Below are 288358 nucleotides of genomic sequence, written 5' to 3'. Positions count from 1 at the left end.
GGCCCAAATAATTTGTATGACCGGATTAAAGAAGAAAGAATACTTCAAGTCAAGAAATCCAATCAATCTAGATCAGCTTTGGACAAGAAAACCTGTGAAACTGGTGGGAGCGCAGGCCATGGGAGATACTTTGTTATTATGACAAAAGACATTAGTGCTTAATCGTTTTAGGTATTTAGTTAGGTTGTTAGGTTGTGATTTCTTAAAGTTGAAAACTGTTTCTAGGTGCCTTCTTGTCTGCGTGTCTCAGTGACAATCACTGTTCGCATCTGAGGAGAAATAGAGTTTTGAATGTGCGCATGGGCGAACGAACAGTGTTTCTCAGACGCGCATGGTTAACATGAATTCAATGTGGGTCATTACAAGCTTGCTGGTCTGGAAACAACGGTACCAGTAAGCTTGCCGGTACTGTTGTTTCTGGACCGGCAAACTACGAGTTCTGCGAGTGGGTGCCATTCAGCCCGCCAGGTCTGACCTGGTGGGCGTGACGGCACCCAAACACAGACCTCGACGGATGAACCGGCACCATTCAGGAATGGTGCCGGTGCATCCGTCCTCCTGATTCCCATTGAGTCCAGTGGGACTCAAATGGGAATGGGGAGTAATATTTTCTGGTACCCGGTAATGGGGAATTACCAGGACCGCAGGGGCTGTAAAGCCCCGGTAAGTCCCCAGTGCCAGTAAAAACGTTACTCTGGTGGCAGTCGTGCCAGTATTTACCGACAGAGCTACCGCCAGAGTCATAGTGAGGCCCAATGTCTTTTTGGAAGTTTCAGTCAGGTGGTGCTATTTCACATGCTGTGATAAGCTGTTTCGACGCAATACTGAGAGAGATAGTTTTCAGCAGTACGCATGTGCGACCGAATAATTTGAAACGTTCCGCTTTAACAAATCCTTGCTTGAATTAATAACACAAGAATTTTACTAAGAGAATTGCGCAGTAAATGAGAGCTTAATCATTTCAGCGAGAAGCCGCATTAAGAGCTACAGAGTCATCCATACGTCGAGGAAGGTCTTTGAGACATTGCCTGGAAGTGATCAGTGTCTCTCAAACTCGCGCCTGTTTAGGAGTAACATTTTCTCCACAGATCAGTTTTAGTGCTTCCATTAATTCATGAGCTCAGAGACTTCTGAAGAAGCCGGGTTCTTTTTTCCTTAGTTGGGTGGCACAGACTTCATTAACTGAATATAGCAAGCAGTTAGCAACTAAGGAGAGACAGCCTTCTTTAAAGCTTTGGCAGCAGGAAGCTGGCAGGGGAAGAGATTTCTATGAAGACAGTACAACAAAAAGACACATGCTTTATCACTTGATTAAGAACTTCAATGTTTAGTTTTCGTTTGGGAATCAAGAATTCTTTTTTTTTTTGTAAACTCTTTTTATTGAATTTTGCAACAAGACAGAAACAGAGAAGTAAAACATTCTCTCCCACCCCTCCCCACCTCCCCCCCATCCCTTATAATGAGCCACCCAGACCCAAATCTTCTTTCTTCAAGCCAGTTCTTCCACCTTATTGGAGCTCAAGTAGTCTCAGGCGCTGCGGGCACCACATCACTCTGTAGTCATTTTTAAGAAAGGCCATCACCTCACCCCATTCCGCAGCAAAGTTTTGCACTTTATCCTCCATGGCTAAGTTGCCCACTCCATGGCTACTATTTCCCAGATTTTCCGTAACCAGTCCTGAATCAGGGGGACCTCATGGCCCTTCCATCTTTGCGCTATCAACAACATTGCTGCAAGCGTCAGGATCACTTTCGCTTTCTCCCTTCCTCTGCTTTTCCCCTTTTCGGGAGTTTCTCGAATGCCCAAAAGAATCTGCATTGGGGTTCGTACATCCTCCTGATCAAAAGCCTTGTTCTGCTCCCTTTGTACCTCCTCCCAGAAGGGTGCAATCTTGTGGCGCTTCCACCATATATGCTCTGCAGTGCCTGCCATATTGCATCCCCTCCAGCAATTACCCGATACTGTGGGGAACATCCTATGCAGCCTGGCAGGGGTATAATGCCAGCCAAATAAAATCTTATACCATGCCTCCTGAAGCTGTGTCGCCCTAGCCAATTTAGGTATCCGTCTCCACAATCTTTCCCACTCCACCCTACTGATGACTCTCCCTAAAACCTTTTCCCATTCTAGCATGTACTCCCACTGAGGATCCGAAGGAGAGCTATTCAAAATCTTGTAAATATTAGAGATAAGGCCTTTCGATCCATCATTGGTTAGAAGGAACTTATCGAAAAGTGTCGGTTCCCTAGTTGCCGCCTTCCTGACTCCCGGGTGTAGTACCCAATGCCTTATCTGTGCATATCTCAATCTTTCCCTCTCCTGTATAGCGAATTCACGTTTGCAATCATCAAACAACAATATTTCCCCCTCACGAAACATATCACATAACTTCGCACAGCCACCCGCCCGCCACTTCTCGAAAGCACCCTTCTCCAGGCCTGGGGTGAAGTTACCATTACCAAAGAGGGGGGTAAAAGGGGATGGATACGAAGTGATACCCTTAGAGCCCACCAACCTATCCCAAGTATCTGCCATGAGTCTAGTTATGGTACTTTTATAAAGGTGCCGTGGCCTATGCTCTTTGGGGAGCCAAAGCACTTCTGATAAAGCGCGATGAGCAACCGCCCTATCCATTTTCACCCAGAGCTTATCTTGCTGGTTTTCGCCCCGCATCAACCACTCTCTAATAATGCGCAGCTGAGTAGCCTCATAATAACATTGAAACTTTGGGAGCGCTAGGCCTCCTTCACTCTTGGGAGCCATCAGCAAGTTAACACCCACCCTAGGTCTCTTACCTTCCCAAATAAATTCTTTGGTCAGGGTCCCTAATTCCTTAAAAAAACTCATGGGAACCGGTTGAGGGACCGCTTGGAATAAGTACAGAAGTCGCAGGAGTGTTACCAACTTTACCGCTGCTAATCGCCCTAACCATGAGACCCTAAGACTCCTCCACCTTTGGAAATCCTGTTTAATTGCTTTGAGGAGAGGGGGAAAATTCGCTGCATACCACCCTGTCAGAGTCGCCGTAATCCCTACCCCTAGATATCTGATCCCCCCCCAGACTCCACATGAGATTTAGCTCGTCCCGTTCCTTTCCCCTCAGGGTCAAGTTGAGGACCTCCAATTTGGTAGTGGTAACTTTTAAACCGGAGGCCTCCCCAAACTGTTCTAGCAAGGACACACTATCTTGTAGCGATGCTCGCGGGGCTGTCAGCATAAGCAGCATATCGTCCGCAAAGGCTGCAACCCTGTGCTGGTTCCCTCCATACGGGATACCCCGTATGTTCGGCGCTTCCCTAATTGCTTGCAACAACGGTTCCAAATAAATCGGATAGAGGATTGGGGATAGCGTGCAACCTTGTTTGGTTCCCCTCTGGAGATTGACCCGCCTAGTGGCTAACCAATTGACCATTATTCTAATCGAGGGAGCCTGATTATTGACCTGCACCATGGTCAGAAATTCCCCCTTAATGCCCATCTTTTCCATTACCCGGAACAAGAAGGACCACTCCACACAGTCAAAGGCTTTTTCCGCGTCTAACGCTACCAAGACCGCAGGAGTGTTCGTTCGCTGGACCTTTTCTACCAAATGAGCCACTCGTCTGATGTTATCGGCCATTTGCCGACCCCTGACGAAGCCCGCCTGGTCAGGGTGGATCAGAGATGGGAGAATAGCGTCCAGTCTATTAGACAAGATTTTTGTATAAATCTTGGCATCGACATTGATTAAGGCTATAGGTCGGTAGGCCGCTCTCTCTTCTGGGTCCTTATTCGGTTTGAGAACAAGGGTCACCTTCGCTTCCTCCATAGACGGGGCAATTCTACCCAATTGCCGAAACAAATTGAACAGAGAGGTCAGGTGGGGGGCCAGCTGCGTGATGAACATCTTGTAAAAGGCTGCGGTAAAACCGTCTGGACCCGGGGCCTTATTTTTCGGGAGGGCTCTAATCACCCCTCGAACTTCCTCTTCTGTAATTTCTCAGTTAAGGGCGACTCTCGACTCCCTATCAATTTCCCTTAATTGTACCGACTGTAAGAACCTGTCCTGCGCATCACCAGGGGGGTTTTGGGATGCATATAGGGACTCATAGAACCCCACTATGGCCTCCTGTAATTCTGCCCTTTTGGTGACCCTTACCCCCGGGCCCACTTTCAGTGCAGTTATAGCGTTCTGCGCTCTTTTTCCCCTAAGGAGACGTGCCAACAGCGTATCCGATTTATTTGCCTTTGCATAGAATTCTGTCTTACTGCTAGCAAAGCCCCCTCAGCCTCTTTGGTACGCAGGAGTTCCAGCTGGCCTACTGCTTTCCTATATTCCCGCATAGCCACCCGGGAAGGGGTCATCCCCGCCGCCTGCCTAGCCGCTTCCACCTCAGATTCAAGTTGAGCCTCTAAAGCCTTCAATTGTTTCATGCGGAGAGCAGTTGCAGCAATTAAGTCCCCCCTGATAGTGGCCTTAAACGCATCCCAGCGTACCCCTTCTCCCGTATCCTCCTTTCTATTAAAAGAGAAGAAGGTCCCAATCCTCTCCTCTATGTCGCAGCGAACAGCGGGGTCTCTCAGGACTGCCCATGGAAATTTCCAGCCCCACACTCCCCTCACCCTTCTACCCAGGTCTAGAACCGCTGAGACTATCTTATGGTCCGCTATCCCTATTGGACCCACATTCACCTCTCGAATACCTCCCACCAGTCCCACCGAAACCCATATATAGTCTATTCTGGATTGCGATCCATGTAGTCCCGATAAGAATGTGTAGCCCTCCTCCTCCCCCTTCAACTCTCTCCACACGTCCTTCAGACCCAACCTCTCAATCCTCTCCTTCAACTCAACCGACATTACCGCCCCCCACCCACCTCACTCGCTTACCATTTCTGTCCCTCTCCCTATCCCAAGCGATGTTTAGGTCTCCCAGCAAAACAATCTGCCCCCTAGAATGCTCCTCCAATATTTTCAAAACCTGCAGCAAGAGCTGTTCCTGACCAGGATTGGGGCCATACATAACCGCAAAGGTATATGTGGTATCCTGGTATTTTCCCCTGACCACTACGTATCTCCCCTCCTTATCTCTCATAACTGCTTCAGCAACGAAGTCAACCGTGTTCCTAATTGCTAGAGCGACCCCCCTTGCTTTACTCTGCCCTGAGGCAGGGAATATCTGAGCGAATCCACGCAGCTTCAGTCTACCCTGGTCCTTGTGTAACAGGTGTGTTTCTTGAAGTCCCATAACATCAGGTTTCTCTTTTCTCGTGAAGAGCTCCAACTTCTTCCTCTTTAGAGGGGAGTTTAGCCCTCTCACATTATGCGTTAAACACTTAAGGAGTCTTGATTTGCGACTTGGGCCACGCCATAAGCTTCTGTCCTCTCTCCCCTCCCTCCTCTGAATGACTCGTCCACCCCCACCCTTTAACCCCCTCCCCCCAACATCCCCATTCCCCCCTAGCCGCCCTCCCTGAAAGGGCATCCCCTTTCCCTCCACTCACCACTCCAAACTCGGGCATCACCGCCCTTTCCGTTCCCAAAATGGTTGCTCCTCCTAAGACCCGTTTCCTCAAGTCCCTTGTTAGAGGCCCACCGCCCCCATTACCGCTCTCAAAATCAGGAGTCAACTGGTGACCCGTTCCTGTCCTCGCCCGGGTTTCCTATTCGCTGCTTCTTGCTTTCGTTACCCTCTCTTTTCCTGCTCGCTCCTACTGTCGTCCATCCCCAGGGTTTCTGCCTGGGGCGGACCTTCCCACCCTGAGCCCCTGAGCTCGAAGGAATTTCCTCAAAGTCCATGTGTAGGAGATCAGCCCCTTCCTGTAGGGATGTAACTCGCTTCTGGCCACCCTCCCATTCAAAAATCAGGCCAAAGGGGAAAGTCCATTTGTACCGTATGTCCTTCTCATTGAGAACATTTAGCAACGGGCCCATTTGTCTTCTTTTTAGAAGCGCGCTGCTTGCCAAATCTTGAAACAGCGCAATTTGCTGACCTTTGAATGTAATGGGCTCCCGCTGCCGAGCCGCGCGCAATACCGCCTCCTTCTGGGCAAATCTAGTAAAAGCCGCCAGGACATTCCTAGGCCTCGCCATCTGTCCTTTGGCAACTGCCCCGTTCTGTGCACCCGGTCAAGTTCAACCTTCTCAGGGGACTCTTCGTTTAAGATGTCAGCAAAAATGCCCTGGAGGACCGCTTTCAAGTCCTTCTCTGACACTGATTCCGGCAGAAGTTTCACTCTAATGTTGATCCTTTGGGCCTCAAAGTTTTGTGTTGCCACGTCGATCCTCTCTATACACTCGCTGTTAGCTATGGTGTCATCCTCTACTTCTTGGAGACCTTTTTCCAGCGGGTCAGTTCTTTCACCCAATTGCCTCAGCTCTTGTCTAATCCCTCCCAATGCTTCATTTAGGTCAGCCCGCATCAATTGAAATTGTTCCTGAAATGTCTTTGCTAGATTCAATTGTAAAGCCTGCAACTCTCCCCGGAATTCCCGTCTGGACATCGCTGCCTGTTCTTCCGAGCTTCCCTGGTCTAAGTCCTCCCCGGGCTCCTCCCGACAGGACCCAGAGGCTTCCCGCAAAGACTGTGCTGGCCAGATTGCCGGGAGCGTGCCCGCCGTGTCGCCCGGGGCCGGGGCCGCCCTCCCCCCTTTATTTTTGCTCTTGGTGCTCATGTCGCGAACTCCCCTGAATTGTGCGTCTTTCGGGCTGTCCTGGATGGAAGAACTCCCTCTGTACCTGGAAGGGGTGAGGTTTCTCGATTCCAAGAGGCGGGGGCGCAGTCACTGCAATCCTCCGTGGATATGTGCCCTTCTGAGCGTTGCCGGGAAAAGGTGGTGGAAATCCTGATGAAAGACTCACTTGAATCTTCAGCAGTGGGGGCTGACGACGCTGCCCCAGCCTCCACTTCCTTCTCAGTCAGGCCCGCCCGACCCCTCCTCTCCAGTTCTCCTCACTTAGCGGGGGGGCGGCCCACTCGCCCACCCCAAATTCCAAGCCTGCAGCGCCTGGTCCGGAGGGGCGGGAGCGTCCCCGCAGCACTTCCACAGGCTCAGCTGCACATGAACAGCCCCTCCGGTGCCTCGCCACACCTCCTCCTCCGCCGGACACCTCCTGCAACTTGTGCCCCGCGGCCGCCCATGCCGCAGCAACTTCTCCCGGCAGTCCGCATCCTTTCGCCTCAGAGTGGAGATGGGCAAGCCGCGGTGCAAACTCTGTCTATGCTTGAAGCCCACTTTTGGAGTTCCGTCGGGCTTGCATGTCACACTCGGTAGCACCGCTCTTCACCGAGCCTCCAGGCTCTACACACTGCCGGCCTCGATTGCTTTGGCGCCTCCTCAGGAGCTCCCACTGTCCGCCACGCAGGCCACCTCTGGTCCCACCCCAGCTGCACCACTCCCGAGGACCCGCGACCGGTTCCCGCTGACTCCGGGTGATTCCCACTCTGTCCTCGCACGCCAAGGGTCCGTCCTGACCACTGCAAAAGCTTGCTTAAGGGGCAGTGGGCACCTCGCTTCAGTTGGGTCCGGAGAGCGCCGTCGGCAGGTCTACTCAGAGCCGGCGGCCATCTTGGAATCGGGAGTAAAATAATTCTTAAAAGAAAGTCAATACTTTAGCACTGAACTTTCAAGTACTGGCAATTCATTTCAGGAGTGCAAGAAGAGGATTCACATTGGAAAGTATTAGTTTTGAATTTCCATGAATTCTTTGGTTGACATGACTACTGCCATCAAAATCTGATCCTCCCAACGTATAGAGGAGGATAACAGGTATTGCTCTTAATGTGGGGATTATAATGAAAGGGTCTGAGTTTAAGAATTAACCTTAACCAGATTGTTCCTTATTTCCCTACAGAATTCTGACTAGCCAGAAGACAGGAATCTGTTGTTTGTTGTTTTATCCACTTCCCCTTTCCCCTGGGGAGATTGGACTCACAGCTGTTCATTTTATCAGTTGTGGATCAAATCTCTTGGAAGGATCAGTGGGGTTCAGCAGCTCCCGCGGACAAGAAATCCACAGGACTGGACATCTGATTTGGGTTTCTGGGGCTCCCATAACCTTATTGTTATTTGGTTCTTCCTCTCTCTCTGGGCCTTTATGCCCCAGGTATGGGGTTAGGGTAATCCTTCCTTCTTCCCCTTTTACTCTCTGGTCTCTCTGCCCCCTGCGCTATGAGCAACCTGAGTACTTTCTATGTTGCAGGGTTTTCTCCAGTGAGGTGGCATCTGCTCGGTATCAGTGGCTTGCTCGTCTGGACATGAGCGAGCTTTGTGTTCCATTCATGTTAGCGTTTCTCTGCTCCTCGGCTCTCGCATTGTGACAGAGGATTTGTTCTTCCTTTGCGTTCTGGGTTCAGTGTCATTTCTCGGGCACCAGGCCCACCATGTCCTCCTCGTGGTCACACCTCCAGGTAAGGCTGGCTCTACTCGACCATGGCCTTACGGCTCTGTACCTTCTCTTTTCTTCTCTTGTTCCTCTCTGCGCCGCAGCCGGCTCCACTGTCTAGCACAGCTCCAACCCTCAGTGACGTGCTCATGTCATATGCACGCCTCTACGTTTTGCTTCTTCTTCTCTATTCAAGGGTGATCATGCCTTTATTTTTGCTCTGTGACCAAAAAGGAGTGTGTTGTTTATGTTTAGCTGTCAAGCCCACAGAAAGACCAGCCTAGCCTTGAGACAAACATTCAAACGTATTTTCAGTATTATTTTGAGTAGCACAGCTGAATGTTATATCAGTTTCTCGGATTCCCATGTATGCAGATACTGCCTTAGGCATAGGGAGTTCCCCATGTTAATGGGAGTCCTTGGCCTCTTAAGTGGAGTCACTGCCAGTGAGGCCCCACTTTCCCAAACTCCTATGGATGGTTTTGCTGAGAGGGCTCACCTCCCTAGCCTCAAATGGGATGGCTCGCCCCAGGTAAAAAGCAACAAAGCCTTCGGATTCATCACAGTTGCCTGACTCCAAGATGGATGCCATAGAACACTGTTCAAGTCTCTTTTACTATTTGCCCCTTCCCTTCTGCTGTATACCTGCCAATCAATTCAGCAGCAAGGGTAAGACAAATATATTCAGTTTAGGTTCTTACTGGCGTGCCTCCTCGCTGGGTTTAAACTTTGGCTGGTCGCTGTAAGCCGAGCCGCCCTTCTACGATCTCACTCCCCTCACCATTGATTGATTGATTGATATTTTATTTCTATCGTGCTCGTACACAAGTGTTTCAGAGAACAACAAGGCAAGGGAGGGGAACAGGGAGAACAAAACAGCGATCTTACTAGGCCCAGTGACATTGAGAACGCGCAAGTGCATGGGAGAGGGGGGATGGGAAAAGTGCATGGAAGGGGGGAGAGGTGGAAAGTGCGAAGCAGAGGAGAAACAGATAAATAACAATAAATAAATAATAAAGGCAACAAACAGTGGTAATGCAGTCAGCAATTTGCAAGGCCTTGGTTTAAGGCAGCAGACAGGGTAGGTCAGATAAGTGCAGGAAGAAAAAGGGGGGGCTGTATACGTACAGATACAGACCCCAGTGCAAGGGGTGGCCCGAAGGCAGTGCGGGAGGGTGGCAGGATGAGCAGGTACCTGGGCCCAAAAGACAGAGGGTGGCCAGGAGCACGGTGCCAAGAGAGAACAGATCAGCAGAGGAGAAGGGGGAGCAAAGGCAGAAGAAAAGAGGAAGGTCTTGAGGTGCTTCCAGAACCGGAGATGGTTCTCCTCAAGTTTTAGAGTGGCAGGGAGGCTGTTCCAGAGGGAGGCCCCAGCCGAAGACAGAGATCTACCCCCAGCTCGTTTCTTAAAAAAATGACTGACCCTGAGTGAGTTGGAGGTAGAGGAGCTAAGAGCTCGAGAGGGGAGGTATTTGCGGAGGGATAGATGAAGGTATTTTGGACCCAGGCCCCAGAAAGCCTTGTGGACAATGCAGAGGGTTTTGAATTTAATCCTTGCATCCACTGGGAGCCAGTGGAGAGATTTCAGAGCTGGAGAGATACGATCCCAGGGCTTGAGGCCAAGGACAAGTCTCACAGTCCTGTTCTGGATTAGTTGCAGAGGGTGGAGAGTAGAGGCAGGTTGATTTAGAAAGAGGCTGTTACAATAGTCCAAGCTAGAGAGAACCTGAGCTTGAGATACCATGAGCTTCTGGGGGAAGGAGAGGAAAGGCAGAGTACCTCTGAGGAGGTGCAGTCAGAAATGTGACTTTTTAGAGACCTCAGAGATGTGGGCAGAGAAGGAAAGGGTGGAGTCAAAGATGACCCCGCGGTTCTTAGCCTCGCAGGTGGGGGTAGAAGGAGGGCCAAGGGAAGCCGGCCAGAGTGTGAGAGGAAAGGATGGTGAAGGTGTGCCGATGAGGAGGATCTCCGTCTTGCTGGCATTCAGACAAAGATCATTGGCGGCACACCAATCTTGAATGGCAGCTAGGCAATCAGAGATGAGAGGAGGTGGCAGAGGGCAGCCTGAAAATGAGTTGAGTGTCGTCAGCGTAGCACTGGAAATTTGAGAAGAAAATGGCAATGCAGTGGGCGAGAGTTGCCAGGTATTAGTTGAAAAGCCAGGGCGAGAGGTTAGACCCCTGGGGAACACCACAGGTAGAGAGGAAGATAGATGAAAGGAAGGACCCAAGTTGGACCTGGGAGGGTTGATCTGAGAGGAAAGAGGTCAGCCAGGCCATAGCCTGATCAGTGATACCCAGATTTTCATGGAGACGGTTGAGCAGGATGGTATGGTTGACCGTGTCGAAGGCAGAGGAGAGATCAAGGAGGATGAGGCCAGATGGAATGTTAGAGTCAATGTTGGTGAGCAGATCTTCACGGATGTTTAGGAGAGTAGTTTCCGTGCTTCTGGCAGCTCTGAAGCCAGACTGGTGGTCATGGAGACAGCCAACAGAATTGGAATGGAGGTTAAGCTGAGAGATGGCCAACTTTTCCAGTTTGCCAAGAAAGGGAGTAATGGTAATTGGCCGATAGTTAGCTGGACAAGAAGGATCAGCTGTGGGTTTCTTGAGAAGAGGATGCACAAAGGAGTGCTTCAGAGGGGAGGGGAAGGATCCAGAGGCAAAGGAGTGGTTGCAAAAATCAGCAAGGGCCGGAGCAAGGGTGTCAATGTGGTCCTTGATGGTTTTAGAGGAACAGGGATGAACCTGTTTTGAAGAGGCTTTCATAGATCGGACTTGTCTAGCAACCTTGTCAGGGGTGAAAAGAGGAAAGGACGAGAAGGTTGGTGGGAGGATGGCTAAAGGAGGGTCAGCAAGCACAGATGGAGAGGGAAGAGGATGAGTGTGGGTGGAGAGGATGGACAGGATGTCCTGGGTTTTTGAAATTAAGTGAGAGGCAAGGGCATTGCAAGGAGCCTGGAAGGCAACAGGAGGGGTAGAGTCTGCATCAGGGTTGGCCAGCTCCTTGCAGATTTTAAAGAGTTTGGCCGAGTTGTTAGATGCCGCAGAGACACGAGCTTGAATGTGGACTCTCTTCTTGGTGAGGACAGAGAGTCGGTATTGCCTTTATAGCAGGAGACAGGCCAGTTTGTCAGAGGATGAACAGGAAGTCCTCCATTTCCTCTCAGCTGCCCTACACTTACGTTTAAGTGTAGCTAGGTCAGAGTCATACCAGGAATTGCACTTGGCTTTGGACTTCAAACAAATCCTCATGACAGGGACAAGGGCATCAAGCGTATCAGAAATTGAAGAGTAGAGCAGAGACAGGGCTGTATCAGGATGAGAAACAGCCAAAGGTGGAGGGGGGGAGAGAAAGTGGCGGCAAAAGCCTCAACTGACACACGCTTCATGGGCCGGATGTCCGAGAAGGTAGGTGGCAGTGTTGGGGTAGGCTTGGCTTGGGGGGAAGAGAGGGAGAGATGAGATAAGAGGAGGGAGTGATCGCTCCAGGAGAGAGGAGTGGTCAGAGGGATGGAGAGGGGGAGATCAGAGGAGATCAAGACATCGAGTGTGTGCCCTGCAGAGTGAGTCGGGCCAGGGGGGAGGATGGACAGGGAGAGGGAGTCGCAGAGGTCACGGAAGAGTACAGAGGAGGAGCAAGGAGCGTCTAAATGTATATTTAGGTAACCGAGGAGGAGGAGTTGAGTGGTAGAGGCCAGGAGAAAGGAGGCGAGGTCTGCCCACTCAGAGAGAAATTAGGTGATTTGACCAGGAGGCCGGTAGATGGTAACCACAGTAAGAGAATGGGTAGGCAAGAGAGAAAGCCTACAGACAAGGCATTCAAAAGAGAAGTAGGTCTGAGTGGGAATGATAGAGGCAGGAATCCACTCAGGAAAGATCAGGGCTACGCCCCCACCGGACCGGAAGGATCTGGGTGCTGAGAGGATCTTGTAGCCATCAGGGAGGAGAGTGTCAAAGCTCGTGACAGAGCTGGCCGAGAACCATGTCTCAGTAAGACCAAGGACATCAAGGTCTAGTTCTTCAAGGAGGTGGCAGATGTCAGAGGACTGTATGACGGCAGAGCGAGAGTTGAGAGTGGCAATATGAAGAAGTTTGGGAAGCCACCAACATGGCTTCCTTCTGGGTCGGGGTCACCACTTTTCATGGCTGTCAGTATGAGGTCCCCATTCACTGACCAATACTCATTCCTTCCGCGATGCACTCTTCGCGTCCCCCTGTTCTAGAAAGCTGCAGTGGAAAACATAAGGTTCCCTGCATATCCTGTTTTCAGGCAGGGCTTCTGGATGCATCACCTTTGTTCTGCCACTGCAAGACTGATTCAAACAGGTTCACCCCACCCCTAACTCCACTCAACTACCAATGGAAGATTTGTGCAGGAGTTGGACAGTTTTAAGGCTCAGAGAGGCTCATTACACCGTTCGTCAAATTTTACTCTGATGTTGGTTAAGATTTAGTGGCCATCTTGGCAGAGCTTTTGAGCGCACCCCAGAATATTATTTCGAATACAGTAAATTTCTTCAGCAAGTTAATGTTCAGTGGAGGAAGTTTATATCCAATTTACTAATAATACATTCTTTACATTTTTGTAGTGTTTGTTGTGTGTATCTGCATCCAACATTTTAAAAGGGATTTTTACATTTGTGCAAAAAATTGTTAATGCATGTTTTTGTGCATTTACATTGTATTAAAAAAAATCCTTTTGAATAAAAACGCCTCACCAAAAATATTTTCAATGTGCTCTTTTGGCCATATGTCGGTGTGTATGCCTTTTCTAATAGTACATTGGTTTATTAATCTGTTGAGAATTTTAGCCCTTTGTGCTAAAAACAAATATTTTTGTATACTTCATGTTTTGGTTGTGCTAATTAAGCATCTTTTGTATGCCTTGTTGTTGTATGTTAGCTTGTGCTAATAGCATTTTATTTTTTGTGACTTTTTTAAACTAAATTGTTGGCTATAAAACTTTAGCATTTTCAGTTTAATGTTTTCACATGCGTAGTTCTATCTTAATTTATTTTATTTCTTCACAATTTGATTGGTAGTATTTTTTACTTAGCATTTTCTCTTGACCTACATGTCTTTTTACTCATTTAAAAAAAATAATATAAAATAATCAGTACAACTAAAATAACATGTGCATATACATTATTGTTTGTATTATACAAATCTTTCAGCATACGTCATATAAATATACCTACATAATACACACATATTATCAGATGTATGTAAACCTTACAGAGCATTATGTAAATTTGCCATGATTGTTAAAGTTTATTAGAACAAATACACATTTTCTTTAAAATAAATCCTATAAGTAAAAGATATGGTTATAACTGCTAATGTGTACATTACTTGTACACCCAAAAAATATTGTAACATTTGATACATTCATATATTGTACTCTTAACTTTTTAACTTAACTTAACTTTTAAGATTTCTTTATAACTTTGTATTTGCTACTTTTCTAAATATTGCTTAGGTATTAGTGTTTTTAGTAGAACCCTGGCACATACTTTTTATGTATAATTCTTTATGCTGTGTTGGGTGTTTTATATACTTTTCAATGTGTACAATGTGTACACGTACAAGTAATGTTTCAAAATAAGAACTTTAAACCATTGCTATGCTAGCATTTTTGCATATAATATTACAGTACTATGTCTACATTTTTTTTACATATCTACTTTTCGGTTTTAAATACACACCAACATTATTACATACATTTTAAAAAATTTGTAATATAATTCTTTGTGTATTTTTTACAAATAAACTACTAAGAGATATTGCATGCAAGTTTGCCATCTGCTGTGCCGTACATGCAAAATATGTACAAAAGACATGCTTTAAAACCAAAAGTACCGTTATGTATGAAATTGTTTCATTAACTTTGAAATTATACAGGGTGACAAAGCTTTTTATTTCTACAATAATATGTGTAGGTGCCTAAATGTATGCAAATTGCTACTTATTGTACAGCTATTACTCAACCAACACATCTTTAATTAAAATGTATATAACCCAAAAAGTATTACAGTACTAAAAATGTGCAACCGTTATATTCTTTGGAATACATTTTCGAAATGTGTAAAATGATGTGGAATATGTTTTAATAAAGAATATTGTAAAGGTAGAATTAAATAAATGTACAGGAACATTAACATATGTATTTTTATATTTCAGTAAATCAATACAATTTTAAACAAAATCATCCTCAACTTTTAGGTAAAGTAGAATTCCTTAGGCAAATATATTTGCAGTTTGCTTTTATCCAGAGATTTTTACTGCACCAGAGTTGTCCCAGAATGAGGAAACGAGATGCAAAATGACTAGTATTGAATCACATTTTTTAATTTTAATCCATTGGTGAAGCTGTATGCAAAAGGTTTACCTTGTTACATTACCTTCTATTGCAATAAACTGTATGTACAGCTTACATATTTGTTCTAGATTGTTCTATAATAAAGTGAAAGTAATTACTTTTAACCAATGAAATGCTATTGTGTAAGTAAAAGGTATTATGTGATAGTTTAGAATTGTTCGGGTTTGATCTGTTTAAATTGCATGTCTTATGTGTTAAAGAGCTTTCGGTACTTGTTTAAGAAGGCTGCCACTGTGTTACTAGGTACGTTTTAAGTAACATATGTTAAATAACATGTACAAAAATGTTATTTTTGTAACATTGTATTTTTTATATATGAAGCGCTTAACAAATATTTATCCTGTCCATATTTTATGTGTAATAATAAAGTTTCTTTTTTATTATAGTACATTTGTATTTACCTTGTTTTTTTTATAGATCATATGTATATTTTCTGAACATTCAAGAACATTTGTATACATTGTAGGTTTTAGTGGTAAATATAGTTGATACATTTTTAGATTTATAATACTGGTGTTATTTGCAAGGTATATTTTCTTAAAGTACACATGTATAGAAGAATGTAAATGTGACTAAATCTTTTTTGTATAATGCATGTGTGCACACTTACTAATATGTGATGTGTAAGTATTAACATGAGTATAAACACACTTGCACTCAACTTTACTTTTATACACTGTAACATTATTTTGCTATTTAATATTTGTATTAACATTACTTCTGTTGTAACAGGTTTTATGTGTATTAGCAACCCAGATGGGAGATTATGGGGCCTGCCAGCCACCCTGTAAGCTCGAAAGGCGGGATTTCTTTTGAGGCTCCTCAGAAGTGAGAGCCTGCCATCTTCCGTGCTGGGAAACAGTTAAGTTGGCCTGCCGGTCCCTGTTTCCAGAACCCAATCCTTGCCCCACTTACCTGCAGCTGCCTCGCCTTTCGGAAACACTCAGAGTTCTGGTGCTTACCCACCGCAGCCATGACCACCATGGAAAGGGAGACGTGTAGTGTAGTTCCCTTCTCACATGTCCATGGTGGCCATCTTGTCTTGTAGTTTATTTTAAGTTGAGAATGGCAACAATGCCATTTCTCAACTTTAAAAAAACTTTTAGCAACCCGAAAAGCATGCTGGGATGCTAACAACAATATACTCCTCCGTGGGGTGGGGGGACATTACTGGCTCAGGTAAAGCCCTGTTGGTCACATTAAGGCCCTCATGACTCAGCCCGGGCATTACCTGACCCAGCAATCTCACCACACATAAGGCCATAAGGTTTAATTTCTTGTATTTTAGAATGTAAACGTTCATTTTTCTTTTTTAATACATTTTGTTAGCATTTAAAATTTTACAGTACGATAAAAAAGGCACCATCCCCATTCCTCAACAAACCTACCCAGCCAGTTACCCCCGCCCCTTACACCTATGCATAGTACTAGTTGAATGCCAAGAATACGGAGATGCTGAGGACAATTTTGAATGTTGAAGTCCTGTGAAAAGTCTAACACCTCATCCCAATCTTGTGAGAATTTCACTTGATTTCCTTGTATCATGTAAGTTATCCATTCAAGTGCTACAAAGTTCCAAATTCTAGATAACCATTCAGTAAACTGAGGTGGATCTTTAGATTTCCATTTCCGTACTATCGCCATTAAAGATGCCAGTTGAAGGATAACAAAAGTCTTCAATTTTTGTTTCGAGCTGTGTTCCAAAACTGCTTCATGGATCAACAGTAAATTTGACTTCATAGATATAGGTTTTATTACACCAAATATTTGCTTCATGCATAAATCAATTTCTGCCCAGTAACTGACCAATATCGGACAGTTACACCACACATGCCCCCAAACTCCCTGGGCTCTGCACTGTCTCCAGCATTGCTCCAAAATAGAAGCTTTCATTTTATGTAGACGAGCCAGAGTGTACTGCCATTGGGTTAGCAGTTTATACCAAAATTCCCTTATTTGGATCGAGCGGGTGTATTTAGGAATGTCAAGCCAGAGTCCCTCCCATTCTACTGCTGATATTTGTTCTCCCAGAGTTGCTTGCCATTGTGATTTGTAGTGCGGGGTATCGCATGGGGAGCCCACATTTATTATCTTATATAACTTTGATAATAGTGCCTTATTCCCTGGATTAGTAGTGACATATTTTTCAAAATGGGTCAGTTCCCTAGTTGCCGCCTAATTGGAGGGACCCTTATCCAATGTTGGACCTGAAAAAAATTGAAAACGTTCCGCTTCGTTCAGTCCCAATATCAATTTACATTGGGTGAAGGGCTTGGGGTCCCTCCCACAGAGCATGTCAGGCAGTTTTGTGCAACCTGCTGGTTTCCATTTAAGGAATGCCAAGGGGTGTAGACCTTGTGCAAATTACAGATTAAGAAATAGCTGAGTAAAAGGCAAAGGGAATGTCGTGAGTCGATAATGTTTCACGCTGATTACCAGACCTCTTCTACTAAGCTAGTGACCATGCTATTGTGAATGATAGGGGGTCGATCGCTTTTAGGAAGCCAGAGAATGTCAGCCAATTGTGGACCTCTTATTGCACGTTCAATCTGCACCCAGCGTTTCTCAGCTTCTGCAATCCACCAATCCTTTACTATACAAAGTTGGGCCGCTTGGTAACATTTTTGAAAATTGGGAAAACCCAAACTGCTCTGGTTAATAGGAGCGGTTAAAACTTCCCATGCCATCCTTGGAGTCTTATTATTCCATATGTCAGCAGATATCGTTCTACGAAGCAATTTAAAGAATGGGGCCGGCTCTCGAAATTGGAAGTGCTTGAAATAATACAGAATTTTAGGAAGGATGGTAATTTTTATTATGTTGCTTCACTCCAGCCAAGAGGTCGTCAGCAGACCCCAATTCACTAGTTGGTTCATGGCATGGTAGCCTTCAACAAGGGGGGGGGGGTTATTAGTCTCATACATCCTGGTTATTTCCGGGGTTATAGTTACCCCCAATAGTTTAATTTTAATATGGTTTTGTGCCCAGCCGAATGGAGTGCGAGCTCGTAGTGAATGAACTTCATTAGGGGAGAGTGATACATTTAAAATTTCCGACTTAGTCATATGGATTTTCAAACCCTCCACCGAGCCATATCGTGTAAGTTCTCGCTCCACTGCAGGTAGTGTTCGCCCCGGTTCAGATATAGCCAACAGCATGTCGTCTGCGTACACCATCATTTTGTGCCCTATCCCCCCAAATTCTATTCCTGCAATATCTCACAATTGTCACACCATTGCCAAGAATGTCTCCAACCCTATAGCATATAATAATGGAGACATTGGACAACCCTGCTTGGTCGCTCTTTGAAGAGCAATAGGGGAAGAAAGTTGTCCGTTAATCAGTAAGGGTGCAATCAGAGATTTGTAGTTTACCTTTATTCTTGCTATGAACAGCAGGCCAAAGCCCATCTTGGCCATGACCTGAAAGAGGAATGACCACTCTACCCGGTCAAAAGCCTTTTCGGCATCTAGTGAAAGTAGCACCCCTTTGTTATCTTTCTTCCCGACCCTTTCTAATATATGACAGGTACGACTGATATTGTCATGAGTCTGACAGTATTTTATAAAGCCATATTGGTCCGCATGTATGATAGAGGAAAGTAGATCTTCTATCCTATTTGCCAATATTTTGGAATACATTTTTGCTTCTAGGTTGATAAGTGCAATAGGGTGATAAGAACAGCATCTACTTGGGTCCTTACCAGCCTTCGGAAAAAGTACTATCTTTGTCTCTTCCATTGATGGGGATATACATCCCAACTTCATAAACAAATTATATAGAGACAAATGCTTGGTATTAATATTTGTTGGAAAGTCTTATAAAACAGTGGCCGGAGTCTGTCTGGACCAGGAGATTTATTTAAGGGAAGGGAGGCAATAACCCTTCCTACTTCTTCTGGGGTAATATCTGTCACGCTCACCTGATCTCCACGGGGGCATGGCGCGAAGCTGAGTGATGAATGTCTGCACGTGCGACGCACGAAGCTGCTGACTGATGGATGCCTGCACGTGTCTCCTCTTGTCTCACTACTTCTTCACTGGGGAGCGTTTGCCTAGAATGTTGAAGCGAGATGTTAACCAGCCGTGAGGGGCGGGCTAGGCTCCCACCTCCCGTAACCTCCTAGTGCCCCTCTCTGCTTATGCCTCACCTTAGGTGTTTTAATGGCAGACTCTCCTTCCTGCAACTGAATGCAGGGGCGCAATAATGTTCCAGCCTCTCTTCTGGATCTAGTTGCGTCACTGATCCTGCGGGCTGTAGCGGAGTCCTGAACTACTGTGACTCTGTAGGTAAGTCTCTATGCTAATAGACTCTTGGTATAATTTGCTTAAATGTTCTTAGATACCAAAGTTCTCACTATTGTCCTTATTCCTTTACAGGTGCGATTTAGGAGGGTGCCAGATGGAGGATTGCCGTCTCCCCACGACGCTGAGCAGAATTCCTGCAGGTGAGTATCAGCGTGAGAGCGCGGCGTCGAAATGTACAAAAATGGTTCTTTTCCTTTGCGCGACTAACCTGCTGTTCTTTCTTTCCTGTTATGCAGGTGCGGTGTAACTCCAGAACGGCGATCGCGTGGACCGCTTCAATGGAATTCAGGAAGAGCGCAGCCTCCAGGTGAGTATTGGCTCTCTATGCGTGTGTTTCCTTTCTGCAGATGCGACGATCCTGAGAGCGGCTGATCGAACGGCCTTTCGGATGGACTGCTTCTCAGGTAAGGACTCAACCGCTGTTCTTGTTCTTGTTCTCTCTTCTTTTCCTTTCTCCACAGGTGCTGATGGTTCGTGGTACCCAAGGCAGGCTGAAGACCGGGTAACTGGAGCTAAGCAGACACAGTGAGCGTTACACTGCAGGAGTGCAGAATAACGCAAAGCGTGTTCTGTCCTTAGGGTGTGGTTTATATAGCTTTGCAAGTAGTCCCAGGTAAAGTAGTCCCTCCAGCCACACCCTGCACAAGTAGTCCCAGGTAAAGTAGTCTTTCCAGCCACACCCGAAGTAAGACTGTAAGGCTCAGTTCTTTCTGGCTGGGCTATGTGTGTTTCCATGCTCCCTGCAACAAGATGGAATAACATGAGCCTGGCGCCAACGGCGCCAGGACTGACTCCAGGAAGCCCTGAGACAACCCTTTGGGGCCTTAAAGGTCCTCATGGGTGTCAGCAACTGAGGTATGCTGGTCTGCTCCTGATGTCTGGGGGCATGCACCATGACAATATTGTTTTCGAGGCTTGCCTGGTCTACAGCAGCTATTCGAGGGAGGATAACTGCTCCCAAATACTTTGCTTGAATTTGTTCATCAGGATTTTCCAACCGATAAAGATCTGAATAAAAGCCATGACAATGTGCCATAATTTGGGGGGTTCCGTTACCATAAGCCCATCGGATGTTTGGATCGATTGAATTGTTTGCGAAGCCGTTCTTTGACGCACCTGTCTAGCCAATAAGCGGTCTGCCCTATTGGATTTAACATAATACATTTGCCGGAGATATAGAAGGGATTTCTTGGCTTTTTTTATTTGAAGCAAGTTTAACTTGCCCTTTACTGTTCTATATGCCTTTTGCATAGTGGGCCCAGTTTTAGTTTCCATTTTCCACATTATCTGTTGGAGTTCCTTCTCAAGCTCTATTTCTAATGCCATTTTCTGATTCCTAATGTGGGCCGCCTCAGCTATAAGGACTCTGCGAATTGTCGCTTTAAAATCATCCCATGTTTCAGACATATCTTGCGGCCAATTAAATTCAAAGAATTGCATTATTTTGCTTTAAATTTTACCCTTTATTACCAAATCCTGCAGAGTTTCAGAAAGGAATCGTCACACCCATACCCTCTGGATAGCCCCTACAATATTAAAATCTAAAATAAATGGTGCATGATCTGACAGCGCGATTGCTTGACAGGTAATATGAGTGACCCTTCCAAAGAGTGACCACGAAACCCAAATATAATCAATACGGGAGAATGACCTGTGCACATGAGAATAATAGGTTTTATAGGGTGGGAGTTGCATCGTGCAGGTAACCGCGCTCCGATCGCGTGCGGGATCCCAGGCTAAATTAAAATCTCCCCAAAAGAATCACTTCCCCTTCACTGAAAGTCTCCAACAATGTTATAACTTATTTCAGGAAACCTTCCTGTCTGGAATTACAAGCATAAATTGAAGCCATTGTAATCCTCTTTGGACTAATTCCCAATGTAGTAAAAAGATAGCGTCTCTCTATGCGTATTTTTGTTCTTAGGATCTTAATATGGGGAGAAAGTTTTAATGCAATCTATGCACTACCAAGTCCGGTTGGTGGCGCTCCAAGAGACCTTCAAGTTTTCTGCGTTTTGCTGCAGCATTTAAACCCCTAACATTCAATGTCAGACACTTGAATAGTACCAATTATTCACTAAGCATACCAGATAAAAAAACTGCGTGAACACCTCCGTTTTTAGATTTTCCATTTAGTACCATACAAACATACCTTTATTACCCCCACAACCAGCTGGACCTGCTCCGTTACGCCCCCCTATCCCCAACTGCACCACTAAAAACCCCAAACAAAGTCCCCTGGAGTAAGCCACAGTACCTAACATAACCTGAGGTCTGATACCCCAGCCGAGAGTCAACTTTACTACCAGGGCAATGTGCGGGGCAACCTAGTGCCCCCATCTGTTACCTGAACAGATGTGATCCAAGATGTTGTACACCGTCCATTCCCCCATCTTGACCATCAAAACCTCTCTACCGAATGTCTGTTGCTGCCAAGGTTGACTGTGATTTTTTATTCTGGTGGTTTTGTGGAGGACCTCTAAGTCGCATCCTCCACTCCTCATGAGGTCTCAATGTCTGTTTCCGCCTCCGGTACGATGTAGTTGACCACTCCCATGTTATAAGTTGTCGAGCCGATTGGCCGTTCACAGCTTCAGATTGACCTGCCACTTCTTCATCGTCAATTTGCAATTAGGCCATGTGCGCCTCTCGAAAAGTAATCCAGTGCTGTCTACCATCCATGGAAAAAACCAAACCAAAGGGAAAGGTCCACTTATACTTGATTTTGCGTGATTGTAGTGTTCTGACAACCGGATGAATTTCTCGCGTTTTTTGAAGGGTGGTCTAAGAGAGATCTTAGTAAAGTTGAATCTCCATCCTGTTAAATGTGATCGAAGATTGCTCCCTTAGGATTTATTCCTTCTGACAGTGTGACGTAAAGGCTCCCAAAACGTTGCGTGGGTGAGCGCCCTGGTCGTTTCTGTTTGGGCCTGTTCTGTGTAGATGATCCAATGAGACGATGGGGGTCTATTCACCCGAGTTCAGATCAGAAAAGATGTGGGATATAGCTTCCTTCTGTTCTGATTCTAGGATTGATTCTGGTAGATTTCTCACCCTGATATTAGAGCGACGGGATCTGTTTTCCAGGTCTTTGCATTGTAATTGTAAATTGCGCGTAACCCTGAGCAGTTCTTTTTAAAAAAATATGTATTTGTATTTGGTTATACAAAAACCTTTTACAAAATCTTCTATTTCCATTCACAATATACAAACAAGAAACTATCAAAAATGCAGTCTTCCTTCTCTAGTCACATAACATAACTATTCAGCGCTAAAAAGAAGCAGGAAGCAGAATAAACAAAATTTTTAAATGCATTTGCTAAAAAGCGCATAAAAGAAAAGAAGAGAAAAGAAAAGAGAAGGGGAAACAGGAAAGAGATGGCCTATATAGGACACGTTAACTAACAAACACATGGATGTCTAAATCCTTCTCATTTGCTGCTTCACTGAGGAGGTAATTTTCCTGGAAGAGCAATTTTCAGGGAGAGATCTTTGACTTCTTTTTGCTCATCACAATGTCATACATCTCAAGGACTTTTACCACTGCTGTTCTCAGAGAGCTCGAATGTCCAGAGATTAATCAATCCCAAAACAAATCAGCAATGTGTTCCTCTCTACCGACTCCAAATCTTGCAAAGAAGGAAAGTCTCTCCGGCCAGGCCCCTCACACTCCAACAGTAAATGTTTCAGGGTTTCGTTGGAGGGCATTTTAGAGATGTTACATAGGACGATGTAATTCTCCCCTTTTCCCCTTACTAATAGAATCTCCCCTGTGTGTGCTCTGTAAAGTCTAATTCTGAGAAAGTTCATCCTAATCCTCCAATCTGGGAATTTCAAAAGGTATTGCGCTATAACCCCTTGTTTTTTTCCACTTTTAAGAAGAGGTTTTCAGGAGTGTGGGAGCGCATCTTATCGATTGTAGTTATCCATCTAGGTTCTTTTTTGCCTTTAGGGGGTTGTGTATCAATGTTTCCAGGTCTGTCCCTGCTTTTTCCAGACCCTCCATTGACCTTTCTTCAAGAGTGGATAGTATTTTGGACCCCTAGGTGGGCCTTAATGTCAAACTACAAGGTGTCCTTCTAAGCAGTGATGACTAAACGTAAGAGGGAGATTCATTTCCAATCTGCCTGGGTTTTGTGTGAGTGTAGGCCCAGTTTGAATCTTAGCGTGGACAAGGGAAGGCTCAGAGGGAGACACAATACTCTCTTTCAGACTAGCCACTCCAACCTTTGCCAGTCTACATTCCATAGACATGTTTTCATTTCTAGTCCATAGAGGATCACTGGGACCAGTTTAGATGTATAAAATGTAATCAATGGAATGATTGAAAATTTGCTAAATTTTGCTGAGATCTTTTTCACCTGGGGAACTAGCTGCGAGATTTTCAATTGCACATCCTGTTCGACCTTCCCCTGCGATGGAGCGGCATAGAATTTATAACCCAGGTAGGTTAAATCTTCCACTCTTAGGATGCTCTGGCCCCCTAGCTTCCAGTCTAGATAGTTTATCTTCTTGAGTGGGTGCTTGAACATGACTATCCTCGATTTCTTTGGATTAATGGCAAGGTAGTTTTCCTTTGCATAGATGTCGAGTTTGTCCAAAAGACGCTGCATCCCTACTGGTGTTAAGTCCAGCAGGGCTACATCATTGGTATAGGCAAGCCAGTGGGTCTTACATCCGTTGATTATAGGGCCAGCCAATGCTGATTCTTCTAAGGACTCTCTCATATCAGCGAGATAGAAGTTAAAGAATAGAGGGGCTCCCAGACAGCCCTGACGTACTCCTCTTACTACCTTGATCGATTCCGACAGATGACCTTCATCATCAAGCCGGACTCTAATAGTGGTATCTTTATGGAGTTCTACCAACATAGACAAAAGCCCCTCTTGGATGCCCCATTTCCTTAGTTTTGACCATAGACAAGTTCTGTTGACAAGGACAAAGGCCTTTGAGAAATCGACCTAGGCACCATATAACTGTTGTTCTCCTTTGACCTTTGTTTTTTCACTTAAGCTGTTTAACATCAGCCCATTTAATGCTGTTGAGTGCCGTCCTATAAAGCCCGTTTGGTGTTTCTTCCAATGCGATGTCCGACTCTCTGCTCGCCCGTGTCTGTTCCTGAATCGCCTGTTCATTAACATCAATCCACTCGCCAAGGGTAGCAATGTCTTTGCTGAAGTCTGATAAAGATTGCCTAATTTCCGTAGTAAAGGATGTAAATTGAAGTTGGAATGAGGCCGCAAACTTGTCCTGAAATTGCTGGAAGCTTGTTGTAAAGTCTTCTTTCGACGCAGCCATTCCTGGTCAGGGACCACTTGTTTCTGTATTAGAAAGGGGTGTCCCTGAGTCTGCCGTTGTAGCCTGACCATGTGCTCCCCAAAGTTTTCATAGGGGATTTTGTTTGTCCTGTAGATCTTTGGTGGCCCCCTCCTCAGTAAGCTGCTTCTTCCCCCTCGGCATGTAAAGTATAGATACTAGTTTTTGTGTACAGGTCAGAACATAACATTCTGTGAGATTGCTATTTGTTACACAGATATATAGAGGGAAACAGGAGCCCCCTGGATTCCACCTGTAGATCTAAGATACGTGTGCGTGCCTTAATTGGGAAAATTAACAGCCACACTCACACAATCTTTTCAGCTATCCCAATGTGACGTTCTGCAATATCGGAGAGTATCACACAGAATAGAAAAGCCTGAGGAAGTGGGGCCCACCAACGTCCACCTCCAAACCAAGATAATCCAGGTCTAAGTGTCTTTGCATATAGGGGTATTGCCAGGTTGACTGCCAAAATCTTTTGAAATGCTCCGGATATAGCGCTGCAGCGTGCCACTGCTCCTCTGATTGTTTCATAAAGAGTATTGATAAAGGAGCAAAGCAAAATGCACTTCCACTGCAGTGTACATTCCCTCTATTTCTGTGCTTCTTACCAGGGCCATGAAGCTAGTCAGTGTTTCCCAACAGGATTTAGGGCACTGCACGGGCGGATGTTGTTGGTGAGCTCATGTCAAAAGCCAAAGCGGGATTACAGAACTACATGCAGGCGCGTGTGAAAATGACCAAGCATTTTTAAATCCGGAATACCTACTTTACTGTGTCCCGATAACGCTGGGACTCCAGACTTGCCCATCCCTCCAGGTCTGCTGCACGGTCCGGCGGGCCACGCCCTAATGAATGCATTCAGTCGTAGCTGTGACTAGGGTAGCTTGCTCAGCCGGGCCGCGTTAAAGCCCTGGATTAGGTAGGGCCCTGTTCATATTTCGGAGAATGCTGCAATAGAGGGCCACAACGTTCATTTTCGATGTGTTTTTATTATTATGCGTGTGTACATGGAATCCTTAGAAAAAAACCGGATGGGATATTTGTTTGAATTTTGGCTGAAAAAAATTTTCAAACAGCTGAAAACTTTGAATAAATATCCCATTCAGTGCCATTACAGTGAACACAGTGGGGGTTGCGGAGGTGTCCCTCTCACCCTTGTTCATTATAATCGGATCTATAATCCGGATCGGGGGTTGCAGGGGTGTCCCCCACTCCATAAAAACCCTGCCGCACCGGTTGCAGGGATGAAGGAGTCAGTCACATACATCAAAATGTGCTGCCAAAGGTAAGTAGGAGGGTAGGGGGGTTGCGGGTTACCAGAAATTTCCTTGGGAGCGAGATCCGAAAGTCATTTTCATTTCACCCTCGGACGTTTCCGATTTGATTAAATCATGGACAACCTGTGAACATAGGCCTAAGATGTAATTCGTAAGTAGTACTGTGCATATAAGCATACGCATCCTCTACTGTTAACCTAATAGTGCCTGGGGAACAGTGTTTATCAATTATTTATTTATTTATTTATTTATTAAATTATTGTTGTTTAATCAAGAAAACTTTTCAACAAAAGAAAAACAAACACGGTCCAAATCAATGCATACATTCTCTTTAAAAATAACTGGTTAGACAGCAGATACAAATAGATTAATAAGAATTAAAACAAAAGCAATTAAAACGAAACAAAAGGAGTAAACTTGAAGTAACTAAAATGACATTGATCATACATGTCAAAACCATTACATTAGAAAAAGAGTTACCTCTTAGGATGTATACATTTGCAAAATGCGAGGAGAACAATTGCGTGCTCGGGTTGGTATGCGCTTTCATTCTGTACAGTTCATAAATTATACATCGTGATTGCTATAACTATTATCTGGTTCTGCGTTTCTTCCTACTCAGCAGACCCAAGCCATAAACGAAATTAAGAGTCGCATACCTGACCTTTTTCCTGGTGGTATTAAATAAAAGCTCCCATGCACGCGCCTGAGATAAAACTGGAAAGTCTCCGAAAAGAGGTTTAAAATGTATATTCTGCTGTGGTGATAACATGACAAATTCAATACACAAGTGCTTTAAGGTTTTCGGGACCAGCTTACAGAAACGACATTGCGCTTCGCTTGATGTAATAAGCTCACATATGTAAAACAATTCATAAGTAGGCCACAAATTGAGACGAAAGCGCAAATAATCGTTCCTCTGGCGTGAGTTGGGAAATTTATCAAGATAACTTTCTACTTCCCCATAACATTTTAAGGCAAATGGATTGATTATAAATTTCCGGTATTTGGAACAAGCCCTCCTTGTCTTGATCCAGTCAAATTCCCAGAGACCTGTTTTAGCTTTGTCTGGATTCTCACATAATCTGTTTAATGAAAAACCTGTATTATTAATTATCTTTTGCACTTGATCTTGCCATTTGACAGGAAATACTTCAGATGACTTTAATAAATATTCAGCCATTAACCATAACAAGCCAGATTTTGTGGTAGCCATAACACATTTACGATAAAGGATAAATGATACCGATGCCAGAAATACTTGTTGCAGGGGCCAACTAAGCTTGGCTACACGCTGCTCGACATTTCTACACTGAATAATTTTGCTTTTCGTTATGTTTATTGTGATACAATGTTCCACAGTATACACACCGAGTGCACCCAATAGTGCTTGTAGTCCGTTAGGGGTCTTAGAGATAAGGATCATGTCATCTGCATAGAGGAGGAATTTCACTTGAACTCCATTAATTATTGGAGTATCAGCTCCAACTTTGGCAAAATCTTTGCCAACATCAGAAATAAAGAAATGAAACATGGCCGAGGCTAACAGACAGCCCTGTTTAAGGCCACGGGCAGTCCGTAACGGATCCGATAATAACCCATCATTTGATAATTTGACCTGGATTGTGGTGCTAGAATGGAGGTCGATCAACCATTTTAAGATGTACCATGGGCAACCCTTGTCCAACAGTTTTTTATACAATAATTCACGTGGCACTGCATCGAACGCCATGCGGAAGTCTATGAAAGCAAGATATAGTGGCTGATGGCGTTGCTGCGCGTGAGATAGAATACTCTTCACAGTTATGATGTTAATGGCTGTCCCAAGGCCCAACAGAAAGCCTGTTTGAAAAGGATCACGCAAGCCATTCAAGTCCAACCATAGGTTGAATTCCTTCAAAATCAAACAAGCAAAGATTTTCCCCGGGCAATCAAGAAGGGCAATGGGGCGATAGGATTTAGACTCACCCCTATTGCCCTTCTTAAAAATGGGAAGAATAATGGATTTTCTCCATAAACAGGGGTTTCGCCCCACAGTAAAGATATATCTAAAGATCTGATGGAGTATTTCGGCCCATTCATAGGGATTGTCCTTCATCATGCTGTTATGCAAACCATCTGGCCCCACTGCCCTTGAACTACTCAGGTTACTAATGCATCAAAAAATATCATCAATCTCTATTGGAAATGCATGCATGGCCCCTTGATCATTCACTTTCCACTCCAAGTCTGGAAAAGGAGCGGTATAAAGCTCACCAAAGTATCTCTGCCATACCTCATTAGAGATCGCATTGATTTGCATGGCACCCTGCGTTTTGGATGTAGCCTTGTTCAGGCAGGCCCAAATACCACTCGTACACTTTGATAACATTTGTTTGAGCATATGCTCATTGTCACAACGATATTGGAGAAATCTCCGCTCTTTTAGCCAGATTTTATAGGCTAATTTCAGTTGTTTGGTCATTAGATCTTTATCTACATTTGATTGATGCTTCAAATTATGGAGCATCCACCTCAATTGTGTTTTACGCTGGTGCGATTCCTGATCAAAGACATGCCGATGTCTACTTACACAGCTGGCATCAGGGAGTCTATGCTCCTTAAAAGTCTGCATCAGTTGGACATAACGGTCTGACCCGTCTAAACAAGGGGAGACACAGGTTTTACCAATGCAATCTCTAAATAGGTACAATTTATAGGGATTCCACCGAAGGCCATTGCCTCCATTGTTCACATCTGCATTCGCTAGGTGAATATTCTTTTGTATACTGTTCAGATGCAATGGGAACCTACAACAAACATGTAGCATGTTATGATCACTTAAGTTTGTAGCAATAACCATTAACGATACCACATGATGCAAGCAATTCGCATTCACAAAGATATAATCTAAAATCGTTTGTTGTTTCCCCTCCACCCCAGGTGGGCTGGGGTGGAATGACACCTGATATTGCACCGTTCAGCATCACAAATCCCCTTTCTTTCATCATCAGAGACCAGGTCATTTCCTCGCATGCAAATTCTATATGATTTTTAGTAAGCAGTGCAAGTTCAGATCGCCCATGATAAAAGTATGAGACAGCTCTGTGTCCAAAAGCAGTGTATCAAGAATAACAATTAGATGGCTAAAAAACTGATCTGCTATCAATGCTTGCTTGCTCCAGTATATATTTAGAATTGCAAATGTTGTTGAACCTCTGCTGACTTTCACAACTTGGAAACATGATGAGGGGGTTGGGCATGATACACAAGCGAAGCCAGAGGCTTTTTAATGGCTATTAGCAGCCCTCCCATTGGACGACCCATTGATCGTTTGGTAGTGAGAGTGGAAAAAATCACGTGGGATGCCCAAACCGGCTCAGACATTAACCAGGTTTCCTGAAGCACTCTAATATCATGTTTCCCCAAATCATTTCCCAAAGAATTGATAAAGTGACAGTGACCTCTCGAATTCCAAGAGGTCTTGCTAATAAGATCATCCTGGCTCACGTACTGTTATGATATACGATCATATGTTTGCATTAATGGAAGATGGCTTGACGGAGTTTGGGCACTCTCAATTACCACCTTGGGGTTGTAGATGTTAATTGACGATTTTTCCGGGTCAGAGACTTCAGTTAATATAAAACCCAAGTCAAACATGGCCATCCTGGCTTGCCATAGGATGTTAGCTACTAGGCAAGAGCGCACATGTATTCTGCTCTCTGTCAAGTCATGATGGTTGCTAAATTCAACTAGGTCAATATCAGAAGTTGTCAGACTCTGTAATATTGGGATCTCTGCACATAGATTCAAGATGCTCACTCTGTTAAGAACGTATTGGACACCAGGAAGCTCTCGACATTTCAATATTAGACAATGCAAGTTTGTTTGGCCATTTAAATTTTCCATATTTCTCGATTGCTTGGCGTAAACATCTGAGGTGTTGGTCTAGATTGATTTTTCGAGGTGAGGGAATTTTGTTCTTTTTTTTGCGACAGCTTGTTGGACTTCAATGAGACTGAGGGACCTTGGAGTAACATACTCACATCAGGAAAAGCTAAACATTGGCTATTATCCACGCTGTGTGTTTTGCCTTGGGTTTCTGTGATATAAGCATCAATGGATAACCTTATTATCTCCTTTATGTCTTGTGACATGGCCCGTGCCTCTTTGTTAGACATTGGCAATGCCTCTTGAGTTTGGTTGAGATGTTGTATATCGATGACAGGAAGTTTAGACAAAGCTGTACTACCCTTCTGCCAAACACTTGTCTGAGAACCAAAATTATTGGATGGTAAGTTCGTGTCAGACTGTTGTGAATTGGGAGCAATTATCTGGGTCTGCACTAATGGGATAGGCCGCGGTATGACTTCTGCTAAGACACCAGTCAATTCTCTAGGTAGAGGTTGAGACGTCCTAGTATGTTCAACCTCTAATGATTTTTGGATCACATACGAGTCAATGGATGCTCGAATTTCCTCTCTGAACGAAGCAATGGTTGGATGTGTATGGATTGAAGGGGCTACTTTACCTGGAATTGAGGATTGAAAAATTAAGTTTATGACATTGGAATTACAACCAGATAATTTTGAAGGCACAGAGACTTGTACTTTATGGATGGCATCACAGCGATCCACACTTGGGCCGGTTTCTAAGGTAAGGGCCACTAGATCATCAAGAGGCTGGTGGACCAGACGGGTCGAACTGATCTTTGTTGTGGGCTTAAGGGCGACTGTCAGGGCTAGGACATCAGCTTGCCTCCCTAGGCGACTCACAGCCTTGACAATTCACCTGGCTCTCCCCCTGGTGGACACTTTCCGAGTTTTCTTTACTGGCTTACGATATGCCTTAGAGCTGACATTGGCGATCGTCGAGAGATCTGATTGACTAGGCAATTTAGTACCAACTCATACAAATAGGTCAAAAATATTTGCTCTTGCGGCCATAGAAGGGTCAGCTGATGTAATTAGATCACCAGGTTGCTGTTTTGAGACCACATCCTCTTGAATATTCGATAAATCTGGCAAAGTTCCAGTAGCTACATTGGGATAGTCATGAGAATCCCCAGGTGATGGACGATTCTCCGCTTCTCTTATGTGTGAAGTTGTGCTGGGCTGGTTAGGATCATTGCCACTAATGACTACAGCTGCAAAGGAGGGTGCTGGGTGTACAACCATGGGGACTTGAGAAGAAATCAATTGATCTACTTTGTTAGCATTAATTAGTGTCTCCAGGTTATTTACATTACTAAGTAGTTGCTCAATTAGTGTAGTTTGATGACTTACTTTCCCTTCCAGGATCGCGTATAATTTGGCCACAGCCAGCAAAGCTGTGTTCATGGCACTCAGAGTGTTGTTGAGGGACGGGGCTTCAGGGAAGGAAAAGCGAGAAGATTGTCCTTTGTGAATAAATAATTTGGAATCACGCACTGCTTCGTGAAATCTAGATCGCCTTGGAGTTGGGGCGATGAATGAGGGTGGTTCATCAACAAAGTGAATACGAGTCTTGTCTGGAACTTCTGGGGTAACACTTTGATTTAAGCTTTGGTTACCAGGCAATACATTATTTGGGTTCTCGGACTCGAGTTGTGTAGTTATGTTACTATGGGTGTTATCTTTGTGTAACTGGATGAGGTCTCCAGAGTTTGACAAATGTACATAATTTCATGAGAGAATAAACTGGACCTGTTTGATGAGTTCATGCGTTCAAGTGCTTCTTCATCAATCTCTCCCGCTAGGGTAAATTGTTTGTGAGCCTTGCAAAGTCTCTGCTGGACTGCCACCGTACAATGAACCGGCTCCAAGAGTTTGCAAGGGGTTGAACTTATTGATGTTTGCACCGTAGCTGTAGACTGAGATTCACTGTCGATACAAGCAGTACCTAAGGTGATGTTGGTAACTTCATCTGCTACCAACAGCGGTTCTGAACCCGCATGATTATTTAGTAGCAGAACATCGGAAATAGGATTCACAACAATTTGAGAAGTGTACACTTGGGGTGCTACAGAAATCGAAAGGGGCGACTTAGAGAGATTGAAGTCTGCCGATTCGCAAATACGGTTATTTGGATCAATGTTTACTTGCGGGGTCGTACTAAAGAATTTCTGGGCAATGGGTTCTTTTACACAAAAGGAACGAATGTCAGACGTTATTGGAGCTGCATGGCTGCGATTTGAGCCTAGCACCCACTCCACCAACGAGGTTTGTTTGGGACAGAAATTTGAATGTTTCGCCACCGCCATTTTTAAATGGTCTTTGGGGATTGCTCACGTTGAAACAATGCACGGCATTGCCTGTTTTTAAAGTGAATTTATTCACAACCATGATGGACTGCTGTGTAATCAAGTAACAACCTGTGAAGAACGTAAAATTGGTTAGAAGACTGTACCATGCTGTTATCTAGGAGCACCGCCTTCGCCCACTCGCCAGCTAGACAGTGAGACAGCACTTAAAAAAACACTTTTGCAAATGCACTTGAAAGAATATGTTTTTTAAAGATGTTTATAAAGACTAAATCATTATGTGATAATACAAGGTGAACTTAATAAAGTAATCTCTTTATTATGTATTTTATGATAAAGTATGACTTTTACAACTTTTATATTTACTCAAAATATAAAGGTAAGATTTATTGTATATTCTGTGTTATGTTGTTATATAATACGTTTAGGTAATTTTAAACACTTATAAGAACCTTTATGTACCAACTGTACATGAAGTGTTTATGACATTTCTAATTAACTTTTCTGTTTTCGCTTATAAATGCAGTTATAAAATTTCAACAAAGTAGTTATAGAATCTAAAGTTATTTTTGACACTTTTATTAAAGTAATGTTTCCTGAAACTATATTTGTTAAAAATGTACATCCAAATTATAGTAACATACACGTTTGTCCAAAATATTTGTTTATTATATAAACATCTTTTTTATAGTAATAAATAACTTGTGTAAAATGAAAGTTTCAAAATATTGCACTACAAAATGATGTTAACAACACATCCTTATTAAGATAAATACCAAACAAAAGAAAATCACATCACAAAACAAAAACCAGCGTACTTCTCAGCTCCTGATGTTTGAGTTTTTGCAGTTTTGTTGTTGCATTTATTCCCCTACAGCAATTACGGTACCACACTTGGTGCACTCCAAGATTACTGGCATATTCAATGACATTTGGTGGTAATGGGGCCTTTAGCAGCATTCACCATCCTGATATGTTTGGGCTTTTTTGGGTGTGTCCATTACATCACGTGGGTCCTGTTCAGTAGATTTCCCATGTTTTCTTTTTCTTTATAGTGTTTGCATAATGTAGAATTTAATATGTTTTTCCTGTGAGATAACATTATTATTATTGTTATTATGGTATTTATTGAGCGCAAACCTAGATTCGGGAAGCAACAGAATGCTTTACAGAGGTATACAAAAACACAGATTCATAGCACAGTGCTTTCATAGTTAACAACAGAACATATATAGAACTAGGGTAGGATACAGAGGGGAACAGAGGAGGGGTACAGCTGTGCATGGTGGAGTGGAGGAGATGGGCGGCCAGGGAGCGTGGGGGGCGCCGTGATGGCTTAGGTATTGAGGAGGAGAGACTCCTTGAAGAGGTGGGTCTTCAGTTCTTCTGTGAAGTGTAGGAACATGGGGGCATGTCTGATGCTGATGGGGAGGAGGTTCCACAGTCTTGGGGCAGAGTTTCAGACTCCTGAGTGAATACCCCACACTCCTCCTCACCTGTATCCTCCATTGAAATGTCCAAAGCTTCTGAAGCCTTCTTTCTCTGCGCCTTCCTCTGTTCTGTGGGTTGTTTCTCTTTCTTCTGATGAATATAAGGACGTGCTCCTTTGGAGGCTACCTTGACTGAAGGTGTTAACCAGACCAGGTGAACCCCAGGGAGCAGGACCCAAAAGTCTCAGGGAAAATGCCTCCTGGCATAAAAATACCCTGGTAGATGGTTTATGGAAGTTGGTTCCAAATGTTGTCTTCAGGTGGAGTTATAGAACACTGTGACAATCCAAGTCTTTGTACATAGAGGAGAACTCTGGGAATTGTAGTTTCACAGGAAGTATAGAATAAGCAGAAGTTCTGCTGACTGCCTTCTTTAGACTGCAGAAGGATGTTATACTTGCAGCAAAGAACAGGTTAGCAAATCCAACAGGAGGAAAGAAAAGCAGTGTGTGAGAAATGAGCGCTGCTAATGAACGCCGTATATAAAAAAATAGCCGGTGTTGAGAGAGAGGAGGAAATGGCTCTGAGAGAGGAGATGAACCACAGGAACCGCGGAACAGAAAAGAAAGGAAGAAAAGAAACAGTTCTCTCGCAGACGCCGAGTATCGGAGACAAAGCATCGCAAGAGAAGGAAATTCAGAGCGTGTCAACGGCGCTGAACTTAAAGATAAGTGCGCCGTGCAAGATCAGAATTTACAGCCACCGGAGTCGGAAAACTTTGGTAATTGTAGGGAAGACAACAGCTAAGTAGATAAGAAATAGTGTGTATCAAGGAAACAAGGCGAAGCGAAAGTAAACAAACCACTATACCTCAATAAGCTGAACAATCACCCGAGTGCACGGAGAATAACCAGAGCGAGGGGAAAACAAAGAAAGAAAGTAGCAATGGAGCACTGTATAGCCGAAGCGAGTCATTGGTAACAACACAGAACTCTGAGTAGGAACCATAGACGATACAACGCAAGGATTGTATCCCAGATCCTCGTACATAAGCAGTAGGCAGCCATGTTGAAAAAAGATTAGAACGTTACTGTGGAACTCTGGACCACCATGTTACGTGTATTTCCACCTTTGCCAGCACTTCCAGGGGCGGTGTATGACAGAGAGTCAGAGAAGGCTTGTATTCTGGTCCTGTCTTTTTTGCAGCAGCAGATTTCAAGTCTGCACGTGTCCTGGTTTCTGGTGGTGCGTTGTAACTCAATTACCAAGAACACACTTTATCAGATTTCCTCTTTTTATGCAGACTTCACAACTGTTATAAATCACTTTAGTACTTAAGCCCTGCCCATTTTTGCTTTGGCGCGTTGAACTGTGCAGATTTCGCTCTGCGACTTTGGATGCGGTACGCTAGTTTTCCCTCGGACAATTTTGCCTTCTTTTCTCTCTTCCTCTGGTTACCCCCGGCTTAGGGGGTCTCCTTCGCTCTCTTTCTTTCTTGGCCTACTTTGCGTGCTACTTTTTGAGCCGCTTTCCCCCTCTCTTTTCCTCTGGGTCTCTCTGCCGGCTCCGGATCCCTTGTTTACCGGGTCTGGTCTTACCTTCTTCTTTTCCTGCTTTTCCTTTGGGTTTACCTGTTTGGTGACGCCTCCTCTGGTTGTCCTGTACTCACCGTGCCTTTGTGGGGTTGAGCTCGGTTCCTGATCCAGTGGAGCCCATATTTCCTCCCGGTACTCTCTCCTACGGTCAACACTCCGGAGACTCATTCTACAGGTGGGGGGTTTTTCTGCCAGTATCGGCTTTTTCCCCCAGCCGTCTAACATCGGAGAGGGTTCACAGGAAAGCTGAGTCTGAGGCTTCACTGTGGATCCTTTCTGGGAGAGACCTTCTCTTTGCAAAAAGCAGTCAGACTACAGCGCTCGGCGGCCCGGATTGCCTACTCCAAGTGAATCAGGTGAGGAGGAGGAGGGAGAGGACCCGGAATCTGGGGAAGTTAAGGAAGCAGAACTTAACAGCAACATATTTTTTAGGGTCAGAATGACCCAGGATGTCTCCGGTAATACACGCACATCATGAATATGTAAAAATGTAGTCTTAGAACTGGACAGAAAATAAGTCATGTATAAAAGTAGATTACTTTGCCGTTTGGTAGCTGAACAGAACATTCAGGCTGAAAAGGCTCAGATAGATTCTAAAATGGATGCCAAAAAACAAAATGGCCTCAGGACCAGGTGTCAAAAGCCCTTAGTCGTGCAGACGATGGAATATTCTTTGGCAGCAGTTCACTGTAGACAAGCATGTCTGGCATTGAATATTAAGAATTTCTTGGCAGGAAAAGCACGGTATAGCCTACCAAGTGAATTTGGCAGTTCTCGACAATCAGATATGGGGGTGCTTTTTGGCAGGCGATAAAGGATTTATAATGAGGTCCCGCTGAATCTCGCGGAAACATATCAGATTATGTGTCAGCCAAATAATGCTTGCCAAATGTGACTAATGTAGCTTGGTGATTGACAATCAAGCCAGCCGATTGAAGACTAGGAGGGCTTATATTCTAGTTAATAGAGCCAATTGGAAATGTTTCCTGAATTTGCACAAATTATTGCATGAGCCTGAAAAAGCCTGTATAAGCGCGATGATTTTAGGAGCTCAGTGCTGCTGCTTCTGGTGTCTTGTAAACCTGTATTAAAGATGGCATTGAACCAACTGCCCGGGTATCCGTTTCCAGCCTCTATCTCTGTCCTGTCTCCAGTGCCTGGGTCCACAGATGTAAAAGTTCATGGAGGAGGTCCTCCTGTTCACTGAGTTGAATTCAAGTATTTGTTCTAGTGATAGTAGAAAATGTTTGGTATCTCTTAAATAAGTAGTGCTTTTGTGTACTATTGGTTGAAGGAGTTTGTCAACGTATCTCGCTAGAGGAGCGAAAATACTGTCAGTTGCAGCAACAACAGGATGGATTTTTTTCAATTTTCGGTAAACCATAAAATACTGCCATGATTGCAAATGTATTCATCATCCATTCTTCATTAGCAACCCCCAAGATATTTGAAGACTATTTACAGATACATTATGCGAAAACCCGGATGAACCCCAACACGTGGCCTGTAAGAAACCACTTAGAAGATGAAACTTGTCAATCACTTATGTTCGATATATTAATTCAAATTTAGAAGCATCACACTTACAAGTTCCTTTTGCTTTACTTTGTAGATTAGAATTGAAGCTGGAAAATGTATGAACTGCTTGAAATTGATGAATATTCTGCTCCTGATGAAGGGATATACTGCCTGATTCATGGGATTATTTGCACTGAAAACGCAGATTTGCGGTGAAAACGCAGATTTGCACGCCTTTCTGCCCGAAAATCCCTGTTTAAAGTATGGGGATTTTCAGGCAGAAATTGTCGCAAATCTGCATTTTCAGTGTAAATAATTCCATGAATTATAGTGTATATTCCCAAAATGCATCAAGCTCATTTTTAATTATTTGAATGTCTAGAATTACGATGTATGATATTAATACCTCATATGTACAACTCATGTATTAAAACATCTTTTGTTATATACTTTTTGATACAATTTGAATGAACTGTGGTTAACCACTTGTGAAGATTACATTTCAGTGACCCAATTAACTCAAAAATAATTAATGAAATTCAAGTCTTAACTGATTGATACCAGTACATATAGTCTGCAGGGTAAGCAAGTGTCCATTAGTTTAGGGCACTTATTTTCCTGTTTACCCATCAAGGCCCACATTGACTTCAAAACATTGTCCATTGAACACCATTGTATCTACAAAGAAGCCCCTTCTACCTCAACAACAGTATTGCCCTTAAACAACATGTACGCTCTCTGCGTTCATCCTCCAGTCTCACCCTGCTATCTCACGATACACAAGCAACAGAGCAGGAGGCGTTACAGGTCTCACAGCACCTTCTCTTTGGAATCCTCTACCCCCCAACATCAGAAATGAACGTTCCTAAGCAAGCTTCAACAAACGTGTTAAAATCTGGCTGTTCAACAAATGCGACTAATGTCTCTCTCATATTTATGCCTTTTTTGCCCATTTATGCATTCTTTTTACTTTCTACTGTACACATGCTGTGATACCCTCAGTGTTACACAAATGTAATAAATAAAAAAGTAAAAAAATATACTGGACGTAAAAATATGCATGTCATTTTCCATAAAATAGTAACATGCCCTTCAATATGTAAATGCATACTACCCCTGGTCTGTACAATACAAACTTTTCTTTTTAAATGTATTACAATTTGTATAATACTACCATGAAAATAAACATACCTGTATACACATTATTTTCCTATTAATCAATTTGGATTTGTTCCTAACTATTAAAACGTATATTTATTATTTGGTTGTAAAGTGTACATTTGCTTTAAGTCATTTGCACATAGCCATTTGGTGAAGTCAATGTTGCATGTAAATGTACACATATACGTTTATTGTGTATATTAGTAGAAACTTAATTAGGTCATTGCACTCAACATGCAATGCTTTGGCTTGCACAATTTCTGACCAGTTACTTCACTGGACCTGGCCCAGTCCTTCTTTGACCAGTTGTGGATCTTTAGACTCCATCTGTGTCCTTGCTTTGATATCAAGTCTCTTTTCCTATCGTGTTACTTTCCTTGCTCTAATGTTTCTTTTGCTGTCTCATTGCTTTCTTGCTTTAAAGTAAGTTCTTCTATTTTGCAGCTTTCCTTGCTTCAAAACTTCTTTTCTGTCTTGCAGCTTTCCTTGTTATAACCTTCTTTTCTGTCTTACAGCTTTAGTTGCATTGTTTCTTTTTCCTTTTCTTTCTTGCAGGTGGCGGTTTTCAGGGAGCTGATGCTGGTTTTAAGGGAGCTGAAGTTGAAATGCAGGCTCCTGGGAGTGGAGTAATTCGAGGCAGGAGCCGAGCCTCAGGAATCTTGTGGTCAGGCAAACGGGTGCGAGGCGAGCGCTCTTGCTGCTAGTCAGGCTGCAATCAAGAACACTAAGCATGGGCGAGGGTTCTGAGTATGGTTTATATAGCCCTAGGACCGCAATGCATCTGCTTCATGGAGTGTTCATATTCTATATCAAGACAGGAGGCTTCATATTATGCATAACAATCTTTACTTACTGACACCACAGCAGCAAAGAAAAAACTTTTATATAAACAAGTTTCTTTAACTTAAAACTGAAAACAGTATTTCAATGATACTGAAGGGAAGAATCCCAAACCAAGATGAAGGACAGGTCATTCCCTGCTAGCAACCAATAGGCAGAGACTCTCAGCCATGTAAGTCCTTTTCTCTAACATCATATCCTCTTTCTTTGTTGCAGCCGCCACAAGCTAAGTCATTCCCTTTGGTTATGTACTTTGTTGCTAGTTGGTGTCTATAACATTGTTCAGCTAAAGTTCTTTCTATCTTAATAGTAAGTTCCCTTTGTTGACTAATCCTCTGTTCCCTTGGTTACACTCTGGGGTGCTTTCTATGGAAAGCATGTGTCAGCGGCAGCCTGAGGTGCTGTGTTTATCCCTCAATTCTGTTTGTTTGAAGTGCAATATAGTGTGCGTAGGCAGCCACTACGTTAATTTATTCACCCCGACAGCGGTCGCACTCGTACAGGGGCCCGGACTCCTGGTTCAAACACTTTGCTATTAGGCCTCAAGCTCGAAGCGAGCAAGTGGCGGTGCTGTGTGTGAGCAGCTACAGCCTTACCCTTTCTCCCCTGAAGGGGTTGAATAGCCATGGTGTGCTTTGCCAGCCTGTGGACTGCTTGGCTCCCAGGCTGCACCTGGGGAGGAAAGCATAATAAAGCAAGGCTCTTCCCTCGTTCTCAATTATAATTAGCCTGCCCGCCTCAGCAGTAGTTACTGTGGTGAGAACACCTCTCGGTGTACTTGTATTAAATACAGCTTTGCACCTCATTTGCTTACAGCCGTTAAGCTGTAATTAAGGGCCAACTGCTTTGGACATACTTTGTCTTTTTTTGCCTTTCTGCAAGCCTGTGACCAGTCCCTTGTTTTAGTTTGTCACGGTTACCTCATTGCCCATATATAAACATGGTTGCTACCAAAGTGCGGGAGGGCCCTTCCCTTCCTCAGCTGATTCCAGTACCCAGGTTAGGCCTTCAAAGAAAAGTGAAAGGTCTGGGGAGGATACTACTTTCCATGGGTCTGGGGAGTAGTCCCTTTCTGCGCCTCCTTCAGTGACTAGGGCAATTCAAGACTCCATGGACTCTGCGCTTCACAACCTTAACTCTACCCTGACTTCAGCTTTTGAAAGATTAATCAACAACATTTCAGATTTTCACTGCATTCTGAAGCTGGCCCATCCCTTGCAGTCCATGCCTCTAGAAAGTGTTCTGCCAAGTCCAAACATTTGGAAGGACAACTCAGTCCGGCATCCAGTTCCCCCAGTCAAGGTCATTCCAGTTGGACGGCATTGAAGCGTAAATTGGTGAATGGGGGAACCTCTCAGTCAGGGCTACCTGTTAATGCCCCTTCTATTCCCATGTCTTCACAGGATAGTTCTGAAGATTCAGATTCCCCGCCCAAGAGGCGTAAAAAGAAGGCTGCACCCATGGATCTATCACAGGGAACTGCTGGCCCTTTGTTAGATGACAGTGGGGTGGCGTTCTTTGATCCCTCTGTCATCCAACACCCAAGGTACGCAGAGTGGCAGCCATATAATGCTATGCCTCCCTTTTTACACCATGAGATTGGGAAGCCCTTACCCAAGGAGAATAGGAACAAGCTCTGTTCTGAATGTCCTAGACTAGTAATCCCTGACAAGGTGACACTTACCCCTGACACTGACCAGCCTATGATGTTGTGCTTGTCCCAGAAAGAGAAGGACTCTAAGAAGGGTGTTGACAAAGCCTTACGCAGTTGCCAAGATAAGCTATTGGATATTTTGGGTCCCTTTACACAGATTATTGAATTAGCAGAAGAAGCTGTGCTATCTAGTACCCTTGTCGATGTTCTAGCTCTTCGGGGCAGGGTGCAGAGGGCGGTATGCCTGCTCGGCAATACCAACGTCACCATTTCCAAAGAAAGGCGCATGTCTCTTCTTATGCGCATCGATTCAAAGTTAGCATATATGGCAGAAGGGAAAGCAGGCCCTGTTCGGTGAAAGGTTTATCAAGGACCTATCTGCTTATGTGCATATTTTCACTGCCCTAGATAAGGCTTAGGATAACATTAGGAAGGTTTTCGCCCCAAATGTTTTTGACAAGGCTGGAGGAGGTAGAGCCTACTCTTCTGGCTGCTTCTCCCGGGGCTCTACCCATCCCAATCAATATGCATCCAGAGGTGCACATCATTCCTCCTCTGCTCGAGGAGCTCAAACCGCTTTCTACCCACAGAGGGTGTTTCAGTGGCAGAGGTGCTGTTAGAGCAAGGACATCTCCAGGTATTGCCACATATTTGAAATGTTTTTTCCCGCAAAAGTTTGAGGGGCAGGTTGGCAAGATACTTTCCTCAGTGGGTTGAGCTCACTTCAGATCCTTGGGTATTGAAAACACTGCAAGGGTTTCAAATAGAATTGTATTCCCCTCCCTGCCAACTCAAGTCTCCTCTTCCCCTCTTATTCGATAAAGCCAAGCAAAGGTATTATGCAACCACTCTGTTTGTACAGTGCTTATTACTGGCAACATCTGTCCCCAAGGCTGCTACATGCTACCAACCCCTATCAGCACCCTTAACACCTCCTACACCTTTCCTCCCCCGCTCATCCTTGCTGCCCTACCTGATATGTCTCACAAAACATGTGGGTCAATGCATTCAGAAATGTGTCCCCCAACTACTCAGAGCAGGAGCCCACATATGCATGCCCCAGATACTAAAATTCCTAGCTGCCTATGGCTAAACACAGCACCTACAACTAATGAGCCATTACCTACATCTATGGGAATCTCTGGCCCCATATGCCTCAGTGTCAGACCTCAACTGCCACGTGAGCTCATCAGATGCCACATGAGAGTCGCCTTGTCCTTACCTGATACACCACACTTAGTCATGCTAAACTGCTACAAGAAGTACCATGACCCCGTCCCTGGAACTACATAACCAATTCCCCTGACCACAGTCCCTCCCTTATAACTCTTCTCCTCAAGGATCATCCTCCCAATGGCATGACCCAAGACTAGAATACGCCACTTCCAACAATGTCCACCTTAGATCATGCATCAAACTGCCTCACAGCCCTAGAACTGTGCCGCTGACCACCTTGCAATTTACTCCCTTAAGAAATGCTCGCCTAGGAGCACACTCCAGATTGCCTCTCAGCCCTACAACTGTGCTACTGAGCACCCCGCAATCCACTGCCTTAAGAAATGCTTGCCTATTAGCATGCTCCAGGAGGCCTCTCAGCTCTACAACTGTGCTGCTGAGCACCCCACAATCAACTGCCTTATGAAATGCTTGCCTAGGACCATGCTCCACATTGCCTCTCAGCCCTAGAACTGTGCTGCTGAGCACTCCTCAATCCACTACCCCAGGAAATACACAACTAGGAGCACAAACAGAAATCCACTTGAAAGCTTTAACCAAAGTAATTACTAATGCCAACCCAATCATCAATAAAAGACTTGCACCTTTCCTACAACTACAATGTGCCTTAATTAACACAAGATCTAGTCCTGCACATGCTCTCAACATACACAATCTTATCTCCTCATTAGACCTCGATATTCTAATAACTACAGAAATGTGGTTACATGCTGCATCAGACCCGGCCCTATCCATTGCTCTGCCACAAGGGTACTCCATTTTCAGTGCCGAAAGAGCAACTGCTAAAGGCGGAGGAGTAGCAATCTTTGCTAAAGACGCACTCTCTATTAGGGAACTGAGCACCACCCCTGATGACAATTGTGACTTCCTATCAATCAAACTGACCCTCTCTGATTCGGATACTATCACCATTCACACCATTTACCATCCTCCAGGCCCAGTCCTCTTCTGCAGGGAAAACCTCTTACATACCTTGGGCACCCACCTCAAACCATCTTCGAAGTCTATCCTCCTGGGTAACTTCAACCTAGGGTTAAACGACCCGAGCGATTTAGCAGCCGCATCACTCTCTAGCTCACTTAGAGCTCTTTGCTACTCACAATGCATCAACACCCCTACACACAATAAGGGTCGCATCTTAGATTGGATAGCACAATTTTATACACTTTACCATATCACCCACTACACACACACCTCCTCTGACCATCTCCTTACCACCTACTCTTGCATGTAGCTTTAGAAACCTTACCATGGAAAGCCTCATCCCCCTACTTAAATCACATCTACCTGAGCCCCCCTTTGACAAAGACCCAAACACCTTTGCCAACTTGTATAACAAAATCCTTACTACTGTGATTGACACTGTTGCCCCGCTTAAACCACATAAACTCAAACCATCAGCACCATCACCATCAGGACCTCCTATTGCACGTTCAATCTGCACCCAGCGTTTCTCAGCTTCTGCAATCCACCAATCCTTTACTATACAAATTTGGGCCGCTTGGTAACATTTTTGAAAATTGGGAAAACCCAAACTGCTCTGGTTAATAGGAGCGGTTAAAACTTCCCATGCCATCCTTGGAGTCTTATTATTCCATATGTCAGCAGATATCGTTCTACAAAGCAATTTAAAGAATGGGGCCGGCTCTCGAATTGGAAGTGCTTGAAATAATACAGAATTTTAGGAAGGATGGTAATTTTTATCATGTTGATTCACCCCAGCCAAGAGGTCGTCAGCAGACCCCAATTCACTAGTTGGTTCATGGCATGGTAGCCTTCAACAAGGGGGGGGTAATTAGCCTCATACATCCTGGTTATTTCCGGGGTTATAGTTACCCTCAATAGTTTAATATGGTTTTGTGCCCAACCGAATGGAGTGCGAGCTCGTAGTGAATGAACTTCATTAGGGGAGAGTGATACATTTAAAATTTCTGACTTAGTCATATTGATTTTCAAACCCACCACCGAGCCATATCATGTAAGTTCTCGCTCCACTGCAGGTAGTGTTCGCCCCGGTTCAGATCTAGCCAACAACATGTCGTCTGCGTACACCATCATTTTGTGCCCTATCCCCCCAAATTCTATTCCTGCAATATCTCACAATTGTCACACCATTGCCAAGAATGTCTCCAACCCTATAGCATATAATAATGGAGACATTGGACAACCCTGCTTGGTCCCTCTTTGAAGAGCAATAGGGGAAGAAAGTTGTCAATTAATCAGTAAGGGTGCAATCAGAGATTTGTAGTTTACCTTTATTCTTGCTATGACCAGCAGGCCAAAGCCCTTCTTGGGCATGACCTGAAAGAGGAATGACCACTCTACCCGGTCAAAAGCCTTTTCGGCATCTAGTGAAAGTAGCACCCCTTTGTTATCTTTCTTCCCGACCCTTTCTAATATATGACAGGTACAACTGATATTGTCATGAGTCTGACAGTATTTTATAAAGCCATATTGGTCCGCAGGTATGATAGAGGAAAGTAGATCTTCTATCCTATTTGCCAATATTTTGGAATACATTTTTGCATCTAGGTTGATAAGTGCAATAGGGTGATAAGAACCACATCTACTTGGGTCCTTACCAGCCTTCAGAAAAAGTACTATCTTTGTCTCTTCCATTGATGGGGATATACATCCCAACTTCATATATATAGAGACAAATGCTTGGTATTAATATTTGTTGGAAAGTCTTATAAAACAGTGCAGGGAGTCCGTCTGGACCAGGAGATTTATTTAAGGGAAGGGAGGCAATAACCCTTCCTACTTCTTCTGGGGTAATATCTGTCACGCTCACCTGATCTCCACTGGGGCATGGCGCGAAGCTGAGTGATGAATGTCTGCACGTGCGTCGCACGAAGCTGCTGACTGATGGATGCCTGCACATGTCTCCTCTTGTCTCACTACTTCTTCACTGGGGAGCGTTTGCCTAGAATGTTGAAGCGAGATGTTAACCAGCCGTGAGGGGCGGGCTAGGCTCCCACCTCCCGTAACCTCCTAGTGCTCCTCTCTGCTTATGCCTCACCTTAGGTCTTTTAATGGCAGACTCTCCGTCCTGCAACTGAATGCAGGGGCGCAATAATGTTCCAGCCTCTCTTCTGGATCTAGTTGCGTCACTGATCCTGCGGGCTGTAACGGAGTCCTGAACTACTGTGACTCTGTAGGTAAGTCTCTATGCCAATAGACTCTTGGTATAGTTTGCTTAAATGTTCTTAGATACCAAAGTTCTCACTATTGTCCTTATTCCTTTACAGGTGCGATTTAGGAGGGTGCCAGATGGAGGATTGCCATCTCCCCACGACGCTGAGCAGAATTCCTGCAGGTGAGTATCAGCGTGAGAGCGCGGCGTCGAAATGCACAAAAATGGTTATTTTCCTTTGTGCGACTAACCTGCTGTTCTTTCTTTCCTGTTCTGCAGGTGCGGTGTAACTCCAGAACGGCGATTGCGTGGACCGCTTCAATGGATTTCAGGAAGAGCGCAGCCTCCGGTTGAGTATTGGCTCTCTATGCGTGTGTTTCCTTTCTGCAGATGCGACGATCCTGAGAGCGGCTGATCGAACGGCCCTTCGGATGGACTGCTTCTCAGGTAAGGACTCAACCGCTGTTCTTGTTCTTGTTCTCTCTTCTTTTCCTTTCTCCACAGGTGCTGATAGTTCGTGGTACCCAAGGCAGGCTGAAGACCGGGTAACTGGAGCTAAGCAGACACAGTGAGCGTTACACTGCAGGAGTGCAGAATAACGCAAAGCGTGTTCTGTCCTTAGGGTGTGGTTTATATAGCCTTGCAAGTAGTCCCAGGTAAAGTAGTCCCTCCAGCCACACCCTGCACAAGTAGTCCCAGGTAAAGTAGTCCTTCCAGCCACACCCGAAGTCAGACTCTAAGGCTCAGTTCTTTCTGGCTGGGCTATGTGTGTTTCCATGCTCCCTGCAACAAGATGGAATAACATGAGCCTGGCGCCAACGGCGCCAGGACTGACTCCAGGAAGCCCTGAGACAACCCTTTGGGGCCTTAAAGGTCCTCATGGGTGTCAGCAACTGAGGTAGGCTGGTCTGCTCCTGATGTCTGGGGGCATGCACCATTACAATATCGTTTTGGAGGCTTTCCTGGTCTACAGTAGCTATCCGAGGGAGGATCACCGCTCCCAAATACTTTTCTTGAATTTGTTCATCAGGATTTTCCAACCGATAAAGATCTGAATAAAACCCATGACAATGTGCCATAATTTGGGGGGTTCTGTTACCATATGCCCATCGGATGTTTGGATCGATTGAATTGTTTGCGAAGCCGTTCTTTGACACACCTGTCTAGCCAATAAGCGGTCTGCCCTATTGGATTTAACATAATACATTTTCCGGAGATATAGAAGGGATTTCTTGGCTTTTTTTATTTGAAGCAAGTTTAACTTGCCCTTTACTGTTCTATATGCCTTTTGCGTAGTGGGCCCAGTTTTAGTTTGCATTTTCCCCATTATCTGTTGGAGTTCCTTCTCAAGCTCTATTTCCAATGCCATTTTCTAATTCCTAATGTGGGCCGCCACAGCTATAAGGACCCTGCGAATTGTCGCTTTAAAATCATCCCATGTTTCAGACATATCTTGCGGCCAATTAAATTCAAAGAATTGCATTATTTTGTTTTAAATGTTACCCTTTATTACCAAATCCTGCAGAGTTTCAGAAAGGGATCGCCACACCCATACCCTCTGGATAGCCCCTACAATATTAAAATCTAAAATAAATGGTGCATGATCTGACAGCGCGATTGCCTGACAGGTAATATGAGTGACCCTTCCAAAAAGTGACCACGAAACCCAAATATAATCAATACGGGAGAATGACCTGTGCACATGAGAATAATAGGTTTTATAGGGTGGGAGTTGCATTGTGCGGGTAACCGCGCTCCAATCCTGTGCGGGATCCCAGGCTAAATTAAAATCTCCCAAAAGAATCACTTCCCCTTCACTGAAAGTCTCCAACAATGTTATAACTTATTTCAGGAAACCTTCCTGTCTGGAATTACAAGCATAAATTGAAGCCATTGTAATCCTCTTTGGACTAATTCCCAATGTAGTAAAAAGATAGCGTCTCTCTATGCGTATTTTTGTTCTTAGGATCTTAATATGGAGAGAAAGTTTTAATGCAATCTATGCACTACCAAGTCCAGTTGGTGGCGCTCCAAGAGACCTTCAAGTTTTCTGCGTTTTGCTGTAGCATTTAAACCCCTAACATTCAATGTCAGACACTTGAATAGTACCAAATATTCACTAAGCATATAAAAAGACTGCGTGAACACCTCCGTTTTTAGATTTTCCATTGAGTACCATACAAACATACCTTTATTACCCCCACAACCAGCTGGACCTGCCCCGTTAGGCCCCCCTATCCTCAACTGCACCACTAAAAACCCCAAACAAAGTCCCCTGGAGTAAGCCACAGTACCTAACATAACCTGAGGTCTGATACCCCAGCCGAGAGTCAACTTTACTCCCAGGGCAACGTGCGGGGCAACCTAGTGCCCCCATTTGTTACCAGAACAGATGTGATCCAAGATGTTGTACACCGTCCATTCCCCCGTCTTGACCATCAAAACCTCTCTACCGAATGTCTGTTGCTGCCAAGGTTGACTGTGATTTTTTATTCTGGTGGTTTTGTGGAGGACCTCTAAGTCGCATCCTCCACTCCTCATGAGGTCTCAATGTCTGTTTCCGCCTCCGGTGTGATGTAGTTGACCACTCCCATGTTAAAGTTGTCGAGCCGATTGGCCGTTCGCAGCTTCAGATTGACCTGCCACTTATTCATCGTCAATTTGCAATAAGGCCATGTCCGCCTCTCGAAAAGTAATCCAGTGCTGTCTACCATCCATGGAACTTCACATACTCCGATCTAACAAATGGTTAGCAGAAGTTAATTGGAAGAAATCACAGACAGAAGATAATAAGCTTCTATTCACAGTAGATGCTAAACTCTATTAAAAAAGCTATCTTAACAGCCAAAGCCTCGGCCTATAATGTCTGCATTGCCAATGCCAAATTCAATACCAAGATATTTCCACCATACTTAGGGATCTAGAAAGCCCCAACCAACCCACCCAACAGTATAGCGAACGATGCCACTTGGTGTAGCAATATCCAAAATGCAATGCTCACAAAAATGGACTCCCTGCACAGGAAAATCAACACCAAACAATCCTTATTAAAACTCTCAGAAACCCGACCCTCACCCCCAACCCCATACAAGGAACCCTAACACAAGAGCCATTTACCTGACATGTCCCAATACAGGGGGCAGGCAAAGTCAGGCAATTGACCAGAATCACAAACACCTGACAACCCTTTCCCTTGCCCACAGGGATAAAAGCTGGAGCATGAGAGCAAATTGGGGAGGGAGAGGTCATGCCACGAGGGACGGAGGAGACGGCAGGTCATGGGAAAATGGTACCGGATGGCTGACGTGAACAGACGCAGAGGCCACAGCGGAAGACCAGGGTTGCCAGGAGGAACGCCACCCACGAGGGAGCAGGTGAGCCTGCCGAAGAATGCAGTAAATGCTGGGGAAGTCAGGGGTCTGTGCTACACGGAATGCCACCCATGAGGGAGCTGGTGAGCCTGACGAAGTGAAAAGGGGTTGGGGCGGAGAAAAGGGTGAACTCTTAAGCAGAACGCCGCCACTGCGGGTTTTGTTCATAACCAGGACAGTCTGGGTCAGAACTTTACAAGTAGCGGACCACCATAGGAGAACTGGGAAACCAGGCAGGGGTGAGGTAACAACTGTCCTTGAGTCTCAGCGTGCTTTGAAACGAAACCCAAGTATTGACACTCACCTTTTACATACATTGGAGGTCAGCCTGACTCCTACTTGCACTCTCTTCATGCCAGTACAGCAGATCATTACAACTTTAACCCTCCATTCTACAAACTTCACATTTTCTTCAGTTTTTACCTCTGCAGGACCAGGGACTGCCAAATTATTCTAAACAGGCATAACTTTGGGGAATCGACAGAGTTTTCTCTGGGAGGATAAATGGTCCTTCAAGTGAAACCAGTACATTGGTCAATTTTTATTTTTCGCCTACTAATCTTTATTTGCACCTGGGGCAGTGTACCCGTGTTTAACCCTCTCAGCGATGGGACATCAAGGAATTTGTATGGAAATTATGACATATGAACATATCCAAAGGGCAGTAAAAGGGTTCACATATTTCTCTTTTGTCATAGTAATAAATGTATATAGTTTGTCCATGACAATGCTTTTTACATTTCTTATGGCACAGCGGTTTATCTCTTAGGTGCCAGGTCCAGTATGTACTTGTTCCCAGATGCTCATCCCTGGGTTGTGCTCCTCACTCTCCAGCCTCAGTGCCTAAGATCCTATTTACAGAACAGGTGAGGTTCATTTACCTATAAGATGTACACCAGTAAGGGGTTCTATCACCAGCCCATCCACTGGGCATTTACTGAACTGAACTCAGATGACCCCATCAGCACTCCATCATCTACCACTATACTTAAACTGATGCTCGCCACTGTCGGCTCAGCAAGCAACCATGCAGCAGACAGTGGCAACCTCATCACCACACATGACGTGGATGCCATCTTCATTACTGAGACCTGAATGACTGATCTCAGATGTCCTCATCCCCAGTGGGTACAGAATTCTCCAAGACCGTCCAAACATTGCAAGGAAGACACAAATAGCTTGGTACCAATTGTCTCTCCTGTGGAAAATCAAGCCCTTCATCCCAGAAATCAACTTCATATCTGCTGTCCAAGCCTTGGTCCTCTCCCACCTGGATGGTGGCAATGTCCGTTTGGAAGGGCTTCCGGCGAATACCTTGGCACCCCTGAGATGTGTCTTGCATGCTGCAGCACGACTCATCTAAGAACTCTGCAAATTGGACCACCTCACCTGCAAGCCTGTATGAACTTCAAATCCTGTTGCATCATCTACAAGGCAGTCACCCTGAAGTATGCAAGGCACCTCACTGAGAAACTCTGCATCGTGGAAGACCTATGATCCACCGGATATAGGGACATGTGCCGACTTGAACTCCTCCGGCGCATGTAGGAAGGAACCAGAAGACAGGCCTTCTCTGTCTATGCCCCAAGACCCTGGAGCCTCTTCCCGTCAACATCACACCCTCGCTTCTACAGTTCTGGGGGGAGCTCAAACTCCTCCTCCTCTTCAAGGAATGTCTCCTCCCTGACACCCAGGTCCACGTAGCCTCCACTTCCCACCCTACATAGACAGGGTGATCTGATCCCCATTGATTCCTTACCCGGTTGCTAAGCTAGATCCACACTCAATAAATACTGTAATAATAATAATAAAACAAATAAAATATCTAAGTCAAGACAAACAGCTGCAGGATTCTTATTTAGTCAATATTTTAAAGTCAATAACACAGTATGGAAACATATTAAAAACAGCACACTGTTACATACACTGTAATGTAAACACCAGCAAGGGACACGAATGGTGGTCCCTCTTCATTGCAGCTTACAGGCTAGAAGAATTATGTTTAAGCAGTAAAAGAGTTCAAATTGAAAGCAACCCTGCAATCTACCCTTGGGCCAAGATGGTTATTGCCTATATTTGATCAGATTCAACTTATTTACGGGCTTTTATGTGCACAGCAAATATAACTCAGCAAAAATTTAAAATACTGAAAACAAAGCCGTAAGAATAACGTTTACTAAACTAAATAGAAGTTAAATCGAAGAAAGCAAAAATAGCCTAACTTACATTTTTGATGAGCACGTAAAATAAAAAATACATTTTAGCAGGAGTAGCATGTTTTTTTAGAGTTGGCCAGTAAGGCAAATGAGTGTTGCAAGGATTCTTAAGGCTACATGAGGTTCTCCCCTTCACAGATGGGTATAGTTAAGGGCAAACCAAGGGCTGATGAGTTGAGCTGGCATGGGGAGTGAAGGGCTGCCTCAGAAGATACTAAGAACATATATTTAAAACAAAATTCATGTATTCAAACAGAATGACCTTTTGTTTTTTTTATACAAAAAAACAAGTCAAACATTTAGCTATATTTACATTCTTGATTTAAAAAGTCTTCCTTTTTAGTTTAGATTACTTTCAATGCAAAATTGGTGGTATTTACTGCTTAATGTGTTCACCTCCTCATTTTCAGTCCAGGTTTTTGTTCCTAGTTCATTAAGGCAAAGAGCCATTTTCATTACTTTCCATCTTGATTATAGCAACTTCACCCTCTAATGTTTATATCAGCATACACATGAACAAAAGGCTGTTGCAGTAAATCCTGACTTAGCTCACTTCCAGTCCCGTATGAAATGTTGGGTTTCCACTGTTTCCAGCGCAGTGGCATGGCGTCCATCGAGGCATGGCATCCATGGGTGCCCCGCTTGGTTCTCCCATCGATACAGGCTATGAATCTGAGTGGTACTCAGGGGGCCAGCTGCAGACTGTTCTTAATTAGAACCCTATGCCTCGGCCTGGCATGTGTCACAATTCATGCACCTCTACAAGTAATTCCCAGGTGAGGTCACAATGAAGTATCTGAAAGGTAATGTCTCAGTTCTTCCCCTGATAAGTCACCTGGGCATTGCTGTGCTGGCGACATGCCACTCCCTCCTCCAGATGTTGGGATAGTCTTGGGACATGAGGCAGAGACCAAGTAAAACACATGCAACATTTGAAGAATGATATACAGGTTTTTACATCTGCTTTATGTGACTTTGTTTGGTGGTCCAGCAACAGAAACAAACCAGGCCTATACCCAGGATCCGCCAGCCACGGCTTCTTTTTCTCCCCCTGGACTTGGCTTCTTCTCCCAGTATAAGATCCTGATCATTGGGATGATGTTCTTCTTGCTGCTCTTGACCAACTGGCTTGTAAAGAACGAGGAGAGAAAGTCAAAAGAAAAGGTAAGTGATACAGAAACTGTTGATGTGCTTCAGAAGTATTGCCCCAAACATGTTCCCTTTTGTAGGACATGTCCTTTGTAACATTGGTGCCATCAAGCTCATTAGGAGTTGCTTGGACGGGCCGCAAGGTATAGCTGGACCTATACCGTGGTCGACATTGTCAATTCCCAGCTTATAAGGAATGCGGGCTAACTACATCCAATTAAGGGGAACCCAGGTTAGCAGGCATTTAGCCGCAAGCACGCCCTGAATCCGGTGGGATCTCTACTATGGACACATTCTAATGGTGGAGATTTGCATTGGCGGCCACCATTGCAACCACTTCCACTACACCTTCGCCCATTCACTTCCCTGCTTTGATCCTGGTTTGTGCTGATGAAGCAACTAAAGCTTAATCCGAGAACATGAGCCAAGTCTATGGGAATCTGAATAGACAAGCCTCTCAGCAAGGTGTCGGATTAAGCAATACCTGTGTGTGCTACTTTTAACTAAAACAAACTCCCATTGATGTCAAAGAGAATGTACCATGAATTGACCTGTGTCTGAAACAGTATTTAAAGTTATTCTTTAAAAGTTACATTAGGTTAAAGAGTTATGGAACATGTTTTGTGTATGTTTGAGGCCTTGTTAATGTAGAAATACTACCAGCAGTAAATTCCCATTGCACGGACAATATGCCAGGTGCTAGTAATATATTGCTGTTGATGTTATAGCATCACTGCTGGTGTGAAATGCCATCAGTGCTAAAAATGCTAGCTACCATTGGAAACATAGGCTGATCGCTCTATTCTTTGCCCTTCTCTTCCCTGACTTGATGTTGCTGGGGCTGGCCTCTCCTGGTTTGCTTCTTATCTCTCTAATTGCACATGTTCTGTCTCTTGGGCTGGGAAATAAATCTTCCTGTTCTCTACTTTTATGCTTTTGGGTTCTGCAATCATCTGCCCATTGCCCCTTCTTTTCTTGCTGTAGATTATTCCTCTTTCTTCTGTTATACAGTCCTCTGCATTTGATTGCCATTTCTATGCAGACAACTCTCAGATCAGTTAAACCCTGGATAATTTCTCACTCTCTTCATCTTAATCCCTCAAACTGAGATTTCCTTTTCCCCTGCTTCTTCTCTGTATAATGGCACCACCTTCATTCTGTCACTTTCCTGATTCTCTTACCCTTTCTATATCTGCGTATAATGTAGGTGTTGTTTATCATACACCTCTTTCTTTCTATCATACTTCTATTATTTTCCGATCCTTTTACTATCAGCCTGAGAATATTTGTCATATCTGTTCTTTTCGTACTTTCTCTGTAGCTTAAACTAATATTCATATTTTGGCGGCTTGGCTCTTCCTCTTCTCTTTGTTCGTCTACCTACCTATTGTCATGACTCTTGGGATTCTGTCACCTCTTCCCAAGGGAGAGCTTTTCCTTCTTAGGCTAGGGAGCTGAGTCCCCTACGCAAGACACTCCCTAGGGGCAGAGGCAAGCGGGACCGGAAGAGACTCTCCCTTTGAGGACAAGCACTCTTGTTCCAGTGAGGAACTCTCTAAACCTAAGATCGCTATACCCTCTTTAACAGGATCCTAGGAAAGAAGACATGAAGAACAAATTGAAGTCTGTTATTGGTAAACCAATTGTACCATTAATGTCTATGAGAGAAAGCTTTACGGAAAATGGAACGATGAAGATCATTCGAACCATATCTAATGGGAACCCAAAAGAAAGGAGGACTTGTCCAAAATGCCAGGGAAGCCACAGTAGAACATCAAAATACTGGAAGGCAGGGCCCTGGGAACAGAGAGAGACCAGGAGATTCATACTTGTCCAAGTCAAAAGGAAGCATTACAAGTACAGAGAGGGAGTGATATTCATTACTGGAACACCATACTCATCCCAGTCTGGAAGAAATAATAAAAGGAAGTGAGAAACAATGTTGGGACATTACAGCTTGTGTTGATCAGGATGAAAAGTCAATAATAAAGGACTGGAAGAACGTTTGTGAGAGTTAAGAGAAAACTGTTGAGTTATTGTATGACAGAAAAAGGATAATACAAAGAGAAGAACAAAAGAGAGGGAAGAGAAAACAAGTAAAGGAACATATTAAGACATGGAAGAGTCCAGTATCAGAACTGTATGATTTGATGAAAGTGGTAGCGAAAAGACATTTTATGAATTCCATATTGAACTGAACCTAGGGAGGATTCTATAACAGGCGAAGGCAGCTATTCTCATGTTCCATGGTTATTAGAACAGTGGAGTTGCAGAATAGATTAGCTTTGGACAGTGGACTGAATCCGATTTAAGACTTGCACCAGCGACTGGCAAGCACCTTAGTTTGTTAGGTAGGGAACACCCATAGTTTAGGAAAAGTTACGAGTTTGCACCTTTCTGTTAAATAAAATTACACTAAAATGGAAAACCAGAGTCTGTGCCCTCCTTCTAACCCGCCACACTATGCTCTTGCCCTACCTTAATCGGTTGTCAATTCTGCTGTTTGCTTGCTCTGCTTATTTCCTCTGCGTTCAGGGGCGGCTTCTCCATAATATGCAATGAGATGCCTATCCATCATTTATAATGGAGGTGCAAACAGGCCAGTGAAAAACTATGCATGTACTCAGCTATTTGCCGAAGTTGAGCACATGCTCCTGGGTTGTTTTTTTAATTGTGTGGGGAAATGCTGGTTTCCCTTTCACAATTAAAGTTCCCCAACGCACTTGCTCAATTAGTTGTGCAAAGCCGGGGACATTTTGCTTCTCCAGACTTGCATTGGGATGTAGTCTGGGGAGCTGCAGAGCCAAATGTGCCTCCCCCCACAGTAGCAAGGCATGAGACGGCAAGCTAGTGGTGCTCCAGCCTCACTGTGCATTAGCAGAAACCAGGACCCTCTCCCTGCTACCTGGATCCTCTTTGATTGCTTCATGGGAGCCGGAGGGCCATTTTAGCAGGCGATGCGAGGCTGAGATGGCACCTGGCAGTCATACCGGGGCTTCAGATAACTTTGGCTGCTTTGGCTCCTTCAATGCATTCAGATACTCTGAAAAGGTCCTTGCAATACCTATGTAAAGTACTAAAATGGTTAACATAGCGATCATTACTGTGCCCCGCATTAACTCATGCAAGGCTTATCATATGCCATAACAATAAGAACAGTTCACATTGACAAACAAGGCTACTTAGCTCTGTTTGTAGATATTCTAATACTCTGATTATTTGAAAGCCGCCGCATTCCGCGTTTCACTGTGCAGGGTATATCCTGCATGTGGAGTCTAACCTCTGCAGTGAGTAAACTATGAAACAAAAACCTAGATCAATATCGGGTCAAGCTATGATTAGCAGTTTGTTATGACGATGAGCCAAGGCATAACACTGTAAGTATCTCATTTAAGTTCTGGTTTAGATTTGTATTGCGTAGAAGCTCCACTATGAGCTCAGACAGTTCTAAGAATGTGCGATGTTATGTTTCGGTTAGATTGTAGAGAGCTGGATCAGTTGGGGCTAAGCAGACATCAAGCTGGTGAAGCAGAGGATATGGATGAGTATGCTTTTGCCCTTAAACAACTCAAGGATCATTTTGAACCTAAAAAAAATGTTACTTTTGAGAGGCACACATTTTTCCAGCGCGTGCAGGAGCCTTCGGAGACAGTGGAATCGTATATAGCCTCTTTAAGGACATTAAGCCACTCCTGTTAGTTTGAACATCTCTCTGAGTCATTAATCGGAGATCAACTAGTGAGGCGCACAAATAATATTAGAATTCAAGAAAAGTTGTTGGCAAAAGACATGAAGTTGGAAGAAGCAGTGGATCTAGCCAGAAGCATAGAACAAACCTCACAATATGTTAAAGAACTGAAGTCTGACAAACAGAGTTCTCAAGCTGTGTGTGCAGTTGATCACAGGAGGAAATCGAATATCAATGTGAACCGGAAGGGGGCGTGGAATATGAAATGTCCCAGATGTGGTAGTATCAAGCATGGGTCGAACTATCCCTCTTGTCCGGCAAGAAATGCTGAATGTTTCAAGTGTAGAACCAGAGAGCATTCTGCTAATGTCTGCAAGGGCTCATCAATAAATCTCCTAGAATCCAGGAGCAACCAGGAAGAAAATGCTCACTTGGCCTACAATATACAGGAAGTGTCCTCCTCACAGGACAATAATCCTAGACATGTATTCGAAGTTTCAACTACTGGAGGAGGAGACAGAGAGGGTCCAGTAGATATTTTTGCGATTGATGGCCAAGAAATACTTATGAAAGTCGACACATGTTCCCCCTGGACCATCATTTCTAGGGAAACATTTAAGAATATATTAAGGACAGACGAATCAATACTGGATCCACCAAAAATTCAGCCTTGTGGTTATGGGGAATCTCCTATTGAGATGTTGGGCCAGTTCTCTTCAAGTGTACAATATAGAGGTGGAGAATGTAAAGCTGATATTTTGGTTGCAAGAAAGGGTGCCCCTCTTTTGGGTTGGGAGGAACAGAAGAGGTTGAGAGTTAGGGTACAAGCTAGTGCCCTTGAGCCTGTTACCATTGCTGAGATTGATGATACATGGTCGAAAGAGTTTCCAGAAGTCTTCACTGAAGATTTGGGCAGACTTAAGAACTTTGAGCACCATATTAAACTGAAGAAAGAGGGTCAGCCCATTGTCCATAAAGTGAGGCATGTGCCGTTGAATATGAGAGCGCAACTACGCAGTGAACTTGATAATTTGGTTAATAAGGGTGTCATTGAACCAGTTGAGGCCACAGAGTGGTTGTCTCCCATAGTTCTAGTGGCTAAAAGCAATGGTAAATTAAGACTATGTGTAGATCTGCGTAGTCTTAATCACAACATTCTAGTGGAAAGGCATCCCTTACCCAACATTTCGGAAACACTTTCCACTCTTGGTGAACCTAAATTGTTTTCTGTCATTGATCTCTCTGCCGCCTATCACCAGGTTCCCCTTTCCAAAGAGTCAAAACATCTTACTGCCTTTATTACACCTGAGGGCACGTATAAATATAATCGCATGCCATTTGGGTTAACTTCGGCCGCATCTGTGTTCCAAAAGGTGATGGAAGAAGTGTTGAAGGGTTTGGAAAGTGTAAAGGTGTTTCAAGATGACATTTTAATTTTTGCACGTGATGAGTATGAGCATGACAGAGCACTTAGGGCTGTGTTGTGTAGACTAAAAGAGGCCGGGTTAACAGTCCAAAGAAACAAATGTAAGATAAGTGTTGAGGAAGTGGAGTATCTTGGGCATAACACTTCAAAGGAAGGAATTTCGCCCAAGAGATCGCTCATAGAAAGTATTAGTAATACTCCCCAGCCTCAAGACAAGGACCAATTACGTTCTTTCATGGGACTAGCGGAATATTACCATACATTTGTAAGTGGTTTTGCATCCATTTCATTTCCTTTGAGGGAATTATTGAAAAAAAATGTGAAGTATGTATGGTCTGAAGAGTGCCAAGAGGCGTTTTTACAAATCAAGGAATGTATTGTCAAGGCCCCATCATTGAGTGGATTCATGTCAAGCAGGAAAACTTTACTTTCAGTTGATGCTAGTACTCTTGGTTTAGGGCTGTTTTGACTCAGTTTGATTCAGGTAAGACTGAACACACTATTGCATTTGCATCCAGGCCGCTTAGAGGAGCAGAAAAGAATTACTCTGTTATTGAGAGAGAGGCGCTGGCTGTGTTTTGGGCCGTCACACATTTCAAGTTCTTTTTGTGGGGTCGAGCTTTTCTTGTCAGATCCAATCATAAGCCTTTGGTTCAATTGATGAATAGTTCTGAGTGGGCCAGAGGGTCTCCCAGAGTCTCAAGATGGATGGTAGAACTCATGGGTTATAATTTCAGAGTGTGTTACATTCTTGGGAGAGAGAATGTAGTTACAGATTGTTTGTCCAGGTTACCTGTGGGTGATTGTGAAACAGAGGGAGCACCTGAATTTCAGGATGTAAGCATTGCAGAAATTGAGCATAATGCCATTGATAAAGAGATGTGGATGAGAGCTGGTGAGGAAGATCTGATATTAAATCAAGTTATAACTTGGACCAGAGAAGGATGGCCTCACAGGAATCTGATTGGTAAAGTTTGAAAGGTATTTTGGTGTGAAGGATGAGTTGAGTATGTCAGAGGATGGGTGCAAACTCAGAAAAGGAAACAAAATAATACCCCCCAGTGCAGTTAGATCTCATTTGGTAAACATAGTGCATCAAGGACACCTAGGTATGGGGGGGACAAAGAGGTATTTGTGGCAATCCTTTTGGTGGTCGGGGATTGACAGTGATGCGGAGAGGTGTGTCAGAGGTTGTAGAGAGTGTGAGAAGAGTGACAAAACCAAGATTGTTAGAGAGGTGCCAATAAATCCTGTCAAGGTACCCAGTGAGCCCTGGCAAAAAGTTGCAGTTGATCTGATAGGACCACTGCAAAATCTTGGTGATGAATACAAATATATTGTTGTGTTGGTGGCTTACCATTCTAAATGGATTGAATGGAAAGCTTTGCGTGAGGCAACCACTGCTGAGATGGTGCTGTTTTTCGAAGAAGTGTTCTATAGGGAGGGTTTCCCGGCAGAATTGGTCACTGACAACGGGGTACAATTCTGCTCTGAAAGAATGTTAACCTTTTTGAGGAAATTTTGCATTAAGCACACTAGAACTGCATTATATCATCCTAGAGCTAACGGCTTGTAGAGAGAGCCAATAGGTTCATCAAGGGTGGTCTTCAATTAGCTATGGCCTCAAATTTAAGGTGGTCTTGTGTTGTAAGAGAAATGATATGGAACTACTGCACCACACCACACTCAGTTACCAATGTATCTCCATTCATGTAATTGAAAGGAAGACAGCCTGGAACAAAGCTTTGTCCAGGGTGGATGGACTTAGCCAAAAGTTCTAACATTGATCGTGAGAGGATCATGACTCTCATCAAAGAAGAAAAGGATGTGTACAAAGAAGGATTTGATGAGGGCAAGAGAGCTAAAGTTAACAACTGGAAAGTGGGAGATTGTGTTCTCATAAAGAACCCTAGATTCACTCCTAAGTGTGTGGAAAGCAAGTATATTGGTCCTAAGAAGATATCTGCTGTAAGGAACAATGTGGTTATTGTGGAGGGAGGAGAGTGTTGGTCAATGTCTAGAAGTGTGAAATGCCCAGAGTGTATGGAAGACAGTGAACATGGCAAATGTGAAGACACTAATAACAATTCCAGTGACTCTAGTGTTATGGGAGGAAATTGCTCCTTGGATGAAGATCCTGATGATGATAGTCAATTAAGACCTTTAACAGAGACAAAGTCAAGTAGAGTCAAAAACAAACCCAGTTGGTTTAAAGATTACTATGTAGAATAAACAGCTGTGTATATAAGGGATGAGATGTGTTATGACGATGAGCCAAGGCATAACACTGTAAGTATCTCATTTAAGTTCTGGTTTAGATTTGTATTGCGTAGAAGCTCCACTATGAGCTCAGACAGTTCTAAGAATGTGCGATGTTATGTTTCGGTCAGATTGTAGAGGGCTGGATCAGTTGGGGCTGCTGCTCAGATTAGGCCTGCTGTCGCTTCATCACAAATAAACCTTTGTGTGTATTACTACTGCCTGGAGCCCCTTTAATTTCCTCACAGTTCTTAAGCTATGGAGTTCGTACAACAAACCAATTTGTTATGTATAGGCAAGCACAATTAGTAATGATTTGCCGCGTTAGAATGTGGCAGGGGGCGGGACGTGGCCTGGTGCTGTGGAGATGGCTGCCTAATACCACCACTCTGACCCACCTTTTACCTATTACGGCATTTTTTCTACTTTCTGGCTCTTTTCTTGGTGTGTCTTCGCCCCGGAGGAGTTGCTGCTGGTGGGGATGACATTTCACAGAAGACCCGACGTTTGTTCTCGCGCACCAGAGTGGGTGCACTGTGCCTCATTATCCAGGCGCCTGCTGCTCCCGACAACAGCTGTTTTGTGGGTGGAAGTGGCCGGCGTTGTACGGAATGCAGCACGCAGGCTCAGACCTTGTCGGCTCTGCCATTACAACAGCGCCACCACATGAGAACTTCTCGTACTTCATGGCAGCACCTTTTCTACGTCCTTAAGCAAAGTTATCCTCACGTAAAAATTATACCTGACATTAAGTTACTCTGCCCATAACGATTTATTCTGCCACTCAGCTGCTTCTTGTGTTTTTTCACTGTCACCGGCCGGTGGAGGTAAGAAACTCTCTCACATGAAATTGGGTAGCTGCATGACACAGGTGAGAGGAGTTTGAGGGGTTATATGAAGAAAGTTTAAATTTAAATTAATGTATTGATGTAAAGGAGAAAAGCGGATTAAGGAAGAAAAGAGGGCATATGAAAAAGAAAAACAACTAGGAATAGGAGTATGAACAAAAGATATCAAGGCATTATAAGGTAATTTCCGTTCATAGTCAATATACTGTCTAAGTCTTTTTTCGGAATCATTTCAGAACCTCAATATTTAACCCTTTAATACTCTCTGGGGTTCACTTCTGATTATCCCTCTGTCCTTGCTACGAGCCTTCACTTCAGTGCGCACATAAGTCCTTACCTCTCTTCTGGCTCTACCTCAGCTACATCTCCTAATTAGCTGCTGTCATCGTTGGTGTCTTTTATCTAGCCCCTCAAGCAACAATGGCCACTGGTAAGAATAATCAAAAAACAACATCTGTCATTAAAGACGCTAACCTTTCTTCAACAAACCTGAAAATGCCTAAAAGCGGCTCACCTCCTCCACTTAGACTGGCGGATCTAGCCAATGAAACCCTTCTACAAGAAATGAGAGCTCTGAGGCCCTTCATCGAGACTACTAATCAAAAATTTCAGCAACTGGATGATAGATGGAAGGGCTTTGAAGACAGAATGGAGGAGGTGGAGAAAAGAGTTGGTCTTGTGGAGGATGTCTCTCCAAGAGTGGTGCAGCTTGAAAAGACTGTCAAAGACCTCCAGAGACGTAATGAGGCTTTGGAAAATAGAAGCAGGCGTAACAACCTATGGATTTCAGACCTGCCTGAGGGTTGTGAAGGTTCAGACCCCATTTCATTTTTACAGAAGTTACTGCCTGTCCTACTTCATCATCCAACAGAGACATAATTTAATATTCAGCATGCTCATCGTATTGGCCCACTTAGACATTCAGCATCCCCTCGCCCTCCTCCCCTAACTCTTATTTTCTACCTGCTTGAATACACTCAGCTCCAGCTAATAATCTCAACAGTTAAAGAGGAAAAAAACCCTCACTTGGCATGGAAGCAAGCTGCATATCTCACAGGATGTGGCAAGGAGTACGGCACTACGTAGGAAAGAATTCTTATCCTTCTGCCCAGCATTAAAACAGCTCAATATTAGATATGGTTTATTTCACCCCTGCTCCTTCAAAGTCACTCATGAGGGGCGCACTGACATGTTTGATGATCCTGATGACTTGAAAACATTAAATGTGAGGGCATGACACATCGTCACCTGCTATTGCCTTTACGTCTTCTGCAACAAGAGGTTCTGTTTTCTCGGGCGCTATTTTATGCCGTTACTAAGTCTATGTTATAACATTGGTGGGTCAGGTGCTGTTGTGGCATCCCTCTCCTGCTGTGAATCATCCTTTTTCCTTTTGGCGGCTCAGTAAGTGTCACCTGCCCCTTTGGTCCTTTTCTTCCTTTTTTCCCCACTTCCCAGTCTGATCTTTTTTTGGCTCCTAAATCGCATATGCTGTTGATTTTCTTTTTCTGACTCTGAGGTTTTTTCCTCACTTTTTGATTCCAAATTTGCAGTCCTCGGTCAGACTCCCCCTCCTTATCCCCTCATCCTTGTGTGTTCTCCCTTTATGTCTTGTCCCTGTCATGGGAGGTTTCAATCATATCTTTATTTCATTGATTCATATTGCCATGATACTGTATATGTTATTTTGGTCTGATTGTATTTTGTGCTTTTTACAGGATTGTATACTGCCCCTTCATTTACCTAACTGTGTCCATGATATTTAAGTGTGTAACTTGGAACATTAAGGGATGCAAGAAACCAATAAAGCTGAGCAAAGTTATATCCCATCTCAACAAATGTAAGCCTTCAGTGGCATGTATACAAGAAACTCATCTATCATGTGTTGAAGCAATGATCTCAGATCCCTGTAGATCAAAGAGGCTATTGTAAGTCCTGCGGTGGGAATGTAAAATTGAGTCGCTATACTCCTCAACAAAAAACTAGCATTCAAGATTCTGGGCCCAGATGCTGACACCAATGAGCGAATGGTATGGGTCAAACTGCAGGTTGGGAATGGATCGTGTTTCCATTCTGAATATCTATGGTCCTATCCTACCTGATCCTGGCTTTTGGGTTTCCATGAAACAAATGATTCTCAAAAATGATCTTACCAATCTTATTAAGTGCGGCGATGTTAATCAAGTTCTCGACCCTTTCTTAGATCAAAATCTAAATGTGTGCTCAAAACCTCTAAAACCCACAAATCCTTTGTTAATTGTCTTACTGAGACCGGCCTAGTAGATACATGGAGGCTTTCCCACCCAACGCAGTTGGATTACACATTTCACTCGCCCCCACATGGCACAGTCTAGATTACATCTTCTCTGCCAAATCACTTACCGGCACTATCATTGATTCTTCAATCTCTAATATAATTTCCGATCATGCCCCTGTTTGCACTTGTTTTAACCTTGAGGACATACAAAAAATGTCGTCCAGTCGGAAATTCAATAACTTTCTGTTGTAAGATCAGCAGTTTATCCAATCCGTTCAACCATTCCAACAACAATTCTTTGCTGAACACCTAGACTGTGATACCTCAATAGTTACCAATTGGGACGCGTTAAGGCTGCTCTCAGGGGCCATATCATGGCTTATTCAGGTTAAAAAAAGAAACTACGTAAAAAAGATCTTGATGATCTATAAATCCAACTTTCCAACGCTGAACAACACTTCTATTGTGACTCCAATGCTATGAACCTCCGTCTGGTCTTGGCCCTATGTTTCCAAATTAATAATGAGCTCGCTGAGTTAGCAGCTGGAACTCTATTAAAATATAAGACCAAGATTGAGCAAACTTCCAATAAAGCCAGCAAGCCACTTGACTCTTATCTCAAAACTAGGAAGGAAAGAACATATATATCACACATCAAAGATAAATCTGGGAGCTCCCTTTATCACCCTGATGATATTTTAAATTGTTTTAAGCAATTCTATTCAGACCTTTACACTCCTGAATCTACTGTTCCCTGCGAGAATATTGATTCCTTTCTCAGCAATATCAATAGACATTCTTATTCCCAAATTGATCTTTCTCATTTATAGGGTGATATCTCAGTTCCTGAAATCACTTGCGCCATTAAGGGGTTGGGTAAAGGAAAGACCCCTGGACCAGTTGGTCGTTCTACTGAATACTTTGATCGCTTTGCACATTCCCTAACCCCTAAACTTAAATTGTTATTCTCCTACTTTATCTCCCAGAAATCCTCTTCTGGTTCCTTTTCTGAAGCTCAATTTATCCTATTCCCCAAAGCTGATAAGGATACCACACTTGCCTGGAATTATAGACCAATTTCTCTCATTAATGTTGAAAGCAAGATCTTTGCTAAAATGCTCGCCAACAGAATTGAATCTTCTCTTCCCGCTTTGATAAAATCCAACCAGGTCGGGTGTGTGAGGGGGGCAGAATATATCTGCAAATGCTAAATTATTACTCAACGCCTTTCATGTAATCTCTAAGGATAAGAAAGATAAACAAGGCTACGCTGCTGTTGCACTTTACACGGAAAAAGCTTTCGACCGGGTCAACTGGGAATTTATGTTTCAATCTCTCCGATGGCATGGCTTTGGCGAGCAGTTTATCTCCCTTATTAAACTACTCTACTGTTGCCCCAAATCATCTATTAGCATTAATGGTCAATCCTCTTCTTCTTTCCCTTATGTAGAGGTACTAGACAGGGCTGTCCCCTCTTCCCCATCCTTTAAATTATCTCTCTTGAACCCTTGCTAGAATTTATCAGATTACTGCATATGCAGATGAAATTCTTACCCTTATTAATAATCCCAAACTTCACCTTCCTCATCTGCTTAATAGACTCCATCAATTTTCCCTAGTGTCTGGCTACAAACTTAACAAAGACAAACCGATATTTTACCCCTTAACTCATTTTGTGTTAAACATGACTTAGATGTCTTCGGATTTAAATGGTGCAATGATACACTTAAATATGTTGGTATTCGGTTTGCCTCCTCAGTATGTCATACAGTCAAACTTAACATGCAATTTTGTTAGATAGACTTAGAGAATTAACCTCAATGTGGTCTCCCCTCTACCTTTCCTGATGGGGTCTGCTTGACACCATCAAGATGATGCTGTCCCCTATTGTTTTATATTATTTGCAACTCCTCCCGGCCCCCCTGCCTGTCATGAGCCGCCTGCCATGGAGCCTGTGGTCCCATGTGCAGCTTCATTGCGGCCATTAGAGACTCCATCACGTTCTCCACGCCACGTCTGCAGCGGTCTAGTGTTGCGGCTACACCGTCCATATTAGCCATGCCCTCCCTGAACTCTGTGCGTTGCAACCCTGCTTGGTCAGCCTCATTGTTGCCGTGCAATTTCCTCTGTTGCTTTAACACTTGTTTTCGTTCCTCCTTTCCGCTGTTTTTTCCTTTTCGGGACGTTTCCCACTCACTCTCTGTACTCACAGCGGTCCTCTGGGTGCGCCGCTCTCCTTTGCTCTGCTGTGTTCCTTCAGGGATGTCATCCTCTTCCTCTCGCTCTGCCTTCCCTCGCAGAGGGTTGTTCTTCTCCCACTCGCTCTTCCTCCAGTTTCTCTCCCTCGCTCTTGCTGTTTCCTATATCTCTTCCCTTTTCAGGCATCTGTTGGGTATTGTATGCCTGGTTCCATTATTCATGTTGATTCCCACTATACTCTTGACAAGCCGCTTGTCACAGTACTTTGGTGACTTACCTTGGGTACACACTTACCTGCCTCTCCGTGGAGCCTGCAGAGCCCATTTCCCACTCTACATTGGTGAGGTCGGATCCTCAACACCAGCTATACTGCTGCTTGGGATTTTTTGTGCCTGAACAGGCTTTTCCCCAATTTGTCCCTCAAGGAAGAGGAGTCGCAGGTTGTGCTGCCGGGCTGCTTTTCACTGTTGCTTCCTTCCGAGAGAGACATATTCTAAGAAAAAAATGGAAGAAAGAAGAAGAAGGATTATAGAGCCCGAAGACCCCTGTCATCTGCCACTCCAGACTTTAGTCTGTCAGGAGAGGAGGAGGAGGAAAGTCGGGGACTTTGGGAGGATCAGCCGCAAGGGGTTGACATTGCCTCCATCATTTTTTAAGTCGGTCTGCTCAATTCTTCTCAATTTCTTATGGGGCTCTGGTAAATGTAAAAGGATTGCGGTTTCCAAGTTAAAAGGCCTATATGACATGGGAGAGGTTAGATTTACAGACTTCAAATTCTATCATTCAGCATTCCCTCTTAAACTATCCCTCTGCTGTTTTGCTCCCTCTGATTATTCAGATAATCCTCCTGGTCTGTGTTAGAAAACACTTGGTACATCCTTATGATGTATCTGACCTTACTTAAGTATTTAACCACTCTTCAATAACCCTATCTGACCCCATCAAGGCCTCGGTCTCAGCTCTTAGACTGGTTCTTTTCCCTCACACTAAGACCCCATCCAAGAACCTCACTCAGTTTATTTGGCACAGTAAGCATTTTACTATTAACAATAGAGCGTTATATCGTAAATCCTGGTTGAATAGAGGCATCCGATTTATTCAGCAAATTGCCAATGGCTCCTCCATTCTCTCCTTCCAACAACTGAGAAATCTCTTCTCCATTCCTGTTTCTGACTTCAATTTATATAATAACTTGGTTAATGCCTGCTTTGATGCACTCCATCATTTCTCAAACACCATCCTATCACCTGATGCCTCTAGACTTTTGCTACTAACCATGGTTTCCGATATCAAAGCTTCAAAATGTTATAATGTTTTGACTTCAGGGTGGGTGGTTTGGCCTGCACATTTGAAGTGGGAACATGATCTGGGCTGCGCTTTTAAGTACCACACTTGGTCTCTATTGTACACTAGGATCAGGGGCATATCTACTTCAGCCAACATAACACAACATCTGTTCTTCTTCATTCACAGAGCATTTATTACCCCCTTGAAACTATCCAAATCCAAAAATGATGCAGATGATAAATGTTGGTCGTGTGGTGGTGCCCCTGCCTCCTATAACCCATGTTTTTTGACTGTCCACATGTTTTTAAGTTCTGGCAGGAAGTTTGGAAATTCCTTAAACTCATATTTACAGATGATGTTCCACTATATTTTCTGAACATTTCTTTGGGTAGCTTAGCTGTCACAAACATCAACTCACATGCCTCTGCCAAGCTATATGATTTATTCATTACCTTCGCTCTGAAGCTCATCACTACCAACTGGAAGGATTCGCACAACATATCCATCAGGGGCTGGTGGAACAACATCTGTCATTTTCAAAGAATTGAACTATGCATGGCCGCTTACCTGGAAACTATACCCAAGTACAATGCCAAATGGCCTTTTTTTATTCATTATCTAGACAATTTTAATGAATCATCGCATGGTACCTGATCGTTTAGCATTGTGTCTTTTTATTGCCTGATCCCCTCTTTTTTGATCATCAAATTTTTCCTATGCTATGAATTAAAAATGGCAAATATCATATTGCTATGTTTTCCTTCTGTTCTCGTGTTTGTATTCTGTCTCCTTGTTTGTCCCCCTGTTAGTCTTTTGTTTATGAACTTCAACTCGATTGCAGATCTCACTGTTTTAGAACTTCCCCTATTAACTTGTCTCATGGCCCATCTCATTTGGCAATTATTTTTTCTTTCGAACATGTTTTCGTATTGCCTTTGATTATATTGTGATAAATGTTTTTCTTCATGTGTACCTGCAATGTTACCAACATGTATTGTTCTAAACTTCTTATTATCTTAAAATACCTTCAGCTATCCCTCCGGAAATACCTCCCCTCTCGAGCTCTTCACTCCTCTACCTCCAATTCCCTCAGGGTCAGTTGTTTTTCAAAGAAACGAGCTGGGGGTAGATCTCTGTCTTCTGCTGGGGCCTCCCTCTGGAACAGCCTCCCTGCCACTCTAAAACTTGAGGAGAACCATCTCCGGTTCCTGAGGCACCTCAAGACCTTCCTCTTTTCTTCTGCCTTCGCTCCCCCTCTCCCCTGCTGATCTGTTCTCTCTTGGCACTGTGCACCTAGCCACCCTCTGTCCTCCAGGCCCAGGTACCTGCTCACCCTGCCACCCTCCCGCACTGCCTCCGGGCCACCCCTTACCCTGGGGTCTGTATCTGTACCCATACAGCCCACCCTTTTTCTTCCCGCACTTATCAGACCTACCCTGTGTGCTGCCTTAAACCTAGCACTTGCAAATTGCTGGCTGCACTAGCACTGTTTGTTGCCTTTATTATTTATTTATTATTATTTATCTGTTTCTCCTCTGCTTCGCACTTTCCACTACTCCCCCCTTCCATGCACTTGCCCCCTCCCCCCTCTCCCATGCACTTGCGCGTTCTCAATGTCACTGGGCCTAGTAAGATTGCTGTTTTGTTCTCCCCTGATCCCCTCCCTTGCCTTGTCGCGCTCTGAAACACTGTGTAGAGTACAATAGAAATAAAATATCAATATCAATAAAATCTATTAAACTAAAAAAGAATGTGGCAGGTGTGGAGAGCTGAGTTCAATCATTCTATTCGTGGCCTGTAAAGCAAAGAAAAGAGAAAAGATGAAGCGGCAAGACTGCGCTACTTATTTGCATAAAGCGCAGGGCCTGTGGTTCTCAGGCGTGTGCTTGGCCCCGCATGTACCTTGCCTCGCAGGAGCTCTCCGGGACACGAGCGAGAGCTTCTCACCGTTGCACGCGAGGTGTGGCATTAGTGTGCAATGGCCTGTTACAGGAGCCCCTTAGCCTGCTAGGAAATGTAGATATGTCTCCCAAACTTGCAATGAAAGCAGATATGACATCTGCTAAAACGTACTCTTCTGTGAAGTTTTACAGAAAGTACGTTTCACATTGGGATCTTGTTTCACACTGGTTGTTCCATAGGTTATTTCCACCTTGTCTGTTTGAATCTTGACAGCACTCCCCCTCCCTTGCAAAGGCACAGGTTTACTGGGAATATTTTGCATGAAATACACAGAGGAGCTGAGGAGCATGTACATTGGTTGCGGGTTCCGCCAAACCCCACCCAATCTATGAGATACCAGAGTTGCCTTTGGCGCATGTGGGAATTCAGAATGGCTGTCACTTCATATTTTGGGAAATCTTTTACAAGTACTGGGGGTGGTCTGATTAGTCGTGTGGAAGATGGGGCTGGCCTGAGTAATGCTACGTGGAACACTGGATGGATTCTCACATGAGAGGGGAGTATCACACGTACTGCCACTGGATTAATTATGGTTTCAACCTGGGAATGGCCCGATGTAACGAGGCTGGAATTTACGCCGTCCCGCTATTTGCAGATTTCGTGTTGATAACCACACCCTGTCACCTATTTTGTACACCAGAATCGGCCGTCTTTTTCTGTCAGCATAGTGCTTGTAGGATTCTTTTTCAACATCGAATACATCACCATACCTCTTCTAACTGTGCTGCACAAGCCATTATGGAGGGGAGCTGATCATTGGTTAAACAAGAGACTGGTTGAATGCACAGCTGATTGCCATATGTGCTAAAAAATGGCATATTTTTTGTGATGGTACGAAATTCCATTATTATAGGCCAGTTCAGCTAACCAGATTGAATCAACTCATGCACCTTCATTACCGTGTGTCACACATTGTAGGTATTGTTCAATTGTCTGATTGACGCGCTCTGTTTGGCCGTCCGTTTCGGGATGATAGCTGGTCGACAGACGCATTTGGATGCCAACATTTTTGCAAAATGCTTGCCAGAAGCGTGAGGTAAATGTGGGCCACGGTCAGAAATAATGGGCCTCATTCCGAGGTTGCTGCTAGTCATGGCGCTATCAGCGCCATGGCTAGCGCCATTACCAGTACAGTGTCCGCCCTGGTTCAATGGGGACTTACCGGTCTAGTCCGACCTTTGCGGGACCGGTAAGTCCCCATTGAAAATGCCAATCCCCATTCCCATTTGAGCCCCTATAGGGCTGAATGGGAATGGTGCTAATAACGGTACCGTAAATTACGGTACCGTTATTAGCTCTGAAGTCCCTTTGCCAGTCCCGTCCTTAACACCTGCTAAAACCAGGCGTTAAGGAAGGACCCGCAAAGGGATTACCGGTGACATAACCGGTGCCCGTTATCCCTTTGCGCCTGGGTCGTAATGACCCCCAATGTGTTTTGGGACGCCGTGAAGGTGTACTATATGTTGTAAGAAGAGGTCGACCAGAGCATTGGCTGTTGGTACTCCCTTGCAGGGTATGAAAACGGCCAGTTTTGTGAGTGAATCCACTGCCACTAGTAGAGATGTGAAGCCTTAATTTCCAGGTAGGTCAACTATGAGGTCTAAAGAAATAGTATGCCATGGAGTGGGTGGAGTTGGCAGTTGTCGTAGGTGACCCGGAAGTGTTTGATGGTCAGACTTATTTGTAGAACAGATCTCATAACTCTGTACATACTGACAAATTTGTTGGGACATTTGTGGCCATCAAAAATATTTTTTCACTAGTTTGTGGGTTTTTGTAATGCCTGTATATCCTGCAAATGGAGAATCATGGCACCAGTCTAGGGCTGTTTTCTTAGGGCGGTATTTGGAAGATATAATACTGTAACATGAAAGGGTAGGCCGTCTTTTACTACTTGCTGCTTTAGAGGGTTGTTCCATTGGATCAGACATGGCTTTCCTAATTTGCTAAAATATTTCACCACAGTGACATTACCGTTGATGCGAGATGGAGGCACTGTGGGTCCTGGCTGAATGATATCCTGGTGGGACTGGCTCTGGGTATCTTGAGAGAATGTCTGCTTTCTTGTGTTTGGGTCCTGGGTGGTAAGTGACCCCAAAGTCAAAATTGGCGAAGTACATTGCCCAGCGTAATTGTGTTGCACTAAGCGCTCTTGCAGATTTGAGAAACTGGAGGTCTCTATTGTCGGTTAGCACAGTGATGATATGCTGTGCTCCCATCAAATAGTGGCGCCATGCACCAAATGCCACCTTAATGGCCAGTTATTACCGATATGCGATAGCATAGTTCTGTTCTGCTGGAAGGAGAAAGCCCAGGGCTGTAAGTGGGCCGGGGCCTGCCGGGGCTAGGCCCCGGCAGGCTCCGAAATTTCGTTTTGAAGCGGGGCCCTGCCGGGGCCCACTAATCTCCCCGGGCAGCCCCGGCCACTACAAGAAAAGGCATTTTTTTCTACAGCCTGAAGCTCTCGCTCGTGTGCGAGAGCTTCAGGCTTCAGAAAAAAAAGCCTTTCAGCTATAATGGTGGCGCCGCACCTGCGAGGCATCCCTTTAATCAAGGGATGCACGTGGGCCGGCGCCACCATTATGGAGAAACGTGAGGCCGCTGGAAGCAGAGGCCTTGCTTTCAAAATACTGAAGCTCCCGCGGATTCGCGGGAGTTTCAGTCTTTAGGAAAAAGGCCTCTGCTTTCAGTGGCCTCACCCTTTCAGCCTTTATGGTGACGCTGCCCCTCCCCAGCTGGCGAGGGGCAGCACCACCATTAAGGCTGAATAGGCAGGCGCTGTCCCCTGCCAGGCAAGCCTATGCAAAATAAATGCAGAGATCAGCACCCTCTCCCCCATAGGGGAGAGGGTGCTAATCTCTACAAAAGGCTGCCTGGCAGGGGTGACAGTAGCCCATTGAGCCGGGGCTAGTCAAGGGGGCGTGGCCTAACGGCCCATCAAGACCCCGTTGTTAGGCTACGCCCCCTCGATGGGCCCCGGCTCGATTTGTAGTGCCACTTAAGGCATTGAGAAAGCCTGAGAAGGTTCCGGGTGTAGCAGCACTGCCTGTATTAGAGATCGGAAGCTAGTTTCAGCTGCTTCATCCCAATGCAATGGAACTCCCTTTTTTAGAAGGCGTGTGACTCGTAGCACCTTCTTGACAAACCCATCAATAAAACGCTGGTATAAATTAGCAAAGCCCAAAACGGTTTGCATATCCTTGACGGAAGCTGGTGATGGCCAATCTAGAATGGATTGCATTTTCATGTTGTCCATTGTTACACCTTCAAGAGACAAAACGAACCACAGGAATTCCATGCTAGCCCGATGGAACTCGCATTTCTCAAGTGTGATTCGCAGGTGTGGATTTGATCCTGCGTGTAGCTTGTCTTACCTACTGGGAGCTCTCCGCGGTAACATCAGTTCAGGTCGGAAGCAGTAGCTATTAACGCCATGGCTGCCTCCAAACACGGGTCCGGGTTCCTTGAATGAGGAATTCCCGGGCCATTCCAACCTTGGAGGACCCGGTAATTGCTCATTCAAAATACCCATCCCCATTCCCATTCTAGCCGCCATAGGGCTCAATGGGAATGGGGAGAGAGCTAATAACGGGCTTGTTAATAACGGACCTGTTATTAGCTCCCTGGTCCTTTAGCGGCTCCCGCTAAGGGACCTCATAATGCAGCGGTAAAGGGTTAACGGCACCGGCATCCTTACTGGCGCCGTTAACCCCTTACCGCCGCACTCGTAAAGAGGCCCCAAGAGTTTCTCGCCGTTGTGTGTGCATGCGCGTTCAGTCGGGTGTGGCTTGGGTGTGCAATGGCCTGTTACAAGAGCTTGTGCCCGGCCCCTTAGCCTGCTGGGAAATATAGTTCTGTCTCCCAACCTTGTTGCCACACCTGTAATGAAAACAAATATGACATCTGCTAAAACGTGCTCTTCTGTCAGGTTTTCCTGAAAGTACATGTTAAACATTGGTGTCTTGCTTCATACTGGTTGCCCCATAGGTTATTGCCACCTTGCCTGGTTGAATCTTCACAATGTGAATGCTGTAGTCTGTATGACTTTATGTTGTTTGTGTGCGTTTGTGAATGAGATAGTGTGTATGTTATTTGAGTGCATAATGAGCAAAACCAACTGGAGTATGTTCTTATGTTGCCATACTGGTCTACATTGGTGCATGCAGGTCGCACATGTTGGACAGTGGCATGGCTTTTTAATGGCTTCATGGCAAGGCAACATGGCACATTTTCTTGTGTGGAGGGGTGTTCCTTGGTGCAGGCAGCATGCACATGTTTTCTTACATATAATTTTACTGGTATTATGGGCAAAGCCAACATGATGCTTATGCGTGTGGGGTGGCTACATTGGTGCTGTCAGCGTGTGTTTTCTTCCAAAGGATGCAGCATTTGTACTGTGGTTATGGGCAAAAGGAACAGGATAATGATTGTTCTCATCTTGGGTGGGTATTGATTGGTGCAGGAAAACATGCACATGTTTTATTACAGTGGGCATAGCATTTTTACTGGCATTATAGGCAAAGGCAACATGATGATCAGTGTACTTATGTGGGCGGTTCATTGGTGCAGGCAGTGTGCACATGTTCTCCAGAGGGGATAGCATTTATACTGGTATTAGGGGCAACTCCAACATGATGATGAGTGTTTTGTATGTGGTCAGGAGTTTATTTTTAATTTTTTTATTTTTTATTGGTTTAATTAAACCTTTAAACAAAGAAGAAACAGAATACATCACAAATCACAAATCACAAAGGGGCCCTATCCCCTCAATGTCAAGTCAGCAACTAATCATCGTATTGTTGAACCTTCCTTTAAGTTATTTTTATAGAAGAATGTGTGAGTCTCACGCAGTTACTGTTTTCAGAGTTGTTTTCTCCGCATCTAAGCGATCTTTTAAGACTCGGAGGAACATCACCAATGCAAGCATCAACGGTCTGTGTTATCCGTCAAACAGAGCTTTCCACCATTCTTCTATAGTTAGTGTTTATTGTTTGCTGATGATTGGGTTGAAGGTTGTTTTTCTGTGTTGAAGAAACGCAGGGCAGAACATCGTCAAGTGTTTCAAAGTCTCTTTAGGGGCACCACAGAATCTACATATTAGAGACATATCAGCAAATTGCGTCCAGGTGCTTAAGCATTCCTTCGTTGGCATTATGTTGAGCCTGAAGTGCATATAGAGCGCTCTCGAGTGATGATCAGGAAAGCAAGTCAAGTAGGTTTGCAGCTTGCCATAGGCTCTTTCTTCCCCAGGTACATTTGTCATCAATTTTGCTTTCGGCGTAGGTCACAGATGTTAATCCAGTCGGCTCACCAGTTTTTTCTTGGCCAGCTCTGGGTCGTCAATAAGAGTTTGTAAGGTAATGTCGTACTGCTCTAAAACATCAAGACAGAATGCATTCCATTTTGAAAGAATCATGTACGTTTTGTCCAAATGCGTTTTGTGTAGAATACGAATTTGTGGCGCTGGGACCACTAGCATCGTTTTTCTGTAGAGGCTCAGCAGGTTCCACGATACTCTTGCCTGTATTGAAATGTATCCCAGTTCATATCTTATACAGACCGTTGAAGAACTCTTTGGCAAGTGCAACACTTTTGACCAAAACATATTTTCAAGGGAGTTCCATAGTAAGCCTGAACAACCAAAAGCGTTTCCCCCGCCATAGATCAGGGCTGGGATAGCTTTTTGTTGGAAGAAGATGATAGTTGGCTTCAATGAGAATTTCCCATATTTTTTGTTAATCAAACTAGCTTGGCATGCCAGCTGACGACATTTACTTTTAGAGACCTCGACCCATGGTGCATCATTTCGACTTGCACTGAATTTCATGCCCAAATAGGTGGTGTTTTTCACAATCTTGACTTGTTCATTTGCAAGATACCAATTGAAATTCTTTCTATTCATTCTGGTGCTTGTCAATTTTTCAAGAATTATTATTTCATATTTCTGTTTGTTTATGATCAGCCCATTTGTTGTTAAGTAGGTTTCAAGAATCGTGAGCTTCTGTTGGAGGCCTATTGGTGTGAGGTCAATTAAGATAAGGTCATCTGCGTATGCCAGATAATTCATGTAGGTACTGTGTATTTTTGCCGGAAACACATTTGCACCATTGAAGATGTCATTAATGTCCGATGTAAACAAATTGAAAATGATAGCTGCCAAAGGGCATTTGGAGCAGATAGCGTGCGTTTTCTATCAAGTCTGATCTTGATAGTGGTATTTGAATGTAACTCACGAATGGCAGCTAACAGGCTGGGCGGACAATTCCATGCATTCAGTTTTTTCCACAGCAGCTCTCTATTTATGCTGTCGAATGCATGTGAAAGATCAATTAAGGCTAAGTAGACTTTGGTGTTGGCTCTGTGAGCTTCCATTTTCAGCAGGTTTAGGAGTAGCAGGTTCACTCCACATCCTACCCCCTTTCCAAAACCTGCTTGTCTAGGGTCCACGTGAGTCAATTCTTTGGCCCAATGAAGTAATTTTTGTTGGAGGAGGGTTGCATACATTTTCCCCAGCACATCAAGCAAGTCTATCGGTCTGTAATTTTTAGGGTTCATTCTGTCTACTCTTTTGAAAATTGGAACAATCACGGCGCTCTTCCATGATTTTGGAGTGGTGCAACACTTGCCTATTTTGTCAAACAAAATGACACAGAAGTCGGCCCATTGTTCAGGATGTCGCTTAATGGTGTAATTCGTTAGGCCGTCCGGGCCTGGTGCTCGAGAGGCCTTAGCACCTTTGATCACTAGAAGAATGTCATCTCTTTGGAACACTAAGTCCCAGTGAGTCAGTGGTGGCGCTTTCCATGCCTCAGTTACTTCATCCTTACAAAAAAGGTTATTGTAAAACGATGCCCATTCAGTCTCTGAAACTGAATTTGACTGTAGTGCATTTTGTGGGGTTAAGCTGTTATTTATCAGCCTCCAAAAGTCAGTGGTGTTTTTGTTAGCCATTTTCGATGACATGAGTTGAGAGTCGTTTTGTAGCATAATGATCTTGTGCGACTTTATCCAGTTCTTATAAGTTTGTTTAATTAATCTTTTACACTCAAAGATGTTAGCGTTTGAAAGAGTTTGAGCTTTTCTTAGGTCGTGTCGCATCAATCTTTTCCGTTGTAGTATTTCAAGATCAAAAGTATGCTTTGGATTAAAATTCACGTGTTTTAAGATGTTTTTGTGTTCTTTAAATTGAGACAACAGATATTCATATTCAACAGATCGCAATGTCGATTGAAAATCTGAGGTGATTGTATTTACCTCATCATCTTATAGATGTAGACGAAGCCAACATGTACCAGTTCTAACGTTTACGTTGGGTGTGGTAGTTGAATTTTAACTGCACCATGTCATGATCGCTGTGAGCCATTTTAATGACTTCAAGGCGAGTGGTCTTTATGTGGATAGATTCAGAAACAAATATATAGTCCAGTATCAAACTTTGTCCAGTTCTGCTCCAGGTTGCTTGCGCTGGGATGTCCCCGGTTTTGTTACCGTTCAGTATTGTTAGCCCACGCAGGTCCATCTCAAGACACCATTGATTTGATAGCTGGACATGTCAGATGATCATTTTCCTGTTGCCACTGGTGCGGTCCTGCAATCTAATGCAGTCAATGTTCAAGTCGCCACATATGATTAGCTCGTCCTGATTTTCTTTGTCAATCAACTCATCAATCGTGGCTGAGACTTGATTAATAAATGCCACGCCTCCTGTTGCCGAGTGGTTCCAGTATAAATTTATGATGTAAAGCAAAGGCACCTTAGGATTGTCTAAATGGGTTGAGCTAACCACTGAAACCTGAATATATGGAGAAACGTTCACCGATCTCTCGATCCTAAATCCGGAAGCTTTCTTTACCGCCAATAGCAGGCCAGCCATTGGTCTGCCCTTTGCCTGCTTTATGGCTGGAGTAATAGCTGTCTCAAAGCCTTCAATGCCTGGAACTTCGGATAACCACGTTTCTTGTAAGCAGATTATGTCCAGGTCTTCTGCCCAAACAGTCGAGAAAAGATGCAAGAAGCCTCTTGTGTTCCAGGAACCCATTGTGCAGTTCTTTGAACCACAGTGGGCCTGGCGTTACTTATCCTGGTTTAAATTCAGGGCGCCGGCTACCCAGACCCAGTTGTTAGCTTGTTTTTCTGAGTTGGTGGCCAGCTCTGTTCCATCACGTTTGGAGCTAGATCTTTGAGCCCCTTGCATTGTTATCCTTATCAGATCTTCCATCTGTGAATTCGCAGATGAGACAGAGTTTTTGATGTCGGGACTCAGAACTGTCGTCGTGATCTGTGCATTAGCTAGATCTCTTACTGTTGCATTTTTTGCCCTTTCGGCTTCACAGGCAGACACATTGATTGGGGCGTTTCGTGTGGATCCCGACACAGAACGGTCTGCCACTTTAGAGATGTCAAATCCCAATGACATCAGCACTGGGCCAGCCTCAAGCAAAGTTTCCACAATCAATTTGGATTGGACATCGAGTATCACAGCATCATTTTTATTTTCATTGAAGAATTCACTTTCAGGTCCTCAGATTCGATCGCTCTAAGTGTAGGAACAAGACATAACCACAATACGTTGTGGCGGTTCAAGATTAGATCATCTGAGGACCATATACGTTCTAATAGTACCTAAATGAACACAGACAGTTCTCAGTCTCACTGCGCTGAACAGTGCAATAGTGACAGGTGTTCCAAGTAATTCAAAGAAGGAGGGATTTCTCATGAGTCCAATGAGTTTAATAATGAAGTAGCCTGACACGTGTTTCGAGTCATCACGACTCTTCATCTGAGGCTAAACATAATGCACAACATAATGATGAACAAAAATAGTACAGCACAACATAAACAGTTTGAATGAAAGTCGTCCATTGTGAAAAAAATCAATAAAAAAATTGATAAGTACATTAGTAAGGACATTCAACCAAAAGGGCAAACACAAGTGCAGGTAGGCCAAAAAGAACAGCAGTTACAGCATATATATTAAGATCAAATCAAATAGCAACAAACGAAAATAATAAAAAATAATAGATAAATAAGATTGGCACAGTACCATATTAGGAGGGGATTGAATTGAATGGAGAATCCATAGGTTATGGGATGCATGTAAGAAACACGGGTAAAGAAACAAACAAGTTGCAAGGAGTTAGTTATAATGCATCCACGGAACAGCTATGGCAGCGCAGTCAAAGAGGCAAACGCCGCCAAATAAAAACAAAATTGGAATCATAAATAAAAGGTACCTGAAAGTTTCAAGAGCTAGCATAACCAATTACATATTTCGTGGCCAGTGCCAGATGCACTCTCTAAAAATGAAGAGAAAAGAAAAGATTTTTATTTTATATGAAGTGTTTAAATACTCTGTTCAAGCACAAATGTGAAATTAAGGAAGAACAAGAGAGTGTGAGATTAAATGACAAATCATACCTCACTGCTTCGCAATTGCGGAACTCTGTAAGGGAAAAGAAATTCCCTCAGCATCACTTAAACATGGACAAATTAACGTAACAACTGTGATTGCTAAAATGCAGCTACCCAGAGTGCCAGAGGAAACCCAAAACACAAAAGCATGGCGTGCATGCGCAAATAGGAATGGGCAAAAGCTAAAAATTGACTTTCTCTAAACTTAATTGAGACGTGCTGATGCACTAATTAGAAGTATCATAGCGGCCAGGGGGGCGTGGAAAACCGTCTTAACTGTGCAATGCTGCTGAACTGAATGAAATGAAATAAGCCCAGACCATAGAGATAGAAACAGGACTATTTAAATACACAAGGTATTTTAGAACATGGCCGATTAGGTCAAGAAAGAAAACCGCCATATTGGAATGATGGAAATGAAATGAATACCTCAGGAGTGAATTTGCCCCAAAAAGTAAGGAGCTTACCAAACGCCGCAAAACAGCAGAGATTAACCTGTTCTGAATTTAAAAATTAGCAGGGCTGGAATTCCACAAAAATGTACATAAAATGCGTTGCACAGCAAAAATTTTACTAATTGCAAAAAATGGAGCCCCGGAGGGCGCCAAGATAAATATATACTAGTAAGGCCTGAGAACGAGAGGAAATTTGCGCCTCGTGCACCAATTGCTGTTGAGCTGAATAACCAAAAGGAAAAACGAGTTCATATAGTTGAAGGGGATTAGACCGCAGAGAATTGCGACTACTAGAGCATGCTAGTAGGGACCAAATTGGGGAAAGATGTTAAATAAATTGTGCATCTGCTATCTGTAAATGCGCTGCTATAGAAAAATGTGAGGTAACGGGACTGCAAACAGTCATTGTAGAGGGATAACTAGACCCCACACGATTATAAATGACCACTTGGGTGTAAATAAAGTACTCATGTCCACAAAAAAAGGGAAGGGAAGACATGATACCTGTGTAAAATAAAGAAGAGAACAACAGTAGGTTTTCACAAAAAGGTTGCAAATTCATGGTCTGAATTTAGACCTCTAAACACAGTATGATATTTACAGATGAGTCTCGCTTCTAACTGGCGTCATTTGAGCGTGAGATTGCCCCCTCTAGGCGGCAATGACACTTTGCAAAGGCCCACAAATCGAATGTCATCCTTACTATCTAATTGATGCAGTTTTTGCCAGTGATTGGCCAGTGGGTATTTGGATTCCTGGCTGCCAATTGTGTCGAGATGTTCCCGAATACGAGTATTAAGGGGCCTGATGGTGCTGCCTATATATTGCAGTCCACATGTACAAATAATATAGTAAACCACAAACTTTGAATTGCAATTGAGGAATGGTTTAATAGTGTGGTCTCCCCTATCTCCAAAGGAGACCTTTGAAGTTTCCAGAGTGTACTTGCACATGCTGCAGAATCCACATTTGTGAAAACCAGCAGCACGGGCAGAGTCTAACCACGTAGATTTAGGAGTGAGTGGACACATAAATGAAGGGCAGAGTTTATTTTTAAGAGATTTCCCTTTGCTAAATGTTCTATTAACAGAGGGATCAAGCCAGTTGACAATGTCAGAATCTAAATGGAGCAGGTACCAATGTTTCTCCAGAATTCTGTGGATCTTGTGACTATCTGAATTGTATCTAGTAATAAACCTGATTTTTTGAGGCAGAGGCGATTTCTCGCGAGTTTTAGGAGTTAGCAGATCCGCTCTTTTCAGCTGACGTACTGACATGAGTGCCTTGTCGAGGCAGCTATGTTGATAGCCCCTCTCCAAGAACCGGGATTTGATAGCGATACTTTCTTGATCAAAGTACAAGGGTTCGGAACAGTTTCTCTTAGCACGAATATACTTTCCTTTAGGAATATTCGCTATGACATGATTTTTGTGACAGCTGTCCGCATGTAATATTGAATTGACAGAAGTGGATTTACGAAAAGTTTTTGTCACCAACCCATTTGGAGTAACATCAATTGAAAGGTCCAAAAAATCTAGGTGAGTCTGACTGTAGGTCAAAGTAAATTGTATACCCCAATCATTATTGTTGAGATAGGCCACAAATTCAAGCAAGAGTTCTTGTGTACCAGTCCAAATTAACATTAACAAAACATCATCAATATAACGTTTCCACAGTTTCATGTAAGGTAAAAAAGCTTAATTCCCAAATACAAATATTTGTTCAAATGAATGCATGAATGCGTTGGCCAAAGTGGTGCGAAGCTAGCACCCATGGCCACTCCAATTAGTTGCTTAAAGTACATATTATTGAAAACAAAAACATTATTCTGTAAAGTAAACAGAAACAATTCTTTAACCATCAAAATGTGTTCGAAAAATGATGCAGAAAATTCACAGAAAAGAAAGTCCACACTTACTAATGCTTTGTGATGATCAATAGAGGTATATAATGCTTTTACATCCAGAGTAACAAGCCAGCTGTTATTTTGAAAATCTAAACTGTCAAGAATTTGTAAAGTGTGCATGGTATCTCTAATGTATGTAGGAGTGTTAAGCGCCACTGGTAACAGGAATTCATAAACAATTCATCAATATACCAGAAGGGAGACCAATAGTGAGTGGGAGCGGTGGTACATTGGAACCTATCTCTGTCTATATCAATGAATTCCTGTTACCAGTGGTGCTTAACACTGGACGACTTTCATTGAAACTGTTTATGTTGTGCTGTACTATTTTTGTTCATCATTATGTTGTGCATTATGTTTAGCCTCAGATGAAGAGTTGGTGATGACTCGAAACATGTGTTAGGCTACTTCATTATTAAACTCATTGGACTCATGAGAAATCCCTCCTTCTTTGAATTACTTGGAACACCTTTCACTATTGCACTGTTCAGCGCAGTGAGACTGAGAACTGTCTGTGTTCATTTAGGTTCTTAACTGTGGGTGGCATCTGGCAGTGCTCCCACACCCCTCAGCAACCTGCAGCTTTAGTGCTTCCCTAATTTCTTCAGTGTACAAGCGCTATGGACTTTGACTTGTTCTGCCAAACCTGTGTGTTTACGTTCTAATAGTACTTAATGCAAGTGTTGTGTTTTTTGTGTAGCCAAATTAGCCTTTGTTCCTACAGTTGTTAGTGGCGTGAATCTCTTAGTGTCAGATGATTTGGCTTGGTTGTTCGTAGAGGCTTGTGTGAGGTCCCTTGTGTCTTTCTATTGTTGGAGTCCTTAAGAAGTTCATTTGTGACACATGTAGCTTTGTACTTCAGAGATGAAGACGTGGCCAACTTCTTTCTTTTCTCATCAAGCGTCATGAACGTTACGGGAAGTTGGGGACGTTCTTCTTGTGCTGTAAATGAGTGATGTATCACTTGAAACACACTCTTCTCTGCATTTTAGATGGAGGCGGGCTCTTTATTTCTCTCGGATCGCCCTTCTCAGGCTGATTCGAGGTCGCTGGTCCAATTTTATCATCGTTGGTCTTGAGCATGGGTTGTTGAAATTCCACAGGATTTGCGCCTCTATTACCAGGAAGCAGTCCTTTGTCAGCACTTGCTCCCTTTATTCCTGGATTGTCTTGAAGTTCAATTTCAGCAGGTTCCAAAGTTGGATCGTCTTCAGTTGGATCAACAGTCTCAACATCTTCATAAATTGACATATTCAACAGATCCGCAGAAATGTCGCTAGAGCTGAGGATGACAGTCGGAGCTTCAGTGTCCACAGAAGGCTCTTCCTTTACAGCCGTTTTTAATTTCTCACTTTTTCCATTTACAACTGTTTTGTTTAAGGTCACATTCACAGTTTTAATGTTATGTAAAAATGTACGTGAGTCAATTCCTCGTTTTCTTCTCTTTAGAGGTTGATTTATAGGTTTTTAGGTTTGCGCTCATCACTTGACGTTGAATTGGTTGCTGGTCTTGAGTGTTTGCTAGTTTTTTGAATATGTTATATAGATCCGGTGTCTTATCATTGCCATCATTCGTTGAGGGCAAGTTGGGTGTATTATAGCTCTGAGGATTTAAGCACGTATTAGATGTTGAGGCCATATGGGGGTCTTTCAAGGCCAAGTTCCCTATAGCTTGGCTCACTTTTAGAAGTGTGCTGAATTGGGAGAGTTGCCGGTTCTCAATCGAATGTGGCGTGTGAACTTCCAATAACGTAGAGGCTCTCACTTATTTTTCAGCAACAGGTATCACTCCGACATATTGTTGTGAGGTTGGTTCAGTTGGTAATAGCTTATCTTGGATCAAAGTTACTTCATCTATGGACAAGCACTCAGGCCTACCATTGTCTCTATTAGAGACCTGTTTCATAGAAGACATTCCTGGCTTTTCCGAATCTTTGTTCGGTGTGCCTGATGGCATGGTCTTAGTAGGACTGTCTTGGATCGACGGTGGAGAAGATTGACATTCAGCACATATGAGTTTAGCACATGAAAGTTTTGTATCTTTGTTTTGTTGAAAAATGTTCAGTGCTTCTTTAGCTACTTCTGCTAGAAATTTTTTATCATGTTAGCATTTTTGGTGAACTCCGCCATTGTATCCAAGGCCCAGTCAGTCTTCTTGGTCATCCTGTAAAGTGCCTCCTTCTGGACACTGTGTGTGTTTTTAAAAGACAGGAGTTTGTTGTTCATAGAAGAGACCACACTAGCGAGATCTTTAATATTCTCATTAAGCTGTTCATACATCATGATGAAAGGCGCCATTGAGATTGTCATAGACTATATTATGATAGCTTGCGAGTCTTTTGAGTGTTGCACGTTTCTCGTTGCGTCGTCATGGAAATTCTCATAATGATTGCGTCGCCTCTGATGGTGAGCCGGCTGTCTGATCTTTGGAAAAGGCCGTTCCATTATGGATGAGTCAGAAGATGATATCTCTGATGACGTAGCGGCAGGTACATTTCTGTCTTGCATCATTTCCTCACTTAGTGAGTTTACTGAACTTGTGGACATTGAGTTCACCATTTAGATTTTTTTTTCTGTGAGCATCTAATGTTGGGAAAAATGCTCGAATCGACTCTCCTTCATTTGAGGAAAGGCATTGCGTCCGTGATTTTCACTTGTTGAAACATTTCCACAGTCAGATTTGAGCTTGCGGGCTGTTCAATGGGGGACTCTAACACAGCAACAGTATTTTTGTTAGGAGTGGATGAAGTCCTTTCTTTGTTTAACCGTGTGAGGTCAAACAGAACTTTGTTTACCACGTCCAGTGAATTTCTTCTATTTTCAAGGGCGTTTGGCACTTTGCAATCTGTTGCAGCTGATGGCAACTGTGTGTGAGCAACACTTGTTGATTTAATTAGCCTCGATTTCAGGTGGTCGTGTGAGGGGCAAAACATATTGTCCACATCCTCTAGAGCCGTCTCACCTCCTGTGCTGCTTAGTGGCGACGGTGCAAGATTTTCCACAGTGCTAAAGAAACGAGCGTGCGGGGAGCCTGAATTCAAATACCTGTTCGTGCTTAAACATACGTTTAGAACACTCGCCATGAGTGAAGCTCTCCTTTCATCCGCACCGCCCGCATGGTCATGTGAGCCATTCAAGCACCCAATGTTAGCTGGTACAGGATGGGAAAAAATAAAAGGTAAAAAAGTCGAAAAAAGGGGAGAGGAAGAGGGAAAAAGAAACAAATAAAAGGATAAGGGGGTGAAGAAAGAGGGAAGAAAGAGGGAAGGGAGGGGGAAGGGAAGGGAAAAGGAAAAAGGAAGGAGGGAGAAAGGACAAAAGGCTCTAGTCCACGCAGGAAACCAAGAGAGGCAAGTCAGAGGAAGAGAACACAGCCGTCCTGTACTCCAGTACCTCCACGGACTTCCTCGGACTCCTCAGACTCTGCCAGACTCTGTGCACGCTCCGCAGGGGGAAGCAGTTTTAGTAGCAAAACACGCCCAGTGTAATAGACACAGAAGAGTTGAAGCAGGGTATCCAGGAAAGCAGACTCCACTCCTAACACTCCTCAGACTCTGCCAGACTAGGAGTTTCATTGGTGCTGTCAGCATGCACACTGTCATGACCACAGCCTCCAAGGAGTCAGGTTTAGCTCAACTGCCTCGGAAGCTGGGTCACAACTTCATTTCCAGGCACCCATCGGCTCCCATAGGGGCCTTATGGACCTTGTCCTGGCGCCAGTGGCGCCAGGCTCATAAGGGGACTCAGTCCCGGCACAGGACGTGCCGGGCTCATGATGTAAGGAATGGTGCTTGGGTGGACCTACCTGCTGCAGACCATGCTGCTCACTCACCTGCAGGATGAAATCCTCATCCATCCATGGCTGGAACTACTTTACCTCTGGGTGTGGCCAGCACCACTCCCTGGGACTGGATACTGGAACTATTCTGGAAGCTGGGACTTCTTACCTGGGCGAGGCTGCTGTGGAAGGAGACACCTAAGCACTCCAGTAAGCTATTTAAACCAGGCCCGATCAGAGCAACGTGCTTCGCGTTATTCTGCAATAGCAGCAGGACGCTCACCGTGTCAGCTCCAGAGAATCTTCAACTTCTGCATCTGGGGAAGAAAAATCCGCAATCTTACCTTCCAAAATACCATCTTCGTCTTCAGCAGCATCTGAAAAGGGAAAAGAACACCAGGTTAGCACGAGATAAAAACCAGCGCAGCACTTACCCAGTCCATCGGTGCATCTCAAGCCACGGGCTGCAGCTTTCCATTTTTTCCGGCACCCTGTGGAAGCAAAGACATTGGTTAGTAAACCTCCGTGAAACTTTCCTTACCTGCGCTGCATTCTTCTCGCCTCCGCCGACGCTGCTACTCGCATCTGCAAAACAAAAGGACATCATTAAGAAATACAAAACTCCATCTATACGCACGTGTTTTGGGCAGCGCTCATCTTTCTCACTCCTCGGTGCATTCCTCGACATCCATTTTTCTACCCAGCTGCTTCTGCGACCTGAAAAAGGAAAAGAGACATTAAGAAGTGCTTTTAACTTCGAATTGACATTTTCTACTTACTTGCCTGCAATACCTTCGCCATTCCATCGCTCTCCGGACCTCCATATTCAAGCAACCGCCGTTCGTGCTGCTAACAACGGCCTAGCTCCAAATCTTCATCCTCTGCAACCAAGAGGCTGGACAATCAACCAGTGAAGTAACTGGCTTCGGCGCCCCTGCACAGACGCAGGATGGAGAGCTCCGCTTTCACCTACATAAGGTGAGCACATTTAGCCTACGAACTACTTGGGAGTACCAGGAAGGGGAGGCAGCTTACCCAGTCAGGCTTATATATCCATATTAACCCCTTGCTCTCATAATTGCAGACATCTCACCCTTCAGATCAAGATCTCAGTGAGGAAAGGGCCTTTCCAGGGTGGCATTCGAGGCCTGCGCGTGACCCTAGAAGACTCCAAGAACCCCCAGCCCAGACCTGCGCCTCCGAGGGATTCAGGTGAGCGTTACAGAACGCGAAGCCTACCGCAATTTTCCCACCCAGGCGCAATGGAAACCTCGGACACAGATCAACTGGCTCAATTGCTTGGGGAACTAAGGGCAGAAGTACACGCATCTCGCCAAGAAACAAACGCTTTACGAAGGGAGTTGATCATTGCCAAGGAACGGACGGATGATCTGGCCAGACAGTTGCTACAGGCTCAAGCGGGACAGACGCCACTGCCTCCCTATGGAGGGGGCGGCACTCCTACAACCTCAAGTAATCCGGTGCAAATTAATCTGCCAGGGAATGTGCCTTTGGCCCCGCCCGAACGTTTTTCCGGTGATCCAAAGCGATATGCAGTATTCATCAATCAATGCCGCTTGCACTTTCTGTGTAGACCCGCCGCATTCCCAACGGACCAAGCCAAGGTAGCGTTTGTACTTTCCTATCTTAGCGGTAGTGCTGCAGATTGGTCCATTCCTCTCGTGACACAGGATGACCCGCTCCTCTATAACTTTCAAGACTTTCAGACCAGTATGGAAAAGTTGTTCGCAAGACATTCACAGGGGCAGGCCTTGGACAATGAACTCCTGTCACTCAGACAAGGTAATCAGGATCTCCTGGCTTACATAGCGTCCTTTAATAGACTGGTGGTTGAGACCAGGTGGCCTGAAGATAAGAGAATCACGCTCTTCTACAGAGGTCTACGTTGGGAACTTAAAGACGTTTTAGCACAGGTGGTTAATCCGCCGCAAGACTGTTCAGATTATATCGACCTAGTAGTCCAATTAGATCATCGGCTACAGAACAGGAAGACCGATCGATCCAGATTTGAAACCCGGGTACTTTCAAGACCTCAGAGCTCCGCTAAAGGGAATGACTCCGTGGAACCAATGCAAATAGGAGTAGTAAAAGGACCATTAACTCAGAAAGAACGGGAAAGAAGAAGGCAATTACAGCTGTGCCTATACTGTGGGAATTCTGGACATTTCCTTCGTGATTGCTCAGTGAAACCGGTCAAGAAGACCGTAGGAGTTTTGTAACGCTCACCTGATTCCCGTAGAGGCGCCGGTCTTGACTGGGCGTATACCGTATCTGCAAAGGTGATGTGTAACACACGGCTGGCTCTTTGGGCTGGACCTCTGTGCACTGTATGTCTGACTTGAAGGGTAAGATGTCTGCAGATAGAAAATATGGGATTAAGGAACTGGGTTATTGAATGTCTCTCTCTTCTTCCCTTTCTCTTCTCCTGTAGAACCCCAAAGGTTAACGCTCTCACCTTAGGTAAGTGAACGCCGTGCTCTCCATCTGCCTCGGGGCAGGGTGCTGTAACCAGTTTCTTCACTGGATAAGGGGAGCAGGCCTCTTGACTTCAGAGGACTGCTGTCCGTCGTTTACTGCACGAACGGTAAGTTTCGAGTAATTCTAATGTCTTTAAAGTCTTTAGTAATGATGTTTCTTGTTTTGCAGGGTTCCGGCGATGGCGGATGACGGGCTGAAGTGAGTTGAAGATGGAGCCCGTGTGATGAATAGAAGCGCCTGGAAGCACGTAAGTAAGCGCTTGTTGCCTGCTTCACGATGCGCTCTAACTGTCTTTTTATTTTGCAGGTACAAGTTCGGAGCGGCTGCAGGGTGCCGGAATACCCACTGGGTTAGATGTGGAAAGGAGTAATGGCACGTGAGTATTAAAGTTCCCCAATGTCTTTAAACGCACCTTGTTTTGTCTTTCAGATATGTTTCAGGGATGCAGCGCCGAAGGCCTCTGGAGCGTGCGAAGAGTTGGTAAGCTTTTGTCTTTCAGATGCCGGAATGCAGTGTGAAGACCTCCGGAGCGCACGAAGAGTAGGTAAGCCTTTGTCTTTCAGATGCCGGAATGCAGCGCGAGGCGTTGGTGACAGCAGAAGGATCAGGTAAGTGAAGAGCTGTCACTGAAGACCGTAATGCTAATAATGCTAACCTGTTCTTTCTTGTCTTTATAGGTGTTGCTGAAGACTGGATTCAGGATGGTAAGCCTTTTTCCTTAGGCCCAGGATCAGATGCAGAAGACACGATGAACGTTCTGCTGCAGAGGATGCAGAATAACGCAAAGCAAGATTCATCCATCGGGTGTGGTTTAAATAGCCTCCTGTAGTGCTTAGGTGTCTCCTTCCACAGCCACGCCTAGGTAAGAAAAGAGTTCCTGCTTTCCAGAAGAGTTCCAGTGTTCTGAATCTAGGGAGTGGCTCCTGCCCCACCCAACAGGAAAAGTAGTTCCAAACAGAAGAGGATCAGAGGCTCAACTGGCAGGCAAGTAAGCAGCATGGTCTGCTGCAGGTAAGTCCACCCAAGCATTATGAGCCCGGCGTTTCCAGCGCTGGGACTGGGCATATTTATGAGCCTGGTGCCACTGGCGCCAGGACTGGGTCCAAAAGGTCCCAATTGGGACTGGTTGGCACTCGGAACCTGGGTTATGGATCTGCTTCCAAGGGAGCTTGGAAAACCCTGACCTTTTGGAAGCAGAGATCATTACAGTACCCCCCCTCAAGGCCCCTCCCAAACCGGGCTTCTCCGGGGGTTTTGGCTTGTCAGGAAATATTCGGTGAAATCTTTTGATTAGGCGAGGAGCGTGGACATATTCAGCAGTGTTCTGACTTGAGTGTCGTGTAGACCAATGAGACCTCTGTCCCCAAGTGACGCACAGGGGAACTAAATAGAAACCCGCTGTACGACCTTTGAGGCCACAGGTGAGAGATGTCTTCTCGGATCCACGGAGCCTCTTGGAACACCGATGCTGCTGTCAAGAGGGAATGAGGTTAAGTACCAGGCAAGCACAATACAATGAGGTAAACCAGTAACTAAAGTGTCTTACCTATCTGGTGTAATGGAGACCCAGGTGACCTAGTAGGGAGGTTCGAGGCTCATTAGATGCGGCGATCCCTGGAATGGTAGAACCGCAGGTTCAGCGTGGATGAAGAGTAGCCACCTGTGGGAGTCAGGGCTTGACTTGAATCCCCAGTAGGGAAAAGGCGTAGAAGATAAGCAAGGTACCAAGGGATGATCCAAAGACAAGTCGAGGTGCAGTCCTAATATCCGGCAACAGGTAAAGAGTTCCAAGCAAAAGTACCAAGGGGTGTCCGAGGGAGTCCGAGATAGAGTTCCGTGATCAAGGTAACAAGGAGCAAGTTGTAACGCCAAACAGTGTCCGAAGCCAGCTGAGAAGCAATGAGCGTTCTGTCTCTCAGACCTTTATACTGATCGCCCCTGTGTCATGTGACTTCTCTGGATCATGTGACGTCCACCAAGATCACATGGGGAACGCCGTAGTGTATCACGTGACTGGCGTGAAGACGTAAGGCCGCCCTTTCTGCTATACGTTCTCCAAGGCAGTTGCCAATGCAGAAAGGGTTGCAATCGAGCCCGTACACTGGTACGGAGTTTTCGGTTCTGTGGGTTCACCGAATCACTTGAGCCTCGAAGCTTGGGAGGAGATGTTGGGGGAATGTGGGCATTGTTCTGATGTGTCGTGGCCTGGTGTGCAGAGGATCGCCTAACAAGCAGGTTCCCAGGATCTCTCTTGGGGGCCGTAGCCTTTCCAGTCAATTAGGTAAAATAGTTTAGATTTGGAGATCTTGGAGTCCAGAATGCTTTTGACTTCAAACTCGAGTTCTCCATTAACTAGGATAGGTTTTGGAGATTTAGTTAGTCGGGTTTGAGGTTGCACGGGTTTTAATAGAGAGACGTGGAAGACCGGATGTATCTTCATGTGCGGGGGCAAGTCCAACTTGACCGCTACTGGGTTTACTATGGTAGTGATGGAATAGGGACCAAGGTATCTTGGGTTGAATGTGCGTGGCCCTTTTAGAGGTAGATATTTGGTGGATAACCAGACTTGATCCCCTACTTGATATTGAGGGGCTTCCTTCCGATGTTGATCTGCTCCTTTTTTGTATTGTTCTTTAGCCCTTTGAAGGTGAGAAACAGCTTCCTTAAAGGCTTGGGTGATTGTAGAATGCAGGTAGTCTACTGCTGGTGTTTCAAGATCTTGGAGGGGATCCAACTCCGAGGTTCGAGGGTGACTGCCGTACAAAAGAAAAAACGGGGTTTTCCCAGTTCCCGAATGGATAGAGATATTGTAGGCATATTCGGCTATCCAAAGGATGTCTTTCCAAGTTTTTTCAGTTTGTTGCAGCATGCAGCGTAAATACTGTTCCAGAGTTTGATTAGTCCTCTCGGTTTGTCCGTCGGTCTGAGGGTGGTGACTGGTCGATAGTCTCACATCAATTTGAGCCGATCGACAGCAACTTCGCCAAAAATGCGAAATAAATTGACTACCTCGATCCGAAATTAGAACCGAAGGAAAACCGTGCAGTCGGACAATGTTTTCGAGAAATTCTCGGGCCAGAGTTGCTGCTGTTGGCAAGCCTTTGAGCGGAATGAAATGCGCCATCTTGGAGAATAAGTCCACGATTACTAGAATCGTATTGTATCCGGAGCATGGAGGTAGATCGGTGATGAAGTCCATAGAAAGCGTATGCCAAGGGCGAGGTGGGATGTCAATAGGGCGTAAGAGGCCTGCTGGTCTTTCCTTTTGACTCTTGTTTTGGGCGCATACTCCACAGGACATTATAAAGTCTCTGATATCTTTTTTCCAAGACGGCCACCAGAAGTAGCGCTTGATCTTTTCTGAGGTCTTGGCCATACCGGGATGTCCTTCCATTAAAGAATCGTGATAACAAGAGATTACTTTTTTCTGTAAATCTGTGCTGGGTAGGTATAATCGTTCTTGGAAATACAATAAGTTGTCCTTTACTGCAAAGTCCTTTCCCTGCAGATGCCAATTCTGTATGTCTGCTGGAGTTACAAGTTGCCTGGCCTTATCCTTAACTTCCTCTATGGATTCTGTGGCGATTACACCCAGAATTCTTTGTTCGGGAATGATTGGTACAGGTTTAGGGTTGATCAAGTGTTCTTCCACTCCCATCCGAGAAAGGGCATCAGCTTTACCGTTCTTTGTACCAGGTCGATAGGTAATTATGAAGTCAAACTCGGCAAAGAATAATGCCCAACGGAGTTGTCTAGAGGATTGGGCTTTTGCGGTTTTCAAATATTGCAGGTTTCGGTGATCCGTAATCACAGTAACGGTGTGTCGGGCCCCCAGCAGATAATGCCGCCAAGCCTTAAAGGCAGACTTGATAGCCAGAAGTTCCTTGTCAGTAATCGTGTAATTGATTTCAGGAGGCGAGAATTTGCGGGACCAAAATGCCACGGGATGCAACTGATTGGTTACCCGGTCCTTTTGTGATAGAACTGCCCCCATGGCAAGGCTTGAAGCATCAGTTTCCACGATGTAGGGGAGTTTGGGGCGAGGGTGTTTTAAGATTGGTGCAGAGATAAATTTAGTCTTCAAATCCTGGAAAGCTTGTTCCGCCTCGGTAGACCATTCAAAACGTTTGTTTTTCTTTAACAAGGCAGTGATGGGCTGGACTATTCGAGAGAATTCGGGGATAAACCTGCGGTAAAAGTTAGCGAAGCCTAACATACTTTGCACACCTTTTACGGAGGATGGTGATGGCCATTTGAGAACTGCATCGACCTTCTTTGAATCCATACGCACTCCGCCAGGTGATAATATGAATCCCAAGAATTCAACTTCAGTCACGTTGAAAACACATTTTTCCACCTTAGCGAAAAGTTTGTGTTGACGCAATCTTTCGAGGACCATTTTCACGTGTTTCCGATGTTCAGATTCCGATGAAGAATAAACGAGGATGTCGTCAATGTAAACAACAACACACACATCTATGAGCTCTCTGAGGGCATCGTTCATAAAATATTGAAAGGCGGCCGGGGCATTGCAAAGTCTGAAGGGCATGACCTGATATTCAAATAGTCCATACTTGGTGCAGAAGGCCGTCTTCCATTCATCGCCCTCTTTTACTCGTACCAAGTGGTAAGCTCCTCTAAGATCCAGCTTTGTATATATGCATGCTTTTCTGACTTGGTCCAGGAGTTCAGGGATCAAAGGTAACGGATATCTATTCTTAACGGTGATCTGGTTCAGGGAGCGATAATCTATACAAGTTCTAAGGTCTCCTTCCTTTTTTGGAACGAAGAACAAAGCTGATGAAGCAGGGGACTTGGAAGGACGAATAAACCCATTTGCCAGGTATTGATCCAGGTATTGTCGAAGGTGAAGGTTCTCAGGCTCGGTGAGGGCATAAATTCTACTACAAGGAGGAGTAGATCCAGGTATCAGGTCTATCTGGCAGTCATAAGACCTATGAGGAGGTAGAGAGTTAGCCTGATCCTTCCGGAAAACATCTTGGTATTCTAGGTATTCGGGAGGTAACTGGGGAGGCAACACCAGGTGGAGGGTGACAAGTAGAGACACATTCTGGAAACTGGACCGTTCTTGCTCGCCAATCGATCAGAGGATTGTGTTTCTCTAACCAAGGTATTCCTAGTATAATCTGAAACTGAGGGGCCTTGATCACATCGAACACGATCTTCTCATGGTGTCCATCTTGACTTACTAGCGTCACCTCTTGAGTGGTATGCGTTACTGGCCCGGAGGCTATCTCCGTACCATCCACCGTAGTAATGACGTCCTTTACAGCCTTGGGACAAAGAGTTAGATTCATCCTCAAAACCATTTCATGATCCACATAATTGCCGATGGCACCGCTGTCGACGTAAGCTTCAATTGCATGTAATCGATCCGGATTATCAGGGCTAATGAGGACCATAGGTATCACGAAATGCGAGGTCACGGAACTGGTTTTCACGCTCGGCAAGAGGACCTCTATTCTTGTCGGGCGAGGTCGTTTCCCTGCTCAGAGTTTGTAACTTTGGTAACTGCAGCTCCTACTGCATTCTTGGCAGGTTTCACCGGACAGTCTCGAAGAAAGTGCCCTGAGTTTCCGCAATAGAGGCATAATTGCAACTGTTTTCTCCTTTCCCGCTCCTTTTGTGTTAGAGGACCTTTCAGACCCCCTATTTGCATGGGTTCCCTTCTTAGAGCGTTCGTTTCCTGACGGGCTGCATGCACTTCTGCCCTTAGTTCCCCAAGTAACTGGGCTAGCTGGTCGGTATCCGAGGTTTCCATAGCGCCTGGACGGGAGTTTTGTGGTAGGCTTTGCGTTCTGTAACGCTCACCTGATTCCCGTAGAGGCGCCGGTCTTGACTGGGCGTATACCGTATCTGCAAAGGTGATGTGTAACACACGGCTGGCTCTTTGGGCTGGACCTCTGTGCACTGTATGTCTGACTTGAAGGGTAAGATGTCTGCAGATAGAAAATATGGGATTAAGGAACTGGGTTATTGAATGTCTCTCTCTTCTTCCCTTTCTCTTCTCCTGTAGAACCCCAAAGGTTAACGCTCTCACCTTAGGTAAGTGAACGCCGTGCTCTCCATCTGCCTCGGGGCAGGGTGCTGTAACCAGTTTCTTCACTGGATAAGGGGAGCAGGCCTCTTGACTTCAGAGGACTGCTGTCCGTCGTTTACTGCACGAACGGTAAGTTTCGAGTAATTCTAATGTCTTTAAAGTCTTTAGTAATGATGTTTCTTGTTTTGCAGGGTTCCGGCGATGGCGGATGACGGGCTGAAGTGAGTTGAAGATGGAGCCCGTGTGATGAATAGAAGCGCCTGGAAGCACGTAAGTAAGCGCTTGTTGCCTGCTTCACGATGCGCTCTAACTGTCTTTTTATTTTGCAGGTACAAGTTCGGAGCGGCTGCAGGGTGCCGGAATACCCACTGGGTTAGATGTGGAAAGGAGTAATGGCACGTGAGTATTAAAGTTCCCCAATGTCTTTAAACGCACCTTGTTTTGTCTTTCAGATGCGGGATGCAGCGCCGAAGGCCTCCGAAGCGTGCGAAGAGATGTTAAGCTTTTGTCTTTCAGATGCCGGAATGCAGTGTGAAGACCTCCGGAGCGCACAAAGAGTAGGTAAGCCTTTGTCTTTCAGATGCCGGAATGCAGCGCGAGGCGTTGGTGACAGCCGAAGGATCAGGTAAGTGAAGAGCTGTCACTGAAGACCGTAATGCTAATAATGCTAACCTGTTCTTTCTTGTCTTTATAGGTGTTGCTGAAGACTGGATTCAGGATGGTAAGCCTTTTTCCTTAGGCCCAGGATCAGATGCAGAAGACACGATGAACGTTCTGCTGCAGAGGATGCAGAATAACGCAAAGCAAGATTCATCCATCGGGTGTGGTTTAAATAGCCTCCTGTAGTGCTTAGGTGTCTCCTTCCACAGCCACGCCTAGGTAAGAAAAGAGTTCCTGCTTTCCAGAAGAGTTCCAGTGTTCTGAATCTAGGGAGTGGCTCCTGCCACACCCAACAGGAAAAGTAGTTCCAAACAGAAGAGGATCAGAGGCTCAACTGGCAGGCAAGTAAGCAGCATAGTCTGCTGCAGGTAAGTCCACCCAAGCATTATGAGCCCGGCGCTTCCAGCGCTGGGACTGGGCATATTTATGAGCCTGGTGCCACTGGCGCCAGGACTGGGTCCAAAAGGTCCCAATTGGGACTGGTTGGCACTCGGAACCTGGGTTATGGATCTGCTTCCAAGGGAGTTTGGAAAACCCTGACCTTTTGGAAGCAGAGATCATGACAAGTTTCTGATAAAAATGCTGAGAAACTGGAATCGGGAAATGACCTCGCCCGACAAGCGTAGAGGTCCGCTTGCCGAGCGTTAAAACCAGTTCCTTGACCTCGCATTTGGTAATGCCTATGGTCCTCATAAGTCCCAATAGACCAGATCGCATGCATGCTATCAAAGTATACATTGATAGCGGAGCAATCGGTAATTATGTGGACCAAGACTTGGCTATCAGGATGGATCTTCCCCTACGTCCCAAGATGGTAAAGGACGTAATCACTACAGTGGATGGTACTGAAATAGCTTCCGGACCAGTTTCTCATACCACCATGGAGGTAACGTTGTTATGTCAAGACGGACATCGGGAGAAGATTGTGTTTGATGTAATCAAGGCCCCGCAGTTTCAGGTGATTCTGGGAATGCCTTGGTTGGAAAAGCACAATCCTCAGATAGACTGGCGAGCCAAGGTAATTCGGTTTCCAGAATGCGCTTCAACCTGTTATCCTCAGCCCGAAATCAAGCTAGCAGCCATCACTTCCGAGGACCCCCGATTACCTCTGGAATACCAAGAGTTCAGCGACCTCTTTCAGAAAGATCAAGCCAACACCCTGCCTCCGCATCGGTCATACGACTGCCAGATAGACCTAATACCTGGGTCCACCCCTCCGTGCAGTAGAATATATGCCCTCACTGAACCAGAAAACCTCCATCTCAGGCAATACTTGGACCAGTACTTGGCTAACGGATTCATCCGCCCCTCGGAATCCCCGGCTTCCTCAGCTTTGTTCTTCGTCCCGAAAAAGGAAGGTGACCTAAGAACTTGTATCGATTATCGCGCCCTGAACCAGATTACAGTCAAAAACCGATACCCGTTGCCCTTGATTCCTGAATTATTGGACCAGGTAAAAGGCGCCTGCATATACACAAAGTTAGACCTCAGAGGAGCTTACCATTTGGTACGCATTAAGGAGGGCGACGAATGGAAGACGGCCTTTCGCACTAAATATGGATTATTTGAGTATCAAGTAATGCCCTTCGGACTATGTAACGCACCGGCCGCTTTCCAGTTTTTCATAAATGATGTCCTCAGAGAACTTATTGATGTGTGCGTAGTCGTTTATATTGACGACATCCTGGTATACTCAGCCTCAGAAACTGATCATCGTAGACACGTCACAGCGGTTTTACAGAGACTTCGCCAACACCGCTTGTTTGCTAAACTGGAGAAGTGCACCTTTCACGCAAAGGAAGTGGAATTTTTAGGGTTCATCTTGTCACCCAACGGAGTTCACATGGACTCAAGAAAAGTGGATGCTATCACCAAATGGCCTTCCCCAACTTCCGTGAAAGGTGTACAGAGCATGCTGGGCTTCGCTAATTTTTACCGAAGGTTAATTCCTGAATTCTCTCGGGTAGTCCAACCTATCACGGCTCTTCTGAAAAAGAATAAAAAATTCGAGTGGACTCCAGAAGCTGAACAAGCCTTCCAAGAACTAAAAGCCAAATTCATCTCTGCTCCAGTCTTAAGGCATCCCCGTCCAGAACTTCCCTACATCGTCGAGACAGACGCTTCGAGTCTTGCAATGGGGGCGGTGCTGTCACAAAGAGACCCTGAAACGCACCAGTTACACCCTGTAGCCTTTTGGTCTCGCAAATTTTCGGCTCCTGAGATCAACTACACAATTACGGACAAAGAACTCTTGGCAATTAAGTCCGCCTTTAGGGCTGGCGGCATTATCTTTTGGGAGCCCGGCACACAGTAACTGTAATCACGGATCACCGTAACCTCCAGTACCTGAAGTCAGCTAAAGCTCAATCTTCGAGGCAACTACGCTGGGCTTTATTCTTCGCAGAATTCGATTTTGTAATCACATATCAACCAGGCGTTAGGAACGGAAAAGCAGACGCCCTTTCCCGGATAGGGGTAGACGAACTTACAGCTAATCCGGAGCCGGTGCCAATAATTCCTGAACAAAAGATACTAGGAGCAATCAACACACTATCCCTCGAAGAGATTAAAGCAAGGGTCAATCAACTCATAACTCCCGAAGATTCATCGAATTGGCAATTGAAAGGAAAGGATTTTACAATAGATCAGAACCTATTGTATTTCCAAGGAAGACTATTCTTACCCTGCGTTGACTTATGATATGATATGATATGATATGGCATTTGTAACGCGCCTATACACAAGTGTTTCAAGGCGCGACGAGGCAGGGGGGGGAACAAGGGGAGACAGACAACGATCTTACTAGGCCAGGTGTCATTCAGATCGCGCAAGTGCAAGGGTAGAGGGGAAGGGAAAAGTGCATGGGGGAAAGGGAGAGGGGAAAGTGCAGTACAGGGTTATAAGCATACAGCATACAGGATAAATAACAAGTGCCAGCTGGTGGCAAGTGCGAGGTAAGTGCAAACAAGTGCTGGGAAGGGGGGCTGTATGGATACAGACACAGTCCCGTAGTGCAGGGGTTGCCGTGGAGGCAGTGCAGGGGAGAGTGGCTGGGCCGAGAACGGTGAATGGCCCAGTTGCAGATTCGGTGCAGTTTCAGTAGTATTAGCAGGGGAGAGGGGGAGAGAAAGCGGAGGCAAAGAGGAAGGTTTTGAGGTGCTTCTGGAACCGGAGGTGGTTCTCCTCAAGTTTCAGGGAGGTAGGAAGGCTGTTCCAGAGGGAGGCCCCTGCAGTGGAAAGAGATCTGCCCCCAACTCGTTGTTTGGAGAAGCGGCTGACCCTGAGGGAGTTGGAGGCGGATGAGCGAAGAGCTCGAGAAGGAAGATATTTAGGAAGAGAGAGTTGAAGGTATTTTGGCCCAAGGCCCCAGACGGCCTTGTGGACAATGCAGAGGGTTTTGAACTTGATCCTCGCAGTCACTGGGAGCCAGTGTAGTGATTTCAGTCCTGGAGAGATACGGTCCCTGGGCTTGAGGCCAAGGACAAGTCTTGCAGTCCTGTTCTGGATGAGTTGCAAAGGGGGGAGAGTAGAGGCGGGCAGATTAAGATAGAGGCTATTACAGTAGTCCAGCTTAGAGAGAACCATGGCTCTAGAGACAGTGAGCTTCTGGGGGAAGGAGAGGAAAGGAAGGATACCTCTGAGGAGGTGTAGCTGGTAGTGTGACCTCTTAGATACGTCGGATATGTGAGGAGAGAAGGAGAGTGTGGAGTCGAAGATGACCCCAAGGTTTTTTGCCTTGCAGGTAGGAGTAGGAAGAGGGCCCAGAGAGGCCGGCCACAGAGCAGCAGGGAAGGAGGGAGTGGGAGTGCCGATGAGTAGAATCTCAGTCTTACTGGCATTAAGGCAGAGGTCGTTGGCGGCACACCATTCCTGGATAGCAGAAAGACAGTCAGAGATGAGGGAAGGAGAAGAGGAGGCCGAGGGTAGCCTGAAAATGAGTTGGGTATCATCCGCATAGCACTGAAAGTAGGGGCAGAGAGCGGCGATGTGGTGGGCGAGAAGTGCCAGATACTGGTTGAACAGCCAGGGAGAGAGGTTAGATCCCTGGGGGACACCACAGGTAGAGAAGAAGATGTCAGAGAGGAAAGACCCCAGTTGGACCTGGGAGGGTCGATTTGAGAGGAAAGAGGTCAGCCACGCCAGAGCCTGACCAGTGATACCGAGGTTATCACGGAGACGGTTGAGCAGGATGGTATGGTTGACAGTATCAAAGGCAGAAGAGAGATCAAGCAAAATGAGAACACATGGAATGTTAGAGTCAAGGTTCGAGAGCAGGTCCTCACGGATGTTCAGGAGAGCAGTTTCCGTGCTTCTGGCAGCTCTGAAGCCAGACTGATGGTCATGAAGACTACCAACACATTCAGCATGGAGATTAAGCTGGGAGATGGCCAGTTTCTCCAGGAGCTTGCCCAGGAAGGGAGTGATAGAGATTGGGCGATAGTTAGCTGGGCAGGAAGGGTCGGAAGAGGGTTTCTTAAGAATGGGGTGCACAAGGGAGTGCTTGAGAGGGGTTGGGAAGACTCCAGAGGCGAAGGAGTGATTGCAGAAGTCAGCAAGGGCAGGAGCCAAGGAGTCAATGTGGTCCTTGATAGTTTTGGAGGAACAGAGGTGGACCTGTTTTGATGAGACTTTGATAGATCGGACTTGTCTTGAAACCTCGTCAGCAGAAAAAAGGGGAAAGGAAGAGAAGGAGAGAGGAGGGGTGGCTGCAGAAGAGCCAGAGGAAGGGCAGGGAATAGAGGGGGGGAGGTTATAGGAGGAGAGTGAGGACAGGATGTCCTGAGTTTTTGAAATGAAGTGAGAGGCCAGTGCCGTGCAGAGGGCCTGGGAGGGGACAGGAGAGGTAGAGACTGCAGCAGGGTTGGCCAGCTCCTTGCAGATTTTAAAGAGTTCGGCCGAATTGTTAGATGCCGTAGAGATGCGGGCTTGGATAAGGGCTCTCTTCTTGGTGAGAACGGAGAGCCGGTATTGCCTTTGGAGCAGGCGACAGGCCAGTTTGTCAGAGGATGAACATGAAGCACGCCATTTCCTCTCTGCCACCCTGCACTTGCGCTTAAGGGTGACGAGATCCGAGTCATACCAGGAGTTACATTTGGCTTTGGGCTTCAGGCGGATTCTCATGACAGGGGCAAGGATATCAAGAGTATCAGATATAGCGGAGTGGAGAGTGGAGAGGGCTGTGTCAGGGTGGGAGTCAGCCGAAGGGGGAGGAGGGGGCAAGAAGGTGGCAGCGAAAGTCTCAACTGACACGCGCTTCATGGGTCGGATGACCGAGAAGGAAGGTGGCAGTGATGGGGGTGGCTTTGCCTGTGGGGTAGGGAGGGTGAGGTGGGAGGAGAGGAGAAAGTGATCACTCCAGGAGAGAGGAGTGGAGAGAGGGACAGAGAGGGGAAGGTCAGAGGAGATCAGGGCATCAAGAGTGTGCCCTGCAGAATGAGTCGGCCCAGACGGGAGAATAGAGAGTGAGAGAGAGTCGCAGAGGTTGCGAAAGAGTCCAGAGGGGGGACAGGAGGCATCCAGGTGGATGTTGAAGTCTCCAAGAAAGAGGAGTTGAGTGGTTGAGGACAGGAGTGAGGAGGAGAGGTCCGCCCACTCGGAGAGGAAGGAGGAAATTTGACCAGGTGGCCGATAGATAGTAGCCACGGTAAGGGAATGGTTAGGAGAGAGAGAGAGTCGGCAGACAAGACATTCAAAAGCGGAGTAGGTCTGCATGGGAGTAACAGTGGCAGGAATCCACTCAGGGAAGATAAGGGCCACACCTCCCCCCGCACGGTTGGGCCTGGGCACAGAGAGGATCTTGTAACCGTCGGGTAGGAGTGTGTCAAAGCTGGTGACAGAGCTGGCCGTGAACCATGTCTCAGTGAGACCGAGTACGTCAAGGTCAAGTTCCTCAAGAAGGCGGCAGATATCAGAGGAATGTTTGACGGCAGAGCGAGAGTTAAGAGTGGCAATGTGGAGAAGTTTGCCATCTTTGAAGGACTTCCGGGGAGGGGTACAGATCAGAGGTACGCCCTGCGGAGGTGAAGAAGGAGCATGAGAGGGGGTGGGGAGGGAGGGAAGAGGCAAGTTAGTCGAGGACAGAGGAGGGGGCACAGCAGGAGAGGAGAGGAAGTTGATGAGGCGTGGGAAGCGTCTATCGAAGAGGTGAAGGTTGGCCTGAGGGCCTTGGACCAAGACGGTCCCATTAGCATAGACATTAATGATTGGCCAGGATGTCACCGGCTCTGCCTGATGTTTACAAAAACAGGTCATCACCTGCTACCATGATTCTCTAATGGAAGGACATCCTGGAGTTGCCAAAACCTCAGAGAAAATTAAAAGGCATTTTTGGTGGCCATCTTGGAGGAAAGATGTTAAAAAGTTTGTGGCTTCTTGTGGTATCTGCGCACAAAACAAGAGTCAGAAGGAAAAACCAGCAGGATTACTACGTCCAATAGACATTCCACCAGGCCCTTGGCACACGCTCTCGATGGATTTTATCACGGATTTACCCCCTTGCTCCGGATACAACACAATTCTAGTGATCGTGGACCTTTTTTCAAAAATGGCTCATTTTATCCCACTGAAGGGTTTACCTACAGCTTCCATTCTAGCCCGAGAATTTCTTGAAAACATTGTCCGGTTGCACGGTTTCCCTTCAGTACTAATCTCTGACCGAGGGAGCCAATTTATTTCCCATTTTTGGCGGAGTTATTGTCGTTTAGCACAAATTGATGTACGACTTTCCACCAGCCATCACCCTCAAACCGACGGGCAGACTGAGAGAACTAACCAAACTTTAGAACAATATCTGCGCTGCATGTTGCATCAATCCGAGGGTACTTGGAAGGATGTCCTTTGGATTGCTGAATACGCTTACAATAATTCAATCCATTCTGGGACGGGAAAAACCCCTTTTTTCCTGCTGTATGGAAGTCATCCTCGAACCTCAAATCTGGACCCACCTCAAGCTCTCGGAACACCTGCTGTTGACCATCTGCATTCGACGATAACTCAAGCATTTAAAGAAGCCACAGCTCATCTTCAACGAGCTAAAGAATCATACAAAAAAGGAGCAGACCAACATCGAAAAGAGGCTCCTCAATATCAAAAAGGAGATCAAGTCTGGCTGTCCACTAAACATTTATCTTTAAAAGGGCCACGCACCTTCAACCCAAGATATTTAGGACCCTACTCGATCACGGCCGTGATTAACCCAGTGGCTGTCAAACTAGAATTACCTACTCGAATGAAGATACATCCTGTCTTCCATGTTTCTCTCCTGAAACCTGTGCAACCCGGAACCCGTTTGACTAAACCTCCTGAGCCAATCCAAGTTGACGGAGAATCCGAATTTGAAATTCGAGACATCTTGGACTCCAAAATTTCCAAATCCAAACTATACTACTTGATTGATTGGAAGGGATATGGACCCCAGGAGAGATCTTGGGAACCCTCAGAATATGTACATGCACCTCGTCTAGTCCGAAAATTTCATCGGGCTTTTCCCAACAAGCCAAAAACCTCCGGAAAAGACAAGCTTGGGAGGGGCCTTGAGGGGGGGTGCTGTCATGACCGCAGCCTCCAAGGAGTCAGGTTTAGCCCAACTGCCTCGGAAGCTGGGTCACAACTTCATTTCCAGGCACCCATCGGCTCCCATAGGGGCCTTATGGACCTTGTCCTGGCGCCAGTGGCGCCAGGCTCATAAGGGGACTCAGTCCCGGCACAGGACGTGCCGGGCTCATGATGTAAGGAATGGTGCTTGGGTGGACCTACCTGCTGCAGACCATGCTGCTCACTCACCTGCAGGATGAAATCCTCATCCATCCATGGCTGGAACTACTTTACCTCTGGGTGTGGCCAGCACCACTCCCTGGGACTGGATACTGGAACTATTCTGGAAGCTGGGACTTCTTACCTGGGCGAGGCTGCTGTGGAAGGAGACACCTAAGCACTCCAGTAAGCTATTTAAACCACGCCCGATCAGAGCAACGTGCTTCGCGTTATTCTGCAATAGCAGCAGGACGCTCACCGTGTCAGCTCCAGAGAATCTTCAACTTCTGCATCTGGGGAAGAAAAATCCGCAATCTTACCTTCCGAAATACCATCTTCGTCTTCAGCAGCATCTGAAAAGGGAAAAGAACACCAGGTTAGCACGAGATAAAAACCAGCGCAGCACTTACCCAGTCCATCGGTGCATCTCAAGCCACGGGCTGCAGCTTTCCATTTTTTCCGGCACCCTGTGGAAGCAAAGACATTGGTTAGTAAACCTCCGTGAAACTTTCCTTACCTGCGCTGCATTCTTCTCGCCTCCGCCGACGCTGCTACTCGCATCTGCAAAACAAAAGGACATCATTAAGAAATACAAAACTCCATCTATACGCACGTGTTTTTGGCAGCGCTCATCTTTCTCACTCCTCAGTGCATTCCTCGACATCCATTTTTCTACCCAGCTGCTTCTGCGACCTGAAAAAGGAAAAGAGACATTAAGAAGTGCTTTTAACTTCGAATTGACATTTTCTACTTGCTTGCTTGCAATACCTTCGCCATTCCATCGCTCTCCGGACCTCCATATTCAAGCAACCGCCGTTCGTGCTGCTAACAACGGCCTAGCTCCAAATCTTCATCCTCTGCAACCAAGAGGCTGGACAATTAACCAGTGAAGTAACTGGCTTCGGCGCCCCTGCACAGACGCAGGATGGAGAGCTCCGCTTTCACCTACATAAGGTGAGCACATTTAGCCTACGAACTACTTGGGAGTACCAGGAAGGGGAGGCAGCTTACCCAGTCAGGCTTATATATCCATATTAACCCCTTGCTCTCATAATTGCAGACACCTCACCCTTCAGATCAAGATCTCAGTGAGGAAAGGGCCTTTCCAGGGTGGCATTCGAGGCCTGCGCGTGACCCTAGAAGACTCCGAGAACCCCCAGCCCAGACCTGCGCCTCCGAGGGATTCAGGTGAGCGTTACACACACGTTATCTTACAGTGGATAGCAATGGAAAGCATTTTTACAGGTGATATAAAACCAACATGATGATGAGTGTTTTTATGAGCTGGGGGATGGAGGGGTTCATTAGTGCAGGCAGGGTCCACATGTTTTTTTTAAACCTATGAATTGTTGTTTTTTTACTGCCATTATGGACAAAGCCAACATGATGAGTGTTCTTACCAGCCTTTCTGGCCTGCATTGGTGCAGCCAGTCTATACATGTTTTATTAGAGTGGCATGCCATGTTTACTATCATTATGAGCAAGTCTATGTCCTCATTACAAGTTTGCTGGTATTCTGCCAGTAAATCCGTTGGAATACCAGTAAATGCAATTACCGCAGGACTCCATGGAGGGATTTTGCAGCTATTATGGCCGTGCTGGTAATACAGGCAGTTTTTTGCTAGTAGGGGTCTGAGTTACCTTCAGCTCTTAGCTGGAGGTAAACCCTTAACCCCTACCGGCAAAGTTGTAGTTGGCCGGTCCGGTAAAAGTACAGGTAAACGTTATTACTGGCACGTTTACTTACCATGTACTGACCAACTCCTAATGAGGCCCTATGTTCTTATGTGGTGGTACTGGCATATATTGGTAGATCCCGAATGGACATCTTTTCTTATAGTATTACTGGCATTATGGGCATAGTAATTATGAGTATGTTCTTAGACTGGCATATGTTTGGCGCATCCGGAATCAACATTTGTGCGCATTTTTGCACCAGCAGAATACTAGGCATAGGCATCATGAAAATGCATCGAGCAATGCTCTGCAAAATACTCGTTTGCACGGTTGGTGACTTCGCATCCATTAGATTTTTTCATTTACTGACAAAACCGATTGTAAACTGTGGCTTTTTACCCTATTTTTCCCAGAAAGTGTGCTGTAAAATGCACCATTTTACCCATTATTTAAAAAATATTCTCGTTGAGCTACCCTCTCCCCCTGGATAGAAGCTAAATACAGGGTGAAGGAAAATCCGATGCTCGTATAATAATAGTGATAATAATAATATTCTGTTTTTATATTGTGCTACATGTCAGATTTCTTCACTTTCTAAGCACTGTAATAATAGCTGTTATTATTACCCAATTTAATGGTACTCAATTTATCGACCTCGGAAGTATGAAGGGCTGTGTTGACCATAACAGGATTCGAACATGTGAAGTGCAGACTGATCCCATGTCAAAAGCGAGCACATATTCTTTTTGTTTCTTTATATAATAAATTAGTACCTACAGCCATTTCCTTTGGGGCAGGCCAGAAATGGAAAACCAGGATCATCATTACTTTTTGCTTTTATTTAAGTTGGCATTCCCAGTAATATACAATAAATATACACTCAGCATACTATTCCATTCTTCAGCCTTTAGGTTACATTTCTATTTATTGCTTGACTTTGTTTCTATATGGCTGCAGCAAAACCTATATACATTCTGTACACCAGCAATAGACCGATAGACAGATAGGTAATGATACTGCGACCTACCCTGAACTCTAGTCTGAAAAGCAACAGGACGACCAGCACAGCACAGAGAGCTTGCACTGTGTGCAAGAAACATGGCCTAAGAGAAGTGTGTTTGCGCCTTGGCCTATCAGGGTAAACAAATGTAGTTTGCATGGACTTTGCGGCAGCACCTTTTCATTCATTCGAACCTGACCGTCCTTTTGTGGCAAGATATAGCATAGGTTTGGGAGATTACATGCGGAAAATGAGAAGGCAACAGGGTTCGGGAGTTCTACGCACCATTTACCCACTGACATGCTCCCTCTTAATTTAGCTCAGGATCTGTGTACCCCCTTGCAATGACTTGTGGGTTTCCGCTGTCCTCGTAACACCGAAACCCGTGCCTGACTTCCTGGTGCCACTAGGACATTACAAATCCCAGCGGATCCGGAAGTCAGGTGCCGGAAAATGTTAATCCCCAGTCCCGTGGAGTCGCATACGACAGGTCAGACCCCACGGGCGCAACGGCCCTGGCAGGCAGAGTTGTAATTTGCCGGTCCGGAAAGGGTGCTAGTAAGTTGCAACCTGCACCCTTTGTCGTAAATCTCCCCCGTCTCACCTGGGATCGCTTCTAGCTCTGTTCCGCGGGAGGATTCCTCTTGTGGACGGATCGGGTCTTGTATAGACTCGCTCGAGTCTCGTCTGGCTGCAGAGCGCGTTCAGAGTTCCGGGAAGGCCGCTGTTCCAGGATGTCCAGGAAAGTAGGTAGCGGTCGCTAAGAATGGGGATTCCAGGAGTCGAAAAGAGGGAAAGGGAGAAGGAAGAAGGAAGGGAACCAGGATCTTGGATAGAAGATTCGCCGAACAGCACACACACGTCAAGTCACTACCTAATGATAGTGTTGAGACACGTGGGGCCGCAGGGGCGTAGCCAATTTGTAGGACGTGCCGTGTGCGACGTGAAAGCTGGTGTGAGGCAAGTCGCTTGTTGCGGCCATGTTGGGAGTAACAAGGAATACAAGCCCCGGCGCGATAAGCACCAGGAGGTCCAGAAGGGACAAGTTCTATGGGTTATGACAGCATGCCTCCTCCGAAGACCTGTTCCACCAGGTTTGCCCGGGTGTATGAGATGGAATTTACTAAGCAGTTGAGGGGTATTTAACTTAGAAACTGGTTCCCAGGTTCTCTCACTAGGAGGGTACCCTTTCCATTCAACCAGGTATTGAAGTCGACCCCGTTTATACCTGGAATCGCATATTCGGGACACTTTATATTCTAGTTGATCATTCACAACAACAGGACTGGGTCTGCAGGATTTTTTTCGGGAGGATTGGAAGTAAGGTTTCAATAGGGAGGTGTGAAAGACTGGGTGTATTTTCTTCCAGGAATCGGGTAGCCTGAGTCGGAATGAGACAGGATTGACGACTTCCTTTATGGAAAATGGTCCATAGTACCGAGGAGCCAATTTGTTTGGCCATAGATGTCGGGGTAATAGTTTCGAGGACAACCAGACTTGATCACCAACAGAATAAGAGGGCGCTGGTCTTCTCTTGGAATCCGCATAGAGCTTAGTGCGTGTTTGGGCCTCTTTCAATTGTTCCTTGGATTCCTTGTGAATGTTGATGAGAGTCTGTATCCAAGAGTCGAGAGTAGGTACTGGAGTGGGATGTGGAAGAACAGAAGGTAAAACGGACAGGTGAAAACCTTGACTGCAATAGAAAGGGCTGACCTTGAGCGCTGAGTGGTCGGAATTGTGGTAGGCAAACTCGGCCAGGGGTATGAGGAGAGACCAGTCATCCTGAACCTTGGTGGCAAAACATCGAAGATATTGCTCCAGAGTTTGATTTACGCGTTCCATGGCTCCGTTGTTTTGTGGGTGATAACCTGATGAGAGAGCGCGTTGGGCCCCTAGAATACGACAGAGATGTTTCCAGAATTGTGAGACATATTGAGGTCCTCGGTCCGATATGATCTTGGAAGGAAGTCCATGGAGACGGAAAATATGTTCCAGGAAGATTCCAGCAAGTTCTGATGAGGATGGTAGTTTATACAAAGGTGTGAAATGAGCCATATGGGTGAACAAGTCTATGGTTATCATGATGGTCGTGTACCCTCGGGAAGGTTGTAACTCCACAATGAAGTCTGTAGCAATAAACCCCCATGGTCTTGTTGGCAGTGATGGTTGCAGTAGAAGACCTGCCGGTCTCTTGTTATCATGTTTGTTTTGACTTCAGACAGCACAAGCCTTGACGTACTGTTGTACGTCGGTCTTCATTTGAGGCCACCAAAACTGTCTTTGTATAAGACGGAGGGTGTTAGTTATACCACGATGACCGGAGTGAGGGGTATCATGGCAAAGGTTTATTACCTTGTGTTGTAATTTCTGCGTAGGAATGACCAGTGCATTGTCCTTGAATAGATATTCTTCCTTGACTCTTAGATTCCATGGATTCTTCCTTGAAATTTCCTTCCAGAGGTCAGAGGACTGGGTTTGCTCTCTGATTTCTTCCAGGAGGTTGATTGTTTGAGCAACAAAGATAGTTTGGGGAAACATCTTTGGATAGGCCTTGTCCTCAGTGGCTACGTAGTCTGGATGTCGAGATAAGGCGTCAGCAATCATGTTTTGTGATCCGGGAACGTGAGTGATTTGGAACTGGTATTGGGCAAAGAAGTAGGCCCAACGGGCCTGATGACTGTTCCTGCACTCCAAAGACTGTAGGATTTGGAGATTCCGATGATCTGTGCGGACCTGGACTGGATGTTTAGCACCCAGAAGTAGGTGTCGCCATTCAGTGAAGGCTTGGCGGATGGCCAAGAGTTCCTTTTCCAGGACGGAATAGTGAGTCTCACTGGGCGTCAGGGTTCGTGAAAGGTAAGCAATGGGGTGTTCCAATCCATCCTCAAGTTCCTGTTTCAAGACCGCCCCTATGGCGTGGTTAGAGGCATCCGTTTCCACTAGAAATGGGCGATTTGTGTCGGGCTGGGTCAGGATGGGGGCTTGTGTGAACTCTGTCTTCAATCGTTGGAATGCTTTATCTTGCAATGTAGACCAGATAAAGGGGGTGTCCTTCTTCAATAGAGCTACGATCGGCTGAACAATCTCGGAAAAGGTAGAAATAAACTTCCGGTAGAAGTTGGCGAGCCCCAGGAAGGATTGGACCTGTTTCACAGAAGTGGGAGCGGGCCAAGCCAGTATGGCCTTTACCTTCGAAGGGTCCATGCCAATTCCTTCTGGGCTAAGGATGAATCCTAGGTAGTGAACAGAAGTAACGTGGAACAAGCATTTTTCGGGTTTGGCTAACAGTTTTTTTCACAAAGTCGTTGTAGTACTGCCTTTACGTGTTCTTCATGTTTTAGAGGATCTTTGGAAAAAATCAATATGTCAGCCAGAGAGACAATGACGAAGAGGAACAACATATCAGAGAACACCCTGTCCATAAAACGCTGAAAGACTGCGGGAGCATTGGCTAGACCAAAAGGCATGACTAGGTATTCAAAGTGACCAAAGGGTGTTCTAAAGGCTGTCTTCCATTCGCCCCCTTCCCGGATTCGAATTAAATGGTAGGCACCCCGGAGATCCAGCTTCGTGAAAATTACGGCTCCTCTCACAGCTTCCAGGATATCCGAAATCAGGGGCAGTGGGTATCGATCTTTGAGGGTGCATTGGTTTAAGCCTCGATAGTCGAGACAAGGTCTGAGTTCCTTGGTGTCTTTCTTGGGAACGAAGAACAACGAAGCACCCGCTGGAGATTTCGAGGGTCTTATGGTGCCGTTTTCAAGATTGGTGTCGAGGTATTCCCGCAGGGCCTTTTTCTCAGGTTTGGAAAGGATGAACATTCGGCCGAAGGGAATTACAGCTGAGGGATCTGTATCTATGGCACAGTCTTCAGGCTTGTGAGGGGGTAATGCTTGGACTATGGCGGTACAAAATACATCAGTAAACTCCTGATAGGACTCTGGAACTTGTATGATATTGGAAACCATGAGCGGTGTTTCTTGGTCTTTTGGAGGTTCTTTAGGAGTTATCGAGGAAGGGTCCAGGGAGAGACAGTGGGACATACAGAACTCTGAGCCCAGGAATAATGATCCTGCTGTCCAATTGATAGACAGATTGTGCTTTTGTAACCAGGGCATACCCAAAACCATGGGGTAATGGGCTGACTTAATGATGTCGAATGTAATCCGCTCTTGATGATGATTTATGGATAGTTGGATCTCTTTAGTCTGCAGGCTTATGGGTCCTGAAGAGAGGGGTCTTCCGTCAATTGCTTCCACTGGCTGCATGGTGTTTCGTGTCTCGTATGGAATATGATGACTAACAACCCAGTCTTGATCAATGAAAATTCCCATAGTTCCGCAGTCCACCAAGGCTAGAATGGGATAGGTCTTGTCTTTGGAGGGCGAGAGGAAGGCCTGTAGTATCACCAAACTATTTTGTCCAGGAGAGTTCAAGGATGGAATTGATGTGGAGCAAACATCTCTCTCCCGACACCTCGCTCCATCTAGGATCGGGAGCTGGTGTTTCCCGAACGCCGTGGAGGGGCTGGAGGGCATTCTCTAACAAGATGTTTATCCGAGGCACAATACATGCACAGGCCTGTGTGGATCCTTCTCATCCTTTCTTGAGGGGAAATAGGCCCATGGAAGGCTCCGATTTGCATGGGTTCTGGATCTGTGTCAGGGGTTGGGTCAGAATCGGTTTTAACAGAGGTCTCGAGGGAATTCTTTTGAAAAGGTGTCTTGGTCTTCCTCCTTTCAGCCTTTCTTTCCTGGATTCGAAAGTCTATCTGCAGGGCTAGATCCATAAGAGCCTGGAAGGAACTAGGACGAGCCACCCGTGCTAATTCATCCTTAATGTCCTAGTTTAGACCCCTGCGAAATAGAGTGAAACTTGCTTCAGAGGACCAATCCGCTTCCTTGACCAGTTGTTTGAATCTAGTAACATATGTTAGCATATCCTGGGTACCCTGTCGGAAATCAAGTAAGCGTTCTTGAGCACTAAAAACCTGTTCTGGGCAGTCGAACATAGTCTTGAGTGCCTGAATGAATCCTTCATAATCATCCAGGAGGGCATCCCCTGAGTTGACTAAGGGCGTAGCCCAGGTTAACGCATTCCCTGTGAGGTGCGAGATAATGAAGCCCACCTTCGCCCTAGAAGTAGAAAAATAATAGGGCTTAAAGGTAAAATGCACCAAGCAGGAATCCAGGAATCCACGTAAGGATTTTGCCGATCCATCATATTTGTCCACCACTCCAAGTAACACACTGTCCTTGTTAGCGGGGTCGCGAGACACAACTAGTTGCTTTAGCGCAGCATTCTCAGCCTTTAAGTTCTGTACTTCAGTTGTGAGCTCTTGCATGCCACGCATAAGGTCCTGGACTGCTTTCTCCATAGCTGTATCTGTGTCGGTCGTTTGGCGTCTCAAACTGTCGTAAATCTCCCCCCGTCTCACCTGGGATCGCTTCTTGCTCTGTTCCGCGGGAGGATTCCTCTTGTGGACGGATCGGGTCTTGTATAGACTCGCTCGAGTCTCGTCCGGCTGCAGAGCGCGTTCAGAGTTCCGGGAAGGCCGCTGTTCCAGGATGTCCAGGAAAGTAGGTAGCGGTCGCTAAGAATGGGGATTCCTGGAGTCAAAAAGAGGGAAAGGGAGAAGGAAGAAGGAAGGGAACCAGGATCTTGGATAGAAGATTTGCCGAACAGCACACACACGTCAAGTCACTACCTAATGATAGCGTTGAGACGCGTGGGGCCACGGGGGCGTGGACAATTTATAGGACGTGCCGTGTGCGACATGAAAGCTGGTGTGAGCCAAGTCGCTTGTTGTGGCCATGTTGGGAGTAACAAGGAATACAAGCCCCGGCGCGATAAGGACCAGGAGGTCCAGAAGGGACAAGTTCTATGGGTCATGACACCCTTATTTCTGGACCGGCAAACTCGGAATGAGGCCCGATGTCTTTTCTTGGTGTTACCCCCTCCTCCTGACTTGCTGCCCCTCCATTTTATGTTGCAATCTCTTCCTTAACCCTACCACTTGCCACGTCACCCTAACTTGCAGACTTTCCTCCTGATGTCACCAACTCTTCCTTTATTTATTGTATTTATTTATTTATTGGGTATTTATAAAGCATTTATACAGCAAATGGTGTTTCAAGGTTCCACAAGACAAAAAAAGGGCGGGGGCAGTTAAGAAAAGAACAATAACGGTCCTACTAGACCTTGGTCATTTGGATCGTGCAAGTGCAGTAACAAGAAGTGCAGGGGACGGGGAGTGCCGGTCGGGGCGGAAGGGATAATGCTAGGATGGGAGGGAAGTGCAGGGCAGAGAGGAGGCATGCAAGTGCAGGCGGTAGAGGAGATGGGGAAGAAGAGGGCCCCTGGGGCTATGCAAGTAATAAGGGGAGGCCAGGTGGCAAGTACCAGGGGATGCAGGGAGTGCAGGGAGTGAAGACCACAAGTGAGGGTCCACCCCCACCCTTGCTAAGTGCGTGGGTGGGGGTGGACCCGGCTCAGTAGGAATGCACACCCCACCAGGCTAGACAGAGGAAGGGGGCCCGGAAGGGCAAGTGCAGGTTGGGGCTGGAGGGGTCAGGGAGACTGAGGTGTTGGGATAGACTGGATGTAGAGGGCCTGGTGCCCTGTAGGAATCAAAAGGGACCAGGCAGCCAGTCAATGTGGCAGACGGGGGCATTAGCATGGGAGGGGGAGAGGGAAGGAAGAAGAGAAAACCAGGGTCTTGTTAGAGGAGATTCAGCTCAAGCCTGAGAGGGGCAGGGAGTCATTCCAGAGGGATGCTCCTGCCAAAGATAGAGATCTACCCCCCGCTCTCTGCTTGAAAAAGTGTCTAATCTGCAGAGAGTTGGATCTAGAAGACCGAAGGGCTCTAGCAGGGGGGTATTTAGGGAGAGAAAGTTGGATGTAGCAGGGTCACAGGCCCCAGAAAGCCTTGTGGATGATGAGGAGGGTCTTGAACTTGTTCCTGGTAGCCACCGGGAGCCATTGGTGAGATTTTAGGGCTGGAGAGATGCAGTCCCTGGCCTATAGTCCCTTTGATCTCAAACCAACTCCTGTTTTTTCTGCTGCTACATCCCTAACCACCTCCATCTCGCCAGCCTTCACTTTCTCCAACTCTCTCCAATCTCCAGTCACCACCAAAAGTGAGCCGTTTGCTCTGCAAACCCACCCTGGCTGATTGGGTCCCCTCAGTTTTATAGTGCTCTTCTTGCACTGGGTTTTAATGAATGGCTGCACCTTGGTCTGATATATCAGGCAAGATTGTGATTGGTTGCTGTTCATGAGCACACATTGGGCTGCTTTGGATTCAAGGAATTGTACCAAGCCTATAAATGGCCTGTCTGCCATCTTGGAATTGACTCTCTTGTGACAGGGTCAGGGATATGAACCTGTCAAGGGACGATGGGACCACTCTCAACCTGGGACAGAAGGCCTACCACTACTATCTCAGAGGCGGGGTGAGGGAGATGGGAGGGCCACTCTCTGTCCCTGCCACATGTGCCTGGTTACAATCACCCCATATCTGCCGTACAACATGCTGGCCAGTGTTTTCTCTCTTCCCTTTCAGGATTGCTGCATACAGATATCCTTGCGGGGAAGAATGGAACATGCAACCCACCGGCGAGAGGTGAAGCGGCGAACACCGAGATGGTGGAACATTGCCTGTGGTGGCCCAGCAATCAGGATGCTCATCTACCATGAAACACAAACCCTGAAACTGACTTTGGCTGTAGTGGGTCGCCATTGAAAAATGGCAGCAGAAGCCCTTTACCGTTTTTCATCCCTGTAATCCAGCTACTGGGGGAGAGCAAGGAAGAGATTGGCTCAAGTATCCAGCTGAGATTGAGAGGTTAAGATCGGGGTAGGAGGAGGATAAATGGGTACAGGAAGAATAGGTGAGTGTAGGTTGTACAGGTGAGGTCAAGGGAGGAGAAGGCAAAGGGATTTGGGTTGTTTTACCGTGATGGAAAATCTTACGGCCAAATACACTGTAGCGGTTTTAACTGGAAATATGTTTTTGCCGTCAAGGTAAAAAAAAAAAAAAAAATACATGACCTCGCCACTTACTTACCTTGTGACGGCACACTTTGCTGTGTGCCGCCGACTCGTGGTGTCCCTGCGATGCCTGTTCCCTTTCACTTCCGTGTTCGGGAACTGGCGCCACAGAGTCCTTACTGTACCTTTTTATTTTATTTAAACTTTACGGGAACGGCTGCAGGGGACACCCCTGCAACTCCCACTGACAGTATAGTGAACAAGAGTGCAGGGGACACCCCTGCATCCCCTGCAGTCCTTGTTCACTATAATGCCACCGAATGGGGGATTTAGTCGAAATTCCTGGCGGTTCAGAATTTTTGAACGGCCAAAACTCAACCAAATCTCCCATTCAGGATTTTAAATATGGCCTTTTTGGATCTTTCCAACAGAGCGACATCACAACTAGTCAGCCAGATTCTAAAGATTAGGGTTACCGATATCTAGGGACCACAAGCTTGTAGATTAAATGTTAGGGAAACATCCGGTAAGGCGTTTAAACTCTTGCTTTGTAAACAAACTGTGTGTGTGGTGAAATTGCAACATTGTATCCTTGCCAAGAGTTTTCTGCCAGGAGACAATGCTTTTGTAATTTCCTTTCCTGCGTGATACAATCTGCAGTTGGAAAATCATTAATTTTTGACATTGTATACGTAGGACTCCTTGATTCATTGAATGTCCCTTTGAAGCTAGGATATGGCCTCCTGATGTTGCAGGCACACTTGTTACTATATTAGAGACCTTGATACTAATGTCAGGTGAAAAAAACTGTCTCTGATAAAGATTTCCCAGTATTTATAGGTTTTTGGCTTGACTAGAGAGAGCTTTAGGCTCTCTTAGTTGGGGAAGGGATGCCTTACCACTGCTGTGTATGTCTCAATAGGGATTTTGGGATGGTGAAGGCTTTCAGAACTGGCCTGCTCTACCTGGCTGGTAGAGTTGGGAGTCAAACCCCCCAGAACTGACCTGCAATGAGGCACCGTGATTGTCACTTGCCACGTGACATTGATCAAGGGGGGGAGTAACCAGGGGATCCTCTCCTTACCATTCCAGAACGAACAACATCTTGGCTTGAGGTGGTGCCCAGCCCCCTTAGTCGCCCCCTTTGTGATGCCAAGAACCAGGCAGGGTACTGCATCACATTCCGTACACAGAGATGCCACCTTTCAGGTTGAGAGACAAATTATGTCCTGGAAGGTAACATTCATGCACAGATTACAAAACCCAATTTATAGGGCACAGATTTTGCCCACTTTATGAATTTGATGTGGGTTCAATGGCAGAGACTGAAAACCAAAGGATGTAAGAGCATTGTAAACCATCAGAGTCAGAAGAAACAGAACTGAAATAAGGGTAACTTGTAAGGACTCACATATGCATCAAGGCTGGACGAATCGCTGTTTCTTGTGTAAGATGTACATATAGGATACTCTAACATTAAACAAAATGTCCTCCTACCTGGAAAACAACTTAGAATGGGGATACTGTGACAATACAGAATGGGACCTCCTTGAACAAGTGACGACAAGACCAATCAGTCTCTTATCACCACTCTGCCTAACAAACTACTGACGATATTGAAGAATTGTTCGTTGCGGAATTGACCGTAGTCAATTTTGCTGCAAAACCATTTTTGCTGCGGCCAAAATCCACTAATATTTGCCCCCACCACTGCCCCTCAATACAGTTACAGTCCCCCCACTTACCTTTTGCTCTTCCGCTTCCTTTAGAACCTGCAGCGTCAGTTAAGTCCCTCTTCAATGGATCGGATCCGACGCTGCAGGGGCCGCTTTTCTCTTTTTAAATTTTTTTTCCTCTCCCCGCCGTCAATCCTAAGGAAGCAGGGGACAACCCTGCTACTGCCCAAGGCCATCATTACCGAAAATGGGTAGCGGGGAAACCCGTGCTCCCCCTGTTCGGCAGTGTTTACCTAATTTGATTGATTTTAATCGATCGAATGGTAGTGGCCAAATTCTGCCAGATGTACCATTCGCTCAATTAAAATCGATCAAATTGGGTAATACCGACTAAATTTACTTGTATTTGACTTCTATATCTGTTATGAACCATCTAGGCCTAGTAGAAATGAAGGACAGACAACTGTGAAGGGGCAGTGCCTAATGAAAGCCAGTGGTCTAGATAAAAGTCAGACTGAAGGGGACTATGATGCACGATCAAGCTACTTCTGAAGTGGTGCAAGAAATGCTGCAAAGCATAGGGATCTTTGATGCAGTCCAGAAGTTGCAGGAGACAATGTGAGGCCAAAGCTGAGTCTGGAGAGATGCTCTGAGGCGCAAGTTGCTGGGAGTCTGCTGAGAAGCTAAGGGAGACGCTGTGAGACACGTGCTGTCACCGAGGTGCTGGGATTTCACAAGAAATGCCGTTGAGCACAATTTATTGGATCCAGACGCTGCTGGAGGTGCTGTGAGGCTCAAGCAACTGCCAAAGTGGCAAGGCACCAGGAGAGTAGCTGCAAGGCATAAGCAACTGGAGTTCTGGTGTGATGGTCTGTGTGACAGGGTCAAGGACTTAACCCTTAAAAGTAGATGGGCACCCCTCTCAACCTGGGGCACAAAGTTAGACTATCAGAGGGAGAGTTGGGATGAATGAGAGCAAATGGGAAGGAGAGTGAAAGGATGGTGACTGTGGGACTAGGTGTGAGTTGAATGTAGAGTTATAGTGTGGAGAGGGGGAGTAGTAGTCCAGAGAGGGGGAGCCATAGTAGACAGTGGAGGAGAGTAGGATTGAGAGAGAGAACATCGGAGGGACAGTCATGAAGAGCCAGAGGGGAAGAGATGAAAGAGAGTGGGAGGAAGAGCAGGAAGGAGAATAGGAGGAAGGGAGAGCAAGGATAGAATATCAGGGCAAGGAAAGGCCCAATTGAGCCCTGGGTATTTTATTGTGGGTCCTACGTTAGGATTTACCTAGATGGTTCCCACAGGGATAGAGAGAGAAAGAATGTTTGCCCTTAGGCCATAACCACCAGCCAGTCAGTTATTAGACTGTAATGGGCCACCAGAAAACTCTAGCGCAAGAGGATCAGACAGGCCGGGAAAACCCACACCCAATAACAGACATAGTCAAGGTAAATGGCAAAGCTCACTTTATTAATAATCCACATAAAGCACAGGCAGCAGTAAGCACACAGGTCTCAAGAGCTCTCCAACATTTCAATACAGAACAATGAATTATAAATGCAAAACGCGTCATTGCTGATGTAATATCACAATCTTAGTTGCAAAAACCTATGGGGTTGAGGGATTGGTTAAGGGAATTGTCTACTTATATAAGTATTGGGGATAGTCTTGTTAGTCTTGTCATTCGACATGACTATCTGATGGCCCCACCTTGGATCACACCTATAAAGGCAAGAAAGACATCATCTCAGCAACAGGTAATTGGCTAATGCAACAGTTACAGGGTAGCATCACATTGAGAGTTTTAATTGGTTGGCATCTGTCTACACTTGTGTACGAGCGCAATATAAATAAAATATCATATCATATCAACCTTGAGCACTTGGCAGGTCATCAGTACATGAGCATAAACAGTGGCAGGAGGAGCGAAACGCAGGAGCTGCGTCTTCCAACTAAATAAGACACCATCCCTTATTTCCTAGGCCATGGGGCAGGGCACCTAGCTTTGTACTTGGCCTTGTGCAGTGTCTCTTATTCTGGGAATTTGTTGAAAGTCAAGGCGGGTGCCATCAGTGTCTGGAGTTAATGAATGGACAGTGTCTTCAATTATAGGTCAAGTGTGAGAAGACCACGTTTTTAATTAGTTTAGTCAGCTTTTACTGTTATTTTAGCTCATATTAATACGGGTGTTATTTTCTCTCTTTGGACACTAGTAGTCCACCTGTTGTTCATACCGCATAAAGCTTTTAATTAGTAGATACCTGGCATTCAAAGGCTGACTGTACTTTACTTAGTCTAAGAGAAATATGTCTTACACTTGGGAATTATTATGTTCTGTTCTCTTCTGAGCTATCCAGACCTCCCTTATTTCACAGTAACTGTCTGGCCTGCTGTATTTCAGCTAATTCAAAAAGTCGAATCTCCCTGAAGCCTCACGTCTTCTCATTCACTCTAATGCGACTCTGCCATCCATTTTATACACGATGGCCACAAATTAGGGTGACGTTTTTGTGTTTAGCAAGCTATATGTATATATCGTTTGTGTTGCATTTCAGTGTATACATTTGCCATGTTATATTCTTCATGTCTATATGATGCAAGCAATATTCTTTGTGTCTCAATGCATGTTTCACATAGTGTTCGTGTTTGTTCATGGTGAGTGCATATCTGCTTCATGTCTATTGTACTTGCGTATTTCAGTCAGCAGTGAGGTCACTTGTTCTCACCATCTTCAGTTACATCAGGCCCATTTCTTTCTGTATTAATTCGTGATAAGGCTGATAGGGTTGCCTTAGTGTATAGCATTTCTCATCTTTACCGTATAGAGGTGGGGCAGTCGCAATAAATGACATATTCATCTGTCTCTCGACATTCCCCCCTCTGGTCGAGTCCTCAACCACATCTCTTTTAGGGCCCTCCCCCCAAAAAGGTACCTTGGGAGTCCATATCTTTGTCACCCCCCTCAGATCACCTGAATTTGTTATATGTTCATCCACACTCCAGATCCTATAGCAGCAATCCCCATCTGGTTTGCAGAATACCCAGCGTCCCACGTAATTGCAAGTGTCTCAGGGATGACAACATTTTGATCCCAGAGGGACAATATGATTTTCTCTTATATGCATATGAGGTAGGTCATCGGTTTGTGCATATTTCTGTACTTTAGTGTGCAAGTTTATTAGAATCCCAATTATACTAATACTAGTATAGCTATTAGTATTTTGAATGCATTAGCCAGCCAGGAGGGGATCCAGGAGAATAGAAAATAGAGCAATTTGTCATTTAAGATGTCTCCCACCTTTGTCATTTTCATATGTAAATCTGTGAACAGAGTTATGGCCTCTGTGAGGGTCCAATTTTCCTCATCGTGGGAGGGTGTGTATGTGCAGCAAGACAGAGCAATTAGTGCACACATGCCCCCCTCATTGGCCATAATCAGATCGAGGATGTACCTGTTCTGCAGGGCCATTAATCTTAAGGCTCTTAGCTCCTCTTTTATGGCATTAAACCCCTTCAGTGTTGATTGTTTACATCAACTCCCATCTCGTTATTTGAAGCCATTTCGCACTGGCAGTGACCTGCACTCCAGGGAGGAAAATAGCAGAGAATATCACTGCTCTTTTGCCAAACAGTTTTTGCTCGTCTGGTATGTCGTCGTCAACATCCTCTGATTTGGTGGTGAAATAATTTTCCCTTTTCTTACACGTGCGAGTGAGGGACTTTCTTTTTCTCAAATGTGCATTCATTTTAGGGAAGCCTGTAATTTGTATATCACTTTTGTGGTACTACCAGAGTGGGTATGTTTATTAGCACTGTGGAACATAGCCCTCCCCAATTTAGGGGCAGTTTCATGTATGCTTTGGATCCACAAGCCCAATAATGGTCCATCAATACTGCTGTTGCTGTTTTCATGCCTTGTACATCAAAGATGCGTTTACACCCAGTATTTTTCTTAACATTTATTGCACCATTATTTTGGAAGCTTAGGGTGGCATTTCTCAGGGGTATTATCTGTTTGGTCCACTGGTCAAGACATTGTTTATTTACCACAACCTCTTCCCATTGTTACAGCAGTACTGGTGCTTTGCATACCACTAGTCCATCGGTCCATCCCTCAGGTGCAAGTACAGTTCCCTTTATTTGTAATTGGGCTTGTTCCCAAAATCCAGGTATTTCCTTCCCTTTCTTGTTATTGCACTGCAGCATTTGATTTTCTTCTACTGTTATCCCTACTCTGTTTATTTCAGGTTGCTCATTTCTTATTACCTGGTTTAATGTTTCAGTTTTTATCATGGATTTTATCCCTTGTACATACTTATGTTCTCGCTGGGATTTTGCTTTATTTACACACACTAGTGAAGCAGTCTGGCACTAGAATTGCCCGATGCTTAAAGAGAGTACAAGATGCGTCAGGCAATGTGCCTTTTTTATGGGTACTTCTGTGGCTGTACAAAATCTGGAAGTGCTCATAGCGTAGGGAATGAGGGAACACATGTAGTAGCTCCCTTCGGATGTCCCTCTCCCTCCCTGGCTCATGTACTGCTACCACATATTGTTTGTTACTTGGGCAGAATCAGTGATATATGCATTCATATGTCGAAAGTCATCCATCTCATTTCTTTTCAGTCTTTTTATCTGTTTAGTAATTGCAGAAAATTCTTTAGCTGCAAATTGATTTGCTAATAGGAGTTACATTATTATACATTGGTTTGGATACATTGGGCCTCATTACAAGGTTGGAGGTCTGGTAATAACGATACCGGTGCAGGAATACCGGTATCGTCTACTGTACCGGTGCATTACCACCCCCAATGCCGGTGTTACCGGCATCAGCAGAGACCCCTTGTGACCGGGTAGCACCTTCCCGGAATGACTGCGAGCATGCGGCAGCCGTGCGAGTAACACCATCAGGCCGCAAGGAAATGCACATTACGAGGTTGATGGACATGCACTTACCGACATCGAGATGCCATTAAGAACAGTTACCATGATGCCGTCAACACTGGCATCATGGGGCAGCCGTTAATAGCAATCTTCTGTGTTGCAACCTGCCATAGGTGCACACAAGCAGCACAGGTGGAGGCAATTGAGTCTGGTACAGCACAAAAGGAGCTCACCCACACACCACACCCCTGCCAACCCCAAAATGCTACCATTAGCAGCTGCAATACTGGGGCTGGAGGACATGCCTGCATTGCTACTACTCCAGCAGGCATTGAACCAGGGAATGCAGCAGAGGAGAAGGAGGGTCAGACAGGGCCAGCACATACCACCAGTGCAGGCAGTTGTACCCAGCAGGCAGCCACCAATCCCTTGCCTAAGTGCCAGTACATTTGACCTAACCCCTGCACAGATCCACACCCTGTACCGACTGGAGAGGGACACCAAATGCACAATAGAGGACCTCATCCATGATGACCTGGTAAGCCTCATCAACATCCGGACAGGCATCCCCCCCTTGCTGAAGGTAGTGACGGTGCTACACTTCCTTGCCACAGGCACATCACAGCCGACTCGACTGACGGAGCGGGCAGGAGCTCCCTCTCCCCCCTCCCCAGGACGGAGCCATCAAGTTAGGAGATCACCCCCACGACTCGCCGTGGCCTTGCTTAGATGCATATTTCCTATATTGTGCTATGGGCACAATCTACAGCACCCGCACCGATTTGAGGACCCTGAAGGCAAAAACATACTTAAAACGCCACCCGCGCCCATTGATCACAATGCGGTCAATGGCCACCACCTCTTGTGCCTTCCCGAGCACATTGTAAATGTGCACGACCTGCTGAAGCCGTGATTGGCTGCCCTGCCCCTTTTCCTGCAACCGCCTCCACCGCCAAGCGGAAGCCGCCGCGCGGAAGTCCGCGCGAAGGACCAAGCAAAAGGGCCTGTCGTGAGCCTGTCTGGAGCTTTATGGACTGTGGGCTCCTACACGCTGTCACCCCTATTCTAATGCCACTTTATTAACACTGCTGCTCATAACTGATCAATCCGAAGGAGCCGGAGCTCCCCAGCGTCGCCGTGTGCTGCTGTTGGAGCAACATCCCCACCTGCATCAAGCCCTGCTGCTGAGGTAAGCAGGAGGCAAATCACCTACTGCCTAACTAGCCCCTCCACGCTCGATCTCCCCAAGTACCAGCATTTGATTTTTAAATGCCTATTGACACTTAAATACTGCATACTCCTATTCTGATGATTGCGCTGATTATATGCCTTGCCTCAAGGGCATGATTACCAGCCTGGCTACTAGTCACCCTATTGCTACCCATTGTTCGCCCTAATGCATGCACTAGCCTGTCTCTCCGCACATCATGGCACCAGCATACTGAGTTACTAGACCGTGCCTGCACATGAAAAATAATAATCCATCAATGCTTAGCTCTACCCATGCCTGAGCTAGCAATCTTACACTCAAATGACCGTTGGCTACCAGCCAATGTCTAGCCACACTTACCTGTTGCCTTAGCTACCTGCTCTGAGAATCCCATTCCTGCCCGCGCCAGTAAATCTGCATTTAGGTTGCCTACCTTGCCTATGCAAACCTGCATCTAGATTGCCTGTCTTAGTACATTTGCATTTAGACTGCCTGCTCTAGCAAACTTGCATCTAGATTGCCTGTCTTAGTAAATTTGCACTAAGACTGCCTGCTCTAGTAAACTTGCATCTAGATTGCCTGTCTTAGTAAATTTGCATTTAGACTGCCTGCTCTAGTAAACTTGCATCTAGATTGCCTGTTCTAGCTAATTTGCATTTAGACTGCCTGCTCTAGCAAACTCGCATCTAGATTGCCTGTTTTAGTAAACTTGCACTTAGACTGCCTACTCTAGCAAACTTGCATCCAGATTGCCTGTTTTAGTAAATGTTCATTTAGACTGCCTGCTCTAGCAAACTTGCATCCAGATTGCCTGTCTTAGTAAATTTGCATTTAGACTGCCTGCTCCAGCAAACTTGCATTTAGATTGCATGCTCTAGTACATTTGCATCCAGATTGCCCGCTCTAGCAAACTTGCACCTAGATTAGCAAATTAGCAAATCTGCATTTAGATTGCCTGCTCTAGCAAACTTGTATTTAGACTGCCCGTCTTAGTAAACTTGTATTTAGGTCGCCTGCTCTAGCATCTAGGTGCCTGTCCATTAGCTCCCAGCACACCTATTCCTGCCCGTCGCAGCAATCTCGCATTTAGGTTGCACATATAGGACCAACAGTTATCAGACAGCACCCACTCATCTCTACGTACACTATCAAAGTTGCACTTAGGTGGTCGCCAGCCAAAGCTAATTACCCTAGCCTACTATGTATCTACCACTATTCTACACAGTTCTACTCAGAACCATCCTCTACTTATCCCAACCACAGACCCAGCTACCCCACGAAAGTGTTCCCCAGGAGCAATCTATCATGGCCACCAATCCTTGTAGCTTTCAACAGCGCAACCTAAGGCTCTGCGCCAGCCTCCCAAGAATTTATGACCCACTATCTAAGGTCCAACCTGCATCTAATTACAATAGGCACACCATGCATACCACCAACACTCCACTACAGATAGATAACACTGGCCAACACTGACTACAACTCAATAGTCGAATCTTTAGAGAATCCACCTCCCCCCAAAATGCCAACACAAAATCCAGCCGCCCACTGCTCCATTTATCCTACCTGGAATAAGAGGTGCCCTAATAAACGCCCGTTCTATGGTAGCCCATGCCACTGAAATAGCGGACATAACCCACAATGAAAACTTGGCTCTTGGCTATCACGGAATCCTGGCTTCATCCTGCAGCTGGATCAGCCATCATGCTAGCCATCCCAGATAATTACACTCTTATACGCATGGATCGCACCACGTCTAGATGTGATGGCCTCGCTATAATTGTCAAAAATCACCTTGCCTTAAGACTATCCTCACCCCATAACACCAATTCCTGTGAATCCCTCAAAGCTAAACTCACCATTGCCAACAACCAAACCATCACCATCCACCTGATTTATCGACCACCAGGCCCATTAGGTTCCTTTGAGGAAGACCTCATGAACCTATTGTCTGACAATCTAAAAAACTCCACTCAATGTCTCATCCTAGGCGATTTTAACCTTGGATTCAATGACCCTCACAACCCCAAAGCCCTACAAATTAACAGCACCCTTTTGGAATTACGATTTACCCAAAAGATCACAGATCCTACTCACATCAAAGGAAGGACCCTCGATTGGATCGGCGTACATAACTGCCCAACCACCATGACCTCCATAATGCCCCAGCTTTGGTCTGACCACCACATGGTATCCTTCACCCTAGAAGCCCCCACACCCATGAACACCTCATCCTAGCTCCCTCCGCACCTACTAGAAATAAATAAAATATCACCCCTGAAAACCTTATCCCCCTCATTCTCCCCATATTAAATTCCATCTCAGATCAGTGTGACCCAGCCTCCATGGTAGAAAAGTACAATGAAGTGATGCTTTCATCCCTGGATGCCATCGCACCACTGAAAACTAGGAAAAGCAAACCCTGCCAACAGCTAAATACTTGGTTCACACTCTTACTGAAAGATATCAGACAAAAGAAACGCCTAAGTGAAAAAACCTGGAGATCAGACCCCTCAGTCTTCAACAAAAATAACCTGAAGAATCTAGCTACCCTATACAAAAAAGAAATTATCCTGGCAAAACAAACATCTTACAATACCCGTATCACTCAAGCTAAATCCAACACTAAAGAATTGTTCGCCATCCTCAAGGAAGTAGAATCCCCTATCCAAGCTCCCGATTCCTGCATCAAGGATAAAGATTGGTGCACAGGCATACAACATGCCCTTTCCAATAAAATAAGAATGCTTCAGGCGAAGATCCACAATAAAAAAAGCCTCCTTAGCTACCCCAAATAATGCCAACATAGGCACCCCTTCTAAGGCCACCTCGAATTCTATACCTACTCTGAAACCCACTTCTTCTCCACCTATACCTGACACCTCTCCCTTCTACTTTCGCAAAGTCTCCACTAAAGAAGTCAAGAAAGTCATCCTCACCCTCAAACCATCAAATTGCCAGGTCAACCCATGTCCAGCCCAAATCATAAAAGGTGCTGCCCGTGAACTCTCACCCTTCATCACCAAACTTATAAACGCCTCCTTCGCATCAGGTACCATACCCAACAAGCTGAAACATTCCTGGGTCCTCCCACTCCTCAAAAAGCAAACACTGGACCCCTCCATCCCAACTAACTACCGCCTTATAACCACTCTGCCGTTCCTACTGAAAATCCTGGACAAAGTATCTTACCTACAAATTTAGCACCACCTGGAACTCAACCACCTCCTAGGAGTTCGACAGTCCGGCTTCAGACCACAGCATGGTATTGAGACTGCACTCCTAGATCTGAAGGCACAAATAGACACACTAAGAGACAAAGGGCCTCATTACGACCCTGGCGGAAATCGGAAAACGATGGCGGAAATGCAATACCGCCATCGAATAGCGCTCGGTGCGATCATGACCCGTCACCGCAAAGTACGATGCCATTAGCGACACCGTAGTGAACGCCAACGCTAACTGCACCAAGCACGTGCGCGCGCGCCATGCCAAACCGTAATTACCACCATGGCGCAACGGTACGCGAATTCCGACCCTAGCGGACATGCACCTAACGCCATCAAGCACGGCGGAAAGTACCATTCCGCCATGGTGAGAAGTACGGCATCGCGAATCAACCGTAAACGGCCCTACTGAGTGCTTGTACACCGCTCCCTGGCCACATTGTACAACCCCCCGTAGGTGCAATGAAGTCACACAATGCAACCAGTGAAATGTACAAGTCATCCATGCCTGCCAACGAACAAATGAATCTCAAGAGTGCCCAATGGGAGCTGCAGGGCACAGATGGCACGAATACAGAAGCTATACAAATGGACATGACCTCAGTCTCCCACCAAGAAACGCACGCAAACACAGGCACCTGTGACCAGCAATATTCCGATAATCACATCATTCCACCAATCCAACTGGCTGACCGGCATCTGTTACACAAAAGCTAATCCCCCGCCCCTGAGCATGACATCATCAAAACAGTCATAATGGCAGCCCTTATCCCTGACCTCACTGGGCTCCGTAGGCAAACGCGCCCAGCACAGTACCACGCAACTATACTCCGAAGCTGGAACCCAATGCAGATCTCCTCACAATACATCGCTCCCCAAATAGGAATATGCCACATCACTCGCAAAGAAGAACGCTACACGGTTCATATCAGAATAGAAATTTAATGCACAACAAATTCACCAAGCCCATACAGCCATTAGGCCATGAACTCCAAAATATATTTCATTATCGTGGGCTGCATCCGCAATAAATGACCAGCTACTTCTTGTGTGACGCCCTGTTCCTTCATGGTACACAGGGGCTACATTCCGTACGAAAAGGCAACATGGAAGCGCCTAGAACCGCAGGGCCGTCCCAATAGGGAGGCACTAGTCCAGCTGAAAGGCCGAAATGTTGCTCCTAGCCACTAGTACTGCGTAAGGGCATGTGGCCCATTGGCGATCGTCCCATAAGATCGTAATGCTGCTCCACTGATTAACACGAAGCAGCAGGTGTCGGGAGTAAAATCCATCTGCAGGAGTGGCATACAGATGGCAGTGGCAAAAGGGGAGGAGATACCTGTCAACCAAATGAAATGAAAAAGAATAGTATGGCCATCAGAACTACATTTGAATTACTCACTTCAATGATCACACCAAATCCACAGCCATATGCATGCTAGCCCACTCCAAAGGATCATCACCACCCAAAAACCACTTGCGAATCATAACTATCTATATCGAGGTGAAAACACTATCACAAACGAGTGTACCTGTGCATGCGTCTGTTAAAACAGAATCCATCAGATGGGATTGGTAACGTGCATAGACACAAGTGTCTAAAGGCGCGTCGAGACAGGGAGGGCTCAACAAGGCCAGATAGACGATGGCCCCACTATGGCAGCCCTGCATCACATAGCGCAGGGGAGGCGGATAGATTCCAAGAAGCCCTGTACATGGCAAACTCTGTATCAAATCATCTGTCCATGCATCCATACATCATACCCTCATCCCGTAATGAAAACGCCTGTTTCCATACTCACATAACATGTGAAATTTCCATTGAGTCTGTGCGTTATGCAGCCTGCAAAATCCACTGTGCCCCAGCCCGTAATTCCAGTGTTGTGAAGTAACATGTATTTGGGAACGTCCGGCCTCATCGCCCACGTCGCTATTGCGCATCCCATACTATTCATATCAATCATTGCATCCTCGCCATGGCCCCTGTCCCAAGGACATTGAACAATAGAACGTTATATTTGCAGTCAGACCTGTGGGCATCTCCTCGCCGCTAGCTGAAAACCGAAAGCGCCGCACTTCGAATTCCTTATTTGCAACATCACGTCGAAAAGGCATCTGTGGCCGCTTGAAACCACAAATTAATCCATCTAGTGCGGCTGTGTGTGAAAATGGCAACTGCCTTCACTCACAAATGGAACGCCCCGCCCGTCGGTGAAGCTCGGTACAGTGTTGCATGAGGGTCCACCGTTACTCGAGTACTACGTTCCACTGACCCTTCACAAGTCTGTTCGCGACTGCAAAGATTGTATGTGAAACAATGGGACCATAGCCGAATGAACATATCAACCAATGTTACACTGGCATCGGGTACAAATACATGATTGCAATAGCAAGATGCCATTCGTCGAATTGCAGCGTTGTGTGCGGGACGTGCTCGCCCAAAGGGGAGTGCAGCTTGCACAGGTGGAATGAATCATCACAGGTGGAGGCCATACAGCCTGAAAACACATAAATTGCACACCCAGTCTCCTCCCACAACCACACCCACTCCGAAATGCTACCGGCAGGACTAGCCATGTTGGCCCTGGGGGTCCTGATAGCACTGCAAGTACTCCAACTTCAAGAAGACGAACACCAACTACTACCGGCCGCACGGCGGAGACGCAGGAGGAGGAGGAGGGCAAGGCAGGGCCAGCAAGGGCCGCCAGCACAGCCACTACCACCACGCAGGCAGCCCGCAATCCCACGCCTCCGAGCACATCCGTTCAACCTCACTGATGAGCAGATCCACACCCTCTACCGTTTGGACCGGGACACCATAACCGCCATTGTGGACATGACACAGGCTGACCTTGTCAGCATGATAGATAGCCCAACCGCCATCCCACCCCTACTGAAGGTGGTGTCTGTACTACACTTCCTGGCCACAGGCACCTACCAGCACACAGTCGGACAGTTGCATGGCATATCACAGCCACTGTTCTCACGGACACTATTGCAAGTGCTCGATGCCCTCCTGAAGCACGCAGACGACTACATCTCTCTACCACGCTCGAAGCAGGAAATTACCAACACAAAAGTGGGATTCCATGCACTTGCCGGCATACCGGGTTGCATTGGTGCCATCGACTGCACCCATGTGGAATTGGTCGTCCCACATGCCATGGAGGCCCAGTACCGCAACCGAAAACAATTTCATTCCCTGAATGTACAAATGGTGTGTGACTCCAACAGGATCATTACACATTGTTGTGCCAGATTCCCTGGATCAACCCATGATTCTATGGTCTTGAGGAACTCTACTATACCACGCTACATGGAGCGACACGCAGGGAACAGATCCTGGCTACTCGGTGAGTCTCATTTCATGCATGATGATGTGGGGTATGTGATGCGGCAATGACCTGGCAGGAAGGGGGGGGTGCGTACGTAGCAATGGCATTCCTCAATATTCCTTTCCTGTCCACATACAGGTGATGCCGGGTATCCACTGAAGAGATGGCTCCTCACACCAGTCCGGAACCCACGGGACCAGCATGAGGAGGACTACAACCATGCCCACTCACGTACCCGTGTAGTCATAGAACAGGCATTCGGCCTACTGAAGACTCGTTTCCGCTGCCTCAGCAGGTCTGCCGGGGCACTCCTGTACCGCCATGTGAAGGTTGCAAAGATGGTCATGGCATGTGTCATGCTCCACAACATGTGCGTACGTAGAAATGTGCCCATGCCCCCTGACGCAGAACTGCAAGCACCTGATGATGGTCATGATGAGGGTGGGGATGTGGCAGCACCTCAAGGAGTCTGCGAGGCACAGGAGGGCCGTGACATTCGTCAGCATCTCATAGATGCATGCTTCTAGCACTCACGCCTGGTGGCTGATACATGGACACGGGACTCGTGGCACTGTGTGTGTCTGGGACATGCACAATATGGACTGTACGCCTATAATGGCCTCGTACACAAAGATCAATGTCCACACATCTCATTGCATGATCGTGCATTGTTTATGGCATATGTGATATCATGTTAAACACCCTATCGACCCGCCACCCAAGTGAGCCCAACACACCCCCTCCACCCTCCTACCTCCCCCCCGAACACCAGTGTCCAAAGATGCTCATTGTCAGTGGGCTGTCGCTATTGCAAGCCCCCTCTGCGGGTATCAGGGGCACCCCTGCCTGTGGAGCGCAGGTTCCTCCCAGATCTACGTTGGGGGCTGCCCTGGACGGAACTTGCAACGGATGATGTCTCTGCCTGCTCACGTCCATGCATGTCCCTAAGGGTTTGTGAGAGCTCAGTGAGCACACGGCGCACTGCGGCAAGTTCGGCACATACGTCTTTGGACGTCGCATGCAGTTCCCCCCTCAGGCTCTCGGTGCTTCTCTCCATTTGTACTCTCAGGCTCTCGGTGCTACTCTCCATTTGTACTCTCAGGCTCTCGGTGCTAGTCTCCATTTGTACTCTAAGGCTCTCGGTGCTACTCTCCATTTGTGCCCTTAGTGTCTCTGTACTTCTCTCCATTTCTGCCCTCAGTGTCTCAGTTGATGTTTCTATGTCTGCCTTAGTGCCCCCACATTCATCGGCATGGTCCTTGAGGAGCGTGGCCAGTTGCTGCTGTTGCACGATTAACTGGTCGAGGGACTGTTGCCTCTGCTGGGCCATGGCCATTTGCGGTGGTGTCACAGAGGGGCTGATCACCTCATGTTGCCTTGCCACAGGGCTTGTGGGGGATGGCCAGTCGTCGTCTTGTGGGTGCCCCTGCGTGGTATCCTCATGGTGTACGGGATGGAACAGACAGGGGAATTGAGACAGGTCATGGATGGATCTAACTTCGACATCCCCGTTTTCTGTGTCGGAGCATGCTGCCATTAATGCAGTATCACCTATGGTGCTGCTGCCACCAGAAGCAGTGCCTACTGTGGCATCCATTGGGGGGACCTGTGGTGGTGGTGTTGTGGGCATGCTGGCTGCTGGGGTGCCTGTTGGAGTTCCCTCCTGTGTGCTGTCACTTGATTTGTGCTGCTGCCGTGTCTTGATCCGTGCAGCTGAGGTGGAGGGTCTTTGGCCGTTGGTCTTGGCCCTCTTTGCAGGTGTGCTGGTAGGGGTGTCCTGGAGCTCGTCGTTTGGATCGGACCCTGTGGTGGAGTAAAGGAGGGCGAGCGTTATTAATGGGTCTGTGGGAATTGGAATGGCAATGTATCACATGCATTGGGGTGGTACCTGAGGGTGATTTGGGTCGGGGCCTTGGAGGTGGTTTCATTTGTGTGTGGAGTGAGGGTGCAGTTGTTTGGCAGCCTGCAGTTAGGGTGTGCCTGCTGCACGTGTAGAGGGTGTTTTTAGGATTTTTAATTATTTATGTATTTGATGTGAGTTTTAAAGTGTGCTATCAGGCCTATGTATGTGGACGTTCTCCTGGACATGTGTTCCTGTTGCACTATGTGGGCACGTGGTACTTCACATGATTGGACATTGTGGTTTTGGCATTGTTTTATTTGGGACACCTACCTGAATCTTCGGATGTCTGCACTCCTTTCTCCATCCCTCCGACTCCCTCTATGCTCTCCATTCCAATGGTGGAGGCACAGATTTCTTCCCAGGGGGTCAACTTGATGGGTGATTCCGATCCTCCCCCGGTAGCTGTGGCAATGTTGCGGTTGGCAGAAAGTATGCTACGGACGCGTATCCGCAGGTCGTCCCATCGCTTTCTGCATTGCTGTGGGTTGCGGGGTGCGGTCCCCACCGCACTTACACGCTGTGCCACCAGGGCCCATATGGCCTTCTTGTTCGCAAGTGCCGTCCTGGTCATTTGCGTGGAGAAGACGACGGCAGCATTCTCCTGGAGGGTCTCCGTGAGCACCGTGAGTTCCTCACGGGAGAAGTGGACCTGCCACTTGCGGTCGCACGCTTTCTTCGCTACTTTTCCCATTTTTCTTGGTTTCACTAGGGTGGATGACGGGTTGGGATGTGTCTCAGGGTAGTATTTTTTATGGTTGTGTGGAATTTGTGGTTTTATAGCCTTTTTTTGCCTGTTCTAGCTAATTTGCATTTAGACTGCCTGCTCTAGCAAACTCGCATCTAGATTGCCTGTTTTAGTAAACTTGCACTTAGACTGCCTACTCTAGCAAACTTGCATCCAGATTGCCTGTTTTAGTAAATGTTCATTTAGACTGCCTGCTCTAGCAAACTTGCATCCAGATTGCCTGTCTTAGTAAATTTGCATTTAGACTGCCTGCTCCAGCAAACTTGCATTTAGATTGCATGCTCTAGTACATTTGCATCCAGATTGCCCGCTCTAGCAAACTTGCACCTAGATTAGCAAATTAGCAAATCTGCATTTAGATTGCCTGCTCTAGCAAACTTGTATTTAGACTGCCCGTCTTAGTAAACTTGTATTTAGGTCGCCTGCTCTAGCATCTAGGTGCCTGTCCATTAGCTCCCAGCACACCTATTCCTGCCCGTCGCAGCAATCTCGCATTTAGGTTGCACATATAGGACCAACAGTTATCAGACAGCACCCACTCATCTCTACGTACACTATCAAAGTTGCACTTAGGTGGTCGCCAGCCAAAGCTAATTACCCTAGCCTACTATGTATCTACCACTATTCTACACAGTTCTACTCAGAACCATCCTCTACTTATCCCAACCACAGACCCAGCTACCCCACGAAAGTGTTCCCCAGGAGCAATCTATCATGGCCACCAATCCTTGTAGCTTTCAACAGCGCAACCTAAGGCTCTGCGCCAGCCTCCCAAGAATTTATGACCCACTATCTAAGGCCCAACCTGCATCTAATTACAATAGGCACACCATGCATACCACCAACACTCCACTACAGATAGATAACACTGGCCAACACTGACTACAACTCAATAGTCGAATCTTTAGAGAATCCACCTCCCCCCAAAATGCCAACACAAAATCCAGCCGCCCACTGCTCCATTTATCCTACCTGGAATAAGAGGTGCCCTAATAAACGCCCGTTCTATGGTAGCCCATGCCACTGAAATAGCGGACATAACCCACAATGAAAACTTGGCTCTTGGCTATCACGGAATCCTGGCTTCATCCTGCAGCTGGATCAGCCATCATGCTAGCCATCCCAGATAATTACACTCTTATACGCATGGATCGCACCACGTCTAGATGTGATGGCCTCGCTATAATTGTCAAAAATCACCTTGCCTTAAGACTATCCTCACCCCATAACACCAATTCCTGTGAATCCCTCAAAGCTAAACTCACCATTGCCAACAACCAAACCATCACCATCCACCTGATTTATCGACCACCAGGCCCATTAGGTTCCTTTGAGGAAGACCTCATGAACCTATTGTCTGACAATCTAAAAAACTCCACTCAATGTCTCATCCTAGGCGATTTTAACCTTGGATTCAATGACCCTCACAACCCCAAAGCCCTACAAATTAACAGCACCCTTTTGGAATTACGATTTACCCAAAAGATCACAGATCCTACTCACATCAAAGGAAGGACCCTCGATTGGATCGGCGTACATAACTGCCCAACCACCATGACCTCCATAATGCCCCAGCTTTGGTCTGACCACCACATGGTATCCTTCACCCTAGAAGCCCCCACACCCATGAACACCTCATCCTAGCTCCCTCCGCACCTACTAGAAATAAATAAAATATCACCCCTGAAAACCTTATCCCCCTCATTCTCCCCATATTAAATTCCATCTCAGATCAGTGTGACCCAGCCTCCATGGTAGAAAAGTACAATGAAGTGATGCTTTCATCCCTGGATGCCATCGCACCACTGAAAACTAGGAAAAGCAAACCCTGCCAACAGCTAAATACTTGGTTCACACTCTTACTGAAAGATATCAGACAAAAGAAACGCCTAAGTGAAAAAACCTGGAGATCAGACCCCTCAGTCTTCAACAAAAATAACCTGAAGAATCTAGCTACCCTATACAAAAAAGAAATTATCCTGGCAAAACAAACATCTTACAATACCCGTATCACTCAAGCTAAATCCAACACTAAAGAATTGTTCGCCATCCTCAAGGAAGTAGAATCCCCTATCCAAGCTCCCGATTCCTGCATCAAGGATAAAGATTGGTGCACAGGCATACAACATGCCCTTTCCAATAAAATAAGAATGCTTCAGGCGAAGATCCACAATAAAAAAAGCCTCCTTAGCTACCCCAAATAATGCCAACATAGGCACCCCTTCTAAGGCCACCTCGAATTCTATACCTACTCTGAAACCCACTTCTTCTCCACCTATACCTGACACCTCTCCCTTCTACTTTCGCAAAGTCTCCACTAAAGAAGTCAAGAAAGTCATCCTCACCCTCAAACCATCAAATTGCCAGGTCAACCCATGTCCAGCCCAAATCATAAAAGGTGCTGCCCGTGAACTCTCACCCTTCATCACCAAACTTATAAACGCCTCCTTCGCATCAGGTACCATACCCAACAAGCTGAAACATTCCTGGGTCCTCCCACTCCTCAAAAAGCAAACACTGGACCCCTCCATCCCAACTAACTACCGCCTTATAACCACTCTGCCGTTCCTACTGAAAATCCTGGACAAAGTATCTTACCTACAAATTTAGCACCACCTGGAACTCAACCACCTCCTAGGAGTTCGACAGTCTGGCTTCAGACCACAGCATGGTATTGAGACTGCACTCCTAGATCTGAAGGCACAAATAGACACACTAAGAGACAAAGGGCCTCATTACGACCCTGGCGGAAATCGGAAAACGATGGCGGAAATGCAATACCGCCATCGAATAGCGCTCGGTGCGATCATGACCCGTCACCGCAAAGTACGATGCCATTAGCGACACCGTAGTGAACGCCAACGCTAACTGCACCAAGCACGCGCGCGCGCGCCATGCCAAACCGTAATTACCACCATGGCGCAACGGTACGCGAATTCCGACCCTAGCGGACATGCACCTAACGCCATCAAGCACGGCGGAAAGTACCATTCCGCCATGGTGAGAAGTACGGCATCGCGAATCAACCGTAAACGGCCCTACTGAGTGCTTGTACACCGCTCCCTGGCCACATTGTACAACCCCCCGTAGGTGCAATGAAGTCACACAATGCAACCAGTGAAATGTACAAGTCATCCATGCCTGCCAACGAACAAATGAATCTCAAGAGTGCCCAATGGGAGCTGCAGGGCACAGATGGCACGAATACAGAAGCTATACAAATGGACATGACCTCAGTCTCCCACCAAGAAACGCACGCAAACACAGGCACCTGTGACCAGCAATATTCCGATAATCACATCATTCCACCAATCCAACTGGCTGACCGGCATCTGTTACACAAAAGCTAATCCCCCGCCCCTGATCATGACATCATCAAAACAGTCATAATGGCAGCCCTTATCCCTGACCTCACTGGGCTCCGTAGGCAAACGCGCCCAGCACAGTACCACGCAACTATACTCCGAAGCTGGAACCCAATGCAGATCTCCTCACAATACATCGCTCCCCAAATAGGAATATGCCACATCACTCGCAAAGAAGAACGCTACACGGTTCATATCAGAATAGAAATTTAATGCACAACAAATTCACCAAGCCCATACAGCCATTAGGCCATGAACTCCAAAATATATTTCATTATCGTGGGCTGCATCCGCAATAAATGACCAGCTACTTCTTGTGTGACGCCCTGTTCCTTCATGGTACACAGGGGCTACATTCCGTACGAAAAGGCAACATGGAAGCGCCTAGAACCGCAGGGCCGTCCCAATAGGGAGGCACTAGTCCAGCTGAAAGGCCGAAATGTTGCTCCTAGCCACTAGTACTGCGTAAGGGCATGTGGCCCATTGGCGATCGTCCCATAAGATCGTAATGCTGCTCCACTGATTAACACGAAGCAGCAGGTGTCGGGAGTAAAATCCATCTGCAGGAGTGGCATACAGATGGCAGTGGCAAAAGGGGAGGAGATACCTGTCAACCAAATGAAATGAAAAAGAATAGTATGGCCATCAGAACTACATTTGAATTACTCACTTCAATGATCACACCAAATCCACAGCCATATGCATGCTAGCCCACTCCAAAGGATCATCACCACCCAAAAACCACTTGCGAATCATAACTATCTATATCGAGGTGAAAACACTATCACAAACGAGTGTACCTGTGCATGCGTCTGTTAAAACAGAATCCATCAGATGGGATTGGTAACGTGCATAGACACAAGTGTCTAAAGGCGCGTCGAGACAGGGAGGGCTCAACAAGGCCAGATAGACGATGGCCCCACTATGGCAGCCCTGCATCACATAGCGCAGGGGAGGCGGATAGATTCCAAGAAGCCCTGTACATGGCAAACTCTGTATCAAATCATCTGTCCATGCATCCATACATCATACCCTCATCCCGTAATGAAAACGCCTGTTTCCATACTCACATAACATGTGAAATTTCCATTGAGTCTGTGCGTTATGCAGCCTGCAAAATCCACTGTGCCCCAGCCCGTAATTCCAGTGTTGTGAAGTAACATGTATTTGGGAACGTCCGGCCTCATCGCCCACGTCGCTATTGCGCATCCCATACTATTCATATCAATCATTGCATCCTCGCCATGGCCCCTGTCCCAAGGACATTGAACAATAGAACGTTATATTTGCAGTCAGACCTGTGGGCATCTCCTCGCCGCTAGCTGAAAACCGAAAGCGCCGCACTTCGAATTCCTTATTTGCAACATCACGTCGAAAAGGCATCTGTGGCCGCTTGAAACCACAAATTAATCCATCTAGTGCGGCTGTGTGTGAAAATGGCAACTGCCTTCACTCACAAATGGAACGCCCCGCCCGTCGGTGAAGCTCGGTACAGTGTTGCATGAGGGTCCACCGTTACTCGAGTACTACGTTCCACTGACCCTTCACAAGTCTGTTCGCGACTGCAAAGATTGTATGTGAAACAATGGGACCATAGCCGAATGAACATATCAACCAATGTTACACTGGCATCGGGTACAAATACATGATTGCAATAGCAAGATGCCATTCGTCGAATTGCAGCGTTGTGTGCGGGACGTGCTCGCCCAAAGGGGAGTGCAGCTTGCACAGGTGGAATGAATCATCACAGGTGGAGGCCATACAGCCTGAAAACACATAAATTGCACACCCAGTCTCCTCCCACAACCACACCCACTCCGAAATGCTACCGGCAGGACTAGCCATGTTGGCCCTGGGGGACCTGATAGCACTGCAAGTACTCCAACTTCAAGAAGAAGACGAACACCAACTACTACCAGCCGCACGGCGGAGACGCAGGAGGAGGAGGAGGGCAAGGCAGGGCCAGCAAGGGCCGCCAGCACAGCCACTACCACCACGCAGGCAGCCCGCAATCCCACGCCTCCGAGCACATCCGTTCAACCTCACTGATGAGCAGATCCACACCCTCTACCGTTTGGACCGGGACACCATAACCGCCATTGTGGACATGACACAGGCTGACCTTGTCAGCATGATAGATAGCCCAACCGCCATCCCACCCCTACTGAAGGTGGTGTCTGTACTACACTTCCTGGCCACAGGCACCTACCAGCACACAGTCGGACAGTTGCATGGCATATCACAGCCACTGTTCTCACGGACACTATTGCAAGTGCTCGATGCCCTCCTGAAGCACGCAGACGACTACATCTCTCTACCACGCTCGAAGCAGGAAATTACCAACACAAAAGTGGGATTCCATGCACTTGCCGGCATACCGGGTTGCATTGGTGCCATCGACTGCACCCATGTGGAATTGGTCGTCCCACATGCCATGGAGGCCCAGTACCGCAACCGAAAACAATTTCATTCCCTGAATGTACAAATGGTGTGTGACTCCAACAGGATCATTACACATTGTTGTGCCAGATTCCCTGGATCAACCCATGATTCTATGGTCTTGAGGAACTCTACTATACCACGCTACATGGAGCGACACGCAGGGAACAGATCCTGGCTACTCGGTGAGTCTCATTTCATGCATGATGATGTGGGGTATGTGATGCGGCAATGACCTGGCAGGAAGGGGGGGGGTGCGTACGTAGCAATGGCATTCCTCAATATTCCTTTCCTGTCCACATACAGGTGATGCCGGGTATCCACTGAAGAGATGGCTCCTCACACCAGTCCGGAACCCACGGGACCAGCATGAGGAGGACTACAACCATGCCCACTCACGTACCCGTGTAGTCATAGAACAGGCATTCGGCCTACTGAAGACTCGTTTCCGCTGCCTCAGCAGGTCTGCCGGGGCACTCCTGTACCGCCATGTGAAGGTTGCAAAGATGGTCATGGCATGTGTCATGCTCCACAACATGTGCGTACGTAGAAATGTGCCCATGCCCCCTGACGCAGAACTGCAAGCACCTGATGATGGTCATGATGAGGGTGGGGATGTGGCAGCACCTCAAGGAGTCTGCGAGGCACAGGAGGGCCGTGACATTCGTCAGCATCTCATAGATGCATGCTTCTAGCACTCACGCCTGGTGGCTGATACATGGACACGGGACTCGTGGCACTGTGTGTGTCTGGGACATGCACAATATGGACTGTACGCCTATAATGGCCTCGTACACAAAGATCAATGTCCACACATCTCATTGCATGATCGTGCATTGTTTATGGCATATGTGATATCATGTTAAACACCCTATCGACCCGCCACCCAAGTGAGCCCAACACACCCCCTCCACCCTCCTACCTCCCCCCCGAACACCAGTGTCCAAAGATGCTCATTGTCAGTGGGCTGTCGCTATTGCAAGCCCCCTCTGCGGGTATCAGGGGCACCCCTGCCTGTGGAGCGCAGGTTCCTCCCAGATCTACGTTGGGGGCTGCCCTGGACGGAACTTGCAACGGATGATGTCTCTGCCTGCTCACGTCCATGCATGTCCCTAAGGGTTTGTGAGAGCTCAGTGAGCACACGGCGCACTGCGGCAAGTTCGGCACATACGTCTTTGGACGTCGCATGCAGTTCCCCCCTCAGGCTCTCGGTGCTTCTCTCCATTTGTACTCTCAGGCTCTCGGTGCTACTCTCCATTTGTACTCTCAGGCTCTCGGTGCTAGTCTCCATTTGTACTCTCAGGCTCTCGGTGCTACTCTCCATTTGTGCCCTTAGTGTCTCTGTACTTCTCTCCATTTCTGCCCTCAGTGTCTCAGTTGATGTTTCTATGTCTGCCTTAGTGCCCCCACATTCATCGGCATGGTCCTTGAGGAGCGTGGCCAGTTGCTGCTGTTGCACGATTAACTGGTCGAGGGACTGTTGCCTCTGCTGGGCCATAGCCATTTGCGGTGGTGTCACAGAGGGGCTGATCACCTCATGTTGCCTTGCCACAGGGCTTGTGGGGGATGGCCAGTCGTCGTCTTGTGGGTGCCCCTGCGTGGTATCCTCATGGTGTACGGGATGGAACAGACAGGGGAATTGAGACAGGTCATGGATGGATCTAACTTCGACATCCCCGTTTTCTGTGTCGGAGCATGCTGCCATTAATGCAGTATCACCTATGGTGCTGCTGCCACCAGAAGCAGTGCCTACTGTGGCATCCATTGGGGGGACCTGTTGTGGTGGTGTTGTGGGCATGCTGGCTGCTGGGGTGCCTGTTGGAGTTCCCTCCTGTGTGCTGTCACTTGATTTGTGCTGCTGCCGTGTCTTGATCCGTGCAGCTGAGGTGGAGGGTCTTTGGCCGTTGGTCTTGGCCCTCTTTGCAGGTGTGCTGGTAGGGGTGTCCTGGAGCTCGTCGTTTGGATCGGACCCTGTGGTGGAGTAAAGGAGGGCGAGCGTTATTAATGGGTCTGTGGGAATTGGAATGGCAATGTATCACATGCATTGGGGTGGTACCTGAGGGTGATTTGGGTCGGGGCCTTGGAGGTGGTTTCATTTGTGTGTGGAGTGAGGGTGCAGTTGTTTGGCAGCCTGCAGTTAGGGTGTGCCTGCTGCACGTGTAGAGGGTGTTTTTAGGATTTTTAATTATTTATGTATTTGATGTGAGTTTTAAAGTGTGCTATCAGGCCTATGTATGTGGACGTTCTCCTGGACATGTGTTCCTGTTGCACTATGTGGGCACGTGGTACTTCACATGATTGGACATTGTGGTTTTGGCATTGTTTTATTTGGGACACCTACCTGAATCTTCGGATGTCTGCACTCCTTTCTCCATCCCTCCGACTCCCTCTATGCTCTCCATTCCAATGGTGGAGGCACAGATTTCTTCCCAGGGGGTCAACTTGATGGGTGATTCCGATCCTCCCCCGGTAGCTGTGGCAATGTTGCGGTTGGCAGAAAGTATGCTACGGACGCGTATCCGCAGGTCGTCCCATCGCTTTCTGCATTGCTGTGGGTTGCGGGGTGCGGTCCCCACCGCACTTACACGCTGTGCCACCAGGGCCCATATGGCCTTCTTGTTCGCAAGTGCCGTCCTGGTCATTTGCGTGGAGAAGACGACGGCAGCATTCTCCTGGAGGGTCTCCGTGAGCACCGTGAGTTCCTCACGGGAGAAGTGGACCTGCCACTTGCGGTCGCACGCTTTCTTCGCTACTTTTCCCATTTTTCTTGGTTTCACTAGGGTGGATGACGGGTTGGGATGTGTCTCAGGGTAGTATTTTTTATGGTTGTGTGGAATTTGTGGTTTTATAGGTGTACGGCGTGATGTTTCCCGTTCCGGGACCATGCTTTTACTTCCGTTTCCGTATATTTACGGTCACCGTACTTTCCGGTTGGCGCTCACTGCGGTGTCCGCTAAGATGGGTGGCGGTATTGCACCTAGGGCGCCGTACGGCGGCGGTGTGGGCCGTTTTGGGGTCATTTCTTTGCACTTCCGCCATGGCGTGGTGCTCGTGCCCGATGGGTCGGAATGAGCCGCACTTTGCTCCATCGTGCAATGGCGGAAACGCTATTTACGCTATGGCGGTCCGGTCGGTTGATTTCCGCAAGGGTCGTAATGAGGGCCAAAGACACGACTTCACTCCTACTACTCCTCGACCTTTCTGCCGCATTCGATCTGGTAGACCATGCAATACTTTGCAATCACCTGGTCACGGCAGCCTGCTTCTCCCATGAAGCAGTCGCATGGATCCAGTCCTTCTTAGATAACAGGACAATGCGTGTTTTCTCCCCTCTAGCAGCTGCAGACCCCGCACCTATATCTTGAGGCGTACCCCAAGGATCATGTGTATCTCCCACCCTTTACAATATTTTTACAAAGCCCCTTTTTGATGATCTCAACGGTCTTGGTATCACCTACACTAACTATGCAGACGATACACAGATCCTCATCCCGTTGACGGGAGATTATGACAAAGATTTGGCCTTTGTGAACAGAGTCTACCTCATCATCCAGGCATGGATGGCCTCTCACAGTCTATGCCTGAATGATGACAAAACCGAACTCCTCATTCTAGGCACCTCCTCTAACATCCAAAAACTAGGTCCCAACTACGACTCCTTCATAATTGACAATAACATCATTACTGTGGCCAAAACAGTTAAAACCCTTGGCTTCCACATAGACTCCACGCTTACCTTTGGTAAACAAGCGAATACCATGGCCTCAGCCACCTCCTACACCTGCAAGTTAATCAGAGCAGCCAAACCCTTCCTCTCACCTAATAATTGCGTCATTCTGGCAAGGGCACTAATCCTGTCGAAACTAGTTTACTGCAATGCCCTCTATATAGGCAGTATCAAATACATCACTGCTAAAATACAGACACTCCAAAATAACGCCCTGAGAGCCGCCCTAAGCGTCCCCAAAAACACCCACATATCACCACTAATGACAAAATCCTCCTCAAAACAGCTTCCCTTACACACAAATGTCTTAACCACGCAGCCCCGCAATACCTTATAGACAGATTCACCAGACATACAGCCTCCCGCCCCCTAAGAAAAGCCAACTCCAACCTTTTGTTAGTACCCAGATTCAAACTCACTAAATCTGGTGGGAGCAGCTTTGCTGTTAAAGCAGCACAATATTGGAACTCTACCGACAATTTAGATACAATTTGATTCAATGGCTTAAAGACCATGATGCCTAACCCCTTCTGACCCCTTCTGACATCTAGGCTCTCATGTATATTCTGTATATTTGTTCTGCATTACTTATGTCACACCTGAACTACTGTAAACTTACTGTATATATTTCTGTGATTCTTTGACAATACATACCCACAGCATTGTAACCATAGCTGTACCCTATGTTTAACCTGTAACCTGCAATTTAAGCTTAACAACCCTCTTTTGCCTTCGCGCCCGAATACCCCTGGGTCTGGTGCGCAATATAAATAATAAAACAAACAAACAGGCACCTACAAGCACACAGTGGGGCAGCTGCATGGCATCTCACAATCATGTTTCTCCTGTGTGCTCAACCAGGTGCTAGACGCCCTCCTGAAACATGGAAGGGACCACATATATTTACCATGGACTGCGGAGGAGGAGAATGCATCCAAAATTGCATTCCATGTACTGGCAGGCATGCCAAACGTAATCGGTCTCGTCAGCTGCACCCATGTGGAACTGGTAGTCCAGCATGCCGTGGAGGTAGTGTACCGCAACAGGAAGCTCTACCATTCCCTGAATGTCCAGATGGTGTACGATGCAAGCAAAATAATAATGCATTGCTGTGCAAGATTCCCAGGATCCACACATGATGCCATGGTGCTGCGCAACTCCCCGCTACATGGCACGACGTGCTGCACAACGTACCTGGCTGCTGGGTAAGCCTAATGAATGGCCAATGAGGGGTGTTGCCTGGGGGGGGACCACAAACATAGGCAACCTTTCTGCTGGCTGGGGAATTAGGGGTGTTGCCTGGAGGGGGGACCACAAGCATAGGCAACCTGTCTGCTGGCTGGGGTATGAGAGGTGTTGCATGGGGGGACCACAAGCATAGGCAACCTGTCTGCTGGCTGGGGTATGAGTGTTGTTTTGGGGGGACCACATCGACCTGGGTGGCAAAAACTGTGACCCCAATTACCTCAACAGAATGTTGGACACAGCCAATGGATGCAGATGTGGCATGTCTACACAGCTGTGCATAAATGTAATCAACATACACATTGCCCACCCCAGCACATGCACCTGGAACACCATCAGACATGAACCACAGGTACCACGATGCACCACCCTGCAGGCACAATGCATGAAATACATGAGCACAGCAAAGTACATCACGAGCCATGCAGCCATGCCTGAGCCAAATCCAACTACCACACATGAAAATCCCATTCGCTGCATCCACCCGACAGGAGCACCACAGACCTTTATACCAGGCCATGCACCTTAAGGGACACTTCCAAATGCAATGGTGCAAACAAGGAAACTATTGTAATCAGTAATCACTTACCACCACTAACATATGAGCGAGTGGTGCAGGACCCATCCATAGTACCTCAGCTCCACCATGCCAGTACACACCCAGCCCCTTCACAGAAACGTTTGCCTTCACTGGCGGACCATACCACCAATGCCATTGTGGCTTGGTCATATGGGGGAAGACGTTGATGGACAAGTACATGGTGACATCAAGTAGTCCAAAGAATTTAATAGCAAACCACTGTGTATTATGAAGCTCATCAGGCAAATGTGTGTTGATGCACTCCACATGTATTGTAAATTTTCCTAATGCATCAGATGTCAGCACATCATGGACCTTCTCACCTCATTTGTGTGAGTGCGGTATCTGATGAAAAGGTCCCTAAGACGTGAACGGCACACATACCCCACAACCATGGAACATCCCTAAGTACACTTACTTGGGTAATACTATAAGGAAATATCAAGTGCAGTCATGAAGAATCTGTGGCATGTGACCATGAACACTGTCCAGGCAGTGCACACAAGGAATGACAACAATGTTCACAAATACACTTTCCATTGCTCCTCTGCAGGTGAAGCTGGGTATCCCCTGAAGCCGTGGCTCCTGACCCCCATCAGGCAACCAGTCAACAGGCAGGAAGAGGATTACAACCGTGCACATGCACACACTCGTGTCACGATTGAGCAGACTTTTGGCCTGTTCAAGGCTCGTTTTCGCTGCCTCAGCAGGTCGGGAGTGGCACTCATACACAGGCCTGAGAGGGTGGGCAAGATAGTGTTGGCATGTGCCATGCTGCACAACATGTGCATCCGGCGCAACGTACCCCTGACACGGACCTGATTCCACTAGAAGATGAGGATGATGATGGTGAAGATGTTGCATATCAGCCACGGCACAATTTGCATGAAGGATGTGTTGCACGCCGAACTTTGATTGCACAATACTTTTGATGGACTGGGTAACACAAGGCACTGGGAATGGGGGACACTGGGCACTGGGCACTGTTAAGAAATAAATTGACACACACTCAAAAAGCAATGTCCAGTCATGTGTTTTTTTATGCACACCAGGTGTATTAATTAAATGAGAACTATGCACATGGAACATGAAGCAATGTGGACCACTACCCTTTAATATACAACAAACTACCCCCATACCCCAACACCCCCACATACCCACGCCCCCCACCCCTCACCCCCCAACACCTCTACACACCTACGCCCCCCACACCCCAACACCCCCACTACCCACCCCCCAAAACCTCCCCACCCCCTGCACCCACTGCAAGTTCAATTGGACACCCTCTTGACATGTCCATGCTACTAATGCCCCCTTTTAGGTGGAGAGGGTTGTTGGTCTGGGCGGCGCATACTGCGAAGTGACCTCCACACGGGCTTGTCTGGGTTGAACTTGCCGGGATTGTGCTGGTCGATGGTGCGGGTTGTGGGTCGGCCTCTGCATTACGATGTTGGGCCATGGTGGCAACCAACTGGGTGACGGCCTTGGTCATGGCTGCCATTCCTTCCCGCACGCACCGGGCCACACGGTACATAGCACGGCTGACTGTCCTGGAATTCTCCTGCATGGCTCGGCGTGTGGCTTCACCTTCTGCCACATACTGCCTGACCATGTCATGCATGGCCTGCTGGCGCTCCTCCATGCGGGTCAGCCGCCCCTCCAGGTCCCTGATGGATTGTGTGTGTGTTTGAACTTTGCAGCAGCATTGATTCCAGCGTGCTGCATTTTTGAATTTCTCCTCTGTTCCCGGCACTGCGAGCAAAGGAGCAAAGCTCTTGCTGGGAACTACATTGCCGCAACCCGCTTTCTGGAGGAGGCGGAGTTACAGCCGCCCACGTGTGTGGTCACGTGATCAGACCAAGCCCTCATCCCTGCGCAAGAGTCACCCTTGCGGCGTAAAGCCTGTCGTGGAAAAGGGCGCCGACTGTTGTGCGGGTGTTTGGCGCTGACGGCGCGACCATCAAACGGGAGACTGCGGAGGTGTGTCCTCTTTGATCCCGTTCTCGAGAAAAAGGTAAACATTGTGTATTGGTGACCTCACACCCAATTAACATACAGCTTTGTTGCACAATCAAAATGTCTTTAACTCCGCAAAGGTGCAAAACCAGCGTGCCTTCCCCAGCGGTGGCCTCCAATACACCAATGGAGGTTGTCGCAACCAGGTCCAAAAGTAACTTGAAAAAAATCACATCATCCACATCAATAACCTTGACTCCGCGTGCAAAAACACACTTAAAAACTCAACTCGCAAGCAAAGATATTAGGCAGTTTTGCCCAGTATTAAAAAATCCTATCCAACTTTGTGCAACGCCTTCTTACCAACAAGAAGACCTCAATGCAGAAGGCATATCTAAACATGCTAATGAGGCACAAATGGAGATCCCTACAAGCCCCTCTACGAGATGCAATGAAGAACAAATTGGATCAAACCAAAATATGCCAAATGTAACATCAGATCTAAATCAAGTGGAATCATTAACGCAGGCTGTTATGTCGAATAATGTAGAGTCTGAGGTTTTAGACAACATGCCAATTTCTGATAACACCATGCTTCAATCTACAAATCAAATTGAACAAAAGAAAGATCCAAAAATACAATTGGATAAAATAACAGAAATACAAGAGGATGAACAGAGTGATTCTAATGAGGAGGTCTTCTTGGAATGGACTCTACCATTTCGGAGTCTGCGTTTTACATACTCCCAACGCCAAGACATCGTGAATCATCACATGAAAAAGAAAAGGCTCCTGCTAATGCAGGGCTTTTGGAAGTCACTCTTATGGCAGTAAATACAACAATCAAGAGTTTGTTCAAGTTAGTTGAAACTCTTGAATGTAAGATTAATTTGCAATCCGCTAAGATTGATCACATAACCTGATGGATCCAAACACAAGCGATGCAAATGGAGAAATCTTGTCGAGCTGAAGAACTACATAATGATCTATCCAAAAGTATTGAAATTGTGACTGTACCCATCACACATTCTGCGAGTCTTCCAACATTTGAGCATGTCATTTGCCCAATTGAAGCGATTGCACAAGCAAATACGCAACAAAATACATCATGGATAAGTGTTGAGAACTCTCCTAAAACAGTGAAGCAACCAACAAATAGAGCTCAATATGATCTTTTTAATAAACCATTACGGAATAAAGGTCGTGCCAGACACCTTATTACTAAACCGTTTCAATCTATGAAACGAAATAACAAAACAACTAATCGTATATTCCGTGCACAAGCAGTGGACCTGACTGCTCCTGCAAAGTCTAGTGTTGATCAGTCAATTGATGATGACATATCAGGTCAAAAGGTTCCTGTTGTAATTACTTCGTCGAACCACCACACACCACAAATCAGTGAGTCTCCATTAAGTCATCTGGTTTCGGCTTTGGAAACAGCAATTCCAAATGAGCCTGCATTAACAAAGAATCTATTGACCCATGAAACTTATCCCAAGGCTCAATCAATCAAGATAACCGAAAAAAATAATGCAAGAAATATTGCCAACAACGGAGAGGCTACAAATTGACCAACTCAAAGCTGCGGTAGATGCATACATTCTCCAGCGCACATCTGAGATAAAGGATCTGGCCGCAAAAAAAATCTAGCAGATCACTGTGGCGAAATGCTCTGTGAACACTGTGAAGCATAGTAAATCGCTCGCTGAAATTCAGTGTGTAAAAGACAGAGAAAACAGAAGACAATCTACGCTCAATGTCTGGAGCGATCCGGAGGTAGTAAACGAATCCCAAGGTGATGAGACATGGCACGATCAAAATGAGAAAACTAAATCAGTAATTGAATCTTATTTGGATACTCACTTGGGTCCGTTGCTCATGCCAAGATGCTTAACAGAGAAACCTACTAAAGTCACGTTTTCTGATGAACAAAGACCCGACAGTGACCTTGACCTCTGTCAAAAGACAAAACAAGTGACCAGTGAATCGAACTGTAAACAATTCTCCAAAATTCAAGAACCTGCAACAAAACAACAAAAAACAGGATCTAAAAAGAAAACAATAATTTGCAAACCATCACAAATTAATCTTAAAATGTCGTGCGGCTCCTCATCCTCAATATGATCTGAGTGTACTTAACATCTTCAGTGATGTGCCAGAATTAGGAGACCTCACCTCATTTGACATTAACCAAATGGAATTTATTTGTGATGCCAATTTGGGGATTGTGCGTTTATGGATGAAATCCGGGTTAGTCATGAACTCCCTATGGCAGGCACGAATGAAACTCTTTACAATGGGTTTTCTGCTTGCTCAAGATCCGGAAAGAAAAAAACAGCGAAATAACCCCGGAGAAACAAGTAATGGCTATTCCATCTACAAGTGTTTGTCAGTGCTTATAAATGCAATGCTGTTGATTCTGTATTTCTTAATGCCCGTCTTTCTCAGTCATAACCACCATCGTCTCAAGAACTCAAAGGGCAAAAAGTTGACCTCGCTACACTTGTAAGCTGGAATACAAGGGGTCACTCCCATCTTCTAACTAACCCTAACTCCCTCTTGAATGACGCAGACATCATAGTCCTTCAAGAAACATGGCTAAGTGCTGCACCACTATGGGATAATCATGCCATCACAATTAATCCTGCAATTACAGCTCAAAAAGGTCGCCTGATGGCAGGGCTTCTGGTAGCCGTTAAAATGGGATCTAAAATACAACTACAAGCATGGGAAAACCCCAATAAGTTCATACAGATGGTAAAAATCTCGATGGAGTCCCAAAGGCTTGTATTAATAAACGTTTACAGAAACCCAGCTGCGATTACGGACGTCTGTTTTTATAAAGATCTGTCCAAAATGTTTGATATAATTGCACAATCTAAAGAAATAACTGATGTTATTCTAGCGGGGGACCTTAATATTGATGCTTTCAAATGTGAATTGGGGAAAAGAACACAGGATTACAAGAAGTGGAGTTCTCTCATGAAGCAATTTGACATGAGAATGGCCAATGGCTCACTACCGGGAGATATTCCGCAACAAGCTACGTGGCAAAGAGGAACATCAACAAGCTCCATAGACTATATATACCTCTCATCGGGGCTTTTTATGTCATCTATTGAATTCAGGATAATCAAGCAATTGAGTAGCGACCATCATATGCTTTCTTTATTGTGGCCAAGAGACATACAGGAAGAAAGTATCAAATCTCAATGGATGCCGCAAAAACTGGCAATCAATAATGCAAAATCACGATTTAAGTGGACACCGTCTAAACTGATAAGCCTAAATGCAAATTTAATGTTACAAAATGACTCACGGAATACTCAAACATATGTGGAAGCACTTGCCATCTACAAAACCCTCTTTATTCCCTCGGGACGCTCTCATCTGCATACATATGATCAGTCACTATCCCAAAAAAAAAGGAACATCGTAAGGAGCTGAGATTAGCCAGACATCTTCCATGGCCTGAAAACCAAGAATTATGTAAAACTCTAAAAACTCGTTATAGATCCTGGATACTTGCTCATAAAGGACATTTATTTCAACAGGATGGAGAGGCCTTTTTGACAGCTACAGTAAGTAGGAATTCTGCACAAATATGGCAATTACTCAATCTAAAACTAAATCCGAACATTCAGCAATCGCAACTAAATGGAGTTACCAAAAGTCAATGGGTAGTACATTTTTCATTACTGTACACAGACAAAGCTTTTCAGTATGAACCTAAGAGTTACTCAGCAGTGACCTGGAAGATAGAATGTTCAGAAGAAATAATTGAGATGCTCATAACTAAATCTTCACCTTCGCGAGCAGCAGGCCCAGATGGCATAACTAATTATATGTTAAAACAACATCCACAACTTTGGGCCAAGATTCTGAACAACATTTTCCAGCTCATATTGAAAACACGGAGGATTCCAGACTCATGGCGCACTTCTGTCATTGTGCCAATTTTTGAAAAAGGGGACCGCAGTATACCAGCTAATTATCACCCGATAGCGCTTTTGGACTCCCCAGGTAAAATATTCAATAGATTAGTCTTAACGGCCTTCAACACCTGGACACTTGAAAACAAAAGCAGAGACCGTAATCAAACAGGTTTTGTTCACGGATTGGGGACGTCAGTAAATCTAATGATCCTCAATGCATTAAAAGCTCAAGCACAACAAACAAAAACATCATTATTTTTCGCATTTATTGACCTAAATGCTGCGTTTGATTCGGTTTCTCACGTAAAACTACTTCAAAAATTAGTTAAAGCACAGTGCCCACAAGATCTAATCGACATCATAGCTGCTCTTCACTCAGGCACGTCCATTCAAATTCGGTTGTCCTCCACTGGCCTGCTTTCTTCAGCAATTAATACATGAAGAGGCTTGAAACAAGGGTGCATCTTGGCCTCGTCACTTTTCAACTTTTTCATTCACGATGTCCAAGAAATATTTTACAACCTACCTACTGACTCACCGAAAATGAATGGTCTCACAATACAAGCCTTATGGTACGCTGATGACCTTGTGCTAATTTCTAAGACACCGACAGGCCTCCAAAAGTTAATAACTGCACTCTCAATTTACTTTGAAAACAATGAGCTATCAATGAATATAAAAAAATCTCAGATTATAGTTGACACCCCTACGAGATCACAAAGAACCAAGTTCGTATGGAGGGTCAAAAATATTACCCTCGTCATTGTCTCAAGCTATAAGTACCTGGGCACTCAATTTGAAGCTAACTCTGTGACTATTGACCATCATCGACTGTTACAAAGTAAATTGAATACAGCAATTTCCCAGTCCAAATTGATTCTTTATAAATATGGTAAATTTTCCATCAACCCTGCCCTACATTATTGGCATCAAAAAGTAACACCTACAATTTTATATGGGATGGAGGCACGAGCTTTAACTGACGTGAAAGATCTAGACAGAATGGAAGCTAAATTCTGGAGAAACATCTAACAGCTTCCACAAGCTACTCCGGTATCATGCATAAGGTACGAACTCGGTCTTACATCACTTAAGGCAAGATATCATTGGCAGCTGTGTGCATTTTTCAGGAAATGTTTATTGAACATCGAAACTGAATCAATTCTAGCTGTACTGGCTGCATATCTATTTAAATCAAATCATCGATTCATAGTTAAATGGGCCACCTATGTCTATCAAATAATGGCTGTAGCTGAAGTAGACGTAGAAACTCTTACACAGAACCCTAACCGAGCAACAAAAAAAAATTCTTTTACCATGACTGGTTGTCGAATCGTACTCTTTGTCTGCATTATAAAAATGTCAGTAGTTATCTGTTTCCAGACAAAAAAATGGGAACTGTTGAAAATTATCTGCTAAAATCACCATCCCCTCAAGTTCGCACGGCAATAATGAGAACGCGTTTCAACTTGTGGTTGACCCGAGACATCCTGGCACAGCGGAAACAAATAGCCATGTCAGATAACTTCTGTATATTTTGTCAAAAGATATCACAAAAAGAAACTTTAGAACACATTGTAGTGGAATGCCGTGCTCTGTGCTCATCAAGAAACAATGCATACAGGAAACATATGACTGTGGTTGCTAATGTACAGCAGAACATGAGATGGGCCTATTTGCTAAACTCCACTAATATGAGTTTATTTATTGCTTCTGTAGAGTTTCTGAACAATCTTAGCTTGCGCACAATATGCGATACTTGATTTTTTCATAAAACCCGCCCTAGTCACAATTACATGCCAGGTGCACTAACATGCTCAAGTTTATGATGCTTAAGGACATATTGTAACATATTGTAAAATTATGATGGCATTAATGTATTTTATGTATTTTACATTCTATTCATATTTTGTATTAAAAAAAAAGTATTTGTATTGAATTTTTCGAAGTATTCTTGTGAAAATCTCTTGATTAAAAACAAGAAATAAAAAAAAGGTGGATTGTGCAGCTGGTGGTTGCCTGGGAGGTGGTGTGTGTGTGTTTCTGTGGCTGCCTGCAACTACGGCCATGTCATCCACAGGGCTGTCTCCACCTGAGCCAGGTTCCGGTGAGAACTGTGGGGTAAGCCGCATGGGTTGGGTGTTTGGCATGTCTTCAGGCATTCTATTGGCTGCGGTGTTTGCTTCCTCCACCTCCTCCTTCTGCTCCGCACTGTGTTGCGCAGATTGTGCTGCCTCACTCAGATCACTGGTATCCATTGACTGTGGCCCCTCCACGTCATTGGCCACTGGGGATCCCACCTCTTCCACCTCGGGTGTTTCCTGTGGCCCAGGTGTTGTTTTTTGGCTTGGGACCTTTGTGGCAGGTGTGGCTTTTGGCAGGGGTGCCTTGATGCCAGCAGTGTGTGTTTGCTGGGGCTCCTTTATGGGTGTCAGTGGTTGCTGCTCGGCTTATTCTCCAGCCTGTGTGCTCTGTTAGCTGGGGGGTGTGGCTTGGGAGTGGTGGGACGCTTCTGGCCAGCCCTTGATGTAGAAAGCCTGGAGGCGTCGTCGTCCCCTCGGCTCTGGAGTGCAGGTGTTTTCCTGGGCATCGCGGTGTGTTCCACCTCGCTGTCTGATCCTGTGCCTGTGGGGGACAGAGAGGCAGGGCATCAGTAATGGGTCAACGTACATCCTACATACATTGATGCTAGTACATTTAGAGTCCTGTGCATTCTCATGGACATGTTGGAGGGGTGGCCATAGTGCTTACAGGAGTTGGGGGGTGCAGTGTTTGTCCATTCTTCTGGTGCAGCCATGATGTGCATGGTGTCTGTTGGGTGGCCTATAGGTGTATCGTGGCTTGCGTGTTGTAGCCATGCCTCAGGGACTGTGTGCCATGTGTTGTTCAGATGTGGGTCAGACGTGCTTGCACTATGTGCGTAGCTGCATTGGTGTTTACACTGCGTGCGTTGTCATGGTGGGTGGGTCAAGTGTGCAATTGGTAGTGGTGATGTGTGCACCATGCAATGGGATGGCACAGTGGTCAGGCCTGCATCTGTACAGTGATGTATATGTGTGTGGGCGCATGCAGATGGTGCATGTGCTTTCAATTGGGGACTCATGTGGTTTGTGTCAGTGGGGCCTGTTGGGTGTTTTCATGGCAGGGACTTTGTGATTTTGTGGGGGCTGACTTTAGGTGGGAGGTGATGGGCCACGTATTTGCTCTCATCTACTTGCCATGTGGACTCGGACATTGTACTTGGGGGTTTTAGGTGTGTGTTGAGACGTTTCTATTACACTAAGGGTCAGTCACGTCATCGGCCAGTAAAGGGTCTCCCATCTCTGCATGGCCAACAACCTCGAAGGACTCCATATACATGACTGTGCTGCATGTCTCCTCCCATCGTGCAAGCTTAATAGGGGATGGTGCTCCTCCATCTGTGGCCAGGTCCTGGCTGCGATTCGCATATAGGATGTTGCGGACACGCAGCCGCAGATCATCCCAGGGTTTCCTGCAGTCCCGTACGGTGCGTGGTATTGTCCCCACTGCAGAGACCTTTTGCCCCAGCTCCTCCCATATGTTATTCTTGCGTATTTGAGCCGCCCGTTGCAGGTCTGTGCAGAAAACTGCATCTACGTGCTCCACCAGTGTCTCCACGAGCATGTTCAGTCCCTCGTCGCTGAAATGTGGCTTTCGCAGCCACACTGTGCCTTTCCTGGTAGCCATGGTCCTCAGCTTGATGACACACTGCACAGTTCTCCGGTCCAGGTGCTGAAGGCAGAGGATTGCAATGGATTGTGTTTTTTAAGATGGCCGCCGGAGCATTTCCCTTTCCGACGCAATGACGTTGCTTCCGGTACCGGCACCTCTGGTGCTGGTATTTACGATACCGGTATTTACAGTACAGTTTCTTACAGCATCTAGGGTGCCAGTACCGGTGGTTGCGGCATCGATGATGCCGCTATTAGGCATTTGGAGGGCCTTACCGGCATGCCAGTGCAGCCGTTTCCGGCATGCCGGAATGCGCATGTATGCTGACTCGGAATCAACTATTGATTCCAGCAGCAGTGTAACACGGACATGGTTGCACCGGTATGCCGGTAATTTGCTTTTTTACCGGCCAACTCGTAATGAGGCCCATTGTAAAGAACCAACTTGCGTAATCCTAAGAGGATAAAAAGTAGAGTGTACAAAATTTGAAAAAGGTAACTAAAAGCATTTTTGCCAATGTATCAGCATTTTGCAAATTACCACATATGTTAGGTTGTCTGCGAGCCAAAAGCGAATATCTAACAAAATGAAAAAAGCCTCAGTTTCTTCGTTTCATGGAGTTTCTTTACGATATTTCTAAAATATTAGTGTCTACAAGAAAGACTGCACAATTATAGCAAGAAGAACTCTTTCGAGAATGAAGCAAGTCTCAGGGTTTCTTAGAAAGAGCAGCAAGAGTGACGTTTCTTGTTCTTAAAGCAGGATAAGTGTTTACTATGTATGAGAAAGTCATAAACAGTAGCGTTTGCAAGGGAAGCATTGAATGTTTGTATTTCCGTTCCTTGTAAAAGTGCTGTTTTTTATTCTGTGCAGGTAAAATCCCTAGGAGAAATGTTCACTCAATCCCTTTCATTTAATGATTATGAAGGATCCTGTACCATACCCCAAATGTCCAAAAGGGCGATCGCATAGTATGGAAGAGACAACCTCATATCTAGACAGACTGAGAACATTACCATGGTGAAGGAAAGCAAGCAGGATAGAAGCTGCCGTAAAGACAAAGGGCGCAGCTGGATTTGAACATGGGGCAGAATTCATACAATTCCCATTGTTAGATAAGGGCAAGGGCGACCGCAATATATACCATGGCCACAAATGGAAAAAGACAATTTAGGATGCAAGTTACTGCCATTGACATCGGGAGCAGGCAAATGGATTTATGAGTTCTAGAGAATGACGGCAGGGATGACGTTAGCAGTGGGTGATATAAAAAGCTTGCTTGCTGCCACCATGGGGGAGAGAGATGATGCCATTTGGAAATGGGCCGGATATCCCAGGGTGATGGCTCAGAATACGACCCATGATGGGCACCATTTAATAATTGTAGTACAGACATGTGGAGAGCACTCAGAATACAAAATCCTGATACGTCGGACTTGAGTGCAATCATGATGCACAAAATGCATGATGACGAAGACCCAGTTGCTTACATTTAAGGGATTCAAGAGAGATGTTGTCTTGAGAAGAGGGAACCGTGGGACAAGACTATAGTGATTTATTATCACATATTATGTCATGGGCTACTTGAGGCAGTACAAAGACAGCTGAAAAAATGAGTGGGAATGGAAGCAAAGCCATGTCCAGCGATTCAATTGACTATAGTTCACCATTGTTGATTATTACAAGAGAATGCTAGAAAGAAACTGGAGAGAAGAAAGTTAGAAGAAGCAAAGTTATTTCAGAAGAAGCTGTCAAAGTTTTCAGTGGAAGGAACAGAGTTGACGAGTGGAGAGGAAGTAGTTACACAGGACACACAGCAGGCACAGCCAATGGCTAGGGGGGAATTTTGCAGGAAGAGGAGACTACAATTATTGGCCACGAGGAAGAGGGATTGCACCTAGAGGAAGAGGGGTTGGATTTCAAACTCCACAAGGAGGCAGAGGATTGAATGGGGGACGGCCGAGATTCACAGGACCACCTCAGCAATGTTGTACATGTGGGAAAATGGGACACATTTCTCAAGTACGCAGAAACAGTGGAGGGATGCAACAGAACTGACTGGGTCCAAGAGGGTGAGTGGCATGTCCTCTACCATATAGTGCAAAGCTGCCTGAATATTATGCCCAAGATCACACACAGTATCAGACATATGCGCCACAAATACAACCTGCACAACACACACTGATGCAAGCCCAACCACCACCAATACAAACGCAGCAAGCCCCCATACAGACAAAACGCCCCCATACAAACAAAGCGAGCACATATGCAACCACAAGCACAGGTACAGCAACATGCCATGGCAACATAGAATGCAAACATGGGGGCACAGGCCCCTACCCCCAGAATAGGGAGTGTGACCGTAGTGGGAGGAAACCCTTTTCCTGGTACAGGGATTAACCTATATCCACAATAGGATAGCCCACAGACTGACTTGATGTGTTCAATCCTATATATAAAACCTGACCCACAAGAGGAACTATGGGTCGGAGTGACCATCAGTGACAAAACATTTTCCTTCCTTGTAGAAATGGGGCGACCACGTCCTGTGTTAATGAAGGGGAAGAATCCAATGTCAGACGTTGTCATGAATGCACAAGGTTTCTCTGGGGCTACAAATTTGGTTCCATTTACTGATGACTTATCAATAACCGTGGAGGATTGTGGCAGCTGGGGAGCAGGTGCAAGTGGATCTAGGTCACCTGGCCTAAGCCCCAGCGACTTGGTGCCTTCCTGGTTGCTGCTCCTTTTCACCACTTAGCAAGCCCTGCCCACCTGGTGCCTTCCTGCTTGCTGCTCTTTTTTACCACTTAGCAAGCCCCGCCCACCTGGTGCCTTCCTGCTTGCTGCTCTTTTCCCTACTTAAGGATCCCTCCAGCCTCTTTTCCTTTGCAGCTCGGGAGCAGGTGCAAGTGGACCTAGGACACCTGGCCTAAGCCCCACCCACCTGGTGCCTTCTTGGTTGCCGCTCTTTTTCGCTACTTAGCAAGACCCACCCACCTGGTGCCTTCTTAGCCCTGCCTCTTCCTTCCTGCTCTTAACTCTTAGATCAAAGGCGTCTCTTGCCCAGGCGTCCGAAGTGAAGGGCAGATGAAGAAAAGGGCAATTCCTGTTTGGACCAGGAGGATCCAGGGCCCGACCCCCTGCTCAGACAGCAGGTAAGCATGCACCAACATGTGCTTGCACCCTCTGTCCCCACAGGCAATCCCCACCCCCTATGGTCCCCCATGATGTTCCCTTGTGCCCACCCCCCCTTCTCGCACACAGGTTGTGCCTGTTTTGCTTGATTCTTCTACCTTGCTCCAACCCCCTTCAGCCTACTTCTGCAGGAGTCTGTCCTGATACATTCTGATTTCACCATCACAGTCTTTTGGACAATGCTGGATTTGACTTTTATGGACTTCATTGATTCACGGTGCGTCACCCTTTCTCAACTCTCTTGCTGAACTTCCTTTGCATCTTGTACTCATGGTGGTCCTGAATCATGCTGTTCTCATCATCATCTTGTATGCTGGCTTTCAACATTATGTGTTACGACTGACTTCTGCAATTGTATTTGCTCTCCCCTCTTGCTTCTCCACTCTTTTTTGACTGCTTACTCTCTGTTCTCTCCTCCTCTCACTTTTCCTATCTTCTCCCCTCCTCTCCTTACTTTCTTCTATGCACTTACTCTATCTGAATTGTCACCGGACCTAGTATGTGGCACAGCGAGTAGAGCGCTCGCTTTGACATCAGTGCAGAGCCTGCGAACGCAGGTTCGAATCCCGGCAGTGCCAAACTCAGCGTTTCATCCTTCCGAGGTCGATAAATGAGCACCACACACCGTGGGTAATAATAAGCAGCGCTCAGATACCTGAGGGTTCGTAGCGCTATATAAATGCCAAATTATTATTATTATTATTATTAACATCGCCCCCACCTCCAGCCCTATCTGAAATGTTGTCAGGTCTAGTACGATAGTTGCTTGTTTTGTTCCCCCCCTCCCTTTCTGCACCCCTCTCCCTCACCTTTTGTTTTTCTCCGGCACTACCAGAAATGTCGTCAGGCCTAGTACGGTAGTCGCCTGTCTGTTCCCATTTCCTTCCCACTCTCCCCCTCCCTTCCTTATCTATGTCTTAGCTCTTGCACTATCTGAAATGTCGTCAGGCCGAGTACGATAGTTAATTTCACATCCTTACTGTTCATGGCCTGTGAGAATGTCATTGGCCCTCATTACGACCCTGGCGGAAATCGAAAAACGATGGCGGAAATGCAATACCGCCATCGAATAGCGCTCGGTGCGACTATGACCCGTCACCGTAAAGTACGATGCCATTAGCGACACCGTAGTGAACGCCAACGCTAACTGCACCAAGTACGCGCGCGCGCGCCATGCCAAACCGTAATCAGCACCATGGCGCAAGGGTACGCGAATTCCGACCCTAGCGGACATGTACTTAACGCCATCAAGCACGGCGGAAAGTACCATTCCGCCATGGTGAGAAGTACGGCATCGCGAATCAACCGTAAACGGCCCCACTGAGTGCCTGTACACCGCTCCCTGGCCACATAGTACAACTCCCCGTAGGTGCAACGAAGTCACAATGCAACCAGTGAAATGTACAAGTCACCCATGCATGCCAACGAACAAAAGAATCACAAGAGGGGCCAATGGGAGCTGCAGGGCACAGATGGCACGAATACAGAAGCTATACCAATGGACATGACCCCAGTCTCCCACCAAGAAAAGCACGCAAACACAGGCACCTGTGACCAGCAATATTCCGATAATCACATAATTCCACCAATCCACCTGGCTGACCGGCATCTGTTACACAAAACCTAATCCCCCGCCCCTGAGCATGACATCATCCAAACAGTCATATTGGCAGCCCTCACCCCTGACCTCACTGGGCTTCGTAGGCAAACGCGCCCAGCACAGTACCACGCAACTATACTCCGAAGCTGGAACCCAATGCAGATCTCCTCACAATACATCGCTCCCCAAATAGGAATATGCCACATCACTTGCAAAGAAGAACGCTACACGGCCCATATCAGAATAGAAATTTAATGCACAACAAATTCACCAAGCCCATACAGCCATTAGGCCATGAACTCCAAAACACATTTCACCATTGTGGGCTGCATCCGCAAGAAATGACCAGCTACTTCTTGTGTGACGCCCTGTTCCTTCATGGTACACAGGGGGTACATTCCGTACGAAAAGGCAACATGGAAGCGCCTAGAACCGCAGGGCCGTCCCAATAGGGAGGCACTAGTCCAGCTGAAAGGCCGAAATGTTGCTCCGAGCCACTAGTACTGCGTAAGGGCATGTGGCCCATTGGCGATCGTCCCATAAGATCGTAATGCTGCTCCACTGATTAACACGAAGCAGCAGGTGTCGGGAGTAAAACCCATCTGCAGGAGTGGCATACAGATGGCAGTGGCAAAAGGGGAGGAGATACCTGTCAACCAAAAGAAAAGAAAAAGAAAAGAATGGCCATCAGAACTACATCCAAACAACTCACCTCAATGATCACACTAAATCCACAGCCATATGCATGCTAGCCCACTCCAAAGGATCATCACCACCCCAAAACCACTTGCGACTCATAACTATCCATATCGAGGTGAAAACACCATCACAAACGAGTGTACCTGTGCATGCGTCTGTGAAAACAGAATCCATCAGATGGGATTGGTAATGTGCATGGACACAAGTGTCTGAAGGCGCGTCGAGACAGGGAGGGCTCAACAAGGCCAGATAGACGATGGTCCCACTATGGCAGCCCTGCATCACATAGCGCAGGGGAGGCGGACAGATTCCAAGAAGCCCTGTACATGGCAAACACCGTATCAAATCATCTGCCCATGCATCCATTCATCATTCCCTCATCCCGTAATGATAACGCCTGTTTCCATACTCACATAACATGTGAGAATTCCATTGAGTCTGTGCGTTATGCAGCCTGCAAAATCCACTGTGCCCCAGCCCGTAATTCCAGTGTTGTGAAGTAACATGTATTTGGGAACGTCCGGCCTCATCATCCACTTCGCTATTGCGCATCCCAAACTATTCATATCAATCATTGCATCCTCGCCATGGCCCCTGTCCCAAGGACACTGAACAATAGAACGTTATATTTGCAGTCAGACCTGTGGGCATCTCCTCGCCGCTAGCTGAAGACCGAAAGCGCCGCCCTTCGAATTCCTCATTTGCAACATCACGTCGAAAAGGCATCTGTGGCCGCTTGAAATCACAAATTAATCCATCTAGTGCGGCTGTGTGTGAAAATGGCAACTGCCTTCACTCACAAATGGGAGGCCCCGCCCGTCGGTGAACCTCGGTACAGTGATGCATGAGGGTCCACCGTTACTCGAGTACTACGTTCCACTGACCCTTCACAAGTCTGTTCGCGACTGCAAAGAATGCATGTGAAACAATGGGACCATAGCCGAATGAACATATCAACCAATGTTACACGGCCATCGGGTACTAATACATGATTGCAATAGCAAGATGCCATTCCTCGAATTGCAGCGTTGTGTGCGGGACGTGCTCGCCCAAAGGGGAGAGCAGCTTGCACAGGTGGAATGAATCACCACAGGTGGAGGCCATACAGCCTGAAAACACATAAATTGCACGCCCAGTCTCCTCCCACAACCACTCCGAAATGCTACCGGCAGGACTCGCGATGTTGGCCCTGGGGGACCTGATAGCACTGCAAGTACTCCAACTCCAAGAAGAAGACGAACACCAACTACAACCGGCCGCACGGAGGAGACGCAGGAGGAGGAGGAGGGCAAGGCAGGGCCAGCAAGGGCTGCCAGCACAGCCACTACCACCACGCAGGCAGCCCGCAATCCCACGCCTCCGAGCACATCCGTTCAACCTCACTGATGAGCAGATCCACACCCTCTACCGTTTGGACCGGGACACCATAGCCGCCATTGTGGACATGACACAGGCTGACCTTGTCAGCATGATAGATAGCCCAACCGCCATCCCACCCCTACTGAAGGTGGTGTCTGTACTCCACTTCCTGGCCACAGGCACCTACCAGCACACAGTCGGACAGTTGCATGGCATTTCTCAGCCACTGTTCTCACGGACACTATTGCAAGTGCTCGATGCCCTCCTGCAGCACGCAGACGACTACATCTCTCTACCACGCTCGGAGCAGGAAATTACCAACACAAAAGTGGGATTCCATGCACTTGGCGGCATACCGGGTTGCATTGGTGCCATCGACTGCACCCATGTGGAATTGGTCGTCCCACATGCCATGGAGGCCCAGTACCGCAACAGAAAACAATTTCATTCACTGAATGTACAAATGGTGTGTGACTCCAACAGGATCATTACACATTGTTGTGCCCGATTCCCTGGATCAACCCATGATTCTATGGTCTTGAGGAACTCTACAATACCACGCTACATGGAGCGACACGCAGGGAACAGATCCTGGCTACTCGGTGAGTCTCATTTCATGCATGATGGTGTGGGGTATGTGATGCGGCAATGACCTGACAGGAAGGGGGGGGGTGCGTACGTAGCAATGGCATTCCACATAATTCGTTTATCGTCCACATACAGGTGATGCCGGATATCCACTGAAGAGATGGCTCCTCACACCAGTCCGGAACCCACGGGACCAGCATGAGGAGGACTACAACCATGCCCACTCACGTACCCGTGTAGTAATTGAACAGGCATTCGGCCTACTGAAGACTCGTTTCCGGTGCCTCAGCAGGTCTGGCGGGGCACTCCTGTACCGCCATGAGAAGGTTGCAAAGATGGTGATGGCATGTGTCATGCTCCACAACATGTGCGTACGTAGAAATGTGCCCATGCCCCCTGACGCAGAACTGCAAGCACCTGAAGATGGTCATGATGAGGGTTGGGATGTGGCAGCACCTCAAGGAGTCTGCGAGGCACAGGAGGGCCGTGAAATTCGTCAGCATCTCATAGATGCATGCTTCTAGCACTCACGCCTGGTGGCTGATACATGGACACGGGACTCGTGGCACTGTGTGTGTCTGGTACATGCACAATATGGACTGTACGCCTATGATGGCCTAGTACACAAAGATCATTGTCCACACATCTCATTGTTTGATCGTGCATTGTTTATGGCATATGTGATATCATGTTGAACACCCTATCGACCCGCCACCCAAGTGAGCCCAACACACCCCCTCCACCCTCCTACCTCCCCCCCGAACACCAGTGTCCAAAGATGCTCATTGTCAGTGGGCAGTCGCTATTGCAAGCCCCCTCTGCGGGTATCAGGGGCACCCCTGCCTGTGGAGCGCAGGTTCCTCCCAGATCTACGTTGGGGGCTGCCCTGGACGGAACTTGCAACGGATGATGTCTCTGCCTGCTCACGTCCATGCATGTCCCTAAGGGTTTGTGAGAGCTCAGTGAGCACACGGCGCACTGCGGCAAGTTCGGCACATACGTCTTTGGACGTCGCATGCAGTTCCCCCCTCAGGCTCTCGGTACTTCTCTCCATTTGGACTCTCAGGCTCTCGGTGCTACTCTCCATTTGGACTCTCAGGCTCTCGGTGCTACTCTCCATTTGGACTCTCAGGCTCTCGGTGCTACTCTCCATTTGTGCCCTAAGTGTCTCAGTTGATGTTTCTATGTCTGCCTTAGTGCCCCCACATCCATCGGCATGGTCCTTGAGGAGCGTGGCCAGTTGCTGCTGTTGCACGATTAACTGGTCGAGGGACTGTTGCCTCTGCTGGGCCATGGCCATTTGCGGTGGTGTCACAGAGGGGCTGTTCGCCTCATGTTGCCCTGCCACAGGGCTTGTGGGGGATGGCCAGTCGTCGTCTTGTGGGTGCCCCTGCGTGGTATCCTCATGGTGTACGGGATGGAACAGACAGGGGGATTGGGACAGGTCATGGATGGATCTGACTTCAACATCCCCGTCTTCTGTGTCGGAGCATGCTGCCATTAATGGGGTGTCACCTATGGTGCTGCTGCCACCAGAGGCAGTACCTTCTGTGGCATCCATTGGGGGGACCTGTGGTGGTGCTGTTGTGGGCATGCTGGCTGCTGGGGTGCCTGTTGATGTTCCCTCCTGTGTGCTGTCACTTGATTTGTGCTGCTGCCGTGTCTTGATGCGTGCAGCTGAGGTGGAGGGTCTTTGGCCGTCGGTCTTGGCCCTCTTTGCAGGTGTGCTGGTAGGGGTGTCCTGGAGCTCGTCGTTTGGATCGGACCCTGTGGTGGAGTAAAGGAGGGCGAGCGTTATTAATGGGTCTGTGGGAATTGGAATGGCAATGTATCACATGCATTGGGGTGGTACCTGAGGGTGATTTGGGTCGGGGCCTTGGAGGTGCTTTCATTTGTGTGTGGAGTGAGGGTGCAGTTGTTTGGCAGCCTGCAGTTAGGGTGTGCCTGCTGCACGTGTAGTGGGTGTTTTTGGGGTTTTTACTTATTTATGTATTTATTGTGTGTTTTAAAGTGCGCTATCCGGCCAATGTGTGTGGACGTTCTCCTGGCCATGTGTTGCTGTTGCGCTATGTGGACACATGTGAGTCACATGATTGGACATTGTGGATTTGGCATGGTTTTATTTGGGCCACCTACCTGATTCTCCGGATGTCTGCACTCCTTTCTCCATCCCTCCGACTCCCTCTATGCTCTCCATTCCAATGGTGGAGGCACAGATTTCTTCCCAGGGGGTCAACTTGATGGGTGATTCCGACCCTCCCCCGGTGGCTGTGGCAATGTTGCGGTTGGCAGAAAGTATGCTACGGACGCGTATCCGCAGGTCGTCCCACCGCTTCCTGCATTGCTGTGGGTTGCGGGGTGCGGTCCCCACCGCACTTACCCGCTGTGCCACCAGGGCCCATATGGCCTTCTTGTTCGCAAGTGCCGTCCTGGTCATTTGCGTGGAGAAGACGGCGGCGGCATTCTCCTGGAGGGTCTCTGTGAGTACGGTGAGTTCCTCACGGGAGAAGTGGACCTGCCGCTTGCGGTCGCACGCTTTCTTCGCTACTTTTCCCATTTTTCTTGGTTTCACTAGGGCGGATGACGGGTTGGGATGTGTCTCAGGGTGGTGTTTTTAGTGGTTGTGTGTATTTTGTGGTTTTATAGGTGTACGGGGTGTTGTTTCCCGTTCCGGGCCCATGTTTTTACTTCCGTTTCCGTATATTTACGGTCGCCGTACTTTCCGGTTGGCGCTCACTGCGGTGTCCGCTATGATGGGTGGCGGTATTGCACCTAGGGCGCCGTACGGCGGCGGTGTGGGCCGTTTTGCGGTCATTTCCGCCATCGCGGACTTTGCACTTCCGCCATGGCGTGGTGCTCGTGCCCGATGGGTCGGAATGGGCCGCACTTTGCTCCATCGTGCAATGGCGGAAACGCTATTTACGCTGTGGCGGTCTGGTCAGTCGCTTTCCGCAAGGGTCGTAATGAGGGCCATTGTATTTTCCCTTGTTCCCTCCCTTGCCTTGAAGCACTTTGAAACTCATTGTGTATAGGCGCTATATAAATAAACTATCATATCATATCATTTCATATCATATCATATCTTTCCATACCACTATTATATTCTCAGAAAAAACACCAGTTAACATAATGGGAAGGGATATGATGTGCAGGTTTAACATGACCATATCCTTCACTGATCAGGGGATAGTGTGCTCCACTCCAGGGATTCGCTATGTAAATGCACAAGAGTTTATATCAGCATTTTCTGGCCAGAAAGCACAGCAAACGGTTCCAATTGATCCTGAAGTATTTCAGTATGGGGTGTATATTTTGCTAGCATGGCTTCCTAGGATAAGGGGGTCAAAAATTACGACTACCTGCCAAATTATTATTCAGACCGGAATTACTTATGGATGAGGAGGAAGGACATGTGTTTCCACTGGAATCAGAAGCAGTTATAGTGAGAGAAGAGAGGGTGATTGTTCACGGAACTAATGACGAAGGGAAAGCATGGAGAGTAGTGATCGCTCTCAACGAAGGACATAGACCGACTAATTTGACAGATGAGGAACTGTTCAGAGACAACAATTCAGATGACGAGTGTCATGATCTCTGCTTCCAAAAGGTCAGGGTTTTCCCAACTCCCTTGGAAGCAGATCCATAACCCAGGTTCCGAGTGCCAACCAGTCCCAATTGGGACCTTTTGGACCCAGTCCTGGCGCCAGTGGCACCAGGCTCATAAATATGCCCAGTCCCAGCGCTGGAAGCGCCGGGCTCATAATGCTTGGGTGGACTTACCTGCAGCAGACCATGCTGCTTACTTGCCTGCCAGTTGAGCCTCTGATCCTCTTCTGTTTGGAACTACTTTTCCTGTTGGGTGGGGCTGGAGCCACTCCCTAGATTCAGAACACTGGAACTCTTCTGGAAGGCAGGAACTCTTTTCTTACCAGGAACTCTTTTCTTACTTAGGCGTGGCTGTGGAAGGAGACACCTAAGCACTACAGGAGGCTATTTAAACCACACCCGGTGGATGAATCTTGCTTTGCGTTATTCTGCACCCTCTGCAGCAGAACGCTCATCGTGTCTTCTGCATCCGGTCCTGGGCCTAAGGAAAAAGGCTTACCATCCTGAATCCAGTCTTCAGCAACACCTATAAAGACAAGAAAGAACAGGTTAGCATTCCGGCATCTGAAAGGCAAAGGCTTACCTACTCTTCGTGCGCTCCGGAGGTCTTCACACTGCATTCCGGCATCTGAAAGACAAAAGCTTACCAACTCTTCGCACGCTCCGGAGGCCGTCGGCGCTGCATCCCGCATCTGAAAGACAAAACAAGGTGCGTTTAAAGACATTGGGGAACTTTAATACTCACGTGCCATTACTCCTTTCCACATCTAACCCAGTGGGTATCCCGGCACTCTGCAGCCGCTCCGAACTTGTACCTGCAAAATTAAAAGACAGTTAGAGCGCATCGTGAAGCTGGCAACAAGCGCTTACTTACGTGCTTCCAGGCGCTTCTATCCATCACACGGGCTCCATCTTCAACTCACTTCAGCCCGTCATCCGCCATCGCCGGAACCCTGCAAAACAAGAGACATCATTATTAAAGACTTTAAAGACATTTGAGTTACTCGAAACTTACCGTTCGTGCAGTAAACGACGGACAGCAGTCCTCTGAAGTCAAGAGGCCTGCGCTACCTATCCAGTGAAGAAACTGGTTACAGCACCCTGCCCCGAGGCAGATGGAGAGCTCGGCATTCACTTACCTAAGGTGAGAGCGTTAACCTGTGGGGGTCTACAGGAGAGGAGAAGGGGAAAGAGATAGGGACACCCCAATAACCCCAGTTCATTAACCCCGTATTTTCTATCTGCAGACATCTTACTCAGCACGTCAGGCATACAGGGCACAGAGGTCCAGCCCAAAGAGCCCACCGGGTGCTGCACATCACCTTTGAAGATACGGTAGTCGCCCAGTCAAGACCGGCGCCTCTGCGAGAATCAGGTGAGCGTTACAACGAGGTAGTGTTCTTCATCAGCTTCACTTACTGGGTGAAAATAGAGAACAGGGAAGTGCCAAAGAAAATTTTATTTGTTCGAGAAGATTTGGCACAGGTACCAAGTGTACTGTGAACCAGCAGTCCATATAACCTTGGCCTATTGAAAGGAGTAGGGGCAGTAAACATCAAACTGAAGCCAGGAGCAATTTTGCCATGAGTAAAGCAATATCCCATGTCAAAAGAAGTAGATGAGTGCATTTATAAAAAATTTTGCGCTTTAGTGCAACAGGGAATATTGGTGCCCTCATAATCCCTTTGTAATACTGCAGTGTACCCAGTGAGGAAATCAATGTGGAGATTTATGCAGGATTTACGCCCCTAAACAATATTGTTGAAGAAGAATTTCCATTGGTCCCGAACCCAACCACAATATTGTGTACCATTCCATCCATAGCCAAATATTTTACAGTGATGGATTTAAAGAACGTGTTCTTTTCAATATGCCTTCTTGAAGAATCACACAGTTTGACCTCATTTTCATATAGAAATCAGAAGTAGAAACACACTCGTCTGCCCTAAGGGTCCCCCTCAATATTCAACAGGATCCTTCAGATGGGCCTAGGGAACATACACCTTGACACTGTAGTAATCCAATACGTAGGCGACATTCTGGTGTGTGGTGAAACAGAAGAGCAGTGCAGGAAAGACTTAATACAACTGATGACAGTCTTGGCAGAGAAGGAATACAAAGTAGACAAAGAGAAATTACAATATTGCCTGGATGATGTCCTGTACATAAGACAGGTGATATCTCAATAGGGCAGGAAATTGACCCCCAAAAGAGCAGAAGCAATCATGAAAAAACTTCAACCAAAGACAGTGATCGAGATGCAACCATTGTTACTGTAGGGCATGGGTACTTGACTACAGTACATAGCTCAGACCCCTTTTCAGAGAACTCAAGGAAGCTCAGAAAGACGACAATGCCACAGCCTGGACAGGTGAAATGACAGAAGCATTCAATAAATTAAAAGAAGCAATATGCACAGCACCCATTCTAGGGATCCCTGATTACAGTGCAGTATTCTTCCTATTCTCTCATTCAAATGGAGTAGTAATGACAGCAGTGCTCGCAGAGAAAATTACCCTAGGACCCAAACCACTAGCATACTATAGTGGGATCCTAGATCCAGTGATGGGAGAGGTTTATAGTGATTTTTTCGGCAGTCAAAGTTTCGAAATACAAAAGTTTCGACACAAAAGCATCGAAAAAAAAGGTTCTAATGCATTATTTTTGCAGTCTCCCAAACCCCTTTTTAAAATAAACTTTTTTTCTATACAAAACTAAAATACAACCAGAAACATGAAAAAAATGCATTCGAATGTTTTTTTCAAAACTTTGTATTCAAAACTTTTGTCATTCGAAACTGTTTTCAAAAGAATGACTGGATAGGATGAGAGGCCATTATCCCTGCCAACAATCATTGGCTGTAGCAGACTTTGCCATTGAGAAATCTGCCAGTATTACAATGCGCTGTATGGTAACATTATAGATGGAGCATGCCCTATTTGCAGTTCTTGAGAAACCCAAAAGCACATTGACTACACACAGAGCATCTGGATAAAAGGTGATCATCTCAAACCCAGGGATCAAAATTGTCAGATGCAGACTAGTGAACCCAGCTATGTTCATAGCAGCACCAGTGGAGAAAAGAGATCACATGCATGACTGCACCAAATATACTGAATATTGTGACAATATACCCCAAGTCAGAAAAAAAGCCCCCAGAGAGGGGGGCGTGCTTTTCATTGATGGGTCATCATCAATTGACCAGAATTCAGGGGAAAAACATAAAGGGTCTGCAGTGGTAAAAGTGAAACAGAATGGCAACTTACATTTTTCAGCGCAAGCAGCAGAATTGGTAGTGCTCATTGTGATACTTGAAACGCATGAGGATGAGGAAATCACAGTGTATTCAGACTCCGCCTATGTAACAGTACACGCAGGACTGTCACATTGGAAGAGGCGAGGCTTCTCAAGCAGCAAGCGCCATTATTCAACAGGCTCATAGACGCATTGCAACTACCTTCGGCCATCACCATTGTGAAGTACGTAGCCCACACTAGAGGAGGAGATTTAATTTCCTGCGGCAATGAAGCTGCTGACACAGAGGCCAAAAAAGCAGCATATTTTCCTGAAATATCTGAATTTGACACACCACCTAATAAACACACATGAGCGCGCAGCATGGCCATGAAAGAAGGCTTTAATACCACCAGAAGAGCAAGACATTTGTAAACATAGGGGGTGCTCATTGTCCCCGACAGATGCATTGTGGTGGCAGGACAGCACCAGCAAACCAGTTATGCCCGTCACATTGCTTAAAGTAGCATAAGACCAACTTCACTACCCCGTACACACGGCACAAGAGAGTCTTGCCGCTCTAATTTTAGAAAAATGGTTTGTGCCCAAACTCACTGACCATGTTGCTGACTTTATCATAAATTACATACTGTGTCAGAACTGCACGGCAATACCCCATCCTACTGGACCTTTACAGCATTTGCATATCGATTATGTAGATATGCTCCAAAGTCGTAACGGCTACAGATATAAGATGGTAGTGGTGTGTCCTTTCTCTCAGTGGAACAAAGCTCCTCCTTGCACACATCCTGATGCCACATGTGCTGTAAAGTTCACCATATGTGAGGTCTTCCCGACATGGGGAGTGTGAGAAGTCCTTCAGTCTGACAATGAACAGCACTTTGTAAATGAATTGTTCAAGCACATTACAATCCTACTGGGTATTAAGCATAAATTCTGCTTATCACCCGCAAGCAAATGGTATTTGTGATTACCTCAATGACCTTCTCAAAGAACAAATAGCCAAACTAAAGACAATTTGGAAAAAAGTATGGCTCCATTAGTTACCCTTAGTCCTATTTGCATTACGTCATCAGCCCGGCTCAGACCATCACGTGACTCCTCACGAGCTGGTGACGGGACGCCGTATGACTATCCCTCTTGCTCCTCCCACTAGAGTGCAAACTGACACCCAAAATACAGCTGAAGTACTTGTTCTGAAATTCATGATTACCTGGCTGCTATGATGACGAGTGTCACTTTTATGTCTCAACAGCTTAGAGATCAGCAGTAGGACTCAGAGAAGAATGAGGAGGATGGCAAACAGTTCAATACCCAAGCCTTACTTCCCGCCCTATAACCTGGTGATCATGTTCTTATGAAGAATTTTGTCAAGAGGTGGCAGAAGCCTCGGTTTGAAGACCCCACGTTGTCGAGGAAATCACACCTACTGCCATAATAGTACAGGGTAAAAGAGCCTGGATCCACCTCGGTGACATCACACCACCCTGCTGCCAGTATCTGAAGTCAAAGGTGAAGAAGAGGTGATGTGGATGCAGACATGATCAGCCCCAAGGAGTAGAGAGCAACCAGCAGACCTACAAAACAAATAAACTGTCCTGTCCCATCCCAACCCATTGGATAACCAGACTCGAGCAAACACTTTCCCCCCCAAATACCTTACCTACATGAATAAAAAAAGACCCTCCTGTGAGAAAAGCAAAACCTAGACATTCGATGTTGCCATTAAGAGTGATATTGTTTGCCATTTTCTCCCATATCATCAACATCTAACATGCTTTTAAAATATGCAACATACCGCTTGCCACCCTTTTGCTAGACCCAAAACAAAACGTATATTTGGAAGAATTTGTGAAGCTATAATTGTGCTGTTTTTCCTATAGGTACCAGCATCTTGGAAATAAGATCAAAACTATGGTGTAAAGAAATTTCGTATGTTGCAACTCTTGGTACGAGGACCACCCAACACATGTGGCCCCGTGCAAAATGTGGATCCATTAGCCATAATGATTGTAGCTGTTTTCTTTACATTCTGCTGTCTCTATTTCTTTATCTTCCTGGCATTGTGAGAATTCATCCTCTATAATGTACCGCAATAATGTGCCCAAGTCAGTGTATAACAATGTGACCCCCATTCCAATGCTGGATGAAACAATAACACAACCCTTCTCTGCAGCCTCTAAACAGCTGAAAAGGCTGGAAAGAAATGCTGACACCAATTTCTGCCACATAAATACTTACATGGCTGACTCTGCCCAAGTGACCAATAATATGTGGTCCCAGCACATGAGCTGGGTGAGAAGAGGGACATCTGATGAGAGCTGCTATGTGTGCTTTCTCATACCCTATGCCATGAGCGCTTCTAGGACATTCATGGCCGCAGAGATACCTTCCAATGATGCACGCTGCCTAACTCCTTTAGCACTCTGTACAACTAGGGGACAGTTTGAGGGAAGATGGGCCACTTTACAATGGATGTCAAAAGACACATTCCCTATGAGGATAGCTATATAAAAACAAAGACTATGATGTGTGTAGGCATCATGAAGCAAGATGCAGACAACAGATTCAGTGTTTAAACAAAACACTGTTATTAACTTAAATGTCAGGATGGTGTAAGGCCTAATTTTCCCTCTGCTAAGGTGGGACTTCCCTACCTAAAGAAACTAAGGATAGTCTGAGTAAGTAAGTTCAACTTAAAAGTCTGTCTGTGTCCAAAACCTATACTTGCCCTCACAACTAAAGATAAACAACATGTAGGGATGTTAGCCCAAAAGAAATAGTGTTCCAAGTAAAGTCCTGAGCTTCTTCCAGCACTTGACCTTCCCCAAGTTCAAAACAGTTCCACACAAAAGAGCTAGAGGGTTCCCTTTCATAAGTTCAACACAGTTCCATTCAAAAGAGCTTGCGGTTCACTTTTCAACACAGTCAGTTCTCTTGACTTTCAATAAGTGTTCCAACCCAACTTTGCAACTCTGAAGGCTTCTTAATGGTCCACCTAACTTGTTATTTTCTTGAATCACTCCAATATTGACAGGTACAACCACTTCAGTACCTTAACTTTCCTTTTTCACACGAAGTAGGGTTTACTCGGTCTAGGCACAGTTATCGGACCACACGGTCCACCCACTACAGATCAGAGCAACCGATAACCCTTGGCACTTTGTTATATTCACTTGTTCTCATTGGACTTCCTTGCCAACACAGACTCACTTTTTGAACCTGTGTCAAATGGCCGCTTGCAGTTTTTTTCTCCTTGGAAGCTTCTAGCATCTGCCACAACATGACTTTCACACCATTTACTTTGTGGGGAGCTTTCCTTGTCACCACCTTGCTTTCACACTTCAAAAGAGTGCTTATCATCAACCTTTCACTTCGACCCTTGTCATTGGCTTTCATTTGGTTCATACTTTCACACTGTCCATTACTGCGTTTACTTGCTTTCTTACTGTTATTACTTGCTTTCACAGGATTCAACATTGCATATCACTTTAATTTAATTTGTGCAGTACTCTCATGTACTTTGCATGACTTTTCTTTAGTTCGGTATTCAATAATGTACGAAACACTTTGCAGCTCGTTCAGCATTCATAAATCATTCCTTCATTTTCCTGACCCTCTTATCATGATTATTCATCTGATCGGCATCTCCTTGTGCCCAAGCCCAGTCCCGGGAGCACCCCGGCGTGACTATTCCCTCTTTGTCACTCACTGGTCTCGAGCAGCACCTCTGGGTGCTTTTGCCTTTCTCTGCTGTGGTTTCTTGATCCCCTTTCACTCGCTGGGAGCTCCGACGAGCAGCGCTCATCTTCTCCGAACTTTCCTGCTGCTTTTGGCAGCGACCTAGAGTCGTCAGTGTCGCCCAGCTCCAGCAGGGGACACATGGCACTGGATTCTGCAGGGTGTACTCCGAGACCCCCGCCGGCCCATAGAGCCGAGGTTTGCTCAGAAGTACTTTAAGACAAGATAGCTGCACCCATCAGATGGATGGGGTGCAGATTTATTACTCCAACACCAATCAATAAGGACAATTCAATGGTTTGGCAAAGGGAGTCCGTTTAATGACAAGTACAAAAAACAGGGAATTATGAATATCAGCAGTGATGCGATCGTCCTTCTCGCTTCAACTCCAACGAACTTCGTACAAGTTGTAACATTTATACTCAAGACTCATCATCATTGACGTGTAAAACTCAAAAGTTAACATGCAATTCTATTGGTTAGGAAAAGGTAACTTTACTATAGGTACTATATCTGTATAGGGTAACGGAGTGAGGGGATTGGGTAAACACTGTCAGCTGGGCATCTAAGCCTCTCCTTCAAAAATGACTACTGCAGATGTCACTAAAAGTACGATGTCCCATTGGTTCTACTAACTATAGGACCCTAGATTATTTGGTCCATTGTGATTGGGTTGGCACCAACCCCAGGCATACTTTTCTACTTTGTTTAGCAGCACGCAGAATGGTCAGCCAGGTGCAGGGTTCCCCTTAGTTACCCGGCCTTCATCCAGTACTTGTTACAATCAATCATAACTTTATTTGCCATGTGTCAATTAGTTCTCTGCAGTTGGCCTCGAAACTGCATCTTCTACCATGAATAGGCTCTGATATCTTCATCTGGCCTGGTGCCATATATAGGTGCGAACCCTCGCTTCTTCTTGCTCGGCTGGTCACGTGATTCAGACACCGTGAATTTGCTTCTTTTCCCTCAATTACCTGCCTTCGCCTTCTTATCTCGACCTTTCAGAGGCAGGATATTCTGTTCTTAGTTTCAATTAGATGTAGCTACTGTTCACCTCTTCTATTGGTATGACCTTGGCTCTCCTGGCACGAGTTGCCTCTGCTGAGTTTCGTTTCAGCCGTCTCTTTTCGTTTTGCTAAATATGAATCTTTTCTTGTTTGGTCTTTTAGTAACCTGGGTTGATTCTGCTTCTTGTGCAACGTAGAAATATACTTATAATAATGTGCTTCATTTGAGGTAGATTATGTATAATGGCGCTTGCTGCACTACTCTTCTACTAAGCATAGCAAGCCGCACTGTTTTCTTAGCTTTCTTGCAGTTCCAAGCATATATACAGGTGTAAACTGGTCAAATATCTTCATCTTGCTTACAGCTTTAAACTTCTTTGCATTTCAACATTGTCCTTTCACTTTAGGCTCTCAATATCCTTATTCATGGGGTTTTGTCTCTTTGAATCATTCTCTGGTTGTCATTTCTTCTATCTGAAAGTCAGTCCGGTCCCTCGTGATGTCACCATTCGTCTTCCCCTAAGGCCTTTTTGGTTTCTTCAGGGACTGTACTTAGGTGATCTTCATTTCGTTTCATTTGTTGATAGGGGTTTCTTAATGGGTACCTTACTGTCCATGGTTTTCTGGGTATTGGTACTTCAATAGGTGCTGTTCTTCTAATAGGCACTGGGCAGAGTCCTACTGCGGCGCTCTGCTGGTTTATCTGTTGATCATACATCATATATCTCGGTGTGAACGTTCCTAGTACTTCAAAATGGATGTTTGGAGTGCAGGTTTTGTTTGGGACCTCCTCTACACACCCCCCTCTGGATCGACCACCTTCACTTCCATCTTTGGATTCATTTTACTCTGTTCTTCTGTATTCATCTTTACTTCATCACCTGGGTTCATTCCTTCTTCATCTTCTGGAGATATACATGATGGTCTGACGAAGTGTCTCTTTGGAGTCCATATCTTTATGACTCCTTTCATACTTCTTGCTGTCCTTACATGTTCGTCTTTATTCCATGTCATCAATTGACATTGTCCATTTGGGATGCAGTAAACCCATCTTCCCACATAGTTTCAATGTTTGCTTGGGTAGAGAAACGTTGTTCCTTCTGGTGCGTGAATGCTGGCCTTTAATAAGTCTCTTATTTCTTCACCAGTCAGGTCTTAGGGCTTCCATCCTGGCTTGACATCAATCATGATCTTCATTCCTATGGCTTTCTTTGCAGGTTTCTGGCACTGAGAGATTATTATCTTGATAACACAAATTCCTACTAATATCATCACTAGCAGAGCTCCCAGGAACTTGAATTCATCTGCCATCCCTTGTGGGACCCATGAGAATAGTGCTCCAAACCAACTGTCATCATCAACTTCATCTGTCTCGTCAATCATCTGGTTCTGCAGTTTTGTCAGGATACCTATGGCTTCTGTTAGAGTTCCATTTTCCTCATCGTGGGATGGTATAAATGTGCAACATGATTCTCCAATTTTTGCACAAACTCCTCCATCCATAGCTGTGATCATGTCAAGCACATATCTGTTCTGGAGAGTCATTAGTCGGATGGCTCTCAACTCTTCCTTGATTGCATTGAATCTTTTTATGGTCATGTTGATGGTCTGCGGTAACTCCCATCTGGTTATCTGTAACCATTTAGTATTTGCTCCAACTTGGAATCTTGGCATGAAAATTGTCGCGAACACTGATGCGGTGAGGCTTAACAGCCAGTGTTCATATGGGATTGCATTAAAGGCTTCTTCAGATTTGGCAGAGAAGTAATTTTCCCTTTTCAATCAGATCATTAGTTCCACAGATCTCCTTTTCCTCAGGTGAGCATCTGCTTTTGGAAAACTGTCAATATTCAGGTCACTTTTCGGGATCACCAATGCTGGAACGTGGACGTTCACTATGATACATATACCTCCCCAGTTTTTCGACAGTCTGATGTATGCTTTGGATCCACATGCCCAATAATGATCCATAATTACTGCAGTTCCGTGTTCCATGCCTGGGATGTCAAACATTTGTCCACAATTCTGATTCTCTCCCATCTTTCTTGTGCCATTATTCCTGAAGCAGAACTTTGGGCTCTCCAGTGGCACTATCTGCAAGGGTCCTCTTCTGTCCTCGACCCATGTCAGTAGTTTTGCAAGCTTTGGCCATAATGGCTTGCATCCATTCTGTACGATGTCGATGGTGCCTTGGTAACGACCAGTGACCATCCATGCCCTGCAAATCACTACTCCTTTTTCCCATCCATCTGGTGAAAGCACTTGTCACGCTCACCTGGTCTCCATGGGGGCGTAGCTCGTGGGTGAAGGCTGCTGTCTACACTGGTGTTGCACTGCTTCTAAGATGGTACTTGCCCGCACCTTCCCTTCGATCTCACCTCGGAAGGCGTTTGCCTGCAATGTCTAAATAAGGTATTAGCCAACTGAATAGAGCCGGATTGGCTTCACCACTTTCTGATTTCCTTCTCTTCTTCTGGCTCACCTTGGGTTTTTAAAAGGTGGGCTCTCCGTCCTGCACTCTCTGGCAGGAGTGCGGTATGTACAGTCTTTCCCCAAGATCAAGTTACTTCACTGATCCGATGGGTGTTGCTGCTGATTTGGAAGAACCTAAGTAACCAGGTAAGTCTCTATACCAATGACTTCTTGGAATAGATGCTTAAAGTCTCTGTTGCCCAAGTTTTTTTTAACTAGCGTTTGTTCTGTTCTTTTAGGCGTATTGTCGAGTGGTTTCCAGATGACGGATTGACTCTCCTTGCAATGTTAAGCAGGTTTCTTGCAGGTGAGCATAGTGCTATACGAGGCGCGCCGAATGTTCAAATAGCCTTTCTTGCTGTGCGTGACTAACCTACTATGTCTTTTCTATTTAGCAGGTGCGGTGCGATTCCAGGAAGATGATGGAAGGACCGCTCGATGAATTTCCTGGAAGATGCCGGCCCAGGTGAGGATGGATGCTCGTGCGGTATCTTATTTTCTGCTTCTTCTCTGCAGATGCGGCAGTCCGGGAATAAGTGGAAGGCAGGGCCGGAATGTTTGATTGCAGGTAAGGCCTTCGTCGCTTAATAACTCCTGTTCTTCTCTTTTCCATTCACAGGTGCCGATGGATAGAACACTCTGGACGGGCGTGGCTGAAGAAGAGCTGAGCAGACACGGTGAGCGTTACGCTGCAGGAGTGCAGAATAACGCGAAGCATGTTCTGTTTGCAGGGTGCGTTTTAAATAGCCTTGCAAGTAGTTCCAGGCAAATAGTCCCTTAACTGTATCCTGCCACTTCAGGTAAAGTAGTCCCACAACCACACCCTGTACCGGAAGGCTCAGCCTCACTAAGCTGAGAATATAGTTCCATGAGTTCAACACCTACTATGAGCCTGGCGCCAGCAGCACCAGGACTGAGTCCAGGAGATTCTAGGGTACTTCTTAGGGGCTTGATAAGCCCTTAAGGATGCCAGTGTCAAGGGTGCCCTCACCAGATTCAAGGGTTTGGGAGCATGCACCATGACAGCACTGTTCCCCAAATCTGCATTTGGCCCCTGTTCTTCCAACTTCAAGCCTCTTCCAGAGATTTTCCTTGGACATTTAGCTTCTGATTCACTTCCCATCTGATTTCTGCTCCTTTCACTCCAGGTTTCTCGTACCGGATTACATGGTTCCTAGTATGAGCTCTGTTTCTTGTCTTTATGCCTTGAACATAATCATCCTCATCAGGATAGGCTGTTTCAGTTGCCCATATTAGGGAGGCATCACTACCCATGAACTGCCTCTGGTCCTGGACATGGCTACGTGTCAAAGACAGTGTGCTGTCTGGACATCAATTGCTACAGCTACAAAGATCTTGGACTTTCCCATGCTGTATGGTAGGAGTCCACAAACAAAGCATTCCCCTTCTGAGTTTCGTCTTCCAACTTCCTTCATGTGCTGGTACCAAATGTTGTTTCCCAAATGTGCTGTACTGTACAAGTAATCATTTAGTTCACTGTCATCTCCATGCATGCTCCTCTTGATTCTTAAGGTTTTCATGTAGTTTGCTATCACTACATCCCTGAATGCATCTGTATGGCTCCTTCTTGCTGGAGGATTCTCAGGTATTCTGGTCCATGGTGCAGGCCTTCTCATCTGTGCCATTTGAGTAGATATCATTCTGGCAGCCTTTTCCTTGTCCTCGTATATCCTTTTCTTTCTGGTTAGGAGTGCCCATATCCACTCAGGCATTGGTCCAGTATATGGCTGTACTGTAGAACTTGTACTTGTCCCTTTCACTGGAACATATATGCTCGGCAATGTTGTCTCTGTGGGTTTCTTCTTCAGCTCCTCTACTCTTTCCACTATGTCTGCTTCCTTCATTTGGCTCTTTACTTTACTTGTAGTGATATTTCCAATAGTAGGCATCTCTTCTTCTCTGAGGCTTTGAATTGTGGTTCTGCAGTCATTGACACTAGGCCTGTTGCGTGTTAATTCCGTGTTTGCATGCGTGTGGTTGTCAGTAATCTTGACACATTCATGCTTTGCCGACCCTGTCTTCGGCTTTTCGATTCATCTGTCACCACAAGTGTGTGTGTGTCATTGCTAATCACATCCATCTCAAGTTCATTCATTCCACCATCAGATCTTCTAGGGACTGGAATGACTATGTAAGGTCTGGGTACTTTCGGGGGTTTCATTCGCACATCATTAGGTGGGTGCACTGGAATAGGAACACTTTGTGCACCACTAAAACATGCAGTTCTGATTGTTAATGACAGTAAAACAATGATGAATATAATACACAAATACATTATGCCCCTGTAGGTCAGGCGGCAGCATTTACTTCCAGGGAAACGTGGACGTCTTTCCTCCTGTGGGAGGACAAGGTTGCTGCTCTGGATCCCCATCTCGATCATTCGCCAAAATGTCAACTTTTACTATACTCCTTTAATCAATATTGTCTTTCGGATTCTTTGCTGTGAGTTTCAGGTGTTACACAATTGTACCCCCTCTTGTGAATAATGAATTGCCTATTATCTCGGGATGTAGTTCTTATACTAGGCTATGGGAAGTGTCAGTATCAAGCAATAATTCAGCAAGTCTCTTCTACTGCGCATGTTCAAAGTAAGTCAGCTCCCAGTCTATGCCTCTTATTTACTTCATTCCCGAAGACATATTGTCTTTGCCAATAGAAAATACGAAAGGAAATCTCTGGAAGTGTTCTCTCGATCTGTCCCGCGGCAGAAAGTTTAAAATCTTCTCAAATAGTTCTGTTGATGGTTGTAGAGTTCCACTTGCATCACTATTCCATGCAAGAGCATGCCCATCTGTGTAGCATTAGCTGGGTCTCTGATGAAGGTGAGGATGTCAACTCATACAGGTCTCCAAACTAGCTCTGGAAAATCAGTGATTAAACAAAAGAAAATGTTGCTGGCCAACCTACTGTCTTCTGGTGACAGGGGCATTTGTCCTGTCTTGCTGAGGTTTGGAACTATTTGCTCTCATTTAATGTAAACAGTGTCTGCACGTTCCATTTGGGTGGAGTGCAACTAAGATCACAATGTTATTTAGAAGTTTGCTTAGTTGTTCTGTATTTGCTGAATCTCGAAGAAATGTGAGTACATCTGTTGTTCTTCTGACAAGATTTGGACAGTCTTCGATTATACGAAAGAGCAATGTATTGACAAGCTCATTTACTTCCTTCTCTGCTTGGGACATTTGGCTTCTCCTCGCTGTATTCAGGAAGTAGGAGGAATTGCTCGGTGATTACAGTAAGCAGTCTCTTTATGATCTTTTCGTTTTTAGGATCTTGAAGAAAGTCAGTGACACTTGTGAGCCTCCCCACCAGTGACGGGTACGATCTTAGTACTAGATTGAAGTATGTCACCACGTCTTTGGTGATGTCACTACTGTGGGACACCATAAGTGATTCCGAACATAGTCTCTGTGTAGAATGAATCGGGGTACTGTATTTTCTTCCAATTTATGTGTCCTCAATGAAAATTTGGCATGTTATTTTGTCGTCACAGTTTTAGTGTGTCTCAATCCAAAGTTCAAATTCAATAAACTAGGTTGTGGTTTATAAGTGCAATTGTCGTCTCACCCTGCAACTAGGATGCACAGAGTGTTCAGTTCATCTGTCGTTATCCTCTTTTTTGCCTAAAGTCTAAAGTGAAACCTCAACTATCTCACAAAAGTTCCTTTCTCTTTACTTTTCTATTGCTCATGTGTCCTTTTCCTTCGTCATGGATCTCGTCTGCACGTGCTGTGGTTCTTCCCCGTCGCTCGTAGTCTCCTCACACTGGGGTGCAAGCAGGGGGCCTTCTCTGATGTAGGGTTTCATATCGCCCATAAAAATCCAAGCTCTTCTGCATTGTAGTTTCACTGCGTAGGGAGTGCCGTCCTCCACTGTAAAGGGACTGTTAAACCTTGGCTCGTCACACCTTTTTCTTGTATTGTTCTTTACCAAGACGGCATCTCCAGGGAAAACGGATGGTACACAAAGTCCTTGAGCTGTGCCTGAAGTAGTATCTCCTTCTTTGTTCCGTGATGCCCTGCAACCTTTTCGTCGTCGCTGCAGCTGGTCTGAAATTACAGTAAGGCAAGATGTCATGCAATTCAGGTAATTTTGCATTTCAGACCCTAAGATTTCTCCTGTTGACTGGGCATCACATCTAGCTCTATCTCGGGGTGTCAGGGGAGTACGCATTCTTCTTCCTGTGGCTATCTCATGTGGTGTAAGATGATGGTCAGAACCAGGTTAGTTCCTGAGTGCATACAGTGCCAAGGGAAGGCAGTGCAACCATCCCTTTCTTAGAGTAAGCTTCAACTTGGCTATCCTTTCCTTTAATAAGCCGTTGTGCTTCTCACATTTCCCGTTACCTTGCGGATGATACACCGACGAGAACTTGTGCTTTATACCAAGCAGCAAGCTAATTTGTTCGAAAGTCTTGTTTACAAAGTGAGCTCCATTATCTGATCTCATGACTTCACACACCCTTCATCTGGGGAATACTTCTCTCACTAATAATTTGGGCGCACTGGTAGAGTCTGGGCGTGTACATGGACCTGCTTCTATCCATCTAGAGAATGGACACACTACAACAATTAAGAATCTGTACCCGTTACATACTTGAATCATGTCGACGTAATCGACATGCAAGTGCTGAAAAGGCCCATTTGGCCTGGGGATGACTCCCCTCATTACTTTTAATGTGTTCCCAGCTGTGAATTGTTGGCAGATTATACAGTTTACTATATAAAATGTGACATGCTCGGTTAAATTCGGTATAAACCAGTCTTCTGCGGGCGTTGTCGCTAGATTTTCCTTTGTCATGTGTGCCGGATAATGTAGCAGCTCCAGCGCTAATTTTAACAGGGCTATAGGCATCACCGGTTTACCAGTGTTGTCTTGTCGCCACAAACTGTCAGAGGGGTTTAAAGAACACCCTCACCATTTCCATAGATTTTTTTCTTCCTGTGGTGCCTCCCCTTGGAATTCCATCAACTGTGTTTGCCCTAGATTGTTATAGCTCTCAGCTGTAGTTCGTGCAATCATCATTCTCTCATTGGTATGGGTGACTTCCACTTCCATGATCATCTCACTCTTGGATGCCATACGTTTGGCTTCCATGTCTGCTGCTTGATTTCTGCGTGAGATAAAATCTGTCCCTTTTGTGTGGGTGGCGCATTTCACGACTACTATGCCCACTGGGAGCTGTAGTGTGTTGATCAGCCTGTCCAATAACGCTGCGTGCTGCACTGGCGTGCCGTCTGCTCGGAGGTAGCTCCTCCTCTCCCAGCGCACTAAGCCTGCGTGCACTGTGGATGTCACATAGGCGGAGTCACTGTACACCGTTACTTCCTGGTCTGCATGATTCTCAATTGCAAGAAGCAACACCAATAATTCTGCAGCTTGCGCTGAAAAATGAGATGGTATTCGTGCACTAAGGAGTACTCAAAATTCTCCATTTGCGGTGTGTTTCATTGCAGCGACGCCTGTATATCTTTGCCCTTCAATTTGATTGATTCTCAAAGAACCGTCATTAAAGACACTTTCTCCTTCCGCCAAAGCATTTTCTTTTACCCTGGCAATTTCATCATAGAATTCTTCATAGTTTGCACAGTCAATATTGGTTCTCCTTCAGTGACTGGCTCTGCTATAAACATAGCTGGGTTCACTATCTTACATCAGATTACCTTAATCGATGGATTGGATATGATCACTTCATAAGCAGAAGCTCTCTGAGATGTCAGTGTGCCCTTTGGTTTCTCTAGAATAGCAAATAGTAAGTGCTCGACGTACAACGTAATTGAGCATCCCATTACAATGGCAGTAGCTTTTTCGATGGCGAACGCTGTGGCAGCCAAACTTTGTTCGAACGGGAAATGGCCTTTCATCACTGGGCCCAAATTCCCACTGTAATATGCCAGGGGCTTGTACCCCAATGTGGTTCTCTGCGTGAGCACTGCTGTTATAACGCTGCAATTCGTGTGTGAGTACAGGTAAAATTCCTCAGCATAGTTGGGAATTCCTAAAACTGGTGCCGTGCAAATAGCTTTTTTGAGTTCAGCGAATCCTTCCTCCATTGTTTCAGACCATTCAATTTTTCCTTTCGTCACTTGGGCCTTCTTGAAGGCCTGAAGCAAAGGCTTGGTGTAAGAGCTGTAGTCGAAGACCCATGGCCTGACATAGTTGCACAGGCCTAAGAAGCTCTGCATATGTTTTATCATGTGTGGCTTAGCCCTGTTCAGTATGGCTTCAGCCCTTTCTGGGGTCACTCTTTTTCCCTGATGTGTGATCAGCTGGCCTATGTATAGCACTTCTTGTTGACAATATTGTAGTTTTTCCTTGTCAACCTTATATCCTTTCTCAGCCAGTATAGTCAATAGCTGAACAGAATCATGCCTGCATAACTCCTCTGTCGTGTTGCAAATTAAGATGTCATCCACATATTGCAGGACAACGCTTTCCACTGCAATATTGCTTAGGTCCATCTGTAGGACTCTGTTAAAGATAGAAGGAGACTCACAGTATCCCTGGGGTAGCCTTGTGCTTTTCAGACACATCTGTCTGAATGTGAATGATGTCATGTCTTGTGAGTCACGGTGCAACGGGATTGAGAAAAATGCTTTTTTCAAGTCAATCACTGTGAAATATTTTGCCTCAACAGGTATATTACATAGGATTGTAGGTGGGTTAGTGTCATGATGCCTACCCCCGGAGCACCAGGCCAGGCCCAGCACCCCCGGAAGCAGGCATCATGCCCTCGGGTAAAAGCCCAGCGGCCCCTTATAGGGGCTCTTTGGACTCAGGCCTGGCGCCTTTGGCGCCAGGCTCATGTTGGACATCAGTCCTGGCGCCATAGGCGCCAGGCTCATAAAGGGAGGTGTTTTGTGCACTTACCTGATGCAGACCATGCTGCACGCTTCAGGCCTCCCTGAGACCTGAAAGGGACTATTTTTTCATAGGGACTATTTTTTCACTCGGGGGTGGCCAGGAAAGGATACATACCTAGTTGGGGAAGGATACATACCTGGGACTTCTTTGGAGGCTATTTAAGCCACGCCCAGACAGCAGCTCATGCTTCGCGTTGTTCTGCTTCCTGCAGCTTAACGCTCACCGTGTCTGCTCCTGCTCCTGGACTCCAGCCACGCCCGCCTCGAACCTGGAAGACCTGCAAGGAAGGAAGAGAAGAGAAAGGTGAAAACCAAGGACTATTTCAAACTTCTTACCTGCATCCGGAATCTTCTCGCCAGCATCCCTGAAGAAAGACTTCCATTTAAAAGCATCACGTTGCTCGCTGCAGCGCCACTCTTCACTCACCTGTCCTCGAGACATCTCCCGGCGCCATCGCGGTTGTCAGCATCGGACGCCACATCTATGCACCTAGGGGAGAGAGGAAGAAACAAAAGGTGGGCAGAAGGAACACAGAAGGAAAGCCTGATTAACAGCCATAATACTTACCGGCTTTTCTTCCACATTTCGGGTCGGCGCCGCCCCGTTGGCAGGTACCGTACCCCGGCCCCTATGGGGAAAGGACAAGAGACATTTCTGGGGAATGATAAGGACATTTAGAGGGATCGCCCTCATCACTACTCACCTCGGAAGTTTAACCCCTCGACGCATCGCCTTCATTCTGCACCTGAAATGAAGGACAGATCACAGGTTAGAAAGACAACATAAAGGGGGCCTCACTTGAACTTTGAACTTTCATACTTCCGGCGCATCGCTCAGGAAAGTCAAGTGGATTTTGCCAGCGCCATTCTGAAAACCAGTGAAGTAACTGGACGAACGCGCGCCTGCACCAGAAGCAGGATGGAGAGTTCATCCTTCCAAACCATAAGGTGATCTTAAACCGGGGTTTGGAGGAAGTTAGAGAGGAACGAAGGGGGAAAGAGGGGAGCTAGCACACTATTCTGCAGACTGTTAACTCCTTTCTCATCTGCAGAAGGATATTCCTACGAGCCAGGCAAGCACAATTTGGAGGTCCTGTCCAATCGGTGTTCCGGGTCCTGCGCATCACGCTAGAAGAGGCCACAGCAATCCAGACTAGACCAGCGCCCCCGTGGGAACCAGGTGAGCGTTACAGAACGCGAAGCCTTCCTACAAATTCCCACCCAGGCGCTATGGAAACTTCCGAAACTGACCAGTTGGCCCAATTACTGGGGGAATTACGGGCCGAAGTACACACCGCTCTTCAAGAGACTAGTGCCCTCAGGAGGGAAGTGATTGTAATAAAGGATAGAGCTGATGACCTTGCTAGACAGCTTTTGCAAGGTTAAGCTGGACAAACTCCTTTACCCGGTTCCGGGGGGAACCCCGCTCCTGTGGTTTCCAGTAACCCGGTGCAGATTAATCTACCTGGGAACATGCCGCTGGCCCTACCTGAACGCTTTGCTGGGGACCCCAAACGATTCGCCGTATTCATGAATCAGTGTCGTTTGCACTTCCTATGCAGACCTGGGGCCTTCCCTAATGATCAGACCAAGCTAGCCTTTGTGTTGTCATATCTCAGCGGCTGTGCTGCCGATTGGTCAGTCCCACTGGTAACTCAAGATGACCCGATTCTTCGTGATTTTCAAGGATTTCAAACAAGCATGGAAAGGTTATTTGCTCGACACTCCCAGGGACAGGCTCTGGATGACGAACTTCTATCTCTGCGACAGGGCAATCAAGACCTTCTATCCTACATTGCAACCTTCAATAGACTAATTGTTGAAACTGGTTGGCCAGAGGATAAAAGAATCACGTTATTCTGTCGAGGTCTACGCGGAGAACTTAAAGATGTCCTGGCACAAGTTGTAAATCCGCCCCAAGAATGCACTGAATATATAGACTTAGTGGTCAAATTGGATCACAGGCTGCAAAACAGAAAAGCAGATCGGTCCAAGTTTGAAACCCAGGTGTTGGCCAAGACCCACGCTAACCCCAAGGGGGCTGATGGCTCGGAGCCTATGCAAATCGGAGGGGTTAAAGGACCCCTAACTCAAAAAGAACGGGAAAGAAGATGACAGATGCAATTATGCCTTTATTGTGGGTCCTCTGGACACTTTCTACGAGATTGCCCGGTTAAGCCGCCCAAGAAGGTGGTAGGAGCCGCTGATAAAATCCATGGAAACTCTGTATCGGGAAACGACCACGCCCGGCAAGCGTAGGGGTCCGCTTGCCGAGCTTGAAAACTAACTCTCAGACCTCGCATTTCATTGTGCCAATGGTCCTCGTAGATCCGGAACAGCCTAAACGATTGCATGCTATAAAGGCATACATCGATAGCGGGGCTATAGGAAACTATGTGGATCGAGAATTGGTCTCTAGGATAAACCTCCCTCTGCGTCCTAAAAACAACAAAGATGTCATCACCACAGTAGATGGAACCGAAATTGCCTCTGGACCGGTAACACATTCCACAGCTGAGGTGACACTTGTAGGTCCGGATGGCCATCGGTAGGCAGTTGTGTTTGATGTAATCAAGGCTCCACAGTTTCAGCTTATTCTCAGAATCCCTTGGTTAGAGACACATAATCCTCGAATTGATTGGCAAGCGAAGAGAATAACCTTCCCGGATTGTGCACAAACCTGCTACCCAGAAAATCCAAAGATTAATCTAGCATCAGTAACCTCTGTCCCCGTGCAACTACCTCCAGAGTACCAAGACTTTCAGGATGTCTTCCAAAAGGAACAGGCCAACACGTTACCTCCCCACAGATCGTACGATTGCCAAATCGATCTGGTGCCCGGTGCACAACCCCCTTGTAGCAGGATTTACGCCCTTACTGAACCAGAGAATCTGCATTTGAGACAATATTTAGATCAATACCTCGCCAATGGTTTCATTCGCCCGTCAAAGTCCCCGGCATCCTCAGCTTTGTTCTTCGTGCCCAAAAAAGAAGGCGACCTTAGAACTTGTATCGATTACCGCGCATTGAACCATATAACTGTTAAAAATCGTTACCCTCTGCCTCTGATCCCTGAACTCCTTGACCAGGTGAAGGACGCTTGCGTATACACCAAGTTAGATCTCCGGGGGGCTTATCATCTGGTACGAGTAAAAGAAGGCGACGAATGGAAAACGGCCTTCCGTACAAAATATGGACTATTCAAATACCAGGTGATGCCTTTCGGGTTGTGCAACGCGCCTGCAGCCTTCCAATTCTTCATGAACGATGTCCTTCGGGAACTCATCGATGTCTGTGTTGTCGTGTATATCGATGACATTCTTGTGTACTCCTCTTCGGAATCTGATCACAGAAAGCATGTCAGGGCCGTCCTAGAGAAACTGCGCCAGCACAAACTGTTTGCCAAGCTGGAAAAATGTGTTTTTCATACCACCGAGGTTGAGTTTCTCGGATTCATCCTGACACCTAAAGGGGTCCGAATGGATTCACGGAAAGTGGATGCCGTCCTCAAATGGCCATCACCTAGTTTGGTGAAAGGTGTCCAAAGCATGCTTGGTTTTGCCAACTTTTATCGCAGGTTTATCCCGGAGTTTTCACGTGTGGTGCAACCCATCACTGCACTCTTGCGAAAAAATAAACGTTTTGAATCGACCGAGGAAGCAGAACAGGCCTTTCAGGAGTTGAAAGCAAAGTTCACGTCCGCACCTATTTTGAAGCACCCGCGTCCCGATCTCCCATATATAGTCGAAACCGACGCGTCCAGTTTAGCCATGGGAGCTGTCCTGTCTCAGAGAGACCCTGAAACCAACCAACTGCACCCCGTAGCATTTTGGTCCAGAAAGTTCTCGCCGCCGGAGATAAATTATGCGATCACCGATAAGGAACTATTAGCCATTAAGTCCGCCTTTAAGGCTTGGCGGCATTATCTCCTCGGCGCCCGGCATACCATCACCGTGATCACTGATCACCGAAATTTACAATATTTAAAAACTGCCAAGGCTCAATCGTCTCGACAGCTCCGATGGGCTTTGTTCTTTGCTGAGTTCGATTTTGTAATTACCTACCGCCCCGGCTATAAGAATGGTAAGGTGGACGCTCTATCCCGAATTGGAATGGAAGAAATAGACACAAACTCAGAACCTGTGCCGATAATTCCCGAACAAAGAATTTTGGGGATAACCACTTTACAAACCCTTGAAGACATTCAAGCACGAGTGAAACAATTCCTGGACTCTTCAGCCTTGCAGGATTGGATCAAAAGGGGGTCTAACTTTTCAGTCAAGGATGGCTTACCTTACTTCCAAGGACGCTTATTTTTGCCAGAAAAGGAATTACAAGAACTGGTTATTTCCCGTCATCATGATACCCTGATGGAAGGACATCCTGGCATTGCCAAAACAGAGGAAAAGGTTAAACGACAATTCTGGTGGCCTTCCTGGCGAAAGGATATTAAATCTTTCGTGATGTCCTGTGGAGTTTGTGCCCAAAACAAAGGTCAAAAGACAAGACCCGCCGGGCTTCTTCAGCCCTTAGACATTCCACCAGCACCTTGGCACACCCTGTCACTAGATTTTATCACGGACCTGCCCTCTTGTAATGGTTACAATACTATTCTGGTCGTGGTGGATTTATTTTCCAAAATGGCCCACTTTATTCCGTTGAAGGATTACCTTCAGCCTTTGTTCTTGCCAAGGAATTCCTCGAAAATATCATCCGTTTGCATGGATTCCCGTCCATACCAGTCTCCGATCGGGGAAGCCAGTTCATTTCTCATTTTTGGAAAAAGTGTTGTCAACTGGCACAAATCGACGTAAGACTCTCGACCAGCCACCACCCACAGACCGATGGTCAGACGGAGATAACGAACCAGACCCTTGAACAATATCTACGATGTATGTTGCACCAATCGGAGGGTAATTGGAAGGACATTTTATGGGTGGCTGAATATGCATACAATAACTCGATACACTCTGGAACTGGTCAGAGCCCCTTTTATACCCTATATGGACATCACCCTCGTACTTCAGACTTGGACTCACCTCTGAGCCTTGAAATGCCCGCAGTGGACCGTTTGCATTCTATGATTACTCAAGCCTTCAAGGATGCAACTGCACATTTGCAACATGCGAAAGGGAAATACAAAAAGAATGCGGATCTGCATCGAAGAGAGGCGCCTCCATACCAAATAGGGGATCAAGTATGGTTGACTACCAAACACCTATCACTCAAGGGGCCTCGAACTTTTAATCCAAGGTATTTAGGCCCTTACTCGATCAAAGCTATAAACAACCCAGTGGCAGTCAAGCTCGATCTACCAGCTTACATGCGGATTCACCCCGTTTTTCATGTGTCACTTTTGAAACCAGTGCACCCAGGAACCAGATTAACAAGGCCACCAGAACCGATTCAGATAGATGGGGAGCCTGAATTCGAGGTGAAGAACATTTTGGATTCTAAGATCTCAAAATCAAAACTTTTCTATCTAATTGATTGTAAAGGGTACGGGCCTCAGGAAAGGTCTTGGGAACCCAGTGATCACATACATGCACCTCGGCTGGTTAAAAGGTTCCATCGGAATTTCCCAAACAAACCGAAACCTCCAGAACGAACGACCTTGGGAGGGGCCTTGGGGGGGAGTGCTGTCATGATGCCTACCCCCGGAGCACCAGGCCAGGCCCAGCACCCCCGGAAGCAGGCATCATGCCCTCGGGTAAAAGCCCAGCGGCCCCTTATAGGGGCTCTTTGGACTCAGTCCTGGCGCCTTTGGCGCCAGGCTCATGTTGGACATCAGTCCTGGCGCCATAGGCGCCAGGCTCATAAAGGGAGGTGTTTTGTGCACTTACCTGATGCAGACCATGCTGCACGCTTCAGGCCTCCCTGAGACCTGGAAGGGACTATTTTTTCATAGGGACTATTTTTTCACTCGGGCGTGGCCAGGGAAGGATACATACCTAGTTGGGGAAGGATACATACCTGGGACTTCTTTGGAGGCTATTTAAGCCACGCCCAGACAGCAGCTCATGCTTCGCGTTGTTCTGCTTCCTGCAGCTTAACGCTCACCGTGTCTGCTCCTGCTCCTGGACTCCAGCCACGCCCGCCTCGAACCTGGAAGACCTGCAAGGAAAGAAGAGAAGAGAAAGGTGAAAACCAAGGACTATTTCAAACTTCTTACCTGCATCCGGAATTTTCTCGCCAGCATCCCTGAAGAAAGACTTCCATTTAAAAGCATTGCGTTGCTCACTGCAGCGCCACGCTTCACTCACCTGTCCTCGAGACATCTCCCGGCTCCATCGCGGCTGTCAACATCGGACGCCACATCTCTGCACCTAGGGGAGAGAGGAAGAAACAAAAGGTGAGCAGAAGGAACACAGAAGGAAAGCCTGATTAACAGCCATAATACTTACCGGCTTTTCTTCCACATTTCGGGTCGGCGCCGCCCCGTTGGCAGGTACCGTACCCCGGCCCCTATGGGGAAAGTACAAGAGACATTTCTGGGGAATGATAAGGACATTTAGAGGGATCGCCCTCATCACTACTCATCTCGGCAGTTTAACCCCTCGACGCATCGCCTTCATTCTGCACCTGAAATGAAGGACAGATCACAGGTTAGAAAGACAACATAAAGGGGGCCTCACTTGAACTTTGAACTTTCATACTTACGGCGCATCGCTCAGGAAAGTCAAGTGGATTTTGCCAGCGCCATTCTGAAAACCAGTGAAGTAACTGGACGAAAGCGCGCCCCTGCACCAGAAGCAGGATGGAGAGTTCATCCTTCCAAACCATAAGGTGAGCTTAAACCGGGGTTTGGAGGAAGTTAGAGAGGAACGAAGGGTGAAAGCGGGGAGCTAGCACACTATTCTGCAGACTGTTAACCCCTTTCTCATCTGCAGAAGGATATTCCTACGGGCCAGGCAAGCACGATTTGGAGATCCTGTCCAATCGGTGTTCCGGGTCCTGCGCATCACGCTAGAAGAGGCCACAGCAATCCAGACTAGACCAGCGCCCCCGTGGGAACCAGGTGAGCGTTACAGTTAGGGACTAAAGGGAACTCGGCCTCAACAATATCATTTATCAGCCTCAGATCTTCAACGAGCCTCCAAGGCCCTCCTTTATTTTTTTTCACAGGGTACACTGACGTATTACATGGTGACTCTGACGCCACTAAGATGCCGTGCTCCATCATGGCAGAAGTTGTCTTAAAAATCCCTTCATCTACCTCTCTGGACATAAGATATTGTCGTGCTTTGGGTAAAATTGCTCCTGGTTTTAGCTTAATTTTCAATAGGCCTACGTCAGAGGGTCCTGTGGTCCACACTGAGACAAGAACCTGGGCCATGTCGTCATCAAAATATTCAGGATGGTTTTGTGCCAACATCATTCTCTGAGGCACTTCCCTTTTGATCATTCTCACCCAAAAGGTGAGACTCACCTCCACTGTTGTCTCTCCCATATCTGTTTGCTCTTTAAACAGATCGTCATCAGTGATGTCAGTCAATCGGTATCCCTCTTCAATGGCGATTACTGTGCACCATAGTCGGCCTTCGTTGTCATAACCATCAATCAAGGCCATTTTCCCTCGTACTGCAGCTGTGTGTATCAACAAGGGAAATACTTGTCCCTTTTCCTCGTGCATCGGTATTCTTGGCCTAAATTGAAACTCATCTGGGATCCTCATGATTTTGTCTCCAAGGCCTGGCAGCCCTGCCATTAGCACACGCATTCCATACGCAAATATTTCTGTCTCTAATGGTGTAGCCCTCATAGCTGTGTGTCCTGGGTATGCTCTAATCACTTCGCATACGTTTGAATAGTGCATTCCTGGAGTTAAACATACTATGCCCTCCTCCGTGAACGAGATTGTCATATTTAACTTTGTCATTAGATCTCGACCCAAAATGTTTACTGGGGTCTGCCGTGAATATAACAAAGGCACATTCATCTAACATTCTCCTATAGAGACTGGAAGTGCGTTTGTGAAGGGAACACGACTTGTAGCTCCTTTGAAACTCTGAGTATTTATGGCATCACCATAAGAGGTCACGTATGCACGAACGTGTTGTGCCCGTGTCAACTAAGAAGGAATATTCTTTATCCCCTATAACGACATCCACCCCAGGTTCCCAGTGAGGGTCGGGTGTCACTGATAGGATAGAAGACATCAGGGCTCCCAGTGAGCTGTCCTAGTCCATATATAGTTTGGGCACACTGTGTGCTGATGGATTTCCCCATTCCCAGTGTTACTTCCCATTCCAGGGTTCCCGGTCTGCCCTGCGCTCATCGTTTGTGATAATTGCAACGGTGACTGTTGGGACTTTCCTTGTGGAAAACTCACTATATTCTGAGGTTACAAACCTTGTTGTTCTCCTGACGCTTGTTGTTGCACTGTGTGATTCTGTGCAACTCCCTGTTGTATGAAGGCGGGTAGATTTGCCACGCCTGCTCCTATTCCTTGACCGTTTTGCATCGTGCTTTGATTTTTGCATGTGCGCGCAAATGACTTGTCATCCCACACAACCAACATACTGGCGGTGGTCGGATCATTTGCCCATTTGACATATCTTGATTGCCATTTTGCATGTTTTGGAAACCTCCTTGATTATTCTGGAAACCTCCCTGATTACTCTGCCATCCTCTTCCCCTAAATCCTCTTCCCCTGGGGTAAAACCCAATACTGCCCTGATTGTTCTGTTGTGGGTTATTGACCTGTTGCATGCTCAATTCAGCTGTGCTAGTTATCATGGCTCCCTCAAGAGCATATTTTGACAATTTCTTCTGCACCAGTTTTGCCTCACCCTTTTGTGCAGCTTCCTTTTTGCAATTCTTTTCTTGCAGTAGCCTGCAATAGTGTGTGATGATCAGCTGTATTTCTGACCATGGTTCAGCCTCGATTCCTACCAATTTCTTAAGCTGTTTCTGTACTGGCTCTGGCAGCCCTTGGCACAATATATGGTAGAACACAGGTATAGATTTTCCCCAAGATTCATGCGTCTCGAGCACCCCTTGGCACAATATATGGTAGAACACAGGTATAGATTTTCCCCAAGATTCATGCATCTCGAGCACCCACGCGTCTTGAAAATTCTGTATGTAAATCAACGGATCCTCAGACTCCTTCATTTTACGTGTTATTATAGTTCCCATATCAGAAGTGTCTGGGTAAATCACTCGTAATGCTTTCTATACCACAGCTCTACAATTGTTAAATGGAGCCCCGTCATGCGCAGTATTAATTGTGGTCACACCAGGGTAACCTGCCCGTGTCCATACATCGTCTGCTCTCTCACCAAGTATGGTGATTAGGACACCCTTGATATCCCCTGAAGCTAACGTGTTTCCTCCTGTCATTTTTCTAGCTCGTATATCCATTTTCCAGCTCCCGATGTCAGCATTGGAAGCTTGTTTTTCAAATTCGCTCAATCCATGTGTGGCCATGGAATATATTGTGGTCTTGCTCCCCCTTTCTCGAGTAACGGAAATTGGGATGTATAGCTCTCTCTCTCTTCTCTCATTGTTCTCCTGTCTATTGCAGGGGTAATGTTCCTGCACCGCCGCCTGCCTGGCAATGTCCTAAACCTGCTCACATAGGGTGGTGGAGACACCCCCCTCTGACCGTGAGATACTTCTCCTTGTTGGTGTGACTGTGTGGCTGACTCTGATGCCCTCGGTGCAGGCTCACTAGTGTCTGAACATCTTATCCCTTTTTCCCTTGGGAATCGTCTTTCGCTCCTTCTCTCTTCCTCCTTTTCTTCATGCTCCTCCCTTTCTGCGTCGGACATGGTCTGTCCCCAACTCGTGCAACTTCTGGCGTCTTCTTTGCTCCTACTTATTTATAATCTATCCAGGGATAGTTTTCTATTCCCACTACTTCGGGAGATATCCTCAGTGTCGTAAAGTTGAGTACTCTCTAGGCGTTCGTCTTCCTCCTCCCCTTTGGGGTGTTCTAACCCCATTTCGTCATATATTCTATTGATCGCTTCTGCGATGCTTCTGGTGTTGAAGTCATCTTCAATATTCACCCTAGATGTGCCTGGAACAATTCTTCAATGTCTTCCCAATCTGCCACTGGATCAGGTTTTTTAACCTCTCTCTCCAGATATTCAAGATCTCGTGCTCTCTGTCTTCGCTTACGTTCTACATCATCATCGAATTCTCTGCGCTTTCTCGCCTCTTCTTTGACCCTATCTTCTTCCTTTTTCTTTTCGTTTCTTCATTCATCTGCCCTTTGGATTTCCTCATCCCTTCGTCTCTTTATTCTTTTCTCTGGAATCCTCTGCTCTTCCTCTAACTTACGCTGCTCCTGTCTGTCTTAATCATTGGCTGCTCTCTGTTTGCGATCAAGCTGTCTTTCTTGCTCTTCACAATATAACTGTTCTCGTCTCTGTCTATCTTTTTTCCTTATTCTTTCGTCTCTACATTTTTTCTCTATCTCCATTCTCTGTACATTGTCTAGCCTCTCCTTTTGTTTCATGGCCTCAATGCCTTTGCCATCGAGTTTCAACAAAATCTGCCCTCCCATCCATTCATTTTTTGCGAATGCTATCTCATCAGTTCTATCTTCGATTCCTTTCCATCTTTTACCTTCTCTCTCCTTATCAAGAGATGCACTTGTCTGTGTCTGGTCCCTTCTTTCATCATCGCGTCTCTCCTTGTCCCTTGGGACTGTGGAGGTGATATCCTTATCTTTATCCTTACCTTGATTTTCGTCACTACTTTGCGTAGGTGACTCATATGCCGGGTTGCTATACCCCGAAGCTGCTTTAAGTTCCCTCAACGGGTATAACCCCTCGTCTTTATTTCCTTCAATCTTTGTTTTGGATGGGGCGGGTGGCGCGGTAGGCGTCTTACCCCCCTCTGAATATACATTAAGAATCCAATTTATTGGCGGCTCCTCTTACTTTTCCTGTTCATACATTTTCCAAGCTCTAGAACAGCTAGTCGTTTGTCTAACTTTTCGCCCGTGTATGTGGCGTGCAAATATGTCGTCATGTGTTGCAAAACAGCTTTAGATAAGGGCCCGCCTTGTGGCCATGACATAAACATCTTGTGGGCTGTTCATTTAACCCACTCTGTATTGTATTTTTTCAGTTTAGGTGCATGTTTCGCAACTGTTTGCACAGGTGTGCTAATGGAGTTACGTCCTCCAGATTTAAATCTATTCCCTTTCTCCTTATATAACACTTGTCAAAGCTTCATGTGACTTAACCAATTCCCATAATATGAGTGAGCACCAACCACTGCAAGCTCCAATCCCAATTTTCTTTCACAAAATGTTATATCTTCTATTTTACTCAAAAAACATCAATTCGTATACTATAATATGTCAGTTATTCAATCACGTAAAATCTAAGTCAATTCTTCTAAGGAAAATGTTCGACTCATGACGTCACAACAAACAACATGTAAAACAGACATTTAACAGACTAGATGAACACCATCTGGTCACATGTATCTCTGCCTCTAACATTACCCCGGCATGGAGTTTAAACGTATCCCTTTCACGGCGCCTTTAATTACTGTGGTAGTCTATTAGTTCCCCTTTATTTGGGACTCTGGATACACGTTTCTTCTAGCCGCTATATTAGCGTAGGAATAAGGCAAAATCCTCTCTTCTCGGGTGTCCTCAGCGGTAACTTTCCTCTATTTATTTCCTTATTCTCGTGTCATTATTCCCTTCCCCCTCTATATATACATTCTTCTCTACTTCTAGCTATATTTTGTTTTCCCACCTCCATCCGTTACCTTTCCCCTTCACTTGTTCTAAAGCATGCACTTTTGCCAAAACACTTAGGGCCTCATCACGAGTTGGGCAGTAACGCCGGCGCTACTGCCAAACCCACCGGCGCTATTAGCGCCGGATCACGGGTTTGACGGATTTGGAATTCCCCATTCCCCACTGAGCCCATTCGGGAATGCCCCATTCCCCATTGGGCTCAATGGGGAAATTTTGCGCTCATACCACCGGCTGATTTCACGCCGGCGGTATGAGCGGGAATTTTCAGCGGATTTCCCCCCAGCTCAGAGCTGGGGAGAAATCCGCCAAAGCCCTAATTTGGCGGACCCTTAAATCCGGTGGTAACAGCGCTACCGCCGGATTTAAGGGTTACAGCCAAACTCGTGATGAGGCCCTTAGTCTTTTTCACTCACCATTCGCATGTTTCTTCTTTGGACCCTCGGGATCACCGCCTTTGTCACCGCCTTCTTCAGCTTTTTTCCCGTTCAGCTGCCCGTAGGAATGGGAAGGGGTTACATGGGGAAGCACAGGTCCATTCGGACTTTGTTCTGCAGGTTTTGTTTTCTTACACTACCACTGTCTACGGGGAGCTTCACGGTCTACTCATCTGAATGGCAAAGGACTCGTGATATTGCCAAAGACGTAGAGTTACTTTATGCCGATGGTCAATGGGTGTCTTATTCTAATCGTTAATTGATAACCATCAATCTGTGCTACCAAGTGTACTCCGAGACCCACCGGCCCGCCCATAGAGCCGAAGTTTGCTCACAAGTACTTTAAAACAAGATAGCTGCACCCATGAGATGGATGGGGGTGCAGATTTATTCCCCAACACCAATCAATAAGGACAACTCAATGGTTTGGCAAAGGGAGTCTGTTTAATGACAAGTACAAAAAACGGGGAGTTATGAATATCAGTAGTGATGCGATCGTCCTTCTCACTTCAACTCCAACGAACTTCATACAAGTTGTAACATTTATACTCAAAACTCATCATCATTGACATGTAACACTCAAAAGTTAACATGCAATTCTATTGGGTAGGAAAAGGTAACTTTACTATAGGTACTATATACGTATAGGGTAACAGAGTGAGGGGATTGAGTAAACACTCTCAGGTGGGCATCTAAGCCTCTCTTTCAAAAATGACTACTGCAGACATCTCTAAAAGTACGACGTCCCATTGGTTCTACTAACAATAGGACCCTAGATTATTTGGTCCATTGTGATTGGGTTGGCACCAACCCCATGCATTATTTTCTATTTTTCTTAGCAGCACTCAGTTTCAGGGTGCCCCTTAGTTACCCGGCCTTCATCCAGTCCTTGCTACAATCAATCTTAACTTTATTAGCCATGTGTCAATTAGTTTGACCTCGAAACTTTATCTTCTGTCTGGGAAAGGTTCTAATATCTTCATCTGGCCTGGTGCCTTGCGTAGGTGTGACCCTCGCTTCTTCTTGCTCGGCTGGTCATGTGATTCAGACACCGTGAATTTGCTTCTTTTCCCTCAATTCGTGTATTTGATTTTCGTTTCACCCGCCACCTGCCTTCGTCTTCTTATCTCGACCTTTCAGAGGCAGTATATTCTGTTCTTAGTTTCAATTAGATGTAGCTACTGTGCGCCTCTTCTGTTGGTATGACCTTGGCTTTCCTGGCACGAGTTGCCTCTGCTGAGTTTCGTTTCAGCCGTCTCTTATCGTTTTGCTAAATATGAATCTTTTCTCGTTTGGCCTTTAGTAACCCTGGTTGATTCTGCTTCTTGTGCAAAGTAGAAATATACTTATAATAATGTGCTTTGTTTGAGGTAGATTATGTATAATGGCACTTGCCGCACTACTCTTCTACTAAGCATAGGAAGCCACAGTGTTTTCTTAGCTTTCTTGCAGCTCCAAGCATATTTACAGGTGTAAACTGGTTGAATATTTTCATCTTGCTTACAGCTTTAAACTTCTTTGCATTTCGACATCGACCTTTCACTTTAGGTTCACGATATCCTTATTCATGGCGTTTTGTCTCTTTGCATCATTCTCTGGTTGTCATTTCTTCTATCTGCAAGTCAGTCCGGGCCCTCGTGACATCACCATTCGACTTCTCTTAAGCGCTTTTTGGTTTCTTTAGGGATCTTCATTTTGTTTCATTTGTTGATAGGGTTTTCTTAATGGGTACCTTACTGTCCATGGTTTTCTGGGTATTGGTACTTCAATAGGTGCTGTTCTTCTAATAGGCACTGGGCAGAGTCCTACCGCGGCTTTCTGCTGGTTTATTTGCTCGTCATACATCACACATCTCGGTGTGAACGTTCCTGGTACTTCAAAATGGACGTTTGAAGCGCAGGTTTTGTTTGAGACCTCCTCTACAAGGGCTCCCAACCTCGTCACAGCCCATTCAGGCTGCAGCATCTCTCTCGCTTTGTCCACACTGGCCCTTCTTCAGCCTTCTCCGCACCGGTTTGCTTTGTCCTTCTCCTGCTACAGGCGTGACTCTCTCTCCAAACGGGTCTCTCCCTTTTATATACACCTGAAGTCCTTTGCCTGACCACAATTAGTGGGACTTACCTGACCACAGTAATGATGTTTCACAGTCCTCATCTTTGTCTCAGTACCAGAGTGGTGTGCACAAATGGAAGTGTACATCACTTATAGTTGCCTCTTCTTTGGCCCAGTCTTAAAGGCATATGAATGGGGAACAGTATGTGTGTGTGAAAGATGGGCAGACTGACAATAAACTATTAAGGTAGGTGGAGGGCAGAGTGTATTCTGATAAAGGCAAGGGGATACCATGACTCTTGTGAAGACATCCTCTCCCCACTCCCCGAGGTCCCTCCACCCAGGTGATCCTCCCTCGCATATCCACCCCCAGGGTCAGGATCCAAAAGCGATGGCCTTTCCCTGGCCACCTGAGAAGAGGATCCAAGAAGAGTGGATGGGAGGATGCCCTCAGGTTCCTCACAGATGGATATTCCAAAGATGAAAATTAAGATGATACAACATGTGTGTTAGATGATCCAAATAAAGGAGAGTCCATGACAGTAAATCAAATATTTTTGCAATGCCCAAATGCTGTAGGAAGGGAGAAAGAGGGGTTGCCAGGGTGCTGGGAAAGAACCCAGTTATTAATATATATACAGTTATTCACTTCAGCAGGATGGGTTGAAGGGATTATGGTGTGTAAAGCACAAGCTGTCATGATGCCTACCCCCGGGCATCAGGACCAAGGCCCTCGCTCCAGGAGCAGGCATCCAGACATTTGTTTAAACCTCAGCAGCCCCGGCTAGGGGCTGTCTGGGTTGAGTCCTGGCGCCTTAGGTGCCAGGCTCATCATAAAAATCAGTCCTGGCGACATAGGCGCCAGGCTCATAGACTTTACTTACCTGATGGAGACCATGCTGCAAAAGAGTCCAAGCCTACATGAGGCCTGGATGGGACTATTTTGTTACAGGGACTATTTTTTACTCGGGCGTGGCTCTAGGGAACTTCTTACCTGGAACTGCTTTGGAGGCTATTTAAACCACACCCGAACAGAAGCACATGCTTCGCGTTATTCTGCATCCAGCAGCGTGACGCTTACCGTGCCTGCAGCCAGCATCCAGTCTTCTGCCACGCCCGCGTGCCTGCAGCCTGCATCCAGTCTTCTGCCACGCCCGTCTCGAATCCGGAGCTCCTAGAATAAAGAAGAGGAAAAGGACAAGGTTAGAAAACAAACTTATTTCAAATTCCTCACCTAATTCCGGAACCATTTCATCTCCGGACCTGGAAAGTACATCAGTCCTGCACGCACCGCTTTGCCAGCTCCAGCACGGCGCCATACTCACCAGTTCTCACTGCATCTTTCGATCCGGCACTGTCTCCATCATTTCTTCGCCGTAATCTGGCACCTAGGGGACACAAGAAAAAACAAGGTGAGCCAAGGGAATCAACAAATACAACCTCTTACCACCATAGACTTACCTGATTTACCACATCTGTAAAGAGGGAGAAAAACAACACGTTAACGCATGCAATAGTTACCGGACAGCGTTGGGTGACACAGACTCTTACCTGAACGCCAGCAGCAGCTACGAGACATTCTTCTCACGAACTCAGTTGTAATTTAAGGAAGGAAGGGGACAAGAGTGAACATTGGGCACATTGAACTCTTTGAACTTGATACTTACCAATCCCGCCAGGGACTTCAGAGTCAAATACTTACCGGAACTCTCCCAACGCCTTCAAACCAGTGAAGTAACTGGTATCTACGCGCCCCTGCAAGACACGCAGGATGGAGAGCTCATCTTTTACGAATATAAGGTGCGGTTACTAAGGGGATTTCGGAGGTGATTAGTGGGGGAGAGCGTGAACAGTTAGGAGGCCATCACTAAAACCCACAGGTGGTTAATCCCTGTCTCCACTTGCAGGAAAATACTTCTTCGGGTCCAGCAGACAAGACTAGGCGGGCCAGTCCAGACAGTCATCTCTGCACTACGCATCACGTTGAAGGAGACCGCAGCAGTCCGGGTCCGATCGACACCCCTGTGGGGTCCAGGTGAGCATAACAGAACGCAAAGCCTCTCTACAAATACCCACCCGGGTGTTATGGAAACCTCGGAAACCGACCAACTGGCCCATTTATTGGGGGAACTTAGGGCGGAAGTACATGCCGCTCGCCAATAGACTAATGCCCTCAGGAGAGAACTGATTGTCTCAAAGGAGCGCACGGATGATCTGGCTAGTCAACTACTGCAAAACCAAGCTGGGCAAATGCCCCTACCTGGATATGGGGGAAACCCAACCCCCGTTTCATCAAGCAATCCTGTGCAAGTGGTTTTACCAGGAAATATTCCGTTAGCTCCACCCGAACGCTTTTCTGGGGACCCCAAAAGGTTTGCCGTGTTTATGAACCAATGCCGCTTGCACTTTTTATGCAGACCGGGAGCCTTTCCAAATGACCAAGCCAAAGTAGCCTTTGTATTGTCATATCTTAGTGGCAGCGCAGCGGATTGGTCCATTCCATTAGTCAACCAGGATGATCCTCTTCTCCGGGATTTTCAGGGTTTTCAAAGGTGCATGGAAAAACTATTCGCCAGACACTCACAGGGTCAAGCCCTGGACAACGAACCTTTATCCTTATGACAAGGTAACCAGATTCTGCTAACCTATATTGCAACCTTCTATAGGTTGGTGGTGGAAACCGGGTGGCCGGAGGAAAAACGAATTACATTGTTTCATCGTGGACTTCGGGGAGAACTCAAAGATGTCTTGGCTCAAGTTGTGAACCCACCCCAGGATTGCACAGAATGTATAGACTTAGTGGTCCAGCTAGACCACCGACTTCAAAACCGAAAGACTGATGGAACTAAGTTCGAGAACCGGGTATTGGTTAAACCCAACCCTGCCCCCAAAGGAACAGATGCATCTGAACCTATGCAGATCAGGGGGTTAAAGGACCCTTAACTCAAAAGGAAAGAGAAAGAAGATGACAGATGCAGTTGTGTCTGTACTGTGGAACCCCAGGACATTTTCTACGGGATTGCCCTACAAAACCACCCAAGAAGGTGGTAGGAGTTGCTGATAAAAGCCACATAGAGCCTGATTCGGGAAACGACCACGCCCGACAAGCGTAGAGGTCCGCTTGCTGAGCTTCAAGAAGGACACTCAGACCTCGCATCTGATCATCCCAATGGTCCTACTTAATCCCAGGCAGCCATCACGTATGCACGCAGTAAGGGCATACATAGATAGCGGAGCCGTAGCAAACTATATGGACCACGAATTGGTGTCAAGGTTGAATCTACCTCTTTGCAAAAAGACCACTTCGGATGTCATCACCACAGTTGATGGAACTGAGATTGCCTCGGGGCCTGTAACTTATTCCACTACAGAGATGACATTGTTGAGTCAAGACGGGCATCGAGAGACTATTGTGTTTGATCTAATCAAAGCCCCACAGTTCCAGATAATACTTGGGATGCCATGGTTGGAAACACATAATCCTTGTATAGATTGGTGAGAGAAGAGAATAACCTTCCCGGATTGTGCACACACCTGTTACCCGGAGAAAACTTTGAAATAAAGCCCTGGCTACAGTCGTTAACCCAATCATGCAGTTACCTCAGGAATACCAAGAATTTCAGGATGTTTTTCAAAAAGAACAGGCCAATACATTACCTCCTCACAGATCATACGATTGTCAAATCGACCTCCTACCCGGTGCACAACCCGCATGCAGTAGAATCTATGCCCTCACGGAACCTGAAAATCGTCACCTACGGCAATACTCGGACCAATACCTTGCTAATGGCTTTATTCGTCCTTCCAAGTCTCCTGCATCCTCAGCTTTATTCTTCGTGCCAAAAAAGGAAGGTGACCTCAGAACGTGCATAGATTACCGCGCATTAAATCAGATTACAGTAAAAAACCGATACCCATTGCTTCTGATCCCCGAATTACTAGACCAAGTAAAGGATGCTTGTATCTACTAAGTTAGATCTCCGAGGGGCATATCATCTGGTACGTGTCAAGAAAGGCGATGAATGGAAGACTGCCTTTCGCACCAAGTACGGATTATTCGAATATCAGGTGATGCCCTTCGGGTTGTGCAATGCACCAGCAGCCTTCCAGTATTTTATGAACGATGTCCTTCGTGAACTCATTGATGTCTGTGTCGTCGTATACATAGATGATATTCTAGTGTACTCCTCCTCAGAATCAGACCATGTTAAGCACGTGTGTGCAGTCCTTGAGAAACTAAGCCAGCACAAGTTATATGCAAAATTGGAAAAATGTGTTTTTCATGCTACGGAAGTTGAATTTCTTGGATTTATCCTGACTCCAAAAAAAGTCCGAATGGACTCTCGAAAGGTGGACGCAATTCTCAAGTGGCCATCACCCAGTTCAGTCAAAGGGGTACAAAGCATGCTCGGATTTGCTAATTTCTACCGCAGATTCATTCCGGACTTCTCTCATGTTGTACACCACATCACAGCACTTTTGTGAAAAAAACAAACGCTTCTTGTGGACCGAAGAGGCTGAAAAGGCCTTCCAAGAGCTGAAAGCGAAATTCACATCAGCACCTGTCTTAAAGCATCCACGCCCTGAGCTTCCATACATAGTAGAAACTGATGCATCCAGTTTAGCCATGGGAGCTGTCCTGTCCCAGAAGGATCCTGAAACCGGTCAACTTCACCCAGTAGCGTTTTGGTCCAGAAGTTTCTCAGCACCTGAGTTAAACTATGCGGTTACCGATAAAGAGCTATTAGCCATCAAATCTGCCTTTAAGGCTTGGCGGCACTATCTTCTTGGTGCCAGGCATACTATTACCGTAATCACCGATCACCGGAACCTGCAGTATTTAAAAACAGCCAAAGCCCAATCATCGCGACAACTTCGATGGGCATTGTTCTTTGCCAAATTCGATTTCGTGATCACTTATCGACCAGGCTGCAAAAATGGCAAAGCAGATGCCTTGTCCCGAATAGGGATGGGAGAAGCATATGCAAACCCGGAACCGGTGCCAATAATTCCTGAGCAAAGAATTCTTGGCATAACTACTCTACAGACAATCCAACAACTCTTCGATCCAGCAACCCTGCAGGACTGGGTAAAGAAAGGCCCGGACTAATCAGTCGTCAATGACCTACCTTACTATCAAGGACAACTATTTCTACCACACAAGGAAATACAAGAACTAGTCATCTCCAATTACCATGACACCCTGATGGAAGGGCACCCAGGTATCGCAAAAATTGAAGCGAAAATTAAGAGACAGTTCTGGTGGCCCACTTGGCGAAAAGATGTAAAGTCATTTGTGATGTCTTGTGGCATTTGCGCCCAAAACAAAAGCCAGAAGAAAAAACCTGCTGGCCTTTTACAACCTTTGGATATTCCACCTACACCATGGCACACCTTGTCTTTAGACTTTATTACAGATCTACCTCCATGTAATGGATTTAACACCATCCTAGTTATTGTGGATCTTTTTTCCAAGATAGCCCACTTTATTCCTTTAAAGGGGTTAGCTTCTGCTTCGATTCTGCCAGGGAGTTCCTTGAAAACATTGTTCGATTACACGGATTCCCTTCCGTATTGGTTTCTGACCGAGGTAGTCAATTTATCTCGCATTTTTGGAAGAAATGTTGTCAACTGGCACAAATCGACGTGAGGCTATCAACAAGTCACCATCCCCAGACCGATGGTCAGACGGAAAGAACCAACCAGACCCTTGAACAGTACCTACGCTGCATGCTACACCAGACCGAAAGCAATTGGAAAGATATTTTATGGATTTCCGAGTACGCATACAATAACTCTGTACATTCAGGAACCGGACAAAACCCTTTTTATACCATATATGGACATCACTCTCGAACCTCAGAACTTGATTCGCCTCAGCACTTAGAAATGCCCGCAGTTAGTCATTTGCACTCTACTATTACACAAGCCTTTAAGGAAGCCACAGAACATTTTAAACAAGCAAAAGAGAAATACAAGAAAAATGCTGATCAACATAGAAGTGAAACTCCACAATACCAGATTGGGGATCAAGTTTGGCTTGCTACAAAACATACACCTCTGAAGGGAACTCAGACTTTTAATCCTAGATATTTGGGACCTTACACCATTAAGGCCATTATCAACCCGGTGGCCGTCAAATTGGAATTACCCTCTAGTATGCGAATTCATCCTGTCTTTCATGTTTCACTTCTAAAACCAGTTCAACCAGGGACAAGATTAACCAAACCACCTGACCCCATCTTGATAGATGGAGAACCTGAATTCGAGGTAAAAAATATCCTGGACTCCAAGATGATTAAGAAAGATCATGGGAGCCTAGCGACCACGTTCATGCACCTCGGTTGGTGAAAAGATTCCATCTGAACTTCCCAGACAAACCGGGGCCAGGTGGAAGAACAACTATAGGAGGGGCATTGGGGGGGAGTGCTGTCATGATGCCTACCCCCGAGCATCAGGACTAAGGCCCTCAGCTCCGGGAGCAGGCATCCAGACATTTTTTTAAACCTCAGCAGCCCCGGCTAGGGGCTGTCTGGGTTGAGTCCTGGCGCCGTAGGTGCCAGGCTCATCATAGAAATCAGTCCTGGCGCCATAGGCGCCAGGCGCATAGACTTTACTTACCTGATGCAGACCATGCTGCAAAAGAGTCCAAGCCTACATGAGGCCTGGATAGGACTATTTTGTTACAGGGACTATTATTTACTCGGGAAATCCACCAGCGGTATGAGCGCAAAATTTCCCCATTGAGCCCAATGGGGAATGGGGCATTCCCGAATGGGCTCAGTGGGGAATGGGGAATTCCAAATCCGCCAAACCCGCCAAACCCGTGATCCGGCGCTAATAGCGCCGGTGGGTTTGGCGGTAGGGCAGATAGCGCCAGGGCTATTAGCGCCGGCGTTACCGCCCAACTCGTGATGAGGCCCTTGGACTTAAGACAAAGGGCCTCATCACAAGTCTGGCAGTAACCCTTAAATGCGGCGGTAGCGCTATTACCACCGCATTTAAAGGTCCGCCAGATCATGGCCCAGCTGGGGGGAAATCCGCGGCAAATTTGTCAATTTTCGGCGCTATTACCGCCGGTGGGAAATCTGCTGGCGGTAATAGCGCGAAATTTCCCCATTGGGCCCAATGGGGAATGAGGAATTCCGGAATGGGCCCAATGGGGAATGGGCATTAACCGCTCCGCCAAACCCGTGATCCGGCACTAATAGCGCCGTGGGGTTTGGCGGTAGGGCTAATACCGCCAGTGGTAATACTGCCGGCGTTACCGCCCAACTCGTGATGAGGCCCAAAGTCCTATAGTCCCTCCAGCCTCAAAATTATGTTATCCCCAAGACCCTCATAATACGTGGGGTGTTGGGCATTCTGAAAACCAGATGGGGTGCAATGCTATATGACCCGGAGTGTGGATGAGCATGTGCAACTTTAAGGTCACCTGCAAGGTACATTTCTGGGGGAAGGGCCATAGGAGGTGTGGTTCAGGACTCATCCAGAATGGGGAATCTTGAGAGGCAAATGAATGCGCCATTCACGGTGTTGGCCCCTCCTCCTCCTCCATATCATAGAAACGAAGGGGGCATGTAATTTATTAGGCCTGCCCCCTTCCCGCTGATATTTCGCAGATCAATCGAAGAAAATATGAATTTGCAAGCTCAAGAAGAAATGAGCATGCTGAAACTGAAAAGTTGCATAGAGCAAACGACAGCACTGCCAAACTGACACACATAGACACATTAGACACATTAGACACAAAGCAGATATGCACTCACCATGAAGATACACAGCCAAACATGCATTTAGACATGAAGAATATTCCATACAACCAATAGACACTAGTGAACATATCATAATCAATGTATACGCTGAAACGCAAGGCAAATTCGATACATGAAAAGCTTGCTTAAAGTAGAAATGCAACAGTAATGAAAGGTAATTTTGTATAAAATGGACGGCGCAGCCATGTTAGAGTGAATCGGAAGCATCGAAAAAAGCCTTGAAGCTGTAGAAGAGATTTGGCGTGCTTAATTAGTTGAAAATAGGCCAGACAATAGTTAGACAACTCCTGCCAAGGTTATTGTGGAAAAGGGAGGTTTGGATAGTAATTCCCAAGCGTAAAGCATATTTTATTCACATTAAGTAAAGAAACAAACAGCCCTTGAAAGTCAGGTGCTCATTAATATTAGAAGAAAAGTAGCTTGAATAAGTCTCCAGTGGCCAGAAAGGCTAAAGACACCCATATTAATATGGGCTAAAATCCTAATAAAAGCCAATCAGAATAATTCAAAACGCAGAATAATTCAAAACTTGGTCTCATCACATGCGACCAATGGTTAGAAAACATTGCCTATTCATTAACTCTAGATACAGATCGGGTTATGCCTTCACTCCCCTCCAGTTCTTAGAACAGAAATACCAGACAAAGCCAGTTTCAAAGCTAAAGTTCTGGCTGGTGGCCTGCCTAGGAAATCAGAGATGGTGTCCTGTTTAATTGAAGAAGCGTCACCTTGACGCCACTCCCCCACCACTAATGTTGCTCGTGTGCTGATGGCCTGCCAATTACTCAAGGTTGGTAAAGCCAATTCCAACAAATCCCTTCTCTCGAATGATCCTGTCTTGTGACACTTGCAGTAGCCAATAGTGTGGTGTTATAATGATGTCCTTTTTACATGTATTATTTTTGGGGGTGGTCTAAGGTAGGGCCATCAGATATCTCTACCCGATGGAAAAATGAAGTAGATGATTCCCCTAACCAATCCCAATAGGTTTTTGTAACCAAGATTGTGATGGGACATAAATCTTGACATATTTTGAGTTTATAAGGTGTTGTTTCTTATGAAAAGCATGGAGACTTTTTGTGTTTGCTGCTGTCCCTGTTGTATCTGGATTATTAATAAAACAGGCCTTTGTCATTTTCCTTGACTATTTGCGTTATTGGGCGCGGGACATCCCGGCCTGTCTGTTCCGCTAGCGCTGGGGCTTTCCAGGACTCTACCTTTACACTGTCAGTACCCATGGTTAGGCAGGGGTCTTTGTCACAGCCCCTATAAGGATGTTTATAGCTCCACTGTAAACAGTGGGCAGACCTTGCCACAAAAGGATTTGAACAGCCTTATGTGGGTTTTTAGGCTGCTGGCAAAAGGTACCTTAGGCACAGTTCAGTACTCTTAGATGGAGGCTGGTTGTGAAGGTTCTATACGAGAATACATTTAAAGACCACCCAAACTACATGCAGATACTGTTTCACCTACCATGCTAAATACAGGCTGAACTTTTAGGTACATAAAAAGGAAAATGAAAGTAATTCTAAAACCTGATAAGTTTAACAACTACTGGTTACATTTGATTTTATTCAGAAAAGTAGGAAAACTGCTGTCATAGGGTTACAGCTAGGATTAAGGGTTTTATGTTCTTTCATCGCCAGAAATTACAACGCCTGGCATTTAAATGAGGGAAGAATTAGGAAAACGGTCATTAATATTTTTTTGGGGGTGGAGGGGGTCCCCCCAAACACTCCCTCCCCCACCTATTTCACCTATTCCCTACCCCCAACCACTTTTCTGCCCTTTCTCACCACCCCCTAAAAATGTAGTTTACCGTTTTCGTAATTCTGTCCAAGTTTAAATGCCAGGCGTTGCAATTTCCGGCGATGGAAGCACTTCATACCGAAAGACACTAAGACCAGGGGTTTGTTTTTATCTTTTATTAGGTTTTTATTAAAAAGTTGGCCAAGTCAAAATAAAATGGAATCTCCCCTAACAAAATTAGTGTTAGAATGGTCTTCTCCTTAATGGGGGTTGGGTTTCTTCCTCCTCAGGAAGTTCTCCTTGCCCAATGGCTTTCCTGCCAGATGCAAATAAATAGGTCCCCTTGGCTTCAGAAACAAACATCTCAGTTTCTAAAGTTCAAAAGAGGTTCCCTCACCCCTCCATGACACTATTCTTGTCAGCATGCATATTAGTGGACGTGTGAGCTAGTGAGGGGCTCCTTGGTCTATGTGGACTTTTCTGGTCTCTTTTTACCTACCCTCTAAAGTAATGGTATAGTCTCTGGTCCCAACTCTTGCCTTCTCCCACTGACTGGTCCAGCCTAGGGTCAACCATGCCCATGGGTCCGTTCCTGTTTCAACATCTTCTTGTCTCCTTCTCGATCTCATTTTGGGCTCTATTGTCGCTTCCCATTGTTCCTACCTCAGCTGCTCTGTCTGTTTGTAGTGTTATTACGGCTCCTCAAATACCAGTAGTCGCTCCACCTTGTGGTTCTCTCCCTCTCTCTTCCCTGTCTGTCTCACCTCCTGATGTTAACTCTTTCATGCCACTGCCAGCCTCTGATGATTCTATCTCCTTCTTCCGCATGGGTCTCACTACCCATGTGTGTACCCAGGGACCTACCACCTCCTATTGGCTTTCACTGTCTATGGCCAATGTTATAACCTCCTTCTGCCTCTGTTTTTCGCCTGATGTTGTTACTTTCTCCTTCACCTCCTTGGTTCTTACTAACTCCTCTGTTGAGGCAATGTTATCTCTTCTTGTATCTTTCTTTGCAGCTGATTGACTGTTAATAATAATTTCCTTTAATAAGCTTAAGGTTCTCTTGCAGCAGACTGCATTTGCACTAGAAACCTTTGATTGTTTTGCTCATGACAATGCTTGTTTTCTCCTTGACTTACTCTTAGACATGTATAGATTATACACATAAAACTGCTACATGGCACTTTTTCGTGCCAAGTTTAGGGTGGACCATGTGCCTGACGCAGCTGGTTTTATCCAGCTTGCAGAAAGGATCAGTTGAAGGAGTAAGAGGTGTTGTTACAGTGGGGGAGGCAAGCAAAGTTCCACAGCAGGAAGCCCACAGATGGAAGTTGTAACAAGATTCATCACCTGGACTCATGCCATGAGGGTTTGTTATGTGTTTGTGTGGGGCACAAGATCTCCAGTCACTAGTAGGCCTAAAGTATATTTCTGAACTAGCCTCAAATAGCCACCTGACTAGGGACCTATAAAGATGAGAGGACTGGCGAGCGGGTGAGTTTGTTGCAGTCAGTTCCTGTTAGAAAGATCTACCTCGTCCTTTGTATTGCAAGACAAATACAAATGTTTCTGCTTTATCACTGCCCTAAATTGATGAGTGAGCCTGGTTTCTATGACAATTGGTTTTCCCTTTCTCCCTCCAATGTTATTAACTATTCTTTGGCTACAGCCTACTCCTGTCTGCTCTCGCCCTTTGATATCACCATCTGCTCATTTTCCTTAATTCCCTCCATCTCTTTCTGTCGACTCCCCTCTGATGTTAGCACCTCTTCCTCCAACTGCATATGTAACATTCCCTCCTCCTTAACATTCTAGGTTCTCTCTACCTCTTGCTGTCTGTTGTTGTAAATCCTCCACTTTTCAGCCTTTGCTTCTTCCAGTGATTTTCAGCCTTCAGCCTTCTCCAAACACAAACCTCTGGCTCCTACAATCCATACTGTTTTACTGGAGCTGGGTTTTTATATAAGATGCTCCCCCCTCCCCCTGGGCGGTTTTCCTGGCTCAGGGTCTGTACCTGTGATTGGTAACTAGCCATAGCATCTGATTGGATGTTCTCCCGGTGGATGATTTGGGTTCAAGTTTATATTTGGCCTATCCTCTATTTTGGATTTTACTTTTTCTTACCTGACTCTCCCAGGTACTGTCTCTGCTGCACTGAGGTCTTCGGTAGTCCCAGTATGGGTTTTGCCAGCCGGAAAAGCATTGGGAACACTTGGGGTAGACTTTGGGCCTCATTACAAGTTCAGAGGTGTGGGAAGAAAGTGGTGGTAATCCCATTGTTTGGCAGTAACAGAATTACAGCCTTTTACCCCACACCACTAAATTATACATTTGGAGGTAAAGTGGAGGAATTACCTCCAGCAACAACCTGTAGGTAAATCCGCCACTTTGCCTCCAAATATATTGGTGGATTTACTGCACAGTAAAACCACGGGCGGTAAATCCAGCAGAAATCCCCATGGATTACTCCATCCTACCACCACTTGGTATATCCACAGGATCAGGTGGCCGTAACGCCAATTAAGTTTGGCAGCAATTGAGGGATTTGCCCACAAATGACCACCAAACTAGTAATCAGGTCCATTGTGTTATTTGACAGGCAGCAGGGAATTTGGGCACCATTATGAGTTTGGCATTAAATTACCACCAAAATCATTTATCATTACCGTCACTCAGTTCAGTGGAATGACCCTGTGTTTACGAGTGGGGGCAAGGCAGTGTAAATCCCCATAGGACTCCATGGGTATTCTTTTGGGTTTACCACGAGCGATGATTCCGCTGCAGTAAATTCATTGCTTTTTGGTGGTGAAGTGAAAGATTTGCTGCGAGCTTATCCAGCAGGAATTTTGCCTGAGATAAATCTTCCATGTCACCTTCAAAACCCAGAAACCCGTGGTCAATTCTGCTGTACTCATAATATGGCCCAATGTCTCCCTGAAGACGTGTTCCTAGCTGGAAAATAATGCTGTTGAAACTATTTGTCCTGCATTGGATAGTCAGCATATGGAAAGTCGCAAACTCTCAACAATGGATCCATGGTCCTGCAGTGTTCACCAGAGGTCCTGAAAACTCCCAGAGGAGTGTTCTTTGAGGTGTAGGGGAAAGTGGCAACAGCATTGGAACACTTGTTGTTATCAACGAGTGCGAAGAAACGCTATGCCTTAAGGGAAAGCTTTGTTTTTCAAGGTTATGCAGTTGAGTCTGCTCAGACAGAGATTTAGGCTCCATAAAATGGGGGGGGGGTGTACTAGGATTACTCTGCTGGTTCTCCCACAGCGTTTGGATAGGAATAGAGCTATAAGGACTAGGTTGATCTACAAAACCAGAGTTTGGGGGAAGCTCTGGCTTCCCAGAACTGACCTGAGGTGTGGCACTGTGATGGTAGACTAAAGGGAAGTGAACCAGAGATCTTCTCGATTCCACTACCTTAGGTGGTTTCCCCAACAAACCGACCAAGACCTTCTGTCGTCCAGACACTTCTCCACCTTGGACAGGCAGAACCAATGGTCGAACTTGAGTACGTCGGTTGGTAAGGTGACTTCCTTGTGTATTTCATATGTGCTTTTGGGTAAATGTCTCTGTCTTCATTGATGCAGGTAACTGGTACCAGATGCGGGGGGTTTGCCTGCTTAGCCAGAACTAAAAATGCACAGACAGAGGTTTACCAACTCCCATAACCCAAAATGGTGCAGGTTCGTTGTCCCTCAAGACTGACAGAGATGTAATAAGTGTGCCCTGATCTCCCTTGGGCAAGAATGCTAGTCTCCTACGTTGTCTCCGGTGTTTGAAATTTGGGTTCTAGCCACCACTTGTCCGCTGCACCGTTAGAGTCTTCTGGGACACAGTAGCTCATGCCTATCGGTTCAAGTTCCGCTGACCAATGCATTTTCTCTCTTGGGTGATATCAGAGCTGATCTTCAGGGTGACTGGTCACTCCATTTGGCCTTCACTGCAATGCTGCTGGATCCATTTGGTGGTCTGCATGACCAGCTCAAGAGTTGACTTGTGAAGAGGCCTCACTGGTCTCTGTAGAAGTATGTGCAGGGTGGCCCTGAATTGGTCAAAGGCCAACACTTATTTAATTTCCTAAACCACCTTTCCCCCATCCATTTCTTAATCAGGGACTGTGTTAAATAAACAGGGGTAGCCAACCTTTTATGGTCCATTAGCAGAATTTGAATATCAGGGCCTACCTTAAGACTGCACCTAACATAATGGTATAATTTGTTTCTGTTAAATGCAACTCTCAGATTGTGTACGTGTTTAATCCCTTGTGTCTCCTACTTCCAGGAGGGTCTATGGCCTTTTAGATAAGAAAGCAATTCCAGGCCCACATTCCATTCAGTTTATTCCTCCAGCTAGTGAAATGTTCCTTTTTTTGGTTTTGAGAATCATCTGTGGTGTGGCTTTCCTTTATGAATCATTTCACTCTGCAACCTCTGGTGAAGAGGTTTGTGGGACTTTGTAAGCCAATGTTTTGATGGATCTCTGCATAGATTTTTCATTTAGTCCAATAAAAGGTATCAAAATCTGCAATTTGTGTGATTTTAAAACTGGACTAACATGGCGTACAACTTTTCTTTGCACTAACTAATGGAGTATAATTGTGCATTTTATAGCACACTTTCTGTGAAAATTCTGCTGAAAAGCCACACAGTTGGCAATCAGTCTTGTAGTGCATGCAATACATGAACAATCCAATATATGCAAGTCATCAACAGTGCACAGGAGCATTTTCCAATGCATGGCCATGAAACCGTTGTCCAATATAACAGCTCCTATTCTAACAATGTAAAAATGCATTTTATGCTGGCTGTGCCCAAACATGTCCATGCTGGCTGTACCACTATGTGCCAATATTCAACTTATTCATGTTTGCTTTCCTCCTAATGCCAGAAGTACTACTGTGCAAATACATGTTCCTGCTGGCTGTGTCAATATATGCCAGTATCCCCACTTAAGAACATACTCCTGTTGGTTTTGCCCATAGCGCCACAAATAATGCCATGCCACTGTAAGAAAACATGCACAGATTGGGTGCAGCAACAGAGGCCAGTATGTCCACATAAGAACACTCATCATTGTCAGGTCATACAGGCTACCAGTGGTGGTTCAAAGGGTTGAGGATGTTTTTCTTGGGCTAGGGTTTAATTGGGTGTATACTATTTCTGTGGTTATATAGGTAGAAGTGGTGTTAAGGAGTTATTAATTGGGTTTGAGGCTGGTGCAGAGATGTTTGTTCTAGGAGAACTGACATCCTTAACCTTTTTGTGCTCAGGAACAAGGTATTTTCGCAATGACGGAAGAGAACCTGAGTGTTAATTGGCTAGCTGTCTAAGCTGATGGAAGGGCAGATAACATTGTAAGCAGCCTTTCATCTTAGTTTCCTAGTAACGAGGCCCTGATTTGCTTGGGCTCCTGGGGTCTACTACGAGAATCCTGTTGGTATAATGAGTCTGGAGAGAGAAGAGTCAGTTATGAAAGGTCGACGTGGGCAGTAGAAGTTAACACGGTGGGCGCTTCATATCAGTAAAGGAGCAACTCGTTTGTTGCCGCCATGCTAAGTTTATATCTCTCGGTTCCAGTAGAACTATGCAGACCTTTCTGGAAACTGGAGAGATTGCACTCCAGTGAGACACTTCTGTTGATGGTGGTCCACAAAGACACCTTTACCTACTTCTTGATGGAGGGCTCGTGAAGGTAAGGGCAACCCGTCATAGAAGCCATCTTGGTCCTGAAGGGACAGAACCAAGGTAACGCAGGGCACAGAGAGTCCCTGAAGAAAATTCTGAAGGCAAAACCCCGGACACCACTTAACGGTGAGGGGTTGCTTGAGAACGCTGACCGGTGTTCGGCTGGTACAAGGAGTGCTGATGAGGGCAAGCTTGTAGAGTGCTTACAAGAGTCAGACTAGTGCAGGCAGTATGGTGCTAGCGAGCTCCAGCGATGAAGAGCAGTGGTATACTCAGGTAAGGCTAGAGTGGCGCTAGAAACATGGGCAGCAGGCAGGAAGCACAGGCGGGGAATGTGAATTTCGTTGGCCGGTTCCAGGTTCGGTCAGACACTCTGTAGCCTTTCTAGGACACAAGATCGTAAAGGAGGCCATCCCACCTTATCAGCACGCAGATAGGCTGACTTCGTATTCTAACTTGCCGTTGACCAAAACCGTGGGTGGTGCTGTTGAACCTTGGTGTAGTTTAGGGTGTAAAGGATTCACTTGTGGCATGGGTGCACATAACAGGATTTTGGAAGTTTTAAGCGGATGACATTAGGATTCAGCACCTGTAGTACCACAAAAGGGGTTTTAAATATGGGGATGCAGTTTGGTGGGGGAGACCGTGTGTGGGTAAGTACTTGGTAGAAAGCCGCACCTTATCCCCTACTACATAGGCCGGTGCTGGTGATCAATAATGGTTGGCTGCCATAGCCGTGCATTGCTGGACCTGTAGCATGTTCGAATGTAAGGTCGTTCATATGTCACATAGATCATGCCTAAGTATGATGGCAGCCGAAACAGGTTGTTCCAACCAGACATCGGGTAGTGTTTGTGAATGGTAACCGTATGGCATAAAGAAAGGCAAGAACTTGGTGGCTGATTGTAGTGTCTTGTTATGCGCGAATTCTGCTGCTGGTAGTCAGTGCTTTTCATCATATTGTGTAGTGCTTACAAAACACTGTAGGTACTGTTTCAGGGTTTGATTTGTGCACTCGGTTAAACCATTGTATTGGGTTGATGACCAGAGGACATTGCTCTATCTATGCCTAGACCCTTATACAGTGTGGTCCAAATGCGAGAAATATATTGAGCTGCACGCTTGGAAATAATCTTGCTCGTAAAGCCATGTAAGCGAATGACATCCTGTAAAAATACTTTAGCCATTTCAAGAGCGGTCGGTAGGTGTGGTAAAGGGAAGAAATGTGCCACCTTGGTGTATGTGTCTACAGCCACTATGAAGATGGTATGTCCTTCATACTTAGGTAAGTCAGCGAGGAAATCGGTTGCTATGATCATCCATGGTTGATCAGCAATAGCCACGGGACGAAATAATTCAATAGGTTTCTGGTTTGACCGTTTAGCTTGCGCAGAGATAATACTGCTCTTAGCACATTTTGAACGTCGTTGTCCATGGTAGGCCTACAAGTTCTTGGGTACTTTTAACACTGCAATGCTCAGCATAAGCAGTATCATTGTGTAAATCCAGCAGCAGTCCCTGTAGATGTTCTGACATGACGTATAGTCTGTCATCTTTCCATAGAATGCTTCCTTAATGACTACACTTGATGACAAGTGCATTGGCCAAGACGTTCCCTTTTCCGAGAATCACTGTGATGTGTCTAGGTGTATTCAGCAAAAAAGTACACCCAGCAGGTTTATTTATTTTTATTTATTTTATTTATTTATTTGTAACGCGCCGAAGCTCGCAAGCATCAGGGCGCGACAAGGACACAAGGACGAAGAAGAACGGGACAACACATAGAGAGCATAGAGAGGGAGGAAGCAGAACGATGGCAACTAGAAGCGGTGTGGAGGTTGTCTAATTATATGAAGAGAAAGGTCTTCAATTGTTTCCTAAAGCGTTGGAGGTTGTTTTCCAATCTGAGGCTGCAAGGCAGTTTGTTCCAGTGGAAAGTCGCCAGGTTCGGAAAAGCTCGGCCGAGACCAGTGGCTTTACCTGGAGGGCTGGGATTGATCAATCCTTGTTTTGCAGATCTCAAGCTACGGCTCGGCTCATACCAGCTGAATTTATTCTTAAGGTATGCAGGTGCCGTGCCATATAGGCATCGGTGGGTTAGGATCAGTGATTTAAACTTGATCCGTTCCTTTACAGCCAACCAATGAAGATCTTTTCTGTCCTTGGTGATGTGTTCACGTTTGGATTTATTAGTGATGGACCTAACAGCATTATTCTGGATAATCTGACATTGTTTCAGGCAGTTGTTGCTGGCGCCGAGCATTAACGCGTTCCCATAATCTAAGCGGGATAGTATGGTGGCTCTCCCTATCGTGGTGCTGTTCTTGGTATTAAGGAAAGGTCTTATCTGACATAGAAGCCTTTGGTAGTATTGACAGTTTCGCTTTAAATAAGCGGTTTGGGCTTCTGCGCCTAAGGAGGATTGTAAGTAAATACCTAGTGTTTTAACCTTATTAGATACCTTAATGGTAGAATCTTTTATAGTGAATGTGGAGTAATCCGAACCAAGATTGTTTAAGGCTTTAGCGCTTCCGAAGGTCATGAGTTCCGTTTTGGAGCTATTAAGACACATCCAGTGTGCAATCATCCAGTTTTCGATGATGTCGTAAATAGCCGATAGCTTCTCGTTGTCTGCGTGATGGTCTCCGCTCAGCTCTAGAATGAGCTGTGTATCGTCAGCGAAGTTGGTGAAAAAAATTCCGAGCTGAGATAAAAGAGTACAAAGGCAGCGGATATATAAGTTGAAGAGCAAGGGTGAGAAACTGGCTCCCTGGGGGACGCCGCAATCTACAGGTTTGGGTGAGGTGGAATGACCTGCCCAATTGATTTTTGAGTTCCTGTCATCTAAAAATGAAGACACCCAATCTATTGCATCATGGGAGCAGTTACCAGCTGCGCCTAGGGCCTCTCGGAGCTTTCCGTGATCTAACAAATCGAATGCCGCCGAGAGGTCCAAGAGGATTAACAGCCCTGTTTTACCTCTGTCCAGGATGCTCAGCATTTCTGTCTGTAAGTCCAGCAATGCTGACTCAGTGCTGTGGGCACTTCTAAAGCCCGATTGTTGGGGGTGTAACAAGCTGTGATGATCTACATAATCTTGTAGTTGCCTGGTCGCTATTTTGTCAAGGACCTTCAGAAGAAAGTTGCAATTAGTAATGGGTCTAAGGTTGGCAGGGTCTTGTTGATCTAATCCTGGTTTCTTGACTAGGGGGGTGACTGTGACTGTTTTGATTTCTGTCGGTACCTTCCGGTCCCTGAAGGAAGCATTTGTCATACGGCAGAGAAAAGGGGAGAAGATTTCAGTATTATCAAGAATCAGTTTGGGAGGTATGATGTTTTCGGCGCAGGTAGTGCAATTTATGGAAGAGAGGGTGTCGTTCATGTCTTCAATAGAAACTGGCAAGAATGTGAATTTAGGAATGTCTAGAGCCGGATGTGTCATCTTAGGTTGCACGGGTGGCGGATCTGATATTTTGCGATTTATAATGGAATCTCTAGCCTTTTTGATTTTATTTGAGAAAGCCAGTTGGACTGCTTTGCAGTCAGACAGGGTTGGTTGAAAGGGTGAAGAGAGAGTGGGTGGTTTTTCGAAGGATTTAAGGATTTGGAACAGTTTTCCGGTGGCGTTGGAGGCGCTGGTAACTTGAGTGTTATAGTATTCTTTTTTTACTTCAGCAAGTTTGGCTCTGTATAAGAAGTCACACTTTTTCCAGTTTTCTTTATTTTCCTCTGAAGGGGTTTTGTTCCATATTCTTTCTAGTTTCCTTTTAGCTATTTTAAAAGTACTCAATTCCGGTGTGTACCATTGCTGATGGTTGGGGTTGGGGCGAACCTGTTTATTTTTAAATGGCGCATATTTGTCGAGAATCTCCCGGAAATGATTATTGAATTTGCGGATGATGCTTTGGCAGGAATCATTGTCAGCAGTGTTATTCATGACATGAATGAGGCCATCTTTAAGAATGTCATGAGTGATTGGGTTTTACTTTGCATGGCTTTCCATACTTCAAGATTATTGTGGTCATGCCAGACCTAAAATGGCTGATGGGGCACGATCAAGAGACAGCCAAACAGCCCCTTTAGTAAGTGAACTTGCTAGGAGTCAGGGTTGGGGAAAGTTAATAAACCGGGGGTTCACAGAGATCATCTTCTTGCTGCTGCAGGAAGACAGCCCTGATGGCATAATTCAAAGTGTCTATTTCAATTATGAAGGGATTAGTGGTAGAATGGGGGCCATCATGAATGCATTTTTAATGCTGAAAGGCAGTGTCTGCACTGGTATCCCACACTAACAGAACCCGCCCTCTTTAAAAATGTGGTGTTTTGGTGTGTCCTTCAAGAATAGCCGGGAATACATTTCCAACAAAAATTGGTGAATCCCAGGAACCGTTGTGCTTCTCTTAGTGCCATCGGAATGGGCCACTCAAGGACGGCAGTTAGCTTCTTGGGGTCCATTTGTATGCTACTGGCAAATCAAATAGCCCAGATATTTCACTTCTGACTTCACAATTCACACTTCTTAGACTTGACAGCCAGACGATGTTCACGTAATCATTGCTTAAAAACAGTGGAGGCAAGGGGGGATATTTGTATGGACCTCTCCAAACAATCCCTTATCAAACATTTGTTTTTCCATTTATTATACACACTCTGTTTGGACGGCCCTTTGTCTTTTCAGACTTTCACTGTATGTCTGCCGAGATAGAATGTTATATTATATAGCTATCCGAACTATCTGTCTTCAATAAGTCACCAACAATTCTTTGCATTTATCAAAGAATATACTTTTTATTTCTTTATAAAAAAATTCTTTCTTAAAAAAATTTTGTTTTGCTGAGTTACATTGATCCTCAGTTGAAATACGTATCGATAGTTTTCCATCTCCATTTTTCACCAATAGTACATACACCATGTGATTTTGTTCTTGGAGAAAGCCTAACAACATTGATACATAATTCAAAATTCACCAATTGTTTAGGTTTCAGTTTTTCACCCACTCATCCTTTTTACTCACAAACCATTTACCCAACATGTTTCATTCCACACACTTCATTCTTGCTCACACATTATGCTGGAAATTCATCAGGGGGATGTTCACATAATCATTGCAAGACTGTATGTATGTTGTGTGAGTGTATGGCACGGAGGAAAACACCAGGATATTGTCCAAATAGATGACCAATGAAACACCCAGCATGTGTGCTACAACAGCATCAATAAACTACATTGAACTTTCACTGCTGGAACATTTTCCTGCATGAAGTGATCACACGATATTCAAAAACCCCAAAAGGGGTCAGAAAGGCGGCTTTCCATTCAACTTCTTCTTTTATGTGAAGCAGGTGGTAGGCACTCCACAGATTGAGCTTGCTGAAGATGCGTGCATCTTGTTATTTTTCAAGTATGTCATCAATACATGGCAAGGAGTAACTCTCCTTCACAGTGACTGCGTTTAGCCCCCTGTCGTCCATGCATGGGCGAAGGTCCAGCGTCTTCTTAAGAAAGAAAAAAAAGGGGGCCCCTACAGTGGGCTTAGATAATAATAATAAATAATAATAATAATATTGGTACTATCAATCAATATCATATCAATCAATTTTCCAAATTTTCCTGGAGTTAGTATTTGAGGGTTCATTTTTTAGTTTCCGTAATTAAATAAATATGGCAGACCGGATCCAATGTGTCTGGTAATAGGTTGATTTCACAGTGAAACCGTTGGTGGGGTGGCAAGTTCTTATTCTTTGGCTTGGTCAACACATATTCATACATACTGTATGGACATGAGACTGTTCCTTAATTGAAGATTTGACCAATTCAGGTCTCCAGTACCGTATGCTGGCATTGCAGTTAGCGGAACGGAATTCCCGGGTCAAAAACGATATATTAGTTGATCAATTAATAATAGGGTTAGGGTTTCGCAGCAAAGGCTTCCCTAGAATAACAGGGAAATGCAGTGCTGAAATGAGGTGGAAGGCCACATTCTCCACGTGTTGGGCTATAGTCATCCGAAGAAGGGAGGTCTGGACATTGACGGGACCAGATGCCACCATGGTGCCATCAACCGTGTCCACATGCAAGGACTCTTCTTCGCCCACTCTATGTCCATAAAAATGCCAACGCTCCAGAGTCATTCAGGATAGGGGTACAATGGTTTGTTCCCTTCTCATCCTGTAAGGAGACTTGGATAATCGTTGGGGCTGTTTTCATAGAGAGACTCTTTTTTCATGACAATACCCATGTACTCCTTCCTCTATGGTACAGGATTAATTTGTTTTCTGACTGCCGTGGTGGGTGCAGAGCACATTTGTCCATGAGATGACCCTTTCCTCCACAGAACAGGCACAGTTCTTTTTCCCAGCGCCTCTCGGTTTTACAGGTAATAGCATGATACCGTGCATGTGTGAATGCTGGTCTTGCCTTCTTTTGGCCTTGTGTTCCTGGATACAGGTATTCCTGGATACAGGTATCATAGGTATCATACCAGACTCCTCAGATCGAACAATAGCGAAAATCTAGAAGTCCCACGGTATAAAAGAGAAAAAGCAGGCGGGAGCAGCTTCAAAGTACTCGCACCCAGGCACTGGAACGTCACTCCCCACCAACATCAAGAATGAAACTTCCTTCTCACAACTCAAAAAACTACTCAAAACCTGGTTATTCAATCAGTTCTAACATACACATACAACCTGACCAGCCTAGGCCCAAGTCCCTGCGTTTTGTATATATTTGTACATAAGTGTGTTATTAATGCATATTTGTCCTCGCGCATGCATCTCTTTGCCTGACCGAAAGACTGTATCTTGCCACTGTCTGTAACTACGCCGTGATACCTCCGGGTCCTGGGCGTATAACAAATGTAATAAATAAAATTAAAATAAACAAAGAAGTCCAATTCCAATACAAGTTCAAAGCCAGAAGAAGATCCAAGCAACCAATCCAATGGGAATCCATAAGAAGAATGAAAGGCAGTCCCGGTTGAAATCCAACAAAGTCAAAAAAGAGGAGACCAGAGAAAACGCCAATCAGGATACAAAAATCATTGAAGAGCGTGGTGCCAGTTAAATAGCAGCTTGTGAACCACGCAACAGTGGAAGTCCGGAAGGGTGCAGATGTCATTGCGGCCTCCGCAGCCATGCTCAGACACACGGACTCTTGGGAATGAGAGTCTGGATCGTGCTGTGGCAGCACAGACCCCAAGGGAGACATGCTGACCGCCTGACATGCTGTAGTGCTTGAAACGAGCCATTCTTTCCTGAATCTTCTCCATCGCAGCGTGTAAGGCCTTTTCTCATTGGCATCGCAATCTGTTAATGATGCGCCGCAAAGATGATCTTACCTTCTTCTTGGTGGAGAACTCATGAAGGTAAAGCCACCCTGCCCCAGAAGCCACCTTGTTGCATAAGGCACAACACCAAGGTAACACTCAGGACAGAGAGTCCCTGGAGAAAAGCCTAAAGGCAAAACCCTGGATACCGCTTAACAGTGCAGTGTTGCTTGAGAGCGCTGGTAGGTGTCTGGCTGGTACAAGCAGTACTGATGTAGATGATCTCGTAGAGTGCCTACAGGAGTGAGACTACAGCTGCAGAGAGGAAGAGCCATGGTATATTTAGGTAAGGACATAGTGGTGCTAGAAACACGGGCAGCATGCAGGAGGCACATATGCCGAGTGCAGGGCTCCACAGGAAGAAACAGATGGCGAATAGGAAGAAAGGCACAGGAGCAAGGGGAAAACAGGAAACAGCAGCAGAAGGAATGGCAGGGATGGAAACCAGGAGAAGGCAGGCAGAGTGGCAACAGCTGGTCTGGAAGCAAAACAGGATCCGGAAATGCTGTGAAACAAATGTCTTCTTCTTGGGGTGACAAACAAAGAGTAAGCAGGCACCACCTGGTAAATTCACTTTAAGTCGAGTAATTCATATATAAGGCAACAGGCAAACTGTCCTTGATTTTTACTTCTCTTCTGTTCTTTTGTCCTTCGGTATTCCAATCCTCACCTGAATCTACCCACGTTTGGTATGTTACTATGTTTATTTTTATTTTTATTTTATTACATTGATTGTTTTCACTGATGTACACTGTATATGTTTGCAATAACATAGACTTGCCCTGACGAAGGAGAACACTCTCCGAAATGCATTGGCGCAATACGTCTGTTTAAACAAGAGATGTGCTAGCTGCTTCCTCCCTAAGAATCAATTAGTGACCTTGCTTGGAAAGAATTGTCTTTGATAAAATATTATTCTTTGAAACACAATAAGGACTCTGACAATTTTTGAAATTTGCCATGTTCCATTTATATATTAGGTTCTAATAATTTTGAACATTTCAACAATTAATTTCATAACCCAGTTTGGGTACAATGGGGAGCGGCTGTGTGACTGGGTTTGCAATCTAGTCTCTGTCCTCACATTCTTCTTGGGGTGACTCCAGAATCACAGAGCCCGCGATTTCCATCTAAATTGTGTGTATTTTGCATTTAACTTGAAAGTCAAACTTGGGTGTATTTTGCATTTACCTTTACCCATTGATTGTAACTTGCTAGCCCAGTGACGGTTCTATACTGCTGTACCTGCATACTCCTCCCTCTTTCCACCAATGGTGCATTCTGTTTCTCCCATCTACTCCAACTGCTTCTCTATCAACTATCCTTCCCTTCTCACTAAGGGCCTGATCACGACTTTGGCGGTATTAGCCCTACTGCTGAACTCCCCGGCGTTAATAGCGCCGGATCACGAGTTCGGGAGTAATGTAATTCCTAATTCCCCATTGAGCCCATTCGGGAATGCCCCATTCCCCATTGGGCTCAATGGGGAAAATTCGCGCACTTACCGCCGGCGGATTTACCGCCGGCGGTAATAGCGCAAGTTTTCGGCAGATTTCCCCCAGCCAAGAGATGATCATATGCGTGGTCCATAAATCCGCCGAAGTCCTGATTTGGCGGACCCTTAAATCCGGCGGTAATAGCGCGACCGCCGGATTTAAGGGTTACCGCCAAAGTCGTGATGAGGCTCTAAGTCTGGAAAGAAGAAGTTTAAAAGAGATATCTTGGCCTCTAACCCTGGTCTCCCAATCGCTGATACGTATTCCAGCGCCACTTCCAGACTGACCCTCACTGACATCCTCTTTGTCGTTCCTTCGCCGGATCTATGGACCACGCATATGATCTCTATGCTCTGTCCTGTCTCCTCCTCTCCCATTAATGGTGGCACCCGCTGGAAAGTTCTTATGGCTTCCTTCGACTCCTTCCGAGTCATCCTTAATGTCAATCTTAATATCACTGTCATGGTCCAAGGTCCTCAGGCCAATCTCCTCCTCTTCAACAGGCGTTTCCCTCGCCTCATCAACTTCCTTTCATCTCCAGCTGTCCCTTCCTCTCATTCCTTGGCTACCTTGCCCACTCCTCCCTCCTCCTCTGCATCCCTTCTGGCTACCTCTACTCTGCTGCAGGGCATACCCTTGATTTGTACCCCTTCCTGGAAGGTCTTTAAAGCTGGCAACCTTCTTCATCTTGCTAATCTCAACTCTCGCTCTGCTGTCAAACACTCCTCATACATCTTCTATCTCCTCAAAGAACTGCACCTTGATGTCCTCAGTCTTACTGAGACATGGTTCGCGGCCAGCTCTGTCACGAGCTTTGGCACTCTCCTCCCTGATGGCTACAAGATCCTCTCCTCTCCATGGCCTCTTTCCGAACGAAGAAAACATTCATGCCTCACCATAACAACGTATGCATGTTGAAGAAACCTTTGTTGCGGGCACATGACACAGCGTCACTGCATTCGGCACGCCTGGCCCATCACCACGCTTCCGGACCCCGGCACGTGACGTTTGCATCAAGATCACGTGACCCGGGGGGCGTTACGCTTTAAAACAGCTGTGCTAACGCTGCACATTGCTCTCGGCTGTTGCAATCAGCGTGTGGCGTTCTGTGTTTTCAAATCTTGCCTACCTTGATAACTGACCTCAGACCACGTTATTTGGACTTCCTTTTGCCTTGCCCTTATCTGCTACTCGGCTACATCTATGAACTACTTCCTAAAACGACCTTGGATACTTCTTACGGACTGCTCCTGTTTTTTCCTTTGGCATTGCACTTGGACTTCAGTTGTTATACTGTTTGGAATACACGCATCCCACTGAGGTTATTCTCAGTTCTTGCCTCAAGTTCTCAAGTTTTGCATCCACAGGTGCTTCCAGTGAGGTAATCACCATCTGCCCTTACAGGCATTCTTTGTGTTCTGCTGCTTACCCACTGGGGGAACAGGAAGTCATCCCTGAACACCCTGACACATTTCAGGCACCTCGCAGCACAGCAACCTGCATACCATCTGTTGGTAGGTGCTTTTCCTGTTCTTCACTCATTAGCCACTGCACTTAGACTGTTTTGGGATTTACTTAACCTTCCCATTTCTCCACAGCAGCCACCCGGAGGGCCTGGTGTTCCTGTTTCTGCCACCTGTGGCCCTAATCCTCGAACAGCGAGTTGTTACTATCTCTCTGGTGGTTGCTTAGGGACGGAGGTATTCATACTTCACGCGATCCTCGGGTCTTGACACCTATCCCTTCTCTACTCCTCTATTTCTGATACTCTTGATGCTCTTGCCCATGTCATGAGAATCCGCTTGAAGTCCGAAGCCAAGTACAATTCATGGTATGACTCCAACCTAGCTACACTTAAACGTAAGTGTAGGGCGGCTGAGAGGAAATGGAGGGCTTCTTGTTCATCCTCTGATAAACTGGCCTGTCCCTTGCTCCAAAGGCAATACCAACTCTCTCTCCTCACCAAGAAGAGGGTCCACATTAAAGCCTGCATCTCGGCGGCATCTAACACCTCGGCCAAACTCTTTAAAATCTGCAAGGAGCTGGCCAACCCTGCTGCAGTCTCTACCCCTCCTCTTGCCTCCCAGGCTTTTTGCAATTCCCTTGACTCTCACTTTCTCTCAAAAACTCAGAACATCCTGTCCAGCCTCTCCTCCCTTTCCCCTCCTCCCCCCTCTCCATCTTTGCTTGCTGACCCTCCGTCAGCCAGCCCCCCATTCCCCTTCTCGTCCTTTCTTCTTTTCTCCCCTGATGAGGTCGCTAGACAAGTCCGATCTATGAAAGCCTTGTCAAAACAGGTTCATCCCTGTTCCTTTAAAACCATCAAGGACCACATTGACACCCTTGCTCCGGCCCTTGCCGGTTTCTGCAACCACTCCTTTGCCTCAGGCTCCTTGCCCGCCCCTCTGAAGCACTCCCTTGTGCATCCTATTCTCAACAAACCCATAGCTGGTCTTTCCTGTCCAGCTAACTATCGCCCAATTTCCATTACACCCTTTCTGGGCAAACTCCTGGAAAAGCTGGCCATCTCCCATCTTAACGTTCGTGGCAGCTCCCGCTCAATGCATTGCCATTTCTGCTCAAATTTAAAGTGCTACGCTGATGACACTCAACACATCTTCAGGCTGCCCTCGGTGACCTCCTCTCCCTCTCTCATCTCTGACTGCCTTACTGCCATTCAAGACTGGTGTTCCGCCAATGATCTTTGTCTGAATGTCAGCAAGACTGAGGTCCTCCTCATTGGCACACCTTCTCCATCCTTTCCCCTCCCTCTCTAGCCGGCCTTCCTTGGCCCTCCTCCTACCCCCACCTGCAAGGCTAACAACCTCAGGGTCATTCTTGATTCAACACTTTCCTTCTCCTCCCACATCTCTGATATCTCTAAAAAGTCAAACTTCTTATTGCACCTCCTCAGAGGTAATCTGCCCTTCCTCTCCTTCCCCCAGAAGCTCACTATCTCCCAAGCTCTGGTTCTCTCTAGTTTGGACTATTGTAACAGCCTCTTTCTAAATCTACCTGCTTCTACTCTCCGCCCTCTGCAACTAATCCAGAAAAGGACTGCAAGACTTGTCCTTGTCCTCAAACCCTGGGATTGTTTCTCTCCAGCTCTGAATTCTCTCCATTGGCTTCCAGTGGATGCAATGATTAAATTAAAAACCCTCTGCATCATCCACAAGGCTTTCTGGGGCCTGGGTCCAAAATACCTAGAGCTATCCCTCAGCAAATATCTCCCCTCTCAAGCTCTTCGCTCCTCTACCTCTAACTCCCTCAGAGTCAGTCATTTTTCAAAGAAACGAGCTGGGGGTAGTTCTCTGTCTTCGGCTGGGCCTCCCTCTGGAACAGCCTCCCTGCCACTCTAAAACTTGAGGAGAACCATCTCCGGTTCCGAAAGCACCTCAAGACTTTCCTCTTTGCCTCTGCCTTCACCCGTCCCTCTACCCTGTTGATCTGTTCTCTCTTGGAACTGTGCACCTGGCCACCCTCTGTCCTCTGGGCCCAGGTTCCTGCTCACCCTGCCACCCTCCCGCACTGCCCCCGGCCCACACCTTGCACTGGGGTCTGTATCTGTACCCATACAGCCCCCCCCTTTCTTCTTCATGCACTTATCTGACCTACCCTGTCTGCTTTCTTAAGCTCAGCACTTGCCACTTGCTAGCTACACTACCATTTTTGTTGCTTTTATTATTTATTTATTTATTTATTATTATTTATTTATTTTCTGTTCGCCTTTTGCCCTGCACTTTCCACTTCTCCCCTTTCCTCGCACTTTTCCTCTCCCCCTGCCCAATGCACTTGCGCATTCTCAATGTCACTGGGCCTAGTAAGATTCCTATTTTGTTTCTCCCCTGTTCCCCTCCCTTGCCTTGTCGCGTTCTGAAACACCTGTGTATGAGCGCGATAGAAATAAAATATCAATTCAATTCAATTCAACTAGATGATGTTTGCCAAAAAATGCACCAATCAGCCAACCACCACCACTAGATCTCTTCCCACTTCCCAGTCTCCCGCACAAATTGAAGAAGGAACCTACACTGTTTATCCTCCACCCCTCTTTTCCAACAGAACAAATGAGTTAACTCCCATACAACCACCCCAATGCCACTCATCCTAACTCTGAGCAATTCCCTCTGCAGGTGAAAGCTCACACAATACAACATATAATGAGTCACCAGGCAACCCCAAGCATCACACGCCGCTGAGGCAACTCTACCCATCATACACTTCCATCTTGCCAAACCCTGCATGACCTGCCCTAAGAAGATTCAAAATAGTTTCCTCCCTTCGTGCCAACTCTACCCCCCCATCAAACACCCGAACCTGCACCTCCCTACACACTGCATACAACTGCCGACCCTTCAAACTCATATCCCACGGATCTTGACACATATCCTTAATCTTGCCACGCACCATCACCTGTCCCTCTGCTACACTCAATGGGATTTCTTCATCCACCTCTCCCCTCAGTGTGGCCCCATATGCAGCCCTGTCTGCCAATTAATTACCCGAAACCCCACAATGACTGGGGACCCAAGCCAACTCCACCACAGTGCCCCCCACAACACACTCCTCTAACCGCTGTCTAATGAGCATAACTATATCCCCCCTATCACAATTCTCCTCTTGATAGCCAACAACCCACTCATTGAATCCGCAAACACCACCACCATAGCCAATTGCTTCCGCATAATCCAAAGCACTGCCATATTAACAGCCATCAACTCTTCAGTGCAGACGGAAACACGTTATAAATGCCATATCATATCATATCATCATCTGACAACCTAGCCACCCAAAAGTCATCATCTGTCAGAAAATAGCAGACCATACCAACCCTGTTCCTCTCCAGGTCCCTGGAACCATCTGTATACACCCGAACGTCAACTTTCCCCCCACATACTGCACTGCCAATCTTTTAATCACCCCCCAATCACCACTCTTCTTGACCACCTTGCTCACATCCAAACAGATAATTGGAGCATGCCACATCCAAACTGACACCACCACCCTATCCACATTTTCCATCATACACCCACCCACCCCTCCACCCCAATCGTTTCACCAACCTGTTTGCATGGAACCCAAAAGTCCCCCCGTTCGTCTCCCAACTCCCACTCTCATAGGCATGTAACCAATAAACCACCAGACACTTCTTCACAGGGTAACACACACTGAGTGACTTACATCTCAACCAATACCTAGCACTCAGCTCCTCCCTTCTCAAAACCAATGGCAACATCCCTGTCAACACTTGCACAGCCTCCGTAGGGGATGACCGAATCATCCCAGTCACAATCCTCATCGCCCTTGCCTGGACACCATCCAACACACCCAGCTGAGTCCGACTATAACCGCTCTGGAGCTGAACCCCAAACTCCAGCACACTCCTGACCAACCCCACATACAACATCCCCATACTCCTCTGCCCTCCGACCCACTCCTGACACGACACCGCCTTTAACAAATTAAGTTGTATTTTACACTTCGCCACCGTGCTCTCCACTTGTAACTTCCAAGACAGGCACTCATCCAAGAGCACACTAAGATAACGGATGTCTGACACCAGCACCAACACCAGTCACGCTCAACTTAATGTCCAAACTGACACCACTACATCGCCTGTTAAACAGCATACACACCGTTTTGCAGGAGGACACCGTAAAACCCCCAATTCTGACACCACGTTTCCATTACTTCCAAAGCCTCCTGAAACCTTCCTTGAATCACTCCACCCACTTTACACCCAACCCAAATCACGCAATCATCTGCATAAAATCCCACCTGACAACCCCACTCCCGAACCTTCTCTATAAGGCCATCCACTGCCACAAGAAACAAAATAGAACTGACAAAACTACCCTGCGGTGTCCCATTTTCCATCAGAAACTCTCTGGACAATACATCCCAATGCGCACCTGAAACACCCTATTCCCCAGAAAATCCTTAATCCAAGAAAACATCTTCCCCTTAACGCCTTTCTCTTGCAGCACAAATAGCAACCCATCCCTCCTCACCATATTGCATGCCTTCTCCATATCAACAAAGATTGCCCCCACCATCTCCCGACAGGACAAGGCCTCCTCCACATTTGTTGCCAATGCTACCACTGCATCCATCACTGATCTAAATTTAAGGACCCCATGCTGAAACACACTCAGCCGCTGCTCCGACTCCAAAAACTGCACCAAACAGCCACACACCATTTTTCCATCACCTTACACAAAACAGAAGTCAATGCAATGGGCCAATAGGACCCACACAAGTCAGCCGGCTTCCCTAATTTCAGAATTGTCAGGATGACAGCCCTATTCCACACACTAGGCAATGTACCGCTACCCCATGCTACATTAAACAGCTGCAACACCTCCAGCAAACTTCCACCAAATGCTGCAAATAAACATAACACACCCCATCCTCACCCGGTCTTGAATCCTGTCGCTCCCTCAGCACAGCCCACAACTCACTCAAAGTAAAGGACATATCCATACCAGCTATCCAATTGTCCACAGCATTTAGCACACCCTGATTAACAGCCACAAATTCAGAAATTTTTCATCTGGACACCAGAGAATAATTTTCCGTGATGTGCATGCTCGCACAATATTTACCCAGTTCCTCAGCTTTACCACCATCATCCACCATATCACACCCCATAACAGTAATCACCGGAATCCGAGATCCACCTCTCGACTGCCTGGACATATGCCGAAACCTCGCCCACACCTTTGACGAACAACTGTCACCATTGAGAGTACCACAAATATTCCTCCAATACACCTTCTTATGACACAGAATCTTCCGCTGCACTAGTGCTCTATCCTTTTTATACGCGATAAAGTCTGCCACCGCTTTAGAACGCATGGGGTTCCGCTGCTTCCTCTTCCTATCCTGAACAGCCACTGTATAATCTGATGACCATCACAGGACCTCAGGTTTCAGGAAGAGTTTACCTCAAGCTTCCCTCCACAACACTCAGAAAGATGTCTACCAGAGCCAAATCCAACTCATCCACAGTGGTCGGCACCCCCACGCCCTGGGTATCACCCATCCCCATCACACCCATCAACCTGCTACAGCCCTCCCCAAACTTCACCCAACCCAGATTACGGAAGTTACAACCCATGGGGACAGGGCCTATCAACTTCTCCTCCCTGACATCTACTTCTACGGATATAGACCCATGATCACTTCCCATCTCCCCATCCGTCCTCAGTTTCCACACACACATAGAGGCCAAAGAAGCTGATACCCATGTCAAATCCAGGCAGGAACCCATACCTGTATGAACATCAGTGCTAGTATGCCCCAGCAAGTTCAATAAAACAAGCCTGTAATCATCAGCCAGCACCTCAAGACTAGCCCATTAACGTCTGTTACAGGACTATTCCACAGCGTATTGTGACAAAGTCACCACAAAAAACATATCTGCTGCTCTGCCCCAAGGCATGCTGCAATGCCCCCACATCAAGAGGCCTACACTGATTATAAAAATTCAACACAACCAACACACCATCACCCACACACAACTTACCACCAATCATCTCCAACTCCCCACCAAACTCAAGGACAGAACATTGAATACCATTCTTCACCAAAATGCAAACCCCTCCTCCACGACTCGCCACTCTATCCTTCCTAAACAGCACATACCCCGGAAAGCAGAAATTAATCCCCTCTCTCAACCGCGTCTCCTGACATCAACATCACCCACCCTCAACAACTCCTTCTTCAACTCCTGCCCATTCGCCAACATACTCCTCGCATTCCATTGCCACAACCTCAGACCCTTGAACTCTCTTGGGGGACGTCACCACCACTCATCAACCTATGAACATCCCTATCTGTGATCACGGTTGTTGCATGGTGTGGTGAGGCCCAGGGCAAAACGTTTGGTGAGGCTCTCTAATCATTTTTTGCACTGGGCCAGTGGCGCTGGCGCACTCAATCAGGAAAGGAGAGAAATCTCCCATTGAGTTTGTGTGGAGAAACCCAAATATGGTTCATTATTATGGCAGCAAATCATCTACAGCAAAGTTATGTTTCTGTACTGGAGAGAAGTTCACTCCAGACTAACAATTTTGTCATATGTATAAATATATATATAAGATTTTATTATTTATTTATTTTATTTTTGTTTGTTTATTTATATCGCGCCGAAGCCCGCGGGGATCAGGGCGCTAACATTTAGAAAGAGACATACAAAACTGAATGGGACAATGGTTTGCTACCTCAGTTCCTACAAATCAGACTCACTTATTTATAGATGTTTGTTTTCAGTGCTTTTCTGTAAGTTGTGTAGTTGTTCTCTTGCCTCAAATGTATCGGCATTCCATTCCATGTCGGTGCCACACTACTGGGAAGGATCGGCCTAGGCTATTCGATCGTTTATAGGGAGGACAGACTATCTGCCACTGTGCTTCAGATCTAAAAGACCGACCCGGCGTGTAGTGTGTGATCTGTTCTTTCAAATAGGCGGGTGCCTGCCCAAATAGGCAGCGGTGTGCCATCGTCATCGCCTTGAAGGTGATTCTGTGCTCAATTGCTAGCCAATGAAGGTCTTTCCTATCTGCTGTTATGTGTTCACTTCTTGTATTCCTCCTGACTACATTCACCGTTGTTCTGGATTGTTTGGCATCGCCTCATGCTCCCCTTGCTAGCTCCTATCAGAAGGTTATTTCCGTAATCTAACCTGGAACAGATAGTAGCCCTTGCAACTGTGGCACTATTATTTTCATTAAGGTAGGGCCTGATGTGTTTCAGTGAGCAGAGGTAGTACTGATAGTTTATATTCAGGTAAGTAACATGCGTTTCCGCACTCACTGGTGCTTCTAGATACATCCCCAGTGTTTTTACTTTTCCAAAAACTTGGATGGGGGATTCTTTGATCTGGGAAGTCTTATATTCTGGACTTAGCTTGGCCCATGCTTGGTGCGATCCTAAAATCATCAGCTCGGTTTTGCTCCCGTTCAAGCACATCCAATAAGCTTTCATCCAGGTCTCGAGGGTATTGCATATGGTTGCCACTCTCCTGTTAGCTTTGTTATAGCATCCACTTAATTTCACCACCAGCTGTGTGTCGTCCGCGTAGTTTGTGAATTGGGCTCCAATCTTGTGAGTACAGCGCATAGACACCTAAGCTATAAATTAAACAGTAGTGGGGAAAAGCTAGCCCCTTGTGGTACACCAAAGTTGATTGCTATCGAATGGGAAAATGTATCCCCAAAGTGGATTTTTGATCTTCGTTCCGACAGAAATTAGACCACCCAAATAATGGCCTCTGTAGAGCAGATATCCGTGTACTCCAGTCCCCATTGGAGCTGTTGATGGTCCAGCAATTCAAACGCAACGGATAAGTCCAATAACACTAACAGGCCTGCTTTGCCCTTGTCCATGATGGCGAGCATGTGTGTTTGGAGATCCAGCATGGGCGTTTCGTATTATGGGACATTCTAAAGCCTGATTGTCGCCTATGTAAGATGTTGCTTCCTTCCACAAATGCCTGTAGTTGGAGTGTGGCTACTTTGTCCAGTATTTTTAGCAGGACATTGCAGTTGGTGATGGGGTGGAGGTTGCATGGATCCTTCTGACGACTTGTGGTGCGTGATGCCAGCTTTAGGGAGTGGCCTGCCCCTTTGTGTGCATTAGAACACACATCACACATAGTGACAGCTAAATGAGGTTCAGTAGTGGCTGATATACTTTTTAACTGGAGAGGCCTAAATGTTTGCACCAATTATGTAGGATTGACAGAGCACAGTGAGGGAGCCCAAACCAAAAAAGGGGTGCTAGAGAGGGTTTCTGGCCCCAAAATTGTTTTCAAACAAATCAAAAGTGTGCATTTTACAGCACTTTCTTGATAAATGTGGTTAAAAAGCCATAGAGTTTGCAATTGGTTTTGCATGATAGCACATGGAAAAAACCCAATAGATGTAAGTAGCGAACTACGCACAGGAGCATTTTCCATTGCATTTCTTTTTTTTTTTTATTATTTATTTTGGTTTATACAAACCTTTACAAAGAAGTACATACAGTACAAACTATTTTCATTAAAACAATGATTTCACAATAAATTGCTTATACATTTACAATTTCATTAATATCCAAAATCCAAAGAAACACACATAAACGACTGAATAAAATCACATACCGCATCCCAAAATATAACCACCATACAAACTCAACAGACATTTTAAAACCTTTTTAAACAATAACATATTCTATATTGTCCATTTAGGAACCAGGAGTACCTTCAACAAAATATTTTTTATGGCAATACACAAGGATTTTTCAGAAATTCGTTGACTTTTATTTTCAAGGCGATATAGGAGCCATGAAGCATTTCACACCAGAGTTTGTTTCTATCCACCCAAGCTGTATTACACACAAATTGTGCAAAACTTTCCAATCTCTTCTCTTGAAGATTTGGACATTCCAGTAATAAATATTTTAGGGATTCACCTACGCCTTTTAATTTACAGAACCGACATTCTTCAGTCCCACAAGAGCTCAACCCCCGAATGAACAGGATCTTATTTGTACTTAGGAAGTTAAACCTGAAGCGCATGTAAGAGTTTCGAAAATTCTCTTGAGGGATATTTTTTCAAGTATACTTCCGGGTAAGGAAGGAATTTCCAATATGACACGCTTTCAGAATATAGCTTCGAATTTAGCAGAAGTACATTGTTCTCCAACCTGTCAAATGCATTAACAACCTCCTTCACTTTATCTGGAAACTTAAGAAGTGTATTTACTGATAAACCTAAGTCAAAAAGTTTTTTCTCACAGTCCACTTTTAAATTGTACATGAAGTTTCCATTTGTCGCGTGTTTCAAATGAGCATAAATTGTACCGTTTTCGGCAACCAGACATTTTCTTAATAGAGCCAGTTTTCTATTGAACATGATACTATTAAGTGAATGCAAACCAGGTTCATATCTAATTAACTCTAGAGGAATACATTTTGGAACATAGTTTAATATTTTTCACCATATCATGGACTCCAGTTGACGTAAAAAGGGCCACATAGTTTTAGAGAAAAATTCACACCCATAAGACAGTCTTGGCAACACCTTGAGCCTATAAAACAGGATGCAGGGGTCAAAAGTAAATTTACCATATGTTCTTTCAATGGCTCTTATTTGATTGAGAGCCACTTTTGCTTTTTGTGTCATACTGCTTTTTATCACTTTACTAAAATTACTGGAAAAAACATACCCCAACCAGGTTAGGACCGTTTGGCTTTTAATTTTTTGCACAATTACAGGTCCAATATGAAAAAAACGGGGTAGGACTTTTACAACCCACATGAAAGATTAAAGTTTTATTTGGGTTAATTTTCAGTTTTCTTTCATCTATAAACATACCAAGGTCATTTATTCAGCTTTTGCAGGCCGATTCTTGTGCAGTCCATTAATAAGAAATCATCAGAATATGACACCCACCTAACAGTTGAGCCTCCAATTTTAGGTCCAATTAGACCACTAGAATCCAAGGACCTACCTGCATTAGACACATGCAGATTGAAGAGTGTTGCAGCTAATCTGCAGCCTTGTTTAAGCCCGTTCACAGTAGGAATAATATCCGTCAGACTTCCTTTATTATTCAGCCTGACTCTAATTGTTGTTTCTGACTAAAGATGAATAATGACATCTAACAAGGCATTATTCATGCCTAACATTGACAAGGTTTTCCATAGTGTAGGCCTGTCGACAAGATCAAAGGCGGAACTTAGGTCCATGGATGCAATATATAGGTGCTTCATAGCTTTATGTTTGACCGCACTCATTAACTCAACCATCAACAATCCTCCAGCATCAGTACCTATAGCTTTACGAAAACCAATCTGCCTATAGTCTAGTATATTGTTGTCATCAATCCACATATTCAGTTTTTCAAGTACTATACCAGCAAACATTTTTGACTCCACATTCATAAGTGTGATCGGGCGATAATTTTTAGGACACAGACGATCACCTCTCTTGAATAGTAGCAATACATATGACACTTTCCAGTTATTTGGTATCCTCTTTTTGAGGCAAATATTCACAAATAAGAAATGCAAAAGCTTAGACCACAAATCAATGTTATTTTTTAGATTAGCTAATGACAAAAGATTGGGACCCGGAGTGGAGGTAGGCTTCGCTTTTTTAATTAAGCTTTTAATGTTCAGGATTGATGTGTCCAAATGCCATGCAACATCTATGAGAACCTCAGGACACAAGTAGTTTTCAGGAGACTTGTATAAAGATCCAAATTACTTAGACCATACCCCAGCATCTATAGGATTCAGTTGTAAACGCTGTTGATTACATTGGTCTTTATTTATTAAAGACCAAAAGCTGGTATTATTGTTCCCACGCATGGCCTCTAACATTGCCTCCCCATCTTTTTCAGCTAGCCCGCCTTTGATACTCTTGATCCAGTTCTTATATTTTTGTTTACATTGCCTAATTTTTAGACTCCCCTCGGATTCCCCCATGTCTTTTGTCTTTATGTTTCTAATGTACTTTCTCATAATGATCTTTGCTTTTTTTACAGTCTCAGCAAATGTGTGTATATGCACTTGATTTGATTCTGTGCTACCACTTCTGAGCACCTTACTACGATGTAACATATCTTTAATGTAATCACCAAAACTATCGACAGAATAGCAAACCAACTTTTTCTCATAGTTTAAATATGCAAAGTCCTGTGAAATAATATGGTTAGCCTTTTCTATTTTACCACAATTCCATTTTACGTGTTTGCCATCATTGAATGCTTCAATTTGAATAGGAAAGGACAAGGTTTCATTATTATCCTTACTCCATGGGAGTTCCAGACTTAACATCGCATGATCGCTATTATAATTTTCTATAACTTCAAACTTTTTACAAAACAATTTTTCATGGGTGGTCACAAATATATAATCTAATATGGAACATGATCCACGAGCAGCCCAAGCTGGCAAGATGTTATAGACTGTCTCCATGCCCCAACTCTTTCCAAAGTCCAGCCATTGACAGCCTCTAGTTTTTTTACCATCCAAATTGGGAGAAAAATCACATATCTGATACTGTGCAGCTTTTGTAAGTGAACAATCCGCATTCAGATCACCCGCAAGTAAGATGAAACCTTGTGGGTATGAATCAAGCCAATTGCAAATCTCTTCATTTAAATAAACAAAGAACTCCTGTAGTTCACATCTATTCTATTGCATGTATTCCAATTTACATTGAACATCAAAATATGAACAGTTCCAATATCTGTTATCAGTTGAAAACTGGCTCTTATGGCACAATCCAGCACAAAAGAGCTGTCCAATAATTTAATGCACACATCAATTCTATATGCCAACAGCAAACCACCACTTGGTCTACCTCTGTATTTTTTCTTTTGCAGCTAATCCTAGGGTATTAAAACCATCAATATACAGACCAGAGGTGACCCAAGTTTCTTGCAACAGCACAAAGTCATATTTACTAAGTTTCACACACTCTTCGGTGTCTAGTAAAAGATGTTTATAACCCCTTGTATTCCATGACACAAGTTGAAAGTAAGACCTTGTGCTAAAGTGGTTTGGGAACAGATTTCAATTGTGCAATAGATTCTCGTAAGGAAAGTGCAAGCCAGCGCCACTCTTGCATATCCTTTAAACATGACTTTGCTTCATTGATAGCCTCAATCCCTTCATTTTGTACTGGTGGCATTTCAGATGTTCTAATCTCAGAAGTTCCAATGTACATATTTTTTCTCTGTAGAGGCTTATGGTTGAATGTATTACTATAGGGTATAATATCAAAACCCCTCCTCTGTAGGGAGCCCACCTCCTTCAAGAGAAGTGCTCTAATCAGGGGAGATTTGATGATCAGCCGTACATAGTCATATCTCAGATTATGGATAACGTCCACAAGTTGTATATCCGCCGATGTTATCAGGCAAAGTTCAGGGATTTCATTAAGTAAGTTCAATATATATATGGTCTATTCACGGAACTAGGACTGCCTTCCTCAAGTACATAATACATGATTAAACTATGCTCATCTGGAAAAGCCGATGCCCTTAAATGCCCAAATGGCGGATCATTCTGCAGACTATGTCCCGTTGACATGGGACCATTATCAACGATGGGTAGTCTGCATGGAGTTTCATATAACCTATCCGTCATACAAATAGTGTCTACAAGGTCCCCTGACAATGTGTTTTCGTTGGGTTCAATCAGAGCATAACCATTACAATTTGTGGGAAATTTCTTTTTTAGGATGTTATCAACCATAATTCCCAGGGTAAGTTCCGAGACCCCGTCAAGGCCATGACCTGCACCATTTGTAATTGCTTCTGATTCTGGCTTACAAGTCTGCCCACATTCTTCATTTATAAGTCGAGAGTCTACATTTCGGGACCCGCATGATGATTGAACCAGGGTGTCAGTCAGATTGTCATCATGCAGGATGTTTTTGGTAACTTTTGGCAGGGCAGCCATGTTTTCACTCAGCTTCTGTTTTTTTAAGATGTTTTCGACCAAACAGCAAACATCTTGCTCTGTAAGGCCCTTCTGGGTCTGCACACGTTCTTCATTTATATGTCGAGAAACTACATTCACAGACCCGCCTGATGATTGAACCAAAGTGTCAATCATTTTATCGTCATGCAAGATCATTTTAGTAACTTTCGGCAAAGTAGCCATGTTTTCGCTCAGTCTCTGTTTTTTTAGGATGTTTTCAACCATACAGCAAACATCTTGCTCCGTAAGCCCATTCAGAGGGGGCACACATCCAACCACCTTAGCTTCATTCATCGTGACATGCTCAATCCTAGGAGTATGAGTACCAGTTCTTGCTTGTATATTAAACATTTCACTGACTGCAGAACCAGAGTCAACATATGACTGCAAATCGTCAACACAAACTACATTATCATTCATCAGATGAGGGGGTACACAGGGTGACATTGGACCAGTTGACGGTGTATTGGGGCGTGACTGTATTTCTGGATTTTTAAAGATATCAAAGATGTCAGCCACGCCTCTTACCGTACGCCTAAGATTTTTATCAATCCTGTCTGTCACCTGTTTGTGTTTTAAAGCATCTGATGGTCTATTGGGTCCCTCAATATAATCCTTCTCAGATTTGTTTCCTATTTCAGCTGTACCTTCACGTGATATATGATTCTTTCTTACAGCATTAGGCATTGTATTCGCACATGACTCATACAGAGCTTCTTTATCATTACAGAGGCCATCACAATCAGTTTGTAGGTCCAGATTTCTCATAAACTTACGCAAACTGTTGTTTAGACCCTTAGGCTGAGAGAGATTTTTTTTCTTTTTTGCTTTTTTCGCTTGTTTTTTAGATATTGTTCTAGACACAGGCTCATTCAACATATTCAGTCCCTTCTCACTATCTTCCTTACCATCTGATAGTATAATTACATTGGACTGTTGTACAAATACTTCTTCATGGCCCAGGATTGTATTATCCGAAATAAGTATAGGTACACTTCTGACATCCTGGCCCAGGATTGTGTTATCAGCAATAAGTATAGGTACACTTCTAGCATCTTGAGTACTTGCAGTTAGAATACCAACATAAATGTTTTGATGCGCCAAATCCGAATTTAGTGTTTTTTTATTGCATTTCTCCTCCCACTCATTCATTATACTAGAGCACAGTTCGGGTAAGGCTCTTAGTGCCAGTACAATTTCGTTCTGCAGTCTAGAATGCTTCTTGAGCTCGATAAACATGAGCCCATTCACACTAACATTTTCATTATCTATATTTACTTTAACATTACTGCAAAATTGATTGACCTCACCCTCTGTGATAGTTTCTAGGTGTTGAGTGGTTCCCATTAAGGATTGATCCGCTGTACTAAAAATAGGGGGCGTATTATCAAACAACAAGCTTGAGTTTAGGTCCCATGGTAACATATTATCAGGAATTATCATGTATCCCCTTCCTACAAGCTTTGAGAGGAAACAGGAAAAACAGTATTACACATACCCACATCGCTGCCACAGACATTTGTACACGGCTGAGCACTTTCAATTAAATCGTCATCTGTGTCTGACGTGCCAGGCAAGGCTGTCGCTACAGCAATGCCATACTTGCACGAAGTGTCAGAATTTTAGGAACAAACGTTGCTTTCTGGATTATTTTTCCGCTGTAAACAGACATTTAGGCTAACGATAGACACGTGAGCCCGACAGAGTTTTCACCACGTTCTTCGTTTAAACCTTTATGCAGTTATGGCTAACACTAACACCATAGGAGTCTTATACAACTTGACACAAAGTCTGCCCAGGCGGTAATTAACCACTCAGCTTGACACAGCAAGTATATAGTACGCAACACAACCTATGAGCGTAACTTAACGCATGCATCGATGAACAGACTTAACAACTCTATGCCTTAGTCTTAGTCTTAGTCTTACCTCAGACTTTTGAGCTTGAAAATACATCAACAAACCCAAGGATCTTGAACTCAGTGCCTTACGCGCAGTGAAAGGGCAAAGAACGAGCCTCTCAAGCCACTGTGCCACAGCTGACGCAGCTGAACAGCAGAACAGCTACTTCCGAGCTACTTCTCAGAGTGCGCGCGCAGGAGCACGCGGCCGACCTCTTTTAATGATGCTAAGAAAAGGGGGTGTGGCTTTAGTTCACTAAAGAGAAATAACGTATAGAAGTAAGGATTATAATTCTCATTAACCAAAAATAAATAATTTAGAGTGTCCACAAATGTTCCTTTACGTTGTTAGTGGTGAAAAAGGGCGGGATAAACGTTGTAGGAGATCCTCTCCTCATGTAGCTCGTAGCATGTAGCCCGGAGTCTCCTGGCAGAATGCAGAACAGCTACTTCCGAGCTACTTCTCGGAGCGCGCGCGCAGGAGCGCGCGGCCGACCACTTTTAATAATGCTAAGAAAAGGGGACGTGGCTTCAGTTCACTAAAGAGAAATAAAGTGTAGAAGTAAGGATTATAATTCTCATTAACCAAAAATAAATAATTTAGAGTGTCCACAAATGTTCCTTTACGTTGTTAGTGGTGAAAAAGGGTGGGATAAACGTTGTAGGAGATCCTCTCCTCACGTAGCTCGTAGCATGTAGCCCAGAGTCTCCTGACAGAATGCAGCACAGCTACTTCTGAGCTACGTCTCAGAGTGCGCGCGCAGGAGCGCGCGGCCGACCTCTTTTAATGATGCTAAGAAACGGGGGCGTGGCTTCAGTTCACTAAAGAGAAATAAAGTGTAGAAGTAAGGATTATAATTCTCATTAACCAAAAATAAATAATTCAGAGTGTCCACAAATGTTCCTTTACGTTGTTAGTGGTGAAAAAGGGTGGGATAAACGTTGTAGGAGATCCTCTCCTCACGTAGCTCGTAGCATGTAGCCCGGAGTCTCCTGGCAGAACGCAGAACAGCTACTTCCGAGCTACTTCTTGGAGCGCGCGCCGGTCCGGAAAGAACGGTGGTGGTAAATCCACCACCATCGTTCTTTCCGGACCGGCTGATCTCAAGTTCTGTAGGCGGGTGGTGTCACTCCCGCCAGGTCTGATCTGGCGGATTTAACACCCCCCGCCTGCAGGCGGACGTGGAAACACAAGCATCATTACAGCATGGTGCCGGTGTTTTCACTTCCCCATTTCCATGGAGTCCTATGGGAATGGGGATTTACCAAATTCCGCCTCCGGAATTACCGGGTTGTAATGCCCCGGTGATTCCAGGAATCACGGAGGCGGAATGTAATACGAGTCCGGCGGTAACCTGCCAGTTTTTCCAGCACAGTTACACCGGACTCGTAATGAGGCCTAGTGTCCCCCTGGGCCATGCCTATATCTGGCCATGCCAGAACGACTTCTAAAAAAACACCAACGCATACAAATTGCAGAGGCCAGACTGCTCCTCAAACTACCTCGAATAGAACACATCCTACCAGCGCTGAAAACGCCACACTGGCTATCACAGGCCAATTCACGGCCAAGGCAGAGAGTTCCTAAGAGAACAAATAAATGTACACCACCCAACAAGGCCACTCAGCTCCAGCAGCGGCTGTCACAACCTGTATGCGGGCTCGTCTGCGAGGTTTTGGAGTGTCTCCTCTTTGTAGGTTCAAGCTGCCTGCACTTCTTGTAGGTGCGGGTCTCGTGGAGGTAAGGACGGGTTTCTTCCGACGCCACTCTGTCGGGTAGTCAGTTCAATTGTCCAATGTGAAGACAGTATTCCCAGGGAAGAGTAGGAGCGGTCAGAGCAACAGCAGGTAGTTCAAGGATTCAGGTGGTCCGAAGGCAAACGTGACTATTTGGAAGCCCAGGAAGGAGGATCAGCAGTCCAAAGGCAACCGTGGCTATTGGAAGTCCAGGAAGGAGGAGCAGCAGTCCGAAGGCAACCGCGGCAAGACTGCAGAACACTGCTGAGGCCGAACACTCCAGGAAGGGTGGAAGCAGGATGGAACCGCTGAGAAGAGATTCCAAGGTAGGGGAACAAAAAAACACAAGAAATGCAGCGACCGGAGAACTCAGAAACTGCAAGAGTTGACACGTGGCGTACCGCAGGGGCGGAGCGCTTATCTAACTATGGCGGTTTTCCCAAGAGCTAGACCGCGGATCCGAAAGCGGCATCCGACATGTTGTGGGGCTTGTGAGGTCGCTCTGTTACAATGCCGTATAGACCAGGAAGACCAGAGGGGACAAAACCGAGGTTTCATGACAGTATACCCCCTCTGAAACCTCGAACCCCCAGGCTTTGCCAGGGTGCAACCGATGGAACTGTTGCACCAATCTAGGGGCATTAATGTTAGAGACTGGTTCCCAGGTACGATCACTTGGTGGATATCCCTTCCACTCTACCAAATACTGTAAACGTCCTCTCCTGTATCTAGAATCACAGATCCTGAAGACTTCATATTCGACCTGGCCTTGGACAAGAAGAGGAGGAGGTCGAGGAGTGTTCTTGGTGGTTTGATGGTAGGGTTTCAACAAGGAGGTATGGAATACAGGATGAATCTTGTTCCAAGCGGTAGGTAGATGCTTTTGATATGCCACAGGATTGATGATCTTGGATACAATGAAGGGTCCGTAGTATTGGGGTGCTAGCTTGTTTGGTCTCAAATGCCTAGGTAAATATTGGGAGGATAACCAGACCTTTTCCCCAACAGCATATGATGGGGCAGGACGTCTTTTGGCATCTGCATGTCTCTTCAGATCTCTCCTGGCTTTGGTTAGGTGATTTTTGACATCCTGATGTGTTGAAACTAAATGTGCAGCCCAGGAATCAACAGAGGTAACAGGAGTTGGTGAAGGTAATACTGATGGAAGCACTGAAGGGTGGAAGCCTTGGTTACAGAAGAAAGGACTGTTTTTTATCGCTGAATGCTCAAAGTTGTTGTAGGCAAATTCAGCAACCGGAATCAAAACAGACCAATCGTCCTGTACCTTGGTGGCAAAGCATCATAGATATTGTTTGAGGGTTTGGTTAACCCATTCGGTGATGCTATTAGTCTGGGGATGGTATCCTGATGATAAGGCATGTTGGATTCCTAGCACTTTACAGAGATGTTTCCAAAACCTCGAGATGTATTGGGGTCCACGTCAGAGATAATCTTAGACGGGAGTCCATGCAGTCGGAAAATGTGTTTCACAAAAATACCAGCCATTTCTGGTGCAGAAGGCAATTTCACCAACGGCGTAACGTGGGCCACATGAGAGAAGAGATCTATGGTGACCATTATGGTTGTATGTCCCCTGGAGGGAGGTAGTTCTACTATGAAATCCGTTGCAATAGTTTCCAGGGGCCGAGATGGTAGGTCTGGCTGGAGGAGCAATCCTGCTGGTTTTCTGCTGTCAGTCTTGTTTTGGTTACATGTAGTACATGCCTGGATATATGTTTGAACATCCTTGATCATCTTTGGCCACCAGAAGTTCCTTTGGATGGAAAGAAGGGTACACCTGACTCCACGGTGTCCGGAATGGAAGGTGTCATGGCATAGGTGTGTTATCCGTTCCTTCAATGCCTGGGTAGGAATCACTAGTTGGGAACCTAGAAAAAGGAAGCCGTCTTTATATTTCAGGGCCCATGAGTTGTGTCCCTGGAATTCTGTCATGATGCCTACCCCCGGGGACCCAGATCAAGCCCAACAACCCCTGCTAGGGGCTATTTGGGTGCAGTCCTGGTGTCTATGGCTCATAGATTAAAACTTACCTGATGCAGACCATGCTGCAAGAGCTCCAAGCCTAAAGAGGCTTGGAAGGGACTTCTTTACCTAGGGACTATTTGTTACTCGGGTGGGGCTGGGGAGGAATACTTACCTGCGACTACTTTGGAGGCTATTGAAACCACGCCCGAAGAGCAGCACATGCTTCACGTTATTCTGCATCCAGCAGCGTAACGCTCACCGTGCCTGCAAGTCTGCATCCAGTCTTCTGCCACGCCCGCCTCGAGTCTGGAGCTCCTAGAAAAAGGGAGAAAGAAGGAGAAAAGGTTAGAACAAGCAATACCTTTGATCCTTACCTCAATTCCTGATCCATCGCGCCTTCGAGCTGGAAGAAAGAAGTTATTTTATGCGCGTCGCCTCTCCTGCTGCAGCGCCGCGCTGAACTCACCGGCCTTCGCAGCATCTTTACATTCCATCGCATCCTTCTGCATGTTCCCGCCGCATTCCGGCACCCAAGGGGAAGACAAGAACAGCAAGGTGAGCCAAGGGAATACACAGAGGCAATATAGTTACCCCCATAGACTTACCTGATTTTACCACCGGGGGTACTATTCCTCTTCACGGGTCGGCGCAGCTTCCACTGCATCCTCGCCGAACCCCGGCCCCTAAGGGGAAACAAAAGGACAGCAAGGTGAAACAAAGGGACAAACAAGGGGATACCTCCTCACCACAATAGACTTACCTGATTTTAACGCTGGAGGCATTATTCCCCGAGACTTCATACTTTCTCTCAGCGCCTGAATAAGGGAGAAAGCAACCGGTTACATATTGACATTATTTTATCGAACTGTGTTGGATAATACAAATCCTTACCTCAATATTACCGGTTGCCACGAGGAACTCTTCGCTAGGGTCAAGCTGCAACCTGCAAGGAATCGGACAAGAGTGAAAGTCAGACATTTGAACTCTTACGAACTACATACTTACGGCGTCTTGCCGGGAATCTCAGAGTCAATATTGTTCTGGAACTCACCAATTCCTTCAAGCCAGTGAAGCAACTGGTTATCTACGCGCCCCTGTGCTCAATGCAGGATGGAGAGCTCATCTTTCCAAACCATTAGGTGAGACTATAAGAGGAGACATCAAAGGGGATCAGTGGGGAGAACAGCGGGAATGGGGGTGGTTAACGCTCAACTCCACGGGTGGTTAATTCCCTTTCTCCATTTGCAGAAGAATATTCCTACGGGCCAAGCAAACGAAGCTAGGTGGGCCAGTCCAGTCCGTCATCTCGGCACTACGCGTCACATTGGTGAAGACCGTAGCTGTCCAGTTCAGATCAACGCCCCTGTGGGAGCCAGGTGAGCGTAACAAATTCCTTCCATAGGTCTGAAGTTGTGGTCTCACTCTTAATAGTATCCAGGAGATTATTAGCGTGGGCGGTGAACACAGTGTTAGGAAACATCCTATGAAGATTGTGTATTTCTTGTGACAGATAGTCTGAACATCTGGATAAAGAATCTGCAATAACATTTGAGGTTCCTGGAATATGTTGAATATGCAACTGATATTGAGCAAAGAAGAATGCCCATCGTGCTTGTCGACTGTTTCTGCATTCCATAGACTGGAGGACTTGTAGATTTCTATGATCCGTTCGTACCAGCACAGGCGCCCAGGAGGAGATGACGCCATTCCTTAAAGGCTTGGCGAATGGCAAGTAGTTCTTTTTCCAGGACTGAATAATGAGTCTCACAGGGAAGCAAGGTCTGGGACAGATAAGCCACAGGATATTCAAAACCATCGTCAGCTTCTTGTTTTAAAATCGTACCAATAGCCTATTCTGAGGCGTCTGTTTCCATTAAGAAGGGTCTTGAAGTATCTGGTTTTATCAGAACAGGTCCTTGTGTGAACTTCTCCTTCAGATTTTGAAAGGCAGTTTCTTGTAAGGAAGTCCATTGAAAGGGAACGTTTTTCTTGACTAAGGACAAAATCGGTTGAACAATAGATGAAAAGGAGGGTATGAATTTTCTGTAGAAGTTTGCAAGGCCCAGAAAGGATTGAATCTGTTTAACAGAGCATGGGACTGGCCAGAAGGTGATGGCTTCTACCCTGGTTGGATCGATAGCCACCCCTTGAGGGTCCAAGACGAATCCAAGGTAACGTACCGTAGAAACATGGAATAAACACTTTTCAGGTTTGGCTAGCAATCGATGTTCCCTTAGTATTTGTAGCACCGCAGAGACATGTTCTTGATGCAGAACTGGGTCATTGGAATACACCAGGATGTCATCCAAATGTACAATAATGAAAAGGAACAGCATATCAACAAAAAAAACTATCCATAAAACGTTGAAAGACAGCTGGGGCATTGGCAAGACCAAAAGGCATAGCCAGATACTCAAAATGTCCAAAGGGTGTTCGAAAGACAGTCTTCCATTCGTCGCCTTCTTTTATTCGGACTAGGTGGTAGGCTCCTCTTAAGTCTAACTTGGTGAATATCACGGCACCTCGAAGTGCTTCCAGGATGTCTGATATCAGCGGTAAGGGATACCCGTCTTTCTGGGTACATTGATTTAATCCTCTATAGTCCAAACAGGGTCATAGTTCCTTGGTGTCTTTTTTGGGTACGAAGAATAAAGAAGCTCCTGCTGGGGACTTGGATTGGTGGATGGTTCCATTAGCAAGGTTGGTGTCCAAGTAGTCTCGTAGGACCCTTTTTTCTGATTCGGACAGGATAAACATCCTGCCAAAGGGAATGATCGCGTACTCCTCGGTATCGATGGCACAGTCTTCAGGTCTGTGAGGAGGCAGAGATTGCACAAAGGCCGAGGAAAAGACATCCGAGAATTGTTGATAGATTTCTGGTACCTGATTGATATTGGATACGCTAAGGGGATGGTTAGATTTTCTGCTTTCCATGGATACGACTGGTCGTTTGTCTTGTGAAAGGCAATGTGACAATCAGAACTCAGAGCCCAAAAACAATGACCCGGCAGTCCAATTGATGAAGGGGTTATGTTTCTTTAGCCATGGCATGCCCAGGACTACTGGATTGTGAGCGGCTTTTATGATGTCGAATTGTATGTTTTCCTGATTGCTGTGGATTGAGAGTAGGATTTTCATTGTTTGTTGGGTAATGGGTCCAGAAGATAGAGGGGAGCCATCGATTCCTTCGACTGCCTGTATAATATCCTTGGATTCTCTTGGAAAGTTGTGCTTTAAGGCCCTCTCATCATCCATAAAAATACCCATAGCTCCACAGTCCACCAATGCCAAGACTGATTGTGATACTCCGGTGGGAGGGGTCAAGGTAACCTGAAGAACCATCACAAATTACATCTTGATGAATGATCCAGGGATTGAAGGGTGCAGCGGTTTTTGGTCTCCCGAAGCTGAGCTCCGTTCTGGATCGGGAGGTGGCGTTTCCCGAACGCCTAGGTGGAGCTATAGCACAATTTCTGACTAAGTGCTTGTCTAAGGCACAATACATGCATAGACCACTGTCAAATCTGCGGTTTCTTTCTTGAGCCGTCAAAGGGCCTCTCGTAGCCCCCAGTTGCATAGGTTCTGGCTCAGCAGAAGGGGCTTCCCTGGAAATAGGAGCAAATGGAGAGGACTTTGGAGGAGAGCTTTGTGATTATTTCTTTTAAGCCTTTCTTTCCTGTATTCTGAAATCGATCTGTATGGATACATCCATAAGAGCCTTGAATGAACCTGGATGGGCTATCCTGGCCAGCTCGTCCTTCACCTCTTCATTCAGGCCATGACGGAACAAGGTAAAGCATGCCTCTGAAGACCAGTCAGCTTCTTTAGCGAGCTGCTTAAAGCGGGTAACATAAGACAGCATGTCCTGGGAGTCTTGTTGGAATTCCAGCAACCTCTCTTGTGCGGAATAAACCTGGTCTGGACGGTCAAACATCTCCTTGAAGGCTGAAATGAATCCATCATAATTGTCCAACAAGGCCTCCTCTGCCGAAACCAGGACAAGCATATCCTTGAAGGCTGAAATGAATCCATCATAATTGTCCAAAAAGGCATCCCCTGCAGAAACCAATGGAGTAGCCCCAGCCAGGGCATTACCAGTAAGATGGGATATGACAAAACCCACCAAAGCCCTGGGGGTGGAAAAATAATATGGTTTAAAGGTGAAGTGCACCAAACATGAATCCTGGAAGGATTCTTAGGAGTGGCATCATATTTATCCACAACGCCACCCATCGAGGCACTTTCCTGATGGGCTGAGTCCCGGGATAGAATTAGTTGTTTAAGGGCTGCATTTTCTGCCTTAAGGTTCTGGACCTCTGTTGATAATTCTTGCATTCCTCGTAAAAGATCCTGTACGGTAGGATCCATCTCGGGCCTCTTGTTAAGTAGTTTGCGTGTCAAACTGTCACAACCTGTATGCGGGCTCACCTGCAAGGGTTTGGAGTGTCTCTTCTTTGTAGGTCCAAGCTGCCCGCGCTTCTTGGCGGTGCGGGTCTCGTGGAGGTAAGGACGGGTTTCTTCCGACGCCACTCTGTCGGGTAGTCAGTTCAATTGTCCAATGTGAAGACAGTATTCCCAGGGAAGAGTAGGAGCGGTCAGAGCAACAGTGGGTAGTTCAAGGATTCAGGAGTCCAGGGAGGAGTTGCAGTAGTCCGAAGGCAACCACGACTATTTGGAAGCCCAGGAAGGAGGAGCAGAGGTCCGAAGGCAACCGCGGCTAGTGGAATTCCAGGAAGGAGGAGCAGCGGTCTGAAGGCAACCGCGACAAGACTGCAGAACACTGCTGCGGCTAAACACTCCAGGAAGGGTGGAAACAGGATGGAACCACTGAGCAGCGATGCCAAGGTAGGCGAACAAAAAAACACAAGGAAGGCAGCGGCCGCAGAACTCGGAAACTGCAAGCGTTGACACGCGCTGTACCGCAGGGGCGGGGTGCTTATCTAGCTATGGAGGTATTCCCAAGAGCTAGATCGCGGATCCAAAAGCGGCGTCCGCCATTTTGGGGGGCTTGTAAGGGCGCTCTGGTACGATGCTGCATAGACCAGGAAGACCAGAGGGGACAGAACCAAGGTTTCATGACAGCGGCATCCGTTTTGGAACCAAAACCATACAACAAAAGAGAATTCTGAGGATCCTCTTTCTCTCACCGCGCCCCAAAAACCTGGAACAAGCTACCAAAGAACATACGCAACACAAGAGATCACCTACTATTCAGAAAACTCCTCAAATCTTGGCTATTCACTCCATAACTAGAAAGAGTGCCTATGGTGGCAGATACACAGCTGAAACAATGCTAAGACATCTGTCATAGTGCCAACATTCAAGAAGGGGGTACGGACAGACCCCAAGAACTATCGTCCTATCGCCATTTTTGATTATGTTGGCAAATTAATTGCTTCACTGTTGCTGACAAAGTTATCTGATTGGGTAATATCGAGGGGTAGGTTTGACTACTATCAATCAGGTTTCATGAAAGAAATTGGCACAAGTGTGAATGTGTTCAGGTTAAACATTCTGAAGATGCGTAGTTTAAGTCGGAGGGGGAGAATATACTTAGCCTTTGTTGACTTAGAACAGGCGTTCGACTCTGTCGATAGAGAACTTTTGCGGTCCAAGCTAGCCTCTTGGACTAATGCTTACAATTAAGGCCCTGGAAACTTGTCAAAAAAGTTAGATTAGACAACATCTAGATCAATTCCAAGAAGCAGGGGTTTAAAACAAGGATGCCCCTCGGTGCCAGCTCTTTTAAAATTGTTTGCAGCTGATTTGGTGGAGTTCATTCCCTCTACGCTTTAATGGGCGATTGATAGGTCTCCTATTGTGCGCTGATGACCTGGTCCTTGTAGACCAGACACCAATTGGTCTTCAGCAACAATTGGTGGCCTTGCAACAATATACAGATAAAAACCATCTGAGGATAAATGTACCAAAACTGAAATCCTCATCCTTGAATCAGCACAAGGCAGGAAAGGTGGTTTGAGAAAGTGGTTCCTAAATAAAGAACAGGTTGACAACGCGAAATCATTTACCAGCCTGGGAGTGTTGGTAAATATTAGTGTAACTGACAGTCCAAGCATAGCTCAAATAATGAAAAAAGGTTTGGCCGTTTCTCTTTGATACCGACATTAACTTTTATAGAATGAAGGTAGTGGCCATACTTACTTACAGGGCAGAAGTATTTTTGTGATCGCACATTCAATGTGGGTTACACTGCAGGGCTTGTTTTGGAAGAAAGTACTGTGCCTTCCTAATACGACCCCTATGCCAGTGATACGGTATGAACTGAGACTTACATCTGTATAGGCAATGGTGGTATGGAAGTCTCTTGCTCTATACCGGAAATCCATAAGCCAATTGCTTCATTGTTGAAGGATATTTTAAAAAACCAAACTGAACCGATTCTAGAGGCATGTAGATTGGAATGCTCTGCTTTTCTATCTGACCTAAACACGTTAGAAAGCACACTAATCGCCAACCCAAAATAAGTCAAAATTAAACAGTGGAGAAAGGATTGATCGGATACAATTGATCAAAGGTCCCAGTACAGGATGTATAAAGATTTTAATGTGGAAAGTCGGGCCTATAACACCTTTCCAAGATACTTAAGACTGTTCCCGAGCAGTTTCTACAGGTCGAGATTCCTAAGGTTTCGACTGAACCTTTACCCAACCAAGGAGATCTTGATGGTGAGGAAACAATGGAAGGGAAACAATCTTAATTGCAGGTTTTGTGACACAGAGGAAGGCGTGGAAAAATTACATCACTTAGTATTATTTTGTCCTTGGTTGTTAGAAAAACAGAAATAAAAAAAAATGGAACAGATTGACTATACCTTTTTCACAACCAAATTTATTCAAAATCAAGTCTTTTTTAATTCTTAACACTGTTTGCTCATAGAACACATAAATTCATGCATATTACACATCATACAATTCATTGCACCATACATTCAAACTTACATTCATACACATCCAATGTTATCTTATAAACACAAAAAAGGGGTTATTCAAAACCCTAAGCGAAACGCATCAATAAAACATTTCCTTACACCTATATCGACTATCAGTACGTATTTGAGTCAAGTAGCACCTAAGCTTATTTGCAACTTCAAGCTTAGGTGCTATTTGACTCTAAGTACAAAAGTGATGGGTGGAAGGTTTTGAATGAATCTGTACCACTGGCAATGCTCTGGGCAACCCCCCCACACTACCATTTTTTTTAGCCCATCTGCGCCATTGCAAAAGGGGTGCAGCAAAAGGGGTCCAACTGCTAGGCCAGGGCCCCTCTGCACGTAAACACAAGCAACCCCAGACATGTTTCGGCCTTGTTGGGCCTCCTCAATGAGGTGCAGCTTGGTTCCCTATGGCGCAGCGAGCAAGGGACCCACGTCTGGGCATACCCTCTCTCACATAGTGAGACAAACAGTAAACTATTTGACTCTAACCTCATTTACTAAAGTCCATTTTCTTTTTTATTTCTGTACTTCTTACCTGGATGACCTATGGTATTACAGGTACCCTTATAATATAACCCTTGTCAGAAAAAACAGACACTGTATCTTGGAAATACTTTTGAAAGATCTAACACCTCTACTGCAGTGGATTGGAGGATAATGATAGTCCAGGGTGAAAATGTGAGAACGACAATAGGATTCATCAATTATTTGGAGAACATTTTCTGTGGACAATAATAATGTGTTTTATTGCTGATGAATCTTTGAATTTTGAATGTGGATTTTGATACTTTTTCTAAATGGTTTTATGAATTGTAATATATTTATAATGAAACAAACACCTTAATAAATCAAAATAAAATAATAGAGGAGACCTTGTCTCCGAAAAGTATGGGTCGGTCTAACTCTTACTCTGTTCCACTGGGATTGCCGCCTGAAAGGCAGAGCAGTGGGGAGGGTTCTTGCTCTTGGCAACGGGAAACTCAGGACACATGCAGAGGGGATCATTGGACTCTACTTTCAGACTTCCTACTAGATTCTTGTAATTCCCTGGCTTAATTGGCACACCCCTTTCATTGATTTGCAAGGATGATCTGTGGTGATGGGGTCAAAGGTTTGTCGTACCGTTTGTTATGGGGCGCATGAATAGCATTTTGGAGGGGGGGGGGTAATTATAGTAAAGCTTCTCCAGCAGCACATACCATCAGAACAATATCTGCAGAATTGCCAGTCTTCTACAGAGATGTTGCTGTTGTGTTTGATGAGCTTGAGGCAGGGGAGTTGCCGAACATCATTCGTATGATTGCGAGATAGAGTTTGAACAAGGAGCTGCAATTCCATGTGGAAGGGTGTATGCCCTGATGGAAAATGAAACCAGCTACTTGAAAGAATAAGTGTATGAGAATCTTGCCAGGGGGGTTATCTGGCATTCCCAGTCACCATCAGCAATATTTTTGTTACCAAACTCGAACACATGCGTTGATTGCTGTTCTTGGAATAGAGCGACTAAGAACCAGTATACACTGCCCCTGGTATCTGCAATGCTAGATAAAATTCAGGAGCACCTGTAGTCAGTAAATTAGATCTGCGAAGGGCTTATCATCTTAAACATGAGGTGGGCGATGAATGGTAGACGGCCCCCCGCAACAAGTTTGACCTATTTGTGTATCGGGTGATACCTTTCGGGCTCTGTAATGCGCCAGCAACTTTTCCGTTTTCAACAACAAGGTGTTGAGGGAGATACTGGGGGGGTAATTCATAGAATTCGGCGCACAAGTGGTGCACGCGGCTGGCGCAAAGAGTGCGCGTGCGGCAGTCTGCGCCAGCCGCGTGCGCCAAAACCCATTCAGGCGCACAGCGTATTCATGGATTAATACATCCGTAAGCAGCCGTGGCGCAGAGTGGTGCAGCGACCCTGGAGCAGCACCAGTTACGCCCCAACCCCACCCCATGCACCAAAAACATCGCACAAATCCAGTACATGGCGCAAAGGCCAGTGGACCAGCAAACAGCCCCCCAACCACGAAAACGCGTGTAAAACTCCCCGCGCACGCCCCAGAATACACGTACCCCGCTAGCGCCAGGCCCATTGTGTGTAAAACTCCCCACACACCCCCCGGAATACATGTACCCTGCTCGCACCATGCCTATCCCGATTAAAACTCCCAGTGCACCCCTTGGAATACACGTACCCTGCTCTCGCCAGGCCTATCGCGTGTCAAACTCCCCGCACACCCCTCGGAATACACGTACCCCGCTCGCACCAGGTAAATTGTGTGGAAAAAGTCCCCCCTGTGGTGTGGGCTGCTGTGGGGCATGGCCAGGGTGGATGGGCTGCCTGTGGGGTATGGGGAGGGTGGATGGGTAGCCTGCGTGAATTTCGGGGTGTGTGCAGGAAGTTTCACATGCGATAGGCCTTGGGTGAGAGCGGGGTACGTGTATTTCGGGGGTGCGTGGGAAGTTTCACACGCGATACTCCAGGCGAGAGCAGGGTACGTGTATTTGGGGGGTACGCAGGGAGTTTCACACGCAATAGGCCCTGTGCGAGCGTGGTACGTGTATTTCGGGGGTGCGCGGGAAGTTTCACACGCGATACTCCAGGCGAGAGCAGGGTACGTGTATTTGGGGGGTACGCGTGGAGTTTCACATGCGATAGGCTCTGTGCGAGTGGGGTACGTGTATTTGGGGGGTACGCGGGGAGTTTCACACGCAATAGGCCCTGTGCGAGCGGGGTACGTGTATTTTGGGGGTACGCGGGGAGTTTCACACGCGATAGGCCCTGTGTGAGTGGGGTATGTGTATTTGGGGGGTACGCGGGGAGTTTCACACGCGATATGCCCTGTGCGAGCTCGGTACGTGTATTTCGGGGGTACGCAGGGAGTTTCACATGCGATTTGGCATCGTGGGCCATCCTGGGTGTGCGGTTTACCCCTCCCCATGCCCTGCAGGCAGCCCACACCACAGGGGACTATCCTACAACCCTCACCATGCCCTGCAGGCAGCCCACATGGCACCATGCACTTGTGAGCACACTTGTGAGCCCCGACTCATGTCCTCCACCCATCCACCGACCCCCAGTGACAGGCAGCTGTCAGCAGGCCCCGACTCATGTCCCCCTGCAACCCCAACCACCAGCAGTGACGGGCACCTGTCAGCAGGCCCGACTCATGCCCCCCCACCCACTCACCCACCCACCATTGACGGGCACCTTCCAGCAGGCCTCGACTCATGTCCCCCTGCACCCCCACTCACCCAGCAGTGACGGGCCCCTGCCAGTAGGCCCCGACTCATGTCCCCCCACCCACCATTGACAGGCACCTGCCAGCAGGCCCCAATTCATGTCCCCCTGCACCCCCACCCACCCAACAGTGTCGGGCACCTGCCAGCAGGCCCAGACTCATGTCCCCCTGCACCCCCACCCACCCACAGTGACTGGCACCTGCCAGCAGGTCCCAACTCATGTCCCCCCACCCGACACGTCATCACACTCCAGACCCATGGGCCTTATGGCCACCCAAATCCCACCCCAGGCCACCCCAGTCCAAACACCCCTCATTGAATTCCCAAAGTCATCATGATAGAAAATACCTAACCAGCATGCCCAAGAATACATGTCCCTCAGACCCACACAATGGTGACACATGACTGTGAAAAACAACATTGTGACATGTACAAAACAAATGATAGAAGACCACACAAGTAAAGTATAGAAAAAAGTGTATTGAAGAATCAATTAAATGAATTAAACAAAATCACACAATAATGAAAAGAAATCATCCAAGTCCAGAACTCCAAAATTTATCCAAAAAAAATAAATGCTGCAACCAATAAAATCCAAAGTAAAATGGCTCCTATGGGTCTGTCCATTAAAAAAAAAATCACAGTTCAAAAAAAGCAAAGTGTTCCACCATGGGTCCAAGGAAATGAAATCCACATTGAAAACTATTTACAAAAGAACATCCAAGGGTCCATGAGCCCAACAATCCAAAGGAAACCTTCAAAAACCCCTACCTAATAAATAACTACATACAAAAAGGTGGGGCATAGTCCATGCGCCCCAAATGAAAGAAAAATAGAAAGGAAACTTACACCTACAGATCTATTTACAAAGGAGGCGGGCAAGTCCAACGGCTCACTTTTTGATGTCCCGGGTCAGGGCATCATCAAACTCCTCTTCAACGTCCTGGAGGCGGGCCTGTTCCCTGGCCCCGAGGTCTCACAGGGATAAAGCCATGTCCATCTCCAACTCCCTGCGAATTTCCTCGAGGCACTCAGCCCGCCTCAACGCCCTGCGCATGGAGTTCTCCACCCTGACCATAGTGAGGTGTCGCTCTTCCGCCCGCCGCCGCTCCGCATATATTTGCCGGCCCAACTGCTGCCACACGGAAGACACTCCCAATCCAGGGTCCTCCTGCCCTCTGGCCGATGCCTGCCCCTCTGATGTTGATGGCCCCGAGCCATCATCGCTCCCACCTTGACACTGCTGCTGCCGTGCATGTGTCCTGCCTGTTGATGCCTGCATGTCCTCCTCCTGCTGGGGTCCAGTTGTTGGGGTGGCCATCCCTGCTGAACCTCCGACTCCTGACTGTGGCAAGGATGTGTCCTCCACCAGCCTGGCCGCTGGCTCAGAGGCAGCTCCACAGGGTGCAGAGGTGATACTTGGGCAGGAAGATGGCACGGAGGACGACTGGCGCATAGGGGGTTCAGTTGAGGAGGGGGTTGGTAGAAGGTCCAGCACACGGAGGAACCCAGCACTGGTGACCCGTCCTAGTAGGTCGATGCGGTCAATGAGGCATCCAAAATAACATGCACAGTCCTCACGAGAACCCTGCACGTCATCCCGGATGCCACGTTGACGCAACGCCACCCCAGCCATGACAGGCTCAACACGGTCCCGGATTGCCACGTCTGCAGGGAGAGGAAGGCCAGTTGTTGTTTGCGCATCCCCTTGCTGAAAACGGGTCTGGACAAAGGCATCTCTGCTGATGCGGGATGATGCAGTCACAGGATCGGGGACAGGATTACACACAGGCACCTCCTGTCCCTGCCCCTGGACTTCACCACTGGCACCAGTGGAATCCCCCCTCCAGACCCCGTGTGTGGCCCTTCCATGGCCTCCTCCTCAACCAAACCCTCCACCAACCTGGATGACTCGGTGCCATCTTCCTCCATAGGCCCCTGTGGGGTCTCAGTTGCCCCTTCTGCTGCCGAGGAGTCCACCTCCGACCTCCGCCTCTTGGACCTACCCTCGGCAGCTGCGGCCACGGACGTGGCACCAGACCCCTCACTCCCCGATGAGATGACAACATGGGAGGGGAGCTGGGCCTTGCGTCTCCGGCTGGCAGTGGGATCCCTGCCGCTGTGCTCCACAGCACCGTCTCCGCCCTCTTCATCAGTTGACGCTGCAAACAGGGAGAGACAGAACACGGGCATCAGGGCACTGTACAATGGTCTGATACACACATGACCGTTGCACATGAGTGGCAGTGTCAAACTTCACACATGGCATCACAATCCCCAACACACCTATCATTTGAACCCACACACATGCGCAAATTAACAGGAATGTTGCAGCAGGCAGCACCATCCATACACATACAACAGCATGAGCATCTGAAGGTTAGCCTGATGTCACATGCAACACGGGGAGTGCCAAACACATGCACACACACCACCAGACATACATGCATCTGTACATCTCCACCACCTGTCGCAGTTAAATCATCGGCATCCATGTCACATCTGCCAATCAGCCTCCTACATGTCGGTGTCACATGCATCCATGGTGTATCACAGTGGCACACATGTCAAATACACACACGCACATGTACATTGTGCACATACATGAAGGTGGAACCAGCATCCATGTGTCACACCACAACCATGCCACAGTACATACACATGATTTTAAACATGTGTGTACCGACACATGCATTTGATCACATCCAGCATTGATGTGCCTCACACATGACTGGACTCACATGCGGCAGGCTCATGTCCCTTTACATACACATCCATACATGGGCCTTCCAAGACATATGTCCAACCTACACACTCCTGCCACACCTCGACATGCACAGCGTCCAATCAGTATGCATGGTGACATACTGCTCGACTCCGGACGGGTCTGCCTCTGAAGGATCTGGAGGTGGAGCGCTGTGTTTATGCATTCTAGGACCCTCATCTAGATGTTGGTAAGGCGGACCCGGCACCCCTCTACATGCTTTGTCTTCAAGAGGCGCCGGGCCTTGCTGAGGGTCCTGGACCTGAAGTCCTCCCTGCGCTTCCGGTCATGTTGCATGTCGCAGGCTGCCACCCCCTCCACGTTGATGGCAGCCATGATGTCCTTCCAGATCCTCTTCCGTCCTTCATTGTCGTCGCGTGAACTTCCAAAGAGGGCATCATAATGCCCCAGGACTTGCTCCACCAGGATGCCAACTTCATTGGCAGTGAAGCTGGCAGCCATCTACTTCTCTGCTGGGGGGTTGCCACTGGTGCCAGATGGTGTTGTGTCGGACATGGCAACCCCCGAGGTAGGTGTGGGTGGGCAACTGGGTCCTGGTGCTGGGCTGTGGAGCGATGGAATACCAGTCAAGAGTGTTCTGTTCCAGCAGGGGTGGTCACAGCAACTGGACCCCTGCAGATGGCTGACGTGCAGGCACCAAATAGCAGGGCACGTGGCCAGCAGGCAGGCAGCAGCAGATGGCAGGTGGGAGCGTGCTTGGGGTTCTGGAGGGCAGGAAAATGGCCTTCTGGGCAGGAGCGTGGTCTTCCGTGTGTTGTCGCGTGGCCAGCTTGATATGGAGTGATTTGGCACGTGAAAAAAGTGCACATCAGGGTGTAATTCGAGGAAAGGCCCTTATCGCATAAGCGCGTATGTGACGTGATACGCGTGGGCGTTTCCCTCAGCACGGGTGCATCCGCACGTGCAAAAAAATTACGTACGTATGTTAATGCGTGTAATCCGAGGAAAGGGCCTAAGCGTGTAAGAGAAGTGACACGCACGGGCGTTTCCCTCAGCACGGGTTAAAGGTGAGCGGGGCCAGCAGTTCGCTGTAGGTGCCTTTTGTGGAGACCGACGTGTGTGTTGCTGCTTCGTGTTGTTTCGCGCGCCATCACAACTTCACAGCGGAACAAGGACGTATCTCTTCTTTTGGCGGGGGTATTGGCTACGCGTGTTTTTCATTATCACGCTACTCTGACGGTGAGTCGCGCATGCTATTTTTCCCACTGCGGGTGCCCCTGTGTATCGCGTACCCGTTTTCGAGATCATAATAGCCTGCGTGTCCCATGCGTACGTGTTTTTCGTGTCTCTGGGTGCCACTGTGCACTGCGGGAGGTTAATTGAACACACGTGGGCTACCGGGGGTTGCGTGCACGGTTTTACTGCAGTTTTGGGGTGCCTGAGTGTTGCGTGACCCGTCACTTTATCACCAGGGTCACATACAGCCTTGCAGGTGCAGGGGTGCTGTTAACATCTTGTATCCCACCCCCTTCACCCCAATTACCCAGGACAACTGTCTTGTACACCTCCCATTGGCACTACTACATCTGTGCCATGGCTGGGAGGACACGAAAGGTGAGGGGCGCCTCAGCTGGCCGTACTCCACGTGGCGGGTGTGGTCAGGGACGTGGCCGGGCTGACCAGGGAGTAGGGGGACTCCAGGGTGTCCAGGGTAGCTGCAAAGGGGGAAGAGGCAGGGGAGCGCCACTTCGGCACAATGTTGTGCCACGTGTTGGTGCAGTCATGCCACCACCCCCTGCGGCTCTGGGAGATGCAGTTCTTGCATCTGGCACTGGCGCCCATGTGACGCAGCAGTCCGTTTCATCAACTGCCACGGGCCCAAGGGTAGTGGTAGCTGCAGGTGCAGCTGTGGACACCACCACCCAGGCTCAGGGTCTGCCAGCACAGGCTGCGTTGGCACCTGAAGAGTCCCTGGAAGATTTTCAGGAGGTCAGGAGGCACACCGTATGTGCACACAGGGCTGCCCTGACCGAGGCACGTGTCCCTGGGGCAGTAATGTCATCTGCTGCCCCGACCAGCCGAGTGTTGGCAAGTGCATGGGCAGATGCAGCCGACACCACCCCGGTTGTGAGTCTACCATCCCGGACAGTCCCGGTCAATGACCCTGGCACATCGGATGTTGCTGCGCAGGGTCCATTCCAGGGCACCCAGCAGCCACTGACGCAAGTCAGGGCTTCCGTCCTCCTTCCAGCTGCCACTCCCTCAGTTCAACCCACCAGTGCTACAGCCCATACTGATCAGGACGGCATTTGCCAGCCAGGCTCCGGACCACTGTCCAAGAGGATGAAGGTTGTACCTATAGTAGAGGCTGGGACCCCAGACACAGCTCCGGCCTCCGGCACATCGAGGAAGAAGCCTTTCTGCGTGCAGGAACTGGACTTCCTTGTGACTACGTGCGGGACCACAACTGTGATATGCTAGTGGGGCCGAATTGTCAAACTACGGCTGCCCATCGTATGTCCCACTGGAAGCAAGTTGCGGATCGTGTGAGTGCATTCGGCCATGAGGTGTGCACAGCTCAAGAGTGCAAAAAGCGTTGGGATGACCTCAAACGCAGTACTAAGACGAAGCGTGCCTCTAATTACAACATGACTCTGGTGACTGGCAGTGGGCCACCACCTGAGGAGGAAGACCTCACTTCGCACGAGTCAGTTGCTGCGGAGTTCAGCCCAGCAGGAATGGTCGAAGGAGTGGGAGAGATGCTGGACGTTGATGCCCCGTCCAGTGAGTGTTGTTGCGTGTTTGTCGAGGTCATGTGTGGTTTGCTTGTGTGATGTGTTGTGCTTGACTGCCACTACATGTCATGTGTACATGGTTCTCATGTGCAAGTCATGCAATGCTTCACTTATGCGTGCCCGCTGTGCAGGATGCTGGACAGACGGGGACTGTCCTCATCGCCACACTTGCACCCTACTCACGTGCTACTTACCCGGCTGCCCCTCCGGTCAATGTTCCAGCTCACTGGCCCTTCTGCATGTAGCCTGCGGTGTCTTTCCTCTCAGCACTGGGACTATGTCATTGTATGACTGACATGCATGTGTCTTCTGCCTGTATGCGGGTACTCCACGTAGGCATGCTCCCTTGCCCCTCCACCCCCCCTGCACCCCAATTTCACCATGGCACTGGTGTGCATCATGTTGCAGTACTGCAATGGCCTGTTCAAGGCTCTTGTGTACATGCAAACTTCCACCAGCCAACCTGCCAGACACATTCAGTGGGGTACACCCTCTGTCCTTGATGCAGGGTATCTCACTTGGACTGTGCAGATGGCAGATGCTCCACAGGGACATGAGTGCCCATTCATGCTCCATGTGCATTCCATGCATGCCCCTATGTGTCCTTGACAGGATGATCATTGTAGTACGTGTCCAGGATGACCTACATTTCATGGCATTTGATCATCCATTCCATGCCCACTCTGGCTCAGTCCAGCATCACACACATGTTTAGGGTGTCACAGTCTGTGTGGGGCACAGGCCTCCCCCTGTTTAAGGCCCACTGACTCTGTTCAACTGGTGTAGTGGCTTCTGCACACATGGGTGTACTACTGAGGGTTCATCATGTGTCCTGCTTACTGTCCCATCATCATCTGATGTGTTGTCAGTTGACTCAGAGGATGCAATTGACGCTAGTCAACACTGTCTGCCAATACACAGGTCTCTGGTCACACTTTCGCTGACATGCAATTCCTCCCTGCATTTTCACTTAGGTGGCCTGGGGGGTTTGCTTGTAGCCATGCAACCCATTGCATGCACATTGCACGTGATTCCTGAACTTGCCCTTGCACTGCCTTCACGTTTATTGATAGACATCATAATGTACTTCTTCATGTAGATAGTGGGTAACGTACACATGTTCTGCACTGCATCAACCCACTTCTGAGCTGTGTTACACCCTTCTACATGCCTACTCACTGATGCAATGTCAAAGTCACCTGGCATGTATGGACAGTTTTTCATCCCTTCTCTGTTATGAATGCGATGGGCACAGGTGCATCCTGTGACACATGTACTCAGTATTGGAACTCCCTAGTGGTTGTTTAGATGAGTTGATTGGTCAATCTGCGGCCTATACCAACTGGCATAGGGCACTGATTGGATGTGGCCTACCAATCAGGTTGTAATGACTGTGGAGCTTCCTTCACTTGTGTATGTGTGCACTTCCATATACATCAAAGCAAGCAGCGTTATAGCTGCTTGCTTTGGTGTATTGGATGCTGGTCATGTGCACAATAACGGTGTATGGGGAAATGGGTGTATTTGAACGCTTTCACATATACATATGCAAGCAGCTTCAACGTTGTGTGGTGCAACATTGCGAGTACTCACTTATGTGTTTGTGAAAGTGTCCATTTACACATGTGTCTTCTGCAGCTTTTTTGTTGACTAATATGTAGTTGATAGACGTTTATGCTGGTGATATTTCTGCATTGCGCACGTTATGCGTAACTGGCATGATCCCAAAGGTTCACTGTTGGGCAGTATGTGTAAGCCCAGGCCCACTTAGCTACTCTGGTGGGACCTGGGCTTAGAGATTTCCACAAGGAATTATGTAATAGGGCACATTCATAGCCCAATGTGCTCAATCAGGCCCTGAGGGGTGTTGTGGAGGCCTCATGTCCTGCAGCTCAGACAGTACTGGGCGTTATGGTCCCTCATGCCTGGTTGCAGGCCCTTGCTTTGCTTGGGACATTCACTATTTCTAAATGGCCCATGCCACCCGGTACGGGCCGAGCTGCAGTTGGATGTAGCTATATTGATGATGATGCTTTAGTGATGCATGTCTACATGCATGTTACCTGTGTCATTGTGTGTTTGGATTCACTTGCAGCAGTGGTCAATTTGCAGTTCAGAAATGCTTATGGTGTGTTGCATCTCTTAGTTGCCATCTGTCTTTTCTGCCTGTGACATGTGCCTGACAGAGGTGGTGTCTGATGGAGTTCATATACTACATTTTGTACTTGTGTAGGCTTTGCTATTTAGACACATCCATTTCTGCTTTTTGGATGTGTTTGCATATCAAGGCCACTGGATGCATGCCAGGTTCTCATTTGTGTGTGACATGTCTGCTTCATGTGTTGGCTGTCTATGTGATGTCTATGTGTGTGTGCGTGTTATGTGCTTCTGACATGTGTACTAATCTTAATTTTTCTCCACTTTTCAGATGATGACGCAATGGAGCCAGAGGATGGTGTTGTCATGCCAGGCACAGGGTTGCTATCACACCAGCAACCCAGCACAAGTGGGGGTCGTGGGGTGGTATACCATGAAAACCCACTTGTGCTACAGACCATCTTGTCTACAGGTGGCAATGAGTCTAGCCCGGATGATCACTCTGACGACAATGTCGAGTTGGATGTGCATCTGGTCCATTTGTCAGGGGTGAGTGATTCTGATGTGGACGCTCCTCTGCAATGAGGGGCCAAATGGTGCTTTTGAACTCTGCCTGTGGTGGATCGGGATGCAGGGTCACCCCGCACTCCAGTTGCTGATGTGCCTGGGGCATCAGGTCAATGGAGGAATGTAGTCCTGCAGCCTTGGACGGTGCCAACCCAACAAGCACTGCAGCTCCTTGGGCCATGCAGGTGTTAAGCCCAGCAACGCATGTGGCCGTGTGCCACTGGGGTATACTGAGTGGGAGCAAGCCATGGTTGCCAATTCAGAACACCAGGGGGCAGCAATTGATAACATCGCTGAGAGCATGGAACGTGTGGCCCAATCCGTGCTACCCCCTGCTAGGCAGGTGGAACTCCAGCAGCGGGGGGCACAGTCCACGGCCTGCTCACTCAGGCTGGGCATGGCGGCCTCAGACAGGGCATGCCGGGCTGAAATGGTGTCTTTGCATCAAGCAATTGCTGCTCACGCAGAGGCACACATGGAGGCCATGATGGTTGACTATGAATCCCTCAAATCTACTCTGGCTGTGCTCTTGATGTCCCAGAGGACGCGGTCAGAGGAGAGGTTGGAGCAGCTAGAGAATACCATCTCGGCTGAGCTACGTGCTTGTCGAGGGGTGTACCAGTTGTCCAGCCAAGCCATGCAGGAAGAACTCTGTGTTACATGTGTTACCTTGCAAGAGGAAGCACGTGTATCACGCAAGGTTCTACATGCTGACCTACGTGTCATCGCCACACAGAACCAGGCTCACCTGTCCCGCAGACTTGCTGCCGACGAGGGGCAAGCTGCGCCTAGGCGTGGTCAGGGTACTGTGCCACGTCAACCTTTTCAGCCAGAGGGTGATGAAGACGACAAGTTATCTTCCACACAGGTCGGGCTGTGCAGGCATTGAGCCCATGGAGGTTTTTTTTTTGTCTCAACATCATCGCATATGGGTGTTGAGGTGCACCCTGTACCTCCCCCCTCCTGGGTGCCTCCCCTCCCAGGGTCGTATGTGGCCATTTTTGATTTTTATTGTTAGTTGAGTTAGTTAATATGGTTTTTGATAGTTAGTTTAATTAGGTAATATAGGTTTTTTATAGTTAGTTTAATTAGTTACTGTAGTTTAAAATGGCTTGTCTATTGTGCATTCATGTGACGGTGTGGTGCTCTGTGGCTTTTGAAAGCATCCACTGTCTGTTCCAGCTGGGCCCTTCAAGCTAGTCTCGTGTATGTGTTTGCAGCTTGGGGTCCTGACTCACATAGGCCACTCCTGCTTCCCTTATCCATGGGCTTTCAAGGATGGTTTGCTGTAACAACCATTTACACAAGGGCTTTGGACTTTCGTCATATCTGTGGCCTGTCTGCTGCTGTACTACTTGTGTTAACACCCCTAGTGGGGATTGAGTGGGTTTTATCCACGGCATGTCTGTAATCAATTTGGGTGAGTACATGATTGATATCTCATTAATTAATGTGGATTGTGATGTATGTTCTTTTCTTGCCTGTATATGTGCTTGATGCACTTCATGCTGTAGACAGTAGCCTGCATCCTTTGCCTGTCTGAGTCAAACTGATGGTGGGAGGAGTTCGGATGTAGGTCTCTAACATGGCCCAGTGACAACCAGCATGAAGACACACACACAGGGAACTTTCCAGCCATATTAATTAATATCTTTTATGCCCTTTCTGCGGAAAATGAGCCTCCAGACTACCTTTGCCAGCAGACACAGGGCCAAGTACTACTGAAACCTGGCCACGTTCGGTGGTGCAGACGTGCGCATGTGTGCGCAAGCAGAAGCACAGGGCTTGTGCTCATATGTCCGACAGAAGCAGACGTGTTTCCAGGAGCTCCAAGCAAGGTGTGCATCACAAGGGGCCACACCGCAGCCAACCTTCACCAGGCCACTTGCACATGCATGCTAAGTAGCGCCAGTGCTGGGGAGCATGGCCAGGCATTGTTGGAGAAGCGCACAGTACAGCTAAGATGCGTTGAGGGACAAATGCCAAGTAGCTTTACAAGTTGTCAGGGGCACACACAGGGGCCGTTGAACATATCCTCGAGCCCCCCCTTCTCTATAGAAGCTGAGTTATTAGCGCAGTAGCGTTCCTAGCCAGAAACTAATACAGCGCATAGGGACACCTAGCGATGCACAGACTCGTGTGCAGTGCATATCATTTGCATGTGCAAATTGCCACGTGCACTATTGAAATCGGCGGCTGCCAGAACACGACTTGTACTGAAGTCGCACCTCGCTATACACGTCTAACAGCTCACCAAGGGACCATCCTATCATGTGTGATTCTTGACGCATTGGTCTTCCATTTCCCGCGCGCCCACGTGCACCTGCCTTACTGCTTTGACAGTGTATGAACCATCACAGGGGCAAGCTAACGTATTCGTACAAAGCAGCAGACAAGAGTGTTTGTGGAGAAGTCACTTACTTTGGGGCATGAATGGTGTTGTGTGTGTGTGTTGTAAACACACACAGATTAGTAATTTACGCTCTCTTTGCAGCATTGAACTGCTCCTGTTACTGGACCTGAGAGTGCGCAGGCGGGAGGCCAGCACTCACCCCAGACATAAGTCTCTCTTTGGCTTGCATTTGACTCACTTGGTACAATGTGCATGATGAACATGTTTTCTCTGATTGAGTATGTGTTATTGTATTTTGTATTTTGCCTACTTTCCCTTGCCAATCCAACTCCCCTCTCCTGCCCCTCTTTTCGGTTATCCTGAATACCAATGCCTGTCCAAACAACAAATCCCTGACCCTCTTTCCCCACCGGGGTCTCGGAGGCCTGTGTAAGTTTTTGATTTGATTTGATTTATTTATTTATATAGCGCTTTATACCAAGGCGCTGTACAGTGGAACAACAAAATACAAAATAACAACAACATTTAGCAATGAGAGCAAAATTTACATCATGAATCATTCAACAAAACAGTGCAAAGAGCAATTAACTTTAAGGGGAGAGGGAAGAGGTGGGGGGAGTAGGAGATGGACAGGGCGAGGGAGAATGGAAGGGGAAAAGAGAGGAGTAGGAGAGGGGAGAGAGGAATCAGATGAGGGTAAGAAGAGGGGGGGTGAGGGGAAGTGAAGAGGGCAGAGGAGAAGTTTTCAAGGAGGAGAATGGAGGAGGAGGGATTTAAGGGAAGTGCGAAATGAGGCAAAGGTTGTGGTAGAGCGGATTGTTAGAGGGACCTTTGTAAGTTTGACCTTGTAGGCGCCAAGACCACGGAGGGGGGGGGTTGGTTTGTGCCATTCCTGCGCCTGGAGACCGGAGCTGTGACACTACCCATCAGTTTTTGCATCCTCATTGTATATTATGAACTGAAAATAGTACCCATCCTATTGAACCATTGTTGAACTGTGCTACCTTGGTTGTTCTATCATTCTGCTTGGACATGTGCTTGGACATTTTCTGCTACTTCAAGTCATCTACTGGAGACTCTTCCAGGCTTTTTTGGTGCCTACAGGCTTTTTCCCTGGTTTGGGGGTTTGGCTCCTTGGAGTTCTCTGCGATTTGGTATTTTTACCAGTCAAGGTGGTCTCTGAGGGGGCTGGACCCTATTTAAACGCAAGGTCGAACATGGAGACCAAGGGGTAGGGTGATCCTGTAGCCAGCTAGACTTGAAGGGAGAAGGCTACATACCCCAAACACAGTTGTTCAGAAGGTCATGGTGATGTGTAAATGAGGGAGGGCCTTTTGTTGTTGGACAGTTGGCTTGGGCTACAGTGTTTGGGCACTCTGACATTGTAATTGTGGGGTACTATGTACATGATGTGTTCTGCTGGTCAATGCCTGTTCCTGTGTTGTGTTTACTTTTCAGGTGTCAGGGGATTGGTGTGGTTTGACATGCTGGGGTGTACACATGGGCAATGTTCACATGTGATGTGTACAGGACACTGAGGGTCACTTGATTTCACATGAATATATTGAGTGCATGTCCCTACTGACACACAGAGTTGCACAATACTCCACCACGCGTACAACCACCCTTCCATGCCCACAGGTCCACACAGATTGCCTTCTCGGGCACACTGTGTCCCTGCAGCGCATGATCAATTACCATTTGGGGATCCTGTACATGCGTCAATAGGTTATTTATTTGTTTGTCCTTTTCATGTGATGCTCAAGGTGTATCCCCAACACAATGGCTGCTCACTGTGCTGTGTGCTGAGCAGTGTTTTGCAGGAGACACACACCGCACACAGGTTCGGGAGTAGCGATTTTGCCTTGCCCAATGTGCATGTGAACAGGCATTCAGTGTTGTGTTCATGCTACCACTGGTGGAAAGCATTTGTGTATGACTTGGTATGTGTGGGAGGTTGTTGGGCAGTCATTTCATCTGATTCCATGTCAGGCGTCATTGTCTCGGGCCACTTTCCATTTATCACATGTCACTTCGTATCTTATTGGTCATGTGTTGGGCTTTTGCTATTGCATGGCATGTCATGGTGCGGCAGACAACGGTGATGTGGGTTGGCAGAGTTTGGTTGGCATACCAGGGATTGTCATGGCCTGTTTTGCAGGGGGGGGGGGATACACACCTTGCATGTGTTCCTTTTGGTCACACGAGATTGGTTATGTTTAAATAGCTAGGGATGCACACAATGTAGCACTTCCATGGCAACATTCTCAGGGAGGTAAGGTTGTGACAGTTGACTGTCTGTTTGTCATCATCAATTGTCACCTGGTATGTGCCAGGTCTGTGTGCACTCCGCAGGGGAGGGAGTTTAGGTGAAAAATGTGGCCACAAGCTGGGTCCGGGCTGCCTCGCCACGTGCCCTTTCCCCTCCCATGGGCAGCGCCTGTGCCTGTGGTTGGGGGTGTGGGGGCACCACCATGTCCACCAGTACGCCCTGCCGTGTTGCAACATTGTGCAGGACACATGCTGCCACAATGATCCTGCACACTACTGGGGTTGCATATAGTAGCTGGCTGCCAGAGCGGTCCAGGGAGCGGATGCGTGACTTGAGCACTCCGAATGTGCGCTCCAATATGCCCCTGGTTGCAATATGGGCAGCGTTGTATCTTACCTGGGGTGGTGTGGTGGGGCTCCGGATTGGCGTCATCATGTGCTTGCTCAGAGGGTAGGCACTGTCCCTTGGGGAGGTCCAAGCAGAATCCACCCACTGGCATTGTAAACTTTCTAAAGCTGCCTTATTCTGCTAAAAGAATGGTGGGATCAGTGCGAACTGAAAGTAGTTGTCAGTCACCCTGTGGGCCGCCACTGACCTGATTTTTTCCTCATAATTTGGAACAGTAATAAGACCACGTCCGAGAAGTCCTCCAGAATTTACACAAGACTAAGATGTATGCTAAATGAGAGAAAAGCCAGTTTCATGCTAAAAAGATTGACTTGGTTTGGGTTTTGTCTGCTTCACAAACTTCTATATAAGATGTATCCAGTCTATCCTGCCAATGACTAAACTCTTGAAAAATGGGATAGGTTTGAGTGCGATGTCATGGCATAGAAGGCTTTGAGCTGTCCAAGGAGGGGTTTTACTCGGAAATGGTGCCTTTCCATACTGACATTCCGCAGTTGTTTATGATATGATATGATATGGCATTTGTAACGCGCCTATACACAAGTGTTTCAAGTGTTTATTGTGGAGGCTGATGCCTCAGGTTTAGCTTCGGGTGTGGTCCTGTCTCAGCGAAATAAAGACAATAGGCCACTCAATCCCATGGCCTTTTTTCCAGGAAATTAACAGAGGTGGAGCTCAATTATATCATTGCAGGTCGGGAGTTACTTGACATTCAGGCGGATTTCTTCTGATGCAGCATTAATTGATGGGAGTTTGCCACATGTTAACTATCTTTACGACCATCAGAATCTTCTTTTCCAGAAGCCAACTACAGCTCACTCTCTGAGAAAACTAAGGCAGTATTTGTTTTTTGCAAAGTAAGACTTTCCGATTACTTACACACCTAGAGATTTGATTGGCAAGGCTGATGCTCTTTCCCAACAAATTCCTGGGAGTAGCAAGGAGGACTTAGAAGAATGAGTGCTGGTCATTCCTGAAGATCCCTTTGTTTGCTGAAGCTTTCATTCTCAGTGTTCTCAGTGTTTATGCAGATGTCTAATGAGTCTAATGAGTTATGTCTGGTGAGCAGATGGCAGATTGGGCTTTGCGGAATTTATTTCGTCGAATTGAAGTTGGAGTGCTATCTGATGGGATTAGGCTTTATATACCATATGAAGGGCTCTCGATGCCTTTCCTACAAGAAGGGCACAATTCTTCTCTGGTTGGGCTGCTGGGCACCTAGATTACAGGAAGTCTTTAGCGATGTTGCTTCAGAAGAGGTGGGGGGGAACTCACTACAAGGTGATTAGACACTGGTGAGATATGTGCTACTGCCAAGAGTAAGCAAAAAAAAAGTCTAGTTTGCTTCAACCCTTGTCAGTCCAACCCAGACCCTGGCATACCATCTCCATGGATGTCATTGATTGAGCTACCCACTGATCATTGCTACTCCGCTGCCTTGGTGGTGTTAGATTTACTAACCAAGGCTGAGTTTAATTCCATTAAAAGGAGATGTCAATTCAGTGACTCTGACAATAGGTTTTCTACGAGAGGTGGTTCATCTTAACGGGCTTCCAAGGGAATAGTGTTGGATTGGGGTGAGTGTGTCCAGTTGGTCTCCAAGGTTGGCAGGGCTTACGCAAGGGGATAGGAATTCAGGTTCAGCTATCATTCGTCCCTAACCCATTGGGCAAACTAAATGGGTTAACCATGAACAGAGACATGCATGGGATGGTATTTGCCAGCTGAGATGAATTGTTGGGACCACATATGACTAGCTAAATCCTGTTAAAATAACACCAACAAAGATTCCATTGCTATCAGTCCATTCTTTTGTAATCAAGGTTATTTTTCCGATTTCCTAGTGGGTTTGAGGATTCTCCCAATCTGGATATCAACAGCAGGCGAAAGGCTATGAAGAAGAAATTTGAATGTGCCATATGTGCCGTTGCTGCTAGCAAGGCCAGGTATAAGGATTGAGCATATCCAGAGTGTTGTGTAGGAGAATGAGTTTGGTTATCTACTAGACCTATCAGGCAGGTTAAATAGAAAAAGCAAATTGGGTGTGTGATTTATTGGTCCGTCTGTGTCAAAAAGATTGGCAATCCCGTGGCTGTCAAATTGCAACTTCCCAAATATGTACCTGCTCTTTTCAGTTTTTCATGTTAGCCTACTGAAGAGAGTAACACCAGGAACACGTTTTTCATAACAACACAACCTGTTAATGAAGACAGTGTTGAGGAGTATGAATTTCAGCATATTTTAGATAATGAGTTGTTTAATAGACAGTTCCTGAGATGCCACTACACCGGTTGCACAGTTGTAAGAGCTTGTAAGAGCTTGTGGTTGCACCACTATGTTCTCCACAAAGAAGTGTACCACTTGCTTGAATCTGGCATTTATCAGCAAAGAGGTTTGTGAGCTTTAGTAGTAGAGATCAGTGGCAGCTAGGCGGATAGGCGACAGGACAAATATATACTTTGAGATTCTTCACCACTTCACATCCCTTCCAGAGTAAGCAGTCGGATGTTACCCAGATGAGGGTAGAGTCGATCGAAAAAATCTCAAATGCCTTAAGTATTGTGGTCTCTCTTGGACAGAGAGCGATATGATTTCATGCAGGGGGAATACATTATACAGGAAACTCGTTTCTCTCATTATAGAGAGTAGAAGTGACAAGTCAGAACTCTTCAACTCGGAAGAATCCTAGGTAAATAGTTAATAATTTAACCTAGTGACTATTGATTTGGATGGAGCTTGCATTTGAAGCAGCAAAGATCCACCATTTCAGATCTATGAAGCAAGTCGTCCAAGGAAGTTAATGTTAATGTTAAAGGATATTTGTACCGCACAGTATCACCCCTGGAGTGGTCCCCTGGCACTCCGGAAGTGTGGGTTGAGTGAAGGTTGGAGCATTAAATAATGTAGACAGAGACTGTAAATTATTCTTTTTGTATTTCTTTTAGCTTTCTGTGCTCAAAGATGAAGTTGGGATGTTGGTTGTTTTATCCACATCTCCTTTGCCCCCTTGGGGTGGGGGTGGTTGTGTGACTAGAGGGAGAAGCAACAGTCTCTGGGGAATGCTGGGCTCAGGGCGGTCTTTGGAGCATATCAGCTACCTGTGACCACAGGCCTTGATCTTAAATACCTTCCCCCTCTGTCGTAGCCTGTCCGCGCTATGCCTCCTCTCCTGCTGCTCCACCAATGTCTCAGTCACCTCCTCCTCATGATCATTATCTTCATCTGGTGGTGTTTCACCCTTGCCTGCTGTGGTCTTACCTACTGATTGTCCGGCTACTACTATCTCTGATCTCACTACACCCTCCTGTTCTCTCACCACCTCATCCTGAAATCTCACCACCTCATTCTATTCTCTCCTCACCTCCACCTTATCACCACAATCTCCTTCATCATCCGCTATATCCAACCGCCTTCTCTTTGTCTCCTCCAAGTCATCTCTCCTCTTCTATCAACTCCTCCCTTATCCATCAGCCAAATCCAAACCAGCCATCTCCTTTCCACTCCTCTTGCTTCCAGCACACTCCTTTGCCACCCCTCTCCTCTCTCCGGACGCCCACATCCTTCTGAGAAACATGTTCTCCATCACAAGGGCCTGGCGCCTTCTCCTGGGACCTCCCCAACTCAATTTTTCTCAGGTGTGCGGCATACTTGTGTAACAAATGGGATTCGTTGGTTTGAATTTGCATGCAGTACTCTCTCCATGTTGTGGGCTCCCCCCCTTCCTTATGTGGCTCCACAAAACGAGCCAATACATGGGCAAGGCGATATCTTGGGTTTGGTATTGCTCTGAGCATGATCAATTGGCGGTGTTAGGTGCCAGGTTGGACTACTGTAATGTGCTCCTTGAAGGCAGTTCAAAATATCAACAACAGCGCCTTTTAGTGTCCCAAAACTCAGCCCTACGTATGATTTTCTCTCTACCATTGAAATTGCCAGTCTCAGAGTTTCACAGAGGTCTACACTGGCTGCCGGTCCAGCAGTGGATGCAGTTTAAGCCGTTGTGCTTCGTTTTTGGATGCATTTGTTGCCTGGCTCCAGCATTTTTAACATCAAAAATTATGATTTACAATCCTACGTGCTCCCTGTGATCTACGTATCAAGGTCTTCTGGTAATCCCCCCTTCCAAAACCACTCGTTGGGGGGATAGGCGTATTTCGGTGGCTGGTCCCCGTGCCTGGAACGCCCTTCCGCTTTATCTGCAACAGATCAAGTCCCTGGCTGTTTTCAGGCAACCGAAAATGCACTTGATTGTATACATTTCAAATAGCGGTTGTACTGTATTCCTTTCTTCCTGCTGCATACTAGATCTGCGTCTAGATGCAGCTTGCTGCTTGGTTCCTCAGGGATATGCGCGATACACATTCCCAAATCAAATCAAATCAATTGCCCCCCAATTGCCCCCAGGCTGGCTGGGATGTTGCTCCCTGAGCCAGAGCTGCAAAAATGTCATATAAATAATTGAAAAGACCAAATCCTTCACAATTCACCCTTCCTCAAAGGAACTGAGTGCTGCAAGGCCTGCTCAGCTTCTGTGCAGATGGGGCGCAAGGCACTCATCTTGATTTCAGCAATGTTGTTGATGTGCCTGGGTGGCCCCACACATGGCCCTTCTCTGTGAGTGAGAGGGAGAAGAGTTTATGCTGCAGGGGCCTGTTCATACTGCCAAGCAGCAATCTGCACATTTAAATGACAGGTTCTGTGACTCTGGATGGTAATGTTTGCACCACTGCGCCCCATACACCATTGGTCTGTTACAATCCACAGCAGCTCGTCACGACTGCTACTTGCCGATAAAGTATCTTATTAGATCTTTTTCCTCTGTGTCGTTCTGCAAGAATGCTTCCCCTATGTTCCGATGATGTCCTTGATCACAAATGAGTACATTACAAAAAGAGATTAAAAGCACCTGGATTAGCACCCATGGATGTTATATGGTGGTTATAGAAATGACTAGTGGATTGTTGATGGTACTCACCTTTGGGAACAGTTGCATCTTTTATGGTGGTTATAGCAATAACTAGTGGATTGTTTGTGGTACTCACCTTTGGGCACAGCTGCATATTGTATGGTGGTTATAGAAATGACTAGTGGATTGTTTGTGGTACTCACATTTGGACACAGCTGCATATTTTATGGTGGTTATAGAAATGACTAGTGGATTGTTTGTGGTACTCACATTTGGGCACAGTTGCATCTTTTATGGTGGTTATAGAAATGACTAGTGGATTGTTTGTGGTACTCACCTTTGGGCACAGCTGCATATTTTATGGTGGTTATAGAAATGACTAGTGGATTGTTTGTGGTACTCACCTTTGGGCACAGCTGCATATTTTATGGTGGTTATAGCAATAACTAGTGGATTGTTTGTGGTACTCACATTTGGACACAGCTGCATATTTTAGAGTGGTTATAGAAATGACTAGTGGATTGTTTGTGGTACTCTCCTTTGGGCACAGTTGCAAAACACACAGACAGATGTAACATTCAGGCATTAATCCCAGTGAACTACAAACAAAGTGTGTCATTTCGGGTTGGGTGAATTTTTTTAATGAAATACCACTGGAGAGAGTTACTGAAAATCAGCCCAATTCCACCAGCGGACGTGGTATTTCTGACATATTGCAAGAGCTATTTCAGAAATACCACCCCCACTGGTGGTAATGTAAAAAGGTTTTTAACACTGGTTTCAAGCATTTTCACCTTCAATGTGTAGGTGCAAATGGATTATATACTGTAGTGGGTCATACCACTATTGTACATTGTTTTAGGTGTGAAAGGGTACATTCTGACCCGTGTATGCATTACATGAGTAAGATGGTGAGAGGGGTCAATCAGAGATGCCCACCTTTACACCCCCTTAACCTGGCCTTTGTAAAACCTTGTTTCACTCCATTTAGGGGAATCACCGGCACTTCCCTTTGTACAGTAAATAAAGGTTTTAATAAAACATGTGGGGCCAATTTGGATTTTTTACCCCCACTTCAGAGGTGGAGGTAACAGTAGCAGGATCTTCTGTACAATGTCTGCCTATGATAGCACTGCTGGTATTCCCATGGAATATCACTAATGGTAATTGCTCACACCCCTGGGTGAAAGGTAAAACTGTCAGTATTTTCCAAATACTGCAATTTTTACCATTACCACCCAACTCTAAAGTTATTATTATTATGATTATTTTGATTATTATGGTATTCATTTAGTGCAGTAGCCTGGGGTCTTCTGAGCGACAGCCTTGTAGATGATGCAATAAGATTTGAAGATGAACACAGACTTACAGCAGGAGCCAGTGCAGTTCGATGAGGGCCTGGGTGATGTGGTTGAATTTGCAAAGTGCTTTGATGAGTCGTTCAAACCGGCATTGTCAACATCCAGGTAGGAGAGGACCAAGGCTTGGACAACAGATCTGAAGTTGTTTTCTGGGATAAAGAGCTTGATTTTCTGCAGGTTGGAAGGTTGGTACCAAGCCGTTTGTGTCTCCCTTGCTGTGTGCTGTTTGAAGGAGAGGTGTCTGTCGATGTCATACCCAAGGGAATTGGCACAGATGGACTTCTGGGATGAGAAGCTCTTGAGGTTGATAGCAGAGAGCAGGTCTGGATGTGAGTGTGTTTGGTGTTGTTGGTAAGGAGTAGGAAATCAGTCTTGGAAAGATTGAGCTTCAGTTGAGCACTGGACATCCACGACTGGATCAATGTTAGGAAGTCCTTGAGTCTGTGGATGTCTACGATGGAGGATATCTTGAGGGAGAGCGGATGTGTTATCTGTGTTTTGGTGGATGTGGATGCTGTGTGGATATAGGGGGTTTCTTATCAGTTTCATGAAAAGATTTAAGATCACGTGGGAGGAGGACTCCACATGTAATGGGTAAAGTTGGTGATCTGGAGGAATCCATTTGTCTAAACAGGTGGCAATTAGACAGCTAGGATTTGAACCAGCTGAGACGGATCTTGCGGATCCCCATCAAGCAATATAGATTGTCAATGAGTGTTTGGTGGTTTACTGTGTGGAATGCTGCTGAAGGGTAAAGGAGAACCAGTCGGCAAGGATGGCCAACATTGAGGATTTTAAGAGCATCATTGATTAACTTGATAGTAGACGTTATTGGGCTGCATCTGAGTTTGAAGCCAGTTTGGTAGGACTGAAGGAGGATGTTGACTTTCATTTGTTGGAGGAGTTGGATGGCTACTACTTTCTCAAGGATGTTACCTAGGAAGGGAATATGGGTAATTAGGTGGTAGTTGCTTAGGTCATCTGGGTACAGTGTTGTTTTCTTGAGTAGCGAGAGGATTTGCTCGGTCTTGAGGGTTGAAGGTAAGGTGCCTTGAGTCAGGGAGCTGTTGAGGATTGTCAGGTAAGGGGGGAGTGCTTCAGTCAGAAGGGTCTTGAGTATGAAGGCAGGATGATGTTGTCTGCATATTATGTGGCCTTGGGGGATGCTAGCGTGGCAGTGAGGTCTTTCATAGTGAGCGACTTGAATGGCGTCCATGTGCTTATGGTTTTGCCAGATGGGATGTGTAGTGTGCTGTCAGTTTTGGCATTGGAGTCTATGCGGTGGCTGATCATGGTGTTCTTGTTGATAAAGAAAGAGTTGATGGCAGTGAATATTTACGATTTAGTGCGCCACGGATTAGTCGGGCAGAGAGTTGATTTAGTGCTTGGTGGATTTGAAGAGGGCTGCGCTTTCATTCTTGACCTTGGCTATGGTTGTGTAAGTAGTAGTTGGCCATCAGTCGTCTGAGTGTAGCAAAGAGTTCCTTGAGCAGTGCGAGGTCGGATGCTCTCCAGGATTTTCGGTAAGCCTTTTCTGTTTTCTGTTGGTTCATTCGTTGAGGTTTGTGCTCTTGACCATACCAAGGTGCTGAAGGTTTAGGGTTCAGGGCGAGTTGTTACATTGGGACATGGAGGTTGATCTTGTTTGTGAGGTTGGTGCTGAGTTCTTGGAGACGTGAGTCACAGTCCTGGTTCATTAGAGGTAGGAGTTTGGCGAGGTCTTCCTTGACAGCCTCCACTGCAAATTTCTTGAATAATCTGAAGGCTTGTTTTACTGGGTTTCTGATGTGTGTGGGTTGACCAATGTCAAAGGGGATTGCTGGATGGTCTGACCGCTTCCGCAGGATGGCAGGGCAGTGATGATGAGGTGGAGGATATTATCGTTCCTGTGAGTTGGGTTTTTCGTTTGCTGTGTGAGGTTCAGAGTGTCGAGTAAGCAGTGGAGATCTTCCTTCATTGACTTGGTTGCTTGGCTTCCAAGGATGTTGAAGTCACCAAAGAAGATGTTGCTGGCATGTGTGAGACACAGTCGTGACCAATTCCGTGAAGTATTCGACGAATGAGGTGTTTGGCTTGATCGGTCTGTTAATGATGTGAAAAGTGATTGTGTCCATTGGGGAGACAAGGAAGCAGAAGAAAAGATTTTCGAAAGAGGCAATCGTGGCAACTTCCAGTTGGGGGCATGTCCCTGATGCCTTGTGAATGATGGTAAGGCCTCAGTCCATATTGTTTGGACAGTCTTATTGTAGAATTATGTAGCCATTGAGGATGAGGACATCTAGGATGTGGGTAAGTCTGTTATTGTTTTTCACTGTCTTGCACAGACCACTCTTATCTTATCTGACCAACAAAAGACACACAAGAAAATCAATAACAGATTCAGATATATAGATACAAAGTCACATGGACACAGATGCAGCCTTCCACCTATACTTTACACACTCATAAATACACTCAAACACATCACCACAGTAACTAACGCATAAACACACACACAGATACACACATGGCCCCTTCCTGGAAAACACAAATAAATATTATAGTTTGAACTTGCTTCCTCTCCTTTACCAGATCTCAGGTGAATGCTCATTGGAGCTCCCTCTGCTTCCATGAATTGAAATATGCAGCTAACTTTCCAAGAAACTGCAACTTGGGAGCACAATAAAAGCCAAGTTCCTTCGGTGTATTTTGCTCCACATGTCCAAGTACAGACGCCAGAGACACAATTAGGAGAAAGACCCCAAAAACGGCTTTGTTTTGTGTCTGGCAGAGGCTGTCAAATCAAGGTGGCCTACTGTCTAAATGTGAGCCATGGCAACGGAAGGTGATGAGAGTCAAGGAATGGGTTTGGTATGAAGGACAATTAAAGGGGGTGAGTGGCAAGCAGTTGGTGACTAGGCAATGTGAGCAAGGAAAGGGTGTGCGTGCAAGGTATGGGAAGGGGATTGAGTTAAGAGTTAAAGGATAGAGCAAAAGGGTGAGGGATGTCTGAAAATTAATTGTAAGAAACAGGGCATCAAGAGTGTTGTGCAAGAGAAGGATACCGGAGCGTGATGGGTAAGGAAAATAGGGTAAATAATGCTGGGGATCACATATGTGAAGGTAGGTCAGTAGGTTGATTGACTGTTGCTGAGATCTGTGCCTGACCTGCATTCCACACCACCTTTCTTTTTTTCTGAAAAAGTGATGCATACTTGCTTACAAATGTTTCAATTAAGACTTTGTTTATATTGTTTCAGGTTGCTTTGTCATGTCACTTGCTGTTTTAAAAGTACACACAATTATACAGACTAAGATTATAATCATTTTGAAATTTCATTACAATTATGATCTCAGTCTTTACAATTGTGTGTCCTTTCAGATGTATTTGCCTAAAGATGCAGATGATTAAAAGGGTTCTGTCTTGTAGATACATTGGTGCTTTGAAATCCAGATCCATTGGTAGTGTATTAGTTTAGGCCTTGAAAAATAACTTTACAGAATTAATTTTGTTGGTTCTGATATATTGATGATGGAATATGAGAAGATGAAGTCTCCTCAGCTTTCTAAATTGTAAGCTGTGGAACCAGGACGATAGGGCTCAAATAACCACCGTCCACACTCCATACATTGTGTGATCCTGAGCAAATCACTTTTCATCACTGTTCCTCAACTTTCTGTAGAGAAAGTCTCACTATTCATATGGGTTTATAATCTATGGTGTTACTCCATGAATAATTATAAATGTAACCATTTATAAAATGCATACTGGTGGGCATAAAGGATACCAAGGGAGGGTCTTGTGTTGTGGGGGGAGGGTTGGGTAGACAGGTTGCCAGATTTGAGTTTTGTGACGTGAATTGGGAAGGCAGGAAGCCAGTTATGGACCGTTTGCTGTGTCAGCTCATGTTTGGCCACAAGTTCAACACTGGCTCGGCCAATGGATTCTTTAGCTTTGCTGGCTCTTTTCATTGGCCTAAAACTAAAAATGGGATCGGATGGTAAGAGAAGATATAGCCTGCAGTCCAACTGCAAACTGTGGCACGAGGAAACCTAGCTTTAAAGCACATTTGTCCCATTTCACCAAGTACATTATCCTTCTGTAATCATTTGACTATGTTTGGTGTGTGTCGGGAGTTGCCTGGGGTCCGGTTCTCTAAGAAACCACACATAAAACTGAAAGGTATGCTGCATAAAAGGAAAGTGCTGTCAATAATGTTTACTTTGTATACTTGAGAAGGTTGGTACTAAGCTTAATTGTTTTGGGAGTTTTGGCCGCAGCTTTGTGGGCTTGGGCAACTGCACTATGGTCCAGAGAATTATTCTTGCCCTCCAGGCCAAATGTTGCCAGACCTCCCCTGCTGTAGATACAGTCTGAGGATCCTCCACACTTTCATTGGATGCTTCAGGTGAGGGCTGCGAACAGAGGAAGGATGAGTAGCAATGTTTTTAATGTATTATGGCTAATACCATTGGAGGATTAAGGGTGGGATCCTTGAATGTAAAAGGGTTATGACATGATATGATATGGCATTTATAACACACCTGTACACAAGTGTTTCTAGGAGCTGAATACACCTTTTAAAATATATTTAGTGGCTAAGGAATAGTAATAGCACATTCTGTCTATAATGTTTTGGAGGAAACCACATTTAAAGAGGGAGAGTAAATTAAGATCTATGGAGGGAAGATTGAACCTCAACAGGGGGCTTCAGATGTAGATAAGAAGGGTGGATTGGAAATGTTATGTGAACATCCTTGCGATTTACTCTGACAGCCATATGTAAAGCACTTCAAGGTCCACTCCTAATAATGAAAGGACAGTTGGGGGATTTCAACGTTATCAAATGACTCACATCAAGGTCAAGCAGATTTCTGTCCAAATGTTTTTCAGAACAATTGCAGGGTGGGCCGAGCCTATTCCTTCTGGAGGAGGCCTTAAGGTGGTCTCATGTTTGGATTGGTACTCGTTAAAAGGCCGTGTCTCAATCTCTATGTTGAGAAGAAACTAGGGTGTTCAACAGCCATTTGGTTCATTTCCTCGTTGTAGGCAGGAGTGTTGCTTGGTCTGGAAAAGATCTGGGGCTATGCTAATGTCAGGACTGTCAGGAATCAGAGATAGCTAACCTTGTAGCCCCTGAGCTTCTAACCGGGGCTACAACCAAAACACCTGGTGCTTTAGCGCCTTGAACCCCCCTTGGCATCACATCTGCTGGTAGGTATGTAGAGAGGACTTAACATGAAGAAAAAGGGGTTCACATGAGTCTCCCCGTCCCATTCCACATTTTCTTGTAGAGGTGACTTATTTATATAGAGGACAAAGTGTACTGAGCACCCACTATTCCCATACACTGAATAGGCTGGGCAGATCATGAAATGGTCATAATGTTGGTGCGGGCAGTGGGCTACTGTAAAAATGGAACATGCAGGCAGTGCAATGAATCCCTTTTTCAAGATGCTCTGTTTCAGAAAACCGTAATGGAGGAAATAAAATGTTACTTTGACATAAATGATGCAGGACAAGTAGTGAGAAACACAGTTCAGGAGGCAGCCACAGCTATCTTCAGAGGATTGTTGATTGGTATGGGCTCTGGGAGAAGGAAGGGAAATGTCCTCTGGCAAGTCAGACAGAAATGAGATTCAAAGACCAGAAGATGTATTTATTGAAGGACGGAAAGAGGGAGGGGCCTTTGTCACTGAAATTTACAGTAGGAGCTTAGTAGGCTATTGATGGGAGAGGTACTTAAAAAAAAACATTTCCTCACACATATGTTTTGTGAGACAAGAGGCAAAGCAGATTCTCTGTTAGGGAATAGGTTGCGCGCCTTGTAGAATAGAAACAAGGGGTTCCCAGTGTTACGGACCGCACCAAGTGGGGGATTACTGGTCCTTTGCCCACTTCTATGAATTAGTGTATATAGTGGAATGGGCTGGCTTGCATGAACAGATTAGGAAATACTTAATTGTTCTAAACATGTTGAGAGAGAATTTGTATTTCCAACAACGAAGGATGTTCTGGAAGGTATAGGGAGAATGGGATCAGTGAAAGCCTCAAGGCAGTCCAGCTTCTTGATTTCCTTTTTAGGAGATTCTCAAGATGGATTGGCCCCCTATGTGACAAATGCGTCCAACAGCGTTCTTGAAGGGGAGGAGTTGTTGACTTTTCTTGATCCCTTTGTGCCCGCCATACCCAAAGAAGGCAAAGACCTGAAAGAATGATTGTTGTATAGACCCACTTCTCTGCTAAACACAGATGGAAAGACCCTCACAAAGGTTTCAGCTGCTAGGATGGATTCCCTATCATGTAGATTCATACACACCAACCAGGTCAGTTTTATAAAGGCCCGACAGGGAGCAGACTCTACTCGAAAAGCAGTAAACCATGTGGCTTCCTTACGCAAGGATTCAGCTGACTGCCCTTTTATCGCCTGATGCAGAGATGGTGTTTGGACGGATCAGCTGGAAATTCATGAGGGAGGTGTCGAATCATACGGGTTTTGTGAAGAGACTGTACACCATGGGGAGGGGCACTGTAGTCAACCCTTTCTTCAGTTGGGATTGATAATGGACAACCTGATAAGGTGATGCTGGGTAGGTAGATAATGCATCGTTTCCCCCTGTCTCCTGTGCACTTTAGTCTAATGATACAGCCCTTTGCGGCTTCATTTATGCTATGTTATGCTATGTTAAAGGTCCTTGTATCATGCACTGTACCACCTGCGTGGTCTCTTGGCACTTTGGCCGATCTGAAATGCAACGAGGGTGGCAGGGTTTGTTAGTCGGATTGAGCGGGAGAAGAGCAAGAGAGCTGTGATGTGCTGTTAGCAGCTTCAGTTCAGAGAAACAGGTAACTGAGACTAGGTGCATTTTCAGTTGGTAGGTGTCATGGTGGTGTTGAGGTGAGATTGTATGGTTTATAAAAGAAAATAATCTATTAATTCATAAAAGGTTAAGCCCATTTGCGGACAATGGGCCTCATTACTACCCTGGCAGTACGGTATGGACGGTGCTGGTATGGCACCGGCACCGTCCATACCGTACCGTCTTATTCCGAGTTTCACTCGCGGGTCCCTGACAGCCCGCCAGGTAAGACCTGCCACACATTCTCATGGGTGTGTGGCACCCGTGAGGGAAACTCGTGATTGCACCGGCACCGTTATCAACGGTGCCGGTGCAATCACGCTCCTGACTCCCATCCTGCCCTATGGGGCAAAATGGGGATCGGGAGCCCGGCATTACCGCCTCCCACGAATGGGCAATTTACCGGCCCCTTCATCTCATAATAGGCCGGTTATTGCCCAATCGCGGGAGGCGGTGCCGGTAGCGAGCATGGAGGTAGCCATGCCTGCCATACAGGCACGCCTACCGCCATGCTTGCAATGAGGCCCAATGTCCTATTACACATGATGGAGCCAATGCTTCCACTTTGATGGAGGAGCTTGAGCTATATGGCAGCCTCATCGGGTTTAAGAACAATTTCCACAGGTCTGTATTACTGCTCTTAGGACACATGGTGAAGGAGAGCTAGCCAGGCTGCATCCTTTCCTTTCCTGATTCAAAGGGAAAGGATAAGATTCACTAGAGTACAGGTGACAAGGTTTCTGAAGGAGATCTATAAGGCACATTTTCCTCTGCTTTTGGAAGTGATCAAGAAGGACCAGGGGTGACCAAATTGACATTGTCCTGGATGAGAAGGATAATCCTCCATCAAAATGAAAATCCTTCCTAGAATGTTGTTCATATACCAAATGTTACCCATTAAAAGCCTGATGTCTTTTTTGAGGAAAACAATGAATTCATATTGCAATTTCTCCGAAATTAGAAGAAGGCTAAAGTGGCTTTTCAAACCTTGGTGGAGTGTTTCCCCATTTTAAGGAATATGATAGAGCTTCCAATTTAGAGTTCTGATGAGCTGTTTGAAACTCAGGCAGGCAGCAATGGGTGCACTTGGAAAATCTGCTTTTAGCCACAGTGTCAGTAGGGGAATGGCTCTACTTGCCAACAGAGATACTCCCTCAGAGACTCAAGCAACATTTGCTATTAGTTACCCTGAGACCTTTGCCAGAAATAGAAACATACAGTCAATCTGTCCATCTGGCCATCATCATTCAGTATGGACCCCCTCGATTAGGGATGAGATTAAATCCCCCCCCCTGTGATATGAAGCAGGGGTTGCGAGAGAAGGACAAGTATGGCCCCCCCTCGATTAGGGATGGGATTAAATCCCCCCCTGTGATATGAAGCAGGAGTTGAGAGAGAAGGACACGTATGGAGGGGGGGGCAGTTTATAACCCTTTCATTCACAATTACCAATTGATCTGAGATAGAATAATCTGTCTATCTTCCATTATTTACAGATAAATGGAGTACTATGTGCGCCATAATCAATGGTAGATTTCAGCAGAAAACTCACCCATTTTGTAAAGTGTTTGGTGGGATCGAGAGGTGGGATATCAAACCTGTTTAAAGTCTTGACCCTAAATGGCTATTTAAGGCGTGAGAGAACTATAGTATGGAAAAGGTAACAACCTTGGTAAATTAATCTCTATAGAGCTGATTCCATTCCTGGAAAAGTGGTAGGAAATGTAGATGGAAATATGTACACACAGTTGCCAAAAGAAAAGACCAAATATATAGATAGAGAAATGTAAGTAATGGCTCTCAATCGCTGGATCGTGAGTCATGTGGTATCTATATTCAGATTCCTATTGGGCCCTGTTTAAGGGGGGAGTGACAGTAGCTAGATGAGGTTTTTTTATGTTGTAAAGCTTAGACAGGCAATTTGATTTCTTATGGTACAGTTGATTCCATGGCATGTTGTCTGTCGACTAAGTAATAGTGTTTGAAGATTTGTTGTTCCAATGCTTCTTTCTTTTGCCGAATACAAAACAATAAAAACATGTTTAGAAAAAGATCTTGGGAGGGCAAATCATGTAAACTATCCCTTGGGGATAACCTACACAAAACAACAGGTTTATGGTTGCATCAGAGATGACACACAAGTCTTGTTTTGTCAACTGGCAGGATGGGGAGGCAAGAGGGGTTTGCGCCAGTTAATGGGCATTTATTGAGGCAGTTCCGTTGAGTCGGAATCCCATCTTTGAACTATTGGCACAGCTGTCCAGCATCCAGTTTTGTATTGTGATCTGGTCCAATGCTATGTTTTGTTTATGCTTATGTATTATGATATGCTTGTAATCTGCATACACTTGGAGAGACATGGCACATAGTCATTGATCAGTAAGTCCAGAGCTTTAATTTCCTCATTGGTCAGATGCAGAGAGGTCTGATCAGTTTGAGACTCCAAAGGTGTTGGATTTGGTTGCTGAAAGGGAGTAGAACATTATTCTTGGTTCAACCAAACAAGTAGGAAAGATGAGAATCATCTGAGTTCCACCACTCGTATTCCCACAATTTGGTGACAGCGTTGGAGGAGGATTTTGCCGTGGACCAAAGCGTATGCTGCTAACAGGTTCAGGACTTTTCTTGCGTGCCATTTTCAGAACTGAGTAAATAATTGATTTCAAGAAAAAAATAGCTATCCAGTGCTTTGTTACGCTTTTCTACCGAGCTATTCATTTAGACTTGAAAAAAGGGATAATGTGTTAACTCTTTTTTGCTTTTGCAGGAAAACCCACTTGAACAACAGATTGCCCTCCAAAGGAAACAAGACTCTTACAATTCACTTCTGTCACCAGAAGACATTAAAAGACTCCTTGGATACCTTGCAGTACAGGATAAACTATTTAAAAAAATCCTTTTCCATGATTTAAAATTGAAGACCTTGGAGAAGCACATGTACAATACCAGTCGGAGAGGCAAGCCGCAGAAAAGACCGGGCAAAGCAAAACCTTTTGCCTTAAACAATTTAAAAAACAACAGTGACTGTTCAACAAATTCAGCCAAGAGTTCGTGCTCTCAGCATTAGCCATTTGAAACATGATGTGTGATCGATAAATACCTGCATGTCAAATAATTTCAGTTTATTTGTATTTTATTGAGACCTATCTGTGATCAAAATTATAAAACATGTGTAAGTATGTTTCATTGTCTACAGCAGCCTCTCCTTCCAAAGGCACATAGCTAGGAAATCCAAGACGGCCTGGCCACAAATTGCAACACTCTGCAAAATCAAACCCTTCATCTCCCCCGAAATCTTCTGCATTGTGGTTCAGGCTCTCGCAGTCTCCTGCATTGATGGGGGAAAACACCCTTTTAACCAGTCTCCCAGCCACACATCATGCTCCTTTCAAGGTTGTCCACCACACCACAGCCTGCCTCATTGCAGGCACCCACAAATCCAACCAGATCTCTCCCTCCCTGCGTGAGCTTCACTGCCTTCGGCTCCTCGCCAGGATCCTTTTGAAAACTTTTTGCTTCATCTACAAAGGAGTCTTGAACGACACACCAACATCACACTCCGCTAGAGGCTCCTGATCCTCCTTAGAAACTCCATCAAAAGGTTGGAGTCAAGGCCAACCCTCAAACAGAAGACCCACAGACATTCCTCCTGGCCCTCTCAAACTCTATCACGCTGCAGGTTTGGAAGGCTCCAAACATCCTCTGCTTCCTCAAAACAATAAAAACCTGGCTCTTCCATCAATTCCTCCTGTACGACTAAATCCAAATGTGTCTGCTCTTCTGCTACTGTATCATGCTACTGTCCAAAAACGCCATGCCCAATGCTGGCTTCCAGGGGATGTAAAGCACTCTGTTGCTCTAAAGCTAGGTTCTCACTATGAAAGATAAAGTCAAATAAGGCCTAAGCCTCAGGCCAATCAGCTCACAAATTTGCAAAGTGACTTGGGGAATGCTTTTTTTTATTTTTCATTAGAACCTAATTCATCTTTATATAAAATTCTATTGGGATGTCTGCGCATTGGAAGCAAAACATGTGCACAGCTATCCTTACCCTGAGACCCAGCACGGGGACAGACGATGGAATGATTGATGTTGCAGCTTTTGTTTAAACACCTTTATTTAAATTACAAGGTAGAAAGACAATTGACATTCGATCTACAGAACTACAGGTGACCTGGCTAAGTAAACCTTGAGTTCGGCCATACGTCACCCCGCATTAAGAACACAAAGACCATACCCCCAGTGCTCACCTTTATGCCTCAGCCCGATTCTGTTTACACATTACCAAAAATCCTCATACTTTCAGTGGTCACAGTAACCCCATGTACTTGTACTTTGTGGGCCTATACACAGTGGGGAGAGCATTGTTAACATAGGAAATAAACAGGGACCATGTCCCAACATATTTGTCCAATCTGTCTGCGAACAGAGCCGTGATATTTTCCACCGCCATGATCTCCCAGACCTTGGTCCACCACATTGGTATGCATGGCCCCTCAGGCGATTTCCAATGGTACGCTATTGTGATTTTAACAGCAAGCAATACATGGGAAAGCAGAGGTGCAAAGCATCCCCCCAATGGGTAGACCCCATCCTCGTATCGCCCAAGAGTATTATGAGAGGGCCCAGTGGCAAAGCAACATGTGTGATTGATTTAATATGGGAGAGAACCTCTTTCCAAAGGTATGTTGCTCTAGCACACGACCACCACATATGCAGGTATGTCCCAACCTTGCCACACCCTCTCCAACACAAATTGGGTCATCCCTGTATCACTTTATGCAGGGTTTAAGGATTGAGATACCATTGATAGCTCAGCTTTAATCGGCATTCCTTGTCGGTAGTGGAATGGAAAACCTGGTGATCCCTAGTCAAAATGCGGTCCCAGGATTCCTCCCCAATACAGATGCCCAAGTTTTGTACCCATTTCAGCATAGGAGGTACGCATTCCTCTGGGTCTCAACAATCCAAAAGCATATAGAGCGTAGACACCTTCGTTTAGTGAGCCCGGCTAGATAAGTGAGTTCGAGAGCAGATAACTCTCTGATCCCTCTATTCTTTACTACTGTATTCAAGGCCCAATGACGCAGCTGTGCATATCTGAACTTCGCGGTTCCCCCCAGGCTAAATGCTTTCTTGCAATCTGCAAACTTCAGTGGGGCTGCAAGTGAGTTAAGCCGTCTTAAGTTCATCACCTCCCTCTTTCCGAACCCCTGACGTAAAGTCACGGTTGTCCGAAACTGCGGATAAGGGGCATAGTCACTGAGTTATTCCCAAGTTCCCTTAGGCCTTGTACCAACATGCCAGTGAGACCCAAGTTGAGTTTAAGAGTGGGAAATCCCGCAGATATGATTTAGTGTCAAGAAAAGGGAGTTGGTCTAAGGGAGTAAAAGAAAGAGTCTTAAGTCCTAAGCCCCCTGCATGCCACTGTACTGATCTCAGTCAATTATTAAGTAACAGTATACATGAAAACTCACATTTTCTGCATGAAAACATATATTTTCAAAAGGAAAAAATCAGTTGTTCTAGGGGAACCGGTGATAGGTCCTGCTCTATATTTAACCATCTAGGGCGAGATAACTGCCAACCCCACATAGACGCATGCGAAAGCTGGTCAGCGAGAAAATATCTATAGAGATCTGGCCTTCCCATGCCCCCCAGCCTTGCATTTTTCACCAGGACTTTTTTCGGGTGTCAAGCTCTCCTACCCTTCCATATAAAAGAACACATTTTTGCTCTGTAGTGCATGGCCTAGCTAAGAGATGTCCTGAATATTCCTATGAGCCAGAGAGCTGGTCACTTTGGAGAACAAAGGAAGATAACTAAGCTGAAAGAGTTGGCCTACTGCTGATGGGATCTTAACCCACAGGTAGTCTATTGTCTCGTGTGACCATTGTATCTGACTGAGATTAGACAGCTCACGTTCAGATTCAGGAGGGATCGAGCTTGCCAGTCCCTGGGACTTCGAATAATTAACCATGACTCCAGAAGTAGAGCCGAACCTCCCAGGTTCAGCCAACAAAGCTATCATGGAGGGTACCACCTCTGTAACTGTGACCAATACGTCATGCGCGTAAAGGTGGAGGTTATATTCCTCACCCTGATGTGTTATACCCCTTATATTCACACTGTCCCTAGCTCGTTTTGCGAAAGGCTCCATGTAAAATGCAAATCTCAATGGCAACAGCAGGCAACCCAGCCTGATACCCCTCCCAATCCTAATAGATTGCATCACTATCCCATTAACCCAAATCTTGGTGGTAGGAGCGACATAGTTAGGAAGGAGGTAACTTCTGAACACTGGACCAAATCTCAATATCTGCAAAAGGGTTTGGAGGTATCCCCAATCTAGCTGGTCAAAAGACTTGTGGGTGTCGAGAGAAACCACTCCCATCTTAAGGCCTACCAGCCTGCCTAACTCTCTGATGTCCCGTACCCTCCTTATGTTATTGTGTGTGCTCCTGTGAATAATTAAACTTGTCTGGTCAGGATGGATCAGGCTAGGAAGTACGCCCACCAGGCGCTCTGCCAGCACCTTCTATTAAATCTTGGAGTTGTAGTTCATAACCGTTATCGGTCTATACGAGTTCTGCAAGATTGGAGCTTTATTTGGCTACAGGATCAGGGCCATTGAGATTCCTGTGTCAAAGGGGTAGCTCAACCTGTCAAGAGTAATATGTTAAACAATCTAGTCAGGTGAGGGGTCAGGAGGGTCCGGAATGTTTTATAAAACTGGACGGTAAAGCCATCAGGGCCCCCACTGTTATGCTTGAGCGCCTTAATGGCACGCTCTACTTGATAGGCCAGTCCAGGCACCCATTTACCTCTTGTTCCAGACCCAGCGGGGCTGCGCTTCCAGATAGTCTGCTTGAGTCACTGCGTCCACTGGCACCGCCGCCATTATAGATGAGTGGAAGCATTATAGAAGGTCTAGCATGGTGACGTCATCATAGTGCAGAATCCCTGTGTCATCCTTCAGGGACAACATTTTTTGGGGGACTTACATCTGGCAAGCTTGTGGACCAACAGCTTGTTAGCTTTCTTCACCCTAGTATACTAATACTGTTTTGCTTTTAGCATCTTCTGCACCGTCCTCTCTGCCAGAAGCGCTTCCAGCTTAGCCCTTGCCACTTTCAGGTTACACATCGCTTTTAATGTCCCTGTATCCTTATGCTCCTTTCCCTTGCGCTAACCTTTTCCAAAAAAACAGCTTTATTTATTTATGCTCTATGCCTTGCCCTTGCCCTAGTATATTCTGCTATGTGACTTATAAGCTTGCCCGAACCACAGCTTTCATGGCATCCCATACCAACTCAGTATTCGTATCGCCACCCATGTTATCATCAAAATAGTTTGTAATGGACAGCGCTATCACCTGGGATAATGCTCTATCCTTCAGTACTGGGTTGTACAACCTCCAAGGAAGTCGTGCCGGGAGCTCCAAACCCTTGACAGTGTGTCGCAATGGAACTGGAGCATGGGTGGAGAGAATTCTTGTGCAGCTGCTAACTTCTGGGACACAGGGAGCCAGCAAAGTCATCCCCAAAAGTGTGTCTGTGCTTGAGAAGCTCCTGTAGACATGGAAAAACTGTGTTTAATCTTTGAAGGTGCCATTTCTGAACCTCCAGATATAAATAAGTCCAATTTCCCTTAGGAGCATAGCCAAGGCTAGTGCGTTCCTATAGTCTTTGCGTGATGGTGGGTGTGTTTTATCCACATCTGGATCCGGCACAAGGTTAAAGTCACCCCACATAACTATTTTTCGCTCTGCTAAAGTCAGAGCTTTAGGTAATAGATCAGCCAAAAAGAGGACCTGGTTCCCATTTGGTGCCTAGACCGAGAAGAATGTAAAAATATGCCCCAGATACTGACCCTTAACTCTTAAAAATCTCCCATCATAATCCATGAGGACACTAGTTTGATAAAGGGAGTCTCCCTAGATATCAGTATCGCTACCCCTCTCAACCCCCCCGCCCCGAAGCAGAAAAATGGGTTAGGAAACTCCTGCGCGAGAGCCTATGATCATCTGAGGCCTTTAAATCATTGAGTTTTGAGAAGACAGGTTTCCGGTCCTGGACGTTCCATATCAGCATGAAGAGGGAGATGGTCCCAATTTCATTAGGCAGTTGCGCCATGAGGTTCAATAAGCTCTTCTCTACCTCTAAAGCCACTCAGCCAAGTGTCAATCGATGTAAGGCAGCATGCACCACCATTGTCTGCCCTGTTACTTTTCCAACCACATGAAATTCCTCCACCCCCTACTTAACTCCATTCCAAATTTGTGTTCCCAACCTTCAACTTTAGCGAACATTAGGAACGAACAGTGAGGCGAAAACAATAAAATGGGAGACTAAGCCCAAATAACCCAGAATATGGCATTCGACAAACACAGCCATTCTACTTAACACCCATCCTTTGGCTGATAAAATCACATCAAGGTAGGCCATTCCATTGCAAAGTAGGCATGCAAAAACCAGACACCTTAATCCATGGGACCACTCTAGACGATCATCTGGGAGCAGGCGACCCCGAGCACCCCACCTCGGGAGATGTTTGCAGAGAAGGGCTGTTGGGAAGCCCCTCCTGTACGGAATCCACCTCTACCACAGACATTCTGTCATGGGTCTTAGGGCCCTCCACTTGTCCAGAATAGACACTGCAAGGTCCTGGTAGTGGGCAATCTTAGCAGAAGCCATTATGCATTACTTGATGTTGAAGGAATTGACTCTTGTGAGTACATCGGTGGGAAATCTCTGACGGGTCCGGACAAAGGGAAGGGTTCTGTGCGTTCTATCCAGTTCAACAGTGTCCTCTTGAGATAGCTTAAGGGGCTGTTGAAAGAGAGTTCCCACATAGTTAGCCAGCTCTGCATTACCCTTCTTGACTGGGATCCCGCATATACGCACGTTGTTCAGACGGGATCGATTTTCTGCGTCCTCCTGCCGAGCCTCAGGGATGTTGTGTGGGTTTACAAGATCTCCACTCGACATGCCCAATAGCTGGCCTCATCTGATTGCTCACATAGCGTAGTTTCTGCCTCCTCCATGCGTTGTTAGGTAGCTTCCACCCGCTTGTCCAGGGCGGTGATCTTGTGAGACAACTCCACCAGTCTGGAAGTATTGCAGGTAGCTAGGCTGCCTGTGGTGCTCTCGCATAGAATGGCACCTCTCCCTTTTGGGACCTTCAGCACTGGTTTTCAAACCTCCTCCCCGATCTGCCGGTTCATCTTCATCAATGCTGGACAAAGGTCCCTCGTGGCTGGACTCTTTGCTCTCGAAGCTTGGCCATTACGGAGGGGAAACAGTTTCTCTCCTCCTCTCATGGCTGGTCTCTGGGGATCTTGCTAACCTCTGGAAGAAACTGCAGTTCTGGGTAACTGTTGCCTAGCCATTGGAGACCATGACCATCAATCATTTTGTGTCCATGACTCTGAATGGCCACCCCCCCGCACCGATCTTGCAGCTTTTTATCCTCTGTTAGTGCCCTCCCTGTCTAACACGTGTAAAATAAATAAGGCAGACACTCCCTGGACAGGGAATAAGGCACAAAAGCGCAGGCTGCGAGAGTTCCAAGGCAGGTTTATGTAAATCTCTGAGAGTGCTCTGACCACATACAAGTTATAACACATTTATATAATGTTTCTGCAAGCTGACATATGATGCTACGTTGGACCAGGATTGGCAGCCGTGGTGGTGGCTTAGGTGTGGGCATCATCTCTTCCTCCGGGTTGGGTGCTGGGTTGGTGGGAGGATTGATGTCAGACAGTGTGCTCCGGATGGGTGAATGTCAGGTCAGGTCGCTGTGAAACACAGTGGTCACTATCTAAGCTAAGAAAATACATTCTGAATAATGCATGCGCTAAATAACAGTTGATCAAAAAGACTCTTAGTAGTATCTCATGTCGTTACACCATCTATACATGTGGGTTACACAGGTCACAGGTTTAAAGGCCTTGACCACTATAGCATTGTCATTAAACTATAGGGTTAGTCTCACAAGAATCTCAGGTATGTGGCACTTGTTAGTATTGGGCACGATATACTGCACAAGGGTCTGTTGGGTGGGCTTCTAGCAAGGTTGGCAGTCTGGCACATGAAAGGGATGCCTTGCAAGGACACAGGGTTAGGACGGCAATACGTTTCAACTGGCGAGAGTAAGAGGGCAAGGACACTTTTGTGGAGATGGACGAGCTATTTGCTTAGCTCATGTTGGTTCACATGCAGGACAGTGATCTCAGAGGAAAAGGGATGTGTTACATTTATTATTTGTTCCAAGCAGCTCCGGCCTCAGCGTGAGAATGGAGCCGCAGAGTTTTCCAGTTGGAGTGAGGTCGAGGGTGTGGGCCATGTGCTCTGAGCTACAGCGGCAGGCAGAAAGGGAGAGATGTATTTTGTACTATCGCAGTGAGGCCTAGTTACCAAGATGGAGTCGAAAGGGGGTACAGAAAATGGATGCCCTGTGTCCTGCTCGGTGGTCCCATCTACGCGAATATAACCAAAAGTTAGTATCGCATAAGGGCTCGGGGCGTACCCACTACTAGAGGCACTTGGTCCAAGTTTTGTACTGAGAAGTGATGGTAGCGGGGGGCCCATTGGCCCCTTGCTCCCACACACCTCACATACAAACACAGAGGCTAAACGAACCAATGTATATGGTTTAATACCTGTATATCATTCAGGCAATGAGATCCCTGTGCTGAGACCAATTCGGTTTAGCTGCAATAACACCCGAATAGGAAACCTTGCACTATGCCCTATAACTCTATGGCCCTCATTACGACCCTTGCGGAAAGCGACTGACCGGAGCGCCACAGCGTAAATAGCGTTTCCGCCATTGCACGAAGGAGCAAAGTGCGGCCCATTCCGACCCATCGGGCACGAGCACCACGCCACGGCGGAAGTGCAAAGTCCGCGATGGCGGAAATGACCCCAAAACGGCCCACACCGCCGCCGTACGGCGCCCTAGGTGCAATACCGCCACCCCTCTTAGCGGTCACCGCAGTGTGCGCCTACCGGAAAGTACGGTGACCGGAAACATACGGAAACGGAAGTTAAAACATGGGCCCGGAACGGGAAACATCCCGGCGTACACCTATAAAACCACTAAAACCACACAACCACTAAAATCACTACCCTGAAACACACCCCAACCCGTCACCCACCCTAGCGAAACCAAGACAAATGGGAAAAGTAGCGAAGAAAGCGTGCGACCGCAAGCGGCAGGTCCACTTCTCCCGCGAGGAACTCACCGTGCTAACAGAGACCCTCCAGTAGAATGCTGCCGTCGTCTTCTCCACGCAAATGACCAGAACGGCACTTGCAAACAAGAAGACCATATGGGCTCTGGTGGCACAGCGGGTAAGTGCGGTGGGGACCGCACCCCGCACCCCACAGCAATGCCGCAAGCGATGGGACGACCTGCGGATACGCGTCCGCAGCATACTCTCTGCCAACCGCAACATTGCCACAGCCACCGGGGGAGGTCCTGAATCACCCATCAAGTTGACCCCCTGGGAAGAAATCTGTGCCTCCACCATCGGAATGGAGAGCATAGAGGGAGTCGGAGGGATGGAGAAAGGAGTGCAGACATCCGAAGATTCAGGTAGGTGTACCAGATAAAACAATGCCAAATCCACACAGTCCATCCATGTGAAGTACCATGCGTCCACATAGTGCAACAGAAACACATGTCCAGGAGAACGGCCACACACATCGGCCTGATAGCGCACGTTAAAACCCACAATAAATACATAAATAATTAAAAACCCCTAATACACGCACTACACGTGCAGCAGGCACACCCTAACTGCAGGCTGCCAAACAACTGCACCCTCACTCCACACACAAATCAAAGCACCTCCAAGGACCCGACCCAAATCACCCTCAGGTACCACCCCAGAGCATGTGATACAATGCCATTCCAATTCCCACAGACCCATCATTAACCCTCGCCCTCCTTTACTCCACCACAGGGTCCGATCCAAACGACGAGCTACAGGACACCCCTACCAGCACACCTGCAAAGAGGGCCAAGACCAACGGCCAGAGACCCTCCACCTCAGCTGCACGCATCAAGACACGGCAGCAGCACAAATCAGGTGGCAGCACAGAGGAGGGAACATCAACAGGCACCCCAGCAGCCAGCATGCCCACAACACCACCACCACAGGTCCCCCCAATGGATGCCACAGAAGGCACTGCCTCTGGTGGCAGCAGCACCATAGGTGACACCCCATTGATGGCAGCATGCTCCGACACAGAAAACGGGGATGTCGAAGTCAGATCCATCCATGACCTGTCCCAATCCCCCTGTCTGTCCCATCCCGTACAACATGAGGATACCACGCAGGGGCACCCACAAGACGACGACTGGCCATCCCCCCCAAGCCCTGTGGCAAGGCAACATGAGGACAACAGCCCCTCTGTGACACCCCCGCAAATGGGCATGGCCCAGCAGAGGCAACAGTCCCTCGACCAGTTAATCGTGCAACAGCAGCAAATGGCCACGCTCCTCAAGGACCATGCCGATGAATGTGGGGGCACTAAGGCAGACATAGAAACATCAACTGAGACACTTAGGGCAGAAATGGAGAGAGGCACAGAGACGCTGAGGGCACAAATGGAGAGTAGCACCGAGAGCCTGAGAGTCCAAATGGAGAGAAGCACCGAGAGCCTGAGGGGGGAACTGCATGCGACGTCCAAAGACGTATGTGCCGAACTTGCCGCAGTGCGCCGTGTGCTCACTGAGCTCTCGCAAACCCTTAGGGACATGCATGGACGTGAGCAGGCAGACACATCATCCGTTGCAAGTTCCGTCCAGGGCAGCCCCCAACGTAGATCTGGAAGGAACCTGCGCTCCACAGGCAGGGGTGCCCCTGATACCCGCAGAGGGGGCTTGCAATAGCGACAGCCCACTGACAATGAGCATCTTTGGACACTGGTGTTCGGGGGGGAGGTAGGAGGGTGGAGGGGGTGTGTGGGGCTCACTTGGGTGGCGGGTCGATAGGGTGTTCAACATGACATCACATATGCCATAAAAAGTGCACGATCAACCAATGAGATGTGTGGACATTGATCTTTGTGTACTAGGCCATCATAGGCGTACAGTCCATATTGTGCATGTCCCAGACACACGCAGTGCCACGAGTCCCGTGTCCATGTATCAGCCACCAGGCGTGAGTACTAGAAGCATGCATCAATGAGATGCTGACGAATGTCACGGGCCTCCGGTGCCTCGCAGACTCCATGAGGTGCAGCCACATCCCCACCCTCATCATGACCATCATCAGGTGCTTGCAGTTCTGCGTCAGGGGGCATGGGCACATTTCTACGTACGCACATGTTGTGGAGCATGACACATGCCATGACCATCTTTGCAACCTTCTCATGGCGGTACAGGAGTGCCCCGCCAGACCTGCTGAGGCAGCGGAAACGAGTCTTCAGTAGGCCGAATGCCTGTTCTATGACTACACGGGTACGTGAGTGGGCATGGTTGTAGTCCTCCTCATGCTGGTCCCGTGGGTTCCGGACTGGTGTGAGGAGCCATCTCTTCAGTGGATATCCAGCATCACCTGTATGTGGACGAGAAACGTATGATGTGGAATGCCATTGCTACGTACGCACACCCCCCCCCTTCCTGCCAGGTCATTGCCAAATCACATTCCCCACATAATCATGCATGTAATGAGACTCACCGAGTAGCCAGGATCTGTTCCCTGCGTGTCGCTCCATGTAGCGTGGTATTGTAGAGTTCCTCAAGACCATAGAATCATGGGTTGATCCAGGGAATCGGGCACAACAATGTGTAATGATCCTGTTGGAGTCACACACCATTTGTACATTCAGGGAATGAAATTGTTTTCTGTTGCGGTACTGGGCCTCCATGGCATGTGGGACGACCAATTCCACATGGGTGCAGTCGATGGCACCAATGCAACCCGGTATGCCGGCAAGTGCATGGAATCCCACTTTTGTGTTGGTAATTTCCTGCTCCGAGCGTGGTAGAGAGATGTAGTCGTCTGCGTGCTGCAGGAGGGCATCGAGCACTTGCAATAGTGTCCGTGAGAACAGTGGCTGAGAAATGCCATGCAACTGTCCGACTGTGTGCTGGTAGGTGCCTGTGGCCAGGAAGTGGAGTACAGACACCACCTTCAGTAGGGGTGGGATGGCGGTTGGGCTATCTATCATGCTGACAAGGTCAGCCTGTGTCATGTCCACAATGGCGGCTATGGTGTCCCGGTCCAGACGGTAGAGGGTGTGGATCTGCTCATCAGTGAGGTTGAACGGATGTGCTCGGAGGCGTGGGATTGCGGGCTGCCTGCGTGGTGGTAGTGGCTGTGCTGGCGGCCCTTGCTGGCCCTGCCTTGGCCTCCTCCTCCTCCTGCGTCTCCTTCGTGCGGCCGGTAGCAGTTGGTGTTCGTCTTCTTCTTGGAGTTGGAGTAGTTGCAGTGCTATCAGGTCCCCCAGGGCCAACATCGCGAGTCCTGCCGGTAGCATTTCGGTGTGGTTGTGGGAGGAGACTGGCTGTGCAATTTATGTGTTTTCAGGCTGTATGGCCTCCACCTGTGGTGATTACTTCCACCTGTGCAAGCTGCTCTCCCCTTTGGCCGAGCACGTCCCGCGCACAACGCTGCAAATCTGGGAATGGCATCTTGCTATTGCAATCATGTATTTGTACCCGATGGCCGTGTAACATTGGTTGACATGTTCATTCTGCTGTGGTCCCATTGTTGCACATACTATCTGTGCAGTCGCGAACAGACTTGTGAAGGGTCAGTGGAACGTAGTACTCGAGTAACGGTGGGCCCTCATGCATCACTTTACCGAGTTGCAATGACGGGCGGGGCGTCCCATTTGTGGGTGAAGGCAGTTGCCATTTTCACACACAGCCGCACTCGATGGAATAATTAGTGATTTCAAACGGCCACAGATGCCTTTTCGGCGTGATGTTGCAAATGTGGAATTCCAAGGGCGGCGCTTTCGGTTTCCAGCTAGCGGCGAGGAGATGCCCACAGGTCTGACTGCAAATATAACGTTCTGTTGTTCAATGTCCTTGAGACAGGGCCCATGGCGAGGAAGCAATGATTGATATGAATAGTTTGGGATGCGCAATTGCTACGTGGGCGATGAGGCCGGCCGTTCCCACATACATGTTACTTCACAACACTGGAATTACGGGCTGGGGCACTGTGGATTTTGCAGGCTGCATAACGCACAGACTCAATGGATGTTTCTAATGTTATGTGAGTAATTATTCAGGCGTTTTGATTCCGGGATGAGGGAATGATGAATGGATGCATGGGCAGGTGATTTGATACAGAGTTTGCCATGTACAGGGCTTCTTGGGATCTATCCGCCTCCCCTACGCTATGTGATGCAGGGCTGCCATGGTGGGACCATCGTCTATCTGGCCTTGTTGAGCCCTCCCTGTCTCGACGCGCCCTCAGACACTTGTGTCCATGCACATTAACAATCCCATCTGATGGATTCTGTTTTGACAGACGCATGCACAGGTACACTCGTTTGTGATGGTGTTTGCACCTCGATATAGATGGTTAGGAGTCGCAAGTGGTTTTGGGGTGGTGATGATCCTTTGGAGTGGGCTAGCATGCATATGGCTGTGGATTTCGTGTGATCATTGAAGTGAGTAGTTGGAATGTAGTTCTGATGGCCATTCTGTTCTTTTTCTTTTCTTTTGGTTGACAGGTATCTCCTCCCCTTTTGCCACTGCCATCTGTATGCCACTCCTGCAGATGGGTTTTACTCCCGACACCTGCTGCTTCGTGTTAATCAGTGGAGCAGCATTACGATCTTATGGGACGATCGCCAATGGCCCACATGCCCTTACGCAGTACTGGTGGCTCGGAGCAACATTTCGGCCTTTCAGCTGGACTAGTGCCTCCCCATTGGGACGGCCCTGCGGTTCTGTGCGCTTCCATGTTGCCTTTTCGTACGTGAATGTGGCTCTGTGTACCATGAGGGAACAGGACGACACACAAGTAGTGGCTGGTCATTTCTTGCGGATGCAGCCCACAATGGTGATTGGTGTTTAGGAGTTCATGGCCTGATGGCTGTATGGGCTTGGTGGCTTTGATGTGCATTAAATTTCTATTCTGATTTGGCCCGTGTAGCGTTTTTCTTTGCAAGTGATGTGGCATATGCCTATTTGGGGGGCCATGTATTGTGAGGAGATCTGCATTGGGTTCCAGCTTCGGAGTTTAGTTGCGTGGTACTGTACTGGGCGCGTTTGCCTACTAAGCCCGTGAGGTCAGGGATGGGGGCTGCCAATATGACAGTTTGAATGTTGTCATGCTCAGGGGCGGGGGATTGGGTTTTGTGTGACAGATGCCGGTCAGCCAGGTGGACTGGTGGAATGATGTGATTCTCGGAATATGGCTGGTCACAGGTGCCTGTGTTTGCGTGCGTTTCTTGGTGGGGGACTGTGGTCATGTCCATTGGGATGGCTTCTGTATTCGTGCCATCTGTGCCCTGCAGCTCCCATTGGCCCCTCTTGTGTTTCTTTTGTTCGTTGCCATGCATGGGTGACTTGCACATTTCAATGGTTGCATTGTGGCTTCATTGCACCTACGGGGAGTTGTACTTTGTGGGCAGGGAGCGGTGTACAGGCACTCAGTGGGGCCGTTTACGGTTGATTCGCGATGCCGTACTTCTCACCATGGCGGAATGGTACATTACGCCATGCCTGATGGCGTTAGGTACATGTCCGCTAGGGTCGGAATTGGCGTACCGTTGCGCCATGGTGGTGTTTGCGGTTTCGCATGGCGCGCGCGCGCGTGCTTGGTGCAGTTAGCGTTGGCGTTCACTACGGTGTCGCTAATGGCTTCGTACTTTGCG

At 46.3% G+C, this 288358-nt stretch overlaps 1 protein-coding gene across 1 annotated transcript; it reads left to right on the top strand.

Annotated features, from left to right (window-relative positions):
• Positions 1 to 50860: 50860 nt before the first annotated feature.
• On the top strand, positions 50861 to 274620 carry TEX46 (testis expressed 46). Its single transcript, XM_069625254.1, has 2 exons — positions 50861 to 51196; positions 274273 to 274620. Exons 1-2 carry the CDS (start codon positions 50972 to 50974, stop codon positions 274570 to 274572), a joined length of 525 nt encoding a protein of 174 aa, XP_069481355.1. The 5' UTR covers positions 50861 to 50971; the 3' UTR covers positions 274573 to 274620.
• The last annotated feature ends 13738 nt before the right edge of the window (positions 274621 to 288358 follow it).

This window comes from Ambystoma mexicanum, chromosome 11 (genome assembly GCF_040938575.1).
Source record: "Ambystoma mexicanum isolate Mex_15411 chromosome 11, UKY_AmexF1_1, whole genome shotgun sequence".
Classification (NCBI taxonomy): Eukaryota; Metazoa; Chordata; class Amphibia; order Caudata; family Ambystomatidae; genus Ambystoma; species Ambystoma mexicanum.
The sequence above is the reverse complement of the archived record's forward strand: the minus strand, read 5'-3'. Positions and strand labels throughout refer to the sequence as shown.

Excerpts from the sequence above, each read along its gene's own strand:
- TEX46 (XM_069625254.1), top strand. The coding sequence starts at position 50,972 with ATGATATACAGGTTTTTACATCTGCTTTATGTGACTTTGTTTGGTGGT. Across the intron at positions 51,197-274,272 it reads AGAGAAAGTCAAAAGAAAAG|GAAAACCCACTTGAACAACA; the intron begins GTAAGTGATACA and ends TTGCTTTTGCAG.